Below are 238,403 nucleotides of genomic sequence, written 5' to 3' on the forward strand. Positions count from 1 at the left end.
TGTCAATCACTCCATCTCCCTATTCACGTATCTTCGGCGGTGATTATACTGTGTACAAGTAAACAGTCACATACAATATATGAACGGCCTGGTAAGGAGGTGGACAATCATCAAGCGATCTGTTAAGAACAATATCTCGTGTGCGTTCTTTTAATTGCATCTTTTTTTTGTTTGCGTACAAGTGCTAATTAACTCTTGAAGTATGTGACCGGCAAGATGGAGGTAGACGAATGTCAAGATATCTGTTCTTAAACATCTCGTGTGAGTTATCAATCCCATTTTCACCCATCTCACCGTTTACATACTCAAGCGTTGACTGTAGCGTTCACACATGTACTGGTTACCTTCCCGAGATATTTTAGCGGCAGGACAGTCAGAAAAACATGCTATCTGTTCTTAAACACCTCGTGTGCGTCATGACAAGACAAAGACTAGCACTTATGCGGATACTATAATAAAAGTTTCGAAATAAAAGCTCGCTATGTGACTCCTTAACTATATGATGAATCAAAATAAATGTATTAAATTAGGTTTAATTAGTTTTAAAACTATGATATGTTTATCTAAATGTCTTCAACTTGCTATGATCGATATTTAAAAAGCTCCTACAATTGTTTCTTGCCAGTTCGAACTGATGTTTGGAAATATTTACAGATATATTTAAGCTTTTTAAATATACGTATATATATACATATATGTATTAGTTGCATAGACTAAAGATTTTCCTTTCGTACTCATGTCATGACGAGACTTGTGTCTTCCAAATGTGTCCTTTGTAGTCGAAGCTTTTTTGAAAAAGTTATGTCAATGCATTTTTTATTTTCGTGTTAAATGAACTATAATTTTTGATATAAATAAAACAAAGAATAACACATGAACATCTTTACTCGGGCAACCAATTGATGAAATCAGAAATCCTAGGAGTATAGTCCCCTGTACTTCTGTGCTTTGTTACATGAAATAATTTTGATTAATCCCGGAAACTTTGTTTAATATTAATGTTTTTAATTCCCTGAAATCAGACTGTAAAACATACTGGACCTAACACACTTCTTTGCGGTACATACAATTGTGTTTATTGTTAACTATATATATATATATATATAATCGACATATATATATATATATATATATATATACAGTAGTCGATTCTTCTTTATTAACGTAGGTTTTACCGCACGGTGCTTATACGTTTACTAACAACTAGCGCCATCTGAACGCTGTCATCATGTTAACGCTGAGTATACGTACGTACGTATATATATATATATATATATATATATATATATATATGGACATGTAAAGTTATGTTATTAATACTTTAAAAAAAGTATTTGTTATATGTGATATTAGCAAATTTTGTGTTAGATTTTCAGTCATTAAAAACTAGGTTCGGTTTGTTCCCATAAAAGCCTTTTCACATTATGAATGGTATCCGAACTCTGAACCACTTAGGAACTTAGGTCACTGGTTCGATGCCCGAGATACAATCATATATTATTCAAACTATATGCATTAATTATATATGATTGCTACAGCTCACAAATGAGTTTCCAGAGGATGGGTAGCAAGATTCTCTACATACCAAAATACCACATTGTGATCGCCAACCGCCTGATAAGCGTGGCGATTATGGCACACCCCTCACGAGATATCTTTAGGGTTGAGCTATGCTTTACGGTGCTTAATTATTTCTTTAATTTGAATAATTATAGTGAAGTATATAACAACAAATTAAGATAGTTGTGCTCAAAAAAAACCTACAAGCATTATGCTTGATGTATTTTAAAAACTGTACATTAGTATATGTCAAAATGAGAATATTTCGGAAAATGCAAATAGATGGCGCTAGTAGCTGGCAACCTAGCGCTTTGACATGGGTAGTATAGGTATCGCTCTGTTGAAACTAAAAAGAATAAACGATACAATATATATGTATGTATATATATTTTATTGTTTTAATCGTCATTATTTAAGCATATGGTTCCTGTAATATATTATTTGGGAGCTTATTACAATTTTTAATCCGGAATAGACAATTAATTAACTATATATCGTGAATACTTGTGTGAAAGTTGTTAACTTGTAATTTATAAAGTACATATTTTCAATTTCTACGACTTATTAGAAATTTATCTTATAAGGTTTTCTCTTCAGTTGTGTTTTTATATTTGTAAAAGAATTTCGGAAATATAATTGTCTATGACATACATGTGTTTTTTTTGTATATCTTCCTCAATCAAACCTTGGTAGTGTTTTAAGAGGTTTTTAGTGTCCCATAATCTTATATTTAAAAATCATTGTAATACACAATATTTTTTGAAAAGAATCGATTTTTATTTTAAATTTATTATTCATGTCTAAGAAAGGACATCTGTCGGGTTAGGTTATTAAAAATTTAAATATAATCGATGAGAATAAATATAACATAGCTGTTGACTTTCAGCTATAAAGTCTGAAACCAAATAACGGATGTGACAGAATTTGGTTTCCAAATTCAAATTTTTTCGTAACCGTTACTCGAGGAAGAGTCAGCGATAGATAGCTTCGTTTTTCGTGCGGCGTTTCAAGTCACAATGCAGTAGACTATTATAAATTTATTTTTTAAATATTTAAAAAGAAATAAAAACCAAATTCGCACATTTCTTTTGTTAATGTTTTATTGAAATAAATGTTAATTTTTTTTATAATATGACTGTGAAATCCGAATTCTGCCACCGGACACCGTACACAAGACTAAGAAACATTTGATAAAATTTATTAACGAAATAGGTTTACAACTCTGTTTGTAAATTGTATACGGGTGAATATTTATTATTTTTAGAATCATACCAACTTCTTGGGACATTTCGTTACCCACATCGAAGAGCTTGGATTTCCAAGATGACTATACATTTATACCTCTGTACATTCCAATGGAAATGCAATGTTTCGTCGAAAATAGGTTGAGAAAAATGAAAACTCGTACGGCTTGTCTCAAATATTTATTTATTTAAAACGTTACAATATTAATTAATTTTGCGTAAATGAAACGCGACGAAGAATTTGACAACAATACTTAAAGCTATTAATACTTGAATCAGTAAGTACATTTTAGAATTACATACTATGCTTATCTTTATATTTGAATAAGTTTAGTTAGACATTTACGTCTCGTGACGTCATAGAACGCCATTACGGCGTTCGGATAGTTGTACTAACAACTGACAAATCTGATTATGCAAAATTTTTTAAATAAATAATCGGAGGATCTAAAGATTCGTCGCTGCGTTTCGATTGCGTTTCGGTGATGCGGAGGGAACATAGGGGGCTAACACGTCAGCGCCGACGGCCGAAACGCAGGAACGAGTGCACTACGTCCTGCCTTTTCATGCCGGAGTCCAAGAGTTGTGGGTAGTCGCGGACGAGAGCTGCAAATGACAAACGTTACCAAAAGTAAAGAATAATTCTTATTTCTCAGTTAACTTATAGATGTTACTGCTAAAAGACTACGGGTCTCTGTTCTCTGCCACAGAGTCTCTGGACTCTGTGTTTGGCACTAATCGGTGTAACATGATTCCTGAAGATGCCCCGTGGAGGGGTGAAACACGTGTTGAGTGGTTTGGTGGTGGCGGTTGTGTGATTCGCATTGTTTGCCGCATGGGCATTTATCAGCGGGCTGGCGGGCGGTGCATTTCATTGCACGACTACCACTGCATGTGCGGAAGTGGCTAAATAGTGGTCCTTCTCTTACTTAGGATGGACTTCCGCGAGGTAACGCCTGATTCCATTTAAAATAAATCGCTTTTTTATAATTCAATGTCTGTTATAAAAGTCATGTTAAAAAGAATCGTTTTCAACGTGATAAGATTATAAAAATCATTTTTCTTCTTAAATCGGCCTCCAATTTTCTGACAAGATCAAAAAATTCTTTGTGCCGTTTCTATATGGCTGGTTTGGGTAACATTAGATGATAGTATTACAAAGCAAGAGTTACAGAACCCTCTAAACAATAAACACTGAACCCTAGGATCAAGAACATGCGTGACTGAAGATATTTGTAATTTTTGGTGTACGGTTTTCGGAAATTCTATCCGAGTACTATCTCGAACTTACTAGAACCTTATCCGTAGTATAAATAAATGTACTCCCCATGACGACAGTTCAGTGTTTTTGATCTACGATCAGTGATACAAAGTGACTATTTGGTAAGTTAGTTAGAACAGTGATTTCTTGAGCGATTTGAAAGCGTAATTTGGACTAAGCGAAAATATAGTTTGTGTTAAAGTAGGGTGACCATCTGATTTGTGAATAAAGGACTTCTTGTAAAACAGTGGTGTTTCATTTCGAGTCAGAACCCACAGTACGTAACAATATTTTTAACAGTTTCCCGCCATTTTCGACCGTTTTCTGCCCGTCAGAAATTTGATATATTCCGATCTTTTATTTAAATTGGAAGATGTGTGCAGAGTATCTTAGTAAATGCAACATAGGCAAACATACAAAAAATCTCATGCATTATGCAGTCTTTTGAAAAAGTTAAGCGAGTAAAATACAATAACTATAGACAGAAATAAAGAGATGGTATGATATACAAAAAATCAAAAGGTATCGTAAATTAGCACTAATTGTTACAGGACGATTGGTTATACGTAAAAAACTTTAAGGGGTAAACAAATATCGCAATTGTCACCAAGAAGGTTTACAGTTTTTACGCCTGTGTCGTATTTCAATCATTTCATTCAGAAACAAAAACCATGTAGGAAAAATAAAAAAATAGAAAATAGTCGTAACAAATTAGGGCACGGATGTCTGTGAGGAAAAGACATATAAAAATAGTATGTTAGACGAGACCACGAACCTGTACCTTGGTACTCGGGCACCTGTTCACCAGCTGCCTCAGCGTACAGCTCCAGGAAGGTGTTGAGAGCCTGGCAGAAGCGTGCAGCACGTGGATCGTCGGCCGAAGCCCCGGCGCAGAGCTGAGAAGGCGCTGCTCCCGCTCTTCCGGCACATCCAGCCAACACCGCCAGCGCCCAGAGCGCCGCCCACATCGCCACACTCCATTCCTTGCTGCAAATCATCTTACATTTAACCATATGGCCCATATTTCTCCCTCTTAAAATAGGGGCGAACGAGAGGTCCCAATAACAGGAACCACAAAAAAACAGCAGTTTGTGAACTAAATTTACTCTGAACAATTCATTCGCACTTCAGTTGCATCGATGATAATACGTGCAGGGTAACATTTGTTTGTCTAAAATCATTTAACGAAATTCCTAATAATATGCACTCATTGATGTAATTTAATATTACTTTCCCCATTTATTCATGACATTATTCACATAGGATCATTTATGTTTTATGTTGAGCCAAGTTTCACAGTAATCAAAATCAAACTGAACACCCTTATAATGGCAACATTCATTTTAAAGCTTTACATATGTATTAATAAATTTGTTTTGTAATTATTTTTCAAACATCCTGTATATTAAAATTCGTTCTGTGAACGCTTTTTTTCATAAAATGCGATCGTGTTATAGGGAGTTTTATAGTATTTGTTCAGAGTTCGTACGAGATCTCCTTTTTAATATGTACACGTTTAACTCGCTTCGCTAGTGCTTGTAATACGATTCGGAGTCGGAACTCATTTTGTACACAATTTTCTTCCACCTTTGTATATCACGTATCTCGGTTTACGGAACACGACAGGGGGTAAAGAGGTCTACAAATCGCATTTCTTTGTGAACTTATCTCAGCGAGATGTTCTCGTGTTATGCGTTGAGTTTGCGTATCCGAATGGTTTAGAAAAAAAAAACTTATTAGTTTGATAGCCAATGTCAAAAATGTTGTAAATATAAATAGGAAATAATAACTATTTTATTCTATTGCTTACAATGTTATATTTACTTTTATTTTATAACCATTATTCTTAAAAATGACTATAAAACTATATAAGAAAAAATATAAAAAAGGTTATGTGCGAATGAGTACAAACTATGCAATAAAAATAAAGATGGCGGTGTTAAAATAAAAGTAAATGTAAACGTATATGTAAGATTGATAGGCAAATAAATTTTATATTCAAAACCTTTATTTTATTACATCTATATATTGTCTATGTAATACAAAAAGCTGGTAACATCAAAAACATTTATTGATCATACATAATATTTGTTTTATGTATTAATACATCGAACATTTTTCCTATTTTATTATTTTGGATCTAATTCGAAACATATTATTCTAAATATTTGTTATGTTAAACCATATATGCATGCTTTTAGGTTTCTTCTATACTGTAAATCCGGGGTCTGCAACCTTTTTAATCAAGGAGTCAATAAAAGTTTTTAAGTTTTTTAGCGGTTGCATATGAAGTAATAATTATTAATAATTTACAACACTGTAATTATTAAAATAATAAAAATTTAAGATTTTAATGCAAATTCTAATACAAACAAATTTTTTGATTTAAATAAACATGTTAAGAATAGAAAAACGAATTTACTTGAAACTTTTAATCAGATATATGACATTGTTTTTTCGACTTAAGCCGATATTAGCCGGAATTGTTGAAATAGTACAAGTGACTAAGTCTTGATTGGTGGTGATTTTTGATTACTTTTTTTTAAAATATATTAGTAAAACCTATATTTCTTAATGAAATACGATTGCGAGTACTTATTATTATAGTCAAAATCTTCTAGAATATATTTATATTATTACTTTAATTTTGACTGTTATTTCTTTATCTATTATAATCATAAGTTTCCGATATCAAATACATCGAACGCGATACAGGCCTTTTTCTGTTCCAAGGGCTAAGTTAGTTTAAGAAATAAGTTTTGCTGACATATATAGTCATATATTAATGTAAAGATTATGACATATTATATGATAGCAGGTAACACATCGATAATAGAAAGAAGAAGAAAAATTTTAAATAACAAGTGTTATGTTAACTGTATTTCACATATTAGATACTTATATATAAATACAAAACTCAAATACAATATAAAACCGAGGAATTTAGGGTGAAAAGAGCGAAGCCGAGGTTATTGGAATGCCGCGAGGCGACCCGAAACTTATTGGTGTCGATGTATGGACAAACGACATTTGGCGAAATAGTTGCTATCAAATAGACTGCGTGATAAGGGTGGGCGCATTTGCATTATACTCATAATAAAGTTTAACTGCGGAGAGAAAAGATAAAGATTCGTCTTATGGATATCGAAGTTTTATTTATTTATTTTTATGTTGAATGCGTGTGTTTTATTATTTTCATAATAGAATGATATAAGATGAAAGGAAAATGAGGCAAAATGATGGAAAGACGACCTTATAAAGGTGGTTTAGAATAGAAGACAGCAGTGAGGAATAAAGAAATATGTTGAAGTTCAGAAAAGGCTTTTGTCAAAGGACAAGATGTATATACACACACATATATATATATATATCCAAAATTAATTAGGAATAAACATTTGTGACATATCCTGGGATATCAAGGTCAAGAACAGAATTATTAACGCAAGATTTGGACGTTAAATGATCTGAAAAAAACTTATAGGTAGATCTGTATTATGATGAAGGCTTTGATTCAAAAAGAAGGTTGCTACATCTGATGTCGGTTGGGAAGAAAGGGAAACTGCCACATGAGACTGTGCAGAGTGAAAAAATCTTCGAACGCTATTTCACTGATGAGTGTATTTAGGATTATATCATCACGATACACAAGATATATTATCTTTTAAAAATTGATACCAGGCTTCAGCCTATATATACAAAGGAGAAGATTAATAAAGAGTACTTTCATATACGACGTCAAAGCTCTTTTATAATCTGTAAACACTAGATTAATTTAATCTGTATTCAGTCCACAGAGGCGCACGAAATTAAGCGAAACATCGCTCGTTGTGGACTCTCTTGAGATCCGAAACAGATTAAGAGCGGATATTTGGGTGTTATTTTGTAGGCAGATTATGCTTTGTCCGAACACGACCAAGTTTGAAGGAGACATAATTTAAAATGTTATACTTTTACCTTTTATTAGACTATTTACAATCAATTAAAAACAATAGATAACATAAATAGTTTTCTACGGATGTATGTAGTTTGAATTTTAGTTTGCTACCAGCTCCAGAACATTTTCTTTCAGTCAAGACCTGCACTGTTATTGTCTTTACAGGTGCTGCGGCATAAACCGCTGGGCATAAACCTACTTTATATACATCAAGGGCTCCCTCCTTTACCTTATCACGGGCGGATTGACGCCTTGTCTATAGATTATGCCCCCGAGAAGGGACCTGGATTTGAGCAGCTACACAATATGAGTTTAGCATTTCCAGGGCGCCCTAGAGAAGTGAATCTTGACCTCGTCATCGTATCAGCTCAAAGATGCATTCTGCGAGATAGATAAACCATAATTGACAGGCGAGTTAGCGATAGCAGTGTATCGTGCGTAGAGGGCGCTGCTGATCATCCTCTGTAAACTTCTTTATAAGCAGTGACATTCCAATATAATTATTGCATAGAATGTGAATTATATAAGATTACTAGCTGATCCCGCAAACGTTATTTTGCAAAAAAAATTTAATTAACAAATAAAAAATAAGGGTTTATCATAGAGGGGTAAAAATTTAGGGTTGTATGTATTTTTGTTTGCTGTATCGTAAAGAAATAAAAACAAAAAAAATTGTCAAAAAATTTAAAAAAAAATTTTAAGGGTGAACAACCCTTATCACTTAGGGGAATAGAAAATAGATAGTAGCCGATTCTCAGACCTACTGAAGACGCATATAAAATTTGGTAAAAATCGGTCGAGCCGTTTCAGAGGAGTTCAAGTTCGAACACCGTGACACGAGAATTTTATATATTAGATATCTCGGGAATTGAAACAGTGACCTTAGATTGCAAGTCTCAGTCCTATACCGCTGTGCTACCACTGAACCTTGTCTGGTGTGGATACTATTACATGACTAATATTAGTACAATTTTCAACAGGGAGCAGCGGCTAAAAAAATTCCAGCAATAATTCGATCATTACTAGGGTAAAACCCCAAAAGTATTACAATTTTAATTTTTACTTAGTAGTTACATTGTACCATTGTCTGTTAAAAAGAATAAGAAGAAAAAACAGCACTTTTATAGCGGTTTTGTTACAATGGATCTGTTTGTAAGTAAATAACCGCTTTTTAATACATCCATATGAATATATATACGATAAATATACTAAAATTACGTTAAATTAAATTTTTGTCTTTCGCATTGTTTGTTTCTTTCGGCTAATCTCAGAAATGGCCGATTTTGACAGGAATTATACTGGCAGGTGGCTGATGTGATAAGGAATAACTTAGTTTATTTTTGTTTAAGAAAAAATACAAAAAAAAAATTACTTAAAATTGTTAAATTCTACACAGACGTAGTCGCGCGCACAGTTAGTTTATATATAAATATATACATACATAAATATTACACATCGTTCCAAACCTTAAAACGAATTCTAATGAACGTTCAATAGATATATCCTTAACACCCGAATACTTTCGCCGGGGAATACCCAACAATGATTATTTTTTGTTCTACTCATTGTTTGGGAGGCACCTTCCTTAAAAATACAAAGAAATCTGCTCGTTCACAAACTTGAAACGTATGTACAAATATTGACCGAAACGTCGTCTTGTGTTTCATATTTGAGTAAATTTACTATGGATACGAATTCGTGATATAAAGGATTATTGGTTATGGGTGTAAAACATTCAAAGTGGTGAATTTACGGCTCCGTAATTAATAACTTATTGATAATATACAAAGAGTTTTCAAATTTCGAACAGACATTATGTTGCCAGTAGTTTATTGACACAATTCATATGTTAGCGATATTGATATATTCTCGTGCTCTCTCGTATCTTTTAAAAACAATTTCGTTCGAAATTATTGAGTACGTACAATACAATTTAAACCATAATATAGATATAATATAAATATATAAACAAACATAATATAATAAAAACCATAGTCTTTGATCCATGTTTAGAAATGTTTTTATTTTTATTTGTTTTTTTATAGTTTGACTATAAATCATTTTATGTTCTCAGTGAGATAGTTAGAAGGTAACAACTGTAACTAATTTTATATTTCTAAGCTTCTAATTTTGTACTTTCTTACTGCTTTTTGTTACTGTCTATCTCCAATAAAGTAAATAAATAAATATCGCATTGCCAAAGAAAAAAAAAATATTGTAACCTATTTCAAATTGATTACTTTATATAGTATAAAATGAGATACGTGTAAAAGTTTCAAAACTCTACTTTTAAATCACCATGTATTGCGTCATATATATTCGAGGAATCCTTTTAAGGTAGACATCCCCGACCCATTTCTGGTTGAAACGTTGTCAAGACAAGGATCTTTTGTATAGACAAGGGGAGGCAAAACTCCTTGATAGTGCGATGCCATTTTTCGAAATTTGTAATTATTTGCAAGCTGCAATTGAATACGCATTTAAAACACACAAACGAATGTTTATTTTATAAAAATCGTATTTATTGAAACTATTTAAACAAAAGTACAAAATATGCGTATTGAAGTTAGATATATGCACACGTATATGACAGCACTCCTAATAATACTTAAGATGCCGGTTAGTTAATTATGATCGGTGTTTGGATTTCGCTAATTTTATGGTGGAATAATAGTAATAATTATTTACGCCAGTAATTTGTTTCGATTTCCCAGGAGCTGACATAGGTAATATGAATTCAAATATTGAAATAATTCGACAATCAATCGGAGCCAAAAATAATCGTTCAAAGAGCCGCATGTAGCTTGTATCCATATGAGTACGCAATACATCACCTGTCACCAACGCAACTGTCAATTTTACAATCGTATATAATGTTTTGCTGTCGTTGGCAACCCTGATCTTAGAATTTAATATCAATGAATTACTTTTAAAATAGCCACGCTTATAACGAGGTTCACACAATCAAATCTATTGCAATTTCAAAATATAAAATTCGATACGAAATGTAGCCGCCATTTTGACAAATTCTGATTATAGTTCTTATAAAAAAATCGACATCAGTATTCGTTGTCTTACAGATTATGTAACAAATAATAATTGAGACGGTGCACAGATAAAAAAGGAATAAAATGAAATAAAAGATAAATACATGTAATTAAAAAAATATATAAATATACTTACCAAGTGTAATTAAAATTATTTATAGATAATATAATAATAGTGAGGAATAACTTAAAATATATTATCTGTTTAATTTTAATTAAAAATCATTTTTATACCGTATAAATGTCATTAATAACTAAAATATTAGAGGGACCAAAAAGTAATGTCGTTTTTTAAAGTTAAATTCACACGACTACATTTTTAATTCTAATATATATTCACGTTCGTTATAGACAACCTTTTGCCATGTAGTGTACAAATTTTTAATGCCGGAGCAATAAAAATCAGTCGGTTTTTTGTAAAATATGTCGACAGAAACGACATTACTTTCCGGTAACCCTAATGCAATATAATATTTTGTGTAAAATATTAATTACGCGTCAGTCTTAATATAAAAATTATAATGAATGCATGGAGGGCAAAACTTAACTGACAATTCCGGACAGGTTGGTTAAGTTTTTTTTCGGCGCATTCCCTCCAACTCGCCCGGGGGAAGAGAACTTAACGATTCGTTAATTTGAGGTATTTGAACTTGACTGCAACGAGAACTTTCGGCGCGCTTAAATTTGACGTCCGCCATTTTTTTTAATGACGTGTATATTTAAAACGGCGGGAAGTTTTAAGATATGTTTCGAATTTCGAATCTCGGGATGCGTTTAAAAACTACGCAGTTGTATTGAATGTTTAAAAAAATACTGAAAATTTACAATGTAAGAGATATGTTTTATCACAGATTAAAAACATTTCATTTTTGTCTCATGTACTATTAATTAAAAACAGTTACTTTTAGGATTAAATATATTTGAAATAAGTTATTACCAATACTTCGCATATATCAGAGTTTCCCAACATGGTGCCCACGCCCCTTAGGGGGGCAATTTGATTGATATGAGCGCAATTCGAAAATGAACTCTACAAGAGTTTAAACCTTTCGCTTTATATATATATAAAACCTTGCTCCATTATTTATTTATATTTTAAACATACCCACGAATATTGATAAATGAAAAAATATGATAACAATTTATTCATTTATCAATATGCGTGGGTATGTTTAAAATATAAATAAATAATGGAGCAAGGTTTTTATGTAGCGAAAATATTAAAGCAATTCTTTTATTGTTCCACACGACCTATAGAGTAAATATAAACAGCTGTTTATAACATGTAGAACATATGTCGTCAATCAAAAGCAAATAATGCATGTAAAGATGTATTCAAATAAATAATATCGCGTCCCATAAATTATTATAATGAAAATTTAACGATTATTATAAAATTCGCGCTGTTTATAAAATAAATAATTTATTTATGTAAGCAATCGCTGTTTATCATTAAGACATTAAATCAATAAATAAAGGTCTCTGAAATACGTTCAATTTATTTATTTATTCTATTTGAATAGGTTAAAATTTGTTACATTAATTTGTATTTTCTATTAAAATGCGACGGAACAATACCTTCTGACAATACAAAGTCTGTAACCGGCGGTAAATATTGCACATCGACCTTTGGAAAGAGACAATCGGCTAATTTAGGCTTTGTAGAGCGGTATCTTAGTCACATGTTCGAAATTTGAAATGTTTCAAATTACAAATCGCTTAGTTTTGATCTTGACCTGGATTCAATGACGTAAGTTGTCATTGACATAAGTGAAATTCAAAGATCTGATATTACATTATAATTTGCTCAAAGTATTTTAGCTAATAAATTCATCATGAATGAAGAAGTCCGCAGAAGGACCAAGATCATCAACGTGGCTTGAATAATTACATGTCTAAGTGGCAATGGCGGGGCCCATCGCTCGTGGAACTGATGGGCATTGGGGCGACCACAAGCCGGAAGACGCAGCTTGACTGGCCCCCCACGACGTGAGCGACGACATAAAGTCGAAAGAAGTCAGCGTTGCATGGCTCATCGTGGCGATTTAAGGAGCCCTATGCCTGGCAGTAGCCGTTAATCGGCTAAAAAATTCATAGTTCTCATTTCAGCAATACGTCCACTACTGGAAATAGGTTTCCCTGGTTTACTAATAGGACCGACCAGAAGCCTGGATCCACCGTCTTCGAAAGACCTTAATAATAGTGTATCCAATTTGTACGCAGACCTGGTCTCCACTACTTTAGGGTCCCTGTCATCTGTTCTGCCACACCTGACAACTGTCACTTTAAATTATCAATGCGCTCGGTTACGTCCGTTACTTCCTTTCGTCTACGAATCTTCTTATTCCTGATTTGTTCAAACACCTCTCAGTGGTCAGTTTGCCAATAAATCTGAGTGAGAGATGTTATATCTATGTTGTCGTAGTGAAATAATCACAGCTGTCAAAATGCTTTCGCTTATCTGTCAATCCATCGGTCTGCGCATGCGTAAAAACTAAGGACGCGCGGCGTATGATTTGTAGGCGGTTGTCAAAACCGCGACTCACACCGAAAAATATAAAAATGGCGGACGCCGTCAAGTTACATATGTGTTGTTGTTTATGAATTTGTATTAAATCTTTAGTGCTTGATGGAGTATAAAATTAAAGACTATCTTATATTAATTTTGAATCAATGTATACTATTTACAAATGAGTGGTGAAAGTTATATGTAAAAATTATTTCATTCGTATGACAAATAATTTATTACGATGTTGGTGTGTCTGAAGTTGTAGGTGGATGACTTTTAAAGTAAACTGTGTCTATCAAGCGTTTAAATTTTTGTTCTCCAGCTCGTTAGGTGTTGTCTCTAACATTGCCTGCCTAACCTGTTAAACTCCACCACAACTGGTGACCCTTCAGATCTATCCCACATTGCTATAATTAGGAATAAATAACTTTTCTGCTAAAGAAGCATTAAAAAGTGATTAAAATGCTAGTCAGGTTAGGTTGATTTTCTAATTAGTTTCTGCGTCATCACAAAAATCCCTGAGCACTGACCCTAAAACTTCCAAAACGGATCATCATAACGATGGTGGTATTACCCAGTGAGTCAGTGGTTATCATCTGAATCATTAGTCTTTGGTTCGAATCTGTGTTGTAACCAAATTCATTACGCATCGACACTTTTAAGAACACCTTACGGAAATCCCATGAGATACAAGGTCAATAATATAGATGTAAAAAAGCCGATTTAAAACGTTTAAAACCAAAAGTGGCGGTTTAAAACCCCAAATAAATCTTTTTAAACGGTTTAAAACTCGCCTACTAAAATATAAGAACAGTGTTTTTACACATCATTATCGACAATACTTGGTCTTGTGTTAGTTACCCATGCAGTTTATACCTATGTAGGTAAGTATATTAAATATATTATATTAAAGTCATGAAAAGAAATAAAGTGTTGCCATATTTAATTTTAGGACAGAAATGTCAGTCAGTTTTACAAAGATAGTGGCGACTCATAAATTTTCATGACTTTCTTGACTGTATGATCATCATGTTGTCGAGTGGACTGTGTAAGATTAGCCAGTTTTTATTACTTTCAAAAAAGTCGGGTACCTAATAATCTAATTTTATAACAGCTCATTACATTTTAGTTATTTAGTAATGTTTGGCATATTTGGTGCGAGTACCTTTATATTGAATCCAAATTTGTAAATTTTTTTACAATACTGGCAACACTGACATGTCCGCACGCAACACGCTATGTATGTGTGTGTGTGGTGTGGAGTAGGCGAGGTGGCAACGTTGCATCTTGACGTCTCTCCGCGTGAGAAGTGCAAGTGTGTGAGTTTGGTTTTAAACCGAATGAAACTGATTGACAAATCTTTTCAAAATAACCAATATAGTTAACTAGGTAATAGTTTTTCAACTTAGCTAGGTAATGTCTACGCTTGGAATAGATAATGTGTTTATATTTAAGAAAAACATAGTCGTCAACACTAAACGTTTAAAATCGAAAAAAATGGGTTTTTTCGGTTTTAAACGGTTTTTTTAGTTTTAAACCGATTGGTTTAATTCGTTTTAAACTGGCCTTACATCTATAGTCAATAACCAAATAGTGAAAATACCGGATTTTGTATTGAAAAATATTTGACGAAATATGGCGAAGAATGAAGTCTAGTTTCTAATAAAATAATTTCAAGTAACCGTTTGCAAAGTTTATGTGAAAAAAAAAGTAACAAATTGAGAAACTTGAATTACATTGAACTCACCTATAATGCCCTTTCCCAACTAAAAGCTGCGAGGATTTCAAAGGCATACTTTGAGGATAGATCATAATAAAATGTGAACAGTATATTCGTAATAATTTTCAGAAATAAAAAATTAACAAAATAAAAACTTTTCTTCTCTTCATTAACAGTACAGAGGGTCTTTGGTGGAAAATTTATGGGAGGTGGTTGTTTCTGTGATATATTTCCAAATTATTGTGGGACTTTGACCTCCATACCAAAAATACTCATTATTTCAAATATGGAGCAAGTCATCACGTACCTCAAAGAATTGTACTCTTGAATATACAGGGTGTTTGCTTATAGATGCAATAGCTTTATAGGTATATTATACCCTTTCCAAAAAAACTAATGGTTTCAGAAATAATAAACAACGTAATGACAATATAATAAGAAAATGCATTCTCTAAATTCGAATTACTAGATAAAAATTGATTATTATTTATTATCTGTTCCTGTAGATTTTGTTCTACCAGAATTTATTATCCTGACACATTCTACCAAAAAAAAAATAATAAAACATATTTCAAAGTGACCAATTTATATAGGATGGTGGACTTTTAAAATTTTTAAAACTTGCTTACAAATGTGCTATAAGTTCACTCCTTTAAAGCTTTTACACCTATAATCAATCATCCTGTATAATATCCCGTAAGAAGTTGTCCACGCGTGACTAAAATATTTTTAATTTTTATAACAAGTTGTAATACACTGGAGGTTTCATTCAATAGGTCCTAGGATATCTATTGTGGAGATCTATACGGCGGTGAACATTATACGGCTAAAATGATGATGATAGTTTGTACCTCAACTTATACAGTATTTTTAAAGGTTTAAATAAGAACTCTTTTTTAATAGTGGTTGTTTTTTGGATCATACCTGGGTTTTCAGGTTTCGATTTTGGTTCGGATTTCGACTAAAATGAGTCGAAGATATTAAGTATACAATAACACTCTGTAGGAGTCGAACATGAGACTTCGAATGCATTATATAGATGCATTATAAAATAAATAATCGAATTAGAACAGCACGTGACGTGAGTGTGTTGCGTAACAATAAAACAAAAGCATTATTATTAGTCCTTTATCTTCATTTGTTCTATTAAAAGATCCTCATTCTCTCCATTGTTCGTGATCTTTAGTCCCCGGTCTCGTAAACAATCGATAACGCGTCAATCCTTTATTTAAAGTGAAGTAAACAGTGTTTTATTCATCGTTCAACAGACTGTTCAGTTTATCTGATATCGACAGATTATATTAACTTGAAAAATTGACTTCTTTTTTTAATTTTTTTTTTTTAAGAATATTGTTTCTAATTGTCTGTTTTAAGAACATAGTTTAAATATATCTATGAGGTATATATCATTATCGCCACGCTTAGCAGGAGGGTTGGCGATCGCTTTGGTATTATGGTATGCAGAGGTCCCTGCTGTCCAACCTCTGGAAACTTATTTATTAGCAGTGGTAATCCTTTATAATTAATGTATAAAGTGTGAATTATAAGATTCGGAATCGAACCCGCGACTTATGATCGCTAGTCTAAGCTTTCTACTGCCAACCAAATTGACGTTACTTATTATATATAATACTAGTTGATCCCGCAAACGTTGTTTTGCAAAAATAATTAAGTTTTTAATTAACAAATAAAAAATAACGGTTGTTCGTAGAGGAGTGAAAATTTAGGGTTGTATTTTTTGTATGCTGTATTATAATAAAATAAAAAATAAAAAAAAACTATTTAGGGGTGGACCACCCTTATCACTTAGGGGTATGGAAATAGATAGTAGCCGATTCTCAGACCTACTGAATACGCATATGAAATTTGGTAAAAATCGGTCAAGCCGTTTCGGAGGAGTACGATATCTAACATTGTGACATGGAAATTTTATATTAGATATAGTAGGCGATTTATATGAAGAAAAATTTAAAAATTGACTTTAAAAGAGTAACCATCTAGTCTGTTGCCATGTTATTTTTGATAAGATCAACATTTAGAATCTGTCAAAATTCTATATATTAGGGGGACTGGAAAGTAATGCCTTTTCTGTCGACATATATATTTTATAGAAAAATCGATTGATTTTTACCGCTCCGGCGTTGAAAATTTGTATACTAGATAACAAAAGGTTGTTAATAACGAAGGTGAATATTTTGTTGATCAGAAATAAAAACTTGTTAAAATGTAGTTGTGTGAATTTAACTTAAGAAAGCGATATTACTCTCTTTCTAATATAAATACATTTTTAAACGTGTCTTAACTTTTTGAAAGTGTTTAGTAAAGTCCATTCGAAAAAATGACCACTTGTTTTATTTTGATATATTTTTAATTCTTACATAATCTGTAATTATTTTCTATGTAGTATAAATATGACATATCTGGGAGTTATAATGCGAAGAAATTTTAATAATGTTTCTATATTGAACGCTGGAATCGAATCTAGAAAACTTAGTATATAAATATATGATGGTATATAAAAAGGGAATTTTTGCAGACGCCAGGGTTCCAGATTACTGCGCAATCTTTAGATGTCGAACAGCTAGCGCGTGGGACAGGCTATGCAATAGTAGGAATGAAATTTAAACTATGGTCGCGCGTGATGTGTACGCCAGTTGTTTCTATCATCACTAGATACATGTACACAAGAGATATCCGCTACTATAAAAAAAATATCGTTAGTAAGTTTTTATATTAAGCAGCCTTTTTAAAATTAGTGTTACAGTTGAAATGTATGACATACTAATCCATAACTAATATAGCCTTTAAGTAAGTTTTGTAACTAACTTACTTATTTTCTATGGACTCAATAGATTATGAAATAAAAATTTATTATTATTATAAATGTGAGCGATGGCCACAATGCACTTAAAAGGTAGATATTTATATTAAATTATATTTATGATAAATATATTACTTACGTAAAATCCTTCATCAATGTTTTATTCCAAAATACACAATTAATAAAACTTTAAACGTTTTAAAACACTTTAAAAATGTCATTTTTATTTCGTACACCTAATTCGAAATTATCTGATTAGTTTCTATCACGTCCCTATTACGTATTAATTCAATAGTTGTACAATCTAGTGATGGGTGCTCGATTTTAGTTTATCGATTTTATATCGATATATCCGAGTCGTGTGTTCGCGCGTCCAAGGGTTACTGGATGCCGCGGCAAAGATTGCATCAATTTATCTCGAAACCAGCGGTGCAGAGATTTTAGTGATGTACCTTGTTATCGATGTCTCGGAAATGTCAAACGTCGCCACGTGGTTACACTGCTATTACAGTGAGGGATGTCCCCGTGTATTTTTTATCTATATCTTTCATAGTTTTAAAATAACTTCAGTACCTATTCTTACAGTATTTAAATTAGTCTGAATAAAAAAATATTAATAAAATTAATCTCTTTATAAGATGATTGGTGATGAATAAGCTGTAGAGGGGTTAATGTATAGTTCATTTGCCGTCAATAAACATATGATATACCCTATACAAAAATGGTTTCTGAAATAATAAACAACGTAATGATAATACAGTAAGAAAAATCTTTAACAATACTCGAATATATATATTAACATTAATTATTGTTTACCATCTGTCTTTGTAGACTGTGTTGCCAGAAGTTGTTAGTCGCATTTAAATAGAAAAAATAACTTAATATAACATATCTCAGAGATATCAATTAACCCAGGGTGATTGGATACGTATAAAATTTTTAAAACCTTTTGCCTATAATCAATCATCCTGTATACTGTCCCGTATGAAGTCTTCGCTTGACGACGACGTATCAACTTTTTAAAATTATTACAATAATATTTCTTACAAAAATATTATTAGTTTTTCTCTCTGTACATTTCGTACGATAGAAGTTACTGGCTTGATATATTCCAATGAAAAGAATAACTTAATAATTTATATTTCAAAGTTATCACCTACAAGCTGACTTAACATAGGTGTTAAAAAGCTGACACTAAAGCTGCGTATTGAATCCTTTAAAGCCTTTACACTTATAATTAATCATACTGATATAGTACAGGGCGATAAATATTGCATATCGACGTTTAGTAAGAGACAATCGGCTAATTTCGGCGTCATAGAGCGTTATCTCTGTCGCACGAAATACAAACAGTCCGGTATCTATCAGGAGCTGTTAAAACAAGTATCATTTGCTTCTTTTGGGGCTTGTCTCATTTTAACAATAGATATAATGATGTTTATTATGTACAACTGTAATTTTCCTAAATTATTAAATACGTAAAGATAATCTGAACATGTTTTTTATTATACCCCAACCTAAAGCCACCACTTATAGAAAAATTGGTGTATTTTAAACAAAGAATAAAAATAATTATCAAAAGAAGCAAATGATACTTGTTTTAACAGCTCCTGATAGATACCGGACTGTTTGTGTTTCGTTTGACAGAGATAACGTTCTACGAAGCCGAAATTAGCCGATTGTTTCTTTCCATAGGTCGATGTACAATATTTATCGCCGGGTATTGTATATTAAACAACTTTGTTTTTATCGACAAATTATTTTTGGCAGCCCAACATTAACTAGTGCGTACGTGCGAATTTGCACGCAATGACCCAATAAACGCACAATGCATTACAATTCAACTATTCTTAAACTAATAACGGTCAAACTCTCAAACTAGTCTAATAGATTCGAATTTGATCCCTATCCTGACGAAAGATAATTGTAATAAAGTCGATATCTGCGTGGCAAGTGGTTTATAATTGATTTTAACTATCCATTTTAATTGACAGTGCAAAATAAATTTAAAGCTAATAACCTTAAAGTCTTTAATGCCTTGTGGCTAAAAAGTCTGAAATAAATTGTATTTAGTATATCTGATAAAATATATATTCATATATATATATAAAAAGCGATAGTTAGAATTATTGTATCTATTATATGCAATACGTTTTATTGCGACTATTATAGGATTTTTTTTATACACATGATGAATGGTAACAGGTATAAAGCCTTAAAAAAGGTGAATGTGTCGCTCATTTGTCAGGAAAAATCTTTAAAGCAACTGTTCTAAATCAATCTGTATAAAGAGATGTACCCGACGATAAATATTGCACATCGACCTTCGGAAAGAATCGGCTAATTTCGGCTTCGTAGAGCACTATCTCTGTCCCACACTACCTATGTAACGTTTTGTTAGTCGTTGTATTTCATGCGACAGAGATAACGCTCTACGAAACCGAAATTAGCCGATTGTCTCTTTCCAATAGTCGATGTTCAATATTTATTGCTAGGTACTGTACTTTAAATATGTTATGTTATTTTTTTTCTATTTAAATGCCTCAGGGCAATCGCTTTTGGCAGTACAAGCAGATATTGAACAACATATTTAAGATACAGTAAATAGAATTTCGATAATGCTTTTTCATACTATAATATCAATAGCTTATTTATTATATCATAAATCATTGATTTTTAGTTATGGTGTACTATAACTTTATATTTTAAAGCTATTTACATCAATAATCAATCATCCTATATATTCAAGCGTATAATTTGGCTATGGGGTCTGTATTAATTTATTTTGTAAATGAGATCTCTTGCTTAAAATAATTAGGATATTTCATAGATATGTTCTTATTTTAAAGCGTTTACATCTAATTACAATGCACAAAAATTTTTTAATTGATTTAATAAAAATATTACAATTCGTTTAATATATGTTAAAAATGGTCTTAGACCTGATATGTTTATGAAAGATGGTTTAAATATATTTGAAAAAACATGCGGTTGGTAATTATTATTATATTATAATTATAAAACATAATAAAAATAGCTTCAATTATTATATTTGTAGTGGTACAGATAATTATCCAAAAAAAAAATGACAATAATATATTTATCGATATATTTCTTTCACATCACTAAAATACGAAAGCTGCCTTTTTTTCTGCACCCGTTCTTAGCTGTAGTATCCATTAGTTATCTACTGCCGGTAGGCGGTGACAAATTATTAAACCCGATGATTTTGTTACAATTATAATGATAGCAATAAAATAAATAAACAAAAGACTTTTGAAATGTTTTTATTGTGCTGCTCAATTAATTATAAGAAACGAACGCAATATTTAAATTAAGAATAGATTCATTTTTTTAAAACGATTTTATTTTTCTTATCGCATCAAGTGTAATTATTTCGTAATAACTAAGGTGTTTATAAGTGTCTCTCGTGCTCTCTTGTATCTTTTAAAAGACAATTTCATTCGAAATTATTGTCCTTCTTAATATCTCTACACAATCTCTATACAAGAAGAATGTGTCTTCTTTCATTCGTCACATTTCTTGCCTCTCTTTCCTTCTCCCGGATTGCTACATTACAACTTTCAATTTGTTTATTTATTTGGCAATTTAATTGTTTTTTTTTCTTTTTGGCCTCCACTATTGGGGATCTCTGACTCCACCTCCTATTTTGTTGGGTACATGGATTTAGTTTATTAAATTTTTCACTTCCTTTTTATATTATCAAACTCTTCTGTCGCCCCACAGGGGGGCGATTTGAAAGTGGACTCAACATTAGTTTAACCCTTTCGGTTTAATATATAAGTTATATATGTTACATAGCTACATAAGAATTTTAAAAAGGCTAAAGTGGGACATGGCACCCAAAAGGTTGGGAAACACTGACCTACTTTTTTATTAAAGTCGACGTTGTTAGCCTAGACAGTTACAGCCATCTGAAGGTTTCGAATCGAATTCGAAATTCGAGTTCCGGAATCCGCGAGTTTAAAGCCATTTTTAAGTAAGATAACAAACATTCTCTACACTATTTATCGAGACTGGTTGACAGAAGTGTCGCAAAATAAGCTCCTAAAATTTAATAATGTTATCGCCTACACTTTAGCGCGTACCAATGAATATAAAATTATATTGTTCCTATGTACTTTCCGTTATATTTACGAGCATCATTCCACGTTAGCGAAATTACGAATTTTTTTTTTGGGTACTTCCAATTTTTATTAAAACTTTTGCTTAAAAATATTATTAGTACGCGTCGAACATCGCGTAATTTCATATAGGTGTGAATAAAAATGTGAAAATAAATATTTTACGTGCAATTTTATTTGAAATGCAACGCCATCTATTGGTGGGAATAGTAACTAATTTTTTTTCCTGCGCTGTCCGCATCTAACACCTTCAAGTGATTTTCACTAACTGTCTGTCTACCTAGGAAATACTCCCAGGATTAACAGCGCCGAGTCTACCAGCCCCTGGTGACCACTCGAGAACCTTAAGGTCCCGACGGCCATCGGTTGCAAAGCGAATGTCTCACGAGTGATATCTTCGATCTTCTGCGGATTTCTTTACTTCTGATTCGATCTCGCAGCGAAACTCCGAGCATAGCTCTTTCCATTGCTCACTGAGTGACTTTGAGTCTTCTTATGAAGCCGTTCATAAGGGACCGGGTCTCGCATGTCATCACTTGCAACACATTCATCTCAAAGAACATCGTCTTCAAACATTGCGGTATTTGGACAAGAAGATATTTCGTAGCTTTCTGAATACTGCATCCGAGTTGAATTCGTGATTAAGAAGTGATTAATCTCGAAGTATGGACATTCCCAGTTTGACGGTTTTTCCCAGGTATATATTTTCGTCTATAACTTCGAGCTTTTCACTTCCTACAGCCACTTGAGTAGTCACGACATGGACATTAAACATCGATTTTGTCTCATCCATATTTATCATAAAGCCTACTTCTCCGGAGGCTTTCATGGTTTAAACCAGTTCTCCGCAACCAGTGTGCCGTAGGTTGGCAATGCACTGCACCTCCAACTCCGCATACCGAATCACCAAATCCTTCACTAATGAGCGCAGAACGTCAACTGACTGAATTTATTGAACAAATTATCCTGAAAAACATCAAAGTTATGATCTACAATAACGTGTAGTTAGGAGATGAAAGATCGAACCGTTTTGTCTATATTAAAATAAAATCGTAATAAGCTTCAAATGCTATTAACTCAAATAAAATCAATTAATTTAAAATGTAACTATAACGCAAAAATCTGAATTGTTAAAAATAACTGCGAAGCAACGAAGAGGTTAAGCTTTAGTGGTTGATATATGATATGGAGTGATACAAGTACGCCGCGGTAAAAATTAATAAATTGTAATTTTACAAATTTTTTTATACATATTTTGTATTGGAAACACTGTGACGCGTCACATTCACTCGTATCTCGAATTCGGCTTTCGGTGTGCCGCGAAATATTAGGAAAGATATCAGTGTGCTGTAGATGAGAAAAGGTTGTGGGGCACTGGTTCAAACCTGCAACGCCCGGGTGTCTACACGTCAGATATGCCCTAAACGAAGTAGGCTATATTATATCGAATTGCCTTTAGAATAGAATTTTAAATTGTTTGTACTGTATATACTACTGACTATAGGACACAATAGTATTACGTTTATCATTTAAAAAAATTTGTTCCAGATAATGACAGGCGCCATATTGCACCCTTCCTGGCAAACGAAAGGTTAAGACATTGTGACAAAATTTCTTTACTATATACCATTATGTATTCCACTTGCACTTATCATTAAAAAATATGTAAAATGATTTTGGTTTTTATGTAAATATTTTGAGCGCTTGAATAAGTTTTTTTTTTCTGTCTATAGTTTGCTTATTTTTCTTAATTTAATCACTGAATTGCATTATTCTGTTAATTTTTAATCTTTTTTCTGGGCTGTTAAAGATAGTTCCGTCCGTGTAAATTATTTTCGCCTACTTACGTTATACGCTATCCAATAAGCGTGAACAATTGTAGGTTAGACATTAATATTATTAAAATTATAAATAAACAGTAAATTAAAATACGTATTTACGTTAAAATGTAAGCTGTTATCATAAAATGGAAATACATTACGATATTTAATTTTAAATTTTTATTGTTAGAACATAATTATAAAAAACTGGCCGCTTTTGTCAAATGTTACTATCCATCAAAAAAAAAAGTCAAATGATACATGTCAGAATATTCGTGTGACAGATTTTTTTTTGACATATAAAATTTAAAATGACAAATTATGTGGTAAATACAATGTCTATATTAACATTTAATGTTATAATATAAACAGTGTTACCATAAACATTTTAAATTTTGTTTATATACATAGATCGGTCACTTTCCCATCCGTATCGGGTAGCATCGGGATGGTACATTATTGTACTCAATCTCGATCTATCAATAGGTCAATAGACATTCCCGAGGTCGTGACTTGTGGAGAGAATTATTTATAATTGTTCGGCTTGTTAAATTATGCGGAACTCCATTCCGAGTCGATAAACTATTGAAGGCTTTAAAATGAGTACTAACAAAAAAGTATTGTAAATAATGTTACACATGGCAGGGTAGCAGGAGATGTCTCGAAAAAAAGGGGGCCAAAAATATTTGATCCTGTAAAAATGGGTCCTCCAATGAATACTCTAAAATAGTAAGTAAATATTGAATTTAATAAATTGTCCTTTATATCTCTCTCCTTCTTTCATCATTATCATCTTAGCCGTAAAACTAGTCGATTGCTGCATATAGACATTCTCTATTGATTTCCAATAGAACCGTTTGACGAATTTAACAATGTCTTCTGTCAACTTTATTACACTATTTTTAATCTACTATTTATTGAAGATATAAACATGCTATGATTAATATTAAACATAAAATGTACGTTCAGTTTTTAGCATATAAATAATTGAATTCGCACATTTATTTATTAAAAGGTTATATTCACAGTAATGGATAAATTTCACTTTATTACTTCATTCTGTCGATGTAAGGACATATTTTTGATGCATAAAGACTTTTCACACGTGCCGTATAGCGCTCTAAAGCCCCCATCACACGCGCTACTCGGAATGTGAAATATATTCGTGCATAATATATGAAGTCATGCTATCACTACATAATGCTATATGAAACAAGATCGCGTTGACAAAGGTGAACGAAACTGAAGGCGACGTGTTTAAAAATGTATTCCTTCGCGATTTACTCTATACGTTTATATTTAATATTAAAATATGTTTTATATTTCATGATTTAATTTAGTTATATTTCTGAGAAAGATTTAAAATTGTTCTAAAATCGTTTCATAAAAAATTTATGAACAATTATGTCCCAGTTTTTAAAACGTATTACATGAAATAACAGTTAAAACGAATCATTAAACAAGGAATAGATCTTTCTTCGTATATATATTAATTATATTTATTTATTGTTTATACTTAATGATACCATTTTTAATTTATTTATTATAAAATTCACGAATAGCAACAACAAAAAAATATTATTAGTAAACGCTCAAAATTTCTAGAAGCAACATATCTCAGGTGCGTTATGTTTATGCTTTAAAAGTACCGTTCTGTTTTGAGCCACAGGTAATATTTTAAAATATATTGTTCTTTTTTTATTTTAAATTAGAACAGAATTTAAAATAAACAGAAGAGTAATGATGGTGATTAAAGTCATTATTTACAAAATTTAGGATTAATTGATTAAAGCCGTTACTTGCAAATACATAGTGTTATATGAGAACAATTTGTTACATCTTAACGTCAGCTAACAAGACGTCTAATTTCCCGCGCTTTTGATAATCCTTCATTTCGTTGTCGTCAATAAATGAGGTTATTGACTTCCGTATATCATATTCGTAATATTAACCTATGATGAGACGTTTCCAAGTCTTTTATCATGCGCAAACATTTATAATAACATATTTATGTATTTTTTCATAATTTTTTTAGTTTCCCTGCATAATCTTTAATTATAAACGTTACTTTTTCGGTATCGAATGATATTATATGTATCAGGTCAAAAATTATTTTAATCTATAAAAGTATACAGCAATAGATGGCATTTATGAGAATAACGAAAAAAATCTAGTATATGGAGTGGTTGGTTATAGGTGTAGAAACTTTAAAGTGGAGAATATATAACTGATGTAGCAACAAAAAGATTGAAAGCTTTTGCACCTATTTACAATCACCCTGTATAAAGTGATCATTCTGAAATGTTACATTAAATTACTTTTTCTGTAAGAATTTTTGAAGAATATTGGTATATTTAGAATGTCAAAAATACTACCAACTATTCTTCTTCTTCTTTAAAAATACCACTAACTATCCAAAACGAAATACATTCACCATTTTTAAAAAAAAGTTGAGTTTGTCATTATTTATATATAAATATTTTTATTTGATTTAAAAAAAAAACAAAGTTCCTATTTTACATTCCCATAATTAAATCCTCCCATTATTAAAGCTTCTAGCTAAATGTAAAGTCAGCAACCCCCAGAATGATAATAAACAATAAGAATTTATAAAAGTTTTTAAACACAATTTTTTCCTAGTACCAAAGGTTGTTGTACAACAAATGACCCAATTTCCTGTGGATAATGTTACAACACGGTTCCGGTTGGGGAGATTTTCGTCAATATGAGATCTATCACGTCTTGGAACAAATAGAGGTCGCTAACAATGATTTACCTACCGCTGTAATGAAATTATCTAAATAGTAAAAGTTCAAATGCAGAAACAAATATGAAATATTAGAAAAATATTGTTACATTGTTAATAACTTGAAAATCGTATTAGCAAAGTTTAAGTTGAAATTCAAAAAATATATATAAATCAATTTGACAGGTGGATAACCTCACTTTTGGAAATTAAAAAGTTTCTCTAATAAAAAATTATGACAATTTCGTGCGTTAACATACAGATATTAGTCGAAACTGACTTATAAATATTGTTTAAATATATTTCACAATCATTTGATTTTTTTTCTTAAAAAAAATTGGAAGTCAAAGTTAAAACGGATTCATTTCTAAATTTGATAGCAGTTGCCAAAACTTATTTGACATTCATCTGAAATAATCTTGACCCCTACAATTATTTTAGATATTTAATCTGATACTGATAAATATTCAAATGTATTTACGTTTTTAATTATATATTCCTGATAAATATACATTGAAAACAATTCGATTTTAGAAATACGATACATATTTTTTATTTTTGTTACTAAACAAATGAAAATACATTTAGTAAAATGAACAAAGCATCAGTCTATCTAATATTTCTTGAATTGTAGAAATTTGAGAATTCGTTAATGATACGGTAATTCAATATCTCCGACAGGGAAACGAAATGTGTTCAGTCATTTTCCTAGTCAAACTTGAGACATTGTTCTCATTAATTTCTCCAGTTTATCTTCTCATTGACTTTTCTTGTTAAAACCAGAGTTTATACAGGATATGATTGATTATAGGTGTAAATGCTTTATAGAGGTGAATGTATAGCTATATATCGTATATCCTTTAAGAAAATCAATGGTTAAAAAATTTGATACCCATATTGTGGTGGTTGTGGAAAAAAATGTACCTAGTCAGCCATATTGGAACGGCGTCCATCTTGAATTTTTAATTTTGACATAATCATCGTATTTTACTAGTGTAGCTAGCTTTCATTTGATACCCATATTGAGGTGGTTAAGGAAAAATACGTAATCCGCCATTTTATCGGCGGCCATCTTAGATTTATAATGTTATTGATTTTATTATATTGTATTGTCATCTAAATTAAATGTGTGTACCAAATTTCAGATCAATCTGACAACGGGAAGGTGCTTAAATTTCAATTTCTAATTTTGATCCAAATAAATTCCGTACGGGTCGAACTAAATGAAACCGTTTAAAAAAGTAAAAACCGTTTCAAAACTCAGATTAATACCTAATAATAGGCCCACCGCAGAAAATGCGACTCCACACTAGGAGGACAGACGACATAGGGATTATTATTAGCTGAATACGGGTATCGTAAGCCCGCTCATTCAAAAATAAAAAAAAAATAAAAAGAGAATTAATTATTACTTAATATCTGTCCTAGCAGACTTTTTACTGATAGAAGTTGGCCCGTCCCGTTTAAATAGAGAAGAAATAGGTGCATTCACTCCTTTTAAGCTTTAACATCAATAGTTAAATCACCTGTAGAGTTATGAAGCTAGTATGTCATAAAATATTTTTTTAATATGTAAAAATAAATAAAAGTTATATAAGATTTTATTACAAATATAAAGGATATACTACATTTATCTTATTACAAATGTCGAAAAGATTCCCTTCATAAGCTTATGTGGTTTCTATGAAAAGATTCTTTGATATACTCTTAACCTATTACGCCTACGTGTGACAGCTGTTGGAACTGCTAAATATTTTATACTGTGGTATATCTTACACATAATGGCACTATCTTAACGTACCTTTGCCTCGCTGTGAAAATAACATCAGTAAATTGGCGGGAAATATTACGTTATTCATTTGTTAATACTTTTAAATCTTGTGATAATTTTTGTTCGAAATAAACTGTTTTTGAGTAAATTCATTTAATAATAACTCGATTTTTTTTTAAATTAAATAACCTATTTACGAATTTTGTCACGTCATGGAATATATTATAAAATAAATTATTATGTTTGACTGTTACGTTACATATATTTCTTGTTAAGAGTTATGATTTATATACAGGTTAAATAAAAATTGATGTAAAACGCTTTAAATGTGTGAATGTATGACTTGACAATAAAGATATGATAGGCTTTATTAAAAAATGTATAGTAACAGATAAAAAATATTAAGTTTTTTTAATGAAAAGCCTCTTTTATGAAGAAAAAAATCTGTGCCATTTCTTGAAAGTACTCGTTTTTGTATTATTACATAAATGACTAGTCTTAATTAAATTAAAATGTAAAGAAAATTACATCGCTAGATGTAAAAGGCATAGAATAAAAATAATTTTCAATTGATTACATGACATACAAATAATAAAATAATAGAGCGTAGATATCACACAAATTATTGATTGTTTTAATAGCTTTTAAAAAAAAGTTACTAAAAGTTAACATTACCATTTAAAAAAAAACTATTTGTTTCAAGTTATCTGTATCAAAATTGTTTATACAAATAAGTTCTGTTACTTTATGAATTTACCTTTGTTCGTCTTTTTCAACGACTGTCATTTTTTTCTTTTATATTAGCCTTGCGAATGAAATAAAAATAAAACAAATCTTTAATCAAATAATAATTGTTTGAATTTCTGAAACCATTAATTTTAGATAGGGTTCACTATATATTAATCAGAAACGACACAGAAAATGATATACATATACCACTTTGAATCTTATAGCATCTATCTCAACCTGTATATATGTATGTATATAGGAGATCAATTCAGACTTTTTAGAAAATTGGTGACAATATTTTACACCGATTCAAGATACATTCCAACTCGTCTTCTAAATTCGAAAACACAACTTTATTTTTTAAAAGGCAATGATTAATCTGTGATTTAAAACAGGATTTCTTTCAGCCAGCCGTAATGTCACGGTGAAGTTTTATTGTCTCGGCGCGATCCGGCACCCCGGTCACGGGTGCGGACGGGCGATTCGTCTCGATCTCCGTGTTTATTGCGCCACGTGGCTTAAATTGTCGCCTTACACGGATCTCTCGATTTGTAACCGCGTGACGTCACGCACTATTGACACAATCCTAAATGGAAAACAAATTTGTCGAATTGAACTTGAATTTTTATACCTTTTTATTTATTAATTTATTCTTTTTATAGAATGATTTATAGTGTTCACTTTTATGTACGGCTTAAGAATTCAAATTAATTTTTTTTTATTATTTTTCTTTATTGGAATAGACATTTACAAATACATTTGAATTCTCAATTAAAAAGGTAATAAGTAACCACAGGACTGGAAAGTCGATTTAAGAAGAAAGAAAAGGACCAATATTTAGCCACTTCCGCACATGCAGTGGTAGTCGTGTACCGCCTGACGGCCCACTGATAAATGCGCATGCGGCAAACAATGCGAATTACACAACTACCACCGTTAAATCACTCAACACGTGTTTCACCCTTCCACGGGGCATCTTCAGGAGTTATGTTACACCGATTAGTTCCAAACACAGAGTCACGCACAGTGACTCTGCTACGACTGCATGTGCGGAAGTGGCTAAATATTGGTCCTTTTCTTACTTAGGATGGACTTCCTCAAAATAACGCCTGATTCGATTGAAAAAGGCTTTAGGAGTGACAAAAAAGTCGAAGCAAAAGGCTCATCGGAAAAGACGGCTACGAAATAATTTACTTATAACAACTTTCCCACATTTCTTATTAATAAAAAAAACAATTATATATAAATAAATTTAAAAAAACGCGACCGTTATTAAAATGCAAATTCAAACTCTTCACTTCTCGCCCTATGTTATTTCGCGGTCATTTCTATCTTTCATAAAGTAACAGATAAATTATAATTTAGCATGCATTTGCATTTCAAAGTGACAATTAAACAGCGTAGCGGGTGTAGTGCATCGCTTCGCGTTACTTTCCAGCTAGACTGCTATAACGATTAGCGTGCTAATTAATATTATGCTAATTTTGATACATGATGTTTGTATAACACTGCTGTCGACTTTTAATAATAAACATAGATTTATTAAAATAAGGCAAGCATTGCATTGAAAAGAAAAATTAGAGAAGAAGAAGTGACAGCTATCAGTGCTGCTGTTAATTTCTATGTTGCCATAATTAAATCATATTTTACCAAATAAATTACAATTAAAACAATGTTATATTACCGTGTTATATTTATCAATTAAAAAATGAAGCAATGTTAAAACGAAAGCTTACTATCTTGGTATGACACTCATAATCAGTGTGCATTACTTTTTTTTATTATTATTAAGTCGCTTGAAATTCTTGGCCGCATATTGACCTTTTATATTGTTAAATATTTTTTTCATTTAGCTTTTAATTTATATACTGGTCTAATTGTGAAGGGAGATAAAGGATTATGGGAGGCCAATCTAACTTTTTCACTCTACTTTTCCTAAAACAACCAACTTATCAAGACTCCTTTGCCTCCTATATGACCGAAGTAGCCCAGAATTCGCTTTTAGATGGAAAGTCTTGTCTTATTATTTATACAGACTTTATCGGGAACAAATCTGTTGGTTCTCCTGACGATTCACGGCATGCGTGACATCTTTCACATTTCAAAAGCGGCGACTTTCCTTTTTTTTTCTTTCTTGATTTTCCAAGATTCAGATGCGTATAAGAAGATTGAGGATATCAGACATTTTACAAGTACTCATGGTGTCTCCAATACCTTCGTGGACATTTACGTTCAAAAGCAAGATACTTCGTTTTCAGGTGTAATATTAAATAAAGATAAGCACTACAGGTATCGTATTACCAATTAGGACCTCTCGCGTTAAATTACCACCATTTTATAATTAAGCTTATTTAATTGAAAGACGAAACCGTAATAGCTTTAACTTGTGTTATAAATAAAAATAGTAATAATTTGTGTATGTACGAACATCACTAAAATGCTTTTTTAATCTGTGGTGAAGACCTGATACTTTGACTCTGTGTTTGGCACTAATCGGTGTAACGTGGCTCCTGAGGATGCCCCGTGGGGGGGTGAAACGCGTGTTGAGTGATTTGATGGTGGCGGTTGTGTGATTCGCATTGTTTGCCGCATACGCATTTATTAGCGGGCTGGCGGGCGGTGCATTTCATTGCACGACTACCACTGCATTTGCGGAGGTAGCTAAATATTGGTCCTTTTCTTACTTAGGATGGACTTCCGCGAGTTAACGCCTGATTCCATTAAACCTGATACTTTTTTAATATTTTTGGGATCATCTACAGAGAATGCAATGAGCGTCATCATTTTAACTGTAGAACGTCAACAGATGCAAAAAAGCCAAGTCAATAGGATAAATTGGATGCCTTCACCCGACATTTTCCGATTGTCAAAAGGATATAGTATGACAAAACCATATCCTACGTTTAAATTTAACTAAGATAATAATAACCTGCAAATTAAACAAATTTTTTCAAATATTTCAAGAATGTTATTAATATCCCCGTGAAATAATTTAAAATTAAAAATAATATTCAGTCATTATAAAGTTAATATGCATTATGGATGACAAGATGTCAAATTTGGCGGGAATTTACAAGATGAATTATTAATACACATGTGTAAAATCATAATAAAAGATTATATTTTTGAAATTGGTATGTCGTAATGTTTTAATGCATCTTGGTATTTATTACATAATTTCGATATTACAGACATTCTTCAAAACAAACTACCACCGTTACAAATTTAATGCCTGCTAGAGGAATGCAAAAGCATAAAAATTAAAAGAATTGTTTTTTGAAATTATTAACTTATAAAATATCTTATAATCTTATCTATAAAAGTCTATAAAAATATAAAATAAAAAAGTTTTTTAACCTGTTGCGTACTGATATATAAATTAAAGAAATAAATTTAATTATGAAAGAAAAATAAGTTGGTAAATGTTTTGAAAATAATATCAAAATATTCCTACCATAATTGAGATTTAAATTCAAAGAAACCGTATTTTTTAATAATTACAAAAATTAAGTAAAAAGGAATCGTAATGAAAATTGTCACAACAGAAAACATGCAAAATGAACTTTAAATACGCTTGTTTCGGTTTGAAATCGAATTGTTTAATGAGCAACAATGTTTAAGAGTCTTATTTTGAACCGATTACCATATTTATTCCTGGGAAAGTAATTAGCAGACTTGTAATTAACAAGGCTGAGCGAACTCGTGCCGTTGCATAAAACCGGCGACCACGATTCATCATGGCGTCCTGTCAACTGTCATTGTCAGTTTTCGGGAATGCGCGCGAACTGACTTTTAATACAATTTCATTTAGTTTTACCAATTTTTTTTAAAGAAAACATATTTAAACAAATTTAATTATATTACGTATATACTGTAAATTTGGATATATTTTATATGCACCATGCAATATCAATAGAAGAGAAAATAACAGACTAAAATATCTTCTTTGATAAGTTGTAAAAACTATTAAATAACTAACATCTACCCAAATTTCAAAGTCTGCAACGGATATATGTTAACAGTAATCAACTTCATGACAACGTAAAAATAACTTTATTTTTTATCAATATAGGTATTAATTGTCTTAAATTCTAATAATTAGGTTATACTGTATTTAATTGTTTGAAACCACAGACCCAACATTTTGTTTTACATTTTTAATAGTTTCTGAACATGCAGTGAAACAACTTATAACTATTAAATTAGAGATATAATTATTTCAGATTTAAAACTGATTTATATAATTAAAATTTTAAAACATAACCTAGAGTTTTTGTAACATATTTCCATCAAATTGCCACATTGTCATGATAACCAAAATTAATGTAAGTCGTAAATTAATGTAAATCGTTTATAAAAAAATTACTTTGTTCTTATTAAAAATAATATTATAAATTAGGTTGTTTTTTGACTTAATTATACTGGTAATTTTATTGGACGAAAATTTTTTGAGTGGCAACCATAAGCACATAACGGCGCGGTAACGGGAAATCGCTGGATGCGAACAACGCAAGAGCGGTCATCAAAGTGAACTTTGAAAGGGTTACTAGGCCTAGCAGGGCATGTCTACATGATTTTGAAGTAACACTGGTACTGTTTAGAAAATAGATAATTCAGTCATAGCTTTTAAAATTATATGAGGATTAGTTGTACAATACTGTTATTCTCACAGATGCAAAACAGATCTTTCATCAGCTGTGTACAGAGTACCCTATCCCTCTTGATCATAGGAATCTAAAATGAAAAACAAATAAAAATCTCGTCAGAGTTTGTTGTGTGCTATTTTCAGATAGAGACGTATTTCGAATCCTTGTATCTATAGGTTGAAAGATGCTATTATAAGAAAGACCAATCTGATTGTAATTAATATCATATGAATCTCTTTCGTGTTAATAGTTCCGAGTGGATAATAAAAAAAATTCTTATATACACGGTTCAATTAAAAGAGTCGCTTTTATGTAACATGTAGATTATTTAACAAAATAATATGACATGAATAAGCGACCGGAGCCGTTATTTTGACATAATGTCTCTGAACTTTTTATTAATAATGGAAACGGCGTATGTATTCTTTGACATAGTGGAGATATTCCGATATTTTACAGTTAAAAGGTTTAAAATAATAATATCCGATAGAATAATATCCAAAAATAAATGGTTTCAGAAATAAAAAATAACGTAATGATAATATAGTAAGAAAAATCGTTTTCAAAATTCGAATTACTATAAATAAAAAATAATTATTGTTTATTATCTGTTTACTATCTGTAGACTTATTGACAGAAGTTATTGGCTCGTCGAATTCCAATAGAAAAAATAAATTATTGTAACATATTACTATGTGATTGCTTTATACATGGTGTTAAGAAAAAGATTTTTTCTTAAAAATTCCTTTCTCTTTTAAAGACTACACTTATAATCAATAATATTTTTGTACAATTTTATTTGATTGAAAAATACTTGTTAGACCTTTTAATATAGTAGTCTCAGGTTATATAAGAGAAACCGTTACATTAGAAATCGGTTCAGCACACGCTAGAAACCAATCAAGGTTGTAAATTTCCTCGGGGACTCCTTGACGATTGATTAAAGCAAATATTTAATAAATCTTTCGACATTTTATTTTGTTTTACTGAATAAAGATTGATTTGTGTTTCATGTATAGGATACAGTCGAGCAACGAATCTTTTGATTACTATTCCTAGCTCTTCGTAATGTTTCAACCCACAGACTCCCACTTCAAGGCATAGATCTCCCCCAATGATATCTTTTGGAAATATACTATAATCGCCATGTTTGAAAGCCGGTTTGGCGATCGCAGTGTGGTAATATAGTACGCAATGGATACTGCTGTCAATTTTCTGTAAACTTCTTTTTGACTAGTGGCAATCCTATGTAATTAATTTAAAAAGTATGAATTATATGAGATCGTATCTCGAAATTTGTACCCGCGACCTAAAAAGTCAAATGATAGTCTTCTACCGTTTAGTTTAGGTAAATTAAATATATTTTTTCATTAAAGAAGATAATTCAAAGATGTATACTTATGTATCTACAGTGTATATTAATGCCCATAAACAATTTTCGAAATAAAAAAATTGTTTCTTTAATATCTGTCGTGTTCTTTAAGATGAATTAAAAATTTTGTCTATTACGACTGAAAGCAAAACGCTTAATGAAGGTAAGTAGTAACAACCTTGTTACATTACAGTGGATAAAAGGTTATAGCGGTTCCAGAGGCAAGGATGATGTCTGAGCTGGCCCGAAGGCTTCAGCACCAATGGGTAAGACTAGAGCTCTAGTGTCGGAGCGTACTAAAAGTCAACATAGTGAGCAATGAACGAGCCATGAGGAGTCGACAAACAAAAGAGGCAATGCCAACCATAAGTTGCCGGTTCTCCAACACCCTGCTCCAGCTGACACGACCCCAATTGCGCCTGGTGGCAAGGATCTTAACCGATCATGGGCTTTTTAACAAACATCTATTTACATTAGGTGTTACGGACACTTCTTTATGTCAGGCCTGGAAGAGGGCCAAACTGCTGCTTATGTTAGCACCGTACAGGGCTACTAATCTTACATCACCGAGATGCCTTTCCAAGATCGCTGGTAACATCAGAGGCTATACTAATAGTAAAGAAATAAAAAGAAGGATGTGAAATAATTATGCACCGCTCGCCAGCCCGCTGATAAATGCGTATGCGGCAAACAATGCGAATCACACAACCGCCACCGCCAAATTACTCAACACGTGTTTCACCCCTCCACGGGGCATCTTCAGGAGTTATGTTACACCGATCAGTGCCAAACACAGAGTGACTCTGTTTGCCGCATACGCATTTATCAGCGGGCTGGCGGGCGGTGCATTTTTTTGCACGACTACCACTGCATGTGCGGAAGTGATTTCATTAAATATGTGAAATAATTAATTAAAATTTGTAAGTTCCCTGTTCCTTAACGAAATAGGAGGAACGAGAGAAACAAAACAAAAAACCATATCGGAAATTTGTTGCGATCAACGAAATAATGCTAATGACGTCATAGTGCGACACGAGTTTCTTAGGCTATATAGAAAAATTGTGATTAATGTAATAAAAAGAAATAGGAGTCACTAATCTAAGAAAAATGTAAATAAAATAAAACGGATAATAAGGTAAAAAAAAAATTGTGATAAACTGAGAAACGTGGTGATGGATGAAAGGCATCGGACAAGTGAAAATGGAATGAAAGGACAAGACGGATGAAATGTAAAACGTAAGGAAAGAATGAAAGATCTTAAAATAAAAAATAAGTATAAAAATTATTAAAAAGAAATAAAAATTCCTAACCTATAAATGACGTCATAATGCTTTTAAATAAATACTACTGCAATAACTTCGGTGACAAATATATATAAAGTATATCATTGAACTATGAAGAAACGATAGAATGATATTTAATAGAGTTTTATTACATTCTAAGCTTACTACATTCACTTATATACGAGTACGTGCATAAATCCAAGGTACAGTTCAGACAATAATTCCATAAACATATAAATTGTAATACCTATTTAATTTACATATCTATCTCTTTTACTTAAATATTTATTTAAAATTAGAACTGCAATTAATATTCATAATTACGAAACCATTAAGAATGTCAATTCTACATTTTTAAATTAACTTCGAGAATCATTTGTAAAGCTAGAGGATACTAATTAAAATTTCTTTTCTCTTCGATGCATCGATTTAAAATTCAAATACGATTGTACATTCGTTTAGATAATATTTGCACAGATTAAAAAAACGTCTAATTGTCAAAGTTTACTTTTAATATATTTTACAACAATCATAGATAACATATATATTATAATATCAGTGTAAAGTATATGTTCATTAAAATTAAAAATATAATTTAAAATATAGTTTCCTTTTTTCTTTTTCTCATTCTGAATCTTATTGGCAGGGTAAAAGTCGCTTAAACAGCCCTGGAGAGGAATATGCAAGTATTACTCTAGAAGAATCAGGGATTGACGAACAAAAGCAACATAACCAAACAATAAAATATGTCGTAGGAGGGTCACGTTGAAGGTTCTGGTTTGGAGACCACAGATTCGCAAGCGTAGCGCAGAACGTCCACCCACAAGGTAGACAAATGATCTTAACCTTTCATTACCAGCGCCGGAGTTAGTCCGTTACAACCTTGTAATGTGAGCTTATATGTAGATCCCTGTTTTAAGATTTATGACAGCTAAATAAATTACGGAGAATTATCTTCTATTTTTAATTAACACGTTCACTGCGGCTTGAGGTCGATTCAGCCTCATGGTAAACTTTGCACTGGTGCGGCGCGTAAAACTCGTGTTTTCTCTCTAGTGCGGCGGCTGTTTACACTCAACCGTATGAGGTATGACAAAGACAAATATAGCTTGCTTTATGTCTGCGAAGCATTGACTCAATATTGTAAAAAAATGATTGAAACATGAGGCAGAAAAGGCCTCAACCGCACTAATAGGAAGTTCAGCTTGAGGCTGATTCGACCTCAGCCGCACCAGCTGAAAGTTCTTCAAAATTGGGCCCGCAGTGAACGTGTTAATATACCAGTAAAATATTTAAATATGTAACACAAATGAGAAAATTGAAACACCAGCTTACCGTCATGTGCACACTTCGCGGCGCACATGCCCGGTTCAGTAGCGTCACTTCGGCGGAACGGACTGCGGTAAGGAAAGGGTTAATAAAGCCGGATACTAGAGGTAATATAAGAGAAGGTAGGTATAGATAAGATCGCTATAAGTCGGTGATAAGCTAAAGGTAGCATATTGTAGGGTCTTAAATAGACAAATATTTTGTGTGAAACTAAAAATCTGAAATTCATAAATTCGTACTAGGTCCAAGACAATTACAAACAGTTTCTCTCTGAGAGATAATTTTAGTTCCCACTGCATGTATATTAGCTAGCTAATGTCATTTGAATTATTCAAATTGGATTAATTCAATTTTCGAATAGAAGATATAACGTATAAAATTATTAAATTTTATTTTTTCTATTGTATATATATACATATATAAGTTGTGGATCAAGTAATATAAAAAATACTGATATTTCTTTAGAATACATATGCACAAGTTATATTTAACTCTAAAATTCAAGTTACGTTTTGAATGTTAACTAATTCCATGTATCTTTGAAGTTGAAACAAGCTGTTTTCATATTTAATACATGAAGGTTTTACTCAAAATATACACATTTCTTTTTGAGGTTAGAAAAAAAAACGCGGGAAAATATTAATTAGTATGCGATGAATAATATTAAAATGTTTCGTTTAATTTCAAAATGCAAACAAGTCGACCTTCTAACCTCGTGCGGTTTAAATATTATATTCTGTTTTATAAAATTTTTTTTTACTGCCCGCTGAGGAGGTATGTACATATATTGTAACATAATTAACACTTTATTGCGTCTACTTATACAGGATGATTGATCATATGTGTAAAAGTTAATAATATATAACTCATTATTTAGTGAAGACTTTTAACGTTTTTAAACCTTATACAATTAACCTATAAAAAGTGATCTCTCTGAAATATGTTTAATCTATGGCGTTAAAAATTCTGGAGGAACAGATAATATATAATAATTAATTTCAATATGTCACAATCAGAATTTTGTATACGATTTTATTACTATATTATCTTAACGCTATTTAATATTTCACAAACCATTTATATTTAGAGAGAGTCTGCCAAATATAACATTAAACGAGGAAGCTTTTGGCAGATATTGGCGTTATTGGAACATACGGAATTATTTGTTACAATAAAATTTACAATATAATAAAATTTTAGCTATCAGTAATTTTTTCGTTTAATTCGTTTTGTTTTTATTAAATAGCTTATTCGCGCTATTTTTTTTCATGCGAATATTACTGAAGAAAAAAAACTAGCATTTAACGAATTACATTGCAGTATGCTATGTTAAAAGAAAATTTAAAATAAATTTAAAAATAGAATTATTATTTAAAATCGACGTCAAGGAAGACATGTCACATAAAGGTGGTACGCGTGTACCCTTTTCATCTAAATTTAATCTTTCAACTGGCATATTATTAAAAATCTGTATATGAATAGCATATGCTATTATTAGTTAAGAAAAAAATATGTATTTACAGAAAATTCGCGTAAGGTGTGAAATTTAGTTTTGTACTAATTTTCTCAATTTTTTTAAGAAAATGGTTGAAAAATATCTCTTTGATTATTTATTCTTTAATTCGTTTTTTATCTGCTTCTATATATTTTCTGAAACAATCGGGATTCAAGTCAGTTTTATGTTATATTGTATTTATTATAAGTATGTATGTTTGTAACATGTAATTTACCTAAAATACTTGATATTGTATGTTTGCATTTTTTATAAAAAGATGACAAAAAACATTTGACATAGATTGAATTGTCATAGTTTTCTGGTCATGTTGAATTATAATTAAAAAATAATGAATGTGTACAAATAAAAACGAACAAATTTTTTAAGAAAATTTTTAAAATCAATTAAAATTATAATCGGTTCACTTAATAAATATTAAGAAAGTATTTTAGCAAAGAAGCAATTTAACAATTTGTCAGATAAACGCGGGACGAATTATTCAAGGTATGCGATAACGATCTACAAAGGGGTCCCGTGAATTCTTCCAGCCGGAGTTGTCACGATTTATTTCAATTCAAAACGTAGAAAAATAAACTTTTATTTTAATCTATATATAGTCTCTTAAATATGTATTTTTTATATAATTCTAATAAACAGCTTTTTTGATATAGATGTAAAAGCCTTAAAGCGGAATATATATTTATATATAGGTCATTTTGTGTCAATTATTATACGGTACACCATAGTAGTTTCAGAAATAATAAATATCCAAGCGAAATAGTAAAACAGCGTTAAACAGCGTTAAAATTCGATTTACTAGTTATTATAATTAATTATAATTTAATATCTGTTCCTGTCGACTTTATATCGTCAGAAGGTAGTTATTATTTGCAATCAACTTGATTGGGAGTAGGTGTAAGCACACAGCCTTAAAGAAGGTTGCACGCCGCGGAAAACATTTTCAAATTAAGAACTCTTTTGGTATCTAAAGTCGTAAACCAGATTTGACTACGTGTAATCACTATTCTCTTCATTTTTTTTTGATTTGATACAGTCCGATCTTTCTACAATGTTATATATAGTAAATTTTTAATATTGTATCACCTTTAAAAGAACACAACAGGACATGGATATGGTACTTTTAATTTATGCTGCTGGTGTACCTAAATATATAAATAAATTCCGTTGAAGCCTTTACTTATTACCATAACCTAGCAACTTACATTAAAATTATAATTTTATATTTTTCTTTAATGTAATGTATTTGTCACGTCATATTAAGGTTGACCATAAAATATTTTTTTTCTAACTATAATAGGTAAAAATATCATCTTCTCTTTGTTTTGTTTTAATAAAAACAAGCGTTTCGAATAGATTAGTGTAAATTACTCTGTGTGCGGAAAGAGAAAGAAAATAAAGTTTATTTAAAATAGCCGACAAAAATCCTACGGAAGTACGTGTCAGCCAGCGGGGAATCCCACTAATTCCAAATTCCTGCGAGAGTGTAAATCACCGAATCCACTCCGTATACAAAGCAACAAGTGACTATTCTTTTCTTGCTAGGGTTGTCAACTAAAACCTTTTTTAATAAATTTTTTCATGATTTTTTTATATCATGAAATGAACATGAGTAATATAACAAAGCATTTAATTTTTTTATCACTTTTGAAATACAAAATCATTTATATTTCAGCATTGATAGCTTCGTTCAATTAGATATATATAGGACGATTGTTTATAGGTGTTAAAATTACAATTAGTTTAACTTTAATCTTAACTAAAGCGCAGTAATTGAGGATGGACGAAAGGATATAGAGCAGAAGAGAAAAATTGACTGAATTATGGAATGAAGAACAGAATGATAGAGATTGTGAAGAATGGAAGAAGAGTATGAAAGATAAAAAGTAAGTGAAAAATTTAATAAAGAAAGTAAATCCCTGTTCCAAATGAAATAGGTAGGGGGTGGAACGAAAGGTCCCCAATAGCGGAGACCACAAATAAAGCCTCTGAAACTCTATTGGAATGCCCCAGACCAAATTCAGGCAGTACAAAGGCTACGGGGTCACGTAGTAAACCATAATTATTTTAATAATGTATTAATACGAATTTCGAAAATGCTTTTCGATTGATTTTTTGATAGTATAGTAAATATAGTATATATTCATCCTTTCAAAGCCTTTAAACTTATAAATAATAACCTTGTAAAATATTCAACGTAAATCAGTGTCTCTGAGGTTTCTACAAAGACCTCCTTTAAGGAAGTTCAATCAGCAGTAAATTTTTTTTTTAAATGTTGTAACATATTATGGTCTATTTAATTATTTTAGTTTACGTTACTAATTTTATAGTGATTGTCATAATACAATAATCTTATCATTATATCCACCTTAATACGCCCACTGTTGGGCATACGTCTCTCCCAGTTATTTCCAATATGACAGATTGGATCTGCAGCCCACGTTTTCTGACCTCAATAAGGTCTCCACTAAAAAACCAAAGGCCAAAGCGGTCATTTGTTCTGCGCTATGTGGCCTGCTTACAACTTGCCAGTTCCCTAGGCTATATCTGTACTTTCGTTCTTCTATGTAGAGAAATCCCAAGTATATTCTTCTTCGTGACTCGTAGAATTTGCCAAGAGTAATTATTATTATTATATATTTTAATGATAATTAAAATTACTACCACAGAATATACACACTAAACGATTTAACATTTTTTTTTTTTAATTGAATCGATTTTAATTAAATCGCGATCTTAAAAATTAAAAACTAACAACATCCTACTTAACAATTCCTCTTTTGAATATATTTTTTTATCAAGCCTCGTTGAGAGGTCGGATCTATTATCCACTTCTGAATAAAGATGAGACTTATTAACATTTTAATTATTTAATAACAGAACAGGGTGAACAAACAGATGCGTAAAACCGACGGGAAAAATTAACGACTGGCAACCCTGATACTAAGAAACCGTACGAAACAGAGAATTAAAGTAAATGGCGCGGTGTATTAATGCTTTCTATATTTGTATTATTCGAAATTTAAAAACTCGCAATTCATTTTGTCGTTCTAACGCTTTGACATATACAATATGTATTATATGTCAAAGCATATTTTAACATATATTGATGAATTTTGTTTTTAGATTAGTGCTTTATACGCTTGGTTTTATTATTACAGCGGGTAGTTGGAAATTAAAAGTTAAACTTGAAAATCAGACTAGTAAAAGGTTAGGTTAGGTTAGGTTATGTTTTGCAGTACTTAAATAAGGGTTATTGCCATTACTTTTTAATCATGGTTCCTCCATAGATTTGTAATTGGACCAATTGGCCCATCTAGCGTCCTCTGACGACTTTTACAAAACTGCGCTTGGGAATCTGTGGTCTTGCTTCTGAACTTTTGAAATATCTTACCTGTCTTTCCCTCTTTTAATTTAAAATGAGCCGACAATAAAAGCCTGTCTTTTTCTCTCTTTTATATGTTTTTTTTGGCAAGATATCAAAAACATTATTTTTACTGAGTATTTCAAATGAAATAAAATAAATTTAATTTAAGTTTAATTAAATAATTGATATGCGCTATATCTTTAGCAAACCTGTCTTAAAAACACACTATTTTGCCATGCAATAGATTACATTGTCGAAGGTAAACGTAAGTAACTTGTCAGATAAAATAGAGCATCTCGTTCCTAGCTGAATCTCCGGATATTGTTCAGCGTGAAACCTCCTTTGTGTTAAATAATGCAAAATGTATGAAAGTCTTTAAGAGGTAAATCTCACGTTAAAAATCAATGGTTATAGAAATAATAAATAGCGTAATTATAATATAATTAAAAATTGTTTTCATAATTATAATTAATACATGTTATTATTAATTATTGTGTATTATCTGTCCTTACAGACTTTATACTGATAGAATTTATTTCCCTGTCGTATCGAATAAAATTTTTCAGTGAAATAACTCTGGTATAAAGTATATATACCTATCTGAGAATCGATTCCGCTTACTATATTTGCAAGATCTGTATATGTACATTATATTATCAACCATGTAAATGCATCAACAGATCAAGTTCCACACGTTTTAATTAACTAAAAACTCTTAAATGCTATAATAAAATATATTTAACATTAAGTAAGATCTGAGATGTCTTGTGACACTTTATTACATATGCAACAACACCCATGAAGAACCTGACATGTTTTTGTGTATAGTCTGTGCATACAGTTAAGTATATTTTGAAAGGTTAAAAATTAAAGTAACACTGTTACATATTTTTATTATAATTTATATAAATAATTATAAATACATATACATTTGGTTAACATTTTCATAGTATAAATAGAATGAAATGTCCTAAAATAGTAATTTTATACTGGTGAATTTTATAATAATTTTACCAATTTGTACATTTAATTTTGAACCATTACTAGGGCTAATGTATGGTAAATAAAACGTATGCTGCCTATCTACAATTTGTATGACATTCTAGTTGTATCAATGGTTGCAAATAATTTTAATCTCGGCACAAAACTCAGAAGTCAAGTTTTTTTGTGACCCGTTGTTTAAAATACCAAGATTATCTAAATACTATTTAAAATATTACATGATAGTTTTTTAATTTTTATCGATTCAATCACTTCTATTAATAAAAACCGTAACCAATTATCGGTCATTTAAATTTGATAAAATAACTTTATTATAAATTTGTCTGTGATTAAATTTTTAAGTTTGAAAACCAAAAATGCATCTTTAACTCTATACATAAATATTTTGATATGAAAAGCTAAAAAAAAGAAATTATTTCCTTGAAAAATTTTAGGTCATTTTTAAAATAAAAAAAATTTAAAATTTTTTAAATATCGTAAATAAAATAAAAAACATGCTTATACAGAACAGTTCACAATTTTTGTGAGAAATTCAGAGAAATATCTTTTGAAAAAAAAAAACTTACCTGAAAGCCATTGCTACGTCGTCGGTGCTACGTTGCTACGAACTCGGGCTACGAAGCTTCGAATGCCGTAGAGGACGCGCGGCCGGCTTTATATTGGGCGGCGCCTACCACCCCGCCCTACGCCCAGTGCATACAGCCTCTTTGCACGGATGTCTTGATTAAAATTTATCGCTTTTTTATTTTTTCACGATCCGCATTAAATTTCGACAAAATCTTTCAAGTGTCGACTGATCGATTACTTTTTCGGAAAATAAAATTTCATGTTTTATACACAACAAGATTTTTACAACTAATTTGAGGGGATAAAGCCACTTTTGATTATAATTTAAATATTTTATTATTCTACACAAATGAAATCAGTTCTAACATAGTCGAATATACTGATAAATCACTGATGCTAGGTTCGAACTGGCCATTGTATCAAAATTAAAAGTCAGTTAAAAAAATTATAACGACTCATTCAGCCATAGGACGTTTAGTTTTAGACAAAGGCTTCTCATTTTCCAATAGGACCGGTTGAAAGTGGACAGCATCTAGCATTTTCCTAATAAAAGTCATCTGTACATCTTATTGGTAGACATGCATTATACGTCTGTGAACATCGTGTTCTGAGCTATGCAACGTGCTTATTGCCGATTCAACTTGCCAATTGGCTTATATTGGTTACTTTTGTTCGTCTAGCTGATTCGACTTCCATTCCTGAAGGTCTTCCTGATTTGATCTCGTAGAGAAACCTTTTCCATACCTCTTTCCATAGCTCGTTGAGCGACTCTTTGGTAATAAGGCTTAGAGTGAGACACCACGTTTCATCACCGAAAATCATCATATAATATGATTGGTTAATTTATTACATCTATATATAAAAGACGAAGAAGTGAATGTAAAACTTTAGTAATAACAATCTTGAAAGTTATTATACCAATTTACAATCAGCCTGTATAAAGTGTTTATTATTACTTATAATACATAACTTTTTTTTAGCAGTACAAATTCTGTACGGAAAGATATTAACAGTGATGAATTTTAATATGTAGTAATTTGAATTTTACAACGCTTTTCCTTATTACATTATTATTACGATATTTATTATTTCTAAAATCATTGATACAGGATGTATCATAGATTGATCGACAGCAAATGAGCCATATATTAACCCATTCAAAGATTTTACATCTATTAATAAACATCCTTTATAAATATAAAATTGAAAATAGGAAAATTCCTGTGAAAATTTTCACGAAGTTTATTAATATAAGGGGGTAAACAACCTTTAATATTAACGACGTAACTCGATATTAATGCCGCAGTAGCAGCGAATTCGATACCTTTCTCTTTGACTCTGGCTTCAAACTAAAGATTTTCGAGGTGTAACGAAATCGTTGCAAACGCAAATAGATTACCTTACGTACCTGTAAAACGATACGGAACGTCAATGAGGAAATCTCAAATCTAAATGGTTTAAAATTTTTCAGCACCCGGCACATAATATGGCACATCTGGTAGAATAGTAACTTACGGTACACGTCGGCAGGGTTTTGAGGATATAGTCTTTATAGCTATATGGATCCAGGTAACCCAGAGAGTGATGGAGAGAGATATAGGGATCCGCAAAAAAGCCAAGATCACCGAGCTTAAACAATAGCTTGTCTGAAATGGCAGAGGGCAAATCGCTCATTCAACCAATGGCCGAGCAGCGATCATGAACCGTTAGACGTGGTATATCCCTCCACTAGTTATACCCACGACATAATAAACGTCGCAGAAAATTGCTGGATGTAGGCGGCGGAAGTCTGGTCAAAGTGGCGATCTTTGGTAGAGGCATATGCCTTGCAGTGGTGTCTGCAACGCTTCAACTTATCCGACAGTCGATTAATAATTAAGATATTTACCGATGTGCCAAATCAAATGCCGGACACTAAAAATACTTTACTCGGAGTTTTAAGAGATAATACTGATATTTTTGATGCCTAAAATTATTCTATATAATCTAATAACACAAATATACGATCGAGTTTGAAGCAGGAACTCTCGGAACAAAAATTCCATTTGAAACTCTCTTATAAACATTTTTAGTTGAAATATATCAATAAATACGAGATATTTGACTATAATTTTTATTAAAATAGGTTCTTCTTCTTATAACATACATAAGTGATTTACTTTAGGTGATGGAAAGTGTGAAATCATTCAATGCAAGACATAAGACCGGCTTAAAGCTGCATGCTTTTAGCGTTGTCTGTTGACTTTAACGAGGGAAGTGGACGTCATACGCTGCGCTTGCTTCAACACGTTCATTGAGTTAGGAGATCTAAAAGACCTCTAAATTTTTATTTTATGCGACAAACAAATGAATCATGTTACATTGTGACGTAGAAACCATGTTTAAAGATCCTTATGTATGATTGAATTTGATTTAATAGCATAATTTAATAATATAAGAGATTTATCAAGTCTTATACGCGCTATAACAAAATTTAATTATGAGGTACTTTTATTGAGGCATTACCTTGCGGAAGTCCATTCTAAATAAGAAAAGGACCAATATTTAGCCATTTCCGCTGATAAATGCGTATGCGGCAAACAAAGCGAATTACACAACTACCACCGTTAAATCAGCGGGCTGGCGTGCGGTGCACTTTGTTGCACGACTACCATTGCATGTGCGGAAGTGGCTAAATATTGGTCCTTTTCTTACTTAACAAGCTAATAGCTAATAATAAAATGACGCAGCGAGAGTGTTAAATTTTAAATTTTTGTTTATAAATATGGTAACAAACTATCCCTAAACACAATTAATATAACATGACAGATACAAAATTAAATTTAGGTGGCTGCAGCAAGTTAAAATAGCATACTTATATCACCTTCACACTGTTTAACTTAATCTTTAACCAATTATTCCTATTAATAAAATAGGAAAAGACATAAACACAGCAGGGTTTAATGATATTACTATTGTTATTGCCGATATCATGGTGATGGTACACTAAAATAATTAATGGCGTTTGAAATCTAACGCATTGTAATAAAACCAATTTTTCCAGGAAGTGTTGATATATTTATACATATATAAATGAATGTTTATAAGTGTGTATGTCCTTTATAGAATAGTAAACTATGCATTTGATCATATGATAATCTTTAGAAAAGTTGTAGCGCATGAACTTGCGAAGGTTTCTAAGTTAGTATGATAAATTTTCGACAGATGGCGCCATTGTTATTCTAATGAATTTAATATATTGCCGTGAGAGTTCATGTTGATTTGCTACTAAAACAGCGACTAAGGTTTTGGGGTACTTCGAGATATGTAGTAAGGTGATGCACAGATTGCCAAAATATTTCAAGTGAAATATAAATAAATCTGCCTGTAGGTACAGCTGATTTGTTTTCTTAAAATAGCGAAGAAAATTCAAATTCTAATTCCGACCATTTTGTTATTCTAACCTTTCAATACGAAGGTTCACGATCTCTGATATATCCAGGTGGGCGGTGTTATATATTTTCACGTAATGTGGTATTTTGAACTCTTTTTTTAGTTGACTTTGAAGTTTCCTTTATATGAGGTATGCGTTATGGGGAGTCGGTGTGAAAACAACCGTACATGGATTTGTAAGATAGTTTTAGGACATAACTAGTCAGATGTGAATTGAAAACAACAGTTTTGTGAATATGAGTTTATTGGGTATGCCAGACAATTTTTAATAGGTAATAAATACCCCTTGCCATGTTTTTCCGTGTTGGGTAGACCCCCTACTTACCTGATATTGATTTCCTGTAAATTTCTAACTATAGTGAAGTTTAGTGTTAAAAACTTAAAGTAAAAACACATGTTAATTTATACATTTATTAATTGAGTTTAAATTAAAACTACTCAAAATAAAATTTTGTATCTGTTATGTAAAATATACGTAACATTAAATAAACACTAGACTGCGACTCTCAGGTTTTTACAAGTTCAAAATGTATTGCGACCACAAAGCGAATACCAACATCCTACAACTTAAATTTAATTAAAAAATAATTTAAAACAACATAAAATTTTTACTTCATAGGTACTTTTATAAATGATGTAAATGTTTTGATATTATAAGGTAGTAAATAGGTACTATCAGTGTGTGTTGAGATCCACTATCGTGGACCCCCATTTTCATTTCATGGACCCTCAAATTTTTTTTCGCTGACGTAGACCCCTTGTAGGTTGTCATAGATCCCTAGGTTCGATATAGAACACTTTGGCAATCACTGACGTAGAGTAACACGGTTGCCACAGATTTCTTCTTCTTTTCAGCCGATGGACGCCCACTGCAAGAAATAGGCCTCCACCTTTAGACCCCAACAGCTATCAACCATTTCAGACGAGCAATTAATTGAGCTACATCGGTGTTCACAGTTCTTAAACAGATCTCACCATTCCTGATCCGATGTCACAGCGAAATTCCGAGTATAGCCCTCTCCATTATTCTCTGGGTGACCTTGAGCCTTCCAATGAGATACGTCTACAGAGCGAAAGGGAAAGACAGAAGAATTGTGGCAAGAATGAAAAGAACGAAAGATCATACGATGTATGAAAGACGATAATGAAAATAAAAAAGATATGTGAAAAAATTAAATAATGCTGAATAGTCCCTGTCCCCCACAAGATAGGGGGTACGAAAGGTTCCCAATAGTGGGGGCCATAAAAAAAGTGAGATACGTCGTAAGTGACCACTTCTAGGATCCGTAAATCATCACCCGCAACACACATTGGTCAAAGACTTTCGTCTTCTATTCGAATTTTAAAAAAGTCTTTTTACTGTCTTCTTTTGCCTACTCCATATTTTATTTGTCTTTAAAATATGTTACATTAAATCATTTTCAGGGATAGATAATAAACATTAATTAATTTAATATGCGAAAATTCGAATTTTAAAAAAGTATTTTTAATACTACGCTGTCATTATATTTTTATTATTTTTAAAATCATTGTTTTTGGAAAGGTTGTATCATATATGAATTAAAAGAAAGTGTACATTCACCCACTTTAATGCTTTTGATGCGTGAATGTGCTATGTATTCATTTACTATCAATTAAGGTATGATAGACGGCATCTATTCAATGATTTAAGAAGTATAAAAGATTTAGTTTATAATTTATGAAAAATCAACAACTAAAAAATTGTTCATTCTGTATATGCATACTTCTATTCTTGAAAGTTTTATAATTTTTATTTATTAAACAATTGCCAAATCTTAACTTGCTTAATCTTTTAATGCTGTACAGTTCCTGGCGATAAATATTACACATCGACCTTTGGAAAGAGACAATCGGCTCATTTCGGCTTCGTAGAGCGTTATCTCTGTCGCACGAAATACAACGACTAACAAAACGTCCAATAGGTAGTGTGGGACAGAGATAGTCGATGTGCAATATAAATCGCCGGGTGATGATCCACATTCCGTTCCATTTCCAAAAAAAAACCTTTATTAAAAAAAAATTAACATCTCTTATACTTAAAAGAAAATACTATATAAAGATACAAAATTATTAATTAAAATTTCTGAAATAACTACTAAAATCAATTCTATGCCTATCTTCTAGCTTAAAAGATCAAAAAATTTAATTCTTACTTTCTCTAAAGTAAAAGTCTTTTTTATGGCACATTAATAACCATAAACGAAGAAAAATTAACTTTTTAATTCTTTCACCTTTACCTATGACTGTTTTTTTTTATAGTAAGCACTTTTTTACTCTATACTCATGCATTTATAGGTTTATAAAACTGCTGTTCACTTTTTATAATAAATATAGATTTATTGGAATATTACACGCAATGCGTTCCAAACCAAAATTAGAAAAGAAAAAATGACAGCTGTCAGCGTTGCTGTTAATTTCTATGTTGCCAGAATTATATTATATTTTTCCGAATAAATTACAATTAAAACCTAAATAATTTAATTATTTCATGTTCTGTACTGAATATTATTACATAAAATCCCAAATTAACAAATATTAGACTTGTCTTTGATATTTGACAGATAAATCGTAAATAATCACGTGGGTTGTTTACCACAGATTATTATCGCAGCGAGTAAAAATGAAGTTATAATTACTTGAAACTTGTTAGAACTTCGGCGCTTTTGTTTACATAATGAAAAAAGTCAAAATCAAGGCAAAACTTCGATCATTCACATAATGAGATGGTACGCGGTACGGCTTCAACCCCGGAGAGAAATACAGGGTGATGTCTGAAATCTTAAAAATATGCTTTCATATGTAAAAAAAATACTTGAAGTATAAATCAACAGGACAATAAAACACAATATATACAGGATGATTGAGAATAGGTAAGAAAAAAAGTTTAGATAATACGGATTTATCTTTTCAGCCAATAGGCACTCACTGGAAGGCATAGTTCTCTACTAAATATCGCCATAATTACAGGTCTAGGGCTGCCAGATTCCACTTCCGGTGACCTTGAATAAATCGTCGGTCCCCCTGATGGCTCCCCACCACCCCTACCCTCGCCAGGTCTAACGTCTCGTGATCGCTACTCCAGAACCCGTTTATTACACAGGAAAGAAATTATTGTTTACTATCTGTCTCTGGCTTTGTACAACTGAAAGTTACCAGTCTTTCGATTTTTAATAGAAATAATAACTAAATGAACTTATTTCGGAGTGATCACTTCATACAGGGTGTTTTACATTAGCTGTATAATTCTAAAACTGACAATTTAAATATACATTCACAGTTTTAGATCAATAATCATCCTAAGTAAGAAAAGGACCAATATTTAGCCACTTCCGCACATGCAGTGGTATGCAGCAAATGCAGATGCAGATAAATGCGTATGCAGCAAACAATGCGAATCACCGAACCGCCACACGTGTTACACAAACAGAGAGACTCTGTGTTAGGCACTAATCGGTGTAACATAACACCTGAAGATGCCCCGTGGAGGGGTGAAACACGTGTTGAGTAATTTGGCGGTGGCGGTTGTGTTGATGGACTTCCGCGAGGTAACGGCTAATTCCATTAAATATAATCATCCTATACATAACAATGTTAAATAATAGCACAAATAAATCAACATAAAAAAATCTAATACGAAATTAATGAACAAAACCTAGGCAACGAAGCATTGTAATCTATAGGCGGGGAAGCCCCGCTGTGATATTTTATTGAATGTGCCGAGCTTAGGCGACCCAATTTAGAAGACCCGTAGGTTAATCGTGTGTATACAAATTACATGATTATCACTCAATACAGTCTATATTAGATTTAATATTATACTCATTATGTCTGATAATAGTCACTAATTAAGAATCTGCATGTTGATTAAAAAAAGTATTATATATACCGTTGTATTCCAGTGGAAAGGCAGCTTAAATTGCCAGTGGGCATGTCACAGCGTGAACTTATGTCCACTAGGTTCCATAAGGTCCTGAAGACTAGACCAGTCGCAGAGAAGAATATTCACTCACATGATATGACGGACGACCTGGTTAAGGAAAGACGCTTGAATAAGTCCTATTGAAAATCATAGTGCTCCTATGACTTGCAGCAGATATCATTTTTCAGATAGTGTATGATATTCATCCTGTTTGGTGTGAGACAATGATTTTATAACATTAAAGGATTTTTTCAGTTTTTAAATTATTTTTATTGTACGTTCTCTTTCATACTTCACATTATCTTTTATTCCTACCTTATATTGTAACGTTGCAAGTTAACGTCCCATAAATCTTAGTTAAAATTTTAACCTAAAAAAATATAAACACGAGAAAAGTCATAAATCGCAATTCAGCAAAAAATTGTTCAACTCTTGGCGGGGAACGGTACATCTCAAGTGGCGTGGAATCGTGGAAGCGTGCTATTGGTTCAGCGGATCTTTGTTTTTATAACAACTATTCCAATGCGCCCGCGCACTAGCCACAAAGTTTACATCATCACCCGGGAGAAGGATCCTGGCCTCGGTCGCGTTCACTAGCTAGGTGACGTCTTACGCGCCGGGGCCAATTACAACTCTCATACGGCACACTATGCTTCACATGATTCGTCATTCTTCATTTGTAAATCTTCTTTCTTGCATGACCTTCCTTCTCTTATCTACATTCCTAGATCATTGATTATATTATTTTTAAATAGAGAGACTTTCTGACGTACTACATATTGACTTTTATCTTTGTTTACATTTTTTTAAATTCCTATCGTTGTTTAATTTTATTTCTTGTCTTTTCCAGTCTTATCCTTTCTCTATTATTAAGTTTGGGTTCCTTTTTAATGCAATCTTCATTAGAATATTACCTATGCGTGTTCACCCACCCACGAGTTGTATAATGCAAAATGTATAGATATAGTTGCAATGTAAAGAAGACAATTGAAGCATAGAACAGCATAGAACAAAGAAGCATAAGAACAAGCCAGAAGAGGATCAAAAACCGAATCGATTAGCAACATTTAACACAGTGTTTCTTATAGGTTCAACCAACCTTCACTCAAAGACCTATCTCCTACACCAGAGTTCCCTAAACTTTTTTGTGTCATAGACCCCTTGCCATGTTTTTCCGTGTTGAGTAGACCCCCTACTTACCTGACATTGATTTCCTGTAAATTTCTAACTGTATTGAAGTTTAGTGTTAAAAACTTAAAGTAAAAACACATGTTAATTGTACATTTATTAATTGAATTTAAATTAAAACTAATCAAAATAAAATTTTGTATCTGTTATGTAAAATATACGTAACATATTAATATTTTTAACTTCATAGGTACTTTTATAAATAATGTAAATGTTTTGATATTATAAGATAGTATGATGTAAGTAAATAGGTACTATCAGTGTATGTGTTGAGATCCAATAGCGTGGACCCCCATTTTCATTTCATGGACCCCCAAATTTTTTTTCGCTGACGTAGACCCCTTGCAGATTGTCATAGCGATCACTTTGGGAATCACTGTCCTACACCGTATTTCCATGCCTCGGTAATAGAACCTTTTACTTTAGCTTGTGTTGCGGTGAGTTTGACGTATTTTATGACGTCACACGAGTTCAGATAACGTCAGATCCTTTATAAAAGTATGATGGACTCGTTAAAGTGGCTGGGATTACAGTTATCAGAAATGTCTAAAGTCCATTAAACTACAACCTTATCGACTAATTGAAACACTAGAATGACAGCGATGTCCTGAGAATTACGTATTCCATTATATCAAAAGATTAATACAGACATGTAGCTGTATATAATTAACAAAACAAACTTTTCTAATAGAATATCTGTTTACGTATATCCTGATCTAAACACGCTAAAACTATAAGTGGGATCGGAAAGTAATGTCGCTTTCTAAAGTTAAATTCACACGACTACATTTTTGACATGTTTTTGTTTCTAATCAACAGAATAACCTTCGTTGTCAACAACCTTTTGTTATTTAGTATACAAATTTTCAATGCCTGAACGGTAAAAATCAATCGGTAATTCTGTAAAATATGTCGACAGAAACGACATTATTTTCCGGCAGAATAATATATTGTAAAAAGACGTCTACCTATTTAGGTATATCTGCCTGTTTATGCGAGTCTAGATTACTTTCCGGTCTCCCTAATATATAAAAATTTGCAAAAAGCAAATACACCAATACCTCGCTTGGCGTCATTTCGTTTTGCATTTTGTTCAAAGTTGCATCGCTGCTTAATTAGGACTAATTTTCACTGTGCGTCGTTAGATTTTTGAGGTTGCGTTATTTTTTGTATTTGAGTCTTTAATTTTTTCTCAATTTTCTTTTTTTTCCAAAAATTTGCAACACTTTTGTTTCTAATTGCGCCATGCCATCAAAATTCGGGGATTCCCTTTCTAGCTACAAATCAACGCAATTTTAAAATAGTTTTGTTTTCACTTTGTTTGGCTAGTTTTGAAGTTCAGTTTTAATTACGTAGTGTGTTGTAATGTAGTTAGTTGTGCTTTTTTAAAAAGAGAATAATAAATTTATATAAATTTTAACGTATTGTTTCTGATTACAAAAAAGGTATACATTTTTCTAATTTTTTATTGGCAGGGAGTTATATTATTTTTGTTTTTTAAATATTTACTTTGTACAATTTTCTTTTTAAAAAGCTGTATTTTCGTAACCATGGAACCTATCTTCGATCCTTACATGGTTTGCTATAGAAAATCTTAATTCACTTTGCGGCTTTTCAATTTCCGTCGTGTTTTTTGGAACGTAACCACGACGCAAAGTGAGGAATTGGTGTATGGCCTTTAAAAAAACAATTTATTTTACACATCAAAATAAAATGGAGATTTATCTTGAAATTGTTTATATTTTAATATATTTAAAAGAGTAACTTTAAGCGACGTTAAAAATTGACTTTAGACATATTTAAAGTATATGTAAATATCAACAGATGTCGCTGGAGGTCACTTTGGGGGCCTATTAATCTGAAGAGCAGTATTTAACAACCTTTTTTGGGTCAGGCTGCTGCAAGGCGTAGACCTCCCTCACAGATCGCCACGATGACTTGTTCTGCGCTCCATCATTCATCATCTAATATTCTTAGGAAGGTGATCAATGTAACATACATAATTTTTATACTAAAGCAAAAGGGTTAAACTCGTGTCGAGTCCACTTTCGAATTGTCCTCGTGTGGGGCGTGGGCGCCTTGTTGGAAAACACTGCTGTAGAGGAACTATGGATTCCGCTGAACGCTTTGATATAGACCTCCTTGTCGGCGTCGTCAGTGGAAAAGTTTTGATATTACAACAATATTTACCCACATCACTGAACCGTTATGTAATTTTTTACTTTTTCTAATTACATTGCTTGCTACATTATATGTATTCTTTTTGTTTCGCGATATAAACGCTCAATGTAAATGAAAGTAAGAAAACCTTTTGTAAAGAACCTGTATCTAATATTTCCAGCCAATAGCAATCGTCAATATTTTAGTCATGGCACGTCCTCTGTTCAACATATCTATTTTTACCGACTCTACTCTCTACTATACGACTATACCTATTACGACCGACTATAAGCGGACTATATTCTGCGCGTGCGCATTAACCAGTTAACAGTGGCGCCCTTGAGCTATGACGAGTATGCTCGTCAATCCACAGTAACTTGGGCTGGTAAGATATTGCACCAAACAGATGAGTTTATGTTATAAAATTGACGCCTTTATTACTTACTTGGTTAACCTAAAGATATATTACATATTTATTAGATGAAAAACAAAGTTATCTGTGTGTTATGTGGTTGGTCGTCATATGTTTTTTTTACGGCCCCCGTCGAACCACTATCTACTGTGGAACAAAGACTTTTTTTTTAATATTTTTTTCTTTAATTTCTTTGTTTTCTTTCTTTCTGCAATTCTTCTGTCTTTCCCCTTCATGTCCTTTTTTCCTTTTATCCGATACCATTCTTTCTTCTTGTCATACCTTAACTATTACAATTTCTTTGTTTTTATTCTATATCACATTTTTGGTCTATTCTGGGTATATCTTTTAATATGCATATTTTTACACTTTTATTTACAATTTTTAATTTTGGTTCAACTATTTATATTTATTGCGTTTTCGGTCGTTATATGCTGTGAAGGTAGACCAATGTTTATGCCCAAAAGGTGTATATATGAACTTATTAACGCAGTCCAAAATCGATAGAGGCCGCTTTTAACTGTTCTTATAGGAAACCTAGGGAAGACATGTATGTATGTTTAAATCAAATTCATTTCACGTGATAAATATAGAATAAATATTAAACTTCAAGTATCAGATTCGAGCGCAAAATATTTTTCAATATTGCACTATGAGTTTCATAGAACGTCAATATTGGTAGAGAATTTTTTGTTGCGATATATTGCTTCAATATTTAACATACCGTCACCTGGCATTCATTCATATTACTTGTAATACATGTATATTTAATTTATATACTTATTTGACATAACCTTTTTTATTGTATGTTACATTTATCTATTACAATGTGTTAGTTTAATACAAACATAAAACCATTGGCTGCAATATAGGACTTTAAACTTTAAGGCCAATAGCAGTACGCATTCTATGGGAAATTTCTTCACTCCCTATATGGATTGATTTATGTAATCCAAATTATCGTGGCGTATAGATTTGTACACAGCCATCACCATCAAACCATCACTGAAGTTGAACAATGTCCACTTTGTAATTTATTGAGAATCTTCTTTGGATTTTTCAGCATAAATATGGTCATTTCGTTAAAATATTGCTAAATTAAAACAAAAATTCTATGACCTCTTTTCGTGTCTCCCTTAAGTTAGTGTTTAGATTTTACGAACCTGTTCTTTTTTAAATTATCAGTTAAGAAATTACCAGTCCCTTATATGTTACAGGTCCACCAAATTATCATGGCGTTAAGAGCAAAATTTGCATTGCATATGCATTATCTCTGAAGAAGTAGGTGCTGTTAGCCCTAAGGCTTTTACAGCTTCATCTGAAATGAGTTCACGGAGCGGAAGAGTCCGTGAACTTAAAAGCAAAACTTACTCTCTAAACCTGACCATAAATCATTACCCAGTGGATTAATATCAAAACTAGACGGCATGTTTTCAGCTATGATGAAGTCCAAAACGTTCGTTTCTAACCAAAATTGGGTAGATCTAGCTTTATGACCCTAGCTGCAATTCCTAAGTCATCTTATAAATAGTTGGTTCTAAAACTATCTTCATCTCCGGAGATAAAATCTTTTGCAACAAGATTTCTTTGCATTCTTTCTCTTACTGCTTTGTCTTCTTCGTAGAAACACAACGAGGACGGCCAGATCTTTTTGTCATAAACAAAAGAGGTTTTACTGTACCTATAAATAGCCTAATACACAAACTTTTGATTTTAAAAATTATATCTGGCATCATACCATGAAAAGGAAATATTAAAAAAAGTCAAAAACTTACTTTATTAAAAATAAAGAACCTATCCTTCATAAGATAGGGGTGAACGTATAGAAAAGAAAATACCAAGTGGAGGTTCAGCTACCTCGACTTCCTGAGTCAGAATGCTAGTCGAGATCCTTTTTGGGGGTCATTTACCGGTCACTCTATGACGTGTTAAATGTGACGTGAAGGTCCAAGCCAAGGCTTTTAAGGGACCAATTTAGCTAAGTTACGTAAACGAATTTTTAAATGCCTATAAAGCGATAGTTTAGATACAAGTATTTAAAACCAATAAATATACATTAAGTATGATTATAAACACTTCTTCAACTTTACGCCATCTTTGTTTTGTCCGCAGTGTTTTTTGGGGGCAATAAATCTCTTTAGGAATTAATATAATCCAGGCTGTACGCTACGTGAATTGAAAACGACAGTTTTACGTCACAGAACGCGTTAAACACTTTGGAATTATGTCATAAGTATTATGAGATAATTACTTTCATGTCTACCATTTATAAGTTCTATAAGGCTTCTAGAATTTATAAATGTTGGATATTATATTCAATGTATACAAGATAAATGAAGTCTAAAGGCTTGTGGTCGAGAGAGAGAAAGAGAGAGAGCATCGCCGTTATGATGGGCGACAACCTGCGCCCATCATTCCTATCTTTCGCTCGTAGGGTGGCAAGTGATACGGTTGAAAGAAATAAAACTGTATAGAATAAGGTACTTAATAAACTCGGCACAAAATAAATTGTTAACTAATAATAATAAATAGAAAAAGAAATATGTAATAAAGAATTAAGAAAGTAAAATAAATGTGTAAATAAAGATAAAATTAATGTAAGATAAAATTAAAGAATAAAAATAAATAAAATATACCTAGCCACCTTAGAGTAAGAAGATGATGGAAGAAAGGCGAGGAAAGGAAGAAGGTATAAAAGAGCAAAACGAAAGATATTGTGAAGGACAAAAGTAAAGAATGAAAGATATTGTGACGCGTGAAAGAGAGTGATAAATAAATAAAAAACTCAAAAAAAATTATTAAACAATAAAGTCCCTGATCCCAAAAAGTTAGAGGAACGAAAAAAAAACGGCTTCTGGGTGAGCCGCAACCACAGCCTCCGAGCTCTTAGATCGCTTCAGTTAAGGCTCCGTGGAATGACTAAACTTTGGGCCACCATGCGGGGACCTCAGATTGGACTGTAATTTAAAACGCATATATTGACTTGGTTCATATAATTGAAGTGATGATAATAAACGTACATAAAGTGGAGAAGAATCCGCTTGGCTACATCAGTTACTTTTATTCGTCTACATATCTTCTTATTACTTATTAGTATTACATAGAAATCATATCCCTTTCCAAGGTTGGTTCGTAGATAATATATGTGGTAATAGGTTCTCATATATATGTTTATGTAATTTCGTATAGAATACGCAATAGGATAGACGACCTAATTAATGTGGTCGATATATCTATATCAATAGTGAACGTCCTATGGCTGGAATCATGATAGCTATTAGCTGAAAATATTAAAAAGAGGTTCTTTACAACACATTTTCTTACTTCCATTTCCATTGAGTGTTTATATCGTGAAACAAAAAGAAGACATATAATGTAACAAGCAATGTAATTAGATAAAAAGCAAAATAACACGATAATTTAGTACTGTAATTTCTTTCGATCCAATCCCTGTACGCTGATACGCGGGTAAATATTGTTGTCTTATCAAAGCTTTTTCCACTGACGACGCCGACAAGGAGGTCTCTATCAAAGCGTTCAGCGGGGTCCATAGTTCCTCTGCAGACTAATGGACCTCCGGAGTCACCTCTAGCGACATCTGTTAGAGAGGAATCCGAACAGATGAAATTATTCATTTTTAAATCCCATCGATATGTGCACAGCCATCTTGACATGACATCGATTTTCGCAGCCAGCAACACATGAGAAGACGTATCGGAAAAATCATGACCGATTTTACCGAAGCCAACCGCTGTACAACGCCTCCCGTAATCCATCTCAACACTTGCTGGTATAACGTAATCTACGTATGCCGTAAACGTGAAATTATTAACGAAAATTAAAGCTATATCATTGTTTGGAAAGTTGAAAGAATCGTGCAAAATTGTTCTGCGTACCATACGCCATTGTTTATCTGGTTCAGTGACCTCGGCGCCTGAATGTATGACGTAATTCCTGATGTTGCCAGCGACAACTCTAAGCAAATGTATGTTTTTATAGTAATGATAATTGTAAACTTCAAAACAGTGAGCAGCTGTCAAAACTTTGTTCACAGTGATAATGCTACCTCCGCAGAGATTCTTCCAAAGCACACTGTTACTGTTATACCGGCGTACTGGCTCTTTAATAGAAACGAAGTAAGGTACCTCGCTTGCAGTCGTAACGTCACCCTTATACTGTGAAATAGATTTCAAACGATAAATGTTAATAACACGTTTATCACGTATAGGTAAACCCCAAATCACACTGATTGTAAGCAGATATGTGAAATATTTAAGAATCATTCATTAAAATTTAGAGAGTATAAAAAACCTAAACATTATTTGACGTTGACAGAAAATTTTCTGACACTGACACTTTTTTTTTCTTTTTAAGGCAACGGCACATTAGATGTTTTTTTAACATATGGCGAAAAGATCAATATCTTCATCACTATGTCTTTTGAAAAAATAAATTAATATTTTAATACATAAAATAATATGACTTTTTAAATCAATATTACTTAACTAATGACCAGTTATAAAATAAATAAATTAAAGTTTTAAAAGTTTGAATTTGTTAAATAAGTTTTTATATATGTTTACAATCACCTCGTAAAAAGTGATCATTTATATATCATTAAACTATATTGAAATGCAATAGATCAATAACATCTGTACAGTCTTCAATGACAGTTAATAAACTATAATTATTTTTAAAATGTATTTATTCAAAATTTAAAAACACATGTTGCTATATTATCTACATTATTTATTATTTCTGAAACCGTTCATTATTGCAAAATATATGCCACACATCAAATGCTGGCCGGACGGCCATAATATTTTTTAAAAATAATTATTTCACGATCGAATTCAAATTCGAACGAGGATTTGGATTTGGACGTTATTCTAATGCTACCGTCGTCTTTATATTTGAGCTAATTTTTGATGAGCAAATACGTACATGGATGATAGCTTCCAACCGCCCATTAAACGCGTATATATTTATAAGTTTTAAGCCTATAACCAATTATCATGTATATAAGTATCTATATTGTTTTTTTATTATATTGAACATCTTTTTTTTTCATAAGCAAAGTATCCAGGTCAAAAGTAATTTGTCTAGTCCTTAACTGTCAAAGCTGACGGGCAATTTTCTTTAACAATTCGTGTAATTATCTCCGAAGGACGTTTCAGAACGCAATATAATTAGACATAAATTGCTTATTTGTAGAGAAGGGGATGCCCCTTTTTCGGTCGCGCCGAGATTACCACTAAAGAAAATTGTCTAACCACTAATTATTTTGTAATGACAAGTCGCTTTATAAATTTTGTCGTTCTATGAAGTACTCTAATGAAGTAATTATTACTTATAATATTCACTGTTTATTCTGTTAGTTTGTTAATAAAGTTATTTTTGTTGTTGTTTTACATAATTTATATTTCAAATTATTCGTACATTTTCATGACTAAAAACTTTACACTTATAAATTAAAACTATTTATTGTTTCTAATTCTAAGAATGGTTAGTTTCTCAGTGGAATTCAATCACAAATTCGATAAAATACAGAATTTAGAACACTAGATCAGAGTTCCCCAAACTTTTTTGTGTCGTAGACCCTTGCATTGTTTTTCCGTGTTGGGAAGACCCCCTACTTACCTGATATTGATTTCCTGTAAATTTCTAACTGTAGTGAAGTTTAGTGTTAAAAACTTAAAGTAAAAACAAATGTTAATTAATACATTAATTAATTGAATTTAAATTAAAACAACTCAAAATAAAATTTTGTATCTGTTATGTAAAATATACATAACATATTAAATTTTTTTTACTTTATAGGTACTTTTATAAATAATGTAAATGTTTTGATATTATAAGATAGTATGATGTAAGTAAATAGGTACTATCAGTGTATGTGTTGAGATCCACTATCGTGGACCCCCAATTTTTTTTTTCGCTGACGTAGACCTCTTACAGATTGTCATAGACCCCTAGGGATCAATATAGACAACTTTGGGAATCACTGCACTAGATGCTAAACGTACTATAGAGGTTGATTTTTATTAGGTGCATACCTGTATAAACTGATCACTCTGAAATTTTTAACTTTAAAGTTTCTCGTATGCATCAGGTTAACAATTTTCAGAAGTACAAAAGACAGATAGCAAATCTTAATTATTTTTAATATGTTTTAATTCGAATTTTGAAAATTCATTTTCTTGCTTCAGATAGCTTGTACATTGACAGCGAGCATGCTATAAGTGGCAGTGGTGTCCCAGCGCTAGAGGACTGAGACTTGCGGACATAGATCATGGGTTCAATTCTCAGGATAGTGTTATGTAATTTATTTTGTGCCTTAGTTATATAGGATTGTCATTGCTCACAAACAAGATTCCAGACTATGAGCAATAGCATCCTCTGCGTACCATAATACCATACTGCCATCGCCAACTCGTATACCAAGTGTGGCGATTAAAGTATATCCCCCATAGACGTTTTTAAAATGGAGAAGAAGGCTGAAGAAGGAAAGACCTATATGCCTTGCACTGGGCGTCTAAGGCCTGACACGACGACTTAGACTCAAAAACTTAAAATCTTTCTGATGTTCAATCCGGTAAAATGGTAGTATCTAGGCCTCAGCCCAGGCTCCCCAGGGAGTCAGGAGTTTCACTACTTTAAAAGAGGTCTTAGACCAGAGTTCCCCTAAATTTTTTGTGTCGTAGACCCCCTGCCATGTTTTTCCGTGTTGGCTAGACCCCCTACTTACCTGATATTGATTTCCTTTAAATTTTTAATGGTAAAAACTTAAAGTAAAAAACACATGTTAATTTTTTTACATTTATTAATCGAATTTAAATTAAAACTATTCGAAATAAAATTTTGTATCTGTTATGTAAAATATACGTAACATTAATTAAACATAAAATAAACTATAAATAAAATAACATAAGCAATAAGTCAATATTTTTAGTGAGATGGATGAACCTGATGCTTTAATAATAAATGATCAATATTTGACGTCAATTCTGTAAGGGTTAATCTTAAATTTCCTCGGCTAAGTCTGTTTCTTTTTTTCTTCATAGGTACTTTTATAAATAATGTAAATGTTTTGATATTATAAGATAGTATAATGTAAGTAAATAGGTACTATCAGTGTATGTGTTGAAATCCACTATCGTGGACCCCCATTTTCATTTCATGGACCCCCAAATTTTTTTCGCTGACGTAGACTCCTTGCAGGTTATCATAGACCCCTAGGGGTCGATATAGACCACTTTGGGAATCACTGTTTTAGACTCTGGATCTGCCTCCCGCGCAATCCACAAATGCTATTTGGACACAATAAGCGACAGCAATAAGTCCAAAAAAAGCAAACTATGCCATTTGATTAGCTATGCGAATGACGGAACCCTAAACTGGTGTATGAATAACTGTGAAATTTTCTAAACACAATCATTCCGTACAATCATGCAGTTCACTTCACACCAGTGTCTGACATTACAGAGCTATCATCAGAGCTTCACTGCGATATCAGATCAGAAATGAGATCCTCTGATAAACCAAGTCACCCATGTAGATCAAAGAACTCATCTGAAGTGGCAGTGACGATCGTTAAGGCTTTAAAGTAGACACAGCATGGACAGACCTTCCGAGGAACTGACAACACACGGGAATAAAGTCGTGAAATGGGTCGCTGTGGGCACAAGGTTGTTTATCATTGCGATCTTCGGTGTCTGTCTGCTAATATGAAATTATGATTACTTAGTTAAGTAAGGGTTCACTTTGCTGATCATTTTATATCTTTTTCTTTTCTTTTATGGGAGACAAGGTACTTCTGTAGCTTCTTGTTAATGTTGACCGCACCTCCGCTAGCACTTATAATGAGCGCGGAGACTCTCAACAGCGCGATTCAAACTTTTGTTGCGTCTACTGTAGCGCCATCTATCATCTATCCGTTTCATTACCGACGCTGCAGCGATGCGATCGACTGCGCGGGCACGTGGGTAAGAGCTCGTTGCTAGGCAACGCGTTTTTCGAAACGCGGTCCAAAGACGGCGCGCGACATGCACGCCAAACTTTCTTCTGATTTTGTCCTTCAAACTAAATCGTTTACATAGCTTTTCTTACCAAATTAAATCTCTCGCACGTTAAATTTTATGTACAATATGAATTGAAGAGGACAAAAATTAAAACACACACTTTAAAATATCTATTCATTTATTAAATTCATCTCATAAACATCAAATCGCATCGTATAAAAACAAATGTCAGTATCAAATACCGAATATTTATTCTAATGCAAAGAAAAACACGCTGGAATCGTCTCTCTGGTAAACCATACAGGTTTTATACTAAAGAAAAATATGTTAAGATTTTATAAAACACAACTGTAGTGTTACCGGAACCTCTGTACCACGCCTTAACCCTTAATAGCATAGAGTTTCAATTTTGATACCAATCTTTTAAGCCGAATGTTCACATTGCTATTAGTTTTTTTTATAGGTTGCCTGTACGAATTTGACTGTTGTAAAATATTCTTTCCAACGAAATTAAAAAAAAATCTATTTTTCCCTTCATCTAGACCCTCGAGCAAACACAGTAATATTAAAAAAAATCACTTTTGTACATCAGGCTATTAAGGGTTAAGTATTAGGGGCGAGACGGGAGGGGAGGGGGAATATCAGCAGCTTTGTTCTTTCAGTCGCTAGCAATATCAACGCTTGCTGCGGCGATACTCATTCTCTTCTGTCCTTCGCTTCATATCTCCTCCGCAATTTCCTAAGGCGCGGTACAGCGGTTTCGGTAGCATCATTTTAATAATTGTCTTATATATTTCATTCACATATTAGATCATAGGAATCTAGACGAAATAGTTATGAAATTATTATAATTTTAAATAAATTAAAGGTCTCTATCGTAACTTCATATCATCCGATATTTGTATAAAAATATTCAAAACTCGAAAGCGATAATCAAAAATATTGTCTACGCATTTCCAATTAAAACATTAATTTTATAAATCGTTGGTAAATCTGCATTATAGATAAAATATCCCAGCCCTGCATAGCGGACCGGAAAGTAAAGTCGTTTCTGACGACATATTTTACCGAAAAAACCGATCGATTTGTTACCGCTCCGGCATTGATTTTGTATACTAGATGGCAAAAGGTTGTTGACAACGAATGTGAATATATAGTTGATCGGAAATAAAAACTTGTTAAAAATGTAGTCGTGTGAATTTAACTTAAGAAAGCGAAATTACTTTTCGGAACCCCTAATAAAAATTTCAATTCAAAATATTCAGATGCGTTCATTATAAATACAGGAAAATTATACAATAAAACTTATAGACTATAAAACTGTGGCCCAACATCTAAATGTCCAGTGCACATTTCTCTCAAAATTTAAAAAAAAATAATAATTGGAATTAAAAAAATATAGGTTATAATTGCATCGTTCTTAGTTTTTTATCGATGCAATTTTACACTCTGTTTTATACAGGTTGATTGAAAACAGGTAATAAAAGTTATTCAGGATGAATGTGTAGTCCACACGCTCTCAATTAATTTATGGTATGTTATCCAAAAATAAATGGTTCGAGAAATATTAAAGATTTAGTATTTTTATAAAAACCCCTTTTGTGGAAAAAAATTCTAACTTAAATACATTAGCATTTGCATAAAAGTTTAAATGTATATAAATTATTTTAAAACTACAAAAAGTAAAGAATCTGACATTAGATTGTTTATAGGTTAAGAATAACAAAAAAGTTTGTGTGTACACGCTTACATATGACATGCATACATGAGACGTACACACACATATATATATATATATATATATACATATATATATATATATATATATATATATATACATATATATATATATATATATATATATATATATATATATATATATATATATATATATATATACGTTCACCCCTTTTAAAGTTTTGACACCTATTTCCAATCATCCTGTATATGAATAATCTGTGTGAATTATAAAACAACGCAATTGTAAACTATATGAAGCGAATATTTTAAAATAATTAGATTCGTGGCACTGTCCCTTCTAATATGGGGCCTTAGCGGACTAACATCTCTTACGTGACAACATTATAAAATCTAAATATCAAATACTCAAGTATAAAAGCTTTCAAATAACCTACTTCGATCAAACAATTCCCGCCAATGTCGCACAGATAAAAAATACAAATGTCAGTTTGACAGCCAGCATCCTTTCTCCCGCGCAAACATATTACGTATTGTCTAGTGTTCTGCACTTAAAGCTAGGTTAAAAAATGGATATATTTTTGGCTACTTTAAATAGTTCAAACAGTAACGGTACATCGTGAAGGCTATACATTAATGTATCGAAATAAAAATGTACCAAACAACATTTTTATATCTTGATGCACATAATGATGTTAAATAAATAATAAATACACTTGTTAACCACAGATTCAAAATTATTATACAAAAAGTTCTCTCAGAAATATTAACTGTTTAAAAGATTAATATAGCGTTTATTGATGAAATAGCAGACGATATAGCAGGTCATATTTTTATAAAATCCACATTTATGTATCAATATAAAAAAGAAATTAAATATTATTTTAATATTTTGTTTTATGTACATCACATATTATTGTTAAATAATTAACGACAAATTCAATATTTTTATAAAAGAAATACTCTTTATTTAATATAAATTATTTAAAAGATTTATTTAGCGTTTATTGATGAAATAGCAGACGTTATAGCAGATCATAAAAATTAAATATTATTTTAATATCTTGATATATATAGCAATGTTAAATAAAAAATAGTTATTAACGACAGATCCAATATTGTTATTAGAAAATATTTGATAAATATTTATTCTTTAAATGATTTATTTAGCGCTTATTGATGAAATAGCTGATGTTATAGCAGGTCGTACTTTATATAAAATCCTACAGATTATTTTCATATTTAAAGATCTTTTTTATATTGTTTTTAATTCTTATGGTTTAATTATTGTGGTATTTATTATTCTACCTGCCACAAAATTTCGTGATCTTGTAAGTTTATTTACTTTTAACCTAATATTAAGATTTAATTATAAATTAATATCTTTACAGATCCCGGGGTGTTTGGGAACCTTCGTAACTTTAAAATGAAAAATCTGAAACCGGACTCTTGTAATTTAAAATTATTTTTTTTGGTCATAAATGTAAATTTCAATTCTTTAACAATAATAATTAAATAACAGACCTGTTTTTGTTTTATTTTTCACACCGTCATAATTTTTTTTTAAATAACTTGACATAAAAGTAAAAAATAAATATATATTGTTTCCAATTCACATTTCGTTCATGTAAGCCTTCAGACTGTACTCGTTATATTAACATTTTTCACATAATATTCCACGCAATCTCATTCAATCATTGAAACTTAATTCTAAAATCTTAATTAGGCGCTGATTTTACAAATAATTCAATTCAATTGAGGTTATGTTTTCAGTGTTTATTGTAAGTACCATACTTATACTTAAATCAGAGATATTTGGATACATATTTACTTAAAATTAGTATTCCTAAGACGGCATTCAAATGTGGTCTCTAACTTCGGACATGAAGACATGGATGAAGACATTCGGAAAGTGCTATGCTTGGGATTTGGATGCCCATGCATCATCATCATATAGTATGCATAGCCCAGCAAATTGGCAATGTGCAGACCTCATTGCAAGAGCACATGGCTCCTGGGCTCTTGGGGATTTCAGAGTGGAGAATGCTGAACATGGACCTCCTCCAAAGGTTTCCCATAACTCTAGATGCAGACGGCCTGCTTCCAGCGACTTCAACAAAGTCGTCTCTCCTCCTTGTTGATAGATCTCCTATTCTGCGCTTTCCGGTCTATGATTTCCAATGAACCTTGGGACAAAGTGGCCAGCTGTTGCTATGTAGCCTGCCAATTGCCAATTCGCTGGCTTTTCGTTAGCAGTCTACTAAAGGATTGTAAATCGTAGAGACAACTATCAAGATAAACTTCTAATAGTTTGACTGTAACTTTTAGAAGCCGCTTCCATATTTTCTTAGCCCTTACTTTAATGTAAATATGAATTCAAATATCCAATATCTATACTATAACTTTAATAACAATATTATTTATATTCGATTAACAACTATCGAAATATTTGGAGCTATATATGGAAAATTATATCAAACATAGATATTAGTATGGACATGCCTACATAATTTTTTTTTTAAATCTTTCGAAAATTTGTTAAAGAAGTCCTTCGAAAAGTATAATACAGAGTGATTAGGTACAAGTGTAAAAAGCTTTAAAGAGGTGGATATATAGCTCATTTTTAGCAAAAAACTTTACAACCTATAACATGATCACTCTGAAATATATTACATTTTTTCCATTGCAATGCTACAGACTGATAACTTCTGGCAAACTAAGTCGTTTATATATATATATATATATATATATATATATATATATATATATCTCATTCACTTCTTTAAAGCTTTTATATCTACAACCAAATACCCTATATATCGAATGTGATAAAAAAATACTAAAAGGCATATCCACCTTATGACATCGTGGTGCATTACTAGCTCTAACTATTCCAATATTTGTTGTTTAAATATATTTTTCCCGTATTGTTAATTTATATAATAGATATGTTTTATATAAAAGAAATATAATTACATTATTTATGAGGATTTCATTTTCCATTATTTTCTTAAATACGTCATTTTTAAAAAATCATATAAAATTTTCCCGATGAAAATTTCTAAAACTTCATGCTTTTGTTTGAGCGATTTATTACATTAAAATACAAATCTATGACATGATCAAGGAGATCATAGACCATAGAGTCTATGGCATAGAAAAACCGTTATTAAATTAAAATACATTATTTATGATTTCCACATTTAAAATATTAGGTGGAACGGAAAGTGATGTCACTTCTGCGCATGTCCATATTTAATTGTCATTCGATAGGTCATTACGTACTTAAAAGAGGTTGTATACTAGATGGCAAAAGGTTGTTGATAACGAAGGTGAATATATTGTTGATTAGAAATAAAAACTTGTTAAAAACTTAGTCGTGTGAATTTAACATAAGAAAGCGACATTGCTTTCCGGACCTACTAATATAAATGACAGGTATGTTGCAAGTGATGACATATAATCCGAACGTGGTCGCTTACAATGGATCTCATATGACTCAAGATCACTCAGAGAGCAATGGAAAGAGCCATGAATATGATGAATGAATGATATAACTCGAAGAATCGCTCATCTGAAGTAGCAGGGTGGAGCACATCGTCGGTGCAACCACGAGCTGGTATAGGCAACGTGGGTAAGCCCAACAACATAGTTGAAGGTTGAGGGTCATGGTGGTGATCTTTGGGGGAAGCGTACATCATGCAGTTTGCGTCTATCACCTAAAAAGAAGAGGAACAGGTATACTAACCAAAATTCTCGTTACATATAAAAACTATATCACTAATTAATTTGGAGTACATACATGGTCCTGAGTCCTTGGAATGTATGTTTACTTGTCTTGCAGCTGAACGTAGTTGGCTGGGAATAGGCCGTAGGCACCTTTACACAACCCCTGCCACCAGCCTTCATCGATCTGTTGCAAAGAATTAAAAACAAATTATATTTATTTATTTGTATCAAAATAAATCTAACATAATTGTCTTACTATGCTTATTATTCTTTTCGATGAATTTCTAAGTGTTGCCATATATTTTCACGAAAATATGGCAACACTTTTACTACACATATTTATTAATTAATTTGTTTTGGGTATTCTATGTATAAATGTGGCATATGTATCAGCCGCATGTGTGCGTATCGTGCATATGTGTGTGACATTATATATCTAATGGATACAGGCGTTATTTTGTAAAAGTCCATCCTTAGTAAGAAAAAGACCAATATATAGCTACTTACGCCATGCGGCAGTAGTCGTGCAATAAAGTGCACACACACACACACTTAGTGTTTGGCACTAATCGGTGTAACATTACTCCTGAAGATGCCCCGTGGAGGGGTGAAACACGTGTTGATTGATTAAGCGGTGGTAGTTGTATAATTCGCATTGTTTGCCGCATGCGCATTTATAAGCGGGCTGGCGGAAGGTGCACTTTATTGCACGACTACTGCTGCATGGCGGAAGTAGTTATAAATTGGTACTTTTCTTACATTTTATGTATTATAAGCTTGTGTGTGCGTATCTTACATGAGCGTTGCATATCATGTATCATAAATGAGAGTTTGAGTATCGTGCATATGAGTTGGTAGTGTTTGCATTACCATAACAATATTGGTGATCAGGTCATCCGGGTCGAAGGAGATCTCGTCAGGTGCCGCGGCCTGGTAGTCGTAGAGTGCGCGCGCCGTGTACCCATCCTCCTCCTCCTCATCACCTCCACCCTCTGCACCATCAGCGCCCTCCCAGCCCACCGGTGACACCACGATCGTCGGCTGCCGCTGACACTACAAACCCAGAAAATAAACATTGGGCAAGGAAGGTAGATAGACACTATTCCAGACATCAAACTGAAAACTGGTGATCAATTAGGTTTTTATTTATTTATATATCATACGTTTTAAAATCCCTTCAGTTGTCATCATTAGTACCTTGGAGGGCAACGACAGACCTGGATGCCTTCTTCAAAATGCGCTAAGCCTCGGTACTGTGCTCAGTCACATTCCGATGAAAGCTGGACCTCTAAGACCTCTTAAATTACTGCCCTCTACAGAATCACTGTGATTGGATGATAACAGCTACCATCCAAGGCAAATCCAATACTTTCAATTACCTTCTATGACCTTCTAGAAGTACCTAAGCCCTGTTGTAAAGAACCTGGACTAAAGTTTTAAATTCCACCTACTTCGTCCTTTTCTTCCTTAGGCTCTCCCACCAAAGTCACATCAGGTAAATTAGGTTGTTTCAAATCAACCTCTTGGCTTGGTGGATTTTCTTTGACCACATCAGCTTTCTCCTTTTGTACTTCTGTATTCTCGTTCTGCCTAAGAGACTCCACCTCCTTTTCTGGAGTCGGTTCCTTTGTGACAGCAATGCTTGGCTCTGGTTCTTTCTGTGGCAATGTCTGTGGTGCATCTTCTGTTTCTTTCGCTACTTTCTCCTTTTCCTGCAATGACAATTACAATAAACAATATAGAAGAGTAATAAACTTTGTATTGTTAGTACTAGATATTCCATAAATTGGCACACATTTTTAAATTTAATTGGAATAGCCGCTATTCGGTCTGACGTTGATTTATGGGACAGCCTTTATTAATTCCTTTTTAGCTGATTGACACCTAATGCAAATCATAGGCCTCCACCAAAATTCGTCACAATTACCAGCCTTGCACTGTCTGCATCCAGCGACTCTCCCCGACCTTTACTATGACGTCGTTCCACCTAGTGGGGGCCTGACTACGCATGCCGTGTCTACTGGCTAGTGGTCACCACTGAAGAACCTTTCAGCCCTAACAGCCTTTGGTTTCACGAGTGATGTTCACTTCTACAACGCCACTTCAGACGAACAATATTTTTGAACCATGTCTGAGACCTTGCTTCTTCTCGGCTCTCATTTCTGATTCGATCTAACAGATATAAATTTTTCATAGATCATTTATTTCGTAATGGAGATGTATTGTTTTTACTATTTCATATCTAACTATTAATTTATTAGATGTAAACTTAAAGGTTAACAGCCATTTGTCCTACAGAAAAAAAAAACAATTCGTATTTCAGAGTGACCACTTTATTTAATATTTTATAGGCATAGGCCTTCCCTAAAGATATCTAGGGGGAATAGACCATAATCGCCATTCTCGGCAGACGGGTTGGCGATTGCTGCATGGTATTTTGATAAATAGAGGGCGCTGCTGTCGATTCCGTGGAAACTTATTTGTGAGCCGTCACAATCCTATATAATTATTACACAAATTGTGAATTATATAAGATTGTATGCAGGGAAAGGAATCCGCAACCTACGATCGTAAGTTTCGTTTGGTATTTTCAACTATATATATTTTTAACTTTTTTTTTTTTCAATTATTTGTACAACAATAACAGGTGTATTTTACTCCAAAAGAATAAATTTCACGCTATGACATGATGATATATATAAAATTTCCTTTCATTTACATAAATGTATTCTTACCTTCTGTGATAATTCCTTGTCCATCATCTGCCTCTCTTGCCTTATCTTCTGCACAGATTGCATCGCTTCCTGCAATATCGATATTATTTAAAGACATAACATATATAAACATAGTTTTAAACATATAACATATATATAAACATAGTAATATGACAAAATTACTATTGAAATACGTACTACTGTACTTTTAATAACCTAATTTTTACTGAAGATTATTTTGGCGGACAAAATTATGAACACCATTCGTATTGGAAATGCTTGTAAATTTGATTGATAACCAGAAGGGTATTAGCTATGGCATTTTAAAAAAGCCTAATATGTGTCCAATCCACAGTGGTAACCGCAAGCCGGTATACGTTGCGTGGGTTGACCCTCAAACGGATGGACTGACGACATAATTAAGCTTTTAAGTGCCATGAGGACCGCCGGCTACCTCACGTTACCCAACAATAGGTGCCGTGAGGGCCGCCGGCTACCTCACAATTTTTCATGTGTACATCTAAGGAATATTATTTTTTTCCAACCCTCCGGTAATTTTTATATATGATGGTATACGATTTGCAGCATGTTTTAGAAGCGGTTACCATGGGTGCCAATGAGACCGCGGGCGGCCTCACTTTTTATATAAAATTCACATTAGAATATGTATATAGAAACCTTTCTTTGTATTGAATTCACAATTTATTCATATTTCAAAGCTGGCTTTGAAAACCTATCGTGTTTTCTGTGTTACAAAAACGTGACCTGCCGGCGACCTCATGGCACACCGAGTACTCTGTTGCCTTTAAGTGCCATGAAGGTCGCCGGCGGTCTCAGTACATAATGATATACATAATGTGTTATATTCATTCATAGAATGTAAAGATCCCAAATTTTCACATAAGGAAAGCCTACACTTGAAATTTCCATTTGGCACCTGGGGAAGTCATGGCCAAAACAGCTTGGCAGTTAGAAGGATAAGGTTGCAGGAAGTCACCGGATTCAGGTCCTGGTGGCGACTTCTGGGGAAGGCATATGCCTTGCAGTGAGTGTCTATAGGCTGAAAAGAAGAATCTGTCGTTTAGTACTTTAGGACACTACGGATCACCTCATTTCAGATCTCAACTCCCTTGAGTGACTTACACAATACAGTTTATTTAAATACCTAAAATTAGTTTTTCTCCATACCTGTTCCTTCTCCTTGGCCATGTTCTCGAACTTGGCACGTATAGACGACGGCTTGGCACCGCCAATATCCGGCTTCTGCTTAGTATAGTTAGTGCCAACCTTGCCAACCTCGTCGAACCTGTGAGCTGATTTGTCCACTCTATCCGACTCCACTCCGAACTTACCACCGAAACCCTGGAAACAAACTTTGTATAGTACATCTGAATTTAAACACACACACATATATCTCATTAGTCAGCATAAATCTTTCAAAAGTTTTACATCAATTTCCAATCATACTGTATAAAGTGTTCTACTAAATTATGTCGAACTAAATGTCAAATATTTTTATTGGTATACAAACTGTGATACACCAGTGGTAAGAACTGAGATTTGCGATCATAGGCCGCAGATTCAATTCCCGAGATACAAAGTTATATAATTCACACTATGTTCATTAATTACATAGGATTGCGATTGCTCAGAAACAAGTTTATAGAGGATGTGCAGTAGTGTCCTTTGCGTACCATAATACCACACTGCGATCGCCAACCCATTAAGCGTGGCGATTATATATCCTTTATATATGTTAGGAGGAAGCCTATACCTTGCAGATAACGTCTATGGGCTAAAACAACGACGTTGATTGTAATACGACAAGCCAATAGCTTCTAGTAGTACGAAGTCTACAAGGACAGATAGTAAACAATAATTCATTTTAATATTATAATCATATATATATCAGAAACCATTGATTTATATAGGGTGGGCCAAAAATTTTTGCAAATAGCAACACTTAATTTCTCCAAAACCGTAAGAGTAAGGGGCCAACGACGAGACGGAGCACATCTCGACGATGTAATTTTTAAAAAATAAATTTTAATAAATGATAATTACGGTAAATAAATCATAAACAAAATAGCATTTGTACTTTTATTTCTACACATGTTTCAAAAGTGCAAAAATTTATGGCCCACCCTATATATCACCACTATTAATTAATCACCACTTTAAAACTTTTACACATATAACCAATCATCCTGTATACATCACAAGCAAACATCAAAATGATTTCTATCCATGCAAAATAGCTCCTTTGGTGATATCCAATTTGGGTTTAAAGTATTTCACTTGAAGGTTTTAGCTGTGTTCAGGGTTTACCTTCTTGTGGTCGAGCTGGCTGGCGTGTGCCGGCGTCTTCTCCACGTGGTCCCAGCCCACAGCGGACGCGTCCTGCCTATCCCTCTGCACCCCAAACTTGCCTCCAAAGCCTATCGCGTAATCTGTACGAAAACACACAAATGTATATAAGTGAACTATGTGGCTATGATTTCTCTATAAAATACTAATAAGGAAGAAGATGTGAATTCTTCTCCACTCAAGGTAGGTTCATCATCATCACCACCCCTATATATAAATATATATATATATATATATATATATATATATATATATATATATATATATATATATATGTTTTGAGTGACAGTTCCCCTCATAGGAGCTATAAGCCTAGTCACTCCATGGAGCGTTCACCTAAGCAATTCAGCTCGACGGTATCCCAATCTTGTAAAATAGTAGTATGTAGCGGCCCGAGCAGAGCCTCCCTCAGAAGCCTTCGAGTTTTGATATTTTAATAGTTCTTAGGCGAGGCCACTTTGCAACCAGCCACCTAAAATTTTTTTTTGGACGGTGGGCGTCCAAAAAAAAAACAAACAAACAAACATCTTATGACATTCTTATCAATGTCGTCTGTCCAGCCTTTTGGGTTGGCGTCCTTCGCTGTCGATTCAGGATCTCCAGGATCTCACTTCAGAACCTTTTCCCACGTATATATACATACATATATGTGTGTGTCTAGTAATATATGTATTTGTATGTATGTACACCCTAAACCGCCCCCTCCTTCATGTCTCGTATCCCCATCCAAAGATTTTCTGGTAAATATGGCCTCGAGCGATAATACCGCCTTATGTACATCTATATAAATTGTTTCTTTATTGTTATTGTTTTTTTTTCTTAGTTATTATCTATGGTATACAATAAAGTATTGATAAATAAATAAACTTTAAGGATCCAATGACCACCTGTTCAGCATACTTCAATTCTACAGGTCTCTTCATCCCTGACTAGATCTCATGGAGAAATCCCAAGGAATTTACAAAATTCCAAAAAAATAAAATTCACATATATATTTAAATAGACATTTAAATACGCTTTGGAATCGTCGATTATTTTAACATTGTATGTAGTAAGCTACCACCGACTCGGAACGCTGATCTAAAAAGAGCCGGCTAGAAACAACAAGGTCAAGATGAGAAGGTCTAAGATTTCTTGTACATCTTTATGCACACACAAGCACCTGTGAAGAAAAGGGGAGCAGCTAGCACAACTTCGACTCACCGGTTTGTGAGTGATGGTGCTGGGGCTGTTCGTGGTGGTCCCACCCCACCGCAGCCGCGTCTTTGCGATCACTCTGAACACCAAATTTCCCACCAAACCCAACCGCATAGTCTTTCTGAGATGGATGCTTTACCACTTCTTCTTTGTGCTCCCAACCGGCTGCACTCTAGAGTTGGAACAGATAAAAATCCTATTATTGTATAAAGGAATGATTCTGGAGTAACAAATTCGATTGCGATTCTGTAGTTACAAGTCTTATTATAGCGTGAATCATTAATTCTGAAGTTACGAATCCTATTATAGTGTGAAGTATTGATTTTGCAGTTCCAAATCCTATTATAGTGTGAAGTATTGATTTTGCAGTTCCAAATCCTATTATAGCGTGAAGGATTGATTGTGGAGTTAGAAACCCTATTGAAGTGTAAGAGTTTGAATCTGGAGTGAGAAATCCTATTATAGTATGAAGGAGTTACAGTGGAGTTGAGAATCCTATAAGTGTAGATTAGTTGTGGAGTTACAAATTCTATTATAATGTGGAGTTAGAAATTCTATTGTTGTGATAAGGATATTTAAGTGATGACAAGTCTTTACCTTGTCTACCCTGTCGGTCTGGACACCGAACTTGCCTCCGAAGCCCTGCGCATAATCTGTCTGGGAGACGTGCTTCTCCACCTTACCCACGTAGTCATGCCCCACGGCTGACTTATCCATTCTGTCTGTTTGGACACCGAATTTACCCCCAAACCCTGAAACAAGTTACGTTGGATTAGAATCAAGCCACTTAGACACATCGCTATACTTAACTCAAAGGTAATCGTAATAGTAATAACTAAGCCTTCTAGATTTCATACCTGTCATAGTCAGTCAATTAGGTTTTGTGATATAAACTTGATTTGGGTAAGGCCCTTCTCCAACTGTTTCCACATTTCTGTCTTTTTTTGTTCATCCAATCTTTTTCTGCAGTCTGAACTACGTCATCATCATATAAACCGATAGAAGGCTATTTAAAAGTATAGGCCTGTGATTCCCAAAGTGGTCTATATCGACCCCCAGGGGTCTATGACAACCTGCAAGGGGTCTACGTCAGCGAAAAAAATTTAGAAAATGGGGGTCCACGATAGTGGATCTCAACATATACACTGATAGTACATATTTACTTACATCATACTATGTTATAATATCAAAACATTTACATTATTTATTAAAGTACCTTTTTGTTTATTTCATGTTACGTATATTTTACATAACATATACAAAATTTTATTTTGAGTAGTTTTAATTTTAATTCAAATAATAAATGTATAAATTAACATGTGTTTTTACTTTAAGTTTTTAACATTAAACTTCACTACAGAAAGAAATTTACAGGAAATCAATATCAGGTAAGTAGGAGATCTACCCAACACGGAAAAACATGGCAAGGGGTATACGACACAAAAAAGTTTGGGGAACTCTGGTATAGTCTTTCTCCAAAGATTGCCATGACGATCGGTCTTGCCCTACCTGCATTCTGAGATTTCCCACAACCTTAACTATGAAGTCACTCCACCGTTTATGTAGCTTTCCTATATATCAAACACTCATAATATATTACTAGATAAATAAACACTTTAAACTGAACATTGCAATTCAGCTGCCATCTATTAGCGACGCTCGAAGTTGCAGCGTTCCGAACGCCATCTCTTATGAAGTATTAGAAATTTCATATTGAAAGTATTTTTCAGCAAAAATCTTAAAAGTGTTTACATATATTTTAAATCATCCTGTATAAAATGATGGCTCTGAAATATGTTACAATAATTTATTTTCTCCATTTAAATGCAACAGGCTAAATTCTGGCAGTAAAAAGCCTGTAGCGACAGATTGTAAACAATAATTAATTTTAACATGTACAGTAAGATAAATATTGCACATCGACCTTTGGAAAGAGACATTCGGCTAATTTCGGCTTCGTAGAGCGTTATCTCTGTCGCACGACTGACAAAACGTCACACAGGTAGCGTGGGACAGAGATAATGCTCTACGAAGCCGATATTAGCCGGTTGTCTCTTTCTAAAGGTCGATGTGCAATATTTATCTCCGGGTATTGTAATTTGTTTTTGAAACGCATTTTCTCACAACATTATCCATTGCATTTTTCTCATTACATATCCAACATTGATTTTTGGGTATAATATACCGAACATACATTGACAGCTAACGACCTATACATTCACCCCTTTAACCAATTACACTATGTATCGAATGTGGAACAAAAATATAAGAAGGCATATCCACACTATGCTTTACCATTAAAAGCTTTTATACCTATTTCTAATCACGCTGTATAATTTCATGAGAATACCTTGTGCATAATCTTTTTGGGACACATGTTTTTCAGTCTTGCCGACGTAGTCATGTCCCACTGCTGACTTGTCCATCCTATCTTGTTGTACTCCAAACTTGCCACCGTATCTGCGAAAAGCGACCTTATTGTATACACCACATAACTGAATTTCATCAAGCAACTGTGGAACTCCTCCTAGATTTTGAATAGTGACCGAAATCCAACCTAGAAGTTTGTATGATTAAACTTAGCCTAGGTACATACAAATCCTTAAAACTATAAAAATCAACCAATAAAATAGCACGAAACTGTCAGCCAATCACAAGGCGAGAATTATTATAGAGCGCTGTCTCTTTCGCACGACGTTAATATAAATATAGCGCTGTGACGTCAGATTCTAGTGTTCGGTGCGCTGCTCTTTGCTTATTATCAAAAAACTTAACTGGGCTTTAAGGTAACAATGAGCAACTCTTGTTTCTATAGAAGTTGTTGCTGTTAGCCCGGAGGCTTTCACAGCTTCATCTGAATTGAAATTAACGGAAAGGAAGGATCCATGAATTTATATAAAAAAATAAAGGTCGAAGATAGCGGCTCTTCCCGTGTAGAAGTGTGTAGTGTATGAGGCTTGGGACAGCATCGTGGAACATTAGGCAATCTTGGAGGATCTGGATCCTCCCACAAATCGACCAAGCTATACGCGATTTAGGGGGTGGCTTTCGAAAACGGAAACAAAGAGCTTGGCTTAGAGCTTTTCATAGTAACTAAGCTTGGTATTACCCTAAGCAACCTTTACTTTGTTACATAAGATATTTCATGAGATTGGAAGGCTTTTTTAAAGACATTAGGCGGACGTTTTATGATATAAACACGTCAAGGGAAGTTGACAGCTGTCACACAAACCGTTATAATTCAAATTCAATAATTTTCAAAATACAATGATTTACATCTGTTGAAGTCTACTTGAGTCTACCACCTGTTTAAATGAAATACCTCAGAATTGAAAAAAGACCAAAGAAACTCAGTGAGATTACGTATTTTTTAAACTATGGGGATCGCCCAATCAACCAATAGAACGTCAAACGTAAATATCTAGTGCTGTCTCGCTCGCACAGTACCACACGCAGACCTGTGCGGGTTCACTCACCCACGAGTTGTACTACGCAAAATGTAAAGACATAGCGACAAAATAAATAAACCAAATGATGACGATGAAGCTGTAAAAGCCAAAACAGCTAACAGCACGCATCAACAATAGAATATAGAAACCAAATGAAGTAAAACAACAAGCGTAGAAACAAGCCAGAAGAGAATCAAGAACCAAATTAACAATAATCTAACAATATTAAACACACATACGTACAACGAATTTTTACTCAACGATATATCTCCTTCCAAACATATAAATACATATTTAATATACATTGAAATAGCTTTGAAGCGAACACATAGTTTGTTTAAGTTATTCTAACTTTTTACTGTAAGTAACATAGTACACAAAACTTACATTTTTTAAATCGATCAAAGGAAGCTTTCTCACATATCTGGTATGCAGTATACATTGCCTATAATTTGTATGATGAACCGGAAAGTAATGTCGTTTCTGTCGAAATGTTTTACAGAAAAACCGATAGATTTGTTACCGTTCCGACATTGATTTTGTACACTAGATAGCAAAAGGTTGTTGATAACTAAGGTGAATATATTGTTGATAAGAAATAAAAACTTGTTAAAAGTGTAGTCGTGTGAATTTAACTTAAGATATCGACATTATTTCAGGTCCTATTGGGTACGTAAAATTTTGTTGCTACATTTTGAACACTGACAAAAGCTGTCAGTTTCGTTGTATAAAGAATAAGGCTATATTTACCCAAAAGATGGCTTCGGTCCCTGTTCATATTGTTTCTTCTTTATCTCCTTATCTTCTTCCAATACTTCTTCTCGCAGTTTGGCCATGCTGAAGAATTAAAATTTGGTTATTTACGAGAACCAATTATATTATTAAAATTATATACCATACATAGAGGAACGAAAAACTACAGTAATAGAACGTACAATATTAAAAGTCTTCTTGTTATTTATTTACTTTATAAAATTACATTTAAACACAAAATGTTTTTTAGGCGACTTTGATATTATATATATTGATTGATATACATCTATTTAAAATCAACCTGTATAAAGCGGTCACTCTGAAATAAGATACATTTTTTTTACGTTGCATTTTTTACAGATCAATAACTTCTAGCAGTACAAAGTCTGCAAGGATAATAAACAATAATTAATTTTAATATATGATAATTCTAATTTAAATTTTTTTGAAGATTTTCCATTCAGGCCGCGTGTGGCATATACGACCCACACTTTAAAATTTTTAAAAAGTCGTTTAAGACGTATGCTTTACACTTGTTCAATACTACCAAATTATAATTAGCGGGAAAAAATTATAAATTTTAATATGCATTATGTACATGCACACGTGATGTGAAATTATCTATATTTGATCCTACAATTAATTTTCTAAGAATCCTTTGTTCTTCAATGTGAACTGCACCTGAACCGAAAGTTTCGAACGAAGTTCGCGCGTTAGCATGTGACATCGCGCGATGCCGGCCCCGTACTGTCTCATAAAAGTTGATTAGCAACCATCTCGCGCCGGTGCGAGACCGGCCCCTCACTGTACACTGGGTCTCGCGCCGACGGGTGTACAGCATCTAAGTTTTTAAAGAACTTTCCTTTCAAATACCAAATACAGGGACACCCTATCATACATATATGTGACATATATATGCAGAATAGTGTTATATTTAGATGAATGACTCATTTGTTTTTCGCTGCGTCATTTCCACGCGTTTGTTCGTCGATCAATTGTAAACAGTCTCGGTTCATACAAGTTCAATAGGAAGGAAGATGATAATGAAAGGATATTGCACCGCATATATAGAACTGTCTGGATGTATTGCAAAAATACTTTCAATGTCCTACTTTAAAGGACATAAAGATATATACTTTCACATTATTTCCTATCCAAGACATTTTACTTTGAAATAAACCCTTGGAATTTATCGATAAATAATTATACGTTCATAAAGAAGTTTCCAGAACTATTTACGGACAAATTAACATAACACTTCACTTTACTTGTTTATTTTTCATCAGGGGTGGCCAAGCTCTTTAATACGGCATATTTTATAAATTTAAATTTTTTTACCAGCCGCTATTGAATACGCATTTAAAACACAAAAAATATTTTTTTTTCCTATTAAACATATTTATTGAAATAATTTAAACAAAAGTACAAAATACGTGTATTGAAGTTAGATATAATGGCACACGTATATGACAGCACTCCTAATAATACTTAAGACGACGTTTAGTTACTAATGAAAGGTGTATGGATTTCACTGCTTTTACAGAGGAATAATAATAATTTTTATTTACACCAGTAATTAGCTTCGCTTTCCCATGAGCTGATATCGGTTATATAAATTTAAATATTGAAATAAATCGGAGCCATAAATTATTGTTCAAAGTGCCGCAGTTTGGCTACCCCTGTTAAATAGTATGTGTGATTTATATATACATATTTTATCCTATTTACATATGTGTTTATTAGTGATTATATATTAAGTATAATGTTAATTGCATATATATATATAATATTGTGATCACAAAGTAAGGTGTTTATTTAAAAAAAAATGTAAATTCTTTAATTATTCTTCTAAATCAATTTCATTCCCTTCAAAGTATGATATAGTGCATTTTTCCAACAATTGTTTCTATCCTCAAAACATTTGGAACAGCCTTATCCGGTACAGCCTTCAGACCTCTGATTGGATTTTTATCACCTCAATCGTATCGAAAATACTACTCCGCCTTTTGAGTTTACTAAATATCCAGAAATTTGTTTGTTGTAGGTCCACCTTGTAGATAGAAGTCCTAAGCTACTTATACCTATCTGTGTTCTCCATTACAGATAATATATATTGGTTATGTGTCAGTCATAAGAAAATTCTTTTCTGGCTTCTGATGACTAAGCAGACATCATTTAGTCTGTTACATATATATATTTACATCTACAATTAATCACTCTGTAAACAGATATTACTATGACACTTATATCTATTTCCATTTACGAGATAAAATCCCAAAGTTATAGAGTTCATGTTCTTGTATCATCTAAAACAATGAAGACTTACTCAATGGCCTCCACATTCCTTCCACCAGGTCCCCACCTCTGCTCATGTTCACTGATATCATTGACGAAGTCAGGGTCAGTCTCCCAGTCGTCTGCTTCAGCCAGAGCTGGTGCTGTAACATCTGTTGCTGCCTTCCACATCTTGAAATCAAAAACGGAAACTAATGTACTGGTTGTACTATTTGTGAAAGTGTGACTTATGGCACCTATCAGGCAGGTTAATATTCTGTGGCTAACTCTAGAATAATAGATAATAAAAATTTGCAGACTGATGTAGTTTCATTTATCTAAACATAAAACCAAGAAGACAGTGTAAGTAAAGGTGTATATTGTGATAATATTTTACAAATAAAACAAACTGTACTGTGATACATATGGTAACATTTCACTAGCAATCAGGTGGAGATATGAGCCTGCCTTTGTTAACAATCCTTGCCGTACCATCATCTTTTCCCTAAACTAAAGAGTCCCACATCTTTTATATTAAGTATACCACATGCCCTATAAATCTCTACTATTAACAAAACATTCATGTGGGCAAGTGGTAGTCCAGCTATAAGGACTGAGATTTACAATATGACCGAGGGTTTGATTCGCAGGAAACAATCTTATACAATTCACACTTGTGACTCAATTATATAGGATTGCCGTTAGTCACAAACAAGTCCCAAGAGGATGGAAAGCAGCATCCTCTGTATACTATAACACCATTGCGATCACACCAATCCACCTGCCAAGCTTCTAAGAGCAAGAAGGCCGCTAACATGTATCACCACACAAACTAGACAAGAGGGCCGCCAGAAAAAAGAATCCTAACAAAGAAGGAAATTTTAACACTGAAAGGTACAGGAGCAGCTAAATCGACAGCTATAGTTGTAGAACATGAAATGCTACCCAAACACCACCTAGAGGAACAAAGAAACAATGTATCCGAGCCACACAGATGTGCCAACCAAGTGGCACATTAGTAAAGAACTAGTAGTAGGAGAAATTTAAAGCAAGTCTTGTTACCAACATAGCTGTAACATCCCCACAAGAACAGCGCTCACATAGTGGACTTGTAGTCATAGTAATAGAAAGATTATCACAGAGTATTTTGAAATGACATTAATTCTATATATATGAGGCAAAGATCTTTGTAATTAATATTTCTGTGATCAGCCACTATATTACATTATTTGCATATTATATACAAAATGTGAACACAAAAAATAACTGTGTTTTGTGCTCTTTTTATTGACGCTCATAGCTTTAAGTTTAAAGGTTTTCATTTACTTATGGCATTTTTTTTCAGGATTTAGACGAGGGTTCACTATAAATTATTCTATAATGGCAATAATCTGAATATGTTATTATTCTAGTCGAATGTTCCTAAGTGTCTAAAGAAAAAGGTCTACATGTGTTACCAATCATGAGATTTGGTACCGAGTACATTAACACACACTTTATGCCTTATTGGCAAGATCAGTCTCTCAATGAGGGATTTCTTCATAAAATCAAACCGGAACAAGGAGATCCATTGACAAACAAGAGTAAATGATATGGCATAGTAGAATGGCAGCATAGCACAGAAAAGATGTCCACATGGGTTTTAAGGTTTTGTAGTTAAGACCACAAACCAGCAAGTGTACCATAGAATGTCCACCCAGAAAACAGACAGACAACCTTGTTAGGGTTATAAGAAAATACATAATGCCAGCTCCTTTCAACCTTTTAGCCAACCTTTTTAGAAATAAATGAACAAAAATGTTAATTTTTTTATCTGTATGCATATTTTTTTTGGATACACCTAAAATTATAAGTAAACCTTACATTGTATATCCCCCATTAATGTCTTTTAGAAAAATTGCCCAAAATAAATAGTGTAAAAAAATCCTACAAAGATAATGGTACTTTTAGGCCCTAAAATTTGATTTTTCCAATTCCTTATTGGGCATCTTAATTTGCATTTTAGATTTTTGTAGAGAATCTCTGGAAAACAGGTCAAAGTAGCCCAACTTCAATAACAAATCTTGCTACGTTGCCCAAACAGAGTTAGATTTTTTTATAAAATTAATAAATGTATTTTAAAAATATTTCCATGCCTATAACCATCAACAGAAATAGCAAATTACATTGTAGATTTCAATTATAACTTTTTTGTTAAAAATGTATGTTTTTGATATGGTGTATTGATAGTACAATATTTGTACTTAAATATATTTTCAGATCATAAAGTTGCTTATGCATCATGAGTTATGGTTATTGCTACAAGGAATGCATGTAACAACGAGAATCAATTTTTGTCTAAGCATTATATTAGGAGAACAGGAAAGTAATGTAGTTTATGTCTACATATTCAACAGAAAAACCTATTGATTTCTACGGCTCCAGCATCGAAAATTTAAATACTAGATGACAAAAAGTAGTTGATAACGAAAGTGAATATATCATTGATCAGAAATAAAGACTTGTGAAAAATGTAAGCATGTGAATCTAACTTAAGAAACCAACATTATTTTCCAGTCCCCCTAATATATTAAACTGATCATTTTTAGAGTAAATCAACTGTCTCAATTATTCCTTATTATCAATAAACATTTTAATTCTTTTTACTTACGACTATGCAAGCATGTGAATATGAAATGAAAAAATGAATTTTAAATTCTCTAAACACACAACTTACCATCTCTATTTTGTATTACTGAATAAATCAATTTCTTTATTAGAACAGAGATATTATTATCGCATTATGACATATCTAATGTTGTTATCGTGAGATGAGATTATATTTGCCCAACGAGTAATAACTCGGTGTTCGACAGAAAGTAAACTATGAGTCTGTTTACTATCCGTTGAAGCGAAGGAGTGTAAATGAAAGTTAAGTTTTTATAACAGTTCCGTTTCATTTAAAAACTTAACAAGAAACGACACAAGAAATACCTTTGAAAGCCGGTTTCAAACCGCAAAACAGCAATTGAATTCCTCTTAAGCAGTGATATTCAAATAAAACACATTAACATCAAATCACAAGGCAACTACTTTAACGAACATACAATTAAATTAATTGTTTGTCCTTATATTTAATCACAAGAGGAGAAAGTAACAATGTTTTCAAGAAAATAAATTATTTTCCTATGCGTCATTCGTGAACTGACAAGTAACGATTTGACGTTTTACATTGAAGTGATATAATCAAATGTAAACCATACGCTGCCACTTCATTTGAATATAAATACTAAAAGTAAATTATTTTAATTTATCAGCAGTAATGTATTATTCATCGTATAAAATATTACAGGGGCAAGAAATAAAATGAATTATTTTCGTTATTTTTTATTTACAATTGCATTGTAATGAGAAGTAACAAATTTTAAGTGCATTTTTAAATTGCGTCTCAACACTATTAACACACATTAGAAAAATATATTAACTTTACACAATTTTTTTTTTCATTTACCTGAACATGTTACGACAAGGTAATCTAGATACCATGTTTTCATTGCGTTACTTGATCTTAAGTTGTAATTTAATATTTTTTTTGTTTTAAACTTAATCTACAATCTTTTAAATTAAAATAAAGGTATTATTAAATATTATATTAATATTGTATTAACAAGAAAATTGCTTTTGATTGTTATATTCTATAACCTTTCGAAAAACAAAAATAATAAAAATAAATTTAAACATTTCGTACATATTTCTTACATAAACATTTGCAAACGAAAATAAGATACATTGCTTTTAAATACCATTTCTTTTTCCCATATTAATCGTCGAATTTTATTGTTAGCTAAAATTATAAAAGTTTACTTTTAAATTATTTGCTTGCACTATATTAAATGTGATAAACACAAAATTGAAGTTGCTTTCTTTTAGAAATAAAAATTTTATATTGGATAATAATTATAAAATAAACATAGGAATTACTATAACTTGCACATCCATGTAACATCTTTACTCACGTAGGGTCATATTCTCTCATAAGAATGTCAAGTAATTGTTGATTTTTTAACTACTGATTACTGGATCGGGAGCATCGATGGCATATCCACACTTTTGCAACGCAATTTTTATCTCTCCAAATACGCTAGCGTCCTCTATTGTGGCTGGAAGTTTTACGAGTTGGGATCTTGCCAACTTTGCGATGGCACCTCGTAGAGCTTTACCGGATCTGGTGCGAGGCAGTGCTGGTACAGCGACAGCTTTCCGGAACGCCGCGATGGGTCCAATAAGATGCCGCACGAGTGCTATTAGCTCCTGCGTCACAGTACTATCTGCTACCATCTCCTCGTCTGTAAACGGATAGAATTAAAATATATTATACAGGTTGGTCGCTTGTAGGCGTAAACGCTTTTCGAATCACCTCGTAAAATGTAATTACTCTGAAATATGCATAAGAATGCGAATGAGTATAGTAAATAATGATAATTGTAATGTGTAGTATTCCGAATTGTTATTAATACACTACATTGTTATTACATTATTATTAATTTCGGAAACCGTTGATTTATGGAAAGGTTTTTTTTTAAATAACAACAAATGCATTCACCCCCACCTATCAATCATCTATAGTACGTAGTGTTTGAGCGGGAACGTTTAATATTAAATGAATACTGACCACTACGGTCACATGTTTTTTAGAATAAATTTATTACTACTCGTTCGATTTAAAATTCGAACACCGATTTGAATTCAAATGCTGACAGTGAGTGTGGCCGTCTTGTGGGCCAACCGTAATTTTAATTAATGTTTGTGATATATTATTTGTTAGTGATATACCTGATATATTAAAACTGGCTTTTATTTTTCCTGCCAACGAAGAAGGAAGAATACGTGTACGGGTGTTTACATACTGTTCGTAAAACGCGTGTAAGTGTATTTCTCACTACTTAAATATATGATAAAATATACAAAGGTCGGAATTAATACATTATTTACCATCGACCATTATAATTGCAAAAGAATGGAGCAAGAATTAACTCCACAATTGAGGCATTGAATTCATTACACGTTTCATCGAAAAAACCTTAGAGTCCTTGTTATTATATGATTTTCAAACAAATACTGTCACTGTCGAGTGTTTTCAATAGAATAGTGACGTCACGCAGACATAATTTCATAAAATTCTGCTGCTAATTTACCGACTTCATTATGCAAATTAAACTAAATACGATACGTCATTGACAAAAATGAGCCGCCATTTTGAACAAAATGTCATTGAAAATTTACCGGCGCTTTAGTGATAGCTTGATAATTATTAAATATTATGTACCATAAAAATAAAAATTTAATATATTCAATATACTTATATTAAATTTAATTTTTTATAGTTTATATTAATTTTTAGTTTAATGGTTGATTTATCAAACCTTTATTGATTCTGCTTTCTGTCAAATATGGCTCTTGTGACATTCTTATCATGAGGTAGAGAAGTGAAAACTATAAGATGAATAATTATATATTTAGCCTGTGGTTGTTGGCCTAGATGATTTATATAATTAATTTCAAGTAGAGCGTCTGTCTTTTTGTAATTGATGTGCAGTGTAGGTAGTCCTACCTTCAAAAAGTAGACAGACGACCTTATTAAGGTGATCGATACGATCCATACGCTGTGTACAGGCCGAATCTTGGAAAGTCCTGTGTCTTAAATATAACATTTTTTTTTGTAACGCGGTATATACGCATACGTTTCACAAACACTGCAGGGCAATAGTTGAGAACGTAAAGAAAAAACAGTACCGAAAAATAAAAAGTAAAACAATAATTGTAAACAAAATTTAAAGATAATATAAAAAAATCTAGATATGATGTAATAAATTTGAAATCTCGCTGTGAAAAAAAACGTGAAACCGATTATAGAATAAGGAAATAAACAGCATATTAAAAATGTAAAGCCCTGTCCAAAACCACATTTGGGTGTACTGTACTAAAAAAACCTGGTATGAAACTTTTAAAAAAAAAAATTAAAAAAGAAACGCAGTGTATAGCTGCCACTTGAACCTTCATATTTTATCAGCGCTTGTTATCCTGCGATTGTCGACCGACAATGGCTGTCGCACTTTTGAACTCTAACTTATGCGCCGCGCGATTGTGCGAACATTATTCAAGCAGTTGTAAAAATTACCATGTAATTCAGACAAGCACAAGTATTCCGTAATGACATTCTATATGGAACAATTATTCGGCTTACTTTATTATACAGTATTTCATTTTATTTGGGATAGAAAATCCCTACCTAGTCCTAAGGTTCGATGGAATTTACAACTTGGTGATGATGATAGTTATACAATTTCACTCACCATCCTGCGGTGGTCTCATCACGTACAAACATAACGGTACGTCTCCTTTAGTGGGATCTGGTGCGCCCACTACCACGGCGTCCGCTACGCGCGCGTGCTTCAGCACCACGTCCTCCAGTGCGGCGGTGGAGAGTCGGTGACCAGCTACATTGATGACGTCATCAGCACGTGCCACCACCCACACTGCTCCCTCGGAAGACATCCAGCCGGCGTCTTGTGTGTCATAGTAGCCCTTGGTTACAAGATCATATCAGACACTGTTCTAGCAGATCACTTAGTACGTAAAATGGTTTGGCTTTAAGGTTCAAGTGGAGAGGTAAAACGTCCACCCACAAAGTGGGGGAGACCTATGACCAGCAGTGGCCGTCTTGAAGTTGAAATGGTGATGATGATTAAACATTTCTGTTGTAACGAAACTTAGAGAAGAGTCTGTCAAGCGAATTCGGGTAAACAAATACTTTTAATGGATTTTTGTTCTATGTACATAATAAGACCGAAACGCCAAAAAATAAGAACTATCCTTGCATTTTAATATCACAGAACAGACTATAATTAAATAATTTTGTTTTAGTATTAAACCTATATATGTTTTATCGAGTTCTTGTGTTTGTTTGTGACTTACAAAATGGTATCTTGCAGTATTTCGGAAGCAACAAAATATATGAAGATATTAACAAATACACAATTTTGTATGAAATATTTTAAAATTCACTAAAATGTCTAATACTTTGCATAAAGTTGCTATGCCAAGCCTCAGAAAATTGTACAGAAACATAAAGGTGGCAAAAAATGACCGTTGACATATCGCACGTTTGACAGTTCGCTTTGAACTTCGCGCGTTTAACATTTCCCGCGCCGCTAATATACATTGTTTGACAGCTACAGTGAAAGAATTCTCTGTAATTTCTTATTATGATTTTTTTTTTATATATGTGGACCCCGTTTTTTGTGGACTTCCCGTTGGACCCTACCTTGGTTAAACAGAAACTATACAATAAATATTTTTTTACTAAATATTGTCATTGTCAAGTCTCAAGGAAGATGAGAACATCTTCTTTGATGTCTTCCATTCATTCCTATTTGTTTTCTTTCACAAAATCTTTCATTCCTCTTATTTTCTTACCTTTTCTTTTATAAATCGCCTTGTCTGCAGGATCCTACAGGGACGTTTTCTTTGATCTTATTATGTGTTAGAAGTTCAATACCTTCTTCGATTAGATCCTTTTGATTCTGAATGCTTTACATTGTTTTAAATATTTATCGACACCTGCTGCAAGACATAGGTCTCTCCCAAAGATCGCAATTTCTGGCTTTAGTACACCGTCGGTCCAGTGGGGGGCATACCCAAACCATGTTACCGTATCGTGGTTGTCACTTCAAAAACCACTGGCCCCAACAGAATCAATACATGTATATATATTTACGTATAATAGATATCTTAATTACCGGGTAAGACTCGAAGTAGACCTTCTTGAAGCGTTCATCGGCTCGCCAAAGGGTGGACGCGAAGCCGGGGGGCAAAGGTAGTTTTATGACCAAACGGCCGACTTCACCAGGATCGCAAATGCTGCCATCCTCCCTCAAGGCTCGTACTATAGAAAAAGTACAAAACTTTATATCTGCTGAATTTTGAAGAGATTGTCGGAAAAAGATTATTATTCAATAAAGGAATATTAAAATGACAAGAATTCGTGTCAGTGATTTTTTATTATTTTAATTTTATTTAGGTTATATCTGATAAAGTGTTTATGTATAAATATGAATTGTTAAACTTTATTAAAGAATGTGTCGTTGTGGAGTTTCTTTTGGCTTCTTCACATATATAACACCTTGCGAAGCAGAGTCAAAAATAAAATAGATTAAAAAATTAACAAATAATAAGTTGACGGTTCTGTTAAAAGTTCCAATGTTAATTAAATTTTATTTTTATAATATCTTTATCTTTAATTAACACGTTCCGTGCCACGGCAATTTTTTAGGATTTCCCATTCAGGCCGCGTTAGCCGTTAAAAATTAAAATATTTAGAAAAATTAAGAAGTACGTTTTACACTTTTTCAATAATACAAAGCGGAAAAAAATACAAATATTAATACAGATTACGTACGCGCGTACGTGATGGTATCTACATTCGACCATACAATTAATTTTTTAAGAATCCTTTGTTTTTCAATGAGAACTGCAAATGGCTTGAACGGAAAGTGCAGCGCGGGTCGTATACGCCCCATAAAATGTGTTAAACAAGCTTAACATGAAATTGTAAAAATAAAAATATACATTATTTTTAAGACGATAAATAAATAATTGCAAATTTTTCAACCGGTTTATGAATGAAATTTTCGACTAGTACATATTTGATTAAAAACTTTTTTCTTCTTCATCAGTCGTGCAATCTTGTCGAGTGGTCGTGGTCATACCCTGATCAGTCGCCATGTAGCTCTGTTTGGCGGAGTGAGAGCATTCATTTATGGAGTGTGTCTGCGAGAACCCTCACCTTCCACTTTACCCTGCACCACTGAACATTCCATTGAATCCTCACTACGGGTCATGTCCAAAGAACTCGAGGATTCCTGTTTGAACTGTCGATGATAACCTCTCATTTTGAGTTATTTTGAGGGTTGGATAGTTGGTTTAATGCGCCGTCTACCATATTCTAGTATGATTCTGAACAAAGGCCATGTTTCTCCATAGATCCCTAGTAGAACTGGTTGCAAGTGGCCTGCGTCGAGCATCATATGACGACCATTCTTGAACCTTGACCTTGACCTTCAATGAACTTTGGTTTTTAAACTATCCTATACTGTATCGTCAAATACAAATAAGCTACGAAGTCGTTCAATTAAAAAATTTAATGATTTATTTATAAGAATTATAATTCGTTTATTTAACATACGGTGTAAAGGTTGATGTACTTTGATTTATAACAATGGGAAAACAACTTTTTTTTTAATTTTTACATACTACATCTATATATATGTATATATGTGTGTGTGTGTGTGTGTGTACACGTGTACCACGTTATGTGGAAATAAGGTGATAGGGCAAATACTGGCTAACCTCAGAAAATTAATTAAAGATGTATGTCATGTATTTTAAAAATAATGCCATTCAAAAAAATTTTTTTATATAGCCTATGCATTCCTTTCTATTACCTTTATTAAAAATTACAGTATATAATATAGATATGTTAATAATAATCACAAATACATACTCCAGTGGCCTGATTATAAAAGGATAAAAATCTTTTCAAACAACGTTCATAGAGTACTCGAAATAAACGTTAATTACTCAAAAAATGAATACTACGTGGATCTTAATCCTATTGGTTAGAAATATACTGATTTCTGAAAAGCCGCTGGATACAGGAAGCGCAGGACCTAGCGTCGGGGTGATCTCTGGGGGAAGCCTTGTAGTGCAGACATGATGCTGACGATGAAGAAGTCAACAGCAAGTCCTAGATCTCCCCCAAAGAAATATATGTAAGGATATACCATAATCGCAATCTTGGCAGACGAGTTGGCGATCGCAATCTGACATTATGGTACACAGGGGACGCTGTTGCTCATCATCTGGAAACTTGTTTGTGAGCAGTGGCAATCCTATATAATTAATGCAAAGCGTGAAGTATATAAGACTGTATCCCGGAAGTTCATACCTGACAGAAGTATATAAAGAAAATAGCACTATGTATAAATACGTATTTAAATCTGCGTTACGTCATCTTGTTGTTTTGACTTTGGAACATGATTTTTAAAGCCTATTCGATTAATTAATTTGTTCCAATACTCACCATCGTATCCAGGAACAGGATAACCAGCTGAGTGTGGTGGAACTGACTTGACTCCGTAACCCAGGCAAGCCGCCGTGACTGGCGATCCGGTCTCTGTCTGCCACCAATGGTTCAGCACTGGAACGTTTAGGATCCTCTCTGCCCAAACCTGATGATGAAAGCTTTTATACAGATTCACTAAAATTACATTTTTGTTAGAAATACAGAATAATATGTCGTATGATATTTCAGTTATGTATTAATTTATAGGTGATATAACAATTAAAAGGGATATTGACACACAATATTTAGCCACCAGAGTGATCTGTGTTTGGCACTAATCGATGTAACATAACTCCTGAAAAAGCCCCGTGGAGGGGTGAAACACGTGTTGAGTGAATTAACGGTGGCAGTTGTGTGATTCGCATTGTTTGCCGCATACGCATTTATTAGCGGGCTGGCGGGCGGTGCACTATGTTGCGCGACTACCACTGCATGTGCGGAAGTGGTTAAATATTGGTCCTTTTCTTACTTCGAAACCAAGTAAGCGCTATCGTCACGAAGCGGCGCTAGTTATGTGCACTCGACACATAACCCTGATCAGGTAGTGAGATACAAATGCGATGCAGTGACTGTACAAAAATACGCGCGATCGCCATTCCAAGATGGACTCCGTTGAGGCAAGATTTTTAGTCAGGACTTTGGTGCTGTTTTTCTGGAGCAGCCGAAGCATGAGTAACGAAAGCCGGAGTCTATATTGTATGCACCCATTCAATAAAAAGAAATAACTTGGTGGTCACCATAAGAGAAAATACGTCACCATCCTTTCTTTATCTCTCTCTCTCGCGATGCAATATAACGTTGATGTCGCTACTGTAGCGCCTTGCAAATACGACTAAAACGCGTTAGTAGCGATTCTGCAGCTAGATATTCTTAAATAAATTGTTTCTCTAGCATTTGCTTCGCAATATATATGTAATATCATACTATTTATGCGTCAAAATTGTAATTCTTATGTAAAAACAATAAGAGATGCATGATAAATGCAAGCAATGAAAATAAACTCGTAACACCTAAATTTCGACTTCAAAAAATTAACAATTCATTCATGAGTCTGAGTGCACGTATATATAAAAGTTACGTAAGATATCTAAGGCAATCCTTTCTTAGTGTGAAATCTAAACTTAAAAGTATATTATTGAATAAATATTATTATAGCATTCAAGTTTTTAGTTGAACGAAATGTTGTAACTTAGTTTTTTGACTCATTTACATAATTGATATTATAATGTACACATTAAACATTGTTAAATTTCTTCTTAGATCGGCTTTTCGAGCCGGGGGTAGCTTAGTACTTATAATGTTAAAATAATTGTCGATTGAAAAGTATATGTAAATGACTACTTGAATAAAGATATTTTGAATTTGAACACAGTCTAAAACCTGTGTTTTGCAACTAGGGACCCAGGCCGTACAGGTGGAAAGAATGATAGTCAAAGGGGACAATTTGTAAGTGGACTCGACAAGACTATCCCTTTCGCTTTAAAATAAAAAAAATAAAAACATATATAGGACGTTAATTTTGGAAAGGCTAAAGTAGGAAATGGCACAGGTTGAAAAATACAGGTCAAAACTCATAGTCCAACTAAAAACCAATGATTCGCTTACCGTTGTGTCCTGATCGCAATGTTCGCCGGCAATGAAGACGCTCTTCAAACTCTTGCTGCAGTACCGGCGTGAATACTTCGAGTTAGGATCTGCTCGCTTCAACACACGGAATGCGGTTGGGATGGTGAACAAGGCATTCACACGGTGTTGTTCGATTATCCTGCAAGTAATTCAGGAGTTATTTAAATTATCTTCAAGAAAGATAACATAAAATTTATCCTTGAACGCGCTATCGGTTCTATAACATGATGGGCAACGGGATTTCGAACGAAGTTTCCGGAGCCCATCGTAAAAAAATTCAATCATCTAAAGCAGGGGTGAGCAACACGCGGCCCGTTAAACATATATATGCGACCCGCGTAGCATTTTTAAAATTGAATTTATTTTATCGACTTCCTCTTATCAATATATTGTTATAAAATGTACTACAATAATTTGTTGGTATGTGCTAAACTGAAACAATTAATTAACAAAAACCACAGATAAAAAATAATACACGGTTTGAAAGCCGTACGTATGTATGTACGTTTGTGTCGAAAAACGATGCCAAATATGTCATTAAAGTTTTCAAATATATTCGTTTTTCCCTTCTTATCTTGTTATAAAATTTGTTCATTTTCTTATAACATCGTTTATTAAAAATTAAGTTTTGTAATTTATTAATAAGTGTTACATTACGTGCAGCGCCAAAAAATTTAAATTTGACCGTGATTAAAAAGGTTGCTCATCCCTGACTTAAAGGCGTTTTCGTGATATACCGTGCAAATATAATATGAGAGCTGAAGATTCTTGAATATAACATAAAGATAATACGTAGCCGACTTATATGATAATCATGTTCACGTGTGTGTGGCTAAACGCTAAGCATCGCCATGTATCGTGATGTTTGGCGGAGTTAGAGCATTCACTTACTGATTTATTATTCACAGTTTTGATGATGTCAATCCTTACTGTTAAAGAGCGTCCACGAGATTGCTTGCCTTCCACTTTGCCTTGCATCAGGTTTATGAGCTTTAGTCCTGGGAATAGCTTATGGAAACTGAAATGCGATAGCTACATTGGGAAATTACCTAAAATACTGGCCAGGATCTGGAGTCCTATCCGGCTTGCCTTCATAAAGTATTGAAGTGAGGCCTGCGAGCAAGGGTCCATAGCAGATGTAGGAATGGCCTACCACCCAGCCCAGGTCTGAGGCTGACCACCACACGCCCTTGCGAAGGCCGTATACCGCACGCATGGTCCAGCATAGAGTTGCAGCGTGTCCGCATGGACGCTGGATGCCTTTGGGGTCATCTGTTGTACCTGCATATTAAATTATTTTTATTACAAAAAACGTTAATAATAATACCAGCTGTCCTTAACTTGCACTGCCATATCTTGGTTTCATCATCATCTTATCAGCCGATAGACGCCCAAAACAAAGAATATGCCTCGCCCAATGATCACCTCGATGTCTTGCCCTGCCCGCATCCAGCGACTACTTGCAGTCTTAAGTCCACTAAGGGGGGCCTACTCACGCCACGTCTACCGACTCGTACTCGCCTCTCGAGAAACTTTTGAACTCAACTCAAGCCGTCGGATGTGATTGTATGTACTTGGACAAAATACATTCTTGGTAATTTTTAAATTCTTAGAAAAAATATTTGATCTGAGTTTTATACTTATAAGAGCTATATTATGAAAATAAGCGTTTTCTTAATTAACGCCACCTTAACTTCCTTTGCGGCTGGATTTTTATAAAATTATTTTTTACTTTATATATACGTATATATTAAAATCTTGAAATCGCTTATATGTTTTTCTACTTTACTGGATATATGTGATAAATTTTTTTCGTTCTACGTTCGGAAATTTACGAAACATCTCGTCCAATATCTGTCAAGACGAGATGTCATTAGTGTTCACTTATCGCACTGAATCCTGGTTTTTCACTCCGGAATTAACTGGCATACACATAGTCGCTCAACCAGATATGAAGGTCTATGGTCGTATTTCTATATGACATCGCATTAGAAATTAGGAGATCGGAGGAACAGAAGTAACTGATGGCTGAAATGGCAGTCGACAGGCCAAAGGGCTACGTAAAACTGGTAACCAGTTGGGTAATTTGAGATCAGAAGCGGACACCGCGGATTAAATAAGTCACTAGGTAGACAGATGACCTTGTTAAGGTTCTTAGACGTTGGAAGTATGTCGCTTCCAATCGACTCTGTATGAAATCTATTATGCTTGACTATTATTTACCGAAAGCAATAGATGTCGCGACAGTAGATGTAAAAATAAAAGAAATCGTACCAGAAGTATAAAGAATGTACAGGGGCTCGTTCGCTTCCACGGATTCACAAGGCACTGGATCGGACTCGAGAGCTTCTTGCCAGCAGAGGTCGCGGTCCGGCTCGAGGGAGCACTCCAGCACCCGGCGACGCTGGAATATGATGCAGCGACGCGGCTGATGCGCGCTCTGGCAAAGCGCCTCGTCCAGTATCTCTTTGTATCTGTTTAATAAATTAAATCACATAAATACTTCGTCGTAGCGAAATTGAATAAAGCGCCATCTATTGTCGAAAGTTAGCAATAAAGAGTTTTAAGTCCTGATGGAAATATAGTGAAACTTACATACAATCAAATGCGTCTTGGGTAAGCTGGCTTTGTATGTTACTTTAGAAATAGAGAAACTTATGTGGAGAAAAAATGTTCTATCTTAAACAAAAAATAAAGACTTGTGTGAAGCAGACCGCATGCCTTTACCACATGGAACACTATCACAGAATGGCTGTATTCAATATCTAATGGATTCAGGCGTTATTTTGCGGTAGTCCATCTTAAGTAAGAAAAGGATCAATATACGAGTATAGCTACTTCCGCCATGTAGCAGTAGTCGTATAATAAAGTGCATCGCCCACCAGCCCGCTGCAAAATGCGCATGCGGCAAACAATGTGAATTACACAACTACCACCGTCAAATCACTCAACACGTGTTTTACTCCCGATTAGTGCTACACTCTGTATTTGGCACTAATCGGTGTAACATTACTCCTGAGGATACCCCGTGGAGGGGCATGGCGGAAGTAGCTATATATTGGTCCTTTTTTTACTTTAGCTGTATTCAGTTAGTTATATAGCTAATTATATAACTATTGGATATTACACCAGCATCAAACCTCAAGTTAGGGTAATTTGTTAATTCCGAAGCTAAAATAGCTGTGGGATAGATCCGTGAAGTACCAGCTCGAAGCTTTGGACTCCATACAGAGACGAGTCAAGAAGTTTATTCGATGCTTAGTTTAGCGCTAAGCTTCAGAGTTTGGAGCGGTGGTGAAATATGGACTGTTTATTTGTTTTCTATAGACTACATTTTTTAATTAATTACCCTATCTCCTTTCTTCTCGACATGCAATACATTCACACATGTTAACCTTACACGATTGAAATTTCTACAAACCGCACTAAGCGTTTCCACTAATTTTATAGTGCGAAGGAATAGAACCTACAAGCATCGTTGCTTCCAGCTATCTATAACTTAGAAGTCTTAAAAGTGAATAGGTATCATATAGGCAAGCATTATATCGTCGTAGTAGGTAAATCTTATCATAAGACGAGAGATAGGTCAAATGTTTCGCTTGTAACAAATAGAAATAAGGTATTTTATCATGAAGGGTTCCCACGGAGACTTATAAGTCGCTCTTTGTAGTGATGTTCGTCAACATCACCCTGGTTTTTTGAACTCATCTTATTCCCCTATAATCTCGCAGGACAGTGACTTTGATTTTACTAAGTTTTGAAGTATAGTTTTATTTATCTTTCCTCTTTCGTCCGTCACAATATCTAACATTCTATCTTCTTCCTTCCTACACACGTGTTTTTTAATTCTTATTGTATTTATTTACATAAATATCATGCATCATCTTCCTTCCTTCGCCACATTTCTTACAATACTATTTTATACCCTTTTATATATTAAATTATATTATATTATTATTCTATATATTAATATATTAAATTTTTATTACCTCCTGTTACACATCAAATTATTTTCTTCCTTTTTTCAAGTTAGCATTCAGTCTCGACTCTTACTAGTTAAGAAAAGGATCAATATTTAGCCATCTCCGCACATGCAGTGGTAGTCGTGCAACAAAGTGCACCGCCCGCTAGCCCGCTGATAAATGCGTATGCGGCAAACAATGCGAATTACACAACTGCCACCGTTAATTCACTCAACACGTGCTTCACTCCACGGGGCATCTTCAGGAGTTATGTTACACCGATTAGTGCCAAACAGACTCTGTACATGTGCGGAGGTGGCTGAATATTAGTCCTTTTCTTACTTAGGATGGACTTCCGCAAGGTAACGCCTGATTCCATTAAATATCTTACTGGTTAGTAACTAGCCGGTAGAAGATATACGTGTATGTTCAGGTGTGGCAACCATAGATTTATTTGATTTATTCTATTTACCTTACTATTTTGTAAGGCTCCACGCCGCAGCTTGCGGCAATGATGACAACTGGTTCAGCGTGTTCAATACGCGTACGGAGCTCTCTTGCCGCGAAACCTGAAGACGGTCATAGTTTAACATTTTTTTGGACGGGATATTTCAGAATTACATCGACTAAACCCGATGTTTCTTTTTCTTTGCCTTTATTTATGTTATTGATATTTAAACTATTAAGAAAAGGGACTAATATATAGCTTCTTCCGGGATGGAGGAGATCTAACATCTCCTGAGGATACCCCGTGGAGAGGTGAAACACGTGTAAAGTAGATTAACGGTGGTAGTTGTGTTTCGCGTTGTTTGCCGCACGCGCGTTTATCTGGCGGGCGATGCAGTTCTTTGCACTACTACTGCTGCATAGCGGAAGTAGCTATATATTAGTCCCTTTCTTAATTAGGATGGACTTCCGCAGGGTAACGCCAAAATCTATTAGATATTTATACTATAATTTTGCTTTTAAAATTAATATTTAAAACAAAATTAAAATATTCTTTATTTGAATACATTACACGCATTTGCAAATCGTCAATCAATATATAGCATTGTTATCTCTATAAGAATATCTTCCTGAAAGGCAATTCTGCTACGAAAAGCTGGCGTGAAACTCAACATTAAACTCCACAAATAGACATAGTATTCTTGGATAGAGTAATATACTTTGTATCAATAATATTTTTTAACTATCTGTTTTAAATCTCTCTAGTAACAGATCTGAAATTAATTGCGGAATTTTACTGTACATATTTATACTTCTTGCCATAAATTATATAATGTATATATTTAGAGCAGTGCTAGCTCAGCAGTGTAAGATAGACTTGAGATCGAGGGCGTAACAATTCCCGGGTTAAATTCTAATCTAAATTAAATTTACCACTGCTTACAAGCAAGTTTCCAGAGGATGGGCAGCGTTCTCTACCTGCTATAACCTTGTGCATAAATATTTAATTTGAGAACACAAAAAACCTCTGAGCTTATAGCGTATTTTATTCTTTGCATTAACACCGTGTCTATTACTGTTTTTGAATAATTGTAAGACTATTAAAAGTTTTGACAATTTCTTCTGGTGACTTCTGTAAAAGGAAAAAATTAAAATAAGGACTAACATTACTTTATTAGAACTGAATAATTACTGATGGAGATGATTTTAATAACATATTTAACATATAAAAAAATATTTCATTATTAATGTGTTATCTATTTTTAGTTCTATCGGTTTATTACAAATTTTAAATCTCTTCGTTGCACTAGTTATAACACCCTGAGTTGCACTTATAACCAAAATTTAACATTTTATAATGATATATAAACACGTCGTTTCATTGTCAAGTCTTCTTTATTAATGTCGTTTTTACCGCGCGACGCCCTTTTTATACGTTAACGAACAACTAGCGCCGTCTATCGACACCGCTCGAAACTACGGAGTTGCGACCAACTTTGTTTGAATGCAAACTTTTTTAAATCTCTTAGAGAAAATATTGATTTAATATAATTTTATATAATAAAGTAAATATTATAATAAACAATATTACCTCCAAAAACTACGGAGTGTATGGCTCCAATTCTGTTAGTAGCCAACATGGCGATCACAGCTTCGGGTACCAGTGGCATGTATATGAGAACCCGGCTTCCGCGTTCCACCCCCAAACTCTTCAAAGCACCAGCTAGTCGCGACACCTTGGTAAATCAAACATCATTTATATATACTGATATTAATTTGCATCATTAGAAAACTTGGGAATTACCTTCTATTGTTTTAAGGGCATTGTAAAAGTGACCACAAATATAAACCAGTGGAAATTGTAGTTTGCTCTGCTATGACCAGGTCGCGTTTGAAACCGTTGGGAGATTTCAATCTGATTCTAGTTTAAATTTGGTTTTTCTTACATTCAGGAATATGAATAAATAAATGTATATTATTCGTTTTATTACGAAAAACAAAAAATGTAGAAAAAAATTTTACCTGATTTTGAAGTTCAGCGTATGTTATTCGCCGCACAGTGTCAGTAAGGGGTGAGTCGTGCACTAGTGCCACTTGATCACCTCTCCCGGCTGCCACGTGGCGGTCAACTGCATTGTAACACACCGACATCTCACCACCCACCCACCTGCACATATTTATTTATTTTATTTTATTTGGAAAACAAGCAGTGTCTTATAACTACAAATAAAAACCTAAATAAAAACTATACACCAGTTACATGTTTTCGCACATTGATACACAAACATAAAAAACGCAGAAAGTAAAAAACAATAAAAAATACATTATTGCCTTTAAGTTGAGCGAATACACTAAAGTTAATATGAAGCTATCATCACGCTCCAGAACTGTCAAACCACGCCTTCGATAAAGTTTGTTTAAAATTATGCGTGTTAGAGACAAACAAATCTAGTTCGGGGTACCGAGCTAGTTTGTTCATCTCTCTCGCTGATCTTATAAAGAAGGAATTTTGTCTGTAATTTGATGTACATTTGGGAATGTTAAGATACATAGGCTGTCTAATTGTCCTATTTGGAACAACTAAGTGAACATGAGTTAGCAAATGTGGAGTATCTACTAAACTCTGTGCAATATTCACTAGAAAAACAATGTCTGCAATTGTCCTTTTTTCTTGAAGTGGTAAAATGTATATATATACAATTAATACTTCTTTATTTGAAGTTGGCAAATTTCTCATCATCATTTCTACCGAAGGATGTCCATTGGTGAACATAGGTCTGTCCATATATATTTTAATAGATCCAGTTGGAATCATTCAGCATATTTGTCAAAATTGACATATGACCTAACAAGCACCTAATAACTATGACCCAACTTGTCAATCCGATGGGTTATATAAAATTCAGGTCACCTTGTATATTGTGCAATATCTATATGTTTCTTATGATTACAATTGTCGCCTTTGCTGGGCAAAATGCTGATAGAAATTACCCGCTTTCTTAATGCGCGGCAGTTTTTAATGATATTTTCATCGCACATCAATCTTGGACCCTATTTATACCGAATTAACCCTTAGTAGCCTGATTTACGAAAGTGATTTTTTTAATATTACTGTGTTTGCTTGAGGGTCTAGATGAAGGGAAAAATAGATTTTTTTTATTTCGTTGGAAAGAATATTATACAACAGTAAAATACGTACAGCCAACCTATAAAAAAAACTAATAGTAATGTGAACATTCGGTTTAAAAGATTGGTATCAAAATTGAAACTCTAGGTTAAGGGTTAAAACTGTAAAAACTTTGTTCAACCAATAAAAAATCGTCAACCAATCACGAGTAGAGAAATATAGCAGAGCGCCCTCTTTCGGCCAATGTTTATAAACAATTATATTTCTGTGGAATTCCCCTTTTACGATGATGACGTAATGTCGCCCCTAAAAACGCGATAGTGACTTCATTAAAACGCTCACCATTTAGTAAAAGGTGGGTTAGTGTTGTCCAGAACACGGTCCCATGGTTTGGTCCACGTCAACTCCTGTCCCACCTCCGCCCAGAACTCTTCCGGTTTTTCCAGAGATCTTCTGTGAGCTTCTGTATATTCTTCTGTAACTCCGCTCTCGCCTGGTAAACATAAAAAGTACATTAATTTTTTATTTATTTAATGGAATCAGGCGTTACCTCGCGGAAGTCCATCCTAAGTAACAATAGGTGCTCTGTGTTTGGCACTAATCGGTGTAACATAGCTCCTGAAGATGCCCCGTGGAGGGGTGAAACACGTGTTGAGTAATTTGGCGGTGGCGGTTGTGTGATTCGCATTGTGTGCCGCATACGCATTTATCAGCGGGCTGGCGAGCGGTGCATTTTATTGCACGACTACCACTGCATGTGCGGAAGTGGCTAAATATTGGTCCTTCTCTTACTTAGTACATTATAGTGTCTCATATCGAAAAATGATATTTTATATTTTCTTGGAAATACCTTTGACACTTCTTTTAGTTAGTTTTTTGTCTATTCTTCATATGCGAAGCATTTGAACTCTGTTTTGTTTGATGTTGAGCTATAACAAGATCTACGACGGTACACGCTTGCCTTTAAGTTCACGGAGCGGAAGGGTCCGTGAACACAGTTCAGATGAAGCTGTAAAAGCCTTCGAGCTAACAGCACGCGCCTTAACAGAGAACAAGTACATGTTAGCCTAGAAGAAACCTATTCTCTTCTCTTGAAGACTTCTTAGTTATCGCAAAATTTACCGTATTGAATAAATGTAGTATATAAAATGCTCGTGTCACGGTGTGCGTGATTGAACTCCTCCGAAACGGCTCGACCGATTTTCGTGAATCTTAGCGTGCATATCGGCCAAGGTAAACAATCGGACAACATCTATTTTTCATCCCCTTAATGTTAAGGGTGGTGCACACCTAAATTTTTTATTTTTTTATGGAAAATATTTTTTTTCTATTTTTTTATAATACAACCTACTTTTACTTTTACTTTAACTTTTATAATACTACCCTAAATTTTCACCCCTCTACGATAAACCCTTATTTTTTATTTGTTAATTAAAAACTTTAATTGTTCTTACAAAACAACGTTTGCGGGATCAGCTAGTTAAAATATAAAGAATTAAAAATATTTACTGTTGCTTTTCAATGAGTATATAAAAATGTATTGTATGTTTACAAAAACTTTATATGTTGTCTAAGGAAGTATGATTAATTTTTCAGCCGATGGACTACCACTGCAAGGTATAGGCCTTTCTTAAAGATCGCTACAATCATTTGTCTTACGTTGCCCGTATGCAGCAACTTCCCGAGACTTTTAATAAGTCGCCAGATCACCTAATGTGGTGGCCTGCCCACGTCACGTCTACCAGTGTAAATGGTATATGTGTAAGTGTTATATATAATTGTATATCAGAAGCAAAAGCAAATTTTCTTTACCTAAAACTCGATATCAACATATACACTTTTTATTTAATTTGTAATTGTATTTAAAAAAAAGAACGTTTCAGCACTACCAGGTACTATACTGTAAATGACTTCATAGAAGATAAAACACCTCGGGAATGGTGTATTCACTATCCGGGTTTTTTAATCATTATTAATAATGTCCAACGAAGATTTCTATAAGGAATATATCATAATCGCCACGCTTGGCAGGTGAGTTGGCGCTCGCGGTGTGGTATTATGGTACGTAAATAAAAAACAAATTCGCGCTTTTTATATTAATTACGTAAGATTGTATCCCGGGATTGTAAAGAATATATGTATACATATATATATATATATATATATATATAAATATATATATATATATATATATATATATATATATACATATGTGTGTGTGTGTGTATTACATTTTATACGTATGTACAATGATATTTTCAATTTAATATCAGTCACTGAAGAGATTTAAAACCAATATTAAAGACGCGTTACTGAGAAAAGTATATTATTCTATTCAGGAATTTCGGAACGTGAAACGTTTTATCACTATGGATTATACTATGGACTTTTTTCGGAGTAGTAACGTCATATATAAAGTTTGCCGCGATAAACCGTATTTCTTTTATTTGGCATTGTAAAAATTTAAATACCTATTGTAAGCATACGGAATACCGACCATAATTAAGATTGACTTTAACTAAACGTTAATAAATAAAGAAAAATATTATTGAAAGGGCTCCTTAAATTATAAATAATATTACAAGGGATTAATAATCGATGTGAAATATATTTTAATAGAGCATTTAATGCCTTAATTACAGTGATATAGTCATCCGTATGTTGAATAATTTACGCATGCCATATAGCTCACAGATCAGAGGGTCTCTGGAATTTTAAGGTCCAGGAGAGGAGGTCACAGACCGACAAGCGAAGCCTTGGCAGTCTACTCACACGGTGGTCAAATAACAAAAAGAAAGCGCTGCGTTATTTTATCTTGAAAACCGGGACGGCAGCGCTTTTGCGCTTTAAGTTTCATGTGTCTGAATTCCATGTGCGACTCCCTCCAATGCTACAACCCATTATATATTTTAATTAATTTTTTACCACATCACTGCACAAGGAAAAATCGTACAAAATAATTATTATAATTGATTTATATATGTCTAAATGAATATTTTATTTGACAACTTAAAATGAAAATATATTCCGCAATTTTAGTGCGATCTTGGACTGATATAATTAACAAAAATAATTGAAGAATATTTGATCATTGAAAGCATTTGGTAATATTATTATAATGAATCAAGTATCAAAATGATTTAGTTCAATTATTCCAAAAAAAAATCAATAAGCATCTTTTTCAATATGTCAATAAATACATTAAATAAATACTTTTTTTAGACTTTATATACTTTTGTCGTCACATTTATTGTACAATGAGTAAAGAGATTAATAACTCATAGATTAATTTCTAGAATGCATTACATCATTTAAATAACTATTTATATTATCTGTAATCAATTCATAGATTGTATTTTTTATTAATATTACATAACACTTAAATATTTCACGAAAACATTTGAGATAAATCAATGACCAAGGTTTTTACTTAATTGTAACATACTTTCTGGAGATATACACGACATTTGATTTGACGCATCGGCGCTATGATCAGAATATTCTATTCTAAATACATAATTTACCTTTAAAACTAACAGTTCCGTTTGAAATGTTCATACGAAAAGCGTTGGAACTCTATATTTCAAAACCCACGTACATGTTATGTCATCTGTTAAGAAGATGATAAGTGAATTTGTATACGGTAGAAGTAAAAGAGAAATCTCTCTTTAACCTGTTGAACTGTCAAAAAAGAATATCAGGCCATTCGTATCACGGGCTTTCAAAGATTTTAACGATTTTGATAGGATTATTTTAAATTTAAGGTAAGGTATGGAAAAAAGTCTGGTCGGTGAAACCCTCTAGTACAGTGATTCCCAAAGTGGTCTATATCGACCCCTAGGGGTCTATGACAACCTGCAAGGGGTCTACGTCAACGAAAAAAAAAATTGGGGGTCCACGATAGTGGATCTCAACACATACACTGATAGTACCTATTTACTTACATCATACTATCTTATAATACCATTATATGAAATATATAAAACATTTACATTATTTATAAAAGTACCTATGAAGTAAAAAAAATATTATATATGTTTATAAAATTGTGTAAGTTGTAGGATTTTGGTATTCGCTTTGTGGTCGCAATACATTTTGAACTACCTAATAAATGTATAAATTAACATGTGATTTTTACTTTAAGTTTTTAACACTAAACTTCACTACAGTTAGAAATTTACAGTAAATCAATATCAGGTAAGTAGGGGGTCTACCCAACACGGAAAAACATGGCAAGGGGTCTACGACACAAAAAAGTTTGGGGAAATATGCACTAGTAGATCGTCAGCTAAATACCATTCCCGGCTTCTATTCCTACAATGCCGGACAAAGCCGGTATTAATTAAAATTGAATTTTTAAAATCAAAAAGTTTCTACATAAAATACAAACAGATAGTAAATAATAATTAATTTTGTTACGTAATTATCAAAATTTGTAAAACTCCTTTTTCATTGTGAGACGCATTGATGCCATTGACTTACGAATGCCATACATTATTGAAAGTAAACGCGCTATAAATTCACCGATCTAAAGCTTTTTACATATAAATGTTGTTTTTGTATTACAACATGCAGTTTTTTTTGACATGTGCGTCATATTTTTTTAAAGTATTATCTGTATTCCACACACATAAGCGTCCGTGCTTTTGTTTTTATTATTACATTTAATAATTGCGATTTTTTTTTGCTTAGCTTCTGTTTAGTTTAATAAACCTTTTAAACTATTTTCTAACTAAAATCGTACATTATTTAAAAACTAAATTAAAACCTATTTTTTTTTAATCATTGTCGTATTGTTTGTTTTTCACGACGCACTAATAATGTGTAGTTTTTATAAGTTCAGTTCCTGCGACCACTTTGTCAATCCAAATCCATATTATCATCCTCAGGTTGTATGCTATATAATATTTATGCACACAAAAATTTCCAACTTCTTACATTATGACTGTCTTTTCTATTTTTCTTTGAAAATTATGTCCATTCAATGGATGTCTAGAAGAGAAAAGCGGTTTGTTTTTCTTCTTTTACCTGAACATAATCATCAGGACATAGGTCGTCACCAAAGGTCGTCACAAGGACTGTTCCGATGCCCGTATCCGGCGTCTTTCCGTGACCTTGACTGTTGATCCACATAGTGAAGTACCTAACCAAGCATCGTCTAATGTTTGATTATATAGAATAAAGAGTGAAATAAATGAATAACCTTACCATATTTCTGGACATCAGTTGCGGTGACGAATGCCTTCTTCTTCAGAACGCTAATTGAGGACTCGAAGGTCCCGATCTTGGTGGCGGCAGCGTCATCCGATTGATACATGTTACAAGCACTGGCGCACAATCGGCGCCCGGAACAAAACTCAAGCCAACACATCGCCTTCGCCTCTATTTACATACGCGTATACCAATGAGCCAACCTATGAACCCGATGAATTATTTAAAAGGAATATTAAAAGAATACAGGAATTATTTTTAAACGTTTTCAACTGCGAACATCTAATGTTATTTAAATCGGAACTCATCATGACAACAGAACTATTTCATATTGATGAAATTACGTAAAAATATTTTTATTACAAATTAAATCTATGTTTATAATGATAATACCTTGGCAATGATAAAGAAATTCACAGGTAGTTCTATAACGTATTTTCTCTATCATCATCGAGTGAGCCGACACCTATTGCTACAAAGGCTTCTTTTTCGCAGAACCCGCCACACAGCCTTGTTCTGCATGCAGCGATTTCCCTTGACCCTCTTCAGTTCACCAGCTACACCTACCAACGATACGTATACTACACTCCCAACTCGATAACCAATCTGTCGGTTACGCCAGCAATGTGTCCTCTGATAAAAATTGAATCATAGGTGACTTTTGAAACAAAAAAAAAAATATTTGTTCATCCCATTAGTATGGCGAATTGAAACAACGCTAATTTATGTCTTGTATATGGTTCCAAAAATCCGTATAAAATCCGTATAAAATCCAGACAAGAATTGTACGCTTTCGATAATAAAATATTTTATTGTAAGTTTTAATAATGCATATTTCGTTCAATCGACTTATGAGTACATGACTTAAATGCAAAATAACGTGGTCGTCAATAAATAATTTCAATGTATAAAACTACACATGTATTATTCAGGTCCTGAACCCCCTGACCTTGATTTTACATATATTTTTAAAAAATATTATCAGCGCGTAGTTTCATGTCTGATACATTTACTTTTTTTTGATATTATTTTATATTCATCTATACAGACAAACGATTTTACTCTTTATTGTAAAGTCAATTAGATTGATAAATGGACATCGCGTACTATTAACACGTTGACTGCCATATCACTTGAGGCTGAAGGCTCTCATAAGCCCACGTCACCCGTATTCGGGTGATACCAAGAGTTCCCATTGCTGATCAATTAGCGACTACATATAAAGAATTTCCGTACCATATTTAAACGTAAATTCGTGTAGAACTATCGACGTAAATTTCATCGTGAACACACGTGGCAGTCAACCTGTTAAGTGAAAACAGTGTACTTGATTATATTATTTTAATAAGTTATTTATTTTAATTACAACAAATTAGCATGCAGTTCAGTGTAGCTCTTCCCTGAAGGTTTTGTTCGTTCCTCCTACTGCCACTTTAGACTCGATTCTTCTGCTAGTGTCCTCATTTAGGATTATATAATTAGTACATTACATAGTTCTCTCCATTGCTCTCTGGTGAAATGTGTTAAAAAAGCTAAATTCCATAAGCTGGGCAATGAACTGCTATCCCATAGTACGTGTGTGTGCGTGCGTATGAACGTGTATATGTACATGAGCGCCTGTGTGTTTGTGAGTGTTTTATTTAATAATTAGTGAGATGTTTTAAAATCTCTGATAAGACTATTACGTACGTACTATTACATATTATAAATATATATAAAACTATAGTACATTTCCTATGTAGATAAATTATTATTTTACATCAGTGATTCCCAAAGTTGTCTATATCGACCCCTAGGGGTCTATGATAACCTGCAAGAGGTCTACGTCAGCTAAAAAAAATTTGGGGGTCTATGAAATGAAAATGGGGGTCCACAATATATCTCAACACATACACTGATAGTGCCTATTTACTTACATCATACTATCTTATAATATCAAAACATTTACATTATTTATAAAAGTACCTATGAAGTAAAAAAAATATTATAAATGTTTATAAAATTGTGTAAGTTGTAGGATGTTGGTATTCGCTTTGTGGTCGCAAAATATTTTGAACTTGTAAAAACCTGAGAGTCGCAGTCGCAGAGCTGCGCTACCTTACAGTGACTTGTTCAATTCGTCACTCTATAAATACGAACGTGGGACAAATACGTTTATTAGTTTCCTGGATCTTGGAAAGGAAAGTGGTAAGAAAATATTTTAAAAAATATAAACAGATAGTAAATCTCACAAATTATAGTGAGTCAGTGTTATTTTGTTTGAGAGTGCTGGTAAGTAGGGAGGTCTACCCAACACGGAAAAACATGGCAAGGGGTCTACGACACAAAAAAGTTTGGGGAACTCTGTTTTACATAATATTTAAAATGTTTATGTTACAATATACTTTTCATGTAGTGTATATCGTATTATTGAATTTAAAAACCTTATATTTTCGTACGTGCTTTAATAAAGTACTTTTCGGGTCAATATAAATATTATTAATAAATATTGTATTAACTTTTTATTACGATGGATTTTTACATACATTGCCATTGATTAAAGGTACAATAGCTTTAAAACGGTGACTGTTTAGCTCTTTGTATTAGAAAATCTTTAATGTATTCAAAACTATTTCTAATTAACCTGTGTAAAACCAGACTGATTTTTTTTTCTATTGTCTTGAAACTGGCCAATAACTTCTTGTCTTCAGGATCATTCATCATTTATTCTGATGTCCCCGAGATGCCGCCCACAGTACGTCACTATTCCGAGTGGTCTTGATCCTCACGCTTTACTTTGCTCCACGTCATTCCAACTGCCTTCACTGCAGTGATTGTCCGCTGCCAGATTTGCTTTGGGCGGCCATGTCTTCGCTTTCCTTGAGGATTCCGTTCTAGGGCTTGCCTCGGTATGTGATCAGGGTCCCTTCGGAGCGTGTGGCCTATCCAGTTCCACTTGCGGCGTTTGAGCTGCTGGTCGATCAGCGTCTCACCGCAGCGTTTCCAGAGATCTACGTTGGGGACTTTCTCAGGCCAGCATGTATCGAGAATACGTCCAAGACAGTTGTTAACGAAGACTAGGAGTCGACGCGATATATCTTTGGTTCTCCAAGGTGGCAGCCCAGGTTAATCACTCGCTTACCTGAAACTAAACGATTAAAGAAACTAAATCAGAGTCACACAATAAAATCGAACACCTCGACATTTTAATGCGGCTTGTCCCTTGAAGTAGCGCGCGTGAAGGTGTGACGTCAGTGACATTTAGTTTTGCGTTTGGTAACATAGATTTGGTAACATCTTTGAAGATAATTAAATTACAATTTAATAAAAAATAAACAAATAAGCAGATATATAACCAGCTAAAAACTTATTATTTGTAACTGAATACTCTGTTTTACTCTAATACAATCGTTTTTAGTATAGAAACTGTGGCGTTCATTAGAACGCACCCAAATTTATTATCTGTGAACGCATCTGTTTTTAGCATGCCCCTTCTTACACTCGGTACATCTCGCCCTCTCGCTGACGCGCCGCGCTACCGAACGGACGTGTCGCTTCAACCGCTGTTCAACAAAGGAAATACTTGTAACTCAGATTGAGATTTCTTGTTCTGTGATATTATAAGTTTAACTATCTGACAAGTGTTTTTCTCAACATCAAATTATCTATTACGGGACTAGGGGCCCGTACTAACGAACAACCCTCAGAAACTAATAAAAATCCCTGTGTAAAATAATAAATCCAGAGGTAAATTATGATAAACACACTTTACAGTTTTATGTCATTTAATATAAATGTGTAGTAATATTATCTTCAAACAAAACTAAAGCATACAATTGTACAGTGGTAAATATTTACATTTTACGAACATGGCAACACTGGTTTATTCTCTCAGAAAGACTAATGTTGAATAAATCTTTGTAAAATTAAATTGCTCTTCTAAAAAATTACTGGGTCGTACAGAAGCTTATGTTTAATTAAAATAAATAATTGTAATATTACATTGTTACCTATTTAAATAGTCTTCTAAATAACGTCGATCATTCCGCATGAACACGGGTATATGTAAAACATCTATTGTATAAAGAGGGCCGGGAAGTAATATCGCTTTCTTAAGTTAAATTCACACGACGACATTTTCAACAAGTTTTTATTTCTAATCAACTATATGTTCACTTCGGTATTAACAGCCTTTTGCTATCTAGCATACAAATTTTCAATGCCGGCGCGGTAAAAATCAATATTTTTAGGTGTACACAGTAATAAAAATAAAATGCATTGACAAGTTAAAATATTTAATGGATTACGGAAACACTGTTTTTTTTATTTAATTACAATACATTAAACAGAAGAACAAAAAATAAAACCAAAGGTGTTTTATTATCCTTTAAGAAATATTATTTATTATTATCCTGTCAGAAATTACTCTCATTTTTTTTTCGGAATCGAAGGTTCATATTCACTTTCATCGCTCAAAGTTATTTGTGCCGATTCGATGTTTGAAGCAGAAATATTTACATTATGAGAGATGGTAATAAAATCTGTTATTAAAACAAAAAAAAACTTGTTTGGAAAACCGTGTAAAAGCAAAAACGTGTAAAACAAGTACCGTGTAAATCCGGGGATAAGTGTATTATGCAGATATCAGTAGTAAAAAATTGCGCAGAAACTAAAGCATAATATTTAACCTACATTACAATACAACGTATATTTTACCGCGATGTGCTAGATTTTAAGACAATGTAAAAACCACAAATTACATTGAATTCGGAAATCCAGACATAATACAGGTCATAATGGGTCAAGATAAAACACAAAAATAATTATATAGTTAATTGGTAGCGTGTTGGACCTAAGTAAGAAAACGACCTGTGTAGTGGACTCTGTGTTTGGCACTAATCGGTGTAACATAACTCCTGAAGATTCCCCGTGGAGGGGTGAAACACGTGTTGAGACGGTGGCAGTTGTGTAATTCGCATTGTTTGCCGCGTACGCATTTATCAGCGGGCTGGCGGGCGGTGCACTTTGTTGCACGACTACCACTGCAATAGCGGAAGGGACTAAATATTAGTCCTTTTCTTACTTAGGATGGACTTCCGCAAGGTAACGCCTGAGTCCATTAAATAGCGTATTGGACCGTTCCACCAGACCTTGTTTAGTATGGTTTAGTGTTTGCAACAGGCTGAAATTCTAGGTTAATATATAAGTGTCACAAAAGTCTAATGGAAGTAACTAGTAACAGCCTTGTAACACTACAGTAGATAAAAGGTCATAGCGGCTCCACAGGCAATAATGCTGCAGATGAGCTGTTCCGAAGAGACTCCAGCACAGTCTTTTATCGCCTGGAGTCTCTTATTCCACTACTAATGGGTAAAGCCAGAAGTATTGGAACATACTACGAATGAACATAATGAGCAAAAGACAAGCCATCAGGAGTGCTAACAAGCAAAACAGGCAATGTCTACCATAAGCTCTAACGCTCTGCTTCCGGCTGTCGCGGCTCCGACAGCGCCTGGTGGCAGGGATCTTAACCGATCATGATCTTTTTAACCAAGATCTATTAACATTAGGTGTTATGGAACAGTCTTTTGTGCAGAGCGTGCCTGGAAGAGAACGAGACTACTGCTCATGTACTGCTTCGGTGTACGATAGTAACACCCTACAAGGTTACCCATCTCGATTCACCGAGATACCCAGAGACCGTCAGCAACAGCGGTCTGCTGGGATTTCTCGAGGAGTTGGGTTGACTAATAAGCCGAGCCCGGCGAACTGTTTTCTGTTTAGGTTTTTGCTGCAAATAGTAAGCGATAGCTAGTCCTGCATTAAAATGCTGCAAACAAGCAACAACACTCTTAGTAAATTGTAAATAAATAAAATTATAAAACTAATGTGCGATAAATGTAAAAAAAAAGAATGTAAATAAACAGAAATAAAATGATAAAATGCTAATGTGTAACGAGAGAGGAATGGAAGGTCACAGAGCGAAAGAGAATGGAAGAAGAAATGTGGAATGAACACCGAATAAGAGATCATAAGATGCATAAATGAAGAGTAAGAAAATAAAAAAGACTGTGAAAAATTAAATAAATGTAAACAAAAGTCCCTGTCCCACACCAGATAGGGGGTACGAGAGGCTCCCAATAGCGGGGCCATAAAAAAAAAATAAGCAACAACGGCCGAGGAAGGAGCATCATGAATTTTAAGTGTAAAAATTGTTGCCCTAGCCAGATGAACCTTGCATGCAACAAACGTATGTCATGTGTTCATTAGAAATGTTTAGGACCCTTTTACTTCAAGCTAACTAGAGCGACATTGAACGGTGCTTGTAACTTTGCGGCGTCGGGTAGAAAACGGCTGTAAAAGTTTACCATGCCAAGTAAACCACAGAGGCATTTCAGTTTTGGATAGACGATAGTTCCGCGAAGCATCGATGCACAATAAATTATATGAAAATTCTGAACGTTTGACGTTTCTTTACGTGTTCTGAGTGGCATTCTATTTTTAAATTAACGAAACCTCTCCCTCACCGCGACTTTTTGTAGCGAGTTTGTATCGATACAGTCGCAAAACGCTCGCTAGCTGTGAATCCTCGCTTACATAACCAAGATCCAGTAGCAATGTAAATGCGATTCAGTAACAGCGCAAAAATACCTGCGATTGCTGAAGTTGAAGGAGGGACTCTGTTGAGGCAACATTATTGGTCAAGTTGTCTTTAGAGCAGCTTTTGCTTGAGCTGCCGAAGATTGAGCAACGAAAGCAGGGTTTATATTAGATGCACTTATTTAATAAAGAGAGATAACTTGTTGGACAACATGTAACAACGTTTAGAATACTTAAAAACTTGCATATATGCTAGGTTATCAGCTAACACGCCGCCATACTTTCTCTCTCTCCCCGTCGCGATGCCACTAACTCTCTATTGTCTGGAGTTCTGCGAAAAGGTAATAGGAAAAGCAATAAGTAAATGAAAAGAGAACAAGTATGATGAAAATATTAAATAAGGGTGATAAAAAGCTGTAAAATTAGAAACACTAAATGCTATTTAAATAAAGTGTTAAACAAATGATGAAAATAATAAACGTAAATGTTGTAGAACTCTGGATGAAACACAAAGGAAGTGAGGCGATGTATGGCAGAAAATAAAAGTGAAAGATATTGTGAAGTAAATTAGAAGAAAGAATTAAAAAAAATTGACGAAAGAGTATGCACTGTAATGTAAATATAGGCACTTAAGAAAATAAATGGCAACAATTTTACGAATTCATCAAGTGAACATTCAAAATGGATACTAGCGGATGTTAAAATGTTTATTATCTTCAAGACAGCTAACTCGCTAAACCGATGTTTAAGAAATACAGGATATCTCCAGCTACATATAAACAGGAGATCTTGAATGTGCCATCTTCTTTTTAACCGATCGTCACCTACTGCAAGGCCTAAAATTCGCCTCGATGACCGAACCTGCGCTGTCCACGACTGTGTCTTCAGTCCACATACTGAGGAGTCCACCCACGCGTCTACCCGTGGTCTCCTCTCAAGAACCTTCCGGAACTATGTACCGTGCCCACTATCACTTCCAACCAGTAACTCTGATCTTTGATCTCCTGCAGATGTTCTTATTTCTGATTCCATCTCGCAGCGAAACTCCGTGCCCACCCTTATCAGTCATCTGCTGTATTTATATTTATTATTGAGAAGCTACAATTTATATATCTATTTATTTTAATTTTATCTAAATGGCACTAAAATCGATTATTTACAGAATTAGCATACCAGTGGAACATTAAATGATTTCTTTACTCATCTTTTAATTTTATAGTATTTATAAAACGTATATACCTAAAGATGAAATGCATTCGCAATAAGTATTTAGTCATTACGCAGATTTATTGCGTGCGTTCGGTATATTGCGTACCAATTTCTGGTATTTAAACACGAAATCCATTATCGTTGTCGTTAAAAAAACCGATAAAATCGTATTAGGATCTCAAAATGTATTTTCTAACGGAATATTCAACATGATACGCGCTTACGTTTTATCAAGTTTTTTATACTATATAACTTTGTTATTTTGTAAGTATTTGGTTATATTTTATTTCGGTTGAGAGTATAAAACCTTTTTGTTTAATAACTAGCTAAAAATAATGTTTTTAAATTTCATCATTATCATTATTTTAAATTACAATTTATGATACAGTAAAGGCTCTCCGTTATATTCAAAGTCCGTTAAATATTAACAAGTTCTCTTTTCGTGAATGTGACGTCAGTCGAGACTTGAAGTTTTGCACAAAAAATGTCTTAAAAGATATTGATAACCAACTTTCTGTTGCTTACACGATTGCACCGAAAAAAAACAAAAACATTAAAATCCTAATGAAGTCTTATATTGATAAAATCATACACTATACTATTTTAATGTTCTGATATGTTTAGAAATCTATTTAATATCATGCACTGTGTTACGAGTTTTACAGAAGTAAATTCTTTAGTTAGATATTCAGATGTCTGTATGTATACTGTGGTCAGGCACCCAACTCTTGACAAAGCCTTTGCCAAGGTTCTATTTTAGAGCCTCTTGTCCTATCTCCCTATGAAACGCTTTTCCCTAAGTAAGAAAAGGACCAATATTTAGCCACTTCCGCACATGCAGTGGTAGTCGTGCAATAAAGTGCACTGCCCGCCAGCCCGCTGATAAATGCGTATGCGGAAAACAATGCGAATCACACAACCGCCATCGCCACATTACTCAACACGTGTTTCACCCTTCCACGGGGCATTCAGGAGTTTTGTTACACCGATTAGTGCCAAACACAGAGACTCTATGTTTGGCACTAATCGGCGTAATTTATCAGCGAAAGCGGAAGTGGCTAAATATTGGTCCTTTTCTTACTTCCGCGAGGTAACGCTTGATTCTATTAAATGCTTTTCCCTAGTTTCTGTTAGATGTTGGCGCTGTTGGCCTTAGTAGGGATGTTACTGCTTCATATGTCAAAGGAACTGTGCTAAAATTTAAATTACTACCACTAGCAGTTTTGCCCGTTCTTGTGTACTACTTCGATGATATGTGGCACGCCCGTGTGTCTCGGGTACACTGTTTCGTCAGCCCTCCGGGTGGTGTTGGAGGCAGCAGTCCTCGTTCCGTAGCTGTTCCCTACATTTTAGCTGCTTCTGTAGTTCTCGTTGAAGTTTCATTCTTTCTGTTGGCAGTCTTGTCGGCGTATCTCGTGAGGATAGGGAGGTAAATATTGTAACAGCCTGGCCGATAATCCTGAGGAGCATTGGAGTTTAGTTACTGTACATAATATTAGGTGATAGGGCCGCGTTGTAAAACTAAACGTGTTCCATCACCAATCGTCATCATCATATCATCAACGATGATCCATTGATCTCCCGCAACGTTGAATAGTGAACTTTATTTTACTTATATTAATTACACTATTTGACCGTCAAATATACAAGAGATATGATTATTTTTGCGTCTGTTTTTAAGAATGCTATCTTACAATTACTTTATCATCCTCTAGTGAGACATGAAAACGTTGTTTCCTTCTTTTGTTTTTGACCTTTTTAATCTTCAATTGTTACCGTATCTAAAAACATCGAAGGTCAGACATTTCGGCTTCTAGAAATATCCATCGATCGTCTGTTCAGTTCTTTCTGTTAACTGGATGACGTCATCGCAGATTACAGATACGCATGAAACTTAGTTTTCAGTGCCACACAAACACGAGGCCTTGCGTGTAAACTTGTGGTAAAGATTACGATCTAACATTGGTTGATCTTTAAAGAGACATCTTTTAAATTCAGTAATATTGTAATGCAAATTATTGTCGTAATGTTTTCTAATCACGTGTCGTTCTAAATATAAATTGCATGTGTTATAGCTGATGTGTGAATGTGATAAAAAATGCTATAAAAATATGTTTAATTTAGTCAAAACATTCAAGTAATTCAATCGACTTAGGTGGAAGTAAAAAGTCCTATTACCACGCTATTCAAAGTAGGCATCAATAAAGGATGCTAGTCACCTTGAAATGCCTTGACATATTCAACGGTTATCTCTTTTCATGCCATCCCACCCTCTGTTTTCCTCAGGACAGACTTGAATTGATCAGACTATCGGGCATGTGGTCGTGCAGGTGGTGGTCTTTTTCTATCTAAGTTAAATTCACAGGACAAAAGTTTTCACAATTGTTTATTTCCAATCAACAATATATTCACCTTCGTTATCAACAACCTTTTGACATCTATAGTATACGAATTTTCAATGCCGGAGCTGTAAAAATAAATCGGTTTTTCTGTAAAATATGTCAACAACAACGACATCACTTTCCCTTTCCCTTAATACTTTCCCTACGGCCAATAATAAGTCGACGTTATCTGCAGGCGATATTTCCAAAATAACTTCAGTGGTAATAATACATTATGGAATTTTGAAAGTCTTAGTTTATGTCCATGGCAGCCTTGTTTTATGGCCCTCATTATTGGGGACCACTCGTTTTCCTATCTTATATTTGGAGCAGGGATATATTTCCTATTTTCACGCTCTCTTTCTCATTCTTCACAATTTCTCTTTCTTTTTTCTTCCATCGTTTATATTTTCAATCATTCTCACAGCATTCATTTACATTATAACCACGGATTGCCTCCCTTCACTCGCCACATTATGAAGAATAGAAGAAGAATAATAATAGAGATTGTGAAGAATGGAAGAGAAGAGTAGTAACATTAATAAACTAAAAAAAATATATTTAAAATAAAAACAGTTCCTGCCCCCAAAACAAGGCTATAAAAAAGTGTGTCACGGTGTGTGTCGGTCGCAGGTCAACAATTGTCGGACTATATATAATTTTAAATAAAAATATAAAATAAAACGTATTTACATACGTTTCTTCACAAACACGACTTTCGTGTTTTACTTGTCGACAACAAGAAAAACTTTCCTTTTTTTCAGTGTTACCAGATGCATCAAGCATAACATTAAAAATACGCGGGAACTTAGAAATGGGAGAGCAAATGACATCTTTACTCAAATCTTTGTACGGACAAATCGTGCAGAGCGGCGACAACGGAATGCAGTCATCAAAGGACGCATTAACGGCCAACAACAATATGTACGAACGGCATCAAAACCTCCATAACCATGGCGATAAAAAGTACAATAACATTCACTTACTGTAGAAGAAATAAATAACTATTATAATAATTGTAATTTTTATCTAGCCACTAAATAGCTTTATCAATATATAAAACATTACCAATCTAATCAATAAATAAAGAGATCAGTTTAAAATATGTTACAATTTTTTCTCTTTATAATGCGACAGGAGAATTACCTCTGGCAACAATCTGTGGGAAAAACCAGTAACAAATAAATAATGAACCATTTATTTACTCTTTATTTTTTACATTAAACGAACATTAGTCGTTACAGTTTTGAATTATTTAGTCATTTAATAATATTTCTCAATGCTGCGCTCTTGGTTATTCAATGTATGGAACTAAATTCTAGATAGAGCATGTCCCTTTTCATCAAAGACAATAAATAAGATCTATATTCCTACATAACAATAATAAATTTAACCCAAAAAAACATTCATATATAATAAAACTTTTTGCAGCAAACATATTTACGCATTATATTCGCAGGCGACATCACATTGGTAAACCATAACAAGGTAAAGATGACTTTACACGCTAGCAAAATATCATTCTACGTCTGTTGTTTATACGTTGCGGACGCGTCCTCTTGCGTGTTGGTTGTTCCTGTTTATCATACGTGAAGTATTTTTGGAACATAAATTTATCTATGACTAATTCTGTAAAAGATCCAGTAACTTATTAATCAGGTAAGATAACCTTAGTTAATTTATTTAAGATTTTAAATATTAGTTGTAATATTTAAAAACGTAAACATGTAAACGCATGTAGAAATTCAATTCTCTGTGACGATCTTTACAATCTTTTGTCGTTATCAACATTCATATTGTTTTATTCTGACGAATATGTTATTACAATTTAGTCTTTTAATAAGTAATAAGGTACATGTTTGTCCACTGATATATAGTACTGCAACTTTGCATTTAATGTTCCATTACATGGTAAAAACCTTATATTATTTTAAAACACTATAAAAGTGAAAAACCAAATTTAAAAAAAATTAAATACATGTACACTCGTTTGGTGGGTAGTTGAAAAATACCTACCACCCAAATGCAGACGACAGTAGAGCATTACTAGCGGCGTCCGAATTCAAAATTCGAACGTGTAAGAAATTTTTTAAATATACTTTTGCGGCCGTAGTGGCCAGCAATATCGACGTTCCTAAATGAACGTTATATACCCATATATATTTGAGATATAGGGACATGCTCCATATATATAATACACTGTCATAACATCCTATTATAAATTCATCAAATCCACAAAATACTATTCAACTAATATTTTAAAAGCACGAGAGATTTATAAAATTAGGAACTAAACAAAAAATGGTGTTGATGCGTAAATAAAATGTGGGTAGAAACAAATAAAATTTATTAAAAACGATTTATAAATAACATAACATGGAATATTTACAACAACAAAAGTATAATTAACTTTAGAAAGAGAGTGACACGAATCCCCGAATCGTTTCTTGTAAATAAGTAGTATCGATAAATCACAAATTATATTTCGTCGCTAATTATATTTAAGTGAACAATGATCGGAAATAGTGAAGTCAAAGTCGTGTCAGTGTTTATAATATAAATATATACATATACATGGACATACCTTCAGGAATGCAAAATTAAATAATGGGTTGCTTTTAAAATGTTACCAAGGTAGCAAAGTGGCCTCAATTATTATTGTGTATGCTTTGTTTTTAATTAAATGTATCCACTCCAATGAGTGGAATCAATATGTTTCCCAAGGTGAGGCCCACATCCCACAGGAGGGCAAATCAATTAAAGTGGTTTCAACACCATTTTAACCATTTGCTATAATATAAAAACTGTATATGTTACATATAGGCGTAAAAATGTTAGAAAAGCTAAGGTGAGGTGTAGTCCAAGAAAGATCACAAAAGATAATATTTTTTAAAAGTTGTGTTGATATTTCCAAGACATAAATTTACCAAATATTCCAGTATTACCAGTATAGGTAAATTATGAAAAGCGTTTTTTACATTTCTATCAAATTAACATTTGAATTCCATATCTCTAAAAAATTTTCAATAATGTGAATAAATGTTCATACATTTATTTACAATAAAAGATGTAATTAAATTCAATAATTAAAATAAACTTAAGGAGGATTACTGTATTTAATCCGTTCAAAAATGGTATGTCCACGTTATGATATCACGACTTATTTCGATCTCTTCAGATGTTACATTAAAATATTAAATCTTTTAATTTGCAATAATTCAAAAAAACACTTATATCTCCAATGCAAATAAATCTTTGTTACATATTATGTACTTTAGATTGGTTTTAATTAATTTTAAAATAATTGTAATTAGAAAATAAAACAAATTATTTAATATATCCTAAACCTTTATAACTTATAATATAAACTGTGAAGGCGATCCACTGAGACATAACTTCACACAATTTCTTTTATTTATCTTATTTAAATGCTACAATTGTTTTTGACCAAAGATCTTTTTATTCACTTCATGTATTTAACGATATTGGAATAATTTGATGTTTTTAATTAATAATTAGTATAATAATTACCTACAGGCGATTGCTAGTAATTTGTGTACAAAGCAATACATAATGTATAGGGTGCTTATTGTACAAGATTTAGAAAAATTTTCGTTTAACATCTAATAATGTACTTATGTAAATATCAAATACTAAATAGAGCTGTAATATGTCCGATACATAAGCCGGCCCCTTTAGAATATTTCAATAAGCAATATTATTTAATATAAAAAATTAAATAATGTAACAATTAATTTTAAACATCAATTCCTCTATCATCAGCGGAGATCGGATATAAGAAACAATATTTATATGAATCACCATAATATTTCATAATCAAATTATAAAAATGAACACGTAAAGAAATAATTTAAAAAATATGTAGCATTCATTTTAGTCATAGCCACAGCTGGAGATAAACCTTCTCAAGATATATTTCTAATGTGACCTGCAAACAACATTTTTCAAACATTGTAATATTTATTATTTTCAGAATATTTTATTTTATTTTAAAAATAATGCCTGTAAGATACTAGAAAAGCAGACTTACACAATCAGAAAAAAATATGGAAGACATTTTTTTATTGAAAAACCCCAAGATGCAAAATTCGAGTGAACTTTTTTTTTTTAATTATTTTTGTAAATTATTAAATGCTAGCTGCATAATTATTGAAGGAATATATATATATATATATATATATATATATATATATACGTATCCGAATATTCGATCTCCATTGTTATTTATACTAAAAATTATAAACTTAATTTCGTTGTCCATGAAAAAAAAAATGGCCGCCTCGTGTAACGGACAAATGACCGCGTTTATATGAATAATGAGTAGGCAATGAATATTCTGATTAGTTGACCTGCTAAATAAATCAGCTCTAGCATCGATTCCCCGGCCCGTTCCGCGTTTACATTCCAAATGCTAACCTATAATTATCAAAAATGGCGCCAAAACTGAAGATAATTTTTCAAAAATGGAATTGTGTTGCACTTAAAAAAAACTAAATGTCAAAATTAATTTACATTCGTAAATTAATAATTAAAATAATTTAAAGGAAAATTATATAAATGTATGCGAGCGAAAAGAAAAAATATCTCAATCTATGAGATTATCTCTCCATTGTGCTAGGATTAAACAAATCAACTATTCATGTCGTATTATTTATTTGATTGCAACACTTGCTTTGTGACAACTAAAACTAATTCACAGATAACAAATCGGATGATTCAACTATATTCTATATATTGCTTATATATACGCGCTAATACACGTAAATTCAAGTATTGTATTATTTTTATTCAACGATAACAATTTCTTTTCTAAAGTGATTTATAATGAAAATTTACAAACAGACAATTTATAGCTAGTTCGTTTGCGTTATGAATGCAATAGATAATCATTGTCCGCCGGCCTATTTAATAAACCAATCTAATGGTTTCTTATTAGAAAGTGAAATTCACAGTGACCAGACTGCATACTTTTCAACGATAAAAGTTATAACCAATTAAAACATGTTTTAATATGCAATAAACATTTTATAGAAGAGTAATATTCGTTGGATTAGTATTATCCTAATTTTCATTTACAAAATGAGAAAGTTGTAGAATTGGCATTTAAACGAGATTCTTACCTGGTTCTTCTCGATAGAATCAATATTACGAACCTGGCAGTTGTATATGGTTAAAAACAATTCATTATACCACTTGTATACATCATGTAATAGATCTCTGAATATACCAATTAGATAAAAACTGAAATCAAATTAACCTTTATAATGACATTTTTTATTCTTTTAAAAAGAAACAAACTTCTGATTTTTAAGTCTGTACATTTTTCCTTTAAATTCCCATAATGTACGCTTCCGCTGTAGTGGATTTTAAACTGAACAGTTACAATATAATTATTTTTTAAATAATTTGTAAACAATAACAAATGTATTTCTGGAAGTCTTGTTGTCTTTTCAAGTTTAATTGTCTCGAATAGGTCAACGGACAATGTTTATTATATTAACGCGAATGAACTTTGCGATAAAATTGTCTATTATTTAAAGATTGTAAATATTGTTTGTTAATGTGGATATTTTTACATGACCCTCGCATACAAACGGCGACTGCGTGAAAATGAATTGTTAAACGCGGGAACAGATAACGAAGCGCTACAGATTAAACAATGGCCTAAAGGCGCGTTCACGCGGCGGTAGCGACGCGTTCGAATGCGTTCATTCAACGCAAGTCTGGGTTGTCGTTGATCTGTTTCTTGATACGGACAAGCATGCTCGTGTACCACTGGTCCAGGCGGGATATGCTGTCGTATGTCTTCACGGCTTCGGTGAAGGCGTCCACGTTTTGATCTTCCAGGTGCTCGATAAGTTCCTATAAAAATAATACCATTATGAAAGTATTTTATTTTTCATTAACCAACTGCATACAAATTTGATAACCTATTCTATAAATATGTAAACATATAGTAAGACTAAAGGTTTCCATGTATATCTTGGTTGTTATTTGGTACATGCATGTAAGAATAAAAAATGTAATAAATAATCTATGACAAAACAAATCTTTCAGAAGTGTAAAAAACCTTTAAGCAGAAAATTTAAAACTGAAGAGATAAATAATGCACTCACAATGACATTTAATGGCATGACCCAAAAAATTGATTAAGATAGGCTATATTTCTAAAATGATATCCTAAACATGGTCTTAGTTTTTAAAATGTGTTAATATCTATAGAAACAATGTTAGGGTGACTAGAAAGTAGTAGTTTCTGTCGATATATTTTCCAGAAAAACCGATTGATTTTTACCACTCCGGCATTGGAAATTTGTATACTAGATGACAAAAGATTGTTGATAACGAATGTGAATATATTGTTGATTGGTAATAAAAACATGTTAAAAATGTAGTTGTGTGAATTTAACTTAAGAAAGTGACATTACTTTTCGGTTCCCCTAATATATCTCAACTGAGTGAAGCATATGGTTAGTCTACTGACTTCCAGCACATAGAAGCGAACAGACAATCAATTGATTTTCGGTGCAGTGACTTAATTAAAAAATTTAGATTAAAGCTCTTAATTGATAAAGAATAATAGTAATAATTATAAGAAAGCTACACCGTAATGGTTTAAAATCTTTTTGAATTTGTCTATCATTGGACTCATTGGTGCGAATGCCACACGCATAGTTAATGTTTGGCAATTTGTGACGTCACGATTGGCATCTTTTGTAAACGTCTATAGGAGTATTACCCCTCCATATATAACATTTATTCAATTCGAAAGAAGAGCATATTGGTGTCCTTCATTTCTATGTCTAGGGAAGCCCTGGAGTGTAGCATCCTTCTCGGTTATACCAGTTCACTGAGGTAATTTTTGTAATGATCACTTTTTTGGAGCCTTCTGTTCCTCCTTCATTCTTTAGGACAAGAACTTTTATGTCATCGATTTTTTTTAAGTTCTGATTTTGGTAGTGAACACGTTGAGTTGCGAATTTCACGTAGGTAATCAAGAGTGTCTGAGACGATAGTAGAGTAGATACCTTGAGAAGTTTGCACTCGCGCGTGTCAGCGAAGGCTGGGTAGAGGCCGCAGTACTTGTCGAGGGCGTGCTGCGCGTTGAGCAGGTCCACGCACAGGTGGCACAGGGCCGCACGGAACATGTACTCCTTCGCGCTGTACTTCAGCAGGCTGTTGTCAAGCGACGACTTCGCGATCTACACACACAAAACAACTAATGTTAAAAAGTCACCCAGAGAGCAATGGAGAATTTCTGGTCTTAAGTGGCAGTAGGCGAGTCGAAAGGTTCTCGAGTGGCAACCACGAGCAGGTAGACGCAGTACGGGTAGGCACCCCTAGGTGGACCGACGTCATAGTTGAGGTATCTGGCAGTCGCTGGATACGGGCAGCTCTAGACCGGTCATCGCAGCTATCTTAATATTCCTACACATGAATAAGATTTTTGTTTGTGTTCTTTATTTCATCTGCGATCAGTCCCAGGACTATAAGCGAATTTGTTGAGAGGTTATAGCCTTGGAAGGGGTCTCCTCGGCAGGAGACACTCCTAGTTCACCATCGAGCGTCTAGTCCCTGGATGTCATGGCGTTTAAGACGTTTCTTGTACTGGATTATGTTTGTCTAGCCGATTTTTATAATTAGTAGATGACTGCTGGATCTTCTCCTTTACTGTTTTGATCTCCAGAGCTTCGTGGATCAGAGTTCGTGAGGAACCATGGAGCGTTTGTTGTGGTACGCAGTATGCCAATTTGTAGCCTTTGTATTATGGTTATGTTGGAGTTACAAGCGCTTCTTCAGAGTTGGATCCCGTACATCCATATAGGTTTGAGTATCATTTTGTAGATAAGATTTTTGTGGAGCTATAAAGTATGTAAAGTCTGACACTACACACTACTATATATAATAGCGCTATTTGTATTACATATTATCCAAATTTTGACTTTAGTTTCATTAGACTGTGTATAGATGGCCTTCTAGGCCGAAAGGTTCTTAAGTGGCGACCACCAACTAGTTGACGGCGTGGGCAGGTCCCCCACTAGGACCGATGACATAGTTTTATTTTTTATATTCCACAGACAATAAGGCAATCTAGCATTTGTTTTTACATTAATGTTTAATATCTCCTATCTTTTTTGCTTGTGTTTCTGCATGTCTGTGTTTAATAAAACTCTTAAAATACTTCTTAACCTAAATCTTAGGTTCTTAAATAATTGGTGTTTTTTTTTGATGCCCTGATAATGTCCAGTTTTTAAGATTACGTTTCATGCGACCACTTCCTCACCCCTACTCCATATTACCATCCTCAGGTTGTACACCAGTATCTGTGATAGATCTTTGAGTGAGGCCTATGCCTTCCATGTGCTCATGTTCACCCACCTGTTCGTAGATCTGTATGGCCTTGTCGTAGTGCTCGAGCTGCGCGGCGTACTGCGCCAGCTTGAGCATGCACTTGTTGGCGGAGGAAGTTGACTCCTCCCCGCGGAAGTAGTCTGCCGCCTGCTCGTAGTGCTGCATCGCTCGCGCCAGGTCCACGCACTCCGTCTCGTATAGCTCCGCAATGTTCTAGAACAAACAATGATACTTGTTACATTATTAAGTAATGATTGGTTATATGTGAAAAAGCTCAAGGTATCACAGTAAGAGAATATTTCTTCCGCCACCTCTTTTGTATGAAGTGATAGTAACATTGGCCAGGTACTAAGCAACCGTCAAAGCTTGTAGGTGTTTCGAGAACATAGTAATTATGTAATGACCTGAGCTGAAGTTCCAAGGGAGCCCTCGAGCTTCCCTACTTTAAAGGATATTTTTGGATAAGCGCCTGCAGCGCCCTCAACCATTGCATCTTCAGAATGTCTCTTCCGCTACTTCTTCTTCCAGCGCTAACGGTTTCCGAAACAATAGTAACATTGGACAGGTAATAGCAACCGTCACAGTTTGTAGGGGTTCCGAGAGCATAGTAATTATGTAGTGGCCTGAGCTGAAGCTCCACCGGGAGCCCCCGAGCTTTCTTAACTTAAAGGATAATTTAGGATAAGCCGCCTACAGCGCCCTCAACCATCGCACCCTCAGAATTTTCCAACACTCTCGATAGCATTGCAAGTCAAAAATGAAATAGAATGAAAATTATTTTATATTTCCAAAAATAGACTTTGTTTGTCACAAAGGTTTTATTCGCGGTGAATTTATTTAAATACCAAATGATTTTTATTTGTATAGAAAAGATTAAGATAAATATATCTTAATCTTTATATATAATATCTTAATCTTAAACCAATTATATAATTGGTTTCCATTTCGAATTCTACAAATAAATGTATTGATTTTAATCATGTAAACTTCAGGGTATTTTTATTGAGTGTTGATAGTTGAATGGAAGATATAGAATCCAAAACTAAGTAGAACGTGTTATATAGGGTAATTGGTTACAACTGTGAAAGCCGTAAAAGTGTGAATATACAGCTGATATTCCATTTAAAAAAAAAACCTTAAAGCTTTTTAACCTATATCTAATAACACTATACAAAGTAATTACTATGATATACGTTACATTTTTTTCTATAGGAATGGGACAGGCCTGAGACAGTTACTTCTGGTAGTACGAAGTTTATATATAAATATAATTTTAACATATTAAGGACAGCTCACGAGTTTTCGATTACGATATTTATTATTTCTGTGACCATTCATTTTTGGATATGGTATACAATGGTACGACGCTTCAGGTAAACTAAACTAGGCTTAGAGCTCTAAATCTAAATCTTGGTAAAATCTAGACTAAATGGGTGTTACCTGATGCTGTTTTGCAGCTACCGTAAATCGTCCCATGTCCGTGTATATCTCGATGGCTTTCAAAAGACAAGATACGGCCTCTGTAACAGAAACATGAACATTGAGTTTATTATTATAGTGTTTATTTATTTATTTATTTAATATTCTTTATTGTACACGTTCATAAAGTTTCTTATCAAACAAGACAATCTCTTACAGACAACCATAGTATAAAAAAGGTAAAAGTATAAATAATAGGTAGTTAACGTGTACAATATTTAATGGAATCAAGGCGTTACCTTGCGGAAGTCCATCCTAAGTAAGAAAAGGATCAATATTTAGCCACTTCCGCACATGCAGTAGTAGTCGTGCAACAAAGTGCAACGCCCGCCAACCATGTGCGAAAGTGGCTAAATATTGGTCCTTTTCTTACTTAACGTGTACAAAAGATACATACATATGTATATAACTTATATACTTATAATAAATAAAGTATATATTATAAATATAATACAATAATAATTGAACTTGAGCATCATCGTCGATTTGCCAGCTTATCGGTTTTTTATAGGATACACTTTAGAGAGTGATCGAAGGCTCTTTTCGAACTGATTGAGCCATCTCCATTCCTTTATCGGACTAGGCGCAGGCAAAAGTTTTATCCATACGTTGTTGATATACTCAAAAGTCTAACTAAACATTTTTAGTGATAGTCGCCAAGATTTTGAACGATCTGCCTGGGTCTATTTTTCCTGATGACTTTAACTCTGGAGCCTTTAAGAGTAGAGTGATCAGGTTTCTTTTGAATGGGCGTGTACTACCTTCGTCTTCATCTACACTTTCCATCAGGTGAGATGGAAGACAAACGCCTATTCCATTACAACTATATATATAAAAAAAAAGAATTAAAACATCAAACTGTTTTGGATTTCATTAGCCTAAGAAAGAATAAAGAAATAGAGGAAGAAAAAGAAATTAATTAACAGATAAATAATCACAGATCTAGCAGTTCTTAAGAGTTTTCTTAAAAATACGTAGTGGGTTAGCACGTCTTATATTCAGTAGTAAATCATTCCACAATCGAACGGCCTGTGTGATAAAAGATTTGGCCATAAACGAAGAAAAATGCGCCGGCATTTTTAATTGCACATTCTCTTATGATCATCTCAAATGTTTCTAAGCACAACTTATATGTAAGGTCTACGTTGAGAAAAATTTCAACCGCTAAAATTCAGTAGATGCACTCTGTTTATACTAATGAGTTGTTCATAAAAAAACATATTTTCCATGTTTACAATCTTGTACGATATCGCTAATGAAGTGAAAAGATGAGCGATTTCATTGCCCCTTCGTGATGTAACATAAATCGTTATCTTAGAACAAGACTGTAGATGTAACATTACGCTGCGATGATATCATGTTTAAAGATAAGATATGAAAAGGTGTAATACTAAATCTTTAAATCGCTGACATCAGCCCCGATAGTACGAATTAACTTGTTATTCTTTATTTTATTATTTACACGTTACTGTACACCATCTAACTAAAAAAATATAAAGGTACATGAGGCGATATTATCGCTCGTTGCGATCTAGAGATCTCTGGTAGACCAGACAACCTTTAGGTGGAGATAAGAGACATGAAGAAGAGGACAGGGTGTACAGAGATTGGTTACAAATCTATATATATACAAAACACTCGTATATAATTATATATATATATATATATATATATATATATATATATATATATATATTGATGTGGAAAAGGTATTACATATATACGAACAAATAACAAATACTACACAATAGTTTATTTTAGAGGTCAAGAAAGTGCAAGCAAGGAAGTGCAATCTTTTTAAAAACTTACAGCGATTACAGATTATATAAATCAATTTCTAAAATTTTATTTATTATCAAAGCATTTTATAAATATTTGAATGATCGATGATTGAATTGTGACGAAACGTGAAACATTCATAATATATCCTATTCTATTGGATGTTACAATACTTATAGAATTTCAATTCACGAATCTACTGAATAAATTTGGCACGTAATGAATAATTCAGAGAGAGAGGTGTATAGATTTCGCCAATATGGTTACTCTTATCGCATTTACTGACCTTCAATTATTATACGAAGTCTTTCGTATAATTTATAATATGAGACTTGGAGGTAAGAATAAGGACAAAATAACAAATTCTTAATTATTTTTTCAGCCTATAGATGCCCACTGCATGACTTAGGCCTCCCCCATAGATCGATACGATTACCGATCATGAACTACCAGCATCCAGCGATTTCCCGCGACCCTAGCTTATTGTAATTTAAAAGATATATATTATTATTAAGATATAGAGATAAAAATATATTATCATTATTAAGATATATATTTAAAAGGTATATATATATATATATATATATATATATATATATATATATATATATATATATATATATAAAACAAAAGTTTAATAGTCCTGAAATAGAACAAAATTGTGAAAACTTAAAATATTATCTAAATCAAAATTGTAACTGTACTGTGATATATCAAAAGAATGTAGTGAAAAAGCAGCGAGGTGTGAATGTAGAGTGAATAAGTTGTTAGACAAGGAGAGAAAATGTGAAGAATGGAAGAAGAGTGATTAGAAAAATCGAACTGAAAATAAAATTAAAAATGTAGTTAAGAGCGGTCACACTAAAACAGGACCATTAAAAAAATTACACGAAAAAATGTTTGTAAACCGTGTATTATTGTATACATTACACAAAGTGTTTTTTTTTTTTGTAAATAAATGAATTATGTCATCACCATAATCATCCTGATATTCATTGCAAGGCTGAGGCCTCCGGTCTTTTGCAGGCCGCTTTTTTTCATCATTTATAGACGAATGTTTCGCCCGATGATATGCAATGAAGTAACATTGTAGTTACATACATGTATAGAAGAAACATGTGTAGTCTTATGTTGAAGACTCCTATGTTATAGTTGGCTTGAAACGAGGTTGGTAGGTTCTTCACAATATGAAGATAGTAGCGAAACGCTTAGAGCTGGTGGAAGGGATTTCAACCGTGTACGGATGTCGTGAATCCTTACATCTTGTCCACCGATTTCCCGTGACCTTGACTATATCGTCGGTTTACCTATCTAGGGGGGGGGGGCTTACCTACGTACTTTATACCCCCTCTCGAGGTAGCTAGAACCTTTTGGCCCAAAACACCGTCTGGCGCAAGACCGATATGTCCGATTTAAGTTAGTTTTGTAACAACCACAAATGTAAGTTACAAATAAAAAGACGCATCAAGCGAATGAAATTCACGTTGGCATATTTCCAAGTCTGGACCGCGCATTGTGAAAATGCGACATAGTTGGACGGAATCTTAGACTGTGGCTCAAATAAAATAATATTTGGGTTCCGTATAATTTACACGTAAAATTCATTTTATTACTCTAGAACCAGATTTAGTATTAATAATGGTCAATGACCTAACACTTATCGTCAAAACTAAAGTCAATTTTTATTTACGTAACGTAACGTCTTTTGACCCACATCAAACCCTCCCCCCCCCCCTCTCGTATGGGGTGATGCACCACACACTCATCGCTCTCAAACTCACGACACCGGCGACTGAGTTCAAACCAGGGTAGTCAGGGTCAGCCCGCGTCTTTCCTGACCACCAAGTATTCCACGCAACACTACACTACACGTGTAGGTGACACGGGTACAGTTCCTCTTCTTACGAACGTCATCGACTTAACTGGAATACAACTGCACATAGCCTAAATCGGGATCATATATGTATACACACACATACATACATATATATAAATATATACACACACATATATATATATATATAAGAGAAAACGTTTTCAAAATTCGTATCACTCCTTATTTAAATTAATTAGGATTTACTATCTGTAGCTGCAGGCTATCGCCAGAAATTATTTGCCTATCACATTGCAATATAAAAAGTTATAACATATTTCAGAGTGATCGCTTTATACAGCATGATTGGAAATGGATATAAAAGCCACGAAGAGGAAAAAGTGTAGTTCATTTTCTAGCAAATAGGCTTTACATTCACCTCATCAATGCTTTAACACCTATAAATAATACTCCCCCTATACAAACATTTTAATTTTTTTTCCATATGAGTGTGAAATTCCTAAGAGGCCTTAATTAAATCAACTCAATTAGCAGATGAGATCACAATCAGGATGTGTATTGATATAGTGAACATAGCTTAACATTATTTAAAATCAGTAAGTGAGGAACATCATCACTTACTAGGAGAGTCGGAGGACCTTTCTAGGGTACCGCAGAAGGGTCATAAGAGAGACCATTAAAAGAAACTAGTAAGAAAAAAATTGCATAAGACTAGTCAAAATAAATACTTAAATCTGTGATAAATGTAATGTGAAAATATGAAAGTAAAAATTTAATTATAAAGGAATGTAAATGTAAGAATAAAGAAATAAAAATACAGCAAAACTGAACAAAATGTAAAACTGTAGTATTCTGGTGGGAAGGCGACGAAAGTGGGGTGATGAATGATAGGATTAGTAAAAAACTAAATGAAGAAAAGGATTTGTGAAAAATAAAAGATGAATGAATAAATAACATTGAGAAGAAAAAAAGATGAGAATGGGGCCCTTAAAAAACAGAGGAAGTAAAAATTGACAACTAAGTGACAAAAAAACCCTTTTGAGTTTGTTGTGTCATCAGAGCAGATTCAGCACATTCTTAGCATTAAGATGAATGTGTGTGATGAATCAGGGAGCTCAATCTATGTTTCTATCAAATTGGAGTATTCCTGCATTGTTCCCTTTGTGTACCCGATAGGTAAATAAATGTAAATAATCATAATTGTGTAATAATAAATATATCTTAATGTCTTAGGGTTAGTCAATCCGAAGCCGATCTAAATTGATTGTCACAAATACTCAAAGCAAGTATGATCTACATAAAAACTTAATCTTAACATCACCCTGAATGTTAAAAGCTAATCATCAAGTAAAATAACAGAGTGAGAATACAAGACTGACTAAATAAAAAAAGTAAAACAATAAGAAAAGTGACTTGATGTCCTCAACCATTATTAGGACAGAAAGAGATATGAGAGAAGCTTATATATTAATACAGACTGGGAGACAAAATCGAAAAACAAGCTATGTACTGTTATCATAGACATCATTTTAACTGTAAGATGTCCATTGATGGACATGGGCATGCCATAGATTTCCAATAGGATTATTAAAAAGCAATCTACAACCGGTATCTTCACATTCTTTACAAGTACACCTGTCCTTAACAAGGTCATTTGTCCACTTTGAAGGTCAATTTGTTGGTTCATGGTCACCACTCCAAAGGCCCCAATTGCAATCTATTATACTCTTCAACAATATTTACAAAGGTTATTTTTAAATAACCTACTTTCTACTTTTGTTTATAGTTTCTACATTAATAATTGCAAAAGAGATACACTTCATTGCAAAAAAGACTATGTAATACAGTATAATTATTGTAAGGCTTCTCTGACTGTATGATAGAGTTGATGTTTAAGATAAAATGAAGCGAAACAGAATTGCCAATGAAGACCTAACAGTGAAACCAATTACTAAACTTGGGGAAATTCTTCGGAATGAAATTGCATAAATATATTATCATATAATTTTATATATGACAGTGTATACCACTATCTCTAAGCTCTTACAAACATATTTAGTTTTGTAGGAATCATGGCTCACACTTTCAATAAATTATTATATCCAAAGTGATTTTACGACACTATAAGTACTAATTGAATACATTTGTTATAACTAACCTTGCTTATACTATAAAAAATTATAAAAATTGTATAAGAATGTATTTAGATAGAGAAATAGCAGGTATATAATCAAAGACAGGAATTAAATTGTATTGTGACATAAAAGGAAACCTGCTGTGATATTTTGGGAGCACAGAAGGAAGAAAGGTGAAGTATAGAAGAAGACTAGTAAGCCAGAGGAATGTGAGATATTGTGAAGAAAAATAGAGGAAAGTGTACTCACATTTTTGTATATTTACAGATAGGTAGATGTATTGAATAATTATTTATTATTGTTTACCTACTTTATCACTCAAAGACCCTAAAGAATTATCGTTTGAACTGCTACAGTTTGAAGTTTCTTAACACATTCTTTCTTAAATAACGGAACATAAGTTTCTCTAAAACAACTCATCTGCCAAGCATGGCAATTATGGTTTCTCTCTATCTGAGAGTTTATGGTCAGTTCACTGAAACTATTTATGAATTTTATTTTATTCCAATTACATATGTTTTTAAAAGGTATGAAAATAGTGTTACACATTCTTATTACAAAAATTATTTTTATTGAAAATGTTTATATCAAAACAGAATATGTGTATTGAATTTTATGATTTCTATTGCTTAGGAACAAGTTGCTTATAGTGATCGAAAACGACGACAACAGTGGCAGGGTAATTGGTGTAAAAATCTTTGAAATGGTGAGTAAATAGCCCATTTGTTGGCAAAAAGCTTTAAGGTTTTTACATCTATTTCCAATCTTATGAACCCTGTTTACACAGATATTTTGTCAATAAATAGTTATTCAATAATTGTCTGCAAAGTAACCTTTAACCCTTTCGTCCCGAAATACTAAAACAAAAAATTTATCAAAAAATTTATACACGAAAACCACGTGCAGACAATGGAAATTAGCGCTAGACTAGCTAGAGTCATGCAGACAGCGTGCGATTTTTGTACATAAACTCAAAGCCAAACGCATAAACAATGGCCTGGTACAATTTCCAATGAAAACGAGCGATCATTTTGGGTTCCAGGGGTTTTCACACATTTGTGGTACACATATGTACCATCCGGGACGAATGGGTTAAGGTAAAAAGTACAGGCCTCCCAAAAAGTATGATACCATCTGAATATTGAATCTTTGATTTTGGTTTTCGAACCATTTGAAAACCTATTAATCATTTGGTTACAATTGTTATTTGTCATATTATAAATAGTATTAATGATGTAATTCATTTTACCATTAGGATCGCATTTCTTGTAGCAGTTGGAAGCGTCTACGAAGTTAGTAGCAGCGTCGTGGCGAACGCCCGCCTTGAGATGCAATTGCGCCGCATTGCAGAACGCCTGACCAGCCTGTGACCACTTCTTTGCCATCTTGAAAAGGTTGGCGGCCCGCAGGTAGCAGTCCACCGCTTCTTCCACTTTTGATGATCCTCTGAAAATTTTTTTCATTACAAAACACCCATTTTTAAGAAAAACGATTCAATTAAAATGTTGGAAACTTCATAGTTCAAGTTTTTAAATCAACGTTTATATAAATGACTCAATCGTCACTATCATACAGCCTTAGCAAGCCCACTGCTTTATGTCCAGTGTACAGATCTACATTTAACATTTTACAATGACCTAAACTAGGTTGTCTGTCCTTGTGAGTGAACAAAATATTTTAATAATTGGAAATAATTTCATGTGATTATGTCAAGGTTATGGTAACTCGCCTGACAAAGGGCAGTGCAAGACCACCATCATCTAAATCTTTGGGAGAAGCATATTTCTTTGTATTTAGTGTCTATCAGCTGATATGATGACATGTTCACATACAAATTTTACTGTTTCTTGTTAGTTGATCTCAGTACGAGACACTCACAAACTAATGTGGACTTAATTTAAAGCTGACACTTTATAATGATCTTATGTAATAAAGCTATTTTAACTTTGACTTTGTAAATGTTTTGAATGTTTTATGAATATTATTGCATCTATGAGGTTCCATTACTTCTCTTTCCTAGTTTAGTATTGAATATACAATCAAAAAGATTGAATAAAAATCCTAATATAGTGTAGATTAATGAAATATATTTATAACTAAACCTTACCTTGAAATATAAACAAAATACTAATATTTAATGGATATTCAACCTATTAATTCTAAAATATACAGTATACATCTATTTTTTTTTCCAGGACACACATTTTTCTGTTATTCTCTGCATATGCTATTTGTTAACAAATATTTCAAGTTCTTACAAAAAAAATTAAAAAGAGTTAAATGTAAAAGATAACAATTTTTTTTTGTGTCATATGTTGTTGCAATATTAAACTACTGATCTACCTATTATAAAATGTACTATTTATGGTAGTGTTAGCTATTTATGGTGGTTTACATGCATCAGTATATATCTGAGCATGTGGCTTCAACAATGCTTACTACACTATCACTTATCCTAAATGCTGAAAATGTCAAAGTTTTCTTGACAAAATCTGAACGACACATTTGCACTACTCAAAAATTGAATGGTTATAAAATTGCTAATAAAAATACGGACGTTTGAATTACATGTATATAACCAATATACAACCTATAACATATTAGCTCTAGTGACCAGATATCAAAATTCCTGAAGCATATATATCTCAAATGGTTTTTATGAGATATTATGCTTTAGTAACTATAGGATATATGCAAGTGCTGATCATCTCCTGAGCTTCAGATGGGGAAGGTAGACAAAGGTCAAGCTTTCTGTTCTAATTATATCTTGGTGTCCTTTCAATCAAACCTTCATATATCTCAATATGGTACATGTTAAGATATACACCATCAAAACTTTGGTATATAAAATATCATAAGAAATTATTTGATGAGTATACTATGTACTATCAGAGTAAATTGTGGTCTCCCTTACAAATGGAAGTATAGTTGTCTGTCTCACTCACCCGTTTACTTAGAATTTTACTCATTAATTTACCATTTTTTAATATATATATATATATATATATATATATATATTGTAATTTATAAGAATCAATTATGTATATCATAAGAAAGATATCAAGAAACATGAGTAACTTTTACACTAAACATTTCAACTAGGTAAATATGCCTTGACATAGTCAATTTCTGCAGAAACTAACAAAAAATGGCTGCAGGACTGTAATTTTGCAAGGAAACTAAATTAAACTACAACAAATTTAGTCTTTGAAATGATATATAACCATGGTATATACATTACATCACATAAAAATTACAGATTCGAAAAAATGTTTCATTATATTAAAAAAAATGTGTCATTCTGTAATACATTATCATAGAAATGTTTTCTATTTCATTAGAACAAATAATATTAAGAGTTTTACTATAAATTTAAACTAAATTTTTCAAAAGTAAATTGAAGTAAAAAAATACTCTTAGTAGAATAATTTGGGTCATCAGTACTAAATTTTTTATTGGAAGAGAACAATACTTGCATATCAAATGACCTACATAATGACAATGTTACGATATATTTATGTTAATGAAGTTTTAAGGAAAATTAAAAAATGTTATCAAATTAAAAATGAATTTCTGTTTTATGGTAACCAGTAAAAATTAAGATAAGAAAATGTTCTGAATAAAATGACTTTCAAGTAATTAAGTTATTTTAATTAGGATAATAAATCTCTATTAAAGTGATAATTAAAGTTATCAACAAAGAATGGACAATCATTGTTCTCACCCGAAAAGAGATCCGAGGAAACTTTTTGAGGAATTTAACTTTTTCTCCGCTTCTGCAATTAATTGCATCGCTTTTTGTTCATTGTCTGCCATCTTTATGGCCCGTTACACTAACCACTATATAAATTTAAATATTAAATACTTAAATTGAGAACAATTTTGCAATTTATTGACAAAATGTCGTCACTCCCACAAACTGCACAAAACCGTCGCTGTCATCGATTGATTTGCCACAAGTGTTACCAGTAAGAAAGTTTAAAGTAGCATTCAGGTTAAACTTAAAATATTACTTTACTTAAGTAAACCTCATTCACAACCGCCTAGTTAAAATTAATAATACACCAATAAACAAGAACTTCCAATATTTAAGAAATAAAATCGATTTTACATTAACAATTACTTTTTTTAAGATATTGTAAACTAGAAATTTTTATAAAACGGAGAGAAATAGGAAATGTATTTGGATAAAAAATGATTTCTTTTTATCCAAAATAACATGGCAAAATTTATATTTCGCTTTGTTATTTTGGATAAACCTATTTATACAAGTGGGAAATTATTTCCTATTATCTTGAAAATCTTTTAACCTTTGATACATTTTTACTACAAATTCTATACACCGCAGGTGCTTACACTTTGCTTGTTTTTTATAAAAAAAAAAAAATAGTAACATTTGTAACAGTGAATAGAGTTATGAAATTTAACATACACATTAAGAATAATGTTTAGTGTAAACTGAAATTTACTAAAGAAAGTAATATTATTGTGGTGGAACATTGTGATATACTTTTCATGTTATCAAATGAAATCTTTTATTTATTTGGCAATTCAAAAATTAGTTTGCAACCGTGTACTACTTATAAGCGCCGATAATTTTCTTGTACATGATATACTCATGAAACAATGGCAAGAGCTTAAAAATTATGTTCTTTTTACTTTTCTTATTTTTAAAGAAAAAGTTCAAAATTTGTGTGAACGGAAAAAACAATTGCATATGGCAATACTATTCCATGATATTTATAGCCGCACCGTACAAAGCAACTGGCTCCGTAGTTTGCAACACCGGGATATTTCATCTAAAAAAGTGCAATTTTTCATAGCTTTCACACAAATCAATCAGGGATCCAAATCTTTTTTGAAAACAAAATCTTTATAACTGTTAAAGTTCAGGACATTTGAAAGAGGATGGAAAGTTTATTTTTAAATTCCTTTCATAACCCTGCTCGATGCGAGCTCGTAGAGTTACCTGAGAAATCGGCAAACTTCAAACTAGAAGATCTTGGCGTCCTTCTAGTTTTTATATTTTTTTCGAATTTTACAATGTTGGTAACGAGAAAAAGGAAAACGCAAAACTGTCGAGTTACGGAGCGCAGCCGCTATCTTGCATTTACTTAATGTCATATACTTATAACATATTAAAGAGTATGAAAAGAATGGCTCATACATTGCAAACCTCTATCTCCCAGGTTTCGGGAAAGAGACTCGGGTGATGCTCTCGATTGAAAAAAAATAGTATCCAGTGTTGCTAGTAGACGGCAACAAAAATGGTCAAGCATCAGTATTACGACCATGACGCAATTCCATCCGAAGAGGTAAAATTGGGAATATTTCCGAAAAAGAAAAGCGAGAATTTCACAAAACCGACTCAAACACGGCTCTGCGATATCTGGGCGGCCATCTCGCTGTACTTTCATTGTATAGAAGGTTTACATTGGAAATAGTCAGTACCCGCGATGCGTCCGCCATCTTGAATTTTGCAAATGCTAGTTTTTCGTAGGTCACGTGTGGAAATGCGGAAATTCTGCCATACGTTGCGAACCTTCATCTTGACTCCTGGGATAACGGTCGCGTCAAGGGTAATTGTTGCGTTTGTAATACAAGAGGTACTACTGGAATTTTACCAGGGAGGTATTTGTCCAACCGTTTTCCCATTCCCATAAAGTTCCTATAGCTGAAAAGATGATGACTAAGTCTGTGGTAGTCAAACTGGAAACAATACTGTCAACAACCATTGATGGGCCCCATTAAACTTTGATCAAGCATTCGTCTGTATCTGTTTAGCCAGTCATTAAAAGTTTATAACCTCGTGAATCAAATAACTGAGTTGTCAGCCAATCACAAGGCAGGAAATAATGTAGAGCACTGTCTCTTTCACACGAAGTGAATACAGAGCGCTCAGGCATGGGATTCCCTTATTCGATACGCCACTGACGATGACTTAATATATCTCCTAAAATTCAATAGGTTTTATTTGTATTACTTTTTGATGTAAGATCATTGCATGCATAAATAGACGGATTACGCGAATTCGAGGTGGCAGAGGTCGCTGAATGTTTCTAGAGTAACCTCCTTTTTAATAACTAAGCTTGAAGTATGCAGATTGTTTCAACCGGTCCTACTGGTAATCTGTGGGCGGCATACGTCCAGCAATGGGCGCGACTATAGTTAAAATAACGATGATGGAGCTCGAAGATTTTCTAGAGCTAATAAATTGATTGAATTGACAGGCCTTTAAATAATACAGGAGTAAGTACTTTAACTTGGGCTCTCACTTGGTAAGAATTTCGAATTTCGATCCAAGTGTGGGAGGGAGATCGGTATACCTGATTCATTGTTATTATCGGAATACTCTTACTACAACTTTGTAGGTATGAGGTGATGAAATGGTGATTTTATTTTAATCACCTCGTATCTATTCTTCGTATTTGTCCTGGCTAGCGAGGACGATGTGGTCTTGTCTCTCATTTTTATTTTCGTATCCTTACCTTAATCTCCGTGATAGCAACGTGTCATATCCGCGATGGATCGTAAGAAATTCGGTAAGATTTTTATTTGTATGGGGTACTAATTTAATAGCGGGCAATACTGCTCTGGTATAAATAAAACATCAATATCATTTTAATTCTTTATTGTATGTAATAGACAATCGCTAACTTTTGCGACCCAACAAGACACGAACACCACTTTGAGAAAGCTTTATTTAAATAATTCATCAATAGAGGACAGATTATATATTAGTTACACAGATTAGTCCGCTTCTAACAAAAATATATATTTGTTAAAAAATATGACGTCACATTCTAGTATAGACAAAAAATTTCCAACTGACAATATATTTTTTTATTATGGTAACGTATCTGTCATCGTTTTGTGCGACCAATCTATTATTTTTTTATATTAACCTGAAAACTATATTAGATAAATAATATATTTTAGTAAAATGTGACATCATAGAACCACTATTTTCAGCTAAACATTTTTAACAGCTATACAATAATCTTTGTAAAATACTTCTACTAGAATACTGTGATTTAACATACGTCTAGGCTTACCATCTTTGGTCTGTTAGCAATATAACTGTTCAGAATACTACCAAAGACCAAATTGCAATCTTGCATTCCATAGCGAAGATTTAAATTGCATTGGTAATGTATGGCAACACTAACGTGACAAAATCGATTATATATACATTCAAACGTGTCACAGGCCATTACAATCTAATGATAGTATTGTCAAGGGAACAAGAGGTAAATACAAGTTTTCTTGTTAATAGAGGTTATCTTATTTCTAAATTTAAACTTTCCTGTGTTGACAGTTTTCCGTGTGGACCTCTAAAATCATAGGTTTAAAAAAGCAAAGAAAATAAATCAAAACAAAAATTGCATCATAATCCTTTTATTCATTTCATAAATAAACTAAATTGGGTATCTAAAGGCACGAACAGGCTAGCAAAGTAGCATAGTGAAGGCTTTATTTACATAAAACAAAAAAAAATCCTTCAAATTATATCCGTAAGAATAACATAATAAAATGTACAACTTAAAAATTTCAAATGATCTTGTAAAAAAACAAATTCAAAAATTACCATCGCTCCATTTATATTCAAATAGAAATCGATTCCGATCAATCGGGGAATCCCGCCATTTTCTTTACATCATCAATTTACAGTAACAGGATGGCCAGAAAAAAAATCTGATAAAATCGTGTGTAATATTGCACAAGGATCTCCCATATCGACTGTTTAAAATTAAACGCAAATGATATTAAATATCATTAAATGAATTCTCAACGCAATTCAGTATTACACGACCAATGTGAATAGACGATTGGCGGATAATAATTCACCTTCATTTTGTATAACTCCTAAAGGTGTACCAACATTGGCGGAGTTATATTCAGCACTACGTACTAGGTAAACTCTATATATACACAATGTCTGTGAAATTAACCATTAATAATTCTTGCGATTTGCATGTAACAAATAAACATTGCCATTCCGTTTTCCTACTAAAACTACGAAATATGAAAAACGAAAAATCGATTATGGCAACAATATTTGACAATACTTTGTGCAGACGAGATGCTCTACAGTTCAGAAGTATTAAGAAAAAAAATCATAAGATATTTATTCAATAAACTCATAAGAACGTAATTGTAACACTAAGAAAGATAATATGCAGTCTTAAAATAAAATATCACATAGCGATTCGTAATTTAAGCGCAAATGTTTGACGTCAGCACAAAGCATTGTTTTTTTTAAAAAAAAAAAAACTAAACGGTAAACAATGTTGAAATATCAAAAACTGGGATTTATTCAGACCGCCGAAAACATTCTTATAATTATAATACTCGAAAATATTTTTGGCAATTTTCAACTGCTAAACCGGCTTCCATTACAAAACAATACAGTTTTTTAGATCAAATATATCTAATATTTATTAACCTTCGGAATTAGCTATACTGACAACATATATATTTTTGCATTTTTTAAATTATCAATTTTAAAAATATTTGAGCTTTAAACTGGTAACACATTCGTAAACAAGATGGCGGCGCGACGCCATCTTGTAAGACAGATAACACATGAAAGAACAGTTAACTATTAGATAGGGACAGATCATATATATCGAACAAGGGGGTAGTAGGTTGGGGTATCGACCATCTAATGCTACGTAAGCACCTAATCAAAATACACAGAACAGCCATACAGCAATATACAAGACTAATTTCATAACAATCTAAATCGATAACATTACGTTCAAATATACATGTATTTTTCAAGGACGTGTACAGGATAATATATTTTCAATTACAATATTGCTTTAAAGAAATCTATTATTGAGGTAAATCATAAAATAAACATACAAACACGTCCACAAGAAAAACCATCTACTGAAACATTAAGTGATTGGATTCATTTTTTTTTAATTTTCGATTAACATCCGTGTTCAAAAATACAGTTTATACATGTAGACTTAACATATTGACTACATAAATATGTTTCCTTTATACATAAGTTTTAAATATACCAGAACGTACCAGAAAAATTGGTTCTATTCCAACTGGTACGCAACGCAAGTCACTACACCGACTCGCTAGAAGTGACGGCTGAGAATCAATTTAGATAACTCATTAACGATAACATGTAAACGTCATTAATGAAATATTGTAGCGAATAATAAAAAAATAATGATTTCTTTTGTACAATCATGGAATGTGATAACGGTTAATAAATAACATAATCAAAACGCACCATTTCATAAGAGAATTTCATTTGAAATAAAAGCTGCATAATTTATATAATTAGCGTAATCTGAATAAAAAAATAAAACGTTTTAATATGCAATTGATAAAATAAAGAATGACTAAGCAATTTGTAAAATGAAACCAAAACGGAGTAACTTTCTGTCAGATCTGACAGTTATTAAGTAATGTTACCATAAACAATAAATTCATAGTGAAATTTAAATATATATATATTGACTTATGTACAGCAACACAACGACTGCTAAAGCGTCAGCCCCGACGTCAAACGATAAACATAAGACTGACTACCTACCCGGAACGAGACAGCATTTAAAATGGCCGAATCCGACTTTTCACTGCAAACATATGTCGAACTGAAACCAAATGCAGCGACGCCGGAAACATGATATTGATCGACACCGAGATCGGACCATTATGAACCATAAACCACAGATATATTATTCGACAATTCGTGAATATATAATCTATGCTTTCCCACCTTTTAAACGTCGCTAAATTGGTAACACTGGAAAGCATAAGTTAGTTTTTTTTAAATTTAAATTAACAGAACTAAAGCACCTTTTGAATGATCATAGATAATAAATCGAATGGACCGATCTCGATGAAGTTCGTATACGTGGTGAAACACTAAATTAAGCGAATGTGTTGGTTTAGCTGAACTGGTTCGTGGGCTGAGTGGGCAACGGTGGGCGCATGGGCGGCATCGCGCCCATCGGCATCATGCCCGCTGGGCTAATACCCATTACCATCCCTGGTTGTTGCTGGAATTCGAAACAAAAAAAAATATTTTTAATTATATACAATTCATTTATCTTCTTTAGTTAAGAATGCATTGAATCATCACTGTCCGACAACTCGTAACCAATCAAGTCGTTTCTAAGTGTAAAGGTACATTCACAGTGACCAGATGAATATTTACAAACGCAACGGTGGACAATGATTCATTACATTCTCAAACGAACTATAGCGTTGATTGCAAAAATGTTACCATAAAAAAATATTTTAATATAAACATTTTTGTGTAATTCCCTCTGATATATACACACAAAGTGTCAAGGTGATTTTATTTTTTCTTCGCACGATTATTCGTCGAGATATAATTAAACAGGATGATGTTTTAAAGGGGCGAATGTCTCTCATTCATCTGCAATAAGCTTTAAAAGCTTCTATATTTAAATCTTATAATAATTTTTTTTCTGTTCGAATGCGATAGGCCAATGACTTGCAATACAAAATCTTGAGAAACAGATAGTAAACAATAAGTGATTTTAATATGTAGAAATCGGAATTTTAAAAACGCTTTTTGTTACTTTAATATCATTGCGATATTATTTGTGAATAAGCTATAGATTCACCCCTTTAAAGCCTTTACATTTGTAACCGAACACCCTGTATAAAATTGTATTTGAATTGTAATTAGATTGATTTTACATACCATACCTACATTTGTAATGGTCTGCGAGTGTGAATTTATATGTGAACATGAATGACGTCATAGAAAGAGTCACGCGAGAAATAATATCTAGCCATGCGAGAAATTCACACACGTGCAAATGTCATACAGTTTTTCAAAACACATTACCTTTTTACTGCCACATTGTAGTTTTATTTATTTATATCTCATGTACATGTCTTTAAATTTTTAAATGAAAACATAACGTCATAACATATCTTTTGTATATAGCTTCAATAGAGATATAGAATATTAAATAAACGAGGGTAGAATAAAAAAGCGAACAAAATAAAAAAATAAAATAGCAACTTACCATAACATAGTGTGGGGGGTGGTATGTATGGGGCAGTGTATGGGGCATTGGTGGTAATGCCATACCGGGGCCCTGGAAAACGCAAAATAAAAGGGGATGCTTGCGTGCTAAGGGAGGAAAATAGCAAAGAAAACGAACAAAGGTTTACGGGCTTCGTAGTAAAGTTTAGCATAGCAAATTATGAACCATCGAAAGCTGAACAGGATAGAAATGTCGGCGGAGACACGATGCTATTTTAACTTTCAAAATGTCTAAATAGTGGTCTAGAAAGTTCGTTGAACTTCATACGATCCACGATCATCGAAATGCCTTTGGCTTCACATAAAGTTATTAATTAACAATAAAAAAAAATAGATTCAGACATTGAATTCGGACTAAAATGAAATTTATTTAAATTGATTAGTCCAATTACAAACAAAATGCAATATTTATCTCCGGCTACTGTAATTTAACAAGCAACACTTTCCAAGGACTATGTGTTTTACTAAAAGGATGCAGATATATAATTATTTCCTTATTAGAATAACACGTCGTGTCGTTGTCAAGTCTGCTTTGTTAATGTCGTTCTACCGCGCGCTGCCGCTTAAATACGTCTATGCGGTAAAACTACTAGCGCCATCTATCGACGCCAGCCCAAAATAGAGTTCTGACAAATATAAATTCTATAATAAAAATTAAAATTGAAATTTCGTAAAAACGTATATACAAAACATTTCATAATAATAACTCAAAGTCTGAAACTATGATTTAAAAATATGTATATTGAAAATTAAACCAATTCAAAATTATTCTTAGTTGTTTAGCGATTATTTGAACATAAAAACAATATTAAAAAGACTCAAATAAATGAATAAAAATTAAAATATTGTAATATTGTTGTTAAAGGAGCAAGTGTCGAGTTTCTTGCCAGATTCTTCTCTGTAGAGTCAACATTCCGAAACTGGTAGACATATACTATGTATAAATGTACATTGTGTGAATGTCTTGACGTTTCAAAGTTTAACTTTATAAACAAAGTTCTCGTTGTAAAATCTGTTATTCGAGAGCTTGTTCATTATGGTTTAGTAGGTGGGTTATGTGGGGGTGGGAGTAGCGACGGTGTGGGACTCACCATAGGCCTGTAGCCGGCGCCCGTGGTGGCCTGCATCGGCTGCGGACTCCAGCCGGGCTTGGACGCGTTCTTTGGAGACGACCACTGCATCGGCCTAGCGTGCCCGACGGTCAGAGCGTGCGGGGTATCTCTTTCGTTTCATTGTTTGTGATATGCGTATAGGGCGTGATTTTTTTTAAATTTCGAACGTTTTACATATTTTTTAATTATCAATCACGGAGTTGCATAATTAAAGGAAACTTTAACGTGTTGTACGTTATCAAATTTCAGAGCTTTAATAAGCTTGTATTTATGTAATAAACTCTACACAGCCTAATAAAGATTGCTTCATGGCACGTAAAGACCGCCTTTTTACTAATATATGCTTAATTTGTATGCACTACCATTTATTATTATTATTATTAATCTTACATAACTCCAGCATCCGCACCTATTATGGGGCAGTACCGCCCCAGAGTTCTAACAACGAAAACGGGGCGGTACGATTCCAAAAACCCGCTCACATTACGGGGCGGAACCGCCCCAAAGCATCAGAGCTATGGGGCGGTACCGCCCTTTTGGGAATCTTATATTGTAAGCACTGTCTGATTGCACCCTTGCGCAAATTTTTTTTTAAAGTGAACAAAATGTTTACGGTGAGCTATACTATGATTAGTCACGTTTATATTTACGTAGTCACGTTTATGTAAAACTTTATTGCATTGTTTCCTTTAAAAAACACTACTTCGAATAATTAATCTCTTATACACATAAATATATCTTATCGTAAAATCAACGCCCCATATCCATTCAGAAACAATGAAACGAAATATGAAAGCATCTCCAACTATGTCATGGTAGTGACCGTGGCAAATCATTCGCCCCATCAAATGGTGACTAGTGTACTAGCTCCGTATACTAACTCTACATCAACACGTGCTTTCACTACAAATCTCTTTACTGTCGATGCTTTCATTAGGAATAACTTCAATCAACCTTTGACATGTTTCGCATTTAAAAAAATAATAATTACGAACATAACCAAGGGTCGGAATTTATAAAGACAGATATCGGATGATAAATGCATATTTACTTAAGTAATTTTTAAATTATTGTACGTAAGTTCAATTTATTTATAAAATATCTACTCGGATTTCGGGATCAATTTAAAAATTGACATAAATTATAAATTCTAAAATTCTAAATATAATTCTAAATTCTAAAATATGTTAAATACGGCATTTAATTTTGCACATCGAGAAGAATAAATCAAAACAGCTTGGTAACGATAGACAAGGATTAACTCCTTATTAGAATCACTTATAGTGACCACACGTTTACAGTAACTTGCTAAAATGAGACATTGTAATAAAAATAGGTATAATGATGTTTATTACATACAGTTGTAATTTTCCTAAATAATTAAAATGTGAACATGTTATTTTATTTTATTTTACCCCAACCTAAAGTGACCTCTTATAGAAAATTGACGTATTTTATACAAAGAATAAAAATAATTATCGAAAGATGGAAATGATACTTGTTGTAACAGCTCCTAATAGATACCGGTCTGTTTGTATTTCGTACGAAAGAGATGACGTGCTACGAAGCCGAAACTAACTGATTGCCTCTTTTCAAAGGTCGATGTGCAATATTTATTACCTGGTACTGTACTTCATTAGTAAAAAACTACAGTAGAGCTCTGCTGAAGCACTCTTCACTACCCGACTGTGTAAAGTTCCAAAAGCGCTCTGATCTGACAAGAGTCCATAAAGTCAGACGTGTTCACTAAGTTATCAATTTCATCACCCCCTCTTTAGATTGTTAGAACCAACTGCAAGGTATAGCCCAAAGATCGTCACAATGACAGGCCTTGCGCTGCTCGCATCACGCGACTTTCCTCGTCCTAGTATAAAGTCTACCAAAGAAACGTCTACCAACCAGCTCGTGGTCGTCACTTGAAAATCTTTCAGCCTGTATGATAATCGATCACACGAGTGATGTGCCTCGCTCACTTCAAGCGAGCAATTCCTCCAGTTACGTCGTTAATAAATTTAATCACAAAATTCTATATACTTAAATATACTTCCTATTTTTTAAGTTTACTACAAAATAATTCAGAAACCTTACAAGGCAGCATGTGCCGGGTATTGTAAACATTAATTTTTTAAAATTGAAACTAAAAAATTTCGATACCAAAATCCAAAACATTTTAGCCCTTTCCATATTAATCCAACATATACATAGGTAAATATGCATTCCAACATCCCATATCTGATAATGATTATAAAAAGATTCCAAATTCAAAATTAATTCTAGCTAGATGAAATCACGTTCACTTCACTTGACAATGGCATAGACAATCCGATCATAAACAAATATGAAAATTTTAAATCTGTATCTGTTTTTGATCAGATTATTATAAAAAAAATCTATTCTACTTTTGAACAATTTGCATTATCAAAAATAAAATTGAATACATGTATTGCTGAAATTTTTATGTTGTAAACCAAATGTTGGTAGGATCATATATTTATTTCATCATACATGAGAGAACCCATGGACTTAAATTCGAATATAGCTATAATACTTGACTATTAGTTATTTCCAACGAAACCTTTTTTTAACCGAACTAATTTTATATATACCGCTTATTAAATAATACCATAATTTCGGCAATACATGATTTATATCAAACCAATACCAATATAATCAAATATATATCCTAGATATATTAATTAAAATATAACTATTTATTTTATTATTAAAATACTTTAATTTAAAGAAAATTTATGTGTTAAGGGTTACATACACCATTAATTACTTTATAGAATATAGCATATCTTGGAAATAATGCATTTTTCCATAGTGGGGCCCACTGCCCATCGGTGGGCAATTTGATTATTAAAGGGAGTGATTCCAAAATGGACTCGATGCATGAAATATAGAGCTTTAATATAATAAATTTTTATGTATTACATAGGGGATAAAAGAATTTTAGAAAGGCTATGGTGGGGCCTGGCATATAAATATGTTGGAAGATACTGGAATTATGTGTTCGTCCCCAAGCTGATTATTTAATAATATAACTTAATATTATATTTTATCTGTTCTTATGTCTCGGGCATTTCATTCAAACAAGAGTTAAACTTAACTTGAAGTCAACAAGAGATTTAATCCATTATATGTTGAATAAAGATTTCTAAATTTTTTTTCATATAACTTTTTGAATTGACTTTTCTTGATTTTTTCATATAACATTTTGTATTTACTTCTCTTAAAGTTTCGTGCAATAAATCAACACTGGCAATTGAAATTTGTTTTTTGTTGTTTTAGGTCATGGATGCCCACTTCAAGGCATAGTAGAATTCTCTCAAAGATATAAATGGAGAAATATTGGCAAGAGGATTAGCGATTGCAGTATTATGATATGCAGAGGATGCTGCTGTCCATCTTATGGATACTTATTTGATCAGAAGCAATCCTATATAATCAATGCACAAAGAATGAATTATGTCAGACTATCTTGGGAATCGAACCAGTGACCTAAGATCCCAAGTCCACCACTGTTGAGGATATAATCAAAATAGATGTATATAGATATTGGTTTGTCAAAAAAGATACATTCGTTTTAAACTGACATAAGTGTGTCATTGGTGAAATAATATTAATCATCACTTACTTTTGAGCGGTAGCAGTTTTGTTGATGGTCAAATTATTTGCCAGCTGAGCAAGCGATGAATCTAGATCACCAGTTAGAACTTTCCCGGGTTGCTGTTGAGGCTGTTGACCTGTGAATATATAACCTATTACGATAACCTTTGAATTCAAATTTAACTGACAAATAAAAAAATACAGTAACATGCAATATGATTTCAATATATTGCCAATAATGATAGCCTGATAAAAACATATACCAGTGTAGGCGTAAGTGTTAGTCGAAATAAACAAGCTTCAAGACATCTGTTCTTATTTACAACGTGTGCGTCTTGTCTGTCGCACCATCACTCGTCTCATGTACATTGACTAGCACTTTCGTGTACACTATACAATGTTTAATAGCGAATTACATAAAAATAATGCAAACATATTAGAAATTAAATATGCCAATGACCAAATAAGAAAAAAAAAAACAAAAATCCACAGACAATCTACTCGGCTATGTACACACTATACACTGTGAAACGGAATGCCGTGCCATAGGGAATTAAAAGGAAGCTGTCTTAAAAAGAAAGCACATCTAGGTGCTTGCAAGCTGTTTAGTTTCACACGGAATCGAACCCATTGCCATCGGCACCATCGGCTGCCGAGCGGGAGACCCGAACATCATTGGCTGGGCCATGGGCATGGACATCACGTCGCCGAAGGGTTGAGCCACTGGTTGCTGTGTAATCGGCTGCGGCTGCTGTTTCGCAGGGGAACCCCCCAGGGACATCCTCATCACGTCCTCCAGGTCATCAAACGCTGATTTGGGCTGTGGATTCGGAGGAGGGGGTCGGGCGGGGGACGCCGTGATTGGCTGAGTCGGATCTCCCATACCCATGAACGGGTTTGCGGCAGCTTGCGAAATAAATTACACATTATACACGCGAATATACATAGTAAATATACAACCGTCACCATGTGAATGTTATTTGATAGCGTAATTTAAAACGAATATAACGGTGTTGCCATGTTCTTCAATTATAATACAGGTTATATACATACTATATTTAAAATTAATTTCACATAACAGCATAATACAGATAACCGAAATCTAAGTTTATACCAAACCTTAAAACTACGTTATGGAATCCTAAAACTAACTTTATTTATACAACCAATCACACGTCTCGTTCGTGTGAGAGCGACACAAGATATGTGCGAAAGAGGCAGGTACATATAAATATGAACGCTCCTTTGTCGTACGCAGTAATCTATACATGTTCGCGACTTCACGTAGAATTTAACAAAAACATTATTAACTTTATAAAGTTTTTTGGGTTTAAGATTTTTTATAAAATTAAGTCAGCTTAAGTTACTACTTATTATAGATACCTATCAGAGTATAAATCACATCAAAATTGGTCCAGCCATTTCATAGATTAGCCGGAACAAACAAAAAGACAAAAAATGGTTTTGGTACATGTATTGCATATAGTAAAAAGTGGTTATTTTCATATCACAAACAGACACTCCAAATTTTATTTATTTATATAGATAAGTAATACTTGTAAATTCGCTCTTAATTTAACTATACTATTATTTTATACATTTATAATTACCTACAGGTGCAAGTCTTAAATACAAATAGATTTGCGAGTAGAATGCTGTTGATGTTTCAAAGTGGCAACACTGTAATTATAGTTTTGAAACATGGCAACCCCGTTGTGCGGTGCTCACCTGCGGAGTCGGTGGTGTTATTGAATACGTTAGAGAAGTTAGCTTCTGGCACAAAGGTGTTGTTGGTGGCCGGTTGCGATGAGGGCGCTGGTTGCGCGGCCTGCGGCTGCGGGAACGCCGCGAAACCGTTGGAGCCCCACATCGGCGCGGCGCCCTGCCCCGCGCCCGCTACGGCAAGCGTCCCAAATAATCTCATCGCACTCCCGCCAGATCACAATTAACTCGGACAACTAAAGCATAATGCTCCAACATCATCATCAGATAGACTCCCACTGCAAGGTATAACCTTCCTCCAAAGCCTATAATACTTTACACAAATCACATAATACTTGAGACGACAAATTAAAGGGATTTTTATATTTAAGAGTGTACGTTGAATAGTACAAAAGTAAGAGATAATACAAAATGACTTTAACGTTACCTTTAGCATTTAATGAAAGATATTTTGTAAAAAGAATATGTATATATATATACTTGCTTTTGATATTTCATAAATACATTTTATCTATAATAAATTTCAATACCTGCTTCAGCTTAAACCTAGATACAAGAGTCCCAACATTTGATATTTGTGCAACACCATCCCCAGAAGCGAGGGATGTGCTATTATACAATTTTCTACGTGTCAACTAGCGCTAAGCTAAGGTTCTAAAGTTTAGATTGTTAGGTATACTGTGTTTGTTAATTGTTATATTATTTTATATACTATACAATAACTATAAATACGTGAACATTATAGTAAAACCGTTTTTAAAGCATTTTACTTAACTCTATTAATATATTAACCTACGTATTTTCGAAAATATTGAAATTCTTTTTTTTTTAAGTTCTAGTGAACTAACAATACACATCATCTTGCCAGTGCCTTCAACAAGCATAATTGTTCATCATCACCATCCAGGACATTGCACATATCCAGTGACTTCTCTTGACCTTTACTTCGTTGTTTGTTCATCTAGTACGAGCCTAGCCACGCGGCCTTATTGTTTGATTATCATATTTTCAAATATTTTTATTCATAATGTGACATCATCATCATTTCGGTCAAATTATGTCCACAGCTGGAGATATACTTCCCCCACACTTTTTGACTGGCAAAAAGCGACCTGTTTCACAGTTTTCTGTCAACTTTAAGGTAATCCATCAACTGCATGGACATACAATATGTATTTATTATTAATTAAATTATTTTCTGAGAAATGATGTGAAAAAAAAATCTATAAAAAGTGGTAATGTTGTGTAAATATATGTACAAAACCATTACATGTGAATCCTGAAAATATTTACAAAGTGCACATGTTTGATAGTTTTCTAGAATATTCTATCTTCACTGGGCTATACTAACCCGAAAACTCTTATAGTTGACCCGTACAGTTTGAGCGTGTTTATACTTGTAAAAGTATATGTTCGATAGATCTTTGTTGATTCTTCATTGATAATTAATTTCAAACCTTATTATTTTTTAACTAAACTACACTTCTCAAGGATGATTTGTAGTTTCCTCGAGTTTGAGGTTGCAAGACCTAGATGGCGCTTACTCGAAACTTTTTTTTATAGGTAGTGAAGCCTATTGGACTCTTACAGGAGCCTCGGCCGGTATATTATCGTATTGGGAAGCTGAAGAGTTCTTACATCTCTTAGGCCGATGCTTCGTGAAATGACCTGGTCTTAAGACCTCGGCTCAAGCTGTCACTAAAATCATTTAGCATTCCTACTTGAGGACGCCAGGGAGAGCCGAACCTCGACTTAGACAGTTGCCATACGTTGCCTAACGTTAATACCACTTGGGAAGACCTTAGCGATGGGAGAAGTGATGAAACTCCAGGAATGCTTCTACTTTATATGATCACGCGTTGGTGTCCATGCGGTATAGAAGCAAACCTCCAAGACTGGTAGGTTTGGCCAATAAATTATTTAACATATAGCTTGTCTTAATTTGTCAGCTCCTGTGGAGACTCCAGCATGCATATCCATCTCAGGACACTGCAGAGTTTTAGAGTACCGAAGAGGATTTTTACTTAGGTGACGGCATCAAGAATCCAAAATTGTGTTCCCGACACAAACGAGCGGTACCCTTTTTTATGACTACCCGCATCAAACAGTCAATCGACTACTGGCGCCGTCTATTGACGCGTTTCGAAGTTATGAGTAATTATTATCAATATTCTTAACAGGTACCTCCAAACATGTCTGCGAAGGGATTTCCCAGGGACAGGAGATCATCGGAGGCTTTGCTGTTCGCAGAGGCAGTTGTATCCGCAGGCGCTGGACCGAACAGGTCCACGATAGACTGGTTTTGATTTTGGTTCTGACTTTGAGGCGCACCGGTGGACAGGAACGGGTTGTTCGCCGCAGAGTTCGTTGGAGATTGAACCTTGTTCTGTAAGCATTAAAGACCAGTTTTAACATTTGCTTACAAATTATTTACTCCCACCACCTATCGCAAACGAGTAGCACAAACAAGTGCCCTAAAGCAAAATCGAGTGTTTTAATAACAGCCCAAAAAATTATAGTACATGTACAGATTTTCCCATAAATCAACACCAAGCCAATAGTGAATGTAAGGGCAAATAGCATATAACCCCAGAAATTTAATAAAAATAAAAAAAAAGAATCTGTCAATTGAAAAAAAGTTTTTTATTTATTGGCCTTTTTAAAAAACATTGGCAATATATAAATATAATGATAGCCTGATTTTGGTCAAATCATGTACCAGGAATTATTACTACCTCTAAAAGATAGATGACATTGTTATTTTTTAATAATTTTTCTTAGTTGTCCACTATATACCCAATTTCAGGTAGACATTGAATTATGGGGCATCTTTATATACGAGTAATATATCTTAATCTATCCTTTTAATCACATGTAATAAAACGAGGATAAACAATGTTAAAATTAATTGTATTCTTAACCAAGTATTGTACTCTTTTTTAGGTAAGAAGGTATTTATATCACGTCACACTTCTATTATACTCTGAATAAAAAGAGACAATCGGGAATAACTATCTAATAAATCGGGAATGAATAACAGTTTTTTTATGTGCAACTTTTATTGTTAAACCAGTGTGTTATTTTTTATTTAGCTTTTTCACTTCTACCGTTAAGTGGCAGAGATTTTTTATATATATTTTTATATATGATAAAGAGTTAATAATTTCTTCCTTTTGTATTTTGTTTACGTTATTATTTTTTAATTTCTTAATCTGACTGGTTCTTGTCTCTACCCTAATTTCTTTAAATTTATAAACATTGTCTCTTTAGACTATATCCTTGAGCGAAGGAAATTTAAGAGTGAACCAGACATTTAGCATGAGCTATACCATGCAATGTAAGGAAAGACTTATACAGTAACCCATCTGTGCTCATTTGGGGTACTCAGATACTACCTCCCATTATACCCCTAACCGTATTGGTTAAAGCAGGTTTTCTCGAGGACTTATAAATCTCGATACCAAACAGTCTGTGACACCATTTCTTTAGCAAATCACCAACCGCAATTCACTTCTTCATATATTTTAACCTAATTACAATTTAAACCAATACCATAATGTCAAATGAAGATGATAATCCCATAAATGATAACATAAAAAGCATAGACAAACATGACATATAAAATCTATATATGTATATGTCCCACGGATGATCTTTCCCATAATGCCATGGACGGACAAACCCTCCTATAGTGTAATAGCTTACTATTATAACCGATATGTCTTCTTCACCTGTCAATTCATCACCTTGCAATAATTGCACCTGTAAATTATCCAAGCTTTTATTCAAATAGAATCAAACTACCACAGCTGTATATAGGTCTCTCTTATAGATTTCAAACAGTACCTATCAGAAAGGGCCTACATACTGCATCTCTCAACCTCTTTAAAACACCACAAGGATGTTTGTCCACATCTTACTATGCCCTTATCGGTCTCTGGTGTCCACTCCAGTACCATGAAGACCCATCTTCTCTACTCTCTATGTATAAGAAATCTATGACAGAGACGTCCAGTAGTGATTGTCTATGGTTGATTATGAGGGTGCAGTGGGCGTTTAGCCTAGTCCTAATTTTAGGTAGAGCTCCCTCGGAAGCTTGTTTCAAGCCACTACCTACTATTTTCATTACCTGATGATTATTAGTCTCATAAGTGTAAGTAATGTGTAAGTTTGTTTCTTTATGTATATTTGTAGGAATATCTATTAGTAGACGTGTCAATATGTTTGTGTATTCGTATGAGTGTGAGTCAGTGGTATGAGTCTGTGTGTGGGTATGTGTTTAACTCTCTTTCTGTCTGTGACGACGGTCACCTTATACTGCGTCATGGCGGCCTCCTCGTCGGCGAGCGCCTGCTGCCGCAGCGAGTCGTCGATGAGCAATGCACCGTTGTGATCCAGCCTCGACGACGACGCCGCGTTACCGAACGACGACGACGTCGACGACAGCGCCCCCATCACACTCGCAACGTTCTTCTGTGCGCTGGAATGTATAATATTAACATAATTACGATGATACATTAATAAACTAATCAAAACAGAGATTATTTTTTTAGACTATAAGAGATTAAAAGAGATGTACTGTAGGGGACGGTAGTTCCGAGCAGTTCTTGATTTCAGTCTCTCCTTTGTTGATATGCCAAGCGACGTCATTATCATATCAGCCTACAGACATTCGCTGCAAGGTGTAAGTCTCCTCCAACGAGCTCCAGCATCTTCCCGTGTTCTTAACTATATTATAGGTCCACCTGGTGGAAGGCTTACCCACGCCGCGTCTAACACCTGGTATTCGAGAACCTTTCGGCCCCATTGACCATCGATTACACGAGCGATGTGCCCCGCTACTGACACTTCAGACAACTGGTTCTTCGAGCTATTAAATGTGATTTCGGGACTCTTATTTTCAGCTGATAGACGCCAACTTAAAGGCATTTGCCTTCTACAAATATCGCCTCGATGACCAGTCTTACGTTGCTCGCATCCAGCTATTTCTCCTAACCTTAAACATGTCGTTGGTCCACTTAGTGGAGACCAACCCACACCGCGAGTTGGACGCGGACCTCACTTGAACCTTTTGGCGCCAACTGCCATTGATTGCACAAGCAAAAGGGCACATCCTTTTAGAAGAGCCATTCCTTTCTGGTTAGATCTCACGGGAAATTTATATTAAATATGCTTATTATTTTATACTACATATTACTTATTACTTTAAGAACTTGCGAGAATTTATAAAAATATTAGAAAAATGTTGATTCATACTTGTTTGCACTTGTTCATGAAAATTTTCATTAGCAATTTGTACTAAGTAGCGGTAACAAAAATTTCCTATGTACTTATTATATCTTGTTCTCAATTTATTGAATTGAATTTTTGAATTAGAACCTTTTTTTGATTATTAAAAAAGGTTACATGAGCACAGGTTCTCACCTGGCGGTCTGAGTGGGAGTGTTTGCCGCAGATCCCTTCTTCCCCTCGAGGGTGGCAAGGTGTCCCTCCAGCGCGTCCAGGAGGCTGCTGGGTGCTTTCGTCAGGTCCGGGATGTCGCCTTTATCTATGCCAACGTTTTCTGCCACCTGCACAGTTAATGCTGGATTACGAATTCTTGAGAAATTTAACACAAAAATAAAAGTGAACTGATTTTGGGTTCTTTTCACATTAGGGTGAATAATTTAAGAAGGAAGCCATTTTAGGTGACAAGGACTAGATATAGGCTGTTTCCAACTAGTCCTATAACCATCATAATCTTAGGGCTAAGACTATGATGGTTATAGAAGGGTATGCTTAAATGTATATAAAATCTTTAGTATATTTAAAAATAAACTAATCTCTACAAACCTTCAAAAACTCTCCGACCCGATCCATTCTGATGAGGAACTTTTTATAAAGGTCAAGAGCTTCGCGACAATTCTTCTTGTTCATATCGAAGTACTTCTCCAGCAGGTTTATGATGCCGTCATTGTAACAGGCGAATAATCTATAAATACATATTATTTAAGGTTAGTTTTTCATATGGGACGACTCAGGAGTGTAACACATACAAACATATATTCCGAAATCTATACTCGGATTGCACGTTCTTTTTTCAATCATATCACGGACTCTCACACGTCGTAACGAAAATGATACGATACAATAGGATCGCAGAAAATATACAAAAAGTTTTCATTGCTATGTTTAAAATGTCAAAGAACGTGTGTGTTACGAGTTACTTCATAGAAGTCTTCAGTCTATTTCAATTTTTATTAAACATGCAATTTTGTACGATTTAAAAATATATGCATAAATATACATATTTAATGGAATCAGGCGTTACTTTGCGGAAGTCCATCCTATGTAAGAAAAGGACCAATATTTATTCACTTCCGCACATGCAGTGGTAGTCGTGCATTTGGCACTAATAGGTGTAATATAACTCCTGAAGATGCCCCGTGGAGGGGTGAAACGTGTTGAGTGATTTGACGGTGGCAGTTGTGTAATTCGCATTGTTTACCGCATACGCATTTGTCAGGGGGCTGGCGGGCGGTGCACTTTGTTGCTCGACTACCACTGGCATGTGCGGAAGTGGGTAAATATTGGTCCTTTTCTTACATAAATATACATGGCTCCGCCGAGTTTCTAATAAGTTTTTTTGAACCAGACTGTCACTGATTTCGCAGATTTGAGGTGGCAGGGAGCACAGTGCGCCTATTCGAAGACCTCTTAAGGCTGCATGGGGAGCCTTGAGCCTTGAACTGAGGCCGTTGAGCTCTTAGATCGCTTCAGTGAACGCTTCAAGGGGTGCCTAGGCACAATCGCTTTTGCCTAGCAAATATCACTACCACCACCTCGAAAAGCAATAGCGCTGGAAGTAGTCGCAGAAGAAATTCCAGCAACGCTTTCATCTAGTATGATCGGGGTTCTTACATGTTCTAAGGTTCGAGGCATTTCATTCAAACCATTAATAGATTCAACTTGACACCAACAAGAGATGTTATCCATAGTATTTTGAAATTGGAATTTTTTAATTTAACCTTATGAGGCACGCTGATATTAAAAATGTCCCACCTTTTTGATGCGTAATAACGCATGGTGGGACATTTCTCGACCCACCTGGAAATATAGGAATAGTTACGCGCTCATATATTTTTTTCTGAACTTGAATTTAAAGTAATTGGCAACACCATTAGCAATTGTTAAAAATATAGTGGATTGCGCTGGCAAGGTTTATCATCATATGACAGGTTCATCAAGTGTTGAAACCGAAAATTATTAGTAGTTAATAACAGAATTTTTTTTTTTTATATATGATTGTATATCCTTATTTATAATAACACACCAATTTTGTTAAATTTTGAACGAAATAAAATATCCGTGCAACATGGGTATTTTTATCTTCCAAAATTCCGTGCCTCAAAGGGTTAAAATAGGCACCGATCTAATCGGAAATTTTAAAAAAATTTCGACATTTTCCAGTTTACTGAATAGCCAGAACTCGCCCGAAGCCAAATCAGACAAATAGGGTGGTTGCAGAACGGTATAAGTCGAGTTCTTGGTAAAAAAAAATCACGAACCCCTAATTACTGTATAAAATAGACCATGGATGCACAGATCGCGGCCCGAAGGTCGAATACTGGTGGCCCGCCGACAGCAAAAATAATACTCTCGTACATTCGAAAAATATTGAATTCTAATTATTATCAATTCTTTATTGTCTTTAATTATACTTCTAGCGGCCGGCCCGCCATCAGTTCATGATTTGCCCGAGTGGCCCCTAGTCTTAATAAGTCTGTGCAATCATGACATAGACCAATTGATATTTAACGCGTTTGATACATAAAACATCCTTCATAATTTTTTAGGCTAAGCCAAATGATATTCCAACTTTCGACAAAGAGACTTTTGGCAAATGTTATAGACATTTCTACCGAAAAGGAAAAAAATACCTCCCTTTTTTATGAGGCCTCCGCTATTGGGACCTCTTCTTCCACCCCTATTTTGTTGGGAACAGGGTTTTTTATTTCTTAACAATTTGTTCGATATTGTATCCGAACGTAACGTAACACTTTATTATTGTACTTGAGTGCGTGTATCGGAACGCATGGCGTCTTTCATCGGCTTCCATCAACGGACATTACAAGTGTAACATATTTGATTTCTTTACATTAAATCATTAACTAAATGTGCTTGTTTTATATCGATACCCAAATTTTTTCACATGAATTTTTTATTTTCGTCCTCGTCTTTCATAAATACCTGCGTTTCTAATGCCCGGGAGTACACGCAGTACATGTCACATGTTAACTTGAAATTAAAAAAAAAGTTTGTGAACCGGAACATGTTTAACCTTTTAAGTGCCATGAGGACCGCCGGCTACCTCACGATACCCAACAATAGGTGCCGTGAGGGCCGCCGGCTACCTCACAATTTTTCATCTGTACATCTAAGGAATATTATTTTTTTTCCGACCCTCCTGTAATTATTAGCTTCATTAGGCACCTAGCAACTGGATCACGGGATGGTATAAGATTTGCTGCATGTTTGAAAAGCGGTTACCATGGGTGCCAATGAGACCGCGGGCGGCCTCACTTTTTATATAAAATTTACATTAGAATATGTATATAGAAACCTTTCTTTGTATCGAATTCACAATTTATTCATATTTCAAAGCTGGCTTTGAAAACCTATCGTGTTTTCGGTGTTACAAAAACGTGACCCGCCGGCGACCTTATGGCACACCGAGTACTCTGTTGCCTTTAAGTGCCATGAAGGTCGCCGGCGGTCTCAGTACATAATGATATACATAATGTGTTATATTCATTTATAGAATGTAAATATCCCAAATTTTTACATAAGGAAAGCCTACACTTGATATTTCCATTTGGCACCTGGGGAAATCATGGCCAAAACAGCTTGGTAGTTAGAAGGTTAATTCCGATAGTTTATTCCTACCTAATGAGATCTCTGAAGAGCAGCATAAAGCACATGTTGATGACGCCGTTGGTGAGGTCGTTGGCGGTGCAGTCGAACTCGAGCAGCGCGTCCAACTGCGCCTGCAGCACGGGCAACGTCTTCAACAGCTTCTCAGCGTTCATCATCCGGAGGGAACCCTCCTCTTTGCTGGAAATAATTACATCACCTTTGTCATTGTGTCCTTTGTTTAAGATCTACAATAATCTACAAGCATTATACAAATATAGCACTAATTATGCCCGCGACTTCGTCCGCGTTGAATTTAACAAAACAATTACTTAGTATACTTAGTTTTTGTTTGTTAAATTATTTTTCTGAATTAAAAGTAGCCTAAGTTACTCCTTGTTACATCAATTACTTGCAAGTACAAGTCAAAATCGGTCCAGCCACTTCAGAGATTATTAATTAACGATGAAATACTTAGATCATCATAATCATGTCAGCCGATAGACGGACACTGCAAGGCATGGGTCACCTTCAAAGTTTGACACAATGACCCCGTCTTGCATTGCCCACATCCAGCGACTTATTGCAACCTTTTTTATTGGCTTGGGGGGGAAATCTTCCGGACATTCAAGATGCCCCGCCTCTGGGGGGGAGGACAGGGGTATGTGGGATTCCTATCCATTAACCCCCCCCCGCGATCGCCCTCCGCGCTGTACGGGGGATCGCGGTATCTCCCGGTCAAGGATCGCCACGCGGTCTTCCCTCGCGCCGTGCTATTTTTGATAGCCCGTCCCGGAGTATGCGTGTATACGCTATCCCCGAAACCCTCGTGGTGCTATCACATTGGTTCGAGACCAGGTCGAACCATCGTCCGCCTCAAAGTCGCCGAAGCTAGTGGGAGTTTAGGGCCCCCACCCTAAACTCCCGCTACTCCGAAGGCCCGTCTATGTTAGGGGAGCACCATTCACCGGAGGGCCGTCGCGAGACGCGTCTCTGCGCTGACGGCTTCGTCTCCGAGCGAGATCTGTCCTCTGTCGATCTCGTTCGGCCGCCTCCATCTGGACCATGACGGTCTCACAGAAAGCATCGCCGACACGACTGCTGGCAAGGTAAGATCCTGTCCAATATCGTCCGCCAGAATCCGCCGCTCCGACTGCCACGCCGGGCAGGACTTATTGCAACCTTCACTAAGTCATCTGTTCACCTAGTTGGTGTCTTATCCAGACCGCGTCTATCAGTTCATGGTCGTCCTTCGAGAACCTTCCGGCTCCAACGATTATAAATAATAAGTCAACAATAAGCAGTATTAAATAACGAGTAAAAATAAATTTTCAATTAACCCTTCCGTTACGATACCAGTATCTACAGTGATTCATTTATATCAAACATGTAAATAATTATTTGTATAAACATTTCCTTAGCCGCAATTGTAGTTTGTGGTCGATACGTAAAGGGATATTTATATCTGCTTCGTACAGGTATATCAGATTCCTATACAAAAAGGTTGAGGTTGACTTTAAATAATAAGTTGATAAGTAAGAACGGCACGGGCTTAAGAGGTATATATTTAAGATTCTGAACATAGGCGGTAGTGACTTTTAATCCGACGGCTGATGAGGGGCGACCTCGCTTTGCAAATGGACACTACATTACAATCACAACACTATACACCTACACTGGTATAGTCCCACTTCGTTGTATGTGATACGATCTGCCAGAATAAAGTCTTCAGATCGCATACCTCTATTTCCATGAGCTCAATTCAAACTAAGCCGCATAAATGGCAAGCAACATAACATGCATCACATAGTATTATGTTGTTGTATTATTGAATTATGTTGGATGTTGTAGAGCAGAGATTTCTAGTGTTCGATTAAAACTAAAAGTGATTATGGGATGTTTTTAATGTTTAATGGAATCAGGCGTTACCTTGCGAAAGTCCATCCTAAGTAAGAAAAGGACCAAAGCGGACTCTGTGTTTGGCACTAATCGGTGTAACATAACACCTGAAGATGCCCCGTTAAGGGATGAAACACGTATTGAGTGATTTGACGGTGGCAGCTGTGTAGTTCGCATTGTTTGCCGCATGCGCATTTGTCAGCGGGTTGGCGGGTGGTGCACTTTATTGCACGACTACCACTGCATGTGCGTAAGTGGCTAAATATTGGTCCTTTTCTTACTTGGAATGTTTTTAAGCCGATAGACGCCCACTACTGGGCTAACTATGTCGTCCGTCCACCTAGTGGGAAGGTCAACCCACACATCAATAGGTTCGTGGACTGCACTCGAGAACCTTACAGATCCAAGAGCCATCGGTTGCACAAGCGATACGCTCTCAGACGAGCAATTCTTCAAGCTTGGTCACAGTGAAACTTCTAGAATAGCTTAACGATAATTTATATATTGTATTACGTGTATCAACTTATCATCATCAGCCAAAGGACGTTCATAGCTGGACAAATACCACCCCCGTGGAACTTTTTCTAAGAATTAGTAATATTTATCAGGAGATATCATTTAAATTTGAACTTTTCTCAAACTGTTGCGTTTTTAATTTTAAGTTGCAATATGTTACAGAATATCTCAATTTGATTCTATTTTGTATCAAATCGGGCTCTTCTGATATTATTCTCATCATCTTCAATTCACACCAGTTGGTCACTTTGATTGATCCTAAGATCCATTGCAAAGCATAGCCTTCTCAAAGTCACCAGGCTGCCGGCATCTAGCGACACCATATGCAGCCGGTCCACCAATAGAAGACCAGCTCTTGGTCACCACCGTCAGTACGAAAAGTAAAACAATGTTCACTTACCCCCTTTTAACTTTGCAGAAGTCGAAGGCGACGGTCCTGTAGGACAAAGCCTTCTCGTTCAAGTACTTGGCGTAACGTCTGATGAACGGTGACATGTCGTAGCCTGCACAGATCCAATTATAATTAAACACTCAACACACATATCACATCAGCTGATAGATGACTGCGGCATGGCATAACCCCCCCCCCCTTTCCTCTCCCTCTATCCAAGATCATCACAATGTTCGCTCCTGCGCTGCAATTTTCCAGGACGTTTACTATGTCGGTCTACCTAGTCGGGGGGCTTGCCTTTCGCGTCTACCAGCACAACATATACAGCTTAACTTCCCTCATATATTAATTAATAACAATTCGTGCCATGTAGAGAAGCGAGCTGTGAAACGGCTTGACAGGAAAGAGTTGCTCGAAGGCATACGGTGCGTGTTAGTTGTGCAGAAGCGATAGTATTTGCTTCAGTGCTGAACATACCTGATGTATATTTTTTCAGTCAAACATATATTGTGGAACACACAAATACAAAACATAAGGCACTCGTACAGACAAAATACACTCACATAGACAAAACACAAAGCATTCACACAGACAAAACTTGAAACAGTCACACATGAAAAAATCGAAAGCCTTCTTTAATTTTGATTTTATCGATGAAAACGTTGAATATATTACTTTGAATAATTTGTATTTCTTTTTTAAATTATCGTCTGTTCTCTTTTACACATTCTATAGACGAACTTAATACCTTACTGGCATATGTTTTTTTATAATTGATCTTAAACCTCTATAACATATAAAACATACATATAATATCAATCACGACTTATTTATATGCCATTATATAGTTGTTAATACAAATATTTTAAAACATAAACGTGCTAATATTCTAGTTTAGGCACAGAAGTGGAAAAAAACACTATTATGAGAGGTTGCCATCGAAAAAAAAAAAACAAAGTGCAAGATCGAAGTATAATCGGTACAAAAACGAATAGAAAAAAAAAGATCCATGCATGGAAATCATGCACTGAAAGCGAAGTTGTGCAAACAAAAAAAGATTTTCTGAACCTAAATGATTACAACGTTCGTCCGTATGTCGACGGAATAGGGTACATTTTACTATAAACACTTACCGCCTTGTATCACGCGCGTTCAGGTCAAGCATAAACAATAAATAAATAAAATTAAATAAACACATGTGATTTTGTATTGTTAGTGTTGTTACGCAGTACGTGTCTTTTTTTTTTAAATCAAATATATTAAATGTGAATGCAGGGGTGTCAACGCAATGTTTAACTAGGTCGACCGCAAAAAACAAATTCATAGAAAAAATATATTTATTAAGACTTGTACATTGCAATAAACAAATAAAAAGTAAAGAAATTATTTACGTCCTGATTCTTGACATCTATATAAGCTTTCGTATTTCGAAAGATATTTTAGTGGCCGAGAATACATGTGGATATATTGACAGGACAACCAACATGTTTATCTCGGGCCGCGAATTTGACACCCCTATACTACAGCATATAACTTTTAATTTAGGAACGTATTATATGGTAAAATCTTTTGTTATATCAGTGTAAGTGGAGATATTTATTGGTACGTACAGTCTTATGAGTTTAAAAAATAGTGTGTTTAGATATACATAAAACCTACTTTTAATAGGACATAAATAAAATAAATATGTATATTTAATTGTAAATAGCACAAGGCTTTAAATATAAGATGTTTGTATGTTACACGATGTATTTTCTAGAATGTTATAAATTCATTAGGGTATACAAATTGTAGATAGAGGTCTAGAAGTGAAAGTGGAGGGGATTTTAAATACTTCAACAAAGTAATTTTTTTTTAAATAAAAGCCAAAAATAAATTGAATTATTAATATGGACAGGACATTGCAGTTTGAAGATATATTACTAATTGAAATATACCCGTTCGTTTCTTAATATAAGGTAATTTTTTTTTGTGTGGTACAACATGTAAGGGTTTTAGCACACCAAAGGCAAGTATATATATGGAAATACGAAAAATCCGCATAAATTTATGCGTCCATATGACGTGTGCTTAATGGAAGACTACATTACGTCAATGCGACGTAACATGTCCTCAATACGAAACCGTTTGACCAGGTAAAACTTGCTAAACTGGAATGAAAATTAGTTATACGAAATCGAGATCAATGCTCTATTTGAACCAGCATTAATTATCAATGTATTATTCATAAGTACATATATTATAGATTGTTTTTTTAATTACAACTTCAAGACGAAGATAATATAGAAAACGAGCAATGTTTAATTCTAAAATGAATTAAGAAATAAATGAAGATGGCAACCCTAGCTTCTATCTACATACTGGCAGCTAATGTGTTAATACGAAAATGTTTATGCGAAATAAAATAAAATGAAACGTTCTACAATGCACTCAGATTGGGATATTGCAAAGTAAATAGGGTTGTCACAATTTACATTATTTTTTGACATAGTTTCATTTCGGCTTCTGTTATATTCTTTGCTGTATTTTATGACAGTCTTTTTTTTCTTTCGATATACACTGTTTGTTGACTTGTTTGAATTTACAACTAAAAATAAAATCTTGTTTAACTCATTAGAAAGGTCGATATTACTATGTATATATCAAAGTTTGTTGAATTTCATTTAAAAGAGCAACTGTTGAGTTTCAGGCCGGCTCTTCTCAACAGTATAATCGTTCCGAGCCAGTGGTAGTTTACTGCTTATAATGTTAAAAGTAAATGCATACTCGAATACAGATATTTTGAAATTTTTCAAAGTAGTGCGCGGATGACATTTAGCCTGAAATCTTTTTTAACTTCACTCTGGGATTCCCTGGGGAATTTCGACACGAAATGGTACATCATTAGACATATTATTGGATTGTGACGTCATTTCGTGCTATGCTATCTATCTACCTCTCTCTCTATCTCTACTTTCTGTTACGTCCTCACTGTTAGTCTTGTGCGGCTGTTACAACTTCTTTCAATTTAAATATCTCCCCCCGCTACTAGTTCAGGCTTATGCGCCACTTGGATGTTATGTGGAGCGTCTTTGTGACTCAGGTACACTGCTTCTAAATCCCTCCGGGTGGTGTTTGGGGAAGGAGTCCTCATTCCGTAGCAATAGCCCTTGTTTTGACTGCTTTTGTAGCTCTAGGTGTTAAAGTTTCCTTCTGGCGATCATTATGCATGATCTAGTTTGTGTGGTGACTCATGTTGGAGGCAGTATGCAATCTGTGTTACTATATCATATTACGTTTTAATTTATTTCAACTTTTGCAAGATCCCAAATCTGAGTTGTTACGTATGAGATGTAGTCAAATAAAAAATAAAACATATCTAACCAGTCTCGTCTGTTTCCGATTTCCTGGCCATACTGTAGCCGAGTATCGACACCGCTATCTCACATATGCCTAGAACGGTAATTAAGGATATACGGGGCCACATGCTTAGCGATTTATGATGAGCGGAGTCTTACTGGTATTTCTTTATAGACATTTTAGTGATTACATTTATATAAATTTAAAATCGATAATTGAATAAACTAACGTACAAATAAAACATCGATATTTTTCAAGAAAATAATTACGGATGGATTGTTGTATCCTGATTAATATAGTTAAAATAAATTAAATTGCAAGATAGCCCCTTACTTTTATTAGTAAAAAAATTTGAACCGTTCTTTTATACTCGATGTGATAAAATAATTTTTTTTTAAGTGCGTATGGTCAAATTTGACCATATTTATTTAACACATTTATCCTCCCTATAAAACGGCAGATTAGTGCGAGATTACGACTATTGTTGTAATAGATCATAAGACCACATATAACGCGTTATATGGAGGTTTGACACAGTTTAAATGTGCAGATATACTTGAAATTTATTAGGAACTCACTCTATACAAAAGTAGAGTAAACACTTCTTATAGAAGGCACATATAATCGCGTAATATTAAAATGCGTTAAAAAAAGAACCGCGTTACAGGAATGACAAACATTTCTGATATTTCATTACTCCCTCGCTATTATGGCTCTATCGTACTCCCCTATCTGATTTTGGGACAGAGCATTTACATTATTTTAAAATGATTCTTTACTCTTCTTTTATGCAACATTTCAGATTGTAATTCCTCTACCAAATCCCCCGGACATTTTCTTACGAGATAGACAATTTTAACACAGTTCTGAATGTCCCACATCAATCTACTATTTTAAATCATCAATCGCGTAATAAGAAATTACTACAAAAGGTCCCGTGTTATATGGAGTATTATTACTGTTCAGATTTGACCCTTACTCAACTGACACTGTCAGTCTTGGTATAATCTTCAGCTTTCTCGTGGTTAAGTCATAGGCTCACTAAGTTATTTATCATCAACTTAGCTCCATCTTCCAGTTTATGTACGCCCCGCCCACTGCAAGGTATATGCCTCCCCCAAGGTCACCACGATGACCGATCCGGACCACATAGTGGGAACTTCGCTTAACAGTGGTTTAACTAAAGATTCCACATGCTTATATTCTCACATTATTCCCGTGATAATCAGGCCTTATAATGTTCACACTGTAACACCAGCCTTATATTAATAGATACCAACCGTAATACAACAACAATTGGTACGGATTCTTATATGACAAAGGTCGAGGAAAAAGTTTTTTCGTATTTTACGTGAAAATTCGTTACCTAATTTTTTAAAGTTTATTTAAATTTAACTATATTATATGGGCATGCCTCCCACTAGTTGGGCCAACGACTTAGTTAAGATAGCTGGAAGATGGTGGAATGCAGAGTGTACATGACCGGTCATCGTGTATGGGAGGAGGGGAGGGGTTGCCCTATGCCTTCGTTGAACATCTGTCAATGTATATGATATATGTGCTTTACTATTCGATGACTATGCAATTATTAGGTGGTTGCTGTACAAATTTTGATATTTCTGATTAAAAAAAACATGGTGGGCATTTTTGACACTTCTCTTTTTATGAGACAATGCCTAGAGAATTCTGAAGAAACCGAAACAGTTGGAAATCTAAAGGTAGAAGGTCAGGGCTAAACAGCTAAACTCTCCTTTTTTGCAGAGCAGTTAGATATGTGTGTGGTTAAGCTTAATGCCGAAAAACAACACCACTTCTATCAATATCTGTTGTTTTCTCATAATATTCGCAGAGATGAAAGTCGAAAATACGAGAGCATGAGCTCTGTGAGCGTTAACTGCGACTGACGGGACCGAGTGACCAATATCCCCCCGTCTCGCCGCTCGCATGCCATAGGCGCGGTACAGTGGTTTCGGCAGCTCTATATTTCTTTATGGTTAAAATGTAAAACATATAACTTTCACTCAATTTACTTGTCACGTTATATATCTATATCACTGTTTCCCAACATAGGAGCAATTTGAAAGTGGACTCGACACGAGTTTAACCCTTTCGTTAAAATATATAAAATATATGTGTAACATAGTGATGCGTAAACATTTTAGAAAGACTAAAGTGGGCATGGCGCATAAAGGATTGAAAAAGTACTGATCTATATACAAATCAATTTTATTACCAAATAAAAATGACATTTGTCGAAGGACAAATGTGCCGTCTATGTTTAAGATTCATATTCTATTACACTTTGATTATTTACACACTTTACATGTAGTTTTAGCGTAAGATTTCCACTCCGATACAATCAATAAAGGTCACGTCCCTTTAAATGACTATTTGGCATGACCCAGTCACCTCAATTATTGTATCAAGTCGAAATAATTGACACACCGTCCACGTCTGTCGTCGTATCCAGACACATTACAGTCGTAAACTTGCCAGTATTATGTGTGTACGAACAAAAAAAAAAAAAAGAAGCAAAAGTGAACGATTTGCTATTGTGATTCGAAACTTAAAACGAAAAATGTTGCACCCACATCCACAAGCGTGCTGGCAACTACACTGAAACACACACACACAGAGACAACAACCAAGCCGCCATATTGTTTTTAACTCACCGATCCTCGCACCGGCCGCTCCTTATAGAAAGCGATGGAAATTAGAAAATTAGTATCACAGTAATAGGAAATGTATCAGATCATAAAGAAATTTCTTCGTTTTTTACACCGAATCAGTAAATTTACTTTAAAATCAAATAACCTTTTATTGTGTTGAAAAGAGTATCATACATGGTGATTTATTATATTTTGTATCATACACCCTATTTAAAAATCAATGACATCACAAATAATAATATAATATACAACATACTAAATAAAATCGATTTCAAATTTCGAATTAAAATTATTTATTATCTACTATCTTTTTCTTTAGACTTTGTACTGTCACTGGCCTGACGTATTTCAATAGAAAAAAATATGTTAAATATTTCGGAATGATCGGTTTATACATGGTGATTTATTATAGGTGTAAAAGCTTTGTCAAATAATATTTCATATACCCTATTTAAAAATCATTGACATCACAAATAATAATATAATATACAACATACTAAATAAAATCGATTTCAAATTTCGAATTAAAATTATTTATTATCTACTATCTGTCTCTTTAGACTCAGTACTGTCACTGGCCTGTATTTAAAAAAAATATAAAATATTTCAGAGTGATCAGTTTATACACGATGCTTGGAAAAAGGTATAAAACAAAAACAGACAAATGAACTATTTATTCACCCCTTTAGAGCTGTTACACCTATAACCAATCATGTATTACATTTAATTATACTTTGAAATGTCGCCGCATTTTATAAATGTTACGTAATATCAAGTTTAATGGAACGTGAAAAATATTTTGTAGAGTTGCATTCAAAATGTTTATACTTGGGAAGAAAGTGCAGCGTTTCGTCTAGATATTTACATTTACTAAGTCACGAATATTCTTTAAATTATTTCTAATAGTCGTGTATTTAAACCACTCATAAGTGATTTAAGCATGCTATTAAACATTTATTCACATTATTATACACTTATAATAATTTTTTATCCGTGTACGTTATAAGAATCGCCTAATAGCTCATTTTCTTTGAAAGTTTAATTAAATTAATCTTTTCTATACATTGTTCACCTCAAAATTATATATATAGAAAATTATAGATATCTATACCATAATCGCCACGCATGGCACGCTAGTTGGCGATTGCAGTGTGGTATTATATATGGTACGATGAGGACGCTGCTATGGTAATTCTGTATAATTAATGCGCAAAGTGAAAATTATATAAAATTGTATAACGGGAATCTATCCCGTGACTTACGCTTGCAAGTTTCAGTACTATGCCGCAGGGCTATATGCAGTATATTACAGTACGCAGAGGACGTCGCTGCCAACAGTGGCCAGCAGTGGCAATTCTTATTTATGTATTTATATATATATATATATATACATTACATACATACATATTTATTATTTCCGACAGTTATTGTTTTGCTCACATTTTTGCATGACACGGTGTTTACAAAGTTTCTTAATCTATTTTAACGAAATTAAAAAGTCCCTGTCTCACACGAGATAGGGGAACGAGAGGTCCCCAACAGCGGGGACCATTTAAAAAAATCTATTTTAACGACGCCCAAACATTTTCTCATCCCTGCTACATATTGGCATCCTCGGATTGTGCGCCAGTATCTGTGCGGCGGTTGTCTTGTTCACCGCATCTATGAACCTTGCGATCGCATCCGAGTCTCGTCCGTGCAACACACGCACTAGTACGTGTGACGTAATATTGCTACCGCCGCATGATAGACACTGTTATACAGTACGAAGGGCTTCTTTAAAGTAATAACATAAACATATCTTTTTGCTCACGTTTTTGCATGTTACATTGTTTACTAAGTCTCTTGACCTATTTAAATATTGCACAAGTGTGAATTATGTAAGACTATATGCGGGGAATCGACCGAGAATGGTCTGTAGGGATTTCTCGAGGAGTTGGGTTGGCTTGCGACGCAAATTCATCGCAGTGCCTTTTACAGGTGCAATTAACCAATACGGTGTCTGCCAAACCATGACAATAAAAATCAAATTAAAACTGAAATATTATGTATTCAAATAGACTAAATGTAAATTATCAATTACTTCAAAGGTTTGACGGTACTTCAGCTCTGAACAACTGCTTAATCTTTACACTGCCCTAGTTCGATCCTGCATGGAGTACTGCAGTCACCTCTTGGGAGGTGCTGCCAAATATCATCTGGAAGCTTTGGACTCAGTCGACCGAAGAACCCGTAGGTTAATTAACAACGAAAAGCTCTCAAATAGCAGACTGCACACTCTTGAGCATCGTCGTCGAGTTGCCAGCTTATCGGTTTTTTATAGGATACACTTTGGAGAGTGCTCGAAGGCTGTTTTCAAACTGATTGAGCCATCTCCATTCCTTTATCGGACTACTAGGCGCAGGCAAGTTTCATCCATACGTTGTTGGCATACCCAAAAGTCGAACTAAACGGTTTTAGGTGAGAGTCGCCAAGATTTGGAACTACCTGCTTGGGTCTATTTTTCCTGATAACTTGAACTCTGGAGCCTTTAAGAGTAGAGTGATCAGGTTTCTTTTGAATGGGCGTGTACCACTTTCGTCTTCATCTACACTTTCCATCAGGTGAGATGGAAGACAAACGCCTATTCCATTACAACTAAGACTGTCATAAGCGCTTTCGAATCGTCAATCAATGTCAAATGTCGAGATTGTTGTTCCTACAGGAAGCTGCCGCCGCCTCGACGGAAAATGAGTAGGTTTTACAACTGCATCACCTGCCTTGAGTCAGGTAGTTCAAGTTCGAGCAGGGGAGCATTCACTTAATTATTATAACATATATTATAAGTTCTCATGTTAGAGATGGTGGAAGTAAATGCTGCAACAAAAAGTCTCAACTTTCAGGCAGGTTTACTGAATCTTGGTAACGGAGGACCTAACTTTGAGGACAGTATAATTGATTAACAAGATATAAAAAGGATCCTGTATGTCCTCAGTGGCAAGAACTTTTAAAAAGCCAAGTACGTATTACATTTAGCGAACATATGTACAAATATGTAACAGACTGACGTCAAAACAATATTAAAATATCAATTATTGCCGTCACAGTAATGGCGAGTGAAAGTGACTTTGTTTTTTTTTTTAACGGAAACGATAAGTAGAGACCAATGCACGGTTGTCGCGAGTAAAAACAATTACAATGTCTTTATTGACTTTGTTACTGCTTTGGTTTTCCTTATCGCGGACTATAAAAATCATTTCACAATGCAACTCGGAGTCGAGCGCTTTAAACGCTTGGACGGTATTAAATGACCAGTTAAGACTGTATATTTTGGGCGCCAATACACGACAATGTTAGATTGATGCAAGCCGCTTCCAACAGGTCCTATTGGAAATCCATGTAGCAGATCTCTATATAGTGTTAATACCTCTATCGACTCAGTAATTTTTCTCATAGGACATACAGTGTAATCAAAGCCCTAGACGACTCAGGTCATTGTACTATTATCGATAACTCGCTAATCTATTTATTTTATTGCATTAAATTAATAATTAATATTTAATGTTTGATTAGGAGCAAATGACAATAATACTTCTTTATAACTACGTCGTCAACATATTCAAGTTTCCAAGGAAAAACTGTATCAGAAATTTATTTATTTATTTTAAATAGACGCCTACTTCCAAGGCACTGGTCTTCCTCAAACATCGCCACGATGTTCGGATTAGCATTGTCGGAAAACAAGCGACTTGCCACGACTATAACTAAGTTTTACAAAAATTTATTATCCAAAGCTATTACGATAATAAACAATAAAAAAAACTCCGATTTTTTAATACAGTGGCAAGGAAAGAGGAGAAAAACAATATTGACTTGTGCCTTCAAAAAGTACCTGTCAATTCTTATTTCAAAAAATCACAAAATTCATTGTACATTATTCTAGTTAGTAGACAGTCGTTGTCATAATTTTCGAGAAGTTTTTAAATATTTGCAATCTATGGGTTCCAATACGCCTTGTAAATTTTTTCCATAATTTTCTGGCTAAAAATGACGGAGATGGACAAAGTACAAACAAGATTAGAAAGAATATACGATATAAGTAAAAACTTTACTGCTATTCAGCATGCTAGGAACAGATACAATTATGTTTTTATAAATATTTTCACTGCTTTACGTAGCCAAAATAAGATTCTGAGCGCGGCTTGTATAACCAATATTTAGTTTTTCGTAACTACAAGTTGCATTATCGAACTTGTCATTCTACTCGGTGGGAGCAGCGATATCACCACTATATTACGGTACCCGGCGATGAATATTACACATCGACCTTTGGAAAGAGACAATCGGCTAAACTCTGTCGCACGAAATACGACTGACAAAACGTCACATAGGTAGTATGGGTTTAAAGTCCACGGACCCCTCCGTTCCGTGAACTCATACCGACGAAGCTGTAAAAGCCGCAAGGTTAACAGCAAACACTTCAACAGAAACAGTACAGTACAGGTAGTATGGGACAGAGATAGTGCTCTACGAAGCCGAAATTTGTTGTCTCTTTCCATAAATCGATGTGTAATATTTATCGCCGGGTATTGCATAACATATTGTTTCAGACGGCAGGTACATAATATAATATGTTATGTACGATTATAAACACTGAAGAGGTCGACGGTAATTGAATCCGCAATAGAGTACAGGGCCGCTGCCATTAATAGGAAGCAGGGGTCTTCGGCCTGCGGTTGACCTGTAATAGGTTCCGTGACCTTAAGGTCTAGCATTAACTAATTCTATTGTTACCTATGAATAGTTTTATTGAATATACACAATAGAAAAGTGTATATTTTCAAGGATTTCGCATTAAATACAATAGAATATTATTCGAAGCTATTTAAACTATTTACCCCACATTTAACACAATATATAGTAGGGATGAAGTGGTCGTACGAAACATTATTTTTAAAAAAGGACATTATTAGGGTAGCGTTTAAAAAGATTAGGATATTTAGTAAACAAAAAAAAATTCAAATCTTTATCGGTAATGCCTGTGCCATTACCCTTCTATTATCTACATTTTTATCTTATTTTTATTTTCACATTTGTGTGTCTCTCTAATAAGAGAGACAAAGTAACGAATCTATTCTATTGAATAGATTCGTTACTTTGCGGAAGTCCATCTTAAGTAAGAGAAGGACTAATATGTAGCTACTTCCGCTATGTAGCAGTAGTCGTGCAATAAAGTACCGCCCGCCAGCCCGTGGCGGCTAACCTTTGTCCTGAGGATGCCCCGTGGAGGGGTGAAACACGTGTCGAGTGATTTAACGGTGGTAGTTGTGTAATTCGCATTGTTTGCCGCATGCGCATTTATCAGCGGGCTGGCGGGCGGTGCACTTTATTGCACGACTACTGCTACATAGCGAAAGTAGCTATATTTTAGTCCTTTTCTTACTTTGTGTCTCAGCTGTTAAAATTTGAAGATAACGCTTGATTAAACCCGACAGGTTTTTATCTAGTGACCATTTTAACAAATTTCTGTTGTAATAGAGTAAAGTCGTCTATTCACTTTGTATGTGGACACCCTACACCGCGCCTGCCAGTCAGTGATCACCTCCCCAGAAGCTTTAGACCTGCCTTCAGACACTTCAACTTCGTCTACGGATTATCCCTAGTATTCATAGAAGATAACACATCTTAGGACAGATATGTTCACCTCCAGGCTATTTAAATGCTTCAATTTAATTAAATATTTAAATTTTCTTCTTGAAAAGTTCTTCTCAGATCCGAGGTCTCTATCTACCATACAGTCTCATCTTGAGGTCAATGAGGTGTGATTAATCCAATGTTAAATAAAAAATTGATGATATCCACATGTTTATGAACACGTCATAATTATCTTCAAGTAACAATAAATACAAAGTAAACATCGATATTAAAACAATCTGAACTATAAAATCGATTTAATTGAATAACATAATATATAATATAGTACTGAATCAGCTGTTTCATTGCAGGGGCGCAGGTCAACGACCTCAGGTCATTGGGGTACGAACCAAGCTGACACGGTTCCATTGCGGCGCCATGTTTTTGGCAGTCGTCAGCGAGACGGTGTGGCAACACTATTATTACATAATTTACATAAGAATCTTACCGTTGCGTCAGAATATCTATGCGAAATATTTTTATGACAACATATATGTTAAAAGGACTTATCATATAATTTAAAAGGACGTTAGCTTCTTAAAGAAAAGGACATGGGGTAGATACATCACAATCGTCGCCCTTGGTAGGAGGATTGATCGTATCGTAGTGTGATATTATGGTTAGCAAAGATAAAGATACAAATGCACTTACTAAGCATTCGAACTTATAACACAACTCATACTAAGCAAGAAAAGGACCAATATACCGATTAGTGCCAAACACAGAGTGTAACAGTGTAACATTACTCCTGAGGATGTCATGTTGAGTGTTTTTACGGTGGCAGTTGTGTAATTCGCATTGTTTGCCGCATACGCATTTATCAGCGAGCTGGCGGGCGGGTGCACTTTGTTGCACGACTACCACTGCATGTGCGGAAGTGGCTAAATATTGGTCCTTTTCTTGCTTAGGATGGACTTCCGTAAGGTAACGCCTGATTCCATTAAACAACTCATATTGACTGTAATTTTTTTTTTAAAATCTATTATACATTGAAATTTGTGAGCAGCGACAATCCTATATAATCATTGCAGTTTGAATTACATAAGACTGTATCCCTAGTATCGAAAACGTGATTTACTTTAGTAAATCTGTTCTCCACCACTGCTCATACCTTTCTAGGGTCCATAAAATTAACAACTTCTTAGTAGCCAACCGACACTTTTATATCATGTAATAAAATCAAAATTTTTCTTCAAACAAAGCTTATAAAAATATTCCTATGAAATTGCCAGCAGAATATTATGGAATAAGTTTCTCCTTTGGTTATTATACATTTATTCTTATTTTCGCAAAACTTTCTATAACTACCGTATTCCCATTCCCATCGCCAACCGGCCAAACGTGGCGATTATGGTACATCCCACCATAGCTTGTTTTTGGTGAGAGTCGTCTAGATCTGGAACGACCTGCCTGAGTCTGTTTTTCCTGATGAGTTGAACTCTGGAGCCTTTAAGAGTAGAGTGATCAAGTTTCTTTTGGATGGGCGTGTACCACCTTCGTCTTCATCTACACTCTCCATCAAGTGAGATGGAAGATAAACGCCTTTTCCATTATATTAATTAAAAAAATAGATATCTTTGGGGAACGCCTATGTCTTCCAGTGGTCGATCTATGGACTGAAACACTGACATATATTTTCAGTTATAGAAAACTAAACTAATTTCGATTGTAGATAAAATATATTAATTAACTAATATCTGTCAAATTGAGTTTCGACATTTTTTTTTAACGTAAATGATATAAGTGGATTAAAAATCAAACAAATCGAATTGTAACTAACAAAGTTTTTATCAACACAAAAAGCGTTGAATGACGTAGATAAAATCACTGGACAATGACACAGGCCCTGATGTAATCAGCTGTTGTCCGGAGACAGGATGCATACCGCAATGGTTCAACCGACTGATACCATCGTGGTACGGCATAAGTTTTAACAAAAATTTTAATTGTTAAATATTACATCTACACAATATTGGACATGCTATTTAAAAAGCGAGCGCATCTAAGATATCATCAATATTATTCACATCGTAAGGCTCACTGCTAAACATAAGCTTCCTTCATATATTTTCAATAGGACCGGTTTGAAGAACGTATATTTAATGGAATCAGGCGTTATTACGGAAGTCCATCCTAAGTAAGAAAAGGACCAATATTTAGCCACTTCCGCACATGCAGTGGTAGTCGTGCAATAAAGTGCACCGCCCGCCAGTCCGCTGACAAATGCGCATGCGGCAAACAATGCGAACTACATAACTGCCACCGTCAAATTACTCAACACGTGTTTCACCCCTCCACGGGGCATCTTCAGGAGTTATGTTATACCGATTAGTGCCAACTCTGTGTTTGGAACTGAAGTACGTATTGCTTGCACGGTATTACTTTAAGTTATTTAAACTTAATCTATTATGAAATTTTAATTGAATTGAAGCTATTGAAACTTATGATACTATGATCGCACCAACTAACCTGATGATAGCAATATGGAGTAGGGATGAAGTGATCGCACGAAACGTAATCTTAAAAACTGGACATTCTTAGTGCGTCGTTAAAATAGATTAAGAGACTTAGTAAACACTGTAACTAATAAAAACGTGAGCAAAAAAGTCTTTTTTTTTAAACCTAAACGTAAAAAGAAAGACACGGACACTAAAGTCTGTGGAATTTATATCCTTATACTAATTAAAAAAAAAATTTCCACAATATCGCAAGATCTCAACTGCTCGACATGAACCTTCCACTATATCACCGGTTTAAAGCATTAAAATCTTTTAAAGCTTCATCCAGCGTCTTGAGATGATCTTTATAAAGTCGTCTGTCCACTTTGATGGTGAACATCCAACGCTGCACTTCCGTACTAATGTTTCTACTCCAGAACCTCAAGGCGATATGTTATGATTTATGTGGACTCTTCACTGCCTCGTCTACTTGGTAATCCAATGGACTATGCCCCTTACTTTATTTCGTCCATGCATCTCTCCTCAATCCTGATTCGACTTCACTAAGTTTATGGCTCATTGAGAGATAGCTAGTCAATGAGGTCCCCACTATTTCCACCAAAGGTGTCAAAAGACACCTTTTAAAATTTCAACTTGAAAATATATTTTATTCTCTGTTAATGTTTCGGCCCATCGTTTAGTAATAGGGGGACCGGAAAGTAATTTCGTAAGTTAAATTCACACGACTACATTTTAAACAAGTTTTTATTTCTGATCAAACAATATATTCACCTTCGATATCACTTTCTGAAACGATATTACTTTCTGATCCCCCTAATAAATGTTAAATTTATTCTCAATCCTGCTCTGTATACGTGCATATTATGCCATATTTCTATAATGTCTTTCGACACCTAAACGATTTTATAACATTGTCCAATTTTAAATCATATTACACTTAAATTCCAACAATTCGCAAATCCGTAGCGACAACAACACTGAATTCTTCGGTATAATTTTTTATACGGTTGTAGTTTACAATATTGCCATTTTTCAAAAGTTAAAACAATTTTACGAAGCTGTTTTAAATTCTCGTATTCACTTCGCAATGTCTTTATTCCATATATACAGTCGTGTTAAATATAAAAAAGAGAACATGTTTCAACATCTTTATAGTTATTTGCATCCTAACGCAAAGGTGTCAAAAGAAACCTTTGGTCAAAGTAGGTATACACAAAATCCTGATAGACATAGTGTTAAGTCGATTTACGGAATACATTAATATAAATGACACTATAAAATTGATACAACTTTAAATTTTACATAGTAAATCAATCTGACAGTTTTACCAAAACTATTTGGCGTTGAAGCCTTCAGTTGGCAGACGTCGAAATACACGAGACGCCGGGCAGGCGCCTTGGCTTTAATGTCCTTTGTATATAGAACGAGGAATGTCTATTAAGGATAATTTATTAATGCCTTATACAGGATGGTTGGTTATATGGATGAATGAATAGCTCATATAATACCAACTAATGTATGGTATACTCCATCCAATTTGATATCTTTCTTCTGTCTAGTTTGTTTTATGGATGTCAGATATGGCGTTACACTCAAGGTAAAAATATTTTAAGAATCAAGAAGATACATAGGGCAGAAACTATCAGAAATAAAAGTAAAATAACCAATGCTTTAAAATTAACACTTTGTCAGCACGTTTCGTAAAAATTTATTCGCTTGTCACCGGTCGTTTTCGACATTATCGGGAAATTATGAAATGTAAAGTTTTAATCAACTCATCGCTAGTTCTCATGCGTTCTCAACCCTGTTCCCTTACTTTCATGAAATTTCGAAGATATACATACGTAAATTAATACAATATTGTTTGTTTTATATATTTATTTATTTCCATTCTCTTTTGTATTCAGTATTATTCTTCCGTCCATGGCCATCATATGCGCACGACACCACTGTGGTGTCGCCGGACGGCATAGTATTAAAATAGCAATGCGCTGGTCATATCTTTAAGATTTAAGACAAGTGGACCCTAAAAGACTGACTTGTTAGAAAGGAGCATCAGGAATAATGTTGGCAGACCAGAAAAATATTGGGCTGATGATGTTGTCGCAATCGCAGGGGACGATCGCTAAAAACAGAGAATTCTGTAAAATGAACGAGGAAGCCTTCACTCAGACGAAAACCACACCAAAGAAAAAACTAACCATACTGTAAGAGATAGGTCATTGAGTAAGAGTACGAAAATTAAAAAAAAAATTGGTTTTTTGATTTTCTTCTGGCTTCTTCCTACGCTCTGTTCTTTGCTTCATTCGGCTTTTATATTTAGCCGCTATATCTATCCACTTTGCGTAGTGCAACTCGTGGGTAAGTGAGGCATATCTATAAATTTTGCATAGTACAACTAGTGGGTAAATGAGCCCGCACAGGTCTGCGTGTGGTACTGTGCGAGTGAAACAACTCTAGGGATTTAAGTTTGACGTACTATTAGTTGATTGGGCGATCCCTATAATACTAACATCAGACTAATAAGTTAATTGTACGAAGACAACTTATTACCATTTAAAATGCAAAGTACGTTGATGTGGAAATATAAACATGGCTTAATAATAATAATACCGTACTACTATATTATCATAAATAACATTATGATAATATAGTAAACCTTGCCTTTTCAAAATTCGGATTACACCAATACCTCACTTTGCGTCGTGGTTACGTTCCAAAAAAACACGATGCAAATTGAAACGCCGCAAAATTAATTAAGATTTTCTATAGCAAACCATGCAAAAAGATAGGTTCCAGGGTCACGAAAATACTACTTTTTAAAAAGAAAATTAAACAAAGTAAAAATTTAAAAAACTAATTAATATAACTCTGCCAATAAATAAATTGGAATATTTTTTTATATTATTATTTAATATTCTTTTTTTGTAACAAGAAACAGCACGTAAAAATTTAAATAATTTGATTATTCTCTTTTAAAAAAACCACAACACACTACGTAATTGAAACTGAACTCTAAAATTAGCAAAACAAAGTGAAAATAAAACTGCATTCAAATTGCGTTGATTTTTAGTTTTAAGGGAATCCCCGAGTTTTGATGGCATGGCGCAATTAGAAATAAAAGTGTTGCCATCTTTTAGAAAATAAGAAAATTTAAAAAAAAAATTAAAGACTCACCTCGAACCTAAAACATCGCAACCACGAAAATCTAACGACGCACAGTGAAAATTAGTACTAATTAAGCAGCGACGCAACTTAGAAAAAAACACAAAGCGAAACGACGCAAAGCAAGGTATTGGTGTACTATAAAATCAATTATTTTTTACTAATTGTTCTTAACTTTGCATTGCCAGAATTTATTGGCCTGTCACATTTAGATAGGAAAACAATAATGACACATATCAGAGTGATCGGTCAATTTATTCAAGCTTATATACGTAAATAGAAGATTAAACCTTTTTGCTGACAAATGAACTATATATTCACCCCCTTTAAAGCTGTTTCATCTATAACAAATCCCTGTATGATTTTTGATATTAATCTTTAAAAATGTTGTGGTATAAAAAGCTAGTTTTATTTAAATTTTATTATCGCTAATAGATAACAATCGAAGGGTTAAATATATAACCCTTTCACTGGTTATATATTTGGAATTGTTATTTCAGTACAATATTTAGTAACGATAAGATTTCATGTATACAATTGATTGCGGAAAGGCACGCGGCAACCCTAACGAAACTTCCGTTTGCGACCCTTACCATAAATTCTCACGGCCTTGTCATACTCGACAAGGAAATTGCATTATCATTACATCACCCTTTGTAAGTTTAAATTGGCGTGGGTATTTACAATTTTCTATTCTAGTGTCGTACAATTGAATACGAGAAAAGTGATAAATCCCGGCTTCGCGCGATTCACACAGTCCGATGATAAAGTATAATAAACGAACATTTTAATAGCTCTTTTGTTTCGAGGATTGTTAAATATTTGGTTGGCTCAGTAACCACATTTTGATGAAAGTATGTTATGTATATATTTATAGGTATTTATCCTTTGCGGACGATATTTTCACTCGGGTTAGGGGGCAAATCGAAGCGATCTTCGCGAATGTGTCGGGCACGTTATAGGTACAATAAAATTTCTAAAAGGACGTCAACAGTTGATCGCCTATCGCGCGCCGCAGAGGCGCCTTCCGACCGCAAAGGGTTAAAATACTTATTGAAAAATTATCATCTTATTATAAAAACACATCTCTTAACAAAGAAACATCTCGAACAAAACTCGAAGATATTTCACAGAAACAAATAGTAGGTTCCTATCATCATAAACTTCGCATCCTATATTACATCCTCGAGCAGAGGATGTTTCTGTTAACAATTCGATTAGCATCAGGATTTTAATCTTCACATAGGCGACGACTTATGTGATACATACCTTGGACCCCGCTCTTGTCTAAGAAATTACTTAGTTGAAACGTTGAATTACTCGAAGCTAGGTACTGTGTGAACCTCTGAAAAAGAAAAACAATCATTACTTAAACAGTAAAGACATTTATTTCTCAAAAACATATACAGTTGTCGAGGTTAAAAAAACCCTCCCCTACCCCCATCTCGCCGCGCATACCTTAGGCGCGGTACAGCTGTTTCGGTGCAAAGAAGAAAAAATTATAACTATCTACAACGATCTCATAATTTCTGTATATAAATTTTTAACTCGATTTTTAATGGCTAGTATGATGTTATTCCTGACATGTGCATACTGTATTTATAAAAGTATTTTGTGCCAATATACAATTTGATGTACGAAATATAATCATAATTATATCAGCTGATATACCGGCCAATTCAAAGCATAGGCCAGGCCTCCCTGCCCTCCTGCAAAGATCATCGTGATGGCCGGACATGCGCTGCCCGCATCTGGCTACTTCCGGCGACCATAACCACGTCGTCGGTCAAAATATACAATCAGGTACTATCAACCTCATAGACAAATAATCTATGAGTTAGATGTAGGGTACATAATATCCAGAAATTCTTATATCTCGACAGTGGAGTATAGAATCACACTCTGTATTTGGCACTAATAGGTGTAACATAACTCCTGAAGATGCCCCGTGGAGGGGTGAAACACATGTTAAGTAACTTTGCGGTGGCGATTGTGTGATTCACATTGTTTGCCGCATACGCATTCATCAGCGGGCTGGCGGGCGGTACACTTTGTTGTACGACTACCACTGCATGTGCGGAAGTGGCTAAATATTGGTCCTTTTCTTACTTTGATATTTTTTAACTTTGGAAATTTGACCTGAATGGAAAATCTTTAAAAATTGCCGTGGCACGGAATATGTTAACGAGAAATACAAAACAGTACATGCATAACAATACTTCCGAGAGAGAGAAAAAAAGTAACTACACGATTATTCGTACATCTGTGAAGCCGTAGAAATATCTCTATGCACAAAGCACGCGTGTATAAACCCTCGCTAACATTGCTCAGCAAAACTCGGCGCCATTGTCGTGTTCGGAAACCAAAGACAATTATATTTACTTTTGTTTTTCAATAGAAATTTTGCTATTTTTTTGTACCAAAGTTACACATGAAAATTCTTTCAGTAATTGTAATGTGACAAAGCAATATTCGGTAATAATAAATCAAATCAAACAGATGACTGACAACTCCATATAAAATTCACAATCACTTTCAATTCAAAATTATTAGGTACACACAATACAATTTAAACCATAATATAAATATATGATATAGATATATAAACAAACATAATATAAGTTTATAAACAATAAGCTTTGACCCCTGTTTATTAATGTTTTTACTCGTTCTGTCATTGTTTGACCATAAATCATTAAATGTTTTCAGTGAGATAGTTATAAGGTAGCAATTGTAACTAATTTTATATGTCTATGCTAGTCTATTCTAGTTTGTACTTTCTTACTATTTTTTGTTACTGTTTATCTCCAATAAAGTAAATAAAATAAAAATTTAAAAATTAAACCCGTCAAAAATAAACCAGTGGTATCATATCGTATGATAGATACAGACATTTAACTGCTGTATTTCGTGAGGCTATTCTATCTGTAAATTAGTACCATCCATACATAGCTCTGTTGAAACCAAAGTCAGTGATACCCGTATATGTTAGAAAACATATATGTCGTTGAAAAACCATATAAAGGTTGATTATTTGTTGATGTTTCAGCTTTAAAGGGATGAATGTATGGCGATATATATTCATAGCATTTACCTTCAATGCTTGGTACATCCAATTCGAAAATCAATGATTTTAAAAATAATAAATAATCTTATTCTTTACAGCCAGACATCATTGGCCTATTGTATTGCAATAATAAATTAATGTAGAATATTTCGAGTAATTACTTTTATACGGGATGATTAGAAATAGAAGATTTTTTTAAAATAATTCTATTAATATCTAAGCTCTACATTCCATTTAATGCTTGCACCTGTAACCAATCACCCCGTATAAAATGGTACGTCTAAATAACCTAACGATGTCTAAAAATTTTACTATCACGTTGAGTGCCCCGTCAGTCATCGGTGACTGACACCGAGGTATCCGCGTCAGTCACCGATGACTGACACCGAAGTTTCCGTTTAGATCGCGTCAGTCACCAGTGATTGACAGTATAAAATATGATAATAAATCCAAAAATTTAACATTTTACAGAAAATTATATAGACTACTGAAACAAGGTAAAAATGAAAATGGTTTCTCCTCGCAAGTGTCACAAAATGTTATAACCTATTTGGTCAAATTTCTGCCACTCCGTGCAGCACTTTCTTCATAGCACGATTTAGAAAATCGATCTGCAGAATGTGTCGTTTTTACTGGTCCACAGCAACCTTTCCTTTATTATAGTTCACCATAATTTTAGGTTTCAAATTGTTCCCAGTTTTGCCAGTATTGCGCGCGGCCAGACGGGGAATTCTCTATAAAACCGTGTGGCAATCAACGTGTTAAAAAAAAACCGTAACGTGTTCGACGATACAGGTTTAGATGTCTATCGAAATTCTATCTAATATATAAAATTCTCGTGTCACGGTGTTCGAACTTGAACTCCTCTGAAACTGCTTGACCGATTTTTACCAAATTTTATATGCGTATTTAGTAGGTCTGAGAATCAGCTACTATCTATTTTTCATACCCCTAAGTGATAAGGGTTGTTCACCGTTAAAATTTTTTTTTATTTTTTTGACGAAATTTTTTGTTTTTATTTTTTTATGATACAACATACAAAAATACATACAACCCTAAATTTCCACCCCTCTACGATCAACCCTTATTTATAAATTGAAAGTTAAAAATATTTTTTTTGCAAAACAACGTTTGCGGGATCAGCTAGTCATGTATAATATCTTAGTCTGCAATACATTTAAACTTGTGAATTTCAATTTAGTTGTTCCGATGCTGCAACTTAAAGTTCGAACAAGTAAAGACGATGGACAGACACGTGATTCGATCTCCTTATAAGTTGAGATAACGTGACGCAACACGAGGGCGGGGGTGAATGCAAATATGGCACATTTCAGCGCTCCAATATTGAACAATCATAACGTCTATGTATTCTTCTCACGTGCCACGATCTTTACCGTTGCTCGTATAAAACGAAATAAATTATATTTGTTTTACACTTTATTAATACAGACTTCGTCTTATTTAGGCAGCGTGTAAATGGTTCTTTATGATATACTATTGTGATCATAGAGTTGAAATCGTCATTTAAAAGTCCTGGGCATTAGGAAGGCAGATGATTTTTTTATAGGTTTACAATTGAATCCAATGTCTTTCAACGACCTTAAAAAGGTTTGTTTACTTTGCAGGCGGACATTTTACCTCTTTAAATCTATTTATCTCTCTCTTTCTCCCTCATGTCTCTCCCTCTCTATATTCTATAATCTATGGCCCCCGCTATTGGGGGCCTCTCGTACCTCTAACTTATTGGGATCAGGGACTTTATTATTTAATAAATTTTTCAGTATTTTCTTTATTAATCACTCTCTTTTACGCTCTCTCTCTCTCTCTCTCTATATATATATATATATATATATATATATATATATATATATAATTGCTGTGATCAAAAAGTAAAGTGAAACTGTCATTTAAAAACCGGGCCATTAGGAAGATCATTCTTTTTTATTATATTAGTAGGAATATCTATAACATTTCTCATCATTTCTCAATCAACAAGTCTCGATTGGTGGATGTCATACTGCATTAATCCTTCGCGACATTTTTGCCAAAAACTTGACTGATATCGTTCCGCAACCACCGTATTCGCCTAATTTGGCTCCGTGCGGCGTCTGGCTATTTAAACTCGGAAACCTAATGCTGGGACGCCATTTTGACACACTTCAGAAGATAATAACCTAATCGATGGTCTTGAATGCTATTCTGGAACATGACTATTCAGACTGTTTCGAGAACTGGTAAAAGCTTTGACTAAAATGCCTTTTATCAGACGAAGATAACTTTAAAGGGGATAAAATTGATTTGGAATAAAACATAAAGTGTTTACATTTTATAAACAAATTCAACTTACGTTTTGATCACATTGTAACCTCATAGCTTGAATTGAACAAATCTGTAACCATTACGTCATGGAAATATTTGATTTTTTTATCTATTTTACTGACCTTACATATACTTATGTCGAATGAAATTTTGAGATAATTTTTTTTTGTTTCTACATTTACTTTCCACACTTAAAAGTATACAAACATAGTATTAATAATAAAGTAAGTACATTATATTGAAGTCGTGGTTGTTGTTATAAAAGGGTATACATTTATATGAATGAACATTGTACTCTTTTATAATTAACTACTATAAAAGAGTAATATTTACATTGGTTCAAATCAAACATAAAATATTAATTATCAATTTAATGCAATGAAATAAATAGCTTAGTGCGATATTGATAATAGTACAATGACCTGGGTCGTTTAGGGCTTAGATAACACTGTCTATTCTACGAGAAAAATTACTATATAGGCCTGCTCCATAGATTTACAATAGGATATAGGTAGCGGTCTATATCTAGTGTCTTCTGACGTCTTCAACGACAAAAAAAGCGGTTATTTTAATATTACAAACGTACAATTTTATTTATTTGTATATATTAAACTTTAGTCTGATCTATATGTGTTTTTACATATATAATATTAAATTTTTGTATGAATACTAGCAGTGCTATAGCAATTGCAGTAAACACTCGGCTTATTAACACTTTTTCGTAGATGGCACGGATTTTTGTTTATTGAGAAAATTCAAAGTAAATCGAAAAGTACTTTGTTTATACGAATGAAACTTTATATTATACTTATTGTATCTAATAGATTCAGGCGTTACCGTGCGGAAGTCCATCCTATGTATGAAAGGGACTGATATATAGCTACTTCCGCTATGTAGCAGTAGTCTGGCAATGAAGTACACCGCCCGCCAGCCCGCTGATAAATGCGCATGCTGTAAACAATGCGAAACACAACTACCACCGTAAATAAATTCAACACGAGTTTCACCCCTCTACGGGGCATCCTCAGGAGTAATGTTACACCGACCAGTGCCAATCACCGAGTCAACGTTGTTGACTTTGTTGCCGAGTCAACGTGACTCGGTGTTTGTTTGTGCACTTCATTGCACGACTACTGCTGCATAGCTAAAGTAGCTATATATTAGTCCCTTTCATACTTATTGCATTTTGTGTGACTAATTTAAAAAAAAACGCATTTTAGCTAGAGACTACAAAGCACGTAAAATTATGTTGCCCGAATGCCAAGTATTAAGCTGACAGCTTTTGATATAAGCTTCAATATAAAAATAAGTTGAAAGCTATTTCTCGTAGCCTCTTACGACGCAAGTGTCCGGAAATATTGCCGACGACAGCTGACACGACAGTATAATTATTATATATAAAAGGACATTTTATATTTTAGGGAGGGTCAATATTTTTGAGACGTAGTACATTTTTATTGTTTCATCTCTATAACTCATATATAATTTTATGAACCGAACATTCTATTCTATAAAGATTGTAATTTTCTGCTATTTATTCTATTATTAAGTTATCTTTATCACACAACCTACCGTTCCAGTATCCTCGGGTGAAAAGGATACGTATGAATACTGCCTACTCTTTCTTTGTTCGTAACACAAACTTAAAGCAAACAAATTAAGAAAATTAATGTTCCTACATTACTTTTTAAAATTCAATGTTTATTAATTTAATTAGAAAAGTGTATAAGACCTTATTTCGGTGAGTAAACTGCGCAATAAAACAAGACGTATAAAATGCGTAAATAAAAACGTAAGTATTTATTAAAATAATGTCAGTATTTTAAAAAAGTTTTGCATTTATTCCTTTTGGCAGCTGCAAAAGGTAAGAAATTTATGTTAAAAAATATTGATAAAAGGTGGACTTATTCACAATGGCTTTTGAAATTATTATACAATATATTCAGAAGCTATTAAAAAGGGCTATCTAACCTAGACAAAATTAACCAATGTGTAAATCCTTTAATAACCAAGAATTTCATCTAAATTCTCCAAAATCAGAAAATATAAAAAAAATTGACTTAACATCGCATTGGCTTCTGAGCAGCTTATATATACTATATATAATAAGGCGTTCAGTTCATATACTATATATAAACTGAAAGCTTCAGTGGTACTCAAAGTTGTAGTAAGGCGCATCCTGGTCTCACGCTAGACCTCTCCGTCACTCTCCTTGTGCTACAAGCTTGCTTTAGTAGAGAATAAGTCCCAAACTATGACACTTTATACAGCATGAGATACTTTTTCTTCATTTCAGGCATAGAAAGATTACTGTTGGACATTGACATTCATCTCAAATTTCCAATAGGACTTACACTGCCCGCGTGCAACTTCCTGCGACCTAAACTATGTCAAGTAAGAAAAGGACCAATATTTAGCCGCTTCCGCACATGCAGTGGTAGTCGTGCAACAAAGTGCACCGTCCGCCAGCCCGCTGATAAATGCGTATGCGGCAAACAATGCGAATCACACAACCGCCACCGCCAAATTATTCAACACGTATTTCACCCCTCCACGGGGCATCTTCAGGAGTTATGTTACACCGATTAGTGTCAAACACAGAGAAATATAGAGATGCACGACTACCACTGCATGTGCGGAAGCGGCTAAATATTGGTCCTTTTCTCACTTAGGATGGACTTCCGTAAGGTAACGCCTGATTTTATTAAATAAGTAATTTCATTTCATAGGTTTACCTCGCGGAAGGCAGGTCCATCGCGTTGTTGGTAGAGGATGGTACTATCGCATTTACTTGACGATACCATTTACTGTATTACATGAGGTAAAATCGTATGTGTTTCTTCTTCCAAAAGATCGCCACGATGATCGATATTGGGCTGTCCGTATTCAGCGACCTGAACTATGTAGTCGGCCCACCTAGTGGGAGCATTACCCACGCCTCGTCTTTCAGCTCCAATGACCATTGCACAAGCGATTTATGTTTCATTACCTTCTAAATATAAAAATGTAATATCGAATTTCCGAGTAAAAAATTCTCTCACGTATTAATTTGAAACTGAACTTTCAAAAGCAGGTATCGTCTTGTGCAACTAATGTTGCATGGGAGATGTCGCAACGTGTGACGTCACGGCTTTATTTTTCCTTATTGAAGCCGCTGGGAGACTGATTCTCTAGCAAAGTTCTACAAGAGACCTGGGCTTCTATCTCTCTTATGTCAATGCATTAAGAATTTTGAAAATATATGCTATAATACGATTTCAATGTTTAATGATACAAATTATGCTTATTCTTGAATTCTCGGCAGTGATGTGATGCCGCTTGGTTATTTTGATTTCACTTAGGCTATATCTGGTCAAGTGTATATTTATAAATCTCTGTTGTTAAACTTTATTAAAAAATGTGTTGTTGTGGAATTGCTTCCTGCTTCTTCTCCACAACTATCTCACCTTACGAAGCAGAGTCAAAAATAAATAGACATTAAGTAAGAAAAAAAACAATATTTAGCTGCTTCCGCACATGCAGTGGTAGTCGTGCAACAAAGTGCACCGCCCGCCAGCCCGCTGATAAATGCGCATGCGGCAAACAATATGAATTACACAACTATCTGTCGCTTGCGAGTACGGGCGTCCTGTTATATAGTTTATGGAGAAACATCGTGGGGGGGGGGGGTCACCTGTCATGACCAATCCTTGTCTCCCCGCAAAGGCGCGTACAAGGCATTTCTTCTACCACATTATGGTAAGAAACATGTCCTGTTTTATATACAAAAAATACTATATCCTATGTTATATTTAAAAATCAAACGCATTCTTTCTCGCTTACGTTAAGAGGCCCTGAACCAGTGTTTCTTAACGTAGGGCTCACGACCCATAAGGTGGCAATTCGGAAGTTGATTTGACACGAGTTTAACCCTTTTACTTTAATATAAGAAATCATATGTTACATAGGGAGCGTAATAATTTTATAAAGGCTAAGGTGAAGCATAGCACATAGAAAGTTGAAAACTCTACCACCGAGATTTAAATAACTCTACACGTTTGAATTTATTATCAAGATATTCCAAGCAATTGGGTCAATAATTAAATAAGGTTCAAAACCCCGGCAGCGCTGGACGTTCGCGAGCCGACACTCGTTTTAATTAACAGAGTTAGGATGCTAAATTTAGAAGTATCTCAATTAGAACCCGACAGGCCACAATTGAAAGGCAGATTATAAAGGATGATAGGTGTGGTGCAAAAGCTTTGAGTGTCAATTAATGTATGGTACATATATAGTACATATATATATATATATATATATATATATATATATATATATATCATATAACCAGTAACCAGTAATTCTCTCCACCTAAGTGACAGCAAGTCGTACTACGATATGCAGACCGCCTTAATCTAGTTCAGTAGTGAATGTTCTAAGTGAAATGATGAATTACTGATGGATTCTTTATGAAGCGATAAAATTTAACAGAATTTTTATGTATAAAACAGTATGATATATAGCGTATTATTAAAAAAAATAATTAAAGATTTAAAGATCGTATATACATTACGTCATCTTCAGCGGGGCATCGAAAAGAGGAATTCCACAGAAATAAAATTATTCATTTACATCGGTATAAATACAGGCGAAGCACGAATATACACATTTCACGGACTCTACCGCTACGTGAACTCAACACAGATGAAGCTAAGAAAGGGACTAATATATAGCTACTTCCGCTATGCAGCAGTCAGAGATCAGGCTTGAGCAGGCCAGAAAGAACTCTTGGACCGTGAGGAGTTTGAGGTCACTATGGAGGTCAACGTTGCGCTGGAACCAATCGGCCCCCGTTGCTATCCGGGTGAAGCGGTTATGGAGCGTCTGTAGAGCGTTGATGATGGTGCGTGCGGCGTGCTCGAATACAACGCTCGCGTAATAGAAAACTGGTCTTACGCTGTAACGTTGCAAGTTAACGTCCCATAAATCTTAGTTAAAATTTTAACCAAAAAAAAATATAATCACGAGAACGTCTCATAAATCGCAATACAGCAAAAAATTGTTCAACCCTTAGGGGGTAACGGTACATCTCAAGTGGCGTGGGGTCGTGGGAGCGTGCTATTGGTTCAGTGGATCTTTGTTTTTATAACAAAAATTCCTATGCGCCCGCGCACCAGCGACAGCAGTTCACATTTGCCGGGAGAAGGATCCAGGCCTCGGTCGCGTTCACTAGCTAGGTGTCGTCTCACGCACCGACGCACACTCTTTGTGTCGGTTGCGTTCACCAGCTATGTGTCTTCACACGCGCCGGGGCCAATTAGAATTTACGTTATAAATTCACGCCTTGGTCCTTTTCATTCTCTGGGCATCATTTAGTTCACGCCACAACCTTTACACCGTCTCGCACCCCAAAGGGGTAAGTGTTGAACAAATATTATAAAGACATCATTATTAAGTAGCATTTATCTATAAGTTAGAGCTCAACATTTTGTCTGTGTCCATAGTTCCATCATTATGTATCCATTATTACTTTTCAACTTGTTTATTTGTTTATCTCTCCTATTCTTGTTTTACATGCTTTACATTTTGTAACTCCGTTCTGACAGTAAACAATCACATCAACTGCTTTCGTTTTCTGCCCTTACTTCATCGCAAGCCATCTCCGGGTTTACTGTCAGCAGAGCAAATTGTACATATACTTATATATGTATATCATAACTGTGACATTTATTCACAGGTGCGACTTTTAGACTGCAAGTTTTACACTGTTGAAATTATATCACCGTGCACCGGAACTGACACATACTGCAACCTACCGGCGCTCCCTGCTCTCGACTTGCAGCCGCCTGACCAGTCCTGGGAGATCGTGCGGCTGGCTACCACCACCATCAGGGGAGTACCGAGCTACGGTGCAAAATTAGACCAGGCCTTCTGCCCACTACCCTTAATTAATTAAATACATATATATTTTTCTTCTTGTGCCTTTTTGTTGCCATCAACCACTACCCATTTTTTATTAAATATATATAATATTCTTCTTATAACGGCACAACGCAAGCCTTGTACAAGTGCAGCTTGTGCCTAAGGGACAGTTTGCTTGAAGAGCAAATGATTGGGTAAATTGCCGGAATTCTTCACGGTAAACATACGGAATGTCTACATGGCGCGGTCTCGGAACTCGGTGTACTGATCAAATGCACTCGATAAGGAAGGTTAACTTAGGAGGTGCATCAATTGATTTTGAGTAAAATTGTTGTAAAATGTACTTTATGGCTACTATACAAGGTTTCTTTTGCTCTGTCGTCTTCCAACTAACCTTCGGAAACATTGCGGTCTATTGTTTGATTTGGATTTTTTTATTACACTGCACTTGTGTTTCTATTTAACTCTACCAATACAGTAGTAGGTTATTAAAGTGAAATCAATATATACGAGCAGCGGGAAGTAATGTCGCTTTCTCAAGTTAAATTCACCCGGCTATTTTTAACAAGTTTTTATTTCTGATCAATATTATATTCACCTTCGTTATCAAGAACCTTTTCGCCATCTAATATACAAATCAATGCCGGAATGGCGATGTCGACAGAAACGACATACCTCGTTCCCCGTTTTATAATCGAATTTGTTTCCCGACTTTTATAATAAACCTGGAACTATGACTCATGAATTTCTAACAAAACTGTATTCTTTATCCCTACATTGTATTGTAACGTAGTGTGGATTCTAACTCGAAATGAAACACCACTGGTTCACAAGGAGTCCTTTATTCACAAATCAGATGGTTACCCTACTCTAACACAAGCTATGCTTTCGCTTAGTCCAAACTATGCTCCCAAATTGCTTTAAGGAATCACTGACCAAATAACTTACCAAATAGTCACTTTGTATCAATGATTGTAGATCTTAATTTTATAACTTAAAAAACAACACCGATCTGTCGACATGGGGAGTACACCTGTTTATACTACGGTGAATGTTCGAGTAAGTTCGAGATAGTACTCGGTTAAAATTTCCGAGAACCGTACACAAAAATTTATAAATAACTTCAAGGTCACGCGTGTTTACGACATTTCTTGATCCTAGGGTTCCGTGTTTATTGTTTAGATGGTTCTGTAACTAGTGCTTTGTAATAGTATATTTAAATTATACTATTACCAATTTGAGAAGTTAGTTAAACGGAAATTTGTGAACTAAAACCTTATACATAGTGAGATAGAGTTTAAAATTGTGCAACCGATGGTCGTTGGGAATGAAAGGTTCTTGAGTGATGATCAGGAGCCTGTAGACTCGGCATGGGTAGACGTAGACCACCTCCTGAATCACTGGAGGTCATCATGACGATCTTTGGGGGACGCCTATGCCTTTTAGTGAGCGTCCATCGACAGACATTACGATAATGATTATCCTAATAATTCCGTAAACTCTCCTACGTCATACGTCACGTAAATTTTCATTTAAAGCCTTATATATCCCTTCAAGTATACTACTATAAGTCCTTCAATTAACCGTTGCCCGGCGACAAGAAATCAACAATCAAAATCAAGTTTCAATTAACCTCGCTGACCCAATAAATGTTATGCAAAAGTTAAGAAAAGCTTTTATAATTAAAACTTGAACTGTTTCTCTAAATTGATCGATGACCTCGAATATATATTTTTTCCTTTGACCTTGAATATATATTTACATTATTTCAGCCGTAAGTCGTCAATCGCTGGACATAGCCTCCCTCGTCGTTTTCTAATATTATAGGATCCATGGTAATGACCTTCATAAAACATCCTGTTATCTCATGTTGATGATAATGAATAGTTATTTAATTATTCATCCTTAATTATTATATTAAATAATAAATAATGGGCCATTGTAACTTATTCGCTATGAAATTCGAGCATTCGGCAATTCCCTTTAAACTACCAGAGTTTAATATTCCATGCACTGCATATTTTTTTCGCTTCAACTGCATCGGTTACTGACCGATCATTTAAAAGTATTTTTGTATGTATGTTTATGTGTATATATGTACATATATTATTATATGTATGAAAAAAAGTGAATAAATGTGTGTGAATAATGTATATATTTGTATGTGTGTACATCCCAAACAGCCATCCCCTGCATGTCTCTCATCTCCATCTAAAGGTTGTCCGGAAGAGATAAGATCGCCTTTTGTACCTCTGTTTCTTTTTTTAGTTACTATCATAGACAATAATTTAAAAAATAGCGTGCAATGAAGTATAAATAAATAAAAAAGTATTTTTATTTTACATTTAATCAATATAGTTGACATTTCGAAACATGTAAAGTTATTTTTTTTTCTAAAAGAATGCGGCAGGCCAGTAACTTCTGGCAGCACAGTTTGTAGAAACAGGTGGCAAATATAAAATACTTTAAGGTGATAGAGGCAGGCTTGTGTCCTCTCCACCTCTATCTGAATCCAAAGGTTGTCTGGTAGAGATTGCGTCGAGCGATATGACCGCCTCTTGTACCTATATATCAATTGTTTCTTTTTTTTTTGGAGTCTTGATCGATTACAAGAGTCAAAACCAATGCAGATTACCACAAGACTGTATGGTGGAGTAATTTAACCTAGCGATAATGTTAAATATTTAAAGAGACCAGTTACGACTGGGACCAGCGAGAAATCAAGACGGATCTTGGAGGCTCGGAAAGAATGCCGAAATTCAGACAATAGTAGCACAGCCAAATATCATTGGCGAATATAAAGCTCAACGAATCCGCTGGCTTGGTCACTTGGAGCGAATGGGATCGGATCGAAGCGTGAAGGTGGCGTACCTGGAAAAACCGAGGAGTCGAAGACCAGTGGGTAGACCCAGGTATCGCTGGATTGATCGCGTTGAGGCAGACTTGCGCGAATTGAATGTCAATCAATGGCAGACGATGGCGCAAGATAGAGGAAAGTGGAAGTCTCTCGCTTCGGAGGCCAAGACCCACTTTGGGTCACTGAGCCAGCGGAGTAGTAGTTACGACTGTAGTGTAAATTTGTATAAAAACATCTTTTATGATTGCCATGAAATGATTTAAAACGATTAGAGGTGCTTACGAATTATTTAGTACTAAAAAAGGATACCATGAGCGTCGACCTACAACACAGAGAAGATCGCGGAAAGTCACTAGATTAAGGTAGCGCAAGGTGGAGTAGGCAATCTTTGAGTCAGGCTTATGCCTCTTACTATTTCATGTACAATAAAAAGTAGGTAACAATTAAAAAAATCACGAACGCGTATGTTGTGTTATCGAATAATAGTGACGTTCATTTCGATCAATTTCTACAACTTATGAGCACGAAGTCGCCGCGTGGCACCGCGTACATCGCGCCGTCTGTACGACCACTTGTGTCAATAGTTTGCATTCGATGAAGGTAAAAGTTTATGAACAGCTTAAGATGTGCGAATCGCATTGTAATAATTTATATTGTAATGCATTAGTTCTTTGATCACTTCGGTACGAGCGTTGACTATAGTTGATGGCCACTCGTACCCCTAAGTTATTTTTGGGTTAGGGACTCTTATTTCTTTTTAATAATTTTTTCAATCGTATCGCGCTCTTCTTCCATGCATCTTAACCCTTAATAACCTAGAGTATCAATTTTGATACTAATCTTTTAAATCGAATGTTCACATTACTATTATTTTTATAGGTTGGCTGTACGGATTTAATTACTGTTGTATAATATTCTTTCCAACGAAATTAAAAAAATAAATCTATTTTTCCCTTCATCTAGACCCTCAAGCAAACACAGTAATATTAAAAAAAATCACTTTCGTAAATCAGACTACTATGGGTTAAGATCTTTCATTCCTTTCCCTACTTTCCAAATTTCGGCTGAATTACCCTTTCATTCCATTTCCTTCTTTTCCGCTGCCTTACATCTGTTACCTCGTTACTCAGGTTTTACAATATTTATTTTAATTTTGTTTACAATTTGCTTATATGTTGACTCTATTTACCGGCATTCATTCGGAGTCTACAAGGAGTCCTCCGAACGCGGGACACTTTGTTACAAGTTGGACCACGGTCTGGTCCACGCCCGGTTCACAGAAGTCCGAGGAATCCTCCTTGAGCTTAAACCGGTGAAGGTACTCAGTGACAGTCGGCTCTTACCGTAATTGTAACAGACTGTAATTACAGAGACAGATTAAAATTGGTTGGTTGTCAATTAAACTCAACGCTTTGCTGGGGTAAGATTTTATTCCTGACGAGCGCCGTACCAAAGTGGTTAAGAGATCCGCTGGAGGCTAGTGGTCATCACTCTAGAACCTGAATACTCCAGCGGCTTTCTGATCACACTATTGTCACATATACATAATGATTTATTGTTTGTAATAAACGCACATTACAAATCATTCATCATTTATTCCTATGCCCCCAAGATGGTGCAGAGGGCGTCCACAGTACGTCGACAACCCGAGCGGTCTTGAGCTTCGCGCTTTACTTCGCTCCACGACATTCCAACTGCCCTTCACTTCTGCAGTGATCGTCCGCCGCCAGATTTGCTTTGGGCGGCCACGTCTTCGCTTTCCTTGAGGATTCCATTCTAGGGTTTGTCTTGGTATGTGATCAGGGTCCCTTCGGAGCGTGTGGCCTATCCAATACTTTGTAGTTTACAAAGTATTAGCCTCCCCCAACGATTGAATCCACGACCGACGCTAAGCTGCCCGTATCCAGAAACTTCTAGAAACTCATTAGGCATCAAAATAAAATTACTTATCTATAGAAAAACAGTATTCCTCTTTAAAACACATCATCAGATTGAAACCATAAAATCGGCCGAAGTACCAGGTCAAAGCTTTGGACTCCAAACACAGACGAACCAAGAGGCTAATTAGACGATGTTTCGGTGATACTAATCTCCAAATATTGGAGCATCAGCGAAAAGTTGCCAGTTTATCCGTATTGTACAGACTACATATTGAAGTGCTTGCAACGGAATTGCACCAAATAATTCCTCTATCTCCTTTCTTCTGTCGGACAAGACGCACGAATTCACGACATCCGTACACGGTTGAAATTCCTTCCACCAGCACTAAGCGCTAATACTTTTATAGTCCGAACAGCCCAGGAACAACCCCTACTGGTGTCATTGTTTCCAGACAATTATAACTTAGAAGTCTTCAAGACTGAAGTGAATAGGTTTCTTCTAGGCAAGCATGCACCATCGTAGTTTTGATCATCGCTAAAGATCTGGCGAGACAGAGGTCAATGCTTCGCCTATAAAGGATAAAAAAACTGCTCAATTTCATTAGATAACACGTCAAGAGCAGGCGGTCGTGAGATGTTTGCAATCTACCCTCATATATGACAGCATTTGAAAATTGAACCTTAAGCTATACGCAATAAGATTCACAGTGTACAAACCACGCCGTCATATAAAGCCGACTTGGATCTGCATCAAGTTGGCTAGCGCTATGGAAAACTTGCATTCACGTATTGCATTTTCTTTTTTAATAGAAAACGTCTGCATTGCACGCGTAGTTTTCTCGACAAGTTTGAAGTCATAATTTAAAAAAAAAAATGTTTTCCGCTTTCTTCCATTTTGGGAACGTTTATATAATACGTCATGTAATATTTTACTTTTTTAAGCCCCCTTAATGTCACACACGCTTACACTTTCTGAAATATTACGTCATAAAAAACACGAAATGATGGTTGGACATGAAAATACATATTTTAAACAAAAATTGTTTTCCGCTTTCTTCCATTTTGGGAACGTTTATATAATACGTCATGTGATATTTTACTTTTTTAGCCCCCCTTTATGTCTCACACGCTTACACTTTCTGAAATATTACGTCATAAAATGTAGATAACACGAAATGATGTTTATACATGAAAATATATATATAATGACGAAATTATTTTTACAGTTTGTAAAATTCCGTAGTCTAATCTGAAGTTATCTTACGTGCAGGATGATTGGTTATGGATATGCCCCGTGGAGGGGTGAAACACGTGTTGAGTAATTTGGTGGTGTCGGTTGTGTGATTTGCATTGTTTGCCGCATACGCATTTATCAGCGGGCTGTGCATTTCATTGCACGACTACCACTGCATGTGCGGAAGTGGCTAAATATTGGTCCTTTTTTTACTTAGGATGGACTTTCGCGAGGTAACGCCTGATTCCATTAAATTTTCAAGGGCTAAATATGTGTTGTGGTGTATATGGTACATCCTATCCAAAAATCAATTGTTCATAATGAATAACGTACTGATAAAACAGTAAACTTTTCTTACTTACGCTTTAACATAATTTAGATTACTACATATTAAAATTATTTATTGTTTATTATCTATTTCAGACTTCGTGCTGCCAGAAGCTATTGGCCCGTCTCGAGCCAGTAAAAAAATAAGCTAATGTAACGTATTTCAGAGTGATCACTTTATACATGTTGATTAGAAATTTTAAAAGCTTTAAACAATTATACCCACCCTTTATATTGAGATATTTATAATCTGCATTGAAGTATCTAAATGACGATCGTTAGACATAGACTCCCCCTTCCTCCCGTATCACCCCTTGTTACACTTAGCCTATCCCCCTCTCTTTCAGAGCGAACGTTTTTTATGGCGTCGCTTTTTCAGCGCATTTAGTTCCTTTCATTCTTTGATTATATTTTAATGTTATTCGTATCGTGTTCTCTTGGCAGAGCGAGCGGTATCATAGGTTCTAACATATGCACAGTCCTTTCAGTTTTCACAGTTCTACGCTATTTCTCCATACTAAAACATTTAGGAACAATTCCTTGATATTGTCGTATATAACACAGGCTAAACCAATATTTTAAAAACTTATTTGTACCATCACCCCCCTTAGCCTTTCTAAAATCCTTACGCTCCTCTATATAACCTGTATATTTTTTTATATTAAAGCGAAAGCGTTAAACTAGTGTCCAGTCCATTTTTGAATTTTCCCTCTTAAAAATTAAATTTGAAAACTATAGATAACACCATATAATAAAGTACACTAATAACATTTTATAATACATAGTAACAGCTAATAACTAAGCTATATTATAATAAATTATGTTTATATTGAGTTCACCAAAAATTTCAATTTTAGCGATCATCATTATCATCATGGCGGAAGATGAACGCCCACTGCAAGGTATAGGCCTTAACCAAAGATTGACTAAGACCTACACTGCGTTGGCTGAATCATTTCTTCGGTCCACTTAGTAGGTTGGCAGTTGGATAGCGGTCAACTTCTACGCAATATATATTACTACGTTTTACTTTGTAATGTACTTTTGTTAAAAAATAAATCGAATCAGGGAGGAGTCAATAGCCTCCCTGATCAGCGAAAAAGAGACCAAAAATTCATTCATCACCCTCTGTAAAAAAAATTATAAATAATGCTATAGAAAGAAATAAAAAGTAAATATTGCAAATAAATAGATAATAAAGACAAAATTAAAGCAAAATAATATATAATACTGTGATGTAAAATAAAAATGTAATTTAAGAAAATGTAAAAAGAAATGAGGAATGAATGAAAGGTGATACAGGGCAAAAGGGAAAAACAGTAGAATTGTGGAATGAAAGAATAGATCGAAAGACAATGTGAAGTATAAAAGAAGAGAAAGAAAATAATAAAAATTTCTGTGAAAAATTAAATAAATATTCCCAAAAAGTCCCTGTCCGACAAAAGATGGGGGGGTACGAGAGGCCCCCAATAGCGGGGACCATAAATCGAAGTCCCTTTATTGATGCGTCCATTGCAAAACTTAAACTTTTCGCGTCACGTGTCCAAAGTATCTTATAGTTCATATTTAGGAATATTACACTGCAGGCGTACGAGATTTTAAAACCGGTTTCTAAAAGTCGAGAATGTCATGTTTGCATTTCATACCGTAACGTGTTACGTAAAGTTACATGTACATTTTTTTATACTTTTCGTCAGTGATTTGACATCGACATTACTAACTCGTCAGGTTGGAGATTATTCGTTTTTTAAACGTGCATCAATTTGTTACTTTGACTCTAAGACTGTACACATGTAGTCGTTGGAACAAAGTTAACACACACTACTCGACGATGTCTAAATAAGTTTTAGATTCGCATTGTGCATGTAGGTTTTAACCCAGTGATTCCCAAAGTGGTCTATATCGACCACCAGGGGTCTATGATAACCTGCATAGAGTCTACGTCAGCGAAAAAAAAATTGGGGGTCCATGAAATGAAAATGTGGAACCCCACGATAGTGGATCTCAACACATACACTTTTTTATATTTTTAATTTCTTTTCCATCGTCATACCTAGTGGAAAGGGGGTTCAGCGCTGTTACCAATCTCCTAACGAAAAAAAGGAACAGACTGGACATGATATTGATGTCCAGTCTGTTCCTTTTTTTCGTAAGTAAGGGGTCTACACAACGCGGAAAAACATGGCAAGGTGTCTACGACACAAAAAAGTTTGGGGAACTCTGGTTTTAACCCTTTGCGAACGTACGCCGCCATACTCGCGACATTATACATATTTAAAAAAATAATCGAATGCCGCATATATGGCCGTACGTTTTATGCACCTTTTATCGCTCTGGAAATAAAGCACTCGATTTCTTAAAAATCTGTCCACCAACTGGGCATCATTCCAGAAAAAAGCGCTCGTTCGTTAAATTTTAAAAGGTTTAATATGTCTGTCCGATATAATACAATATTCACTTGTGTAAGTACCCTCACTATATGGTTAACCCTTAATAGCCTGATTTACGAGTGATTTTTTTTTTAATATTACTGTTTGCTTGGGGGTCTAAATGAAGGGAAAAATAGAAATTTTTTAATTTCGTTGGAAAGAATATTATACAACAGTAAAATACGTACAGCCAACCTATAAAAAAACTAATAGTAATGTGAACATTCGGTTTACAAGATTGGTATCAAAATTGAAACCAGGCTTTTAAGGGTTAACGTACAACGCGGAAATTCTATCCGGACGCCGTTTCTCTTTCTGTCTTGGCCCAGGTCTTCACGAGGCACGGGAGATTCTCCGAATAACTTCACCAGTTGAAGCACAAGGAGAGTCCCGCATACATCTGAGTACCGAGTGAGGACCAGACCGTGGTGCATCTGATAGCAGACGGTCCCGCATTCGGAGGACCTCGGTTTACTCTGAATGACGGTTGAGAAGAAAAATAGATGGGACGAGCATCGCCTCCGTAATAAAAGATGAAGAAGGCATAGTAAGTAACGATAATTGAGGAGAATGCAAAGAAGGAAATTGAGAATAAATGAATGTAACATTTTGTGATGTATAACAGAAAATAAATGAATGATAAAATGAAGATCGATAGAAGAGAATGACAATAAAAAGAAATGCGAATAAAATATTAAAGACAAAAAGAGTCCTGTTCCCAAAAATAAGGTAGGGTGTACGAGAGGTCCCCCCCTCAGTAATGGGGGTCATTAAATAAAATGTACCAAATAACTTTATGTAATCGCTAACACCAGACAGATTCCAAGGAGACCATCTCTTATTTTAAAAGACTACTTTTAACGTATCCCCATTAAACATGTAACCGTGCAAATCTTTGAAGTAAATCAATGTTGTCGAACTCACCTCATTCCCATAGGCGAGTAGATGATGAACGGTGATGAGGGCCTTGTACACCACCACCCAGTTGGTGTTCTGAGTGCGTTCCACCAGTAGGTTAGCCAGCTGCGGTATCGACACATTCGGCTCGTTTGTGCAGTGGACGAGATCTGAAACAATAACGAATAACGAGAATTAGAAAAACACATTTATTTGTTAAACAAATAGTAAATGTCTCTAACATGTCCATTGCTAACATAAACCTTCCACTTAGATGTCCGACAAAACGTCACATAGGTAGTGTGGTAGCGTGAAAAAAAAAATTGTAAAAAAATATTATAAAACGCTGTCGTGCCTCGCACCTGGGAGAAGAAAGATCCGTATCAAATAGCGGCAACCCTCTCCAAACGCAGACAGCGTTTAGTAAAAGCGAAAAAAAAATATTATAAAAAAAACACTAGAATTAATAAAAAAAAGGTAGTGTGGAACAGAGATAGCGTTCTACAAATCCGAAATTATCCGATTGTCTTTTTCCAAAGGTCGATGTGCAATATTTACCGCCGGGTACTGTATATGTATTATTATACTAACTTTGCCCGCGATTTCGTCCGCCTGTAATTTAACAAAAAATAGTTTATCTAGTTTCCTTTTCGTTTTGTTCTAAAATATACCATATTTACTCTAACATAATTTCTTGTCCGGTTATAATATTTCTTATATTATAAATACATACAAATACAACTTCAATAACATGTTGTAGCACACAAATCAATCCCATGACTAATTAAATGAAGAGGAAAAATTATTCAAAAATTGAAATAGCCAAAGTCAATTTAAATCATCGTTACAAACACGCAACGAACAGACTAACGTTTTGTATGTATTATTACATACTAGCTGTGCCCGCGACTTCGACCGCGGAGTGGAATTTAAAAAAAAAAAATTGGTTTAAGATTTTTTTATAATAAAAGCAGCCTAAGTTGTTGTGTGTTGTTTTGTTTATTTTTGTTACTCCTTACTACATCTGTTACCTGCCAGTAAAAGTTTCAACAAAAACAGTCTAGCCATTTTAGATATTAGCCGGAACAAACTGACAGACAAAAATAAAAACAAATGATTTTCGAATATCTACTGTCTACTTGTACACACACACACACACACACATATATATATATATATATATATATATATATATGCATATAATAAAAAGCTGTTATTCAATATTACAAACAGACACTCCTATTTTATTTATTTGTGTAAATTACAAAAACAACACGGATGCGTTTTGACACTGTTCAATGTCATTTCAAAGTACGTACACCGACAACTTGTTTTATTTAATACAAGTATATTTTACTAACATCACTGTTTGTTTTATGTAATATATTTTGAGCACACATTCACACATACATATAATAATCACTCGATAGAGCCTCTTCAGGCTTTAACTAAGGATATTACATCTTTCTATCGTCACAACATTTTAGTCAGTCCACTGCTGGGTATAGGCCTACCCATAGATTTCCAAAAAAATCAGAAGCGGCCTGCATCCAGTGTATTCAAGGGTCGTTTATTTACTTTGCGTACATAATACGTCTTTGTATATACATCGACGTACTACTGTACATAAAGAGTAAAGTGAAATTGTCATTCATAGCCCCGTAAAAGCAGGTAATATTTTTTATCTATCTTGGTAGGACAGTCTATAATAGTGTTTCTCAATCTTTTTTGTTCCATGCTCTACGTAAGCCTTTATAAAATTCATACGCCCCCTATATAACAAAAAACATTTTAAAATTAAAGCGATAGTGTTGAACTAGAGTCAAGTCCATTTTCGAATTGCTCCCCCCTCCTTACAATCAAATTGCCCTCCTGTAGGGCGTGGGTCCCACGTTGGGAATCACTGGTCAATCACATTTGCAAAGCGTCTGTGTATCAAAAGTTAAAATGTTATTTGAAGGACGTCTAAAACACGTCAAGTCTCGATTGGTCAATAAAAACGGTATCCGCACATTGGCATATTGAGTTTGAACACATTTGTAGTCGCACGGAGCCAAATCAGTCGAATTTTTGTCAAGAAAAACGTCGTGAAGAACCAATGCAGTATGATATCGACCAGTCGAGACTTGACGGGTTTGATAAAAACACGTGCAACCCTGAGAAAATTAAACCCTTTAACAATACATAGTTCACACACTTTTATACACAGTTACACCCTTCTACGAACCTAGGATAAAAATTGCTTGTCTTCCTAATACCCAGGAGTTTGAAATGACAATTTTAAGTAAGAAAAGGACCAATATTTAGCCACTTCCGCACATGCAGTGGTAGTCGTGCAATGAACTGCACCGCCCGCCAGCCCGCTGATAAATGCGTATGCGGCAAACAATGCGAATCACACAACCGCCACCACCAAATTACTCAACACGTGTTTCACCCCTCCAAGGGGCATCTTCAGGAGTTATGTTACACCGATTAGTGCCAAACACAGAGTTTGACTCTGTGTTTGGCACTAATCGGTGGTGGTCTTTTCTTACTTAGGATGGACTTCCGCAACGTAACGCCTGATTCCATTAAATATGACAATTTTAACTTACTCTTTGATCACAGTAAAATATGATACATCGTAATAATTTTCGTATCAGCTGTGTACATATTAGAAATCGACTCCATATTATTGAGCACTCAATGTTACTGGTAATTGCATTGAATAACTTGATCGGCGCACGATAATTGTTTCTCAATTATTGGGTCAAGTCCGCGAGCGCCGGCACTGAGGCGACCTCTACAAGATGGCATAACGGCCTTGGAAAGAGAGAGCTACCAAATTATTCGCAACCCAAATTCTAATTGTGATTTTTATTTGATAAGATTTTTATAACATGTAACCATATATATATCAAACGTATATTTGGTCTATAATACAGGGTGGACCAGTAAGAAGAGATAAAAGATAAAGTTAGTTTATTCATCATTGGGACTCGTTAACAGAACTCTTCTTTTCTGCCGAAGGACGGATGGAACCCACCAGATCACCATAGACAATTAATTGCCTCATTGCATCTGTGATTCTTATTCTCGAAGATTCTAGAGATTAATTGCACAAACATCGCATATTTAGCATTTAGATTGTTAAATGTCAGGGGCTTCTTCATCCGATTTAAAGCCATCTATATCTCAAGCTATTTCATTTTCTGCAGTTTCTACGTGTCTTTGTACGTGAATAGATAAAATTATATTTTCAGGCGGATATGTTCGCTATTATAATTTTTATTTTTGTAGGGTAGACACGTAATTTATATAAAGTAATATTTGAGGGTAGATGTATATTTTAAGCCTTTGTAAAATACACAAAGAAGGGAGTAGTTGCTTGAACTGCAGGTGCGTTCAGACCTATATTCAAGGAAGTACGATGAAATCACCTAAATTTTATTACAGTGGTACAGAAAACGGACTACCGCGCCGTAGTCGTAAATATCCGGAAGAGTATCAACCATCAACGCCCACATCGCTATACAGGATGATTGGTTTTAAGTGTAAAAACTTTTTTAGCTCTATGACCGACCAAGCTGTTACAGCCAAACAAGCCTAATAGAGTCGACAATAAACAAAAACCAGGGAATACCTTTAAAGGGATGAATGTAGCTCCTTTGTCATTAAAAAACTTTCACGTCTGCATAAAGCAATAGCACTGACACATTTTTTTATCATCTATAAAGTACCCGGCGATAAATATTGTACATCGATCTTTGGAACGATACAATCGGCTAATTTCGTCTTCGTAGAGCATTATCTCTGTCCCACACTACCTATGTGACGTTTTGTCAATCGTGCGACAGAGATAACGCTCTACGAAACCAAAATTAGCCTATTGTCTCTCTCCAAAGGTCGATGTGCAATATTTATCGCCGGGTATTGTACTTTATTGTACACCAAAATGCTATATTAAAAAAAACTAAAAAGAAATTTAACAAAATTACATGGATATACAGGTACAAGAAGCGGTCTCATCGCTCGAGGCGATGTCTACCAGATAACCTTTGAATGGAGATGAGAGACATGAAGGAAAGGGCAGTTAGACGCAGACAACTCTGTTACATTAATTAATTTTTCCATTGGAATGCTGCAGACCAATAACTTATCACAGTGCACTCTGCAGGAACGGATATTTAAAAATAAGTATTTTTAATATACGTACAGTAGCCGACGATAAAAATTGCATATCGACCTCTGGAAAGAGACAATCGGCTAATTTCGGCTTCGTAGAGCACTATCTCTGTTCCACACTACCTATGTGACGTTTTGTCAGTCGTATTTCGTGCGACAGAGATAACGCTCTACGAAATTATCCGATTGTTTTTTTCCCAAGTTCGATGTACAATATTTATTGCCGAGTACTGTATCTAAATTCTGAAAATTGCTTCTTGGACAGGGTATTCCATACACCAATTGGCAGCAGATGAACTATATATGAAGCTTTTACAGCTATAACCAAACACCCTGTATACCGGCGGCATAAACCAGTGCTATTTCTCCGTAAAATAGATTAGTCACATTTCTTACTATACGGAGGGTTGGGGTGCATATTTGAACCTTCATTTGTCTGGGATTTTACGTTAGCTCGCCGCACGGGGAATCCATATTCGTTTTATTTTATGACGTCACTGACACGTGTTTATTACTCATTCCACGAAATAAAAATTCATAAGAATTGCTTTTAGATATTTCTATGATGAATAATATTATATATATACAGGATATATTTATAGAGGAATAAAATTTTCGTGGCTATTTTATCCAACGGTATATAGTATTAATTTATGGATAGTACTAGAGAATCTAGAGGAACAAACCATCCAGCTTGTCAACTTAAGATCACTCGCCGAATCCAACTCAGATGGGCACCGTTCGGTAAACTACGAAACCTCGTCTCATCCAAAATACTGCAATGTTTGACGAAGGTCTTTGACCAACGTACGTTGCGGGTGATGACATACGAATTCAAGACCTGGTCACTTACAACGAACCTCATAAGAAGGCTCCAGGTCACCCAGAGAGTAATGGAGAAGGCTATGCTCGGAGTTTCGCTGTGAAGAACCAAGATCGTCGAAGTAACTCCAAAAGACTTCAAAAGGTCTGAGTTACAGTTGGCGGACCACATCGCTCGTGCAACCGATAGCCGTTTGGTCCGGAAGGTTTTCCAGTGGCGACCACGAGCCGGTAGACCAGACATGTGTATGCCCCCCACTAGGTAGACTAACGACATAGTTAAGGCCGGGAAATCGCTGGATGCGAGCAGCGCAGGACCTGTCATCATGGCGATCTTTATATAGAGCCTACGCCTTGTAGTTTTTTCTGCCATATCATTTTAAAACCGTGACAAACTTAATCTGTGATAATGACAGTAACAAATAGAATTAAAAATGAAGGTCTATTTTATTTATCCATCATTTTAACTATTATATCAACTTTTAACAAAACTCTTATAGATCGTAATCTTATTATTTACTTATTTGTGATTCTATTTTATTTGTGACTACCCTGCTTCTCAAGGTGACGGTTATAGAGAAGAAGCAGGAAGAAACTCCACAACAAAAGTGTGTACTGTAGCCTACTTAAAAATACGTAACACCTTTTTGTGTCCAAAGCACACAGAGGCCTCAATTATTGAAAAAATTTCCATAAAAACCAAAGGATATAAGATAAACATTAAATAAATCAATTTTGGCAACCTCTACAAAGATTTTTTTTGGTTCTTTTTTATATGGCAAAAACATTCAATTCTATTTTATTTCCAAAGACATTTTTTCCAAAGGTTTTTTAATAATAAAAAATAACACCTTGATTTTTTTTGCCAAAAAATTCGTTAATAATATTAAAAGATAAATATTAGAAAAGTTGGTCTACGGATTTCGCTACACTGTGTCACGTCAGAGCATTGAAACAATTTGTTTGTCCTCTCATGTGGGTAGTCTTATAATAGCATTGTGTTATTTATAGCCTAACGTATCAATACAAACCCGGTGCAATTATTTGTAATTCGATATATATTTACGCTTATTCAATAAACCGGTTTAACATGGAACAATTGGTAAATAATTTAAGTATGTGCAAATGCGTTTTTGCAAACTTATTTAATACGTAACGGACTCATACACAAAACAATACACGGTAAATTTCTATTTGTTTGTAGATTTAATAATATTACACACCATACAGGATGATTAGTATAGATCAGTGATTCCTAAAGTGGTCTATATCGACCCCTAGGGGTCTATGACAACCTGCAAGGGGTCTACGTCAGCGAAAAAAAATTGAGGGTCCATGAAATGAATATTGACTTATTGCTTATGTTATTTTATTTATAGTTTATTTTATGTTTATTTAATGTTACGTATATTTTACATAACAGATACGAAATTTTATTTTGAGTAGTTTTAATTTAAATTCAATTAATAAATGTATAAATTAACATGTGTTTTTACTTAGTTTTTAACACTAAACTTCACTACAGTTAGGAATTTACAGGAAATCAATATCTGGTAAGTAGGGGGTCTACTCAACACGGAAAAACAGGGCAAGGGGTCTACGACACCAAAAAGTTTGGGGAACTCTGGTATAGATAAAAAAAACTTTAAAATAGGTAAATGTACATATATTTTCAATCACCATGGATGTAGTGATTACCTTGACATACGTTATATTAACATACTCCATGGCATGTGGGGCCTATACAACCCCCGCTGCACTTTCCGTTTAGACCATTTGCAGTTCTCATTGAAAAACAAAGGATTCTTAAATGAATTGTAGGGTCGAATATAGATAACTTCATATCACGTGCTCGCGTACGTGATGCATATTAAAATTTATAACTTTTTCACGCTAGCTTTGCAGCATTGATAAAGTGTAAAGCATACGTCTTAAACAATTTTTTTTTAATTTTTGGAACGTGTTAGTTTTTTTTTTTTTGGAATGCGACAGAGTAATAACTTCCGGCAGTACAAAGTGCAGAAGATAGATAGTAGACAATAATTAATTTTAAAATGTAACGTTTTGAATTTTTAAAACTCTTTATTACTATATTATCGGTATGTGATTTAATATCCCTAAAATTATTTATTTTTGAACATTCGCAACTTTTAAAGCTGTTTATTTATAACCAAACACAACAAATTCCATTTTATTCTTAATTGAAATTTCTTTTTCTTAAAGTTTTATTTTATTTGCAGTTATATATTGATTATTGTTCTAATGTTCAAATGCTCCAGGATGTGTAAGATCGAAGATCTAGGGGATCACGACCCTCTGAAATGAAGATGCGTGGAAGTGGATTATTTAATATATATATATGTTATTTACTTAATAAGTAGCAATTGTAAATTTTGGTCCTCACTAGGTGGATCGACGATATAGTCTAGGTCAGTGTTTCCTGACTTTTTTTGCGCCATGCCCCATTTAACCCTTTTTAAAATTCTTACGCCCCCCTGTGTAACATATATAAATTTAATAATAAAGCGAAAGGATTGAAATCTTTTTTCGAATTGCCCCACTCAACAATCTAGTTGCACCCCTGTGGGGCATGGGCCCCACGTTGGGAAACACTGGTTAAGGTCATGCAAAGTCGCTAAGCCTATGGCGTGCAGTGGGCGCTCATCGGCTGATATGATGATGAATGAGAGTATACGATTATTGTTCATTTGAATGTAAGTACGACATGCCTTATATGTATATTAAAATAAGAGAAGTGTTGCTCCGCTATCAGATAAACGACTTATTACGTTTATAGTTCCCAAAATACTTCGCAATGTTTTTATGTCGATTAAATACTTTTACCGGGATCATTATTTAATTAATTCAAATACACCAGCAGTACATAAGTTCCAAGTACATTAAGTTACCGCATAAATAATGCTCCTGTTATGTGTTCCTTTATAGGTGACACGACATTAAATATTTACTGTATAGAACATTACAGACAGATCATGACATATTAACACTTTCCCTGCCGTGGCAGTTTTTGAAATTTTTTTCATTCAGGCCGCGAGGATCGTTTACGACCCACACTTTAAATATCAAAAAAGTCGTTTAAAACTTTTGCCTTACACTTCTTCAACGCTGCAAAGTTATAATTAGCGGGGAAAAGTTATAAATTTTAGTACGCATTACGTACGGCTACGTTATGTGTGAAGTTATCTATATTCGACCGTACAATTCATTTGTTTAAGTATCCTTTTGTTTTTTAACGGGAATTGCAAATGGCCTGAAAGGAAAGTACAGCGGGGATCGCATACGCCCAACATGACATAGAATGTATTAAATCAAAATTAACTTATTGAAAAAAGATTAAAGAGAAGTGTTAGCGACGTAAGAGAAAACACACTTCTAATTCAACCCAATTTGACGGAAAGTAATGTCGTTTCCGCCATTGAAAATTTGTATACAAGATGGCAAAAGGTTATTGATAACGAAGATGAATATATTGTTGATCAGAAATAAAAACTTATTAAAAATGTAGTCGTGTGAATTTAACTTGAAAAAGCGACATTACTTACCGGTCCTCCTAATATAAAGTCTCTGCCACTTGACGGTAGAGGTGTGAAGGAATGAGAAAAAAAACCTGTCATTTTGGAAATCTCTGGTGGAAGCTTGCAGCTATAAGGATGATGATCCCTGACCTAGGCAAAAATCTATCTAAGTAAGAAAGGTTAGTACATTCAGTAAGTCTAGGTAGTGTTCTTATCAGTGTTGTTGGTATAAAATTTAGAAGCGACATTTGACGCTGCCGACACGCTCGTATCGCAGGAAACCGGCACGTCTGTCCGTTTATCTCCGCACCACGCAACGGTTCTGTTCGATACCAGTAACATATGGCCCGGCAACGCCTAAATTGTTATATATTACAACAAATTATATCTCTCATTTGGTAATATCATATTACGTATATCTAATATATAAAATTCTCGTGTCACGGTGTTAGAACTTGAACTCCTCCGAAACGGCTTGACCGATTTTTACCAAATTTTACATGCGCATTCAGTATGTCTGAGAATCGGCTACTATCTATTTTCCATACCTTTAAGTGATAAGGGTGGTCCACCCCTAAATTTTATTTTTAATTTTTTAGTCAATTTTTTGGTTTTTATTTTATTATGATACAGCATACAAAAATACATACAAACCTAAATTTTCACCCCTCTACGATCAACCCTTATCTTACATTTGTTAATTAAAAACTTTAATTTTTTTTTGCAAAACAACGTTTGCGGGATCAGCTAGCTAAACCTGTTTTTGTGTGGTAATTTGGGACCAACTAAGAGCTGCTATTTTTATATTAATTCAATTTTTTTCCGCGTTTACTGTACGCAGAAAGTTGGAAGAGGGTTGGCGTTATTTGATACGGTTGTTTCTTCTCCCAGCTGCCACGACAGGGTTTTATTATTTACAATTTTTCTTATACGTAAATATAACTAAAATTTATATACATAAACAATATAATTTAGAACTTTTAATAAATTATACATTAGTTCATACACTACATAATTTGCCCTGTTGCCCGCTCAAGAGCGACAGACCGACAAATGCTTTCAGGTTTAAGGTGGTTACGTCTGTTGGATTCGAATCGGAAAGAGCGTCTAAGTAAGTGGTGAAAGGTCCAATATTTTTGGCAACACAAAAAAATTTTTATGCGATAAATAGACTAAGCGGTCTTATGTATAAAATGAAATAACTAAAAATTGCTAAATTTATAACCTATCTAATCTGACAATACGCGATCTTCCTTGTGATAAATTCAAAACCTCTTTCATCACCAGAAAATTCTACCTCGTTTGCTTATTCTCGGTCGAAGTTGATCACGGGGGCTTTTACAGCTTCATCGGAACTGAATTCACGGAGCGAAAGGATCCGTGAACTTAAAAATAAAACATAAGCTGGATAGACGCATTCCAGTTGTAGATACGTAGTAGTGCGCTCTGCCTGAGTAGAGGTGAATAGTGTCGATATTAGATGGCTTGAGACGCCAGCGTGGGCCACTCGGCGAACCAAGGAGGGATCAAAATCCTCCCCGGATTCGCCCACACTATTCACGGCTAGGGAGCGGCCCCCCCCCCCCCCCCCATAACAGATTTTGTGGTGTGGTGTACCTCGAAGTCGATTTTTTTCAGTTACAGTTAGCCTGTGATCAGTTTTGCCGACGACTATTATTTCACTAGACTCCAGCCAGATGTCTCAATATCTATATATACAACCGAACCTACCAATTTATACATATATATATATATATATATATATATATATATATATATATATATAACTGCTTCAGTTATCTTCAAATTTGATTGAAATTTTCATACACCGCACAAAAACAGGTTTAAATATATATAATGTCAATGCAAGACCAATTATCGTGGTGATATTTGAGGGAGATCTGGGAAAAGCCTATGCTTATCTATAATCTATATCTTTAATCCGATTATCCGGTAATCGGATTGGGATGGACAGGGATTGAATTTAAAGTCTTTCGTGGGGCACAAATATTTATTTAAAAAAAAAAGAACTTCTAACCTAAACAGCGCACGCTCCATCGTCGTTCAACCGTCGTCTGTCTCCCTTCCTCTCTCACACCTCTCGCTTACACCATCTGACGTTCCTATTCACGCATACTATTATGTTTCATTCCACATATATATGGTTAAATACATAGAAGTATTTTATCATATTTTTCTAGTCAATGATCCTCATAGACGTAGCGCTGACTTGCCGACATGTGCTCCATAAAATGAATGTGTTTCTGTCTTCCTGGACTTTGAAAAGCAGCCTACCATCGTCTGCATATATATACTTCCACAAATAACGCTTCATATATACCCCACGATTTATACTACGGTTTGACATGTAGTCCGTATCTTTCAGATATCTTAAATACATATAGTATTCCAGACAAATATAAACTTACTTTTGAGACACCCGTTGTTCCAGCCTTAATTTTAGCTCTTTAACGGGCGAATCTATTTCAATCGGATTCGTCAGACGAATGAGTAAGGTGGCGAGAATCTCGTTCCGCCGATGCACTAATTGTCCAAGACCCGAGCTAATGCAAGCTGATGCAGTATAGGCTCTCCGTAGACGTACAATACAATGACTCCATTAAGTGAATAGGAAATAATTTTAACCACAAATCACACATTTCTTTATAATTAGACATTCTTTCTTTTAATTGTCCATATATTTAGGTTTCATTCACAAAGGAATTAATCAGGACAGATGTAAAATCTATTATTTAATGGAATCAGGCGTTTGCGGAAGTCCATTCTAAGTAAGAAAAGGACTAATATTTAGCCACTTCCGCACATGCAGTGGTAATCGTGCAACAAAGTGCACCGCCCATGGTCATGCGGCAACCAATGCGAATTACACAACTACCACCGTTAAATCACTCGTGTTTCACCCCTCCATCTTCAGGAGTTATGTTACACCGATTAGTGCAAACTTTCACTCTGTGTTTGGACTGCATGTGCGGAAGTGGCTAAATATTGGTCCTTTTCTTACGCAAAATCTATTATTAATGTCTATGTTAGACTTTAAACCAGCGTTACCCACAGGTCCACAGCCCACAAGAGGGCAATTTGATTATTAAGGGAGGCAATTCCAAAGTGAACTGGACATTAACCGTTTCGCTTTAAAAATATTACATAGAGGGACGTAAGAATTTAAAAACAGTCTAAGGTTGGCTATGCATGGGCAGAATGTAAGAGGATGAAAATGGGAAGGTTTATATCCCTGTCCCAAAAATAAGACGGGGGAACGAAAGGTCTCCAATAACGGGGACCATTTTAGAAAAATGTGTGGCCCATGACACGAAAAGGTTGTAAAATACTTCTTTAAACCTTTCTCTAGAGCTTATGTACCGTTATAAAGAATAATATGTTTATAAAACTGTTTAGGAGGATACACCTTAAGAATAGAAACTTCACGGTGTAAAGGTGGTAGGCCGATTTCTACTCATCTTGTGGAGAAACGTGGATGGTGTGATAAGGTTGTAAACGTTCCAGCAATAAATCCTGTACCTGACGGACTACTCGCCGGCGGTGTTCAAGGCTGAGAGGTTTCTTTGAAACTAACTCATCATCACATATAAAAAATCCTTGCGTGACTTCCTTCGGCTAAAACGTTTATTTAAAAAAATATATATTCTGCTGATAGGTCATCAGAGGGTAGAGCGCAGAGGAAACTAATAGGAAACATAATTTAAGTTAGCAAAGATGGAAGGCTTTTCAGGTAGTAACCTCAGCACGTCTCACTACATATTAATTCCATTGGCGGAATGGAAGACCACAGAGTTCATAGATCGCTTAGGTGGATACGTCACTGGCTCTGAATATTCGTTAGTAAGCTTCAATATCCCAAGCCAAGAGTCCCCAGTGGTTGAAATCTCATGGTCAGTAGCTATTAGCTGGCTAATATACAAAAATACAAACATTACATCTCAAATCATGAGCGTCGTCCTATTTTCAATTAAATTCATCCGAGCGAATTTGATTGAAAAAAAAATTCAATTCGAACCAAAAGCTTTTAGGAAGGCTTTACGAAATTGGAGCAAATCGCTTCATATAATTGTTTGTAATACTCTAGGGAAGGTTTACGTCATTTCAAGATTAATATTTATGCTTATGCTATGTTTGCGATGGGTAAAACGCGAATTTATTCGAAAATACAGGTCTACTGCAGTCTGAAGATTTTTCTAGAATGTGGTTAAGAAACTTTAAATAAATTGTATTTAGAACCTGGACATTGCTAGGGTGCCGTTAAAAACAAACAAGACACTGATGATTTAAAGACAAAATAATTATAATAATTAGTTGACTTCAACTTAGTTTTAAATAGTTTCTCTCAACCTTTTTAAATACTGTTTTATACTTTTTATATTTGACAGTTTGTGTAGCTAGGCGTCCTGTATGTGCTTTTGTTTCGATCATTCGATTATTAAGCGTCAATGTACACTCTTACATAGTTTTGTGAAATTATATTTAAGTTACATATGTAATATGGTGGGCAAAAAAAATAAGTGTGGGATTCGTCAACCTCCCACCTTCTGGACGGACTTCACTCCGGAACTCTAAAGACAACATCTACCATCTTTCTGTTCTGTGGCCTGCCTGCTGCCATTTCATCTTGCCAAACCACTGGCTATGTCGCAGCATAATTTTGAACAAATGCAATACAAGCATAACCAGTACCATCCTGATCAAATAAGTACAAACAAGTACATAACAACTATTTATAATACACTTGTAACGTTCTGGCTCCATTTTATTATGACCATCTTATTTGAGAGCCTCTTGTGCTCTCCTCCCCTCGTGCCATGTGTAAGCAGAGATAATATTTACAATAATTTTTTCACGATTTTTTTAATTTCCGCACTCCTGTTAGTCCTCCTTAAGATCTTTTATTCATTCCTCTGTAGTCCATCTCATTCTCCTCCATTCCTTTCCATACTTTGTTATCTTTCATACATTGCCTCTCTTCCTTCTCCTTACCTCCGGAATACTGTAACAATTCTAAATTAAAATTTTTGATTTTTATTTTATTATCATTTAGTATAATACTAATTCATTCACATTCACGCTCCATATTGCTGGCCACTCCAGCCATAGTACTTTTATCTTTAATTATTCTTCAGCGTTTTGAATTTCGAACTCTGATTTGAATAGGTCTTGCACTGTATATATATATATATATATATATATATATATATATATATATATATATATATATGCACTGTATTCCCTCGACCTTCGATCCATTTAGATGGAAGCCTACTCAAGCCACGTCTAACGGCTCATTGTCGCACTCGAAATCATTTCGACCGTAAAGGCCTCCAGTTGCACGGGCGATTGCCACTGCAGACAAGCAATTCTACGAGATTAGATAATTTTTAAACATACGTCACCATACCACACTCAAAAGTTGAAATTGTGTAATGTTTATCCAATTAAAACTCAAGATAAAATTTTAATTATACAACGATAAGAAATTCTCTATATTGTTTCCTTACATGCCAGTCTTTAAACAGTTAGACATATTAGAACAAATGCCATTTTGAGCAGTTGCAAAATCTTATTAAAAAATATACTTCCTGCATATTAATAAATCACAAGCGAAATAAAAATGAAAATTACATATGTACCGAAATATTTTCCTTACTAGCTGTGCCCGAGACTTCGCGTGGAATTTAACAAAAAAAAATTTTGTTTAAGTTTTTTTTTTTTCTAAAAATGGTAGCCATTTAATTATTAGTTGTGATGAATTGTTTTATTTGTGTCATCCACCAACTTACCTTTCTAAAATTCTTACGTCCCCTACGTAACGTTTTTATTATATTAAAGCAAAGGTGTTAAAACTCGAGTCTACTTTCTAATTGCCTCTTAAAAATAAAGTTGACCACCTGTGGGGCGTGGGTCCCACATTAGAAAATACTGGTTTGTTTATTTCAGGCCTTGTTCACTTTTCTTAAAATAGGAAACTATAACAAGCGGTATGGCAATCCAGAGGGCTAGTAGGAAAATGCTCTTCTGATGAGTTTCACAAAACATTCATTTATTCAATACTTGTAACAAGTATCAAGAATAGTTATTAAAGTGATCTGATTTTAAAGAACTATAAAATGTGCAACAAATTTGCCTCACCCACTAATCTTAACATTCATTCTATGTACAGGAATGGACAGTACTAGGACAGTCAATTGGACAAAGAACCTATAAATACAAAAATATTTATACACTAGTTATAAAAACAGAATAATGTGCAAGCTAAGAAGACTTTCCTTCGCACAATAAGATGTCTGCAAAACTGAGTAAATGTCTGATGTCCCTTTCAAGAAACCTAACATTGGATCGCTGTAGCCTCGGTTCTGGGTCAGGCTCCAGGGGAAATACTGCTCACTAAAGCACTATCTCAGACTATAGAAGTCACCAAATCAAGTATTAAATAAGTTAAACAACAGACATACAATATTCTCATATAACTTTTTTTTTTAAATGAAGTCCCAGATTAATGAAACTATTGTCACTATAATGGCAACTTCAAAAACCTACCACCAATAAAATACATATGTGTAGTCCGGTCACAGTAATATGTGTGAAAGGTTGTTGGATCCCAACATCATTTGTAATTTTTCTAGACTCCTCTAACATTAATTGTGGATGTGATCCTGTTAAAATAGATTATGCTTCCTTATCTAGTTTTTTATATTACATTTTGGGTAAATAAGTTTAGGATTTTTAATTTTTATTTACATACTCCTTTCTTCACAATATCTTTTGTGCCTTCCTTTTGTTATCACAAGTTCTATCTCCACTCGTTTGCAAATCTTCTCCCATACATCACCTTTACACCCTCATCTAGATTCCCAGATCACAATTTTACATTATATATCACAGATTTTTATAACTCATTTTTATATAATGCATTTTCCATACCTAGTTATACCTTTAATGTTTTAAGAGTCAAGTAGATTTGACCCAATCATCTGATAGGACTACAAAATTCTCTCGATTTTTGTCTAAGGTGATGGAAGACAAATTTTTCATCTTTACATTCTAATAATAGTAATTTGACCACTTTCGGCCAACATCAGATTGCACCAACACATTTTTCATCCTGTGCCTTACTAAGAAGTATCCTCGTATGGTTTGTAAGACCTTATATTTAGGACAAATATAAAAAAAAAATTATCTAAAATTTTAAGGTAAAACGATGTTTATGTGGCGTTCAGAATCAACAACACTATTCGGCGTGCAATTTGCAACGGCAAAGGAAAAAACCGAGGTTGGCAAAAAGTCGGATATCTATAGGTTGAAGTGTGGTGGGTGTGGTGGGGTATACGTGGGTCAAACTAGTCGAAGTTTTAACATTCGTTATAAGGAACATATTTCCACGTATAGGAATGATCGCCCTGAAAGATCTCATTTCTCTCAACATTTATTAGAGTCGGCACATAGTTTACCGCACGGTCATTCCTATGACGTGCTGCGTACCTGTAGCAAAGGATTGGGGATGGATGTGATGGAGCGGTTAGAAATAATAAGACACGGAGGTATTGGAACTATATTTAACGAACAGGTCAATGTTTCCTCCTCTCCATTATTACAAAGGCTCGCTCAAAGCACTCATCTATTACGTAAAATCGCAAATATAACTTACGCGTGAAAAAGGGTATAATAAAAATAGCCCTCGTAATCGGCCACGTGACTTTGAGTGGTAGTGGGGGAGGAGGTGGCATATAATAAAAAAGCGGTGACAGACTAAGCTCACTCTGTGTTTAGCACTAACACTAACATAACTCCTGAAAATGCCCCTTGGAGGGGTGAAACACGTGTTGAGTGATTTAGCGGTGGTAGTTGTGTAATTCATATGAAAGACCTTTGCTTGCCTTCCTAACCAGTGAAATAACTAACATAACAATACTATGTTGAGGCTTCTGAAGGCTCTTTTTAGATTAGTCAATATAAAAAGATATTCCACCTTAAAATAAGTAAAGCTTTGCCAATAAAAAATAATCTATGTATCAATTGGTTTTCTGTAAAATATTTCGACGGAAACGACATTACTTTCTGTCCCTCTAATATATATGAGATAACCATCTATCTACTGACATCATATTTCTGGAACATTAAGATTTAAAGAATTGAATGTTGATAGAAGAACTGTTTTTTTCGGTCAGTTAAGAACAGATTTTACCAAATTCATTAAGTCCTCGAGCAGATGTGAGACAGCTTATTAAAAATTAATTGTTAATCCAATCGGAATACATAAGAATATAAATTCACAAAAAAATTAATGTCATTGAATGATTTTTCTATTATCACAATAACTGTTTTTGAATGATATCATATAATTGATTTCATAAAGCAATTGACATTAACAAATACATAGATACCAGTGCAATGACTCAGCCAATATAACTATATAAGCAGAACAGACAAATTATGCTGTGATAATATTATTGTATAATGCATTATTATTAATGTAGCACATAGTTTATCAAAAGTTGTAAGTAAATATCATTGGAAACAATAACATTTTTATATATAATAATATGGTCAATGCTCTTATAATATATGACCTATCATGCTGGCCCATAGCCATAGAAGCCTGCATTAAAAATTTGTATACCAGATGGCAGTTGTTTATAACAAAGGTGAATATATTGTTGATTACAAATAAAAACATTAAAAATGTAGTTGTGTGAATTTAACCCTTAATAGCCTAGGGTTTCAATTTGTATACCAATCTTTTAAACCGAATATTCACGTTACTATTAGCTTTATAGGTTGGCTGTACGAATTTTACTGTTGTATAATATTCTTTCCAACGAAATTAAAAAAAAAATCTATTTTTTCCCTTTATCTAGACCCTCAAGCAAACACAGTAATATTAAAAAAAATCACTTTTGTAAATTAGGCTATTTAGGGTTAACTCAAGAAACTGACATTACTTTCCTGTCCTCCTCATACATTATATTAATAGTAGCTTGGTTGTGGGTTGAATAAGCAAGTCCCATCATTAGACTGTGACTTGATAAATCAAGGAATAGACATTAAAAGAAAAATGATTTTTAAAATAAAACATACATCATAATTAACTCATTGTTCAATTATCAAAAAAATATAATGTCTTGTCTAAGTCTCTCTAAAATATTTATTATAAAAGTCTATATTTTTTATAAAGAAATTCTTTACCATTATGGTCATATTGTCCATTGTGAACAAGATAAGCTGGATAAGCTAATTGTAACTTTAAAAAAAATACTATGAGTAAAAAAACAGACAGGTAGATAACAAAATTATTTAATACCTTTGTCTATGCCTGTCTATAAGTAATAAATATAGCTATGTACACAATGGAGTAAGGGATAAGAAAATTTATATGCAAATGTGAATTGAAATTGTGAATAAAATTTATAGAAAATGTAGTTTTAAAGAACACTCCATTTATATATACCTCTGAATTATTTATATACAAATAAATAAAATTTGAACATCTGAAGTGTCAAAGTTATGTTTGCTAATCTTTGAAACGGTTGGACTGATTTTGACAGGACTTATATTGGCAGCTAGCCGATGTAATAAGGAATAACATAGGTGTTACTTCTTTTAGAAAAATTCTCAAACGATAAAAAACTTAATAAACTTAATAATTCTCTATATGAATTCCTCACTGCAAAGTCGCAGGCACAGTTAGTTTTTAAAAATATCTTCTATTCTTAAAAATATATTTTTTTTAAATTTAAATTTTCATATAATTTTTTTTTAATAATGTAAGTAAAAGTAGATGTATTAATCTATATGGATTTGCTTTTATAAACAATGTGCTTTCTAAAGCAGTTGTGTAATAAAGGCAGTTTTTCTTTTAATTGAAAGTGTAAAAAAAATGATAATTTTTTTTATTAAAATCAATGCTAACCAAGTCAGGGGTACTGTTAGTCACATAATAAATTTTAAAAAACATGTCAATTTCACTAGTGGAATAATTTCACTATAGTATAAAGGTTTTGGGGAACTGAATTTAAAATATTCTTGCAAGTGATAAAACAACCTACTTAGATTATTACAGGCTCTTCTCACACTAAAATCTTTCTAACTCTTAGTCACCAATACAACTGAAACATTTCTCAACATACCCTTCAAAGAATTCTTTATTGTTTACATGTTATATGTTAAAATTTACACTAGCATACATATTTGATTTCCTTTAAGTAATCAATGTATTAGCAGTGGTAGTCCAGTGGCCAGGAGACTGAGGCTTGAAATTCCTAATTGTGGGTTCAATTCCTGTGATAAAATCTTATATAATTCACACTTCATGCATTAATTATATAAGATTGCTACTCCTCATAAGTTCCCAGATGATGGGCAGCAGTGTCCTCTGCTAACCACACTATATACCATAATACAATTGCCAACCAGCCTGCCATAATGGTTATTATGGTGTATCCATAATAGATATTGTTGAGAGACACCTATGTATTGTAGTGGGTTAAAATGAGTTATCAATGTATGTAGTAATAAATTTTTAATTTGCACATAGACAATTTCTGTATTATTAATATGAATAATGAAATTTTTCAGTATGTAACAAATTAAGCTGCACTTCTATCTACATCATTTCTTTACTTGAAAAGTTATTAAATATCAATTTCAATGCTATTAAAAATTCACAATTTTCTTTAATTTGTCAATAACACTGTATACTATCATTATCTTTAAAATTTATAAAGCATATTGTAGTTTAATGCATTAAAGATATCTTAATTTTCAGCTTATCATTGATATCAAGTGAAGGACATATTAAAAAAAATTAAATATTTATAAAGGAGATAATACACTTATTTGCATAAGCAATACACATTCATATATTGACCTGATTTTTTAATTTACTAATTTTATTTTGCAATTCGATATAAGCTTTCATGGTTCAGTAGATAAGCACCTTACAATCATAGGTCACAAATTTAATTCCAAAGATATAGCACACTAGAATCTACATCACCACCACAATGAACAGTTAAGTAACTTTAAGTAAACCAACATGTTCACCAGTATTGCATGATGACAGTGTTCATGGTTTTTACAGCTTCATCAGGTTATGATTTGGAATCCACAAATCCTAGGACTAAACTAGAACTAGACTAAACACAAAGTCTTAGGACTAAATATCAAATAGATTTGTATCATTCACCAATTTTTCAAAACCTCATAGTTCCTCCACCCTCTCTAGAGCAAACTTGTTACCCAGCAGTGGTAATATTGTAATGATAATATAGCCATATACTAAGAGTATACATACTCAAATTTTACTTAATTTTTAAACCATCAAATTGATTTAACTTGGTCTATAGTTACAAATAAAACACTACAAGATTTTAACACTAAAGACAAAAAATTTCAGAACCCAGATATATACGATTTTTTTCAATTTAATAAAAAGAAAACATATAATCAGTTGATATAAATGAATATTTTAATAAAAATAATTATTTTGATATACCAAAGAACTTATTGTCGTCATTTTAAATGAAATAGAATCATTGGTCATATAATCCTATAGGATAATTAAACAAAACTAAAACGTCCAAATAACCTATTGGAATTCTAGTAAGAATATTCTTAAGCATTGAATTATAGTAAAAAGCTATAATTAAAAAAAAACGAGGGTAGATATCAAGTCATTTAATTTTGTGCAATTTATCGACGATCATATATGTTTAAACGAAAATCAATTTATTATATACATTTACTTATTGATCCAGTTATTTTCGTCAATGTCCTGTTATATAAATTTAATGTTGCAATATTAAATACAGATTTAACGTCTATATTTCGATACACCGTAACATTACGAGAAACACATGACATAATAAAAAATGCGTGTCTGATCGCAATGTAATCGCAACATTAAATTATATAAACTGTTTCGTAATTAATAACGTACTTTTATTAGTTTTCTTGTATAAGCTTAATCGGGTGTGAAACGAAGCGGTCAATGTCGACCACAATATCTATAGATGAATTATCGACCACATAAGATATTTTGCGAATGTCGCCGACTCAGTGAAAGTAGGAAATACACGCGTGAGCTGATAACAAGTTTTTCTTACACACTAAGACGATACTTACAATCTAAATGTTTCTTTTTAGGTGCAATCATTTCTTCGGTTGTAGCTTTACAAACTGATTTAGCCAAACCCTGCCCAGCGATGCTGTGACGGGCGGCTAACAGTCTGTCGTTTATGGTTTGCCCCGCCATCTTCACGTTCAGTCCTGACGTTAACTAATTATTTACACTATAAATCACTTATTTTTTCCCTATTTTAACAATTTCACTAAAATATGTAGGACGATGACGGGGAAAATATGTCACCGCCCCCCCGACTGGCACAATACTAAATTTAAGATGGCTGACTTGGCTAAAAGAATTAATTGCCACTAGAAAAAAATATTGCCCGTTTTAAAACAAAATTATGATTTAACTAAAAATCAATTTTATTGAAGGGACCTTTTAAAAAAAATTGTTCAAAAGATTTGTTAATTACTTTAAAGATTAGATTTTTTTCTATAAAATCAATTTTGTTTTAGTTTAAAAAGTCTTTTTTAAATAGAATCTATAGTAATATCAATAAATTCATAGAAAAACGTGAAGAAGTGAACGTTGAGAGTTATTATGAAATTTACTCTAAAGACGTTACATCTAATATTTCTTAAGTTATTTCGTTTTAAAGATTGTTTTTATAATAGAATTCATTAGTGATTATTGTCACAGAGAGATCATTTATTAAACATTAAAGAATATGTTCACTAATAATACGGTGTCCCATAACAAAAAAAAATTATGTAGAAAGTAATTCAATTATAGCAATATAATAATATTTTACCGAGAATAATTTTGAACAAGTTAAAAATTTACAGCCAAAGTTCTATAATTACAGGTATTTTTATATATTAATGTAAATATTTGATATTTGAATTCAAAATAAATGTTTAAATCAAATGGTTTGTTTAAATATACAAGACAAATATTTTTTTGTTATGTTGTTAAAAGTAGACATAAAATTTTAATCTTTTCAAAGAACTTTTCTAGTCCATACGGAGTTTATGCGACGAAACTAATTTTTATAACCTTTTTTCCCTGTAAATTCTTGTAATTAGGATTGCGATGAAAACGTGAAAAATTCTTCACAAATTGATTAATTTTAAATCAGTTTCTTTAATGAATTACATCAAAATTGACTTTTGACATGACAGTTTATCAGGCTAATGGTCTATACTTATATATACTCTATTTGTAGTATTTGTAGTATGGATCGTGTATTTTAAACAATAATAAAAACTAAGGTACTAAACTTATTTTTATGATTATTTGGAGTATGTGCCTTGATTCAGGCTTATAAAAATAAAAGATTTTAATATATAAAACTAATTCGTATCTCCAAGCAAGCTAGATATTTTCATTATGTGTGTTCCTGTTTAAGAAACAAAATGGCTAAGAAAAAGAATAATAAAAATAAATCAAAAGTGCTTAAAACTAAAACTACGAGTCCCCCAATTACAAACAACTTTAACTCTGAAATAATCGCAGCCGCGTTGGCTACTATTAATCAACCTATTCTCTTAAAAGTATGTAGATTGTGCGAGACTAAAGATGGCCCATTTCTTCATATTTTTGACTCTGAAAAAGTTATTGCCAAGAAGATAGACGAATTAATGCCTTTCTGGGTAAGTTTTATACTATTATACAATATTTTTGATATAGATTTTGATTACTTTCGCTCGGTTTATCAATCGCGCGGAATCTTTTTTTTTTTAAAAACTTTCACATACAAATTCTAGCATTTGTTATATAAATAAATTTTAATTCAAAAACAAAATTTGTATTTTTATTATAAACTAAGTTTATTTGTTGTATTGTATCATTATCATCATCATTATATCAGCTGATTGTCCCTCATTGTAAAACATAGCTCTCCAATAAGCATAGGTTTCCTCCAATGACCGATGTTGCGTTGCCTGCATCCAGCGACTTTCCACAACCACCGCTGTGTTATATACTTTATGCTAACTCTTGAGTTGAGTTCTGTCATGATCATTATTGATTTTGTGAATGTAACCTCAGCCTAATAATTTCTGGTGATACATGTTTATTTTATTTACGTAAATAGTAAACATACGAAATGGATGGCTAAGCCTTCAATTCTCTGTTTTGTTATTAAATTCATGATATATATAAATTATGAATTATTTATGAAGAAGATATAATGAACTGTATTTAGTGTCCTTTATTATGAACACAATTTAGTTTATTTTTACTATCAAAAAGAATTCCAAAATATTAAGATTAGTAACTTTGTCATTTGAATGATTGTATTGTTTTGTCTCGGTGGGCTGGCTTCCACAACTAAGCAATACTGGGCATATTTTCTGTCACACCTCAATGATTTTATGTAAAATAATAATTGACATTTATTCAGTCAAAACCACATTGAAACAGGAAATAATGATGCTATATATTTATTGAAGTGTAACAAAATTATTGTTACATTGAAAAGTAGATGAATATTTAGTCTACTTTTTTTATGAATAACATGCCTTTTAAAGCAGATGTGTAACAAAGGTAGTCATTTCAATTAGAAAGATGAAGATGTGTTAGTTCTGTGACTGTTATAGAAAAAACATGGTACAAGTGACAAATTTACACCAAAATTGTTTAATTTGTTTTGGAATCAATACATGAAGTATACATGAGACTCAAGCATCTATGACACAACTACGAGATATCCTAAATAATATAAAATATTTAGCACTATTTGACTCCTTTCTCTGAAATTACAAACCCGACAAGTTTTTCCTATATTTCAATCTGGCAAAGAACCATTGAATGATCTGCTATAGACTGAAAAATGTGCTATGTAAATTTGACAAATTTTCAAAAAGATTCTAGTGAAGTTTTATAAACAGTTAATTTCATTGCTAATGCAACCAACAACCATAGGGGCCGAAATATACTCAAATGGCGATCACAACCCTGTGGATGCAGCATTGGTAGGCCTCTGTCAATGGATGCAACAAACCTGGATGTGGCAGCCCAAGTCAGATAATTGTGGTGATCTTTATATCAGCTAACATGATAATGATAGGCAAGCAATGAAAAAAATATTTCTTGTATGTCTGTATTCTAATTTGATCTCTAACTTATTTTATAAATAAGGAAATTGACTGTTGCGCCTGTTCTTAAATACACCATTATCCTGAGTCAATATTACATCTACAAGTGGTTTAAAATCTGTTCTTATAATTTGTTTCATGTGTCCAACCACTGTTGTTCTCAAAATTTTTGTTAAATGTGCTTAAAGACTTGGTCAAATTATTTTATAAAAAGCCTTTGGAACTTTTTTTTGGATGCTGATGACATGACATTTATATAATTTTCTTACTCTAGTTGAAGTTGGTGCTTAGGAAGTGTATGATATCTTAGTAGGGGTGTTAAGCATATATATATGTATTTTATAATGCTCACGCTACCTGTTTAAAAAATAGTCATTCAGGTGTTTTGATGGCCTTGAACAGTGTTTTCCAATCTTTTTTTGTGATATGTCCCTCCCAAATCTTGTTAATATTGTTGCATCTCCCAAGTGACATATATAATTTTTATATTAAAGCTAAAGGGTTAAACTCTTGTTAAGTCTATTTTCGAATTGCCAAACCCTAACTATCAAATTGCTCCCTTGTCATTCATTGGTCTTATGTTGCCTAGACACATTTTATTCAACTCTAGAACAGTTAGATGTTGTTGATATATGTTAAAGGAGTTGCTATATATTATTAGAACAGTAAAATAACTATATTTAATATATGGATATAAAAAAATGTTGTCATAACTCCTAAAATGTTGTACACAGTAATACAAAATACTATTTTTGATATAGTAATATAATTATTAACAATATTATAAAACAAGGATGTTTGTCATTTCAGGTTGCAGAGAATGATGACCTGCCTCACAAGATCTGCTTCAGATGTTCAGCGAAGGTTGAGGAGTTCCACGAGTTTGTTCAAAAGTGTATAAACACCCAAAATAATTTAAGAAAAACTATAGGCAAGAAAGAACCACTTCCAGCGAAATCGAAGACAAGAGATTTATGGGAGCAAAAATTAAACGAATCAAACATGTCCAATGATGACATTTGTGATGCGCTCATAAAGAAAGCTATGGAAAGCATTCAAAATGTGGTACCTACATTTGTTCCTTTTGATGATAGTAACAGTAACAAAGCTATAACACAATGTTCTAAAGTCAATGAAGCGAAACATGATTCCAATAATCAAGAGGATTTATCTAATGACAAAAGTGAAGAAGAAATTTCATTAAAAAATGACAGATCAGTTAATGGCAAGTCTGGATTGCCAAAATTAAGTACTGTAGAAACATCACATGATGAAAAAGAATCTGAAGAAATAAAGTCTACACAAACAAATACAGTTAATGATGCAAATAAATATATTGTTGATAGTGCCATTAAACATGTGGAAACCGACAAACATGATGATGCTGTTGATAAGCAAAATAACGTAATTAATAAAGAACCTGAAGCAAATTCAAAACCTTTTGATATAATGGACCATGTAAGCATGATAAAAGTGAATGGTGTTGGAGTACTCTTCCAGTGTAAACTGTGCAATAGAAACTTTTTAAAAAAAGAAGTTGTTCTGTCACACGGCTGTGCAAAAGCTCGTGTGCCTAAAGTTAATATTTCCAACACCTATAGACCACCTGACCCACCGAAAGTGACTTCAGTTAAATATATCAATACAAGATTAGACAAAAATAATGGAAATACGATAGTACAGGAAAATCAAAAATCCACAGAAATAGAAAAAATCAACCCTTCAGGTGTTGCAACAACAGTTAAGAAGAAAGTTGGACCTGCAAGCAAGATTGGAAGACGTTCCGAAACTTGTACTGCGTCTGAAACACAAAATTCATCAAATGAATCAATTGTTAACCCAATGACTAGCAATATAGAACAAATGTCTAATAATCCAAGTCCAGTTGTCACTTTCCCTGCAGCCCCAAGCACTGCCACTAGGTATAAACTTGTGCCTGGACCTAATAATGTATTTTGTTTGGTCGAAGATAAAAAATATCCCGATGATTCTGATTCACAGAATACTATTGATAAACCTAAATGTAAATCGCCAGAAATTATAGATCTCGAAGACTCGCCTGTCGAAAATAAGTCTGTAAGAAACAATAAAAACTTGAGAAAACATAATCCAAGCAGTAAAACAGCGATAAACAGTGTTGCCAACATAGAGAATCAAACAGGTCAACCATATCCTGTGGGTTTATTTCAAACAGTATCTCATCATTCCAACAATTTTAACTCAACACCTCGTGAAGAGGTACAACTTACATCTCCAGCTGTGAAGAAACAATCTTACACAGTTGTCCAAACTGGTAATCCAAGTAAACTTTTAATATCAACGAAACCACAACCAGCTGCTGAAGATATTTCAAAAAAACGACCAAGAAAAACGAAAACACTTGTAAATAACACTGACAAATCATTAGAACCATACTCTGTTATACTAGAGGATGCATCTCATCCAAAAGACACTGGTTTTTTTACATTCATTAATGTTGATCCGTTACTCCAGCCGTCTTATGTACTGCCCACAGATAATATAATTCAGGAATCGCAAATATCTACATCCACACCCTTAGCCAATAAAGATACAGAAACTAAAGATAGTGATAAAAACAAATATGTATGTAATATGTGTGGAGATAAGTTTAATAGAGAAAAGAAATTAAATGCACACATATACTCACATTATAATAGGGACGAGGAAGATAATTCAGGGGATGAAAGGCCCTTAAGAAAACGCACCCGGAAGTGATTATATGAGGTACTTTGAAAAGTTCTAGTTTCTAATATATTATTTTTACGAGTGTATGTTCAGTGTATATGTGAATAAATGGAACAATATAGTTACTATTTCACAGATGTAATATTATTTGAAAATGTTGGCATAGCGCCTGGCATTTGGTATGGCACATGTACATTAATCTTTAACAATCGACATTAATTATTCTATATATATACTATATAATTTGAAAGATATTTAGAATTCCATGTAATATATATTGGTATTGCATATCTAACTACATATAGTAGTATTTTTGAAAAAGTCCTATGAGGATATGATTTTTTTCCAATAATTGTCAATTAACATTTTTTTATGTTAATATAGAGGCAGTTTTAGATTTATCTAATGGGAAAGGATTTGTCTTCAATGCAAAATATGGAATAGTTGCATGCTTATATTATCCTTTAGACAAGACGCTGTCTAATCTCTATGGATACACTAGGACATACCTTGATAACTTTTTTTGGACACTTACCTCAAATAGAATAAAATACAGAATTGAAAAGAAATATCTTAGTTATGGAAGACGAGAGCCTTCTAATACAAATAGGCACCTCGACTACGGCGACTTCTTTTTTGCAACGCGACGTTAAGATGGTGCGACAGTATGGTTACTACATTACGAAAAGTCGCCGTGGACGAGAGGGCTTATGCGATAAAATTGTAAACCAAAACTTTAAAAAAATAATAAATGAACGAAAAAAAGGTTTCATTAGGAAAAAAAATATTTTCGCCGAACATAGTAAGAATGTACTATAATACATATATATAATTGGTTAATAAAACTAGGTAAACATGTGTTTACATGTGGACAAAATTATACTCTTTGTCGTTTGGAAGGTGTATCAAGTTTCAAGTGTTACAAGATCCAGTCTTGTTCTTATGATTTTTTCTATTTACGCTAAATAGTTGTGTATTTATTAAATTAATTTCGTTTTCACTTGTGACTTAGTGTTTTTGTATATTGCTGTGATTGCTGTGATTATATATGAAAAAATACTAAAAATTCATAATAAGTATGTATATATAGTAAATACTAGCTGTGCCCGCGACTTCGTCCGCGTGGAGTTAACAAAAAAATATTTAGTTTTTTTTTTCGTTTTACAAATTTTCTTAAAAAAAAGTACTTTAAGTTATTCTTTATTACACCAATTACCTGCTAGAACAAGTCGCGTCAAAAGAGGTTCTGTCATTTCAGAGATTAAAAACAAACAGACAGACAGACAAAAGTTAACAAAATGTAATTTTGGTATATATACCGTATATATATTAATATATAAAAATAGGTTACAAGTACCATGAAAAGCGGTTCTCTTAATTTTACAAACACTCCTGTTTTATTTATTTCTATAGATTATTTATTACAAAAAAATGCCATATGTAAATGCATCTTTAAATTCATTCATTTGGATTTATGATCTCGCCTAAATAAGGCTTACTGTGTATAAATTGACCACTTAGCTAATCACCGTTTAATCTAAGCGCCAGTAATAGAAGCCTTTCTCAAGATACTTAATACCAGGCTTGCAAGATGGTGCGAGAAGTGGACTTAATCGGTCATAATCCCTCTATCTAACAGCTAAGTTCTAAATGCACTAACTTGAAAACGCAGAATAATGCTCTATGTATTTGTAAACATTTGCTGCACTATTTGGACTGGCACATGTTACAAGAGCTAGCGGGTTCAAAAGCCAAAAGGATCGAAAAGAAATTGAAATCCCTGAAACAAATTTGTGAATCCCAATTTATCCAACTTTTAGGGAATGATACATTATGAGAAAAACTTGCGGAGGCTGGAAAGTTCGGGGTCCCACAGATGGGCCTAAAACCTTTAGTCTTCGCTATGAAGACCATGTACTCTTAGCTGCCATCGAAAGCAAAATACTTCTTAGATAGAGTGGAATTTATTAGCTTGGAGCTGGGCCTCAAGAATAACTACTCCAAGATCAAATTGGTGGTAAAATTAGAGTGAAAATCAAAAGCTTCACTATAAAAGAATATGATGTAATAAACAGTCATAGCTAATACAATGTGAGAGATAATACCTCGAAGGATGTGTCTCTGTATGAAGGTCTCTTTCTGGATGAAGGTCTGTCTCTAAAGTGGCAGTGGGGCACATCGCTCGTGGAATAATTGGCCGTTGCAGCCGAGGGGTTCTCGAGTGGCCACCAGGAACCGGTAGACGTGAACGCCCACATTTGGTGGACCGACGACGTTAAGATCACGAGAAGTCGAAGGATGCGATCAGCACAAGACCGTCCATCATGACTCTTTGGAGCAGTAGTATGAAATAGGTCATTTAGTTCTCTGAATCACTCAGTCAACGAAACACATTCAATCATGATCTTGCAGACCGTCACCGGCTGATCAGTGAAAAGAGCAGTGCGTTTAAACCCAAACGCATCAAGCGTAATTAGGATAGTATACCGAACAATCAACAGTTAATAACTTGGATCCTGAAGCGCAAAATGGTAGAAGATAAGAAAAAGAAAGTGGTAAATATGGAAAGACCGTAGCATAATGAGAAATATCAAAATGAATATGGGTCTTCTCCATTTTAAACTACTAATCAGAAAACTGAATCTAGTTGAAGGTCGATAGAGAGTGTGGAAGCGTTAGAGATGTGGTTCTGGAAGAAGTTACTGCAAAACTATAGACTGCTTTCCGCACCAACGAATCTATTCTGCATGATCAAAACTAGATCTTCACCTATACTGCGCTGAGTTCTGGATTATTTTGGCCACATCGTCACCATCATCATGGTCATCATCATGTCAGCTGATAGAGCAACTGCAAGACATAGGCCTCCTCTAAAGATTGCCACAATGACCGGCATTGTTCTGTCCGTATCCAGGGACATGACTATGTTATATATTCACTATATGTATGGGTGCCTTTCGCTGACATAGCCAAAAAATACGGCCAAAACATCAAATAAGTGCTGGTGACTGGAAAACTCGGAGATACACAACCAAAAGGAAGTAGTTCTATCAATTGGTCGGACCAAATTTGCTCAACACCACGACATTAATTTTCATACTACCCTCCACGATGCCAAAAATAGGAACGGGTGGCTTGGTATGATAAAGAGAAATTACTCGCGTGTTCAAGGCATCACGATCCTCAATGAGGACAACGAAGTGAGAAGGAGGTGTTCTACGATTAAATATTTCAGAGTCTCGTTATTTTCATGTTAGTCGATAGTAGTTCATTGCTAGGTGTCCCCTGAAGGTCGGCCTCGCGCTGCCCCCATCTAGCGACTTTCCTCGACCTCGCCTCGTCCAATTCGATCCACCTAGTGGGGAGCTAATCCACAATTAGCTGTAACAGATGTTGCAAAAATAATGTCATAATGTGAATGTGACTTAATTTTTGCAAATGGCGCCAAATGTCACTGTGCTTTGACATTCAAGATATAGATATGTAGAGAATTAGTTGTCATCAAGCGATGGAGCGATAAACACCTCAAGAACGTGGAATTATTGTTGAGCCTCGATGTCTGGGTAGAGTAATTTCACGTTTTGGTGGTTTACCAACAACTTTGAAGAAGTTATCGCCAATTTGGAGCCAAACGTTTTGAGAGCATCAATTCAATTACCTCCCGAATTGATGCAATTATGCATCAATTCGGGAGGTAATTACTTGAATGATATATTTTTTTACAGTAAATGTCATCAATCTTAGACTTTCAAAAAAATTTTTTTAACTACAGAGCTTTCTTTTTAAATATATAACAAAATGGCCGCCGGTTCAAATTATGACATTACTTTTGCAGCACATATTACTATTTTAATCTGCCTTAAGGTGAATGAATATTTATATATTTTTTGTATTTTGTATAAATAAGTCTCTTTCATAAATGTGAAGATGTAAAATAACAAATTAATTTACTTGAATTAATGCATTTAAAGTTATCCACAGGGCTCAAATGAACTATTAAAAATAATCTATATTTGGGTCATTTTGTCGGTAGTTTTTTTATTTGCTTTTGTTAATGCGGTTTTTTTTATTTTTTTTGGCCCTCGCTATTGGGGACCTTTCCTTCCACACCCTATTTAATTGGGAACAGGGTTTTGTATTTCTTAATCATTTTTTCACTTGAATTTATATTTTAGTTCTCGTTTTCTATCTCTTATTCATTTCTATTACAGTATCACAGTTTTAATAGGTTTAATTATTTTCTCGTGTACATCAATTTTATCACGGATTTTTTTTTTAATATCAATGAATCTATTTTAAACTTTACAATGTTTTATCCACCTGTTTTGTTCCTGTCTATTGCGTATTGTGCTACTTTTCTAAAGAATTTGAGGACGCACCCTCTTTCATCCTTTGCCATTATAATGGAGGCAAGTGTTGCCTCCTCTATCTTTTTGCCTAGCCGGCATTCAGTCTCATATCGAAGCCCTCAAAATGCGGGACATTCTGCTACCAGGTGAATCGCGGTCTGGTCCACGCCCGGTTCACAGAAGCACGAGGGGTCCTCCCTGATCTTAAACCTATGAAGGTACTCAGAGAACCCCACGTGCCCCGTGAAGAGCTCGACCAAGACTGCGTCCACCTCCATGCTACGGAGCGTGCGGTAGGCTGTGACGGCGTCCGGGAAGAACTTCCGCGTTGTTGATGCCGTCGTTCCATTCATGTACCTGCTATTCCATTCGTCAAGCGTTCCCAGCCTAAGCTGTCGCCTGACGTATGAGATAGGGCACCCAGGCACCACCCACCTCCAGGCAGCAGAATTCCACACCAAACTGACCAGATGGGTGTGGAAGTCTTAGGTAGCTGACCGGCAACTCCAAGTCCCGGTCACCTATCACTTGCCGAGAGTAACCCCGTTTTATTTCAAATAAATGGGCTGCTTCTTGGACCCTAAGGTCCAGAGGAAGCAGCTTGGTAAGGATAAGGTCCGAGTTCATGGACGCGGTTCTATGGGTCCTCGCGATCTTCTGTGCGAAGCTCTTCTGGACCGCGTCCAACAGCCTGCGTACCAGCAGCTGTTAATGCGGGTGGTATGAAATTGCAATAAACCAGTCGACCTTCACAGCTTCATTTTGAATGAAGTCATGACTATTTCGTATATACACGTTAGTATTTCATTTATTAATATAGTTGTAATCCATTTGTGTAATATTCTCGAAAAAGGCTGCGATTCTATTTAATAAATCGCCGTCGCCGCCGAATAAAATGACAAGTTAAGTTTTTATATCGGGTTTTTAAATATTTGCAATCTGCGAGTTAGCAATACACCTCAATTTTTTGCCATTATTTTTTGGCTAAAAATGGCGGATGTAGGTAAAGTTATCTTTTTTTTTTCTCTAAATAAACAAGGTAAAGTAAAAATAAGAATAAAAAGCTTGTACAGTATATAATTAGCTTTCAAACTACAATGATTATAATTTTAAGTGTATCAATTTATGAGATATAACTAATATTTAGTTTTTCGTCTCTCCTGAAAGTGTGAAGCTGCATTTTTGGACTTGTCATTTTATTGGGTAGGGATTGCGAAATGTATGACAGTTTCACTGCCAGCCTGTTTGCATGTTACTTCGCGCGATGCCGGCGCCATACTGGCTCATAAAAGTTGGTCGGTATGCATCTCGCGCCGGCGCGAGACCGGCAGCTAAGTTGTTTACCTTTAATAGGGCACACTCTTAGATCGCATTTTCGTCAAGTTGTTAATCAAGGAGAAACACCACAGGAATATTCCTTCGGATTGTTCATCAATTTTAAATCAGAATTAATTAGGTTCAAAAACGATTGGCTGATGATTGATGTTTTATAACAACATGTTTATGCTCTTAGTTCTTAAAGTAGACCTGGAGGTGGATTTTCAGAGGTCCGCGCGAGACCTCCCTGTCTACGTTGGCGGGATCCAGGAAAATTTATCTACTCAAATAGTATATATATGAAATAAAGTGTGCTGATAATACTGGGAATATAAAAAAAGAAAGTTGGATGGTCCAACTTTTTTGACATTTACTCAATTACTACTTTTTAATGTTGTAACTTTTTTCGCGGTTCTAACTTGGAAGAAACATAAATTTCCGTAATTTGATTTAATGTTATCGAATTTTGGGAATGTATTTATAATGCTGTGGGTCCAGAACCGGAAAAAACTTTACAACTGGTTTATAAGAAAAAATAATATCCTCTGGTTTAAGTGAACACTATACAATTAAATATATATATATATAAGTTACTTTTAATGGAAGACAATTTAATTTGGAATTAATTCATGTACGAATTATTTAAATTGGGATTTTTATTTTTCGCAGAAATTTTATTAATAATTTTATTTTATTCAGCTATGTATATTTAGTATTTTATTTTAATTTAATATTGTCTGATTTGGTGTAAGACATGTTTTTGTTAAGAATCATTTAATTTATGTTCCTTTACTGTTAATGTGTCTAATTTTGAATCTGTTGAACTTTAGTTATAGGTTAACTGAAATAAGTCCCCGCTATGCCACAGATAATATTATGTGAAGCTTTAATTAATCATAATTTCGAGGTTATGTAACGCACATTTTGACATTTATGAATAGAAATTGGCGGGAAAAAAGTATGTATTTTTCTTTCCTTTTTAACTATTATTGTTAAATTACATAAGAAGGATTAAATAATTTAATGCGTATTGGACTAAAATTATTTTTAAGCTAAGAAATTATTCAGGCTATTTTTATGTAGTTTTTTTTTTTAATTTGTTTTCTAATATGTTTATCTAAATTTTAACCACTTCTTTTACTTGTTGATCGCCTGCTGAATTACGTTTTGCCTTTGGCATATAAATAGTTAAGAGTAAAAGTGCGTTCCATGTTAACCTAACTGTACTTTAGTTAAATAAACATTCGAATATCCAAACTCTGGGCAATAACCATCAATGTATGCAATGTTTTCAATAATTGTATCGGTGTTATATCTTTTCCGATTCTATATTTTTTCTAGAAGGTTCTACATATAAGTAATAGTATTCAGTTTTATTAATATATTAAATCCGAAAGGATAAAGACGTGAATATTAGTATTCTAAGGTTTATATTTTAATATTATTTTGCTATAATGCTGATATGGCCAATGTAATGTACAGACATTTTATAATATGTAAATAGATGTAATTAATAAAATATTGAAATATATTCGTATATAGTTATTGATAAAGTGTAGTTTTCCTTTTAATTGTAGGATGCGACAGGTTTCAAAATTAATAAAAAAAAATTAAATATATTCAAAGTGGAGATTCACGTGTCAAGAATGAAAACAACCCGTAATGTAAAATCCTGAAAGATCGGATTGGTAGATTCTATTAAATTTATAAAAATACGAGGGTGAATCAAAAAATTCTTGGAATCAATATTAAAAAATGCAAAGATTTAAATAATAATATTTTATTTTTCTACATAATCTCCCTCCAATGCAATGCATTTAGAATAACGCGTTTCTAACTTCCTTATTCCTTGTGAAAAAAAATTATTTTCTTGACTCTCGAAATAGTCCTCTACGACAGCTATAACCGCGTCATTATCGTGAAATTTTGTTCCACGAATTTCCTCTTTTAATTTTGGAAATAAGTGAAAATCACTTGGGGCTAAGTCCGGAGAATATGGTGGGTGGTCAAGGAGATTGAAGCCAGCACAGCGGATTGCGTTGAGCGCAACTTCCGATCGATGAGCAGGAGCGTTATCTTGAAGGAACAACACGCCCAACGACAGTTTTCCACGACGTTTTTCTTTAATCGCTTCACGCACTTTCGGGATTAAATTTGCATAATAGGGTCCAGTAATCGTCTGGCCTTTTGGCATGTAATCAATAAAAAGGATTCCTTCACTATCCCAGAACACAGAGGCCATAACTTTGCCAGCGGTAGGAGCAACTCGAAATTTCTTAATGGATGGAGAGGATGGTCGTTTCCAAGACATGCTTTGTCTTTTAGTTTCAGGATCAAAATGGTGGACCCACGTTTCATCCATGGTGACAAGACGACGGCAAAAATAATCCGAATCACGCTGGAACATTTCGAGATTACGCTTGGAAATTTCCAAACGTCGCTTTTTGTTTTCGTCGGTTAACATTCGTGGCACCCATCTTGCAGACACTTTTTTGAACCCCAGTGAATCAATTAAAATGGATTGAACACTACCAAAGGATATCTTTAGGATCTCAGCTATATGTTTTATAGTCATTCTTCTGTCTTCCAAAACCAGATTCTCAACCTTTTTGACATTTTCTTCTGTAACGGAGGTTGAAAGCCGCCCAGAACGCGGGTCATCTTTACAGCTTGATCTACCTCTTTTAAATTCAGCCACCCAGTACGCAACCGTAGAATAAGGTACAGCATCACCCCCTAATGTCTGCTGAATGTCCAAAAAAATTTCCTTCGTAGACATTTTTTTCAAACTGAGATATTTTATCACCGCACGTAACTCACTTTTATCCATAATTTTGACTTTTTAGCAACTCGTTGCACAAAAAAATTTATTACATGCGAACGAACTGACAAAAACAAGTGACAGTCTGCATAAATATAGTGTGATAGACACTCTTTAATTTGAATATCGAACTTGATCCAAAAAGGTTTCATATATATGCACTTCTAAGAACTTTTTGATTCACCCTGGTAGCAAAGATTTTGAATACGAGGTTCTAATTCAGACTTAGGCATTATGTTTTTAAAAAAAATCTTTTTTTTTATCGTTCAGTAGGAATATAGAACTGGCATAAAAAACTAATGACACAAATATTTATTTTCATATACTACGCTTTGCTCAGCGCCTTCTAAAAGTCAATACTTATATTATAATTAAAAATAAACAAAAAATTACTTTTGAATTTGGAATCTGTCATTTTTATTTGTTCATATTGTTTTCTTATTTTCGCGCCAATATAAAATTTATTTTATGTGAGGTTAAAATGAAGCGAGGTGATAAGGAGAACCGAATCGCTGTGATTGCATTATATGAAGCAGGTATGGTGCCAAATACAATTTTTAAGCCCTCCATACGCTTGTTTTAAGTTAAATGTTTATGTATCGGGTTTTAATAGGAACAATAAAGGTTTCATCTTCTGTTTGTGAGATAAAAATATCTGGTATTCCATGTCGTGTTCGTACGAAAAAGGCGATAAAAGCAATAAGGGAAAGAATTCGAAGAAATCCTGTCGCAAAAGATTTTATCTTGGGAAATGATGATAGCACATAGCCAGGGTTATAAAGCCAATCCACCCAATTTTGGTTAGAAACGAACTTTTCAGAATTCATTAGAGCTGAAGACTGGCCGCCATCTTGTTCAGATATATATAGTTTTAGAGAATAAGATTTGCTATAAACACCATGACAATTTTGTGGACTTGCAGCCTATAAGAGACTGAACATTTCTTAAATGATAATTTAAAAGAAGGATATAGTGTTAAAATTAAAACAAATATTTATTTGGTACACTATGAGAGGTCACAGAATAAAATTAAGCTCTAAAGAAGTTTACCAGTTAGTCAAAAGAGTACAACGTGGGTGTCGTCCGACTTCAGTGATGGCTTGGTAGGGTGTTAGCTATGAAGGAATGAGTGAGCCGTGTTGCGAAAAAGGTACCACAAAAACAGGCACAAGCATATTAAGATCTTTCTTGGGAAGGTAGCCAAACCTTTTAACATCATCATCTTCAATAACCAATGGTCCTTTCAGCAAGATTCAGCGCCGGTTCATAAAGCTCTATCATCCCAATCTCAGTTATAATGCGATATAAATATCAAGAAAAATAAATAATGGTTGAGAAAAATAAGCTGTTAAACAAACTAAAAGTAACGAACGTAATATTGTAAAACTGTGGAGAGAAGTGAGGCGATGTATGGAAAGGAATGAAAGATATTGCAAAGGAAATTAGAGGAAAGAATAAAAGACATTGAGAAGACGAAAGATGACCATGGCGAGTAATTAAAATTATGTATGCTTTGCGTCGTTTCGTTTTGCGTTTTTTTCGAAGTTGCGTCGCTGCTTAATTAGTACTAAATTTCACTGTGCGTCGTTAGATTTACGAGGTTGCGTTGTTTTGGATTCGAGCGTTTAATTTTTTTAGAAATTTTCTTTTATTTCTAAAAGATGGCAACACCTTTGTTTCTAATAGCGCCATGCCGTCAAAACTCGGGGATTCCCTTTCTAACTAAAAATCAACGCAATTTTAATACAGTTTTATTTTCACTTTGTTTTCCTAATTTTTTTAAAAAGAGATTTTTTTTTAAAAAGAGAATAATAAATATGTATAAATATTTACACGTTGTTTCTGGTTACAAAAAAGGTAAATATTATTCCAATTTATTTATCCGCAGAGTTATATTATCTTTGTTTTTTAAATGTTTACTTTGTTCAATTTTCGTTTTAAAAAGTAGTATTCCCGTGAACCTATCTTCGATCTTTACATGGCTTGCTATAGAAAATCTTAATTCACTTTGCGGCATTTCAATTTGCGTCGTGTTTTTTTGGGACGTAACCACGACGCAAAGTGAGGTATTGGTGTATAAAGATCCTGTCCACTTATGATATGGGTTGAAAAAAAATGAAATAAAATCTTAGTTAGAATCGAATGTTCCAGACTTCATCAGAGTCGAGGACTGGCCGTCATCTAGTCCTGATCTTAATCCACTGGATTATGATTTATGGTTAGTTTCAGAGTGTAAGGCTTGCTATAAAAGCCGTGATAGTTTAGATTCCATAAAACAATCCATACAAGCAGTAAAGAATTTTATCATCGAAAGAGTTCGTGCTGCAATTAATAATTGGCCTCAAAGTTTAAAGGACTGTATTGCAGCCAACTTTGATCACTTCACATAAGCTTTATATATGTTTTAATGGTTTTATATTAATGTATACAAATAACATACTGCAATAGTAATAAATGTTATGTGCAATAAAAAAAATTGTTTTTAAACGGTTTTATTTAGTTCGATCCGTAGGGAATTTGTTTATTTGGGTCAAAATTAGAAATTGAAATTTAAGCACCTTCCCGTTGTCAGATTGATCTGAAATTTGGTACACACATTTAATTTAGATGACAATACAATATAGGAAAATCAATAACATTATAAATATAAGATGGCCGCCGATACAAAATGGCAGATTACATATTTTTCCTTAACCCCCTCAATATGGGTATCAAATGAAAGGGCTACACTAGTAAAACATGATGATTATGTCAAAATTTAAAATTTAAGATGGACGCCGTTCCAATATGGTGGACTAGGTACATATTTGCCACAACCACCACAATAAGGGTATCAAAAAACCGTTTAACTTAAAAGTTTTTTAAATGTATTTTAATCTTTGAAACAATGTTTATAGCAATACTGAAGATATCTTAATTTTCTCCTTATGCACTGCATTCTATATCTCCACATCCTAATAACGGAATATTGATTCTTTTGAGAAGAAAGTTGCATGAAACTTGAAGTCTACTCTTTTTTATCTCTATTGAAAGTCAACATGACAACAATCTCAGGCATATTTGTCTTCTATATATTTTTTAATACAATACTATACCTTATTATGCAGTATTAATTTTTTCTTAACTTTAGCCTTCAATTTTTTCATATAAAAACGTAAACTTGCTTCAAAGATCTTATTGTAGAAACGTGTAGATCTTTTTGCAAAAAAAAATCGATTTACATCAGTGAAATCGATTTGAAACAAAAATGTTCATGTCAAAAACTATACTAGTCACATTATATGAAAAGGGCTGATGGGAAATAAAAGTCCATTTCAATATGATTCATTTATTTTTAATAGAGAACAGATAAGCTATACACTTAGTTAAAATCTCGTAAACTAAGAGAGTTAGAGAGCCTATACTAGACATAGATATATAATCGATATTTATCCAAGATTTGACGCAAGATAAATCTGTATTCTTTTCAAGGATACCTTCCTTATCACTAATACTACTGTAGAATAAACGCTTGAATTACTACGTACTTATTTAATGTGGTTAGAGCGTTAAAATGAGTGTTTAACTACATTAAGGGTTAGGTGTTAGATTTGGCGATTGAAAGTTATATGTAACTTCTGACAAACACAGGCTTTTTTCTTTCCGATGTCTCCGTGTTCTATGTTCCATGTTCCGATAGTAATTTTTTCGACAGATTATACGCAATTATTAACCTAACCACAGACAACATCATTCTACTAATTATTTATTAATCGATTTGATTCGGAAATTTTGATGTATCGATTTTAATATCGATTACATATTTAAATGCATTCCGATGATAATGTTTTTATATTACTCTTTAATTCGTTGTTCCTGCAGCCCGCATTTGACAAAAGTTTTTTTTTTTTTCACTTACACAACACCGAAGATAAAATTTTTGGGTTTAGATCCCTTAAGTAATACGATAGACTTTGAAAATTTTAAATTGATAATCGGAAATTTCGCACTAGATGCTTTAATATTTAATATATTTCAACACACAATCTAACATTTAATCACAATATTGATATG

At 33.9% G+C, this 238,403-nt stretch overlaps 7 protein-coding genes across 12 annotated transcripts; 1 reads left to right on the plus strand and 6 right to left on the minus strand.

Annotated features, from left to right (window-relative positions):
• Positions 1-3,189: 3,189 nt before the first annotated feature.
• Ms (Myosuppressin) lies at positions 3,190-44,418 on the minus strand. The gene is made up of 3 exons (XM_068763686.1): positions 44,386-44,418; positions 4,841-5,052; positions 3,190-3,410 (listed from the first exon to the last, which is right to left on the minus strand). Exons 1-3 carry the CDS (start codon positions 44,394-44,396, stop codon positions 3,319-3,321), a joined length of 315 nt encoding a protein of 104 aa, XP_068619787.1. The 5' UTR covers positions 44,397-44,418; the 3' UTR covers positions 3,190-3,318.
• Positions 44,419-58,418: 14,000 nt separating this feature from the next.
• On the minus strand, positions 58,419-68,935 carry LOC137920485 (venom serine protease). Its single transcript, XM_068763853.1, has 3 exons — positions 68,834-68,935; positions 59,025-59,693; positions 58,419-58,475 (listed from the first exon to the last, which is right to left on the minus strand). The coding sequence occupies exons 1-3, from the start codon at positions 68,933-68,935 to the stop codon at positions 58,419-58,421; spliced, it is 828 nt and encodes a 275-aa protein (XP_068619954.1).
• On the minus strand, positions 68,407-84,868 carry Cortactin (cortactin). Its single transcript, XM_068763549.1, has 13 exons — positions 84,694-84,868; positions 81,773-81,912; positions 79,444-79,530; positions 77,595-77,704; positions 75,842-75,996; positions 75,251-75,416; positions 74,009-74,130; positions 72,869-73,042; positions 71,702-71,770; positions 70,418-70,678; positions 69,837-70,019; positions 69,040-69,150; positions 68,407-68,956 (listed from the first exon to the last, which is right to left on the minus strand). The coding sequence occupies exons 2-12, from the start codon at positions 81,910-81,912 to the stop codon at positions 69,067-69,069; spliced, it is 1,551 nt and encodes a 516-aa protein (XP_068619650.1). The 5' UTR covers positions 84,694-84,868; the 3' UTR covers positions 68,407-68,956; positions 69,040-69,066.
• Positions 84,869-85,319: 451 nt separating this feature from the next.
• LOC137920260 (acyl-CoA synthetase short-chain family member 3, mitochondrial) lies at positions 85,320-106,381 on the minus strand. Its single transcript, XM_068763542.1, has 12 exons — positions 106,253-106,381; positions 101,387-101,537; positions 99,940-100,084; positions 99,509-99,653; positions 97,943-98,039; positions 95,783-95,982; positions 94,558-94,789; positions 93,488-93,647; positions 91,841-91,988; positions 89,499-89,644; positions 88,053-88,284; positions 85,320-86,045 (listed from the first exon to the last, which is right to left on the minus strand). The coding sequence occupies exons 1-12, from the start codon at positions 106,359-106,361 to the stop codon at positions 85,762-85,764; spliced, it is 2,049 nt and encodes a 682-aa protein (XP_068619643.1). The 5' UTR covers positions 106,362-106,381; the 3' UTR covers positions 85,320-85,761.
• A 14,083-nt stretch (positions 106,382-120,464) lies between these two features.
• Positions 120,465-135,954, minus strand: alphaSnap (Alpha-soluble NSF attachment protein). The gene is made up of 6 exons (XM_068763462.1): positions 135,749-135,954; positions 133,274-133,470; positions 126,238-126,317; positions 124,825-125,010; positions 123,474-123,647; positions 120,465-122,307 (listed from the first exon to the last, which is right to left on the minus strand). Exons 1-6 carry the CDS (start codon positions 135,838-135,840, stop codon positions 122,158-122,160), a joined length of 879 nt encoding a protein of 292 aa, XP_068619563.1. The 5' UTR covers positions 135,841-135,954; the 3' UTR covers positions 120,465-122,157.
• Positions 135,955-139,406: 3,452 nt separating this feature from the next.
• On the minus strand, positions 139,407-220,365 carry lap (like-AP180). Of its 6 annotated transcripts, XM_068763778.1 has the most exons (17): positions 220,116-220,365; positions 199,468-199,610; positions 179,799-179,874; positions 167,236-167,256; positions 161,234-161,336; positions 158,452-158,619; positions 155,359-155,497; positions 154,951-155,096; positions 153,838-154,006; positions 153,232-153,288; positions 151,711-151,912; positions 149,533-149,700; positions 148,432-148,710; positions 147,833-147,941; positions 144,172-144,265; positions 143,061-143,132; positions 139,407-142,055 (listed from the first exon to the last, which is right to left on the minus strand). In XM_068763778.1, exons 1-17 carry the CDS (start codon positions 220,243-220,245, stop codon positions 141,945-141,947), a joined length of 2,187 nt encoding a protein of 728 aa, XP_068619879.1. In that variant the 5' UTR covers positions 220,246-220,365; the 3' UTR covers positions 139,407-141,944. The 6 variants fall into 6 exon arrangements, with proteins under 6 accessions (XP_068619879.1, XP_068619880.1, XP_068619882.1 ...); XM_068763779.1 differs by lacking the exon at positions 167,236-167,256; XM_068763781.1 differs by lacking the exon at positions 153,232-153,288.
• Positions 220,366-221,344: 979 nt separating this feature from the next.
• On the plus strand, positions 221,345-226,071 carry LOC137920288 (uncharacterized). The gene is made up of 2 exons (XM_068763578.1): positions 221,345-221,711; positions 223,968-226,071. Exons 1-2 carry the CDS (start codon positions 221,475-221,477, stop codon positions 225,891-225,893), a joined length of 2,163 nt encoding a protein of 720 aa, XP_068619679.1. The 5' UTR covers positions 221,345-221,474; the 3' UTR covers positions 225,894-226,071.
• The last annotated feature ends 12,332 nt before the right edge of the window (positions 226,072-238,403 follow it).

The sequence above is a fragment of the Battus philenor genome, unplaced genomic scaffold, assembly GCF_028537555.1.
Source record: "Battus philenor isolate CCGP_79_NKW_IND1 unplaced genomic scaffold, ilBatPhil1.0.hap1 SCAF_18, whole genome shotgun sequence".
Lineage (NCBI taxonomy): Eukaryota > Metazoa > Arthropoda > Insecta > Lepidoptera > Papilionidae > Battus > Battus philenor.

What these genes read in the sequence shown, in the direction of transcription:
- alphaSnap (XM_068763462.1), bottom strand. Translation starts at nt 135,840, where the DNA reads ATGGCAGACAATGAACAAAAAGCGATGCAATTAATTGCAGAAGCGGAG. An exon ending in CAAGAAATGCGATCCTAATG is followed by an intron (nt 126,318 to 133,273) that starts GTAAAATGAATT and finishes TTTCTGTTACAG; the next exon opens with AGGCCGTATCTTGTCTTTTG. An exon ending in GCGAGTGCAAACTTCTCAAG is followed by an intron (nt 122,308 to 123,473) that starts GTATCTACTCTA and finishes TTATTTTTATAG; the next exon opens with GAACTTATCGAGCACCTGGA.
- Ms (XM_068763686.1), bottom strand. An exon ending in GCCCGAGTACCAAGGTACAG is followed by an intron (nt 3,411 to 4,840) that starts GTTCGTGGTCTC and finishes TGTCATTTGCAG; the next exon opens with CTCTCGTCCGCGACTACCCA.
- lap (XM_068763778.1), bottom strand. Translation starts at nt 220,245, where the DNA reads ATGGCGGGGCAAACCATAAACGACAGACTGTTAGCCGCCCGTCACAGC. An exon ending in TAACACCACCGACTCCGCAG is followed by an intron (nt 148,711 to 149,532) that starts GTGAGCACCGCA and finishes TTATTTCGCAAG; the next exon opens with CTGCCGCAAACCCGTTCATG. An exon ending in GATGGTGCCGATGGCAATGG is followed by an intron (nt 147,942 to 148,431) that starts GTTCGATTCCGT and finishes ATATATTCACAG; the next exon opens with GTCAACAGCCTCAACAGCAA.
- LOC137920260 (XM_068763542.1), bottom strand. Translation starts at nt 106,361, where the DNA reads ATGTATCAATCGGATGACGCTGCCGCCACCAAGATCGGGACCTTCGAG. An exon ending in AACCCACCTTTTACTAAATG is followed by an intron (nt 100,085 to 101,386) that starts GTGAGCGTTTTA and finishes AAATATGTGCAG; the next exon opens with GTGGGTGGGTGGTGAGATGT. An exon ending in ACACTCCGTAGTTTTTGGAG is followed by an intron (nt 98,040 to 99,508) that starts GTAATATTGTTT and finishes GACCGTCTTCAG; the next exon opens with GTTTCGCGGCAAGAGAGCTC.
- LOC137920288 (XM_068763578.1), top strand. Translation starts at nt 221,475, where the DNA reads ATGGCTAAGAAAAAGAATAATAAAAATAAATCAAAAGTGCTTAAAACT. An exon ending in ACGAATTAATGCCTTTCTGG is followed by an intron (nt 221,712 to 223,967) that starts GTAAGTTTTATA and finishes TTGTCATTTCAG; the next exon opens with GTTGCAGAGAATGATGACCT.
- Cortactin (XM_068763549.1), bottom strand. Translation starts at nt 81,912, where the DNA reads ATGTGGAAGGCAGCAACAGATGTTACAGCACCAGCTCTGGCTGAAGCA. An exon ending in AGACCGACAGGGTAGACAAG is followed by an intron (nt 75,417 to 75,841) that starts GTAAAGACTTGT and finishes TTCCAACTCTAG; the next exon opens with AGTGCAGCCGGTTGGGAGCA. An exon ending in TGGCCAAGGAGAAGGAACAG is followed by an intron (nt 71,771 to 72,868) that starts GTATGGAGAAAA and finishes TCGATATTGCAG; the next exon opens with GAAGCGATGCAATCTGTGCA.
- LOC137920485 (XM_068763853.1), bottom strand. Translation starts at nt 68,935, where the DNA reads ATGTACGCTTCCCCCAAAGATCACCACCATGACCCTCAACCTTCAACT. An exon ending in CTCGTGGTTGCACCGACGAT is followed by an intron (nt 59,694 to 68,833) that starts GTGCTCCACCCT and finishes TCTATTTCACAG; the next exon opens with TATAAGGGTGACGTTACGAC. An exon ending in GAGACCTCCTTGTCGGCGTC is followed by an intron (nt 58,476 to 59,024) that starts GTCAGTGGAAAA and finishes TTTAAATTACAG; the next exon opens with TCCAATCTGAGGTCCCCGCA.